At 41.0% G+C, this 281,960-nt stretch overlaps 27 protein-coding genes, 2 long non-coding RNA genes and 1 pseudogene across 42 annotated transcripts; 13 read left to right on the top strand and 17 right to left on the bottom strand.

Annotated features, from left to right (window-relative positions):
* The first annotated feature begins 19,265 nt into the window (after positions 1-19,265).
* LOC115738722 (UPF0496 protein At1g20180-like) lies at positions 19,266-22,444 on the top strand. The gene is made up of 3 exons (XM_048275288.1): positions 19,266-19,397; positions 19,441-19,549; positions 21,277-22,444. The coding sequence occupies exons 1-3, from the start codon at positions 19,266-19,268 to the stop codon at positions 22,302-22,304; spliced, it is 1,269 nt and encodes a 422-aa protein (XP_048131245.1). The 3' UTR covers positions 22,305-22,444.
* An 8,715-nt stretch (positions 22,445-31,159) lies between these two features.
* LOC115729076 (peroxidase 64-like) lies at positions 31,160-33,385 on the bottom strand. Its single transcript, XM_030659520.2, has 4 exons — positions 33,137-33,385; positions 32,765-32,953; positions 32,480-32,642; positions 31,160-31,840 (listed from the first exon to the last, which is right to left on the bottom strand). Exons 1-4 carry the CDS (start codon positions 33,161-33,163, stop codon positions 31,446-31,448), a joined length of 774 nt encoding a protein of 257 aa, XP_030515380.2. The 5' UTR covers positions 33,164-33,385; the 3' UTR covers positions 31,160-31,445.
* A 5,586-nt stretch (positions 33,386-38,971) lies between these two features.
* Positions 38,972-41,803, bottom strand: LOC115729075 (expansin-A11-like). Its single transcript, XM_030659518.2, has 4 exons — positions 41,785-41,803; positions 40,254-40,414; positions 39,671-39,992; positions 38,972-39,549 (listed from the first exon to the last, which is right to left on the bottom strand). The coding sequence occupies exons 2-4, from the start codon at positions 40,390-40,392 to the stop codon at positions 39,243-39,245; spliced, it is 768 nt and encodes a 255-aa protein (XP_030515378.1). The 5' UTR covers positions 40,393-40,414; positions 41,785-41,803; the 3' UTR covers positions 38,972-39,242.
* Positions 41,804-44,712: 2,909 nt separating this feature from the next.
* Positions 44,713-47,768, bottom strand: LOC115738768 (ribonuclease P protein subunit p25-like protein). The gene is made up of 9 exons (XM_030671496.1): positions 47,639-47,768; positions 47,264-47,393; positions 46,524-46,604; positions 46,350-46,438; positions 46,181-46,255; positions 46,009-46,070; positions 45,820-45,879; positions 45,408-45,593; positions 44,713-45,042 (listed from the first exon to the last, which is right to left on the bottom strand). Exons 2-9 carry the CDS (start codon positions 47,384-47,386, stop codon positions 44,957-44,959), a joined length of 762 nt encoding a protein of 253 aa, XP_030527356.1. The 5' UTR covers positions 47,387-47,393; positions 47,639-47,768; the 3' UTR covers positions 44,713-44,956.
* A 5,019-nt stretch (positions 47,769-52,787) lies between these two features.
* LOC125313944 (TMV resistance protein N-like) lies at positions 52,788-53,618 on the bottom strand. Its single transcript, XM_048275289.1, has 3 exons — positions 53,244-53,618; positions 53,034-53,149; positions 52,788-52,878 (listed from the first exon to the last, which is right to left on the bottom strand). Exons 1-3 carry the CDS (start codon positions 53,616-53,618, stop codon positions 52,788-52,790), a joined length of 582 nt encoding a protein of 193 aa, XP_048131246.1.
* Positions 53,619-61,486: 7,868 nt separating this feature from the next.
* LOC115729077 lies at positions 61,487-65,947 on the bottom strand. Its single transcript, XM_030659521.2, has 4 exons — positions 65,559-65,947; positions 64,297-64,399; positions 61,972-62,133; positions 61,487-61,814 (listed from the first exon to the last, which is right to left on the bottom strand). Exons 1-4 carry the CDS (start codon positions 65,840-65,842, stop codon positions 61,650-61,652), a joined length of 714 nt encoding a protein of 237 aa, XP_030515381.2. The 5' UTR covers positions 65,843-65,947; the 3' UTR covers positions 61,487-61,649.
* Positions 65,948-66,592: 645 nt separating this feature from the next.
* On the top strand, positions 66,593-67,075 carry LOC115729074 (E3 ubiquitin-protein ligase ATL23-like). Its single transcript, XM_048275290.1, is given in 2 exon segments — positions 66,593-66,628; positions 66,630-67,075. Coding segments are annotated over 2 exon segments (411 nt in total). The 3' UTR covers positions 67,005-67,075.
* Positions 67,076-72,637: 5,562 nt separating this feature from the next.
* Positions 72,638-96,016, top strand: LOC115738746 (probable nucleoredoxin 2). Its single transcript, XM_048273598.1, has 4 exons — positions 72,638-72,673; positions 92,131-92,306; positions 94,213-94,710; positions 95,262-96,016. The coding sequence occupies exons 2-4, from the start codon at positions 92,154-92,156 to the stop codon at positions 95,889-95,891; spliced, it is 1,281 nt and encodes a 426-aa protein (XP_048129555.1). The 5' UTR covers positions 72,638-72,673; positions 92,131-92,153; the 3' UTR covers positions 95,892-96,016.
* Positions 96,017-101,173: 5,157 nt separating this feature from the next.
* LOC115738741 (calcium-dependent protein kinase 29) lies at positions 101,174-106,272 on the top strand. The gene is made up of 8 exons (XM_030671453.2): positions 101,174-101,935; positions 104,067-104,210; positions 104,413-104,565; positions 104,928-105,043; positions 105,172-105,339; positions 105,466-105,593; positions 105,864-105,963; positions 106,063-106,272. The coding sequence occupies exons 1-8, from the start codon at positions 101,263-101,265 to the stop codon at positions 106,138-106,140; spliced, it is 1,560 nt and encodes a 519-aa protein (XP_030527313.1). The 5' UTR covers positions 101,174-101,262; the 3' UTR covers positions 106,141-106,272.
* A 750-nt stretch (positions 106,273-107,022) lies between these two features.
* On the top strand, positions 107,023-108,592 carry LOC115738762 (uncharacterized protein At1g76070-like). The gene has a single exon (XM_030671486.2). The coding sequence runs from the start codon at positions 107,384-107,386 to the stop codon at positions 108,266-108,268; it is 885 nt and encodes a 294-aa protein (XP_030527346.2). The 5' UTR covers positions 107,023-107,383; the 3' UTR covers positions 108,269-108,592.
* A 941-nt stretch (positions 108,593-109,533) lies between these two features.
* Positions 109,534-113,275, bottom strand: LOC115738739 (probable prolyl 4-hydroxylase 3). 2 transcript variants are annotated; one of them, XM_030671450.2, is made up of 8 exons: positions 112,899-113,275; positions 112,668-112,758; positions 111,709-111,806; positions 111,487-111,584; positions 110,957-111,086; positions 110,638-110,825; positions 110,361-110,451; positions 109,534-109,990 (listed from the first exon to the last, which is right to left on the bottom strand). In XM_030671450.2, exons 1-7 carry the CDS (start codon positions 113,186-113,188, stop codon positions 110,378-110,380), a joined length of 969 nt encoding a protein of 322 aa, XP_030527310.2. In that variant the 5' UTR covers positions 113,189-113,275; the 3' UTR covers positions 109,534-109,990; positions 110,361-110,377. The 2 variants fall into 2 exon arrangements, with proteins under 2 accessions (XP_030527310.2, XP_030527311.2); XM_030671451.2 differs by having other exon boundaries at positions 112,668-112,752; positions 112,899-113,274.
* Positions 113,276-118,883: 5,608 nt separating this feature from the next.
* On the bottom strand, positions 118,884-119,726 carry LOC115738674. The gene has a single exon (XM_048274453.1). It carries the CDS (start codon positions 119,672-119,674, stop codon positions 119,198-119,200), a length of 477 nt encoding a protein of 158 aa, XP_048130410.1. The 5' UTR covers positions 119,675-119,726; the 3' UTR covers positions 118,884-119,197.
* Positions 119,727-121,097: 1,371 nt separating this feature from the next.
* Positions 121,098-124,124, top strand: LOC115738713 (pentatricopeptide repeat-containing protein At1g20300, mitochondrial). 6 transcript variants are annotated; one of them, XR_004015144.2, is made up of 3 exons: positions 121,098-122,836; positions 122,966-123,035; positions 123,836-124,124. XR_004015144.2 is itself a non-coding variant. In XM_030671424.2 (2 exons), the coding sequence occupies exon 1, from the start codon at positions 121,200-121,202 to the stop codon at positions 122,805-122,807; it is 1,608 nt and encodes a 535-aa protein (XP_030527284.2). In that variant the 5' UTR covers positions 121,098-121,199; the 3' UTR covers positions 122,808-122,836; positions 123,836-124,124. The 6 variants fall into 6 exon arrangements, 2 of the variants coding, with proteins under 2 accessions (XP_030527284.2, XP_030527283.2); XR_004015143.2 differs by having other exon boundaries at positions 123,883-124,124; XR_007197584.1 differs by having other exon boundaries at positions 121,098-123,035.
* A 2,562-nt stretch (positions 124,125-126,686) lies between these two features.
* LOC115738682 (24-methylenesterol C-methyltransferase 2) lies at positions 126,687-128,231 on the bottom strand. Its single transcript, XM_048274676.1, is given in 4 exon segments — positions 126,687-126,964; positions 126,966-127,958; positions 127,960-128,101; positions 128,132-128,231. Coding segments are annotated over 3 exon segments (1,095 nt in total). The 5' UTR covers positions 128,032-128,101; positions 128,132-128,231; the 3' UTR covers positions 126,687-126,934.
* A 7,565-nt stretch (positions 128,232-135,796) lies between these two features.
* On the top strand, positions 135,797-144,926 carry LOC115738606 (hippocampus abundant transcript-like protein 1). Of its 2 annotated transcripts, none has more exons than XM_030671272.2 (14): positions 135,797-136,023; positions 139,934-140,045; positions 140,246-140,358; positions 140,729-140,851; positions 140,949-141,154; positions 141,390-141,465; positions 141,758-141,844; positions 141,956-142,036; positions 142,193-142,225; positions 142,318-142,371; positions 142,449-142,490; positions 143,166-143,244; positions 143,325-143,395; positions 144,218-144,926. In XM_030671272.2, exons 1-14 carry the CDS (start codon positions 135,859-135,861, stop codon positions 144,302-144,304), a joined length of 1,329 nt encoding a protein of 442 aa, XP_030527132.2. In that variant the 5' UTR covers positions 135,797-135,858; the 3' UTR covers positions 144,305-144,926. The 2 variants fall into 2 exon arrangements, with proteins under 2 accessions (XP_030527132.2, XP_030527130.2); XM_030671270.2 differs by lacking the exon at positions 135,797-136,023 and adding an exon at positions 138,125-138,518.
* A 3,370-nt stretch (positions 144,927-148,296) lies between these two features.
* Positions 148,297-156,621, bottom strand: LOC115738605 (serine/threonine-protein kinase STY46-like). 3 transcript variants are annotated; one of them, XM_030671264.2, is made up of 15 exons: positions 156,181-156,618; positions 155,497-155,611; positions 154,784-154,881; positions 154,562-154,681; positions 153,793-153,847; positions 153,133-153,243; positions 152,991-153,038; positions 152,337-152,512; positions 152,153-152,260; positions 151,552-151,625; positions 151,248-151,423; positions 150,547-150,645; positions 149,070-149,150; positions 148,745-148,798; positions 148,297-148,578 (listed from the first exon to the last, which is right to left on the bottom strand). In XM_030671264.2, the coding sequence occupies exons 1-15, from the start codon at positions 156,480-156,482 to the stop codon at positions 148,432-148,434; spliced, it is 1,764 nt and encodes a 587-aa protein (XP_030527124.1). In that variant the 5' UTR covers positions 156,483-156,618; the 3' UTR covers positions 148,297-148,431. The 3 variants fall into 3 exon arrangements, 2 of the variants coding, with proteins under 2 accessions (XP_030527124.1, XP_030527126.1); XM_030671266.2 differs by having other exon boundaries at positions 150,547-150,642; positions 156,181-156,617; XR_004015131.2 differs by having other exon boundaries at positions 148,484-148,578; positions 148,745-148,937; positions 156,181-156,621.
* A 10,088-nt stretch (positions 156,622-166,709) lies between these two features.
* LOC115738604 (mechanosensitive ion channel protein 6-like) lies at positions 166,710-169,682 on the top strand. Its single transcript, XM_030671262.2, has 5 exons — positions 166,710-168,060; positions 168,177-168,294; positions 168,402-168,695; positions 168,781-168,983; positions 169,275-169,682. Exons 1-5 carry the CDS (start codon positions 166,787-166,789, stop codon positions 169,576-169,578), a joined length of 2,193 nt encoding a protein of 730 aa, XP_030527122.1. The 5' UTR covers positions 166,710-166,786; the 3' UTR covers positions 169,579-169,682.
* Positions 169,683-170,559: 877 nt separating this feature from the next.
* On the top strand, positions 170,560-172,687 carry LOC115738767 (pentatricopeptide repeat-containing protein At5g40410, mitochondrial). The gene has a single exon (XM_048275198.1). The coding sequence runs from the start codon at positions 170,614-170,616 to the stop codon at positions 172,486-172,488; it is 1,875 nt and encodes a 624-aa protein (XP_048131155.1). The 5' UTR covers positions 170,560-170,613; the 3' UTR covers positions 172,489-172,687.
* A 198-nt stretch (positions 172,688-172,885) lies between these two features.
* LOC125313930 lies at positions 172,886-174,256 on the bottom strand. Its single transcript, XM_048275199.1, has 2 exons — positions 174,070-174,256; positions 172,886-173,792 (listed from the first exon to the last, which is right to left on the bottom strand). The coding sequence occupies exons 1-2, from the start codon at positions 174,254-174,256 to the stop codon at positions 173,026-173,028; spliced, it is 954 nt and encodes a 317-aa protein (XP_048131156.1). The 3' UTR covers positions 172,886-173,025.
* Positions 174,257-178,380: 4,124 nt separating this feature from the next.
* On the top strand, positions 178,381-179,624 carry LOC115738690 (protein GDAP2 homolog). 2 transcript variants are annotated; one of them, XM_030671398.2, is made up of 4 exons: positions 178,381-178,504; positions 178,567-178,752; positions 178,847-179,111; positions 179,331-179,624. In XM_030671398.2, exons 2-4 carry the CDS (start codon positions 178,614-178,616, stop codon positions 179,590-179,592), a joined length of 666 nt encoding a protein of 221 aa, XP_030527258.2. In that variant the 5' UTR covers positions 178,381-178,504; positions 178,567-178,613; the 3' UTR covers positions 179,593-179,624. The 2 variants fall into 2 exon arrangements, with proteins under 2 accessions (XP_030527258.2, XP_048130507.1); XM_048274550.1 differs by having other exon boundaries at positions 178,385-178,752.
* A 1,019-nt stretch (positions 179,625-180,643) lies between these two features.
* On the bottom strand, positions 180,644-183,015 carry LOC115738723 (tRNA pseudouridine synthase A). The gene is made up of 2 exons (XM_030671433.2): positions 181,598-183,015; positions 180,644-181,495 (listed from the first exon to the last, which is right to left on the bottom strand). Exons 1-2 carry the CDS (start codon positions 182,983-182,985, stop codon positions 181,204-181,206), a joined length of 1,680 nt encoding a protein of 559 aa, XP_030527293.2. The 5' UTR covers positions 182,986-183,015; the 3' UTR covers positions 180,644-181,203.
* Positions 183,016-183,160: 145 nt separating this feature from the next.
* On the bottom strand, positions 183,161-185,915 carry LOC115729866 (pentatricopeptide repeat-containing protein At2g33680). Its single transcript, XM_030660492.2, is given in 2 exon segments — positions 183,161-184,789; positions 184,791-185,915. Coding segments are annotated over 2 exon segments (2,163 nt in total). The 5' UTR covers positions 185,721-185,915; the 3' UTR covers positions 183,161-183,556.
* A 5,381-nt stretch (positions 185,916-191,296) lies between these two features.
* LOC125313851 lies at positions 191,297-192,006 on the top strand. The gene is made up of 2 exons (XR_007197529.1): positions 191,297-191,602; positions 191,796-192,006. It is a non-coding gene; the product is annotated as an uncharacterized LOC125313851 (long non-coding RNA).
* Positions 192,007-192,986: 980 nt separating this feature from the next.
* On the top strand, positions 192,987-194,392 carry LOC115729867. Its single transcript, XR_004014001.2, has 2 exons — positions 192,987-193,179; positions 193,922-194,392. It is a non-coding gene; the product is annotated as an uncharacterized LOC115729867 (long non-coding RNA).
* An 18,987-nt stretch (positions 194,393-213,379) lies between these two features.
* On the bottom strand, positions 213,380-219,215 carry LOC115738756 (enoyl-CoA hydratase 2, peroxisomal). 2 transcript variants are annotated; one of them, XM_048275385.1, is made up of 11 exons: positions 218,861-219,215; positions 218,726-218,748; positions 218,497-218,602; positions 218,267-218,337; positions 217,977-218,049; positions 217,223-217,262; positions 216,259-216,331; positions 215,724-215,874; positions 215,060-215,130; positions 213,743-213,916; positions 213,380-213,663 (listed from the first exon to the last, which is right to left on the bottom strand). In XM_048275385.1, exons 1-11 carry the CDS (start codon positions 218,918-218,920, stop codon positions 213,576-213,578), a joined length of 930 nt encoding a protein of 309 aa, XP_048131342.1. In that variant the 5' UTR covers positions 218,921-219,215; the 3' UTR covers positions 213,380-213,575. The 2 variants fall into 2 exon arrangements, with proteins under 2 accessions (XP_048131342.1, XP_048131343.1); XM_048275386.1 differs by having other exon boundaries at positions 215,724-215,871; positions 216,256-216,331; positions 218,861-219,214.
* An 886-nt stretch (positions 219,216-220,101) lies between these two features.
* LOC115738755 (T-complex protein 1 subunit beta-like) lies at positions 220,102-226,545 on the bottom strand. Of its 2 annotated transcripts, none has more exons than XM_048275384.1 (12): positions 226,437-226,545; positions 226,224-226,260; positions 226,074-226,130; positions 225,817-225,882; positions 225,599-225,710; positions 225,345-225,473; positions 224,893-224,949; positions 224,474-224,589; positions 223,636-223,712; positions 222,843-223,328; positions 220,885-221,200; positions 220,102-220,581 (listed from the first exon to the last, which is right to left on the bottom strand). In XM_048275384.1, the coding sequence occupies exons 2-12, from the start codon at positions 226,227-226,229 to the stop codon at positions 220,435-220,437; spliced, it is 1,569 nt and encodes a 522-aa protein (XP_048131341.1). In that variant the 5' UTR covers positions 226,230-226,260; positions 226,437-226,545; the 3' UTR covers positions 220,102-220,434. The 2 variants fall into 2 exon arrangements, with proteins under 2 accessions (XP_048131341.1, XP_030527338.2); XM_030671478.2 differs by having other exon boundaries at positions 224,893-224,964.
* Positions 226,546-227,863: 1,318 nt separating this feature from the next.
* LOC115738754 (L-ascorbate oxidase homolog) lies at positions 227,864-232,512 on the bottom strand. Its single transcript, XM_030671477.2, has 8 exons — positions 232,228-232,512; positions 231,988-232,097; positions 230,718-230,988; positions 229,595-229,694; positions 229,052-229,397; positions 228,584-228,949; positions 228,409-228,487; positions 227,864-228,263 (listed from the first exon to the last, which is right to left on the bottom strand). The coding sequence occupies exons 1-8, from the start codon at positions 232,378-232,380 to the stop codon at positions 228,051-228,053; spliced, it is 1,638 nt and encodes a 545-aa protein (XP_030527337.1). The 5' UTR covers positions 232,381-232,512; the 3' UTR covers positions 227,864-228,050.
* Positions 232,513-235,095: 2,583 nt separating this feature from the next.
* LOC115738753 (large proline-rich protein bag6-A) lies at positions 235,096-246,526 on the bottom strand. Of its 2 annotated transcripts, none has more exons than XM_048274243.1 (18): positions 246,277-246,526; positions 245,163-245,299; positions 244,606-244,723; positions 244,136-244,228; positions 242,027-242,145; positions 241,826-241,909; positions 240,954-241,145; positions 240,806-240,875; positions 240,583-240,722; positions 239,571-239,735; positions 239,202-239,273; positions 238,527-238,650; positions 238,133-238,450; positions 237,919-238,046; positions 237,602-237,784; positions 236,502-237,137; positions 235,552-235,707; positions 235,096-235,411 (listed from the first exon to the last, which is right to left on the bottom strand). In XM_048274243.1, the coding sequence occupies exons 2-18, from the start codon at positions 245,292-245,294 to the stop codon at positions 235,346-235,348; spliced, it is 2,796 nt and encodes a 931-aa protein (XP_048130200.1). In that variant the 5' UTR covers positions 245,295-245,299; positions 246,277-246,526; the 3' UTR covers positions 235,096-235,345. The 2 variants fall into 2 exon arrangements, with proteins under 2 accessions (XP_048130200.1, XP_030527336.2); XM_030671476.2 differs by having other exon boundaries at positions 244,121-244,228.
* Positions 246,527-272,401: 25,875 nt separating this feature from the next.
* Positions 272,402-277,408, top strand: LOC115738685 (alcohol dehydrogenase-like 7). Its single transcript, XM_030671391.2, has 10 exons — positions 272,402-272,657; positions 272,782-272,918; positions 273,015-273,061; positions 273,964-274,289; positions 274,867-274,949; positions 275,083-275,158; positions 275,729-275,793; positions 276,015-276,110; positions 276,200-276,364; positions 277,162-277,408. Exons 1-10 carry the CDS (start codon positions 272,609-272,611, stop codon positions 277,276-277,278), a joined length of 1,161 nt encoding a protein of 386 aa, XP_030527251.1. The 5' UTR covers positions 272,402-272,608; the 3' UTR covers positions 277,279-277,408.
* Positions 277,299-281,207, bottom strand: LOC115738684 (annotated as a pseudogene).
* Positions 281,208-281,960: the final 753 nt, after the last annotated feature.

Genomic DNA, 281,960 nt, shown 5'->3' on the forward strand with positions numbered 1-281,960 from the left:
ATGCTGTCGTGAGATCCTTATCAAGTCATGATCGATATGCTGTTGTGATTTTGATCTTAACTAAATCACAATCGACATGCTCTTGTGATCTTGACCTTATCTTTACCTCACTCGTGATCGGCATGCTCTCATGAGATCCTTATCAACTCACAATCGACATGCTCTCGTGATCTTGATCTTAACCAAATCGCAATCAGCATGCTCTTGTGACCTTGGCCCTACCTTTATCGACTCATAATCGATTTGCTCTCATGATCTCGAAAAGGGAATAAGTACACTATCGGTGCTATAACTTTTGAACGGCGTTCGCTTGAATGCCATAACTTTCAAAACGTTCACTAAGTGTCATAACTTTCAAATATTGTTCACTTGAGTGCCATCGCTGACGTGGACGCCGGCAAAGCCGACGTGGCATACCCGAAAAGATGACATGGATGCCGGAAAAGTTGACATAGCACTCAAGTGAATGATTTTTGAAAGTTATGGCACGTAAGTGAACAATTTGTGAAAGTTATGTCGGTCAAGTGAACGTTTTGAAAGTTATGGCGTTCAAGTGAATGCCGTACATAAGTTATGACACTCATGGTGTACTTATCCCTCCGGAAAAGTATTATATCGATATATCTTGCACCGTCTAGCATCAAAGTGAAGCATCTGGTAACGGATAAGACCTTAGCACCTTAATATCCTTGCATCCACAAGAAGAAGCTTGGACATTAAGGACATCATCAGCATTATAAAGTGTTTGGTAAGACAGGTATTTCATATGCAATCCATGTGCATGTTTCTTTAACTCTATTCCGTGGAGGAGGGAAAATTTAACACATGTTAGTCGCAGTTACGCATTATCATGCGTCATTTTATCTTGCATAGAAAATAAGATTAAAACTCCCACAAAAAAGAATCATTTGTCATTCGCATTATCAAAATTTAGGGTTCAATTTTATCTTTGAGCAAAAACTCTATGAGCTTCCACTTAAAGAGGGACACCCATTGACACCTAAATTTTGATTTTCCTTAAATCATGCATTTCTGCATTAAATGAGAATTAATCTCAGTTCTTAACAAAAATTAATTTCTCATATATTGCATATTTATATTTTCCGTCAGTTATGCATTGTCTTGCATTTAGGCCAACGAGTGAAGTAATTGAGCTTAATTTGATAGGTGGACCAAACTTAGTCTAATATTTTCGGCCAAGCACAAGCAAAGGTGCGCCAAAAATTATAACGCCATTTGGACACATTTTTGGGCTCAAATTGGCCCATTTAATCTTAATTAAATTAGAAAGGTTTTTAATTAAACGTCCATCATTTGTGAAAAGCCTTAATTAAGCCCGAAAATATAAAGCAAGCCCATAATTTATCTTGCAAAATTTGGCCAAGGCTAGAGATGGGGGTGCCAAATTCCATGTGTAGGTATGGACTTATTTTCAAATTCAGATCAGCCCATTTTAGCTTTTCAATTATGCGAGGCCTTTCATTAATTATCCATTTAATTAATTAATGCCCGAATCAAGCCCAATATCGCACTACAAGCCCACAAGAGCAGGAATTTTCGGCCACAATCATCATCACTCTCACTTAGCTGAAATTCTATAGAGTCATAGGGGGATAAAACTCCTCAAATTTCAAATTAATTCAGAATTTTAGTAATTTATGAGTTCTAACTTAGCTAGGAATAAGAACTTTAATGGATTAGGACTCCAAGGATCTAAGGGCTCACATTTAATCCTACCATAGCTAGGATTACTAATCCTATGGCTAAAATTGTCTCCTACTTTTACTAGGATTAATGAACTAAAGTCTATATAAGCAAGCTATAGCCTAGGGTTAATTCATTCCACACTCATATAAAATTTTTTCCAGCACAACATTGAGAGCTAAAAATTCAAAGATACATGAGAAGTCCAAAGGAGTTTGATTATTTCCCAAGGTCAAGACAATTCTCCTCGATTCAAGTTCAAACCGAGCATCTTTCAGCCATGCCCTCATTAGTGCACATCTAGCACCGTCGGCCACCACCATCTCATCCTTGGCTCCTCATAGCACTACCGTCTAGCTTAGCCATGCTTCAACTCAGCCCAACTCAAGCTCAATCTGCCTAGCACTTTAGAATTGTCCGAATCCGAGCCACTGTCCAGCCGCAAATCACCGCTATCTAGCCTTGTTTCGAGGTCTATTAGCCCCTATTTTATCATTATTTAAAGGTATAACTTTGTTGCTACTTGTGATAGATCATTTGTGAGTGGTTTCGTAGCGAATCAAGCTCAAAAGGTGCAATTTTGGGCGATTATCCAAGTTTGAGTGTGTTGAAATTTGCTTGAATAAGGTGAAATTTCTTAACGTTTTGATTGCAATTCATGCTTGTTGATTGATAACTTGGGTACATGTTCATATATGTTGATGAATGTACGTTGTTTTGCAATTAAAATCGGGAAAGTTCAAGCCTTTCTATCAATTCCTTGCTAAAATCGAAAATTGAGCATTGATGAGTGAAAATTCTGATCTTTTTGAGTAAATTCGATTTAATCATGAAATTGCTTGAATAATCTTGAGGGGAAAAGTACACTAGAAGTGCCATAACTTGTGTACGACGTTCACTTGAGTGCCATAACTTTCAAAACGTTCACTTAAGTGTCATAACTTTCAAAAATTGTTCACTTGAGTGCTACGTCGGAGCAAAATCGTTCACTTGAGTGCTACAGTAACTTTTCCGGCATGCCACGTCATGTTTCCGACATACCACGTCAGCTTTCCGGTATCTACAGTAACTTTTCCGGCGTCTACGGTAACTTTTCCGATCGCCACGTTAGCTTTTCGGCTGCCACGTCAACATGGCACTCAAGTGAACGCTTTTTAAAAGTTATGGCACTTAAGTGAACGTTTTGAAAGTTATGGCACTCAAGTGAACGCCGTATAAAAGTTATGGCACTTCTAGTGTACGTTTCCCAATCTTGAGAATCGATGTAATTTGGTTGGAAAAACTCCTTTTCCAAAGCTAAAATTTTTTGGCACTTTTCTATGGTCTAAATTGAAATGGAAAAGATTGGGTTTTGGGTGAATTAAAAGAGGATTTTTGGCATTCTCACCCTCCTGGCCGAATTGAGTATGGATAATCCATGGTTGGTTGAGTAACATTATCCCCGATTATTTGGCCTTATCTCATGTTGTAGATGATGATTGTGACTTTATCTAATTGTTGAAAATCTCTTAATTGGATAATGTCTAATTTGTAATGGATGAACTTTTGATGAAAATTATCTCTAATATATAAGATTGGTTGTATATGCTTATCTTATGGATTCTCTAACGTTATTTGATGTTATGGATGAGAATAATTAGCATTGGATAATTATCCGATTTTTTGAGAATTATCTGAAATTGTTTGCAAACCCTTAAGGATAATTTTCACAAGATTAAGATTGACTTTTGGATAGGGAAAGTGGTCCCACATCACAATTTCAGCCTCCCCTATAGAATTTTCGAAAATCACAAGCTAGATGGTTGACTTCGTTTCTCGTCCGGTTGACTTTGCTTCTTGTCCGATGACTTCACTTCTTGTCCGATCATGTTTGTTTATTTTACTTGTTTGTTTTATTTTGATTTTACTATAAAGTTTGCATAATTATAAACAAACATGCCCATAATATATGCTCTCTATTGCCTTGTCCCTTCTAAAAAATAAATTACATACCCTAGCCATGATCTTATGGAATGAGTTGGTAGTTTAGTGTAGAATTTCGTAATCCATCCTTTGTATTAAGGGATAATGTTATTTTATACTTAAGTTGCTTACTGACTCGAATCTAAGAGTATATTGTGGATAAAATTCCCTCTAACCCTAATCTTTGGGCATGAGTGAATTTATCGAAAATAATCAGATTTAAGGTATATTATGGGCATTTTTATTTATTTTTATTCATCCCTTTTCCTAGAATAAAGCATGTCAAAAATCCCTTTTTCATGTCATAAAATCTAATATAAGTCAAGACTTTGGGAAATCATTTTCTTAATTTTAATGGGAAGTTATTTCACTTTTGGGCAAGTTTTCTTAATAATTGCCCATGGATCCGAAAATACAAAAAAAAATTCCTTGTCATCTATATATCATATAGTTGAGAGCATACCTTGCCATGTTATCATACATATTGCTATGTCATTTAGGTAATTGCATTGCATTTTTGAAAGAAAACCTAAAAAAATAGATCATTTAATTCACATCATCAATCAAAAGGAATTTTTCATGAAATTTGGTACTAAAAGAGCATTAAGTTTCTAATTAATGTAACAAAGTCTTTGGACTCATTTTCTATGGTTCGTAGGAATAAAATAATTCTCTCGCTATTTTATTTAGGTTTCTAACCAATTGACCATAAATGATTAGTAGTGGCTTCAATTGAAAAAATTTGCATGAAATTGAACCTAAGTTGCTATTTGGTAGGACTTGAGAGAGTCTGAATTAGGTTAGTTAATTTAATTAACTTGATAATTCATTAGCCTGATTTTAGGTCGCGACATATGCATAAATAACTATATCTTCGAATATCTATATATGGTTAGTTAAATGAGAAAAGATGTTCAATTTAGGAGCAATATAATTCTTTATCCCTGTTATTCTTTATTTTTAGATTTTTCAAAGTATTATTAAAGAGTTCTATTTTGGCATGATCCTCCATAATTGATTTCAACTCGTCGTTAGTGTGCTTTAGGTTAATGTTATATCTTGCTTTTTTTTGTATCATGATTAACTTGATTGTAACTCATTTCAATGTGGATGTCTAATAGATGTAGTTTGTAAATATTGTTTCCATTTAAATTCGGTTTGCATAGCCGAGTTTGCATTCATATTTTTAATGTTTTTTGTTAACAATTAATGCAGGTCTCCTATTTGAATAGTCTTCCTAGTTTAGGTTAATTTCCTAATTTGAATAGAATTCCTAGTTTAAATTGGTTTCCTACTTAGTATAGTTTTCCTATTTCTTAGTTCAAGTAGGTTTCCTAATTTATGTGGGCTTCCCAATTTAAGTAGATTCCCAATTTGAATAGACTTCTTGATTCAAGTAGGTTTCCTAATTTGGGTAGCCTTTCTAATTTAAGTAGATTTCCTAATTTGAATAGTCTTCCTAAGTTTAGTTGGTTTCCTAATTTGCGTAGATTTCCTAGTTAGTCTAAGTTTTTTTATTACTCGAGTAGGCTTTCTATTTCAAGTAGATTTCCTAGTTTTAGTAGATTTCCTTAGTCACTTCCCGGGTATAGTTGGTTTCCTAATTTCAGTAGATTTCCTAGTTTACATTGGTTTCCTAATTAGTGTATATATATATTTTTTCTAACTTGAGTGGCCTTCCTAATTTAAGTAGGCTTTCTATTCCAAGTAAATTTCCTAATTTAAGTAGGTTTCCTAATTTGAATAGGCTTTCTATTCCAAGTAAATTTCCTAATTTAAGTAGTTTTCCTAATTTGAATAGGCTTTCTAGTTTAAGTAGATAATTCCAATTTCATAATATTTCCTAGTAAGTAGGCTTGCTAATTAGTGTAGGCTTCCTAATTTGAAAATGCTCTTCCTAGTTTAAGTAAGATTCCAAATTTGACTATTTTATTATTTTAAGTTGGTTTTCTAATTTGAGTATACTTAAATATCATAATAGAGTTGCCACCAATCAATTTAGGTAAATCTAAATCAACTGGACAACCATAGGGCCTAGAATGTGATAGGTATAAAAGAAAAGGCTCAAATGTTTATGAATGATTTTCATTACTTTCATTTACAGATTGTACACATTTATAAAGAGAAGAAAAATACAATCTTTGGTAGAGAAAAAAAATCAAGGAATGCCAACTCTTCTATAATTGCAAAAATCAAGGAGTGCCAAAAATCAAGGAGCGCCAACTCATCTATAGTTGGCAAGTTAATTTGAAATTCAAAAAGATATAAAAAAGATTTTATATCTGAGCACACCCTCGCAAGAGGGACATTCCATCGGAAACGCCCATCTTGTCTCGTAAGTGTATTGTCCGTAACCTTGATAGCGCTTTTGTGAGAATGTGGGCAAGTCAATCATGGGTGGAAATATGGGAGACTCGCATCTTGTTGGCTTTAACGGGTTCCCGAACAAAATGGTTATCTATCTCAATGTGTTTCATTTAGCAATGGAAGACGGGATTTTCATAAACATAAGTAGTGCCTATGTTGTCTTAATACAAACTTGGTGTCGTGTCCATGTGGACGCCAAGTTCTTGAAGCACAGATTTTACCCAAATGAGTTCCGCCGAGACCGTGGCAATGGCTCAGGATTCTGCTTCTGTAGATGACCATGTAACCAATCATTGCTTCCGACAACTCTAGCAGATAGGATTAGCCCCAACATAAATGACAAAACTCAAAGTAGATATGCGATCATCAATGTTTCCTGCCCAATTGCATCGGTGTAGGCATGAAGTACAGGTTTTGTGTTGCGTTTCAAGTGCAACCCATGGAATAATGTTCCCTTAAGATAGCGTAAGAGTTGTTTTGCGGCTGTCCAGTGGGTTGTGGTTAGCTTATGTATAAATTGAGATAGCTTGTTTACCGTAAAACCAAGGTCCGGGCGAGTAATGTTAAGGCATTAAAATGCTCTAATGAGACTTTGAAATTTTGTAGCATTAACTGGTAGCTCTTTATCATGGACTGAAAGAGACCGACCTGTGGCTAATGGTGTCCCTACCTCTTTTGCATTTCCCATCCAGAAGCGTTCAAGTAGCTTTTTTATATATTTATGTTGAGAAAGAAGTAAGTCAGCCTTTGTAGGGATGACTTCAATTTCCAAAAAAAAATTCAATGGCCCCAAGTCTTTAATTGGGAACCAATTAGAGAGAGCAATAATGAAGTTTGAAACAAAATTCTGATCACTTCCTGTGATAGTAAGGCCATCCACGTACACTAGAAATTAAGCTTAAATGCCACAACGAGAGTAAATGAATAGTGAAATGACATTCTTTGAATTGACAAATGAATTTACGAGAAAAAATGAACTTAGATCATTATATCAAGCCTGCGAAACCTGCTTTAACTTGTATATGGCTTTGTGAAGTTTGCAAATGTGTGTTGGTTTGTCCGGGTTATTAAAATCGGGCAATTGCGACATGTATACCTCATCCTGGAGAGTTCCTTGAAGGAAGGCATTGTTAACGTCTGTTTGTCTCAATGTCCATCTACGCATTAGAGCCAAAGATAAGACCACCGAATGGTATTTGGTTTGATGATTGGGCTAAATGTATTGGTGTAATCAAGGTCTGGTCATTGGTGAAAATCTTTGGCCACAAGAAGTGCCTTGTACCTCTCAATACTACCGTCCGCACGTTTTTTTTTTTGTTGATAAACCCATTTGCAACCTACAATATTTAAAGATGTATCAAAAGGTATTAGTTCCCGAGTCCCGTTACGAATAAGGGCATTGATCTCAGCTAACATTGCTTCATGACATTGAGGATCGTACATAGCTTGTGTAATTCTCGTTGGTTCTATAGTCAGTGGAAGTGGATGTTTGGTGGTGATGTGGTTGATTTTTTTGGGCTTGAAAATATTATTTTGGGATATAGTGGTCATTTTGTGAGTTCTTGTATGTGGTTTATGGGTTCTGATGGTTGATCATTGTTGATAGTGGCAAGTTGGGTTTCGAGTGAGTTGGAAGGAGAAAAATTTTGGGTGTTTGTTGCATGTTGATTTGGGGCAATAGTTGCGGATGCATAGGGTAGGTTTCCAAGAGGTGAAATTTGTTGGGATTGATTTGAAGTTTGGGAAGCCGATGAGGATGCAGCATGGGCTGGAATGCTACTCCGAGGGGGCGCTTGTGTAGGTTGTCCGGTAGTTGGTAGTAAGACTAGGAGAGAAACAGTAAGTGTAAGAGGTGAACTTTGAGAGGATAACACAACACTCTTTGAGTTGAAAAGTGTTTGGTACGGGAATGTGTTTTTTTTTTAATACAACATGACGAAAAATAGAGAGACGATACTTTTGTGGGTCAAAACATTTGTATGCACTTTGTGACAACAAATGCCCTACGAATATACATTGTTGAGAATTGGGCATAAGTTTATTTGTGTTGTATGGGCGTAACCAAAAATAGCATCGACAACCAAATGTGAGAAATTTTTTATAATTGAGAGCAATTTGGAATAGTGTTTCAAATGGTGAGTGCATCTCTAGAACGGATGTTGGCAAATGATTAATTAAGCATGTATCGGTTTGAAAAGAATATGACCAAAAGGAGGGTGATAGGTTTGCTTTGCGTAATACGGCGGTGCGGTTTCAACTATGTGTCGTGTTTTTTTTTTTTGCAGTTCCACTATGTTATGGTGTGTGTGGCAGTGTGGTTAGATGAGAAATCCCGCTTTTTGCAAGAAAATGTTTCAGGTTTTGAAATTCTCCACCACCATCCGAGTATAAGTTTTGAATAGAGACAGAAAATTGCTTTTCAACCAAGGTTTTGAATTGTTAAAAAATTTAGGCAACATTTGATTTTTTTGGTATAGGATAAAGCCAAGTTAATTTTGTATGGTGGTCAACAACTATAAGAAAATAACGGAAACCATCAATTGAAGCAGTTAACGGGGGACCCCAAACATTAGAATAAGTAATATCAAGCGGAAAATGACTCATAAGAGTTGATACTCCAAACGGAAGTTTGTGACTTTTATTGCATTGAGATGCATCACATGATAACTTAGAACCTACGATTGACTCGGAAGACGAATGAGTTGGAAAATTATTATAAACATAACTTAGAATACGAAATAAAGGGTGATCTAGTCTATTATGCCAAACCATTGATTTTGTCCGCTCACTAACAAAAATCGTGAATTTTGGATGGGTGTTTGTGAATGGCATTCGATATACACCATTGCTAAACCCCCCATGAAGCAGCGTTTTCCCCGTGCGAAGGTCCTTCACCAAAAAATAATCAACAAAAAATTCAATAGATGAGTGGTTATTGCGACAAAATTGTAAGACGGAAATTGGGTCATTTGCACTATAAGGTGCACATAAAACATTAGAAAATTTATTAGTTTGGTTTGGCTAGGATAAACTAGTAGAACTAACGTGATTTATACATAAACCTATGCCATTACTAATGATGATCTCGTCGGGCCCTTTGTACTTTGAGTGAGTGGTGCGATTACCGAGGTTACTTGTGACGTGGTGTGATGCTCCCGAGTCAAGTAACCAATTGTTTTCTTGACGTGGAGCTGTTGTAACATGAGCAATAGGTTGGCGGAGACTATTTCGAATTCGAAAACAAGATTTAGCTGAGTGTCCATATTGGTCACACAACCGATATGTGTTATTGGCTAGAGAATTCACCTAGAGGGGGGTGAATAGGTGATAACGTGTAATTTTAAGATTTTATTGCGGAATTCAAACCACACAGTGTAAAACAGAAATCTCGGATGCTCAAGCAATTCAATTGATGCTAGAAATGTAATAGGATAGATGCGTATTGACCGTGTGCAGTTTAGATATCACCAAATATTTAGAGTGATCGGAGTAAGAAATAAAGAAAAGCGCACGGAGGGATTATAGTGGTTCGACTTTAATTAAGCCTACGTCCACTTCTTCGGCTAACTGCCAATCGGCTGGATTCCACTATTAATGTGCTCGGAGGTTACAAATCGGTGATCTCCTTAACACACGGGACTTCACACCTAGCGTTCAACACTCTTGTGTACACCTCCTCACAATTACAATGGATGGATCAAGAAGTGTGTTTAAAATGAAGTATACTCTATCTAGGAATTATGAACACTTTTCCCTCTTTACGCCGACCTCTATTCCCCTCTTCTTCGAGATGTCTTTTATACTCTTCCGCCTCCAATCTAGCCGTTGTAAGACATCCAGAAGAGATCTCTCCAAATCTACCCTTTTGGATGAGATGTTCGCAAAAAGAAGATCTCTTAGCCGTTGGGGATCGCCAAAGGAAAGTCTTCCCCATTTGAATCAAATCGCCCATACAATTATGATCCCGGGTTTCCATAGATGGTTTCTTCCATTTAGAAGGTCTTGAATTGTCTTCTTGGTTCCGCATTCTTGATTGATCTCAATCAATGAGAATCTATCAAGGATGATCCAGCTCGATGGCGTCCGTTGATATGTATCAATTAAGCTCAATTTGTATTCCTCTTGAAATTCTGATTCACGCTAGTGAAGTACTTCTCTCAGAGCTTGAGCGTCATTTCAACGTCCGAGCTATCCCCACTCAACGTCCGAGCTCGAACCAGCATCCGAGACTCTCAGAAACAACATTTGAGCCAAATCCTTTTGCTAGATTCAATCCTGTGCATCCCCGCACCAAAGGATAATCTGCAAAACAAGTAAATCACAGCATTATCTCAAAATACAAGAGTACTTGGATTGTTTTGTCAACTTCAAAACCGTCTAGGGAATTTTTCTCAACAATATGTTGGACAAGGTTCTCTTGCTATTCCGATCAAAATAACTTCTATGAGAGATCCACGATGCTGGGCAATTGTTGGGCTAGCGGGAGCTGCTACCTGTACCACGAGTTTTATTGATGTAGTGGGCCGTGACTGATCTTGCTTCAAGTCTAATTTTTTCTAGTTTCAGTTAGGTTTCATAGGCCACTAACCCGTTATGCATCTCTTCAAAGCCGATTGTGTTTTCGTGAGCTCTAGTCGCAGCTGAAATTTCTTTGTATTTGGTTCCAAGTCCCCAAAATGCACGAATGACTAAATCATCATCGGAGAGAGGAGTGTCGATGATTGCTAATTCATTCGCAAGGGCCTTAATTTCTTGCAAAAAAACTAAAACAGAACGTGAGTTTCGGCTAGTGGTAGATACCTGATCCTTGAGATGCATAACTCTTGATTGGGGTTTGTTTGCATATAAATTCATGAGTTTTGTCCAGGCAGCATGTGATGAATTGCAAGAGACAATGAAAGGAATCATGGCTTCGGATACGGATGCAAAAATTGCATGAAGCAAGAGCCGATCTGGCGAATACGGGTTGTTACATTTGGATTTGGCACCGTTTGATTTTAAGCTAAAACGGTGAAAGGCGGACGGACTAAAGTCCCGTCAATGAATCCCTTTAAATCATAACCAATGAGCAACGCTTGAAGTTGATCGCCAAGAGGGATAATTAGCAGCATAAAGCTTGAATGGCACTTGGACGGCTGTCGAGATTGAAATCAGACCATTAGGTGCGGCTTTTTTGATGGAATTGGAACCAAAATTTGAGGTAGTTACCATGGCTAGATGATGCAGAATGTTGTTGAAAAAAATGTAGAATGGCCGGATCAAAAGGCTCTTAGGAGAAAGCTTGAATGGCAATTGGACGACTGTCAACATTTTTCAATTTGCTTTTTTAAATTAAGAACAACTTAAAACGTTGCCAAAATACACATTATACTTCATTGTCGATTGATAAGGCCGTCTTCTTATGTGTAGTGGTGTGACCCCATTCATGTGTGTGAGTGTATATGCAAATGTCAACCATAACAAGTGAGAATAACATAACATGACAATAGAAAGACATGGCACGTCAATGCAAATCATAACGGTGAGATGACATGGCATGAGTAATCACATGTAACATGAAATGGAAAATCTAATGCAAAACATTGCAATAAAATGAGATGACATTGTAATGTTCACATGCAACATGAAATGACAACTTTGATGCAAAAACATAGCGATAAAATGAGATGACACGGCAATAATCACATGCATAGAAAATGACAAATTTGATGCAAAAACATAGCGATAAAATGAGGTGGTAATAATAACATGAAAATGATAAGGCAAATCTTACTCATTAGATAACGACAACATGACATGACAATAATGATATGCATCATGACAAGCCAAAACGGATGCAAGACAGGATGATGAAATGACATGACAATAATCATAGCCAACATGACATTGCAAATCCGATGCAAGACATGACCTCGAGATGACATGATATTGCAATAATCACATGAGGTATGAAATGGAAAATCTAATGTAAAACATAATAGTGACATTATGAAAACATAAATGGGAGGCCTCAATTCATGGGTTTGAACCGCAGTGTTTATAACTTTTGACTTCCAACCGCATCATCATAGCCTATCCTAAATTAATACCCAATCACTTCTGTATATGACCTTTGGTTTGGCCCACAAATAAAGGGTCTCTTAATGCATCTCTTCAATATATTCACCACTTTATTAGCAAACAACAGTAATAAGTCATTAACCGTGTTTCTATCATAACCAATATCGTATTGGCTTAATCCCACATCTAAACAATCAACAACCTACTGACAAGTAATATTTCGGGAGCTCAATGACATATCCTATAACTCAAGATCTTATTTTGAGGGAAAAGTACACTAGAAGTGCCATAATTTTTGTATGGCGTTTACTTGAGTGCCATAACTTTCAAAGCGTTCACTTAAGTGCCACAACTTTCAAATATCCTTCACTTGAGTGCCATGTTGACGTGGACGCCGGAGAAGCCGACGTGGCTCGCTGAAAAGATGACATGGCACCCCGGAAAACCGACGTGGCACGCCGGAAAAGTTACCATAGCACTCGAGTGAATGATTTTGCTCCGACGTGATACTCGAGTGAATGATTTTTGAAAGTTATGGTACTTAAGTGAACGTTTTGAAAGTTATGGCACTTAAGTGAACGCCGTACGGAAGTTATGACACTTCTAGTATACTTATCCCCTTATTTTGACATTATAACAGCTTCAGAATATGCACATCCGATTATTCAAACAAGTATCATAACAATATATCCTTGGCTTGAAGTTTCTACCTAGCTACTACAACAACCTAAGAGTATGCATTTTTCTATTTTTCAAAAGTTCAGCACCGTAACATATTCTAATATCTATGATTCAAAGTACACATTATCCTATCCTAGCATGCATTTCTATGTGAATTTGAAAACATAAATCAGAGACTTACGTGGAAAGCATGAGAGTTTTGAAACCTCCACAAACAAAAAAGGTTAATACCATAAAAAAAAAAATCCCAACCTCGTACACTTATACCGTATTTATTTCAATTTTTTTTGTGTTGTAAAAACTCTCATACTAGTATAGTAGTGCCATATTTACCCCAAATGGCGTTCCATATCTACTCTAAAATAATTTTTGTATTACAAAAATTCTCAAATTGGTACATCCATGCCATATTTACCCCAAACTAGTACTGTCTTGCAGCATGATTGTATTAGTTTGCGGTAAATATGGCACAGATGTATCAGTTTGAGGATTTTATGACACAAATTAGTTTGAGATAAATGTGGTACGAGTGTTCCAGTTTAGGAATTTTGGTGGGTATCAGACCTGAATAAAAAGCACGAAAAAACAAGAGAAATGTCAACACAAAGCTCAATTTGAGAGAGTTTCAAGAGCAAGAGATCAATGAATAGATTAACCCCTCCCTTAGTATAATGTAGAAATAGTGGGGCATTTATAGGCTTTTAGGGCCACCTAAGGATAAGGCGTGCGCCCCTTCTCAAGGCGGGCGCACTACTACTTGAAGTTGAAGGCGACTCTTTCTAAGCATGTAATTCATCCATCCAACATTTAATTCTTGTGATATTTGTGAATTTGAAATGCTCATGCTAGAGATTTCTACGAGCCCAATATTATTTGGTGAAATCACGAAATCATTGACACAAGATATCAACTCATACTTGGGCCTAAGGCTCAAGCTTTGCATCGGACGTCATTTTAGTACTTATCATTTACAATAATCCTTATTTTCTATCACTCAAAGGTTTGAAGAGATTCATGTCATTCATTTGACATAATTAAAAGTTTGAAGGACTGCAGACAAAACGAGTTATACGAGTGTGGTCATGTAGTGATTGACAATATGAAAAGCATAGGCGATGTCGGGTCGATTAGTTGTGAGATCTACGAAATTTCCAACCAGCTATCGATAAAGTATAGGATTCAAAAGAGGAGCCTTGTTTTTGGCTTCAAATTTGGCATGAGTATCAATAGTTGTAGCGACCTTATTTCAATTTGAGAAAGAAAATCAATGGCATATTTTGTGTGACGCCCTAAAAATTCATAGTCCGCAATTTGCCTGAATTCCATAAAAGGAAGAAAATTGAATTTCAGTCTGTGCAAAATTTTGGATCGTAAGGACGTAAGTGACAATTATTTGGACGATTCCCGAATTGTCGTTTGGTTTAGATTAGGTGCCAAAATCTTAGTCGCCACTTTTTAGGATTTTTAATCATCGCACCTAAGCCTAGTTCGGACCGAGCCTAGCCCGTGAAAAGATTGAAGTACCCCCTCCGTCGGTGCACCAAAAACCCAATCGGTCTCGAATTGTGAAATTACACTTTTGCCCTCCAATTATGCACTAGAGACAAATTATTTCAAATGTAACTTGATGGGTGGGGCCCATAAGTCAATCTCCACCCACCAATCACATATGGTCAGCCTCCCCCTCACTTGTCCTCTCTCTCTCTCTCTCTCTCTCTCTCTCTCTCTCTCTCTCTCTCTCTCTCTCTCTCTCTCTCGGCTGCCGCACACCCGCACGACAACCTCCTCTTCCTTGGTCGTTTTTGCGCCACCACCACCTCCGACCACCACCTCAAGCTCCCTCCATTCTTTTGTCGTTGCCCCGATTTGGCTCCAGTTGTTGTTCGTAGCCGTAAGACCCAAAACAGCCCCGGCAACCAGCCTGCTCTGTTTTATCGTTAGTGGGTTGCTTGAGCTTCGACAGCCTTTGTTGCCGCTCCGGACCGCCACCAACCGCCGTGTCGTCATCCTTCATCCTCACCATAACCCTCTCGAGCCCATCTCGCGGCCCGTACCCCGCTAGACCACCGTGTGCACCTCCCTCGGACGGCGTGCTCTATTTTGGCGCCTCGATCATATTCACATTTGCCCAACCATCCCCGCCACTCTCTGCAGCCCGCCGACCACCCCCAGTCATTGTCCTTCACCCCTCACCGTCCCTCTAAGCTGCTGGAAATCAATCGAAGCTTGAAGAGCTCGAAAACAGCCATGGCCGGACCTTTCATGTTATGTTCGATGCTGCCCTGTTTTGCGCTCGAACGCTGCTCCGCCGCCTTCAGCCACTGCCGTCGGCTCCAGGCGCCACCTGCAGCTACCCCGAAGACTCTCCTACCTTGGCCAACCCGTACCCCGGTCTTAGGCAGCCCGAGCCCCTCGAAACGGCTTCAAGACAACTTGTTTCCCCTGTTCCAGCCACTATCCTACTTTGTTTTCCCTCTGTTCCTATGCCGACCGCTCTTGTTTCAGCCACCGGTGACCACCAGCCGCCACCCTCAAGCCCGTACCATAGTCTCGAGGTGTCACCATGTCCCGTGGACCATCCTCGACCGAGTTTGGAGCCCGAAGCTTGAGTTGACCGCGAGTCGCCAATCGTCGTCACCACCCAAGTCTAGTTCGCCCGAGCTAGTTTAATTTGTGAGTTAGCCCCTAACTCTCGGTTAGGACGCTAATTGTATTCAGAATTAGATTAATGAGCTAATTGGGGTGTTTAGGTAGTTTAATTACGGTCGGATTATGTAGAAACGTGGCTTAGGCTAATGACCGTAATTAGTTAAGTTAGTCGATTAGCTAGGTTATTGATGATTAGAATTGATTGATGGTATTGATTGATCGCGAGTAGACATGGCCAAATGGAACAGGGGGCCCGAAATCGGCCCGTTGACCAGGCCTATTTCGACCCTTTTTTTATAAAAAAAAGGGAGGGGCTTGAGGGGAAAAGAGCCATTGGGCTCGAGAACCAACGGTTCCGAACCGGAATAGGAACTAGCCCATTCAAGGGCCGATTTCGGTTCCAACTTTTCTAGGAACCGAACTCGGCGGTTCGGACGAACCGGCCACGTCTAATCGTGAGCGAGCGATAGGTCAAAGATGAGCATACGATTGATTGTCAATTGGAATAGAATTTGCGATTAAAAATCGACCGGTTGCAATTGATTAGTTGATTCTTGAATTATTGGATGTGAATACCAAAATTGATCGTTGATTGTCGTGAGGGTTCGATTAGAGGTTAATCACCCTAAATTACTTGATTTGTCGGTCGATAGAAATGTGCGTTCATGTGACCACGCATGAGACCAAATTGCATGGTTTAGTACGAAAATGGCCTTCGATTGAGTACTTAAGCATGCATGTACAAGCATTTAACTAAATTCAAAGAAATGAACCGGCTGAATGTCGAAGTGTTTGAGTGGTCACATAGTTAGATAATCCCGAAAATCATTATCTTCCGGTTGATCGATCCCGGCAATCATTATCTTCTAGTTGCTGGATGCACGTTAGTCATTGTCTTCTGGATGTTCGTTTGTCGGTCGCAACTTGTGAAGGGCCGAAACCTTTTAAGGATTCCTGTTAGCTCCATGCTGTGTCGACAATCATTGTCTTCTGGCTGGTTGAGCGGAGTCACATGGACAATCAGAAGCCATCGCTGGAAGTAAGGGGACGATGCCTGGTCCTGTCGGGAGAGCATCAACCGACTAGTGTGCTGGAACTTACGGGTCGTTTCTGATATTAAATGGACTACGCACGGTGTCCTGTGCATGCAAGTCTTGTAATGCTTTGCCAATGGATTGAATTGATTTGGTTGGTTTGACTATTGAGTCGAGTTTGCATCGCATTACGTATGTTCCGGAGGGTAAGCTTGCATGTGGTTGAGATATTTTCTCCGTGATGATGCGACTATTTGTTAGGATATTTGAGCGAATCAACGCCCTAACCGGGCTTAGGCGTTGACTCATTGAAATTTATTTGTCACCCCGTCGTTTAACCTTTCGGGTCCCAAGTGATTGATGAACCGTCCTGTCAAGTTTAGGGTTCCATCTGATCAATCGTTGGATATCCCATCCTATCTGGTTCCGGGCACGGAGCATGTTTGGGAGTATCATGTCATGACACTTTGGGTCGATGAGGGGATGCCACATCTGGTGGCACATCTCTTCGAGATCCGGTATTTTCGTGATGGAGATGGTCTCTTTGGCCCACTTCGTGGGTTTAAAGGACCTCTTAACCTGGCCGTTTATGCCCCCGCCCGGGACCCGATGGATCTTGATACTCTCGACGAAGAGATAGTGGATCTTGAGTATGATATGGAGTCAGAGTCCTTTATCGGTCGGGATTCTAGGGCTTAGCCGTGACAACCCTCTTTTTGGAGCCCCGTGGAGGCTAGCTCGTGGATGTTAGAGTAGTATTTTGAGAGTAGATGAGGGTTTAACCTTACCCGATCGAGTATCTTCTTGAGGTCTTAGTGAGCCGCCCCGAAGAATAAGATTGTATTTGTCTTCTATAGCTCTATAGGGTTAAAACTCATCTGCTTTGGTTTAATGAATGAAATTGTATTTTGTGGAATAACCGTTGTGGTTTCCTACTGTACTATCCATGCTAATCTTGTTGTTTGGGAGTGTTGCACGTTCCGCATGCGCCTAAGTTTGTAGGTCGATAGTGTACCTATGACGCTATCCTTCATGACCTGTGATGAGTTTGGTAGGGATGTCGTAGGCCCGAGGATCGTGGCGTGATATTTTGGCTACAAAAATAATAACCAGAGAAATATGAGGTAACCTCCAATCCATAAAAGCATTTGAATCGCCTAAGATCTTTCATTTCAAACTGTTCACTATGATATTTTTGGAGTTTTGAAATGCCAGTAAGTGATGGATTTTGTGGAGACTAACGTAAAAAAGAAAAACAATATTAAGTGCGGAGCTTTTACATGGCATAGTTGTAATCATCAAGTGTAGAGCTTTTATAGGGCATACTTATAATTTACATCTCAACTATGTATGTCCTAGACTTCTGCTATATATTGGGGTAATATCTTTTATATCCGTAACGGTGAAATAGATAGTGGAGAGATTGCCTAGTGCAGCACCATGATTTTTCCCTTTCTAATTTAGAAAGGTTTTTCCATGTAAAAAGTTCTCGTCTTCTTCTCAGTTTTTTCTTTTTTTCAAAGATTCATATTCCTAACAATCGTAACTGAGCCTGGCTTGGCAAATTAGTGGGAGCACCGAATATGGACCAAGGCAAGGTGAAGATCGATCGATTCAATGGCAAAGACTTTGGTTTCTAGAAGATACGGATCAAGGATTTGCTGTATTTGAAGAACTTGCATCAGCCTCTTTCGAGAGACAAACCGGAATCGATGAAGCAAAAAAAGTGGGAATTGTTAAACAGACAAGCTTTGGGTGTGATTCGTCTCTCATTGGTGCGGAACATTGCTTTCAACATTGCCAATGAGAAGACAACGGTAGGTTTGATGGCAGCCTTGTCCAACATGTACGCCTGGTAATAAAAAATTGAAATCATTAAGTGTAGAGAAGACAATGGTAGATTTGATGGAAGCCTTCTACATCGAAAAAGGTATATTTGATGCGTCATCTTTTCAATATGAAGATGGACGAAGGCGCATCCGTAATGGATCATATCAACGAATTCAACGTGATCACGACTCAATTGAGTTTGGTGGAAATCAAATTTGATGACAATGTAAAAGCTTTAATTTTATTATCTTTTCTACTTGAAAGCCGGAGTGCAACTATGACTGCAGTGAGCGGTTCGTCCGGTAATAAAAAGTTGGAGCTTCAAGCAATCAGATAAAGTCATGTATAATGGGAATCCTGATCAATGGGAATTGCAAAATAATAAGATCCTCCCATAGAGGGTTAGAGGTAGTGCCAAAATATCTGAGTGAATTAGATTAATTGGAGCATGAGAGGCAAAGTCCCTAAGATCAAATGATAAAGGTACGACGTTTTCCCAACTTACAAAGCATGTGATTAGAATGTTTATTGTCAACATAACCTAAATCACGTCTAGAAATCAAAGAACTCAATCTAGCGAAAGAAGTATAATATAAATGAGAATGTCAAGTTTAGATGATACTCTGGTGGTACAACCATCAAAGGAGTTGGAACACTTAAGGTATCAAGCTCAAACAGGTGTCCTACCCTAAGGTCTCTCTCAAATGTCCGGTCCATGGATTGCGCATGACAACCATGATAACACAATTTTCGATATGTTCAAGTTTAGTGGGAGTTTGAGAACCAAAAAGGTGTTAGGTAAGGACAAAGTGGAGGTGGAAACTTTCCTGTTTGACTCTCAGCTGTTTACTATCAGTTGTATGAATAGTAGGCGCACGTGAGATTGAGGATTTAGATGGAAATAAAGTTAGATTTTGAGGTCAAGTGATTACAGCACGCAGAATAAAAACAAATCATAAATTAGAAATACTTGGAATGATGGACATAGCAGAAGTACTGGGAACAGAAATATCAGATTCTCGAAAAATAAATCGAAAATCTTCCAATGATAGAGTGACGGATGATCCACTACAAGGAGCCTCTATGACAGAAGCAGTGGTGGATGGTCGTGTAAGCGGACCTTGGTTTTGGGGTCGATTGTCTGTTCCTATAGGTCGTTTGGGTCGTAACTGATAGCAGTTGGACGCTAGATGACCATGTTTGGGACAGTGCTTCCAAAACTTGTTGCAAGGAAGAGGAAGTGGCAAGCACCGCATCTATGGGTGTGAGAACGGGACATTGTAGTATGTTGTCCCTTCAAAGTAGCCAGCCGGGTGCCCTCAGTCAATAACTCTAAGACAGCGGTCTCAGCACATGGGAAGGGATCTCTATGCAGAAGTGAGGCTCGCATGGGTTTAAATTCATCATTTAAGGCCGTCAAGAATGAATAACACGCATGTGATCATGATATTCAACAAATTTGCGATCACCGGTCTCCACATCCCATCGTGGTTTACATTGTAGTGGGCCGAAAATTTTCTTTAATATGTTCATGTAGTCTAGTTAAACGCTTTACTTATGCCATCTGTTGAGTTCATGTAGTCTAGTTAAACGCTTTACTTATGCCATCTGTTGAGTTCATGTAGTCTAGTTCTGTTCATAACTATAATCTAACTATACCTACTTCTCTTAGGTTTTTAGGTACACTCCTAATTTTACATGTTTCAGTGATCATCTAATAGCTAATGTGAATGAGGAAGATAAAAACGATATAAGGCCATACACAGAGCTTTTAGGACACACAAAGACAGTAAATAAAATTATGAAAGGAAAAAAAAGACGAAGCATCTAACTCAAACTATATTATCTTCATGAGAATCATACATATGATGTAGATATTTGTCGAAAATTCGCGGTTGCGCAATACTATTTCAAAGATAAGTTGATTGCCTTCGGTTGAGCTCATCTAGTTGACCTGATTATCATAATTCGGCGAGCCAAAGTTGGAAAATATCATATATTGGTAAGTTAATCCACAACAAATTTAGAAACAAACCAAGAGCAGGGCTGGATAAATGCCTCGCAGGAACTCGCCGATATAGAATATGTTCGTGGGCATCACGAAAAGAAATCTCACTTATCGTTTCTATCGAACCATAGGCCGCATGATTGCGTGCTCATATGGAGCCGATCACATTATCCCACATCATATTCGATTACGGATCACATTATTCCACGTCATACGCGATTACTCAAGATGATCCAGATATTATACCTTAACAGGATTTCCCTCCTCTAAATTGGCTTCTCAGAGGGAATATAACTACTGATTATTTCGTGGCTATGTGGTAAAACACATAGCTAGCTTCCTGGCTTTCTGGCGTTTGTAAGCAAGGAAAAAAAGCGTGGCCTTAAAAAGGCGAAATTGCCTTCTTGTCTTAAGTGAGAGACCTCTATATATACAGCCTCATTCGCATGTTCCTGATATCTCTTTCAAACCCTTTGAAGATAGAGATTAATTGCTTCTTAAGCAAACTCTCGTCTCTGCAATTTCAACATTATCACATGGCTCAGCTCATGAAGTTGGTGTTTCCCAAGATGAGATCTTCATTTCCGACCACCAGTATGTCGTTTCTCTCATGTCAATTTCCCTCTCTAATAGTTCTTTTATCTAACTAGTGAATTGGAACAAGTGAAATCAACTCGGTGTTCTTACAAATCTTTTTGAGCAAATTGATGTTTTGAACTCTATATGTTCAGATCTGCTGGGGTTTGAATCCTCTCGTTTCTCTCGTGTTTTGCCGCATATCCTATTTGCAAAGCAGTTTACTGGTTGATAAGAACTTCAGGCTGGTCGCATATTCATTTCCTGCCAAGAAAATGTATTTATTCTAATGGAGATAGGTGGTTTATCATTCATGACCGTACAAAACTCCATGAGAAAAGAATGGGCCTATCGAATTAAGTCATGGCTATGAGATCGTATAGTTTAGCCTTTTCTGTTTGACAGGTGAGTCCCAAAAGGAACGTCTAAACAGCATGTCTAGCAAGTCGAGCAGCGTCAATCGAGAGTACACACAAGCTTTCAGGACCAAGTCCTACGTGGAAATGTGTACTAAAGTCCAATCCCAGATTGGAAGAGCAAGCATCGGCAGATCAGTCCCGTCCCATCCTCCATGTGCCGATTCCTGTAGCATGGCGAACCTGTCAGAATCGCTCCTCGAGCCTGGGCAGGAAACCCTCGCGACCATGATCAAGACCTTGAATTTCCATCGTCTTGTTGTCGACTTCTTCGAGGTGAGCTCGAACTCTTGTGACGTGTGCGAGTTGCTCCTCCTGGGGATCCACAAGATCCGCACCAATTACCAAAGGATCAGAAGGGCAATCAAGTTGGCAAAACTGGTATTTGAAGATGCAACTCATGTGGACGAGCAGAACCATCTGATATGCCGAGAGCTGTCTGCATTTGCCGCGCTGACAAGCCCTTTATTTGCGATTGCCCGGGTGCAGTTCCCAGGTATGCACGATACTTATGTGGCATTGTTACATGAGTTGACATCCAAGCGCAAGCAGATGCTGAGGAGAATGAAGCTGGCTAGGGCTTTCAAGAAGGTAGGAGGGCTCGGGCTGATTGTCTCCTGCAGCACGGGGATGTGCAATAGGAAGGGGAAGTCCATTAGGCCATCATCATATCCAGAGAAAAGCTCATCAGCCGAAGGAATTTGCGCACAGCTCGACGTCACGGCGAAAGGTGTGTACATACTAACTAATGACATGGACACTGTAAGCAGGCTCGCGGGGAGGTTGCAGGACGAGGTTGAGCATGGCAGATCAAGGGCCGGGATGGCGGTGAGGAACTATGCGACGAAGGGCGAAATCATGAGGGAGGTTGTGTATGAGTTTTTTGATGCACACAATGCCCGTTTCTTGGAGCAGCTGGAGGAGCTTGAGGAGCATATTTACTTGTGCCTTGTCACCATGAACAGGTCAAGAATGTTGGTTGTGGAAGAGATCTTGACCTCTCAGTCCATGAGCTGAATCAAAGTGGTCATTGACCAATTTATGTGACAATTAATTGCTTGTTAATTCAGACATTTTTATGATAGCTGCCTATGGCCTATGCCATTGGAGAAGGTTCATGACGGGGGCCTTCATCAGATGCTTTTACCATGTGCATATTTCTCTAAATAAATCTTGTATAGACAGCTTGGTGTTTGGACATCTCTTGACATGATCATGTTCAGTTGAATTTTCCTTTTTCATCCCCTTCAGTTTACTTCTTTTCCCTTCACTCCGAATTCATAAGTTATTAGGTTAATAGTAGGGGTGAGCAGTTTCGGGTTCCTCATGACGGGGGCCTTCATCGGATGCTTTTACCGTGTGCATATTTCTCTAAATAAATCTTGTATAGACAGCTTGGTGTTTGGACATCTCTTGACATGATCATGTTCAGTTGAATTTTCCTTTTTCATCCCCTTCAGTTTACTTCTTTTCCCTTCACTCTAAATTCATAAGTTATTAGGTTAATAGTAGGGGTGAGCAGTTCCAGGTTCTTTATGGGTTCCACTTGAAACTTAGAATCTACCCGTTGGAATAGGTTCCTCATTTTTTGGAACCTAGAATCTACCCGTCATACTTTGGAACCTGGAACCTACCTTATTACAGGTTTTAGGGTCGGTTCCAGGGTACCCGAAAACCTATCAATTTATTTTATTTTATTTTTATTTTTTCATTTTTAGTTAAGCAAAATGAGAGTAAACGTTATAACATCTAAGAGAAAGTAGAGGTGAGTGATTTTAGATTCCGTACATGTTATATTTAAAACCTAAAACCAATCCATTGAAACACGTTTATCATTTTTTAAAACATGAAACCTAAAAATTTGTTTGGCTCCGGATTATACACTCATCATCGGATGCCATAGAATATTATAGGATCGTGCAAAAATATATACCAAGAAAAATATATAAATTTATTTTAGGATCTAGGGTCTAGGTTCCGGGTTTCAAGTTCCAAGGAGTGGAACTCGAAACCTACCGTTCCAGGTAGTATAACCCGAAACCTACCCGTTAAGACAGATTCCTCAATTTTTGGAACCTGAAACCTATCCCGCATACCTTGGAACCTAGAACCGGACAAGATCGTACAGGTTCCGATTCCGGGTTCTCGGTTCTACCCTAGACCATGCTCACCCCTAGTTAATGGCGCATCGTGCCTAGTTTTCATTATCAAACTATAAAATAATGAAAATCAAGAGTGTTTTGAGGACACTTATATACATCGACCTTCTTATGCTAAACTTTTTGTCATAATAGGATACATTACGTCGAGAAATGCTCAGCGGAATGAAAACTAAATTCCACTAACAAAGTTGATTTCGATTTAGCAAGAGAAAATTGCAACTTCTTAGCGATGAATCTGAGAATAATGTCGTCGTTAGATGATTTCATTTTCTTTCATTTCGTTGCCAGAAGTTTGAATATTGTCACTAGAAGATTGAGTTTCGTTTCGTTGCTGGAAGGTTGAGGCTTCCAGCGCTTGATTTGACGAACTTCACCGCTGGAAAAATTACACTAACAAACCATCCTCCAATGAACTTTTCCAATTTCTACTAAATGTCCCATGAAATTACAGCATACCCAACCCAAATTTTCAAGTGGTTACCCATTCATCATCCCATAAGCAATAACAACTTGAAATTTCCATCCAAAACACATAACATATCACAAATTGCCAAAGTACAAATTCCTAGAAGTAGTCAAAAGCTCTTCTCATGCTCACAAAATAACCCAAAGCTGCTCAATGACTCCCACGCATCATCCAGCAGCAACGGTCATCGATCTGGACAAATAAACATCAGAAAATAAGTTAGTATGAGCGTATGCACTTCAATCGATTTCCGTAAGAAACCAGCTCCTTACCAAGCCGATCCCAAGTCCTCACCCCCATCTCCATCTTCATAGTATCCACCTCCCCTCTCATGCATGCTGGTCGTGGATTGCACTTGACATCCATTGTGCGCATGATCCCTTTCCAGTTCGTGCATCAGGAGAACTTCGGGGAAATCAAGCCGAAGTTAAAAGTAATTTGCTCGTGCCATGCATGTGCCATACAAGTGTCATACAAATCTTCTAGATGCAATTTTGGCTAAAGATTAAATGGACTTATATTAGGAATAAGATTTCCAAACTTTATCACTCAAAGTTCATTTAAAGGCCATGCCTTGGTCGACCAGAGTGAGGAGACATGCACTAACACTTGAACAAGACAAGATCACACTCGGCCAATAGGATGGCACTCGCGCACGCACATGCACACTCGGCAAAGGAGAGATCACACTCACTCACTCATAATCATACTCAGCCAAGTCGGGGACGGTTGACAAGAAGAGATCGCACTTGATTTCACTCGGTCACTCCGAGTACGAACTCAGTCACACACGGCTGAACTCAGCTACTCACGGTAAGAACTCAGCCACACATGATCACAAGATCAACCACTCACGGTTACTCAACCGGAAGTGAATTTTGTTAAAGTTCCTCTGTTGTTTGAAGATGACAAAATAATTAAATGATACTAATGTGCGCGTTGGTTGAGTAGAACCAGGCGATAGATACACAAGCTAATATGTATATGATGCCTTAATAGGATTCGTCATAAGCTAGGACTGCTCTGCCTGTACTAAGGGTGAGCAAAGTAGTAGACGTAGAATGTGTTTAAAGCTAGATGGACATGAGTGAGAGGTGAACCAGCCGTAGAACGAGGAGTTGGGGAAGGCTTGGAGAGACCTGAGCAGAAGGAGAACAAGCCGTAAAATGAGGAGTTCGGAAAGGCTGGGATGGATTTGAGCAGAAGGTGAACAGCTGTGTAGAACCAGCGACATCAATAGGCTTAGAAGGATCTAAGAGTAGAAGGTGACCGGTCAGTTTTAGTGTGAAACGTGATAAACTAGAAGGGACCATAAGCAGAAGCAGCTCTTGCTATCGGATGAAGTTAACGACGTGTTGCCTGCTCCTAGAGAAGAGGACCTAGACCCCCTTCGGATTTGATTTGAATTCACATTGACGTTTAATGACTAGTTCCAAGCCTGGAATTCGCAAAAAATGGACTGGAGAATATCATATTTACTATGTTTGGACAGGCAATAGAGATGTCAGAATCTGAGCAGAAGCAGAACTGATTATCAGGGAAATTGTCTCTGTTAGAATAGCAGACAGACAGTCCACTAGCGGAATCAATGGCTACTCGTTGGATTTGAATTTCAAACGATCATTTGATGCTTTGGGTGTTGCTCTTCATTATTTTCTTGTGTGTAGAAGTTGCGAATTTTTTTATTGGATTCTATGTAAGGGTTGCTTCTGTTTGTAATATGGGAAGAGATGGTATTATAATTTGATTAGAAGTGTTTGTGCTTGTATATTTATCCACAACACATTCCACTGCTATAAAACCTTGAGATTATTAGTATATTCCAGTTTTATTGTGGTCTAGGAGAGTGGATATGGATCTTACCAAACCATTATATATTTATATACAATATCTTCTATCCCTTTAGCTTTTTTATTATCAGGTTGACAGAATCTACAGCATCTACACAGATGTTTCTCGTTCAACTTAAGAGTGTTTGCAAGCATTTCTCACTCATGGATTTTGAAATTAAAAGTTTGAACTTTTTTTCCAATATGTTGATAAATTCAATTGCAAGAGCCTACTAACTGTATGTTGATTTGATCCAACTATCCTCCCAAGTGTGTTCGCAACTTCAAACCAAGAACACAGCACGATTGGTTGTTTGAGCACGTTCTTAAAATATCAATCCTCTGTGTTTGATCTCAATTCATGGTTAGTGTGCTTTGGATTGATACTATAACCTGCTTTATTTTTAATCTTGATCACGTTATTGTAAGTCGTTGCGATGCAGACTTTTAATAGATGTAATTAGGAAGTCATGTTAAGATTTAAGTCTGGCTTGAATTGTTTTTGTTCGAGTCTGCATTCATGCTTGTAGTTATTTTGCTAACAATTAATGTAGGTTCTCCTAATTTAAATAGGCTTCCTAGTTTAAGTTGTTTGCCAATTTGAGTAGGTTTTCTAGTGCCAGTTGGTTTCCTAAGTTTTATTGGTTTCTTTTTTCGAATAGGTTTCCTAATTTGAGTATGATTTCTTGTCTAAGTAGGTTTTCTTATTTGAATGGGCTTCCTAATTCAAGTAGCTTACTTGATTTGAGTAGATTTCCCAAATTAAGTAGGTTTCCTAATTTGAATAGAATTTCCTAATTTAAGATGATTTCCTTATTAATGTAGGTTGCCAAGTTCAAGTAGGTTTCTTAACTTGAGTAGACTTCCCAATTGAGCATGCTTCCTAATTTGAATAGCTTATCTAGTTTAAGATAATTCCTAATTTGAGTAGATTTCCTAGTTTAAGTAGGTTTTCCAATTTAAATAGGCTTCTTAATTTAAACAAATTTCCTAATTTGAGTAGGTTTCCTAAAAATGCTTGTTTCCTAATTTATATATGGTTCCTAATTTGAATAGGCTTGCTAGTTTGAGTAGATTTCCTAATTTGAGTTGATTTCCTATTTTAAGATGGTTTCCTGATTAAGTAAACATAAATATCTACTAGAGATTTCACCAAACAATTTAGATGAACCTAGATCGATTGGACACCTAGAGGGCTTAAATAGTGATGGCAAAGTCAACTAACTAGGTGCAAGTGTGAAGGAACTAGTAAAACCAAAAACCTTGAGATCTTAGATGTGAAGATTCTATTTCTTGCGAAATAGCTTGAAATAACACTCATTCAGTACTACAAATCTATCTTTTTTTAAGTTCTAAAACAATTCATCGGATTGCTTTTTTTTTTTAGGATTAATACCATGAAAATTCTCAAATTGGTACCATCGTGATAAATTACATCAAACTATTTTTTTACCACAAAAAATCCCAAACCGGTACTCTTGTGATAGTTTTACAGTAAATTATTTTTTTACCACAATAAATTCAAAACTGATATACCTATGACAAATTTATCCAAACTATTTTTCTTATCACTAAAAATTTCAAACTAGTACATATGTGACAAATTTACTCCAAACTAAATTTTTGACCTTAAAAAATCCAAACTATTACATCTATGAAGAATTTGCCTTCCGTTTGTTTTCATTAAATTGGATTAATACCATAAAAAATTTCCAATTGATACACATGTGACAAACAGAGAGTAAAAATCATAAAATGGTACATTCGTTAAGCGCCACGTGTCTTTTAGCCCAAAATTTGACAGTAAAATTTAACGAAAAATAATTAAAAATAAATTTGTCATAAGAGTACCAATTTGAGATTTTTGGTGGCCAAATTAGTAAATTCATTATATGTGTACTAGTTTAGATTTTTTTTATGGTAAAAAAATAATTTGGAGTAAAGTTATCACAGCTGTAATATTTTGAGATTTTTTGTCGAAAAAATTGTTTGGGGTAAATTTATCATATGTATACCAATTAGAAATTTCTTGTAATATTAACCTTTTGAAAAAACCTTAAAATGTTGTTACTATGCTTATTCAACTTTGCCACCTGTTAACCAGGCTGTATTCTCGTAGTGGTCCGAATGCAAATGTCAATATGACGAGCGAAAATAACATTACATTGCAACAATAACATAAGAAAGGCATGACAATCGGATGTAGAATGACAATAATCACACACAATATGATATGGCAACTTTGGTACAAGATATAACGAAGAGATGATATGACGTGATGATAATTACAAGTGATGTAATATGTGAATAAAGATATTATATATAACAGTAAGATGCCTTGACAATGCAATAATCTATGCAATATTACATATCAAATCTGATGCAAAATGTAACAATGAAATGAATGACATGACATGAAATTAATCAAATGTGACATGACATGACAAATTTGATGTAAGACATAATAACGACATGACATGGCAATAATCAAATGTATTATGGCATGACTAATCAGATGCAATACTAGAAGATGCGATGCTATGACATGCCAAATCTAATCAAGACAGGATGATCAAATAACATGACCTGACGATAGTCACATGCAATATGCCGTGGCAAGTTGGACACAAGATCAGATGGTGAAAAGACATGACATGGTAATAATTACATGCAGCATGACATGGCAATCTTGCACAAACTACACTATGTGAAAAGTCATTCATTCAATCTGCAGCTTTACTAACATATTGACGTTCATATGAAGACGCAGCCTTTACTTTCGGCAGGTCGTTTCCTTCTTCGGTGACCAAACATCCTTTTGTTAATCCTCTTGCCACGCATCTTCGGTCTTGATTTGCTTTCCATTTTTCAAAAATCTTCTTTCCTTTGACAAAGCACAACGACCCACTTGACCGAACATCCTGCAAATATCTTTGAATGCAAAACGTCAATGGTAAATGTAGAATGCAAGTGCGATATTGATAATTTCGTTTAGAGGTTGGGGTCAACTCGTAATTTTTTCTTATGCAATAAATGATTAATTAAACATGACACCATAATTTAGGTGTCAACGAACTTTTTCTTTAAAAAAATTTTAGGTATCTTAGAACACGTGCTTCTTATAATTTTCCACTGTAGGTGAAGTAAAAACTTGTAAATTTTATGATGAGCGAGGGAAAAAAAAAACTATGTACTAGCTTTGAAAGAGGGGAGTGATGTACGGAATTTCCTAGGATATGATATTTGATCACTAGGCAACGAACAATTGACAGACAACAGCCCTTGCCAGCCTCCCTTGGATCCACTGTTACTTGTATAATCGACATTATTATACATATCAAAATATATTTTATAGCAAATGCTTTTATGACAATATTGTCCGGAACAATACAATCTCAATTGTAAATTCACACATCATCACCTCGTATTTTACATAAAGCACTTATTGATTAGGAGATCGTGTGGTCAGAAATACCGACGGTACTGTTAAACTGTCAGGTTAACAGCTTCTTATTTTATAACATCTTCAATTGGGTGGGATGTCACCTCATGCTCAAGCGTATAAATGTTGCCCCTCTTTCACCCGTCCTAAGGACCCAGCTTAACACATTTCCCTTTGCGAAGATTACTAGAGAATCGTCGGTTTTGAAATATAAAAAGAGTTTTCAAGAAATTCCTATCATGTCCGACAAATTAATAGTACCATTTGCATTTTTGTAAATTACCTCATAACTTTAATCCAAGAATATTTATTGTTCCTTTTAAGCTTCAACCTTCAATCTCTTAATAGACTAATGGAGTAAATATTGACCACTCTGGTTTATGGATTACTATGTTTAATTTGAACAGTGGAAGACAACCTGCCATTTCGCGATGCTGTTATTATGCTCCCTTTTCTCTACGTTAAAATTAGGTAAAAGTTACCAAAACCCTAAGTTACATTTACTGTAACACATTTACCTCAAACTTGTATTCATATTTACCCAAACTTGTACAATGTGACACATTTATCCTAAAATTTTTCTCTTGACACTAGAAACTCTAAACTTGTATGCATGTAACACATTTACCTCAAAATTTGGGATGTTGGTGTCACAAGAAATATTTTGGAATAAATGTGTCATACGAGTAAAAGTTTTTGGTTTTTGGCGTCACTAAAAAAAATTTGAGATAAATATGTCACAGTGAGGGTAGTTTAAGATTTTTTGTGGCTTTTTCCCTTAAAACTATTTTGTTTGAGGTTATTCGTTTGATTTTATTTTCAGTTCTGTAATAGGAGAATAATCAAAAAAGTTTTAAATATATTGCAATTATGTTAATTCAGTCCTAAACTTTTTTTTACCCGATGAGTCCTATACCTTTTGCAATTATGTCAATTCAATCTATTTTGCCAGCATGTGTTGACGTTGATAATTTTTATTAATATTTTAATATTTACTTTGTATATTTTTATTTTTATTCTTTTCATTTTTTTCTATTCCTTCTTCCATATAGACCTCTTGTACTATGGCCGGCGAGCTCCGGGTCTGGGCAAAGCTAGACGGGGGCTTCGCAGCCCTAGTACAATGGCCGGCAGCTCTAATGACCCTTGTTGGAGACGGTAACACCGATCGTGGGCTTCGCGATGCTGGCACGGTGGCTAGGAGCTCCGGTGACCATTGTCGGTGCTCGCTGGCCACAATACGGTGGCCTTATAGGGAAGAAGGAAGGTAGAAAAATGAGAAAAAAAAAATAAGGAAAAAAATTATTAAAAAATGTCAATGTCGGCGCCGACAGGTAAAGCGAATTGAATTGGCACAATTGCAAAAATTTTAGGTTTCAACTGGCAAAATAAAAATTTAGGACTTTTTTGGTAATTTTTCCATTCTGTAACTATATCTTCCCCCCTCCCGGTTCGGTTCTAAAACGATATTCAGGTGACCTGATTAGGTTCCCAGGTCCAACAATCTTGAACTGGTTTTAGTTGGGTAGGTTTCGAATTTAACGGGGAATCAATCCCTCCTGTGAAATCGTTGACTCTGGTGTCAATTGACGGAAAGGATGGAAAGATCTCCACTTCGATTGGGCTATTACATGATGGGCTCATTTGAGGAAGACCGGATTTAACCCACGGAAGCCGGCAACTCATTGCGTTAATCAGACAAAAATTATTTCCAATCAATAGAATAAGCTTTTGTCTCGGACAAAATTTTAGAATGATATTACATAATATTTCTTGGCCTTGAATAGTTTCTGGTTGGACATGGTCCTAGCTCACCCTGGATAGTATTTCTACCGTGGACACATCATGCTTCGTTGATCTAATTTTGTAATCTTTTTAACTTCGTATTTCCTGTAACACACGAATTACTTATCAAGTAATGACCCATCACGTTGCTTAATATTACGATTAGTGAGATCGCAAAAATTGAGCACAACACCCTCCATAAATATAAATGCGAAAATCTACGAATTACATTTTAATCTCAACAACCAATCTATAATAAATTATTTAAACAACATTCTTGTTACCTCCATTTCTGTTGGTCACCATTCAATTCAATGGTGTAAGACACGAGTAAGAGTCTAATCCAAATTAATCACACATTGACACACATTAATAAACCCTACCTTATTTTCTCCCACTAAAAATCTACTTTCTTTCTTATGAATGAATCTCTCTCTCGATCTCAAAACCACTGTAAGTTCAAGGAATACATATCTAACGAGCCACCTTACAGTCGAGCCTAATCTCTTGGCCACCGGTCAAGCTGCTCATCTTGATCATGGACTTGATGAAGGCCTTATTGAACTCCTCCTGCGAGCTCGCGAACTTGGAGACCAGGGCCTTGGTCTGCGGGGTCGTGAGCAGGGCTTGATCCGAAGAGAAGATGCCCTGGCCCTGCAGGAGCATCTTGAAGTAGACGTTGTCGAAGGTGGTGGAGGTCGAGTCCATTGTCGATCCCGCATTCTTCGCCGTGTTGCGCACCAGACACAAATTGCGTAGGTTCGCCGCGAAGGACGGGCTCAGCGATGGGTCGACGTCGGTGGCGGGGCTGAAGTTGTGGATCCTGTTTTGGAATGACGAGCAGTGGGCAAATCCCAGCGTGTGTCCTCCTGCATGCATGCAATAAAAATAATTTTACGTGACCATTACAAGGGGAAAATTTACCAAAAAGTCATACACATATTGCAATTGTATCAATTCAGTCCATTTGATCGGCTGACGCTGACGTGGCAAATTTTTTATAATATTTTAATTTTTTTGAATTTTTAATAATTTTTTTGTTTGTTTCTTTTCCTTTCCTTTCTTTTCCTTTCTTTTCTAGAATAATACAACATTATTTAAAAAATTGTCATGTCAACGCCAGTAGGCCAAATGGATTGAATTGATATAATTGCACAAGTTTTAGGATTCAAATGGCCAAAAAAAAGCTTAAGACTAAATTGGCACAATTACAATAGATTTAGAACTTTTTTGGTACTTTTCCTATCACACAGCTTAGCGCTTACGTGATATAAAATAAACCAATAAAGAAATATTTCAAAACCGCGTCGTGTGACGATGGGGTAAAAAAACAAAGTGGTCATGTCATAAAGTACATTCTGTGAATGGATAGTGCAAAGTATGCAATTTTACCTTTCTCATAGTTCAAATCGCAATCAAACATTGGAGAAAATGTTGACACATTCAAACCTTATTATTATAACTTTTTAAAATTTTTCCCAAACGTTCGTCGATCGGTAATGTCTTACCGGATAGAGCCACTAAATCTTCCATGGAAAGGCCCCTCTGGGAGAAGCTTTGTTGGAGTTGAGAGATGTTGAAGGTGGGAGCTGGTAATTGCCTGGTGTCACTTGCCTTTGATGTTCTTCCATCTAGCCTCCCTTTTGGCACATTCCAGGCGGGTCCTCCGGACTATATACCACAAAGAAACATCAAATGGAACATAAACATGAACAAACATAGCCCCTTCCAAAGCAATTTCATCATAAGTTGGAAATTCTTTTGTTTGCTCTTGCAATGTTACGAGGACGAACCAGAGAGACAGCATCGCGAGCGGCGAGAGCCAAGATGTCCGCACAGGAGACGACACCAGGGCACAGTGCTTCCACTGCCTTCTTCGCATTGTCGATCACGTAGAACGCATGCAGCGAAATGTTGGGAGGTCCATCTTTCTCCGCCGTGTTGCCTCCGGTCGAGTTCAGCAGCACAGAACCATCACACCCCTATTTTTCATGCCAAAGCCAACGTACATTAATATTGCTCCAAGAGTGCACGTGAAAATATTTTCTGTTCATTCTTTTTTTTTAACCATATGAGGCAGGTAATCCGTTTGAGATAGATTTTGCTTCGCAAAGTTGGCGAGAAAGACTTAAGGTTAAGAAGGAGGGCAAGAGAAACTGGTATACCCTAATGAAGCAGTCGTGGAAGTGCATCCTCAAGAGCGCAGCTGGAACAGTTTTGTCATTCGTCACGGCCTTCTCGACAGCAGCTGTGACCGTAGCCTCGAGCTGTGGGCAAGTGCGGTCATAGTAGTTTGTGCTTAATGCTGCGACAGGAGAGAGAATTCGAAGGATGAGAAACGCAGAGACTAGAGCAACTTGGGGGTGCCATGTTCGAAGCTTTTTCTGAGTGGATTTTGCAAGTCACACAGGACTAGTGCTTCCTGATGAATTACGAAGGACCTGATGATGGTATTTATACAGTGATGATTAACAGGGGATCACGCGACACACAGATTGAGGTTGATAATTGGAGAAAAAGATAGGGTTGGTCAGCAAATTTGGTGATCAAGAAACACTGTTGGCTAGTGGAGCAGTGTTCTTGAAGCAAACTCATTGCATAAAACGACAACTCAATGTCACATTTGATAACTATTGTTCTAGTTTGAACAAGTAAGTCAACCGGTCGATTGGAAGGGAAATGAGCAGTCTTATGATCCTGTGTCTAAACAGATGTTTCAGGATCAACTATCCAGGTCAAGTTCTAGAGATATGAAAGTTTGGACCGATGGTCGAACGTATCGTCCTGGTCGGATGTGCGGCCTCTACAATTTTGCAAGGCAGATTGGTCGGTCCCAAACTGGCTAGATGCCCGGCTATCATCCACGGATCCTTTCGGTCCATCATCTGGTCATCCAGAACAAGATGGCTGGAAATTCTAAGCCCAAGCGTAGAATCTATTGTGTCAGTCGCCGTAAGCGTCTAGGTTCGATACTCCAGATTTCCAGGCGTGTGCACAAAGACTAATTGCAAGTGTTGTCATCAGCCAGATAACTTCACAGCTCAGAGGTTAGTAATTCCAAATTTGAGTCCCAATTAATAGTAATTACCATTATTCTCTTTTTCACCTTCTGTGCATGCGATATTAGGTATAGTGCCATATGCGGCTGATAGTGTGACGAGTCACTTTCATCACCTTTCTTCTTCGAATTTTGGGGTCGATTTGAAACCAACCAAGTAGAGAGATGCCAAAATTCTTTAAAAAAAAAAAAAAAAAAAGAATTAGACCTTGCAAAAAGCAAGTTCGTTAGTATAGAAGTTAACCCTGCAAAGGCTTTGATATAAGAGAGACAAGGAGGATAATGTTCGGTGGATAGGGTCCAACGACTAAAGGCATTTTGGAGGAATGTAATCCGGGTCAACAATTTGTTCCTTGTTCGGTTAGCTCACTAAATTGGAGTCCATCCAAGGTCGAGAAAATATTCTGTACATATGGAACAACGTCACGTGCCAGTGACACGTGAAAAGCTAAGCCAATCATGATTAGGATGAGCTAAGCAATATAATCAATCGGTTACACGACCATAAATCGTACAAGTGACCCATACGAAGGTTAATTGGGGTCGAACCCTATATATGGCTAACCGGAATCTCTTGTCGCAGGCATTCTTCCGGTACGCACTATAACCTTTATAAAATTAACTTTGCTTAGTGCTCGATGCATCATCTTGGCTTAATCAGTTAAACATACTTAAGTCTTATCCTTTGGATCTATTAGTCCATCTGCATCCAACTACTATATGACAGACTAATACTATTCCCAGAAATTTAAATAACTAATCCACGGCTTTTCTAAAGAATTATTGGATGGCATGGACAAGATCCTGCCCATTAGGTGAGTCAAATATGTTCTAAATGACCAATAGTGCAAGAGTAAACAGTTCGCATCGGATGAGCCACTTATATGTTACGTGGTCTTGAATAGGAATTCTAGGCATGCCTTGTCACTTCAAACCTAGTTGGAACTTGCATTTTCTACTTATAATAAAAAAAAATCGACCAAAAAAAGAAAAACTCATAAAGAATTTTCTTTCTAAACTTTGACTCTTCGACCAAAAAAAAAAAAACTTTGACTCGAGATCTGTAAGAGCCCACTGGTTCTGTAGATGTATGAGAGATAGGTGCCCAAAATTAAGGTTGCCAAAGATACACGTCTCACTTTACTAAAACTAAAACTCTGTTACATTACAGGCAAAATCTTACTGGTCCGAAGTCATATTTTCCCATACTTTTGATTGATAATTATACTGTTGATTTGCATCTTCTTAATCAACAAATATAGAGGTTGTTTCTATGACAGAAAGACTATTCTCAAGGAGCATTTAAAAAGTTATTTTATTATTAGGCTCCGTTTGTTTAAAAAAAAATAAACAATTTAAAAAATATTTTCCTTAAATTGATTGCTTGAAGTATAGTCAATGAAAATTTTTCACTATCAACAACAATTTATGCTAAACATTATGGTGGACAATCAAAAGATCTTGCATCTATTCATCCTTCAAGCGATCATTTTTAAGAAAAACAGTTTCCAAATACTTCATTTTCCTCGAAACAAATCGATTCGGAAAATGTGACGTTTCTAGAAAACATTTTTCCGGAAATCATTTTTTAGAAACATGGCAATATTTTTCTAATGTTTGTGACCTAAGAATTAATTGTAACATATTTCCCGTCATTTGGTAATGAATTGATTTTCTAAATAGACATAAATTATTCAGACACTAGAGACTTGCCTATGGGTAAGCCAAGGAACCCAACACCGACACCAGAAATTGGACTTGGGTCCACCGAAATTGAGCCCCGAGAACTCGATGCACGTGACCAACTCCCTAGTGCCTCCGCTTGAGTCTATAGAGGATGGGCCCAATCCCGGCGCCTAGACCTAGGTCCATCGAGGCTAGGCCACAAAACCCGGTGCTTGGGACCAAGACCCCATGCCATGCCTAGGTTAGTTGAGGCCGGGCTAGAGACTTTGGTACCAGTGCCCATGATGGGGTCCATCAAGGTCGGGCCCAAGACCTTGGAGCCCATGCCCTATTTCATTAAGGCCAGGCCCCGGTCCCCAACGTTCGGATCGGGGTTTAGGTCCATCGAGGTTAACCCCCAGTCCCCGACACTTGCGCTCGGGTCTATCGAGGTCGTGTTGGGGACCCCCAATGCCCTTACCTACGTCTATTGAGGTTGAGTCCATTGAGGCGGGGCCTTGGATTCTAGCGCACCAGTGGGTCCATTAAGATTGAGCCTAGGACCTTGATGCCCATGCTTGGGTTCTTGCCGCCCATACCTAGGCCCATCAAGGTAGAGCTCGGGTCCTCGACATCCGGCCTCGTGTCCATTGAAGTCGGGCCGGTGCTTGAGGTTGTAATGCCGTGGCTCAAGTCCATCAAGGTCGGCCCATGGTTCTTGTGCTCGGGTCCATTGAGGTTAGGCTTCGAGTCCCCGTCGCTCATACTTGGGTCCATCGAGGTAGAGCTAGGGTCCTTGGTGCCCGAGCCTTGGTCCTTGGCAACTAGGTCCGAGCACCGACACTTGAATCCCAAGCCCGGCCTTTGTGGACTTGGGGTTGGGCATCGTTGATGTCCCACGCCTAGCCTCGATGGATTCGGGGCTTGGCATCTCGAGCACGGGTAGCTGTAGTAGGTCTAGGCCTAGCTTCAATACACCCAAACACAAACACCGGGGACTCGGACTTGCCTTGATAGACTCAAGCACCATCGTTGAGGTCACAAGCATGACCTTAATAGACTTGAGTCCAAGCATTGGGGACCAAGATGCTGGTGCTAGGGTCAAGGCTTGGCCTTGATTAACTCAAGTTCGAGTGACGAGATCTATGCCTTAGCCTCGTTAAAAATGGGTCCGAGCACTTGGGACTTGGTCCCAAGCACCCACGATCTAGGGTCCGGCCTTGATGGACCCAACATGGGCGACTCGGGTCTTGGACACGGGCCTAAACTCGATGGACACGTGCCCGTGCACTAGGGACTCGGGCATGGGTACCAAGGTCCTAGACACTGTCTTGATGGGCTTGAGCTCGGGCGCCGAGGTTGTGAGTGTAGGGACCCGTGCTTAGAAGTCGAGGACTCGGGAATGGGCTCTAAGGTCCGGGGGTTGGCCTTCAATGGACTCATGCATAAATGCTAAGGACTCATACCCGATATCAATGTTACTAGGCCTAATGTCCCAAGCACCAACATTGGTGTCTTGGGCCTAGCCTCGATGAACCCGGGGGCACCGGCCGAGGTCTCGAGCACGAGCAAGATGGACCCGGGCCTACATGCCGGGGTCCCGAGCTCAACCTCGAAGGACGTTGGCCCTGGTGACGGGGACCTAGCCCCTCTACTAAGGGCCTAGAATGAGCATTGGGTTTTTGTGCCCAAATTTAGGGTGGTATTTAGAGTAGCATTTGGGTGTCCTTTGAAAATGTTGCGTTTAAGCATTTAAGGGCATTTGGCCAAATATTCTCTAGGATGACTTTCTCCAGCCATCCCAACCCACCCTTAGTGTGTCCGGTCCAAACGTCAATACCTAATCATATTTTTGGAAAATAATTACTGAATTTTTAAAGAGGAAATCATTTTCATAATATTAAGCTTTGGTAAGAAATCATTTTTGATTGACTCATTTTTCTAAGCGATTCTTATGCTGGAAAATAAGAAAAATATTATCACGAAAGAATTTTTTCGCTTAACGAACAGACCCTAAGTGTAGTTAAGTGACTTTAATTTGGTGGGCTTAATGAGAGTTGTTATTTTATGGCCCAATAAAAAAGGAGTATGAAAGAGGCCCAAATGGGATGAATCTAATGGGCTCAACCCACAATACTAATAGCAGCTCCTGTACGCGACACCGGGCCATGGAGACTGGTTAGGAAAAATCCAAGGGATTAACAATTGGTGAATGTAAATAACTATGGATTGCGTCCAGCATCTGATAATGGGAGTGATTATATTATATTCAATTATCTTCCGAATGATATACATTATTTCCAGGTGACATTTCTTTTTCAATCTTATGATTATTGCCACTGTTATAACTCTAAACATTTTGTGTTCATCTAAGTTGAATATGCAAGAGTAGAGTTCATAAACTTAAAAAAAAAAAAACTACATGCTGGATGGCTCTATATTTTAACTCTAGTCAGAGCAGCTTTACTGTACTATTTGTTCTCACTCCTATCTTCCATTCACTAGTATTGCACATAAGATCCATGAACCAAATGTCCAATTAAAATGAGAAACATAAAAAAGTCTAGGTACCAAATGAGTCTCTTCCGTGTAAAAATCTAGTTTTAATACACGAGGGGTCTACATGACAACTATTCTAATCCAAAAAAATGATTCTGATTAGAATTGATTATTTTTTTATCTATTCCTTGAGTGAGTTTTGGAGAATCAAAACGTGTTTTATAGCTGTACAAAATTTCTATTTTAGGTCGAGGAAAAGTGATGAGAAAACTAAAAGGAAAAGTGAGAAACGTGGGATTTCATTTTGTGTTTCTGAAAAGCGATTCATTTTTTCAGAACAAACTTTTTTTTTTTGTTCTTGTTTTTGCTTCAAAATTGTTTTCAAAAATAGAATTAGAATCGGAATAATTTACGTTACCAAACATGTTTCTTATCCTTTTTTACTTCAGGGAACAAAATCGGAGAATCAGAATTGTTGCCATGCAGACCCTAGTTGACTATAATTTTACCTTAATGCTTCTTTTTTTAACGATCTCCACCTCGTTCCACCTTAGAGGGAAGCGCCTGCGAGAGCAAGGGTGGACGAAGCGGAAGCGAGAATATAGAGAGTAGCAAAGCTATACACGGAGAAAATGGAAATGTATAAATCATCCACACCGTGTTCTACTCCTGCTATAACAGAAGGGGCAAAACCAATATTTTGCAGACTTTAGTAGTAATACATGTACGATAATTGTACAAGCATCTCAATTCGGAAGATACGGCTAATTATATATATTGCAGCAACAAATTACATTGATCAAACCTCAAACCTTCACAAATTGTGATGATCACAGAGTATGTTAAATGTCAAAACCATTTTGCTCTATACTTTGGCTCAAGAATTACTGAAATTTCCTTGAGCCTTGAGTTCGCGGATCAAATTTTGCTTCCTCGTCTTGTAATTAGAAACTAAAAATGTGGCGGGCTGCTCTTTGTGAAAATAAATAAAGCATGCCTCGGCCGGTCCAATCGATCACCGTGAACTCCAAAGCCGCTCTTGAGTTAAACTAGAATTGAACCGAGCTAGAGAAGGTTTGGCCGAATGTCCAACTTGGTGGCGCAATGTTTGTGAAAATCTTAGTCACTCCATCGGTGGTTGTGACCTGAAAGGACAGAGATTGGCCGTTGAGGTATGAATTCGATTGCCAATTAGCCCCCCAGTTCCTTGACATGGCTGTCCATCCCGTGTTCGAGCCTTTGATCGACACGGACTTGATCGACCCGGCTTCGGCCACATTGGTTATGAGGACCAGCTCAAAGTAGTCTCTCCCGTTGATGGTGAACCTCACTCCACCATGTTTCTTGCAAGGGACCCTGCAAGATGTTTTGAACACCTATGACTTAGTCCTAGAGCAAATAATCAATTTAAGATGGTGGTGATGTCAGGTGGTAGGTGCGGATCGAGAATGTACCAAAGAAAGCTTAGATTACGAACCTTTGGTAAAGGACGGGTATGATTCCTCCTTTGTAGATACCGATCTTTTCCCAAGCGGGCTGAGCCATGTCGAAATGCTGGAGGGGTGGGTTGCACCACCCACCATCGTCATTCGCGAGAGCGTAGTTCGGAGGGCAGAAATTGGTGGCGGTGACCGTGATGGAAGGTCCTTTAATGCACCACCTGGAGTCGGTTGTGTAGTCACAGATGATCCTGTAGCACTGCCCACATGAAGCCCCGTCGTTGAACAATGCGGTGCTCAATGCAGCAGTTCGGGTGCCGTACCCGGTCGAGTACAAGTTCCCATAGCCACAAGCTCCTCCTGCACATCACCGACGAATGTTAAACTCGAAAGCCCCTAATTTCTTGCAAACTGGGTATCAGGAAACTGTCTTGCCAAACAAAGATCACCCTACAAGTAGTTAACAACAAGCCTACAGGCGCGAAAGCATTCTTGAAACCAAGTTCGTTGACTCCATTACCTATCTAAGGATCAGTATCGAAAGGTTTCGTGACTAACCGGGTCCATGAGGACCGGCGAGCCATTCCAGCAAGAGAGAACAAGTAATTTTGCTTGACTTACCCATGGTTCCGGAGGCGTCGCTTCCACCGTAGAAGGTGGCATGAGCTTTACTCCATCCTGAAGCTGTGAAGGCATTGGCAGTCACAGCAAAATGAAAGGACACAAGCACGATGAGAGGAGCAAAACTGGACATCTCCATCCGAAAGAGAGAGAGAGAGAGAATTGGAGGAGATTGAGGCTTGAGAATGGCGATGTGATTGTTGGGAGACCCTGAAGTGCCGCACTTTAAATAAAGGGAACTTGATTGACTCCCACATGACACAACCACCTTCACATGCGATCTCTCCAGAAATGAAAATTTTTTTGAGGAACAAGGAACTTGTTAATCAATTGGATGATATTCCCAGCAAAGTCTGAAGATCTCGCGAAGGCCTCATTCAATCGTTCCCACGTTCTCTACCACCGTCACATGTGTTCTCTCTCCAGAAAGGACTCATTCGTACTTAATAATGCGTCTGGTTGTTGCCATTTGAAGATTACTGGGCATCTTTTTAAAATGGCTCTTGACTTTTGAGAGAGAGAGAGAGAGATTCTTGTTCTTGTACCTGGTATTTCACATGGGTTTAGCCATTCTTCGAACCGTATGAAGCAAGGCCCCTTCATTCTTGTCTTCTGCACATGACCCAGTTTGAAAAGGAACGGAACGGAATGCCCATGAGTGGCTATTACGTCTCGCGGCTTGCAAACAGGTTTAGTTTGGTCCAAATGAACGGTCTTCAATGTGCTTAAACATTGTAGAACTACAGGTCTATGAAGAACCCGCCAAACGGTACATGCGGGTTCAGCATTTGTCTGGGCCGCTTTCTCGCCCTGTATTTGCGAAGGTTCTTGACGAATCGAGGAACGAATTCAGGATTTTGGGTCAGTTCAGTTTGGACGACTTACGGTCAATCAACCCAGAAGCCAGCTAATTCCTGTTCCTTTTCCAGGCCATGAGTCTTTCACATAGTTGCTAGAGAATGGTAATAACAATTCACTAATCCACCAAATCAGACCGCGTTTAGTTTGGCTCAATCAATAGACACATTGTGGACGGAATCATTTGTATTATTGGTTGGTCTACAGATGCATTATGTACACTCGGTCGCCTAGTATCCGTCCAATAATTCCTTGATCCTATGAAGCATTTTCCTAGTTGACAGATTGATTATACGCCAAATTCCCGGGAAAGCATCACTGGTGCCTCAATAATTGAAAGTATCTGCAATCATCTGATCACCGCATTCATCGGCACGAGCCGGTGGCATATCCTCAAGGACAAATGAGAAGGACTCGAGGATCAGGGTCAGTACAGGGCACAAATTGATCTCTGGGGCATACAATACTATCCATGTGACAGAGAGGTTAAAATAAGTGAACAAGAAGATGGTGACGGTTGACCCGGCATTTGATGTAGTTTAAAAACGGTCTATCATCAGATTCGTTGCTTGTAATTGCATGATTAGGAATGTGCTGCTTTCAATAAAACTCCAATTCCACATTCCAGCACATGCTTTTCCCATCCAACCCAATTAAGAATGAGCTACACCAAGAGAGAGAGAGAGAGAGAGAACATCTTCATGAAGTATTCTATGCTAAGACAACCTTTGTGTACCGTACATGAAAGAAAGGACATGGACTAGGATGAGTTAACCAATCTGCTGTTAGTCTCCATTCCTTCCGATGTTTATCAACAAGAAAAAAAAAGGAAAAGTAGGAAAAAGTTGCCCTAAACTACAAGTTTTGGCTTGAAAAGAAGTTCTCTTAGATAGGACCTACATCGGCGTAGTAGTATTTGTATTGACCTAGATAAAAATCACCTTATACAACCAGAGAACAAGAGTATGTGATGAAGGTAAAAAAAGGCTTTGAGCACTCAGATAACCTAAAGGCAAGTTCAGACTTCCCACTTTGTCGCCATCCTCTTCCTTTGATTTGATTCGCGAGATCTTGTTCCTGCTATTGCCTCGCGTGTCTCGTAACCAATTTCCTCCTTCTGGGTGTCGGTTTGAAGTTGCAGTGCCTTCCAACAACTACATTATACACATCGAGATTAGACAAGACACAAAATCCCAGAACTGAATGTCGATTTCAGCCTCGCTGGTAGTTGTGAATGTCTCCAGACTCCTTTGACGCCATCCAACTTTTGCACGACGTGGAAGTGGCTTCGATAGCTCAATTGCAGAAGGCCTTGGCATTCGCCAAGTCCAGTCTCGGGTTGTCAGCAACATGAGCAAGAGATACAGACATGAGCAGTACTAATTGGCAATGTGGCGTATTCGGACAATTGGACCGTCCCTCCCATTGCCAATTGTAACGGACTGAAAGCTTTGATGCAGCATTCAGCCTAATTGTGATCCTGATTTTGGACCCCATGGCAAATGGTGCATAAAGATCTGGACAACTGTAGAACATGAAGGCAATCGAACTACTGATCTCCAATTTTCAGCTTTTCACATGTTGATGGAGAGGGTGATCAGTGGTAAGCTAACTCTACTGGGAGTTCTGATGAAGATAGGGAAACAGGTAGTAGCATCTTTGATCGCATTGATCGTTGGGACCAAGCTGGTGTGTCTACAGAGAAGCATTGTAACGCAGTGACATTAGGCTTTGAGCCTCATTTTCCGCCAGAAAAGTAACTACTTGTTTCAAAACTTTTGTCTTTGGCCTTCCATGTACCGATGTACGAAACTTGGGCGAGACTCCTGAGTAGTAACTTAAGTCCGTGACCTTGTAGCGTGTCTATTTCTAACAAAGTTTCTTCCTCGTCTTAAGGTGCGTATGTGAGAGTTTTGAGGCATTTCTCTAAAGATCTTTGACTCGAAGTACATTTGCTCCAAGCAAATATCTTGGTTAAGTGATTTTGGGTGTAACTTTTGCACAGTACGTTTTTAAAAAAGGAAAACCATAGGGCATGGAGACTCGAAAACGGAAATATCGAAATCATTGTGGAAGCCAAACAATCACTGGCGAAGATTCAACCATCAAAGAGCTAGGCGAAGCAACCCCGAGGTCACGACCTTAGATGAGGCGACGCCAAGGTCGCCTGACCTCGACAATTGAGACCCTTGTGGACCCAACCCTCGGCGATGTAGACCCACAATCGTTGATGACAGTCGAGGAGGCTCATGCAACTCTTGGCAAATGTCAAACACACAACTCAGATCTAGATTTACAACGTTAGTTTTAGAGAGAGACAATGAACAATGATTAAGAGGGCGAAACTAGAATACGAAAATATCAGCAGGACAAGATGGAAAAAATACGCATCAACTCTGAAAACAGCATTCTAGAAATACTAAATGCCAATATTAGATGAAAGTTACATTGGGTTAAGGGACTTTAGAAATGTGAAGTTTGGCTCAAAGGCTTTTGAGAATGGTGAACCAAACCTCTCAACTTTGTCCCAAAAGCCTATGGGGACTCAAAAGTCCTTTTGATAATAATAACCAAGCAGACCCTTAGAATAGTCTTCTTCTTGCACAGGAGAACAAGCGCACTCGAGAGAAAAGCAAGAGAGGCATTAGGTATGTCTACAAATCCAATGTTGTATTGCAGTCAAATTGAAGACATAAAAAATTGCTGTACTCAGCCTTCTTTCAAGAAAAGTTGTGGTTACTCCTAGAGGTAGTGTTTAGCACATGATTCATATGGAGTCCGTCATTTAGGGCTTTGTAGAGGTGGGAGTTTGAGTCTTCGTACTTCTTGGAATGGTTCAACCCTTTGAACTCTTGATTGAAGCTGGTTAGACTGTTGCTCCTTAGTTTTTCCTTTTTCAATATAGGAAGTTTTTCCATATAAATCTCGATGCTGCAACGATTCTCAGTTCAACTACTCACTTCTTTTAGAGTCACCTTAGAAGACTGCGACTTTCCCCTTTGCCTACCAAAGACGTGGATATGTATGTAGAGGCATAACTCTACAGCCTAATTGGGCAATTTAGACATAAATTATATGTCTGCAACCCTTGTAACTTGGGTGGATTTAGAGTGAAATTGGTGCTCCGACCTTTCAGCAATTTTTAAATGTAACGAGACTTACCCAAAAACAAACAATACAAAACAAATATTTTCTTGGCTCAGTCCAATTCATCACATAGAGATCACATACCCCGGGGGGGTGGGGGGTGGGGGTGGGGGGTGGCGCAATGCACAGGTACATCTTATACGAGCATACGAGCAAGTGCACAGATATGCACACATTGCACCGACCTCTTTAGTGGGTTGAGAAGTTTACTCCTTTTTGTCTCTTCTCTTTTATTCATTTGGAAACAGCTTTCCGTTTGTGACCGAACTGGATCAGACGGGCCCATTATGTTTTAGAACAGACTTGATCGTATCAGATTATCATAAAAATATGAGACCAGCAAAACACCTCACCGCAGTACCCTGTTCATTTCTAACCGTGGCATTATACAACACAATAAAACCACAATCCCAGGACAATTAAAACCCATCCCCGGCTAAATAATAAGCATTAACTGACAATGTCAGTCCTTACTATTAGAATAAAAGAATGTGCTGCTCAGTCAAAATTAACATGTCAATCACCTATCTCTACAGCAAAGAAAGAATGGCCACAAGAACCTAATCACTATCAAGTCTAAAATGGTTACACAAACACAGCCTAGCCAAAACGTCATTCGATTAACACAGAAAATAGGACGGTAGTAAAATATGGAGAAAGCACATATCAAAATCGAACCGCAATCTTTTAGGAATGCATTATGCAACCTGTGCAGTTGCCTGGATCGGTCCATTTGATCTGTAACCACGGCCTCTTCCGCGAGTTCCCCTTCCACGGCCACGGCCTGTATACAGGGGGATTAAGAGATAAAAATCAATAATCTGACTACCTGTTTTCACCATCTCTGATAGAAATAAAAAATCAATTCAACTATGTCCGGGATGTTCATAATCTACCATAATCAAGTTCGGCATGACCCTTTTCTCTTTCAGTTCCATGAAATCGATGGATCCAAACAATTATTGCTTAGAAATTGTGAATCTTGACTCCATTTAAAGGCAGAACAGAAAATCTAGATGGCGAAAACACATGCCATAGCACTATCCTCAAGAGTATATCCAGTTCAGTATATAACTGAACCTTAATCATTAATTAAAACTGGTACCAAATCAGACTTGTCGATGGATAAAAGAATGATTAAAAGAGTACCGCGGTTCTGAGCAGGTGGTTCTTGATTGTATCCTCTGTCTTGCTGTGTATCAGCATAAGGTCCATTGTATCCTCCCCTTCCGCGGCCACGAAAACCACGTCCTCTTCCTCGACCCCTACCTCTAGCATAACCCTGGTTGCGGTCCCAGCCTCCATCATCATACTCATGATTCACAAAACCATTCCCTGAAACAAGCAATAATATAAATTGTAGCCAGAAAGCAAATATTTAGAGGATTGCTGATGCAGCAGAGCGTATATGCCAATCATTCTCCTCCGAAGTGAATTAGCATTTTGGTGCCACTACAACAGAGTACAAAATAATTTAGCCAACCATGATCCAAGATCCTACATCTACAACACTCCCTTCCATGTGAATTAAAAGAAATGTTCAGTTCTATGAATGCCATACCTCTACCTCTTGGTCTTCCTCTGCCACCGCGGCCTCTTCCTCGCCCGTTAGGTGATCCCTCTATAGTAATAAGGAATATAATTAAAAGAAAACTCGAGAACAAACATAATAGTCACTGATCCTTACCCAAAAAGAAAAAACATAATAGTCACTGATAAACAATAGCGACAAAATAATTTTTTGAAGTACCTCCTTCAATATAAAGCTCTGATGATGTCTTCACCATCTCAGCAGGTAATGGAGGCTGATACCTGCAGTAGAGGCATTTATGGCTTGTAATGGATATAAAAGACCAAGCTCTTAATATATCTAACTCTCAATATCAAGAATCAATTACAAGAGAAGAACAACGTGAACTCACCCAACAGACGATGTGTCCAGTTCCTTCTTTGAGAGAGTTATTGTAATCATCGATACATGCCTTGTGGTCTCCAACCTATCCAAACAAGAGAAAGACATCAAATGGAGAAAAAAGAGCAATAATAAAGATGAAAATTAATGGCCGATAATCAGTTTGCAACTGCACTTACGTGACAAGGCCTTCCTCCAAAGGCTCCCATTTATCAGTTATATCTATTGATCCGATGGAAGTTACCTGATGAAGACCCACAATTCTTCTCTACAATACATACGCAAAGAAATTTCAGACCAAAGCTAGCATTTATAAAGTAAATAGAATGTTAAAGTAATAGCTCGAAATAGACCTTGATTAACTCCACTATAGTCACAGTCTTGTTGATGGCTCTTCCCATGGCCTTGAACACAATTTCTTTCGAATCTTTCTCCTGGATAATGTGGTTTACAGAGTAAATTACAAGGAAATAGATATCCAAAAATTTTCTTTTATCAGTAAATCGAGATTCAAACAGTGAATCAGGATAAGTAAATCTAAGCTATCCATGGTCTCAATGATTCCGTACAGATTTGGATATGTGTTGAAGACTTGTAAGGTTCCTTTTCTATTTGTCCATGTGACTTTTCATCAGAGGGAAGTTTTGCACGCATGAGAGCCAATGGTGATGCTAGAGTTTCTGGCAATTGAGCGAAAAAAAATAAGCTTGTGGTCCTACCAAAGAAGTTAACGTCCAGTTGGTGTTCTATTTAAGTCGCAGCCCGTTTTGCTAACTTTCGGACCAAATCACACTTCAAAGATTGGTCTGACTCTCTCTAAATATCTGCCACATTGTCTTTTCAGTGTATTTTCCAATGAAAAAAAGTACTGAGTTTCTTATATACATAGATTAGGGAATCTAATAACATTTTTTTATCTGCAAACCGTAATCTAAGTACGAACTACATCATCTATATTACCTAGCACCGAAGCTCGTAAAATGGCATAAATCCACCAGCCATTATCTCATCCTAAGCAGAGAACGAACAATCATCGCAAAGCGAGAAACAACAGGACACGAGAAAAGAAGGGGAAAAAAACAAAACACAAAACCTGAAGCAGGGTCATGGCGTAGGTGATGTAGCTGCGCATCCTTCCCTGGCTCGTTATCCTAATCTCGTTCTCGTCAATCGGCGTCTCCTCCCTCGGCTTCTCCACTCTCTGGTAACGATCCATCTCCTACCTGAGATTCCCCAGCGCCGCAACATCGACCGTAAGGCCAACCAGCAAAAAGGAAGAGACAAGAGAAACCGACAAAACCACGCGCCGCAGCAATACATTGCGCAGCTTACGACTCGCACCCAGAAAAATCAACAAAACCGACCAAAACTGAAGCAACCGCGAAATGGTGAAAGAAGAAGACGAAGCTAGGGTTACCGAGACCAGAATCTGTGGCAGGAGACGAAGGAAGGAGACTAGATAGGTTACCTTGTGGCAAAATGGACAGAGAGAGACCTCTTTTCTCTTCTTCTCCTTCTTCTGCTACGGCTTGGTGCTTTCCTTCGTTTACGCCCTAGGAATGGAGTGGGGGCGTCTCAAGCCCTTTTATACGTCACCCGCACTCTGAGAGAAAAACTGCCCTAACCAACTCTTTATCCGGTCCAGCACGAGGCGGTTCGAAACTTCGAGTCGAAACCGAACCGTTGTTCGCTCGGTTCGAGTCTGCATGACCCGAACTGGAGCGTTGGGCTCTTTAAAAGGACCGCAATGAAAGAGGCTTTGAAGGAGCTTATGTCCGCGCAGGTAAGGCCACTCGCTCGCTTCCCATGTCGGGAGGTGGGATTAGACGTGGCCGGTTCAAAGGAACCGCCGGTTCCGGTTCAAGAACCGGCTGATTGAAGGGACCGGTTCTGTTTCGATTGCGAACCGGCAATTCCAAACCGGTTTCGATTTTGTTTTTTAATTTTAATTTTTAAAATAATAAAATAAACATAATAAATTATAAATTATAATCAAATTGTATATTGTAATAAAATTTGGGGAAAAAAAGAGAGGAGGAATAGACTTGAACTTAATGAATTATCATTAAACGCCTACATATCTTCTTGGGGATAGAAGAATCAAAGCCTATGCGGTTCTTTTACCTTTGATAACCCCAACTTACCTCATCGTCAATCGTCGTTACCCGTTGTGGTACCCGTGGTGGTGGTATTTCCACAATCCTCACTAAAAAATTCGTGTTCTTGATCCAACTCTTGGTGTCGAAATCTAGTCTTGTCCAATTGTCGACACAAGCTTGAGCTTCCACAAACTCCGGACTTAATCTTGAACAATGAGAGTCCAAAACTAATCCTCCAGCGCTAAATGCTTGTTCAACCGCAACTATTGAAGAAAGGGTTGCTAATATCTGGCGAGCGATAAGGGCAAGAACTGGGTAGTAGATTGAGTGACTCTTCCACCACTCCGGGATTTGGAAATGCGTACTATGTTCGTCATCACGAAACTCAAATTAAGTGGTTAAATATTTTTCTAATTCGGAAATACTACATATTGCCCCTTTTTATTTTATTTTTTTGTCTATTCTTAAGCATATTGTACCCTCTACTAAGTGAACTACCGGTTTCGCTTCATGAGGTAGTAGATTGTAAAAATCCATGATCACTTAAACCATATCTAGTAAAAAATTCTCCATATAATACTACTATAGATTCTTTAACTTCTCATTGTATATTTAAAATATCTATTGAATCTTCCAAATGTAAACAATCACAATAATACACATTCGGATAATCTAGTAAACCATCTAATTTAATACATGGATCAAAAATAATACCAACTAAATAGACAAGAGGAATTTTGAAATAATAATGCAATCATTTTTCTCACATTACTAAAATAGTCCGATCTAATTCAATATCTTTTTCATATTCACTAAAGACACTACCAATATTAATGCATTCTATTTAAAAAAATGCGTAGTAGGATAATAAATATCAGATAAAGTATTAGTAGAATCATTAAAAATTTTCAAAAAATCTAAAAAATTTTTGTAAACATCCCAATGTTGCGGAAGTAAAGTAATTTCGGTAATATTTTACGAAATAAACATACATAATAAATCTTTGTAATCAAAAGTTTGACTAAGCAACTCGTACGTAGAATTTCAACGAGTTGGAATATCTTTTGAAAAACTTTTTGCTCTTCTCCAATGTTGTTTACAAAATTTTTCCCATGCTTTCATAAAATGGGCACGACTCCATAAAAATTTAATTGCACCCTTTATTGAGGTGAGAGAAGTCTCAAGAGTTCGTAAACCATCTTGTACACATAAATTTAAAACATGGCAAGCACATTTAATGTGAAAAAATTGTCCACCAAAATAGGGTTTGCAAATATTTTCTAATTCGGGAATGGAAGTGGTATTTGCGGTGGCATTATCAAAATCAATTGAAAATACTTTATTTATCAAATTATATTCTTCTAAAACTTGTCTAATTATTCTATAAATATTATGAGCCGAATGTCTTTATCAAAAACTCGAAATGCAATAAGTCTTTTTTGAATTGTCCGATCGTCACCTATCCAATGACACGTGACACCCATATAAGAACGAATTTGCCAAGGATCACTCCAAATATCGCTACCTAAATGTATATGTCCATTGAATTCCGCAAAAAATTTTGCTAAAGATTTTTTTTTTTTATAAAGATGCAAAAGTTCGCGTTTAAGAGTACTTTTTGGAATAGTTGGTGCTTGCGGAACTAACGCAGTATTTATCAAATATTTCAAATTAAAATTTTCACCAGTAGTAAACGGAGCATGATCAAGGCAACATATTCAACCAATGTTTGTTTATAAAGTACATCAATATAACAAAATAAAGGATGAGTATTAGAATTGGCATATCCGGAAATTTATTGTTGCCTAATGTCGATCCCCGCTTGTGTTGGATGTTTTTTCGTCGGATACGGGAAAAGTACATTAGAAGTGCCATAACTTTTGTACGGCGTTCACTTGAGTGCCATAACTTTCAAAACGTTCACTTAAGTGCCATAACTTTTAAAATCGTTCACTTGAGTGCCATGTTGACGTGCCAACCGGAAAATCTGACGTGGCGGCCGGAAAAGTTCTTGTAGACACCGGAAAAGTTATTGTAGCATGTAGGAAAAGTTACTGTAGATGCCGGAAAGCCGACGTGGCACGCCGGAAATCTGACGTGGCACGCCGAAAAAGTTCTTGTAGCACTCAAGTGAACGATTTTGCTCCGACGTAGCACTCAAGTGAACGATTTTTGAAAGTTATGGCACTTAAGTGAATGTTTTGAAAGTTATGGCACTTAGGTGAACGCCGTACACAAGTTATGGCATTTATAGTGTACTTTTCCCGTCGGATGCCGACGGAATGTTCCGTAGCCATCTCCTTGCGTAAATTTGTATGTTTGCGAATAATATTTACAATTTATATTATACTTACCTTCGCTTTCATCACGTACCTTGTCAAAGTGCAACCACAAGTCGGATGTACTCTCTTGGCCCTTCCGTTCGGGCTCATTTGCCGTCGACATTTCTTCGATGCCAATAGGAGGATGAAGACTTTCTTGTATTGGGACGTGCTCGACATTCGGAATGGGAACAACGTTGATATTATCATCGTCGTCTTCTCAACATGCATATTCACGAGGATCATATCCGGGAATAGGATACTCGGAATCTCCCATCGCCATCTTGGCCTTTTCAGTATTTTTGCTTCCATTTGCCATTTTTGAGAAAATTGATCGGAAATCCGATTGAGAGAATTGAGGTGAAATTGAGAGAATTGAGCAAATTGAGAGAATTTAGGAGAATTTGGGAAAATTTAAGAGAATTATTGAAAGGATTTGTGAGAAAAATGAAAGAGGATGGATAGGTATTTATAGAGATGGCGAGAGTTATTTAACTAAAAAAAAATCAATTTTTTTTTTGCACATGCAACGGCCCAAAGAGCCATTATTTTTTTGGGGGGTGGGGGGGGAGGAATTGGGGTGGGGAAGAGCCCAATGGCTCTTTCCCCACCGAGTCCAACCCCCCAACTTGTTTTTTTAAAATTAAACGGGTCGGAACCGGCCCGGAACCGCCGATTCCGACAATTATGGAACCGTGGGTACGGTCAATGGGCCGATCTGGGCCGGTCAACGGGCCGGTTCCGGGCCCACGGTTCCATTTGGCCATGTCTATGTGGGATAAAAGTAGACAAATTTTTTTATATTTATAATATAAAAATTAATAAAATTCTTAACGTGGTACGATTAGATCGAATAAGCTCTTATGGAATAAATATTCACCTCCCCCTCTATGCCCTACAATAATGATTCCCATTAACAAAATTAGTACAATATTCAAATGCAAAATTATTTATTCCTACAATTATATGTATTGGAATTTCTTCTATTATATAACATAAATTGTATATCTAGTATTTGTATTTATCAATTTTAGGTATGTAAGTATAATCTACCATTAAGGAATGACAAAAGAGAATAAAAAATAAATTAGAAAAGAGAAGGATAAATAATAAATAAATAAAAATGAAGTAGATGATACGGAGGTCCCTAGAGAGTGTCTGTGCTTCCTAGCCTAGAACCATAACGGGATACGTACGAGGAATCGACTTGTAGAAAGCTCCGATGGACTCGAGACGAGGGCCGTCGGACCCGACAATCTTGTTGTTCATGCATGGAAATGAAAAACACCTTCCAACATGCTACCACACCTCATGAAAATCAATCAAACACATCTTAGGCGTGTAAAAACTCATCGATGCAATTATGATCATCATAAAATCTTAACAAGCCATTGTTGAGGCTTGCTTATACTTACTATCAAATTCAAAATAAATTAACAACTATCAACCAACCAAGTCTAGAGTATTAAGTAGATCAACCTAACATAACCCTAATAGTTTTCACTTATCTTGAACAAAGGCTTGAACAACTCAAAGCTTTAACTGCCTTCTAAGCAAAATAAACAAGAGGAAAGATAAACAACCCTCTACACAATTAGTTAATAAAAGAGAATAAAGCCTACAAAATCCCCTTGTAAACTCTTGAAAGATTTAATTTTGAATCTTTGACAATACAAATATGGGATCTTTGCTTTTATCAAGAAATTAGAAAGCGAAACTAGAAGAGAAAATTTGAAGACTTGAAATATTTGGGAATAGAATTACATGACCAAGTGAATTTGAAGGCAACTCAAGGGTTACCAAGGGATTAGAGCAAGTAATCAAGTTTAAAGTAATGATGATCTAGGGTTAAAAATATTATTAGTAGAGGATGTACTTAGAAAACTATACAAGAGTTACAAGAGGATAAGAACAAGTGGCCAAGGTTAAAGTAATTATGGCCTTGGGTTGAAAAGACTAGGGCTGCATTTTGGTCGTCCAAATAAAACTCGGGATATGATATGTTTTATCTTATCCTATGTTTGGTAGTTGTCCAAGTTAGGATATAGAAGGGATATAGGGGGATAAAGTTATCCTAAGGAGGGGGTGGGATGGAGCCGGATAGGATTTCTCTTATCCATCGCTCGGATAGGATTTCTCTTATCCATCGCTCAAGTCACTCCCTCTCCGCCATGGCCCATCCACCTATCCGTCACGCCTAGCTGCCTCTCCGTTTGCAGCGGGCTACCTCTTCGGCAGCAATGTCGGGCAACTTCTCCGGCAAATATTTTAAGCCATAGACATCCAAACTTAAATTTGACGAATGTTCGGCTACTTCATTAGCTGATTAAGTCCATAGTTCTAATATGAAGAAGTACGAGGATGAGGGAAATCATGTCAAGTTCCTCCTTATCACAGAAGTTTGTAGCTAGTTCTTCTCATCGGCTATCGTCTTTCAAGGTACCTTTGAGGAAGTCCCTGGTCACTATCCTTAGCCTTTTGCACGACCCCATGAACATTCCGGTACAGCGGGAAAGGCATGAGTTCCATTACAATGATGAACATGCGATGAGAAGGAAACTAGACACGACAACATCAATGAACTACACCCAAAATTTGTGTTGTAATTGTTCCTTAGTTTGATATTTTTACAACTTTCCACTAACCCAAAAACAAGGTTCGAAACATCGGCGGTGTGCACGCCCATAAAGATGGGAACAACCATGTGGCCGTGACTCTTGAGCTGCCTTCTGCACTCGAGGATCTCGACCGGCTCGTTCGGGCACCACTTGGAGTCGACATAGTTCGCGGAGAACAAGATGAGGGTGAACCTCGAATGCCGGATCGCTGTCAAGAGCTTGTGCGAGATCTCCTTCCCGGTGTCCTCTCTGTCGCCGTCGTTGAAGTAGTCAATCCCCGCTTGGTCCGGCCCGCGGAAGAGGTGTGATATGAAGTTGTTCCACAAATCCTTACCTCTAAAGCTCATGAACACGTCGTGTTTCCATTGATGAGAAGAATAAGAAGATGATGATGATGAAGACGACGACATAGTTTTTGTCTAATTGATAAGCGGTGTAGAGACTGTGATTGAGACGCTATATGTGTATGTGGTCACAAAGACCTTTAAGAGAAGACTTCTTTGTGATGGCTTCGACGAACAACGCACAATTTGACACCGACACAAATTTGAACACGGCATTGTTTCGATTAATAATGATGGTTGGTGATGTTAAATTTTTGCAATACCAACTACAATGTCTAATCACTTTTCAAAATTAATTTTGCGGATCGTAAACATCTTTTTTTTTTCCCTTTTAAACTAGCGTCGAGGCACGTGCCACACATGTGCGGAGATGAGTAGTAAAGAAAAAGGTAGTATGTTTTGGGAAGTAGAGGGATGGGGTAGTTTTAGAATGTGATTGATTAAAAGGGAAGGTGTAGTAAGTGAGACAATTACTTACTTTTGACTTAAACTAACTTTATTTCGCGAAAAATCAATAATTTTGAAAATATTTTCTTGAAAATGATCATTTTAAAAAAATGAATAAACGAAAAATATTTACATTGCCCACGAGAATATTTAGATATAGGGAAAAGTACCAAAAAAGACCTAAGTCTATTGAATTAGTACTAATTCAGTCCTAAATCTTTCAATTGGATCAATTTAGTCTTAAACCTTTTTGCATTAGTACCAATTCCGTCCATCCAGTCAATTTTGATAGAAAACAAGCGACGTGGACACCGGCGGTGCCACGTGGGAGGGCTGGCTCCGACATATAATATTTTAAATATTTTTTCAGTTTTGTATTATTTTTTCTTTTTTTCCTTACATTTTTTGTTCCTTTTTTTCTTTCCATTGTTTTTCTGCAGGTGGCCACAGGCAAGGGTTGACCTCGTCGGGCCGAGGGGTAGCACGAGCAAAGCCCCCCTTGCCAGATCTGGCAAGGATGAGGCCCGGTGAGCCCCACCTCGTCGAGGTCGAGGTCGGCCCCCCCCCTCAACTCGAGGCATCAATTCGGTTTGCTTGGGGGAATCTGGGTATTTCTTGCCAAGTGCATCATACAAGGACTTCACCGTGAGTCGTAAAGCCATGATGTTGGGAACGACCGGAGGTTGCTCCTCCATATTCTCTTCCATAAGCGTCTGATTTATGTTTTTCGGAAGAGGATTTGAGTTGCTGAGATCTAAGAGGGAAAGAGACTCCCCCCCTTATTTGGGTTTTCACTGGAGCTAGTCAAACAGCTAATACATCCCTACAGCGGGTCTTGTATCGTGTTGAGGGAGGAGGCTGACCTCGCCCAAGCTAGGGCGAGCCTCGCCCTCACCAAGGCCGAGCTCACCCGGCCTCACCCTCGCCCGGGTGAGGCTGCCCTTGCCTAGGCGAGGGTCGACCTCACCAAATCCGGTGAGGGGGACCTCGCCGGCACTACCCCTCAACCCGGCTGGCCACCAACAAGAAACGAGTGAAAGAAAAAAAGGGAAGAAAAAAAGTAAGTAAAAAAAGAAAAAAACTATAATAAAAACTCAAAAAATTATTTAAAATTTATTTAAAAAATTGCACGTCGGCTTCAGCCGTCCTACATGGCATTGTTGGTGTCCACGTTATTAGGACTAACAATGCAACTTAGGAGGAGTGAATAGATTATTTCGAAACTTTTTCGGATTATGCATAAAACAATAAGTGATATGAAAAAGATTGGGTGAGCAAATGTTTGATAAAACAATATCTAAGAGTGCGCACAGAAGAGTAAAGATTGAATGAAAGATTAGCACACCAAAGACATAGTAGTTCGGCTTATGTACTAAACCTACGTCCAATCCACACAATTAACAGCCACAACACGGGCTGGAACGCATTAGTAAACTGTCTCACAAGTCACAAACAGTAAGTGAGCTGATCTTTCACACGAATAGATCACACTATCTTGACTCAGCCGCACTACACAAAATGTGCACTTGATTTTGCACGATTACAAGGCAAGAGATGATCACAAGATCTTTCAATAGCTTAAGCTTTTCGACAAGACCAATTGCTAGACTAACTCTTGAATTTTCGTATATGTTTGTCTAACTCCTTTGGCCTTCACGGTCTTTTCCTTTTATAGAATTTCTTCAACATTACCGTTGGAGTCCCTTGGGAGCAGAAAAGAGGCGTTGGGAAGAGAGATTTGATGTCTTGCTTTGAAATAGCTGCCCATACAATTGCTTTTTCGAGACAGTCCAGACTTTTCAAAAATAGGAGCTAAGCAATTGTTCCATACTAACAGCTTTCTGCTGGACTTTGGCAAAGCAGGGAATGATTCCCAAGAAGATAGAAAATCTTCCCGTTGGACTTTCCCATCAAACAATGGTCACTTCGGCTAATCTTTCACAAACATCAGCTTGTATAGACTTTAAAACCATTGTTGTCCTAATCTCTCAAGCTCTGACATCAAACAATTGGTGACTAGATCTTTTGTGGTCCTCAACCAATGTTTTTAGAAACTTCAGAGTACATTCGATCTTTACCCGATAGTCATCACGTGGTCCTTAGCCAAATATCTGCACACCAAAGGTAAAACAAATACCAAAAGATAGTTTGAAGATCATCAAAATATTTTATGAGATGTTTCTCCGATACACATTAGCGGTTTTCTGTCAAAATTGGTCGGATAGACTAAATTGGTACCAATGCAAAAAAGCTTACGACTAAATTAGTCCAATTAAAAGATTTAGGATTGAATTAGTACCAACGCAATAGGTTCAGGAATTTTTTTTTTTTTTTGGGTACTTTCCCCTTTAGATATAAATTGTTATCCATAATGAAAATATTTTTCAATGGCTAGTTAATTCAAGTGATCATTTTTAAGAGAATGTTTTGTAAGTCTTTCATTTTTCATGAGCAAACCAAACCTTAATTAAATGTGATTTAGATAGATAATCAACTGGGATCCATTCAAAGAGAACCCATATGTGTGCATTTCAATAAAAGAGGCGAACCAAGCACGAAGCAACCAAATTAACAACGTGCATGATAACCATTATATTTTTCTGTTTACGTTCCAAACCCGCTTCTGCAACGGGTTTGGAATATAAATTCATTTGGTAATGCAATTCTATTTTCTGTTTTTGGAACAAATTGTTGTTCCAAAAATAGATTTGAAAGAGAAATGAGAAGCTAAAAATTGTAACTTCTCTGTTCCAAAAATAGAAATGAGAAATAACTTACCAAAACCCTTCGTTTTTTTCTCAAGTTCTCGTCGCACTCTCTCTGTCGCCCTTCCTTTGTCAATCGCCGCTCACCTCCGCCAACCACGGACCTCCGCCGGCCCCCCCCGGTCCACCTCCGGCCGTTGCCGACCCCTGCCGTAGCAACCGCCACCGACCGTCGCCGCCATAACCACCGCCGTCGACACCACCGTCGACCGCCGCCATCCACCATCGTGACCATCGCCGACCCCACCGCCACCAACCACCGCAAACTTCCGTCGACCCCGGCCGCGACCACCATTGGCCACCGTCAACCCCTACGCCACCCATCACTAGCCGCAGCCAACAACCGACCCCATTACCGCCAACCATTGCCCACGTCGCCGTCTACCGCCGACCACCAACCACCATTGACCTCCGCCGACCGCCGCCACCCACCATTGCCGGCCGCCGCAACCACCACCCCCGCCGGAGTAAAAAATAGATAATATATTTTTTATTTTTAAATAGTAAACAATATTTTCTAATAATAAGAATTATTTTTTAAAGAAATTTTAAAAAATAAAGTAAAAATTTTTCGTAGAAGATTTTGTGTTAATAATATTCAAGAAGTAAAAATTTTCAACCGTTATCAAACAAATTGCTGTTCCGGAAACAGAAATTTTATGTCATTATCAAACGCGTTTTTTTACTCAAAAACTCATCCAAAAATCAGAAATAGAAAATCTATTTCTGGCTAGAAATTGATTCCAAAAATAGAATGGTTATCATGCGCGACCCAACGTGACGGTGTGGAGTTTCCCCAACTAGCTTGTTTGATCGTTAGTCGTTCCCTTGTCTATTTTCTTTCCACGTTCTCTGAAAACAATTTAAAAAATCAACTTGAACTTGCATGTCTCCTTGTCGTCCAATAATTTACCAGAGAAAAAAAAAATGAATGGTGGGATGCGTTTCTTAACCAAAAAATCATGAAACTTAACCGTAGACTTGCTCGCGATAGGTGTGAGGAAATCCGGAGTCTGCAACTTTGATTTATTTGACAAATTTTATCGGTTCCCGGCAAAAATTTCGAAACAAACCCCGGGGCATTTTTCTCCAAATTATTCCAGAGTGGCGCCCGTCCTTAAAGTATTCCTCGAAATTCGTGACTTCGCCTCAATCGATGGCCCCCCCGTGCTTACGCACGAACCAAACCTTCACTAGACGACGGCCACACGCGTGGCACGTGCCATTATTTGCACTATAGATAGGTTCCCATCAGTTGTGAAGCCCTTGAAGTTCGGGACTTCGTCTCAATTGAGTTTCTGGCTCTTTCCTAGATTGAAGTAGCCCTTCGTCGCCCTACCAACTTCGCCAGACAACAACCACATGCGTGTGCCATTACCTACACTAGGGATAGAGGCACTTTGGTCCGAAATTGTATGCACGCCTAAACTAAATTTTCCAGATTTAGGCCCAATCCCCAAGATCCTTAAAGTACACCCCAATCCCTAAATTTCCCAAGTTTCTCGATTATACTAAACCGATCCTTCATGCAGAGTGAAGGAAACGAATTCCTTTTCTAATACGACGAACGTGCGGAAAGCATACGAAAAACATGTCCAATATATTGATCGGAGTACGATCGCATGTGAGAACATATACGCAGTCCACAGGTTAAATGCCTACGACGTACGGCCTTGCGAGACTTCCTTATCCATTCGAATGCGATGGAGTCTCGAGAGTTACTATCGTTCTTGAGAGCGTTTTTGGATAAGGGAAACCGATGTACACAAGAGAACCGACTAACGTTCTTTTCTTTTATGTTATCTACAATTCAAAAGAGATAACTTCCCCTATTAGAAACCTTCGATAACCGCCTTCGGTAACCTCCCTCTAGTAACCGCCATTTGGTAACCGCTTTCTGGTGACCGCCATTCGGTTTTAGCCCATTATGGGCGAAACCAATTCTAATCAATTAATTCCAACGCAGAGAGAAGGCCACGGCGAGCTTGTTGACGGCCGATGAGCCGAGTCATGATGAATTACAATCCGCTTAAATGAAGGCATCTTATAAGATAAACGGAATAGACGGAAATGTGAGTTCATTGCTATAAATGATCAATGAGGGCCAAAAAGTCATGTCACGGTTCTTCCTAGTGTCTCGTAGATTGAAATGGAACCGATCCCACTTGATGAATCGTAAATTTTCTTTGGCGCCCATAATTTTTCTTCACAAGAGGCAATTTTTCTTTTGTTGTCGGGTACAATGGTTTGTAATATTCCACACAAAAAAATTAGCAATTTGCCTAAGGCTCCATTTACTTTCCGAAAAACAACTTTCGGAAAAACATTTTCCGGATTTTCTCGTGTTTGGTTCGCAAAAAATAAACTAGTCTAGGTATGCATTTTCCACCCATGAAAAAAATTTCTTCAAAAATGGGATAAATATTTTTCTCATTTTTCCTCCCTCCTCTCTTTCACACTTCCTTTTTTTATAATTATTTTTTTACTTTCTTTTCATTTTTATTTATTTTTTAAAAAATTTGAAAATTTTATTTTTAAATTGTTAGTTTTCCTTTTTTAAATTTTTTTTTTCTTTCTTCTTTTTTTTTCTTCCTCCTTCTTCATCCTTCCTCCACCAATGGCGGACCTTGGCAAATGGTCCCAACAAACGACCATTACGGGTCAGCGAGCTCTAGCTAGCCCAAGGCTAGCAAACTCGGGACTGGCCAAATCGGACGCCAATCCGGTGAGCCTTGAGCTCGTTAGCCTTAGGCTAGCTCGTGGTTCGTCGCCCTCAAGCAAGCCGGAGATCGTCGGGATTGACCGAGCCTCGAGCTTGCCTACGGCCGATACCCTCGAAAATCAGACAAAAAAATGATAAAAAAAAGAAAAAAAGATAAAGATAAATAATTAGAAAATATGAATTTAAAAAATAAAAAATAAAAATAAAAATAAAAAACAGAAAAATAAAAAATTATCAAAGGGAGTCCATGGAGGAAAATCAATCCAATTTTCATTTTCATTTTCATTTTCATTTTCCTAGAAAATAACTTTTCGAAAAATATTTTCCGAAAACCTCGTATTTTTCACCAAACAAACTAAGCCTAAATTAGCAGTAAATTTCTTTTCCTGTCATTAGTAAATTACTTCATGAATTCTGACTTTTCTTAGGGGTGCGTAATCGTCACCACTTTTTCTTGGATGGTATAACTTTTCTTTAGAGGTTTTAATTTCTCCAAGTCCCATGGTTTGCAACATTCCACCAAAATAGTAATCAATCTTGGCTGACAGTAAAGTCCTTTTGTAATACTACTACTAAAATATCTAATTAACCGTAACTTTCCTTCGCACTTCGTAAGATTTCGTTCGTGGTCCCATCTCATTCAACAACTTTCGAGCTATAAATGCACTTCAATTGGGAGGAAAGTTTCTGACCTTTTTCACAGTCTCACACTACATCACATGTTGCTCTCAAGCACGTTTGTTTAGGACCGAATCGGCCACACCTGGAGGTAGGCGGCGAGGAAGAGGGAAAAAAAAAAAAAGGAACAATAAAAAGAAATAAAAAAGAAAAGAAAATTATTAAAAATTATAAATTTTCAAAAAATATTAAAATATTGGGGCGTCAACGGCCAAAATTTGCGATGATAAATCACATTGCAAAGTTTAGACTGCCAAAAAAAAAGGTTTAAGACTGAATTGATACAATTATAATAATTTTGAGACTTTTTTGGTAATTTTCCCAACTATTTTCACACTGAAATGTAAAATTATTATTTCCATTTGGCCATGTAGAATGGTTCCATCATGTCTTGACTTATTAACTGATATGAAGCATCTTTCCCTACCAACGCATGTGCTGAAGCTTCAAATTAATTTTTTGTCTGTTAGCTTTGAATTGACGAATTCAAACCTGTTCGTTCTCGAGCGAGCAAGTTGCTATTTAGAGTTCTTTGGACCAATTCCAACTCCACTCCGCAACTAGTCTGAACATTCAATTGTTTAAGCAGATTCTGTTGTGGTGGTGGTGTAAATTACAGTAGATGTGATGAATAAGAAAGTGGGCGTGAGCGATATATTATGTTGACATTCTCAGTCAACCGTATTCTGCTCTTCAAGCTTGCGACTTGATGTTCCTAACAAGTAATGGTAGGGATTAGGAATGATATGGCACTGTGCGGATAGTTACTTCAGTTTGTGGACACATTTATCCACCGTCAAAAATCTTTCCAAATAGATTTAGTACACAAATCTTGGCGGCATTAATCTTTCCAAATTCAAATTGATCTGTGAAGTGGACATCAAAGCAGTAGGATATGCCCGTCTTTCTCGGTCGCTTGCCCATGTTCGACCACTGTTGCTGCTCTAAAGTTTATTTTCTGTTCTTAGATATGTACTTTAGATAAACTTTGGAATTAGCTTGAATACTAATAACGCATCCGTCTTGTTGAACCTGCAGCCTGAAAAGAGAAGCAGACGCAAGTGGAAAAGCAATGCATGCAATCTATGCAAGGTTAACCTCGATTGCCTCAACGCACTCTTCTGATCAGGTGTCTCGAGCATTTGAACCGAGGGTGGTGCTGGACCGCTGGTGCAGAAATTCCTTTGGATTAAGAAGTTGCTCATTGCTGAGCAAAGTCAACCTCGGCCTTGCACGCCAAGTCGAGCGACGCTTTAATTTCACACATTGTGTCGCAAACAGCACGACACTATCACTTAATTATGCACATAACCAACATCCTCAAGGTAAAACAGCCTCAACATATAAAATGTCTATGATTTCATACAGAGCGGCAAAGCTACCTACTAAAGCACATTTGAATCACGAAGCTAAATCCATACAAAGCATACCCGGAAAGAGAGAGAGAGAGAGACATATGATAAAAATATCATTTCCAGCAAATTGTTAGAGAAAATAGAAATTTTCCTCACGTGGATCTCCTTGTGCAGTTATCAGAGGATCTATAATGCTTCTCCATCCACTGTAACTTGTGGTGGAGTCGCTATCAGGCAAAGAGAATCCATTGACGAAGAAAGTAGGCGTGCCGAATACTCCTCTTGATGCACTATACTGCAACAGCAGAAGCAACATTCCAAATGAGTTAGTTGTACTGAGATATGCTTGAAGCAAGGAATACCGCATCTCTAACTCCAGCGGGGCTGTCTTTGCTGAATCTAGAGATTTAAACTGAATGACCCTTGAATCAATATCCAGAACCTGAACTTACCTTGAAAGAAACCCTTGTTTTAAGATCAGTTAGTGTATTCTCGAACCCTGACACAACTGCAGATTTCAAGGAGTCCGCAACGACTTGTGTAGCAAAGTTTGCAATGTAACTCACCACAGATGCCTTCGACATGTTTAAAGTCTGGGCATTATAAAACTTCACCTGTACTAAACATATTGAGAACACTTAATCCCTTCGATGAATTCAAGTATTTCAAAACCAAAGAGACTAAAAACAAAAAACATACAGGAAATGTTTCTTTTTTGCATGCAACAAACATTTTGTGCTAATAGGGCTCTATTTCAGAGGGAGGAAAGTTTGGAAGGGAAAGAAAAGAAAATTTCCTCTATTTTTTTCTCACAAAAAATTCTAAAATTCTCTCCATTTATTCCAAAACACCTTCCAGTTACCTGACCTCCCCCACTTCCACAAACAGAGCCTAGGAGCAAACAATTGGCCAAGCACCAACGAAAATTCACATCAAAATTCACTACGATGTGAAAAGCAACCAAGGAGATCTACCTATGCAGTGAAAGCAAACAACCAAGAAAGAGACAAATCTCAGAATGTGCGCAAAGTGAAGTTTACTACTGAAGAATCTACATGGTCGCCATAACATCAATGCATGAGTTGTCACCATCTTTCTATATCAGTATTTTGAATAAGATCCCTGGAAGGGAGCTGGAGACACTTACAGGTTGTCATTATGTGAATCGAGACTGTAAACTGGGTTGTAGAAATATTTGCTGAGTTTTCAAAGTTAGATATTTGAGTTAAATATGCTATAACAATGGATGTTACACTGTACCAAAAGCATTGCAGGTTAGCTAGTCACTGTGGTTAAAAAGAAACTAGAAGATTAACCCATGCCTTGCCTCAAACAAAAATATCTCAAAATCGAAACATTATCAATCTTCTCATCATGCAAAAAAATCGACAATGTAGCTTGCATGTCATTCTTTAATCTTTTAACTTTTGTAGCACTCTATAAATTTCACTCTCTCTAAGCACTTTCCTGTAGTGAGGCTCAAACAGCTCCATACATGTATATCAAGATATTTGGGGACCCTTTTATCAACCAAATAAAACAATAACTCCAAAACTACTGTCCTACATAGAAATGCGTGTCAAATTTAAAGTCAGCAGAGTCGTTAAAATGAATAGTTTGGGGACCATCCATGTTTTGTCACAACAAAACTAATACGATAATTATTTAAATAAGTTCATATGTTCACTCCATGTATTCCGAGGACCCCAGGAGCAAAAAAATAAGTAGTGGATAATAGATTGTCTCCTTCGCAAATAGTGAATTCATGACCATGTATGACATTTTCTTGATGCAGTCATTGTCATAAAAAATGAAGTTGTGTATAAATAATGTGAACATATTTCATTGAGGAGCTTAAACAGAAATTTTGATATAAATTATGAGCATTGAAATTCCTGATTCTGCAGCAAGTTATTTGAACTTATGATTATGAAAACTTTAACTAAATTAAAAAGAAAAATATAATATAGTTTCAAAAATAATGAATGGGAATTTTGATTTAAAAAAAAAAGTGAAAGAAAGAAGGAGAAGAAACAATGGGCAAAGGCGATTGACATTAGTGATGAAAATAAAAGTTAATACGATAAAAGGGAAGAGGGGAGCGACGAAGCGACATGTTTCCTTCCAAAACTCTCCTTTAGTATCATAGTATTAGTACAGAACAGAATAAAATAGAGGGTTTTCAGTACCATCCTTTAGTATCTTTTTATGGATAGATAGAAATGAAAAATAATCCACTTGCAAATAAAAGGCGAAAGCCAAACCAAACATGTCTTAGTCTGTGATTAAAGCACCTGATGTGAATTAACAGTTTTTTTTTAATAAGGTGTGTATTATTAGTTGAGTAAAACAATATACTAAAACAAAGAAAGTACACAAATAAGGAAAAAAAATGAAAGAAAGAAAGATGAGTGAGACAAGAGAGTATCAAAAAAGGAAAGAAGAACGAGAGAGAAGAACGAGAGTAGCCCTCCTTTCATCCTTTGAGAAACAAAAGACAATATAGAGATTATACAGTTTTTCAGAAAGTTCATCAAACTCCGGACTTCCCTCAAAGACATTAATATCACAAAAACCTCATGAATTACACTCGACTGCACCACAAAAGCATCACCGTGTATCATTAATAAAAAAAAGGACGGCGCAATTGGTCATATATCGCTAACAGCAATCCCCTGTACGATATCAATTCAGGCAAAAATCATCTACAAGTCATTCATCAAGCGTTTTTTCATTGTAAGAAGAAATGCCAATGACACAGAACAGGAGGTACCAACCTGCTCCTTGAAGAACAATTCCAGCAAAGGGAACGTTGCTGATGTATTTAGCATATTCACAATGGTCAGCGCACGCGATGCGACATAAGCATTGTCATGATAACTGCAAGTTCGAAAGGTTAGAAAGCAAAGTTGGTAGATAGTGATACAATTATGTGATCTCTAATCCCAAGAACAACTATTCACATCAATCAGACATGTTGTCTTGATCCATATGATCCATGAAGATGACTTTGAAGATAATAACTGCAATCTAGCATAGAGAATACCGGACCTAAAAGAGCGGATCCACGCAGATAGCAATTCGATCACGCAAGCTATTTGAAACAATTACATACATTGCCATCATAATGCAGATTGGATGTGAATAGACATGTGAAATATCAATTAAAGATCATTTTATCACGCATTTGGCAATTATTTCCAATGATATATGGTAGTGCAGACACAGATAAAACACCAGGTGAGAAATCCAACCTCAAGGACCAGATAAGCTTTGACAGTATAAAACCTATACATCCATTGGATAGTTGGAGTGAAAAGAAGCGATTGATGATGCATAGTTGGTCCATAACTCAATGGCCCAAGCTTTTGAGTAAAGATAAGTTCAACTAGTGTGATTTAACTAAATTGCAATTTGGTTCAACAAACCGAATCATAATCACGATGTAGCCTACCCCAAGTTGCGACCATGTTTTGACTAAGCAAAAGAAGGCCCCACTGCAAAATAGCTGCAATTCAGATTTGTAGATGGAAATGGAAGCATTTACCGAGACTTGCTCACTGAATCACTGCACTGATCAGGCGTAAACCAAATTATGGAGGCAATTTGGCCTGCATTTGGGTCAGCCCTTTTGATTGCTCAAGCGCCCAGATGGCAAATATTCACCAACACTTGGAATAATTAATTCAATTCAGAAGGAAAACAATACCCTCCATCATCTAGCTAGCTATCCATCATCCAAAGTTCTCCGAACCAGACTCGATACAACAATAATCTCTCGATTTTCTTATCCAATCACATCCTCTTCTATCCAATTCCATATCCAGGTGACGAAATTCAATTGAGTTTGACCTCAGCAAAACATACGTATCAGCCCAACTTATCGTTTCCCGCGCTGTCTGCTTCGCGGATAGAATAAACAAGATTCCGCCAAATGACTCGGCCAAACATCGCCCAACACCAACCTTATCCTACCCCTCCTCTCGTTGGCAATGAAAACGCAAAATCAAATAGAGCGAGAGAGAATTGAGCCACTCACGGCAGAGGGAGGAGGTGGACGACGAGCCAAACGCGAGGTCCGTAGTAATCGACGGCTTGCTTCAGGGGCGGCCACGAGTCCCGGCTGTCCGGGCAAACCGGGTCCAGGAAGGCTTCGATCACGATGGTGCCCGAGTAGACCGGGTGCTCCGCGTACACGAACCCGTCGTACTTCGGGGGCGGCAAGGACTGGGCGCTCGCGATGAGGGCGCGGCGGACGGCGAAGAAGGAGAGAGCCCAGAGCAGCAGCGTCGGAGCTAGAGAGCTCGACGCCCTCGTCGCCATCGTTCGACCGAGCTCAAATCCGACGGGTCAAATCAAACATACGGCGAGGAAAGAGAGTCAACGCTCGGGGCGGAGGTAACAAGAAGAGAGCATTTTAAGTTTTGGAGGATTTGGAGAAACGACATGCGTTTTCGCAATGCATTTTACACACGTGATGTAAGAAGGATTATTTAATTAATAAATGCAATACATGGGTACATCTTGTTGATGCAAAAAATTATCATCTTCGAAAAATCGAGTAAATAATTTAAAGTACATTTCCTTAAAAATAATCATCCGTCTGGCTTACAAAAAAGTCTTCATCGCTAAAAAAGGCTTGAATGAAGAGTAATTTCATCGCCCGCGAAAATACTTTCCGTTAATAGATTATTCAAAGCGATCAATTTTCAAGAAAATATTTTTCAAGCTATTCATTTTTCAATGTAAACAGTAGTCGCTATCTCTCGCACGCATAAGACGCTTTGAAGCACTCCTACGTGCCGAAATTTCGCGGAAAATTGTACGTATTTTACCGTAATTTCAAGGAGTAACTGATAAATTTACGAGAGATATGCTCGCATTTTCTTATTCCAACCAGCATATACGGGGACCAGATCCTGGCGGATCCATAGAAACGCTCACCGGTTTCCCAAAAGCTTCCTCCGTGAAAACAGAATACGAAAGAAGCCAATCGACCATGGCCCGCTTCACGCCACTCCACCCACCTTTGAACAGCTTCTCAAAGTTACACAGAGGAAAAAGCAAAAACCCATGGGGAGCAGTAACATGCTTCAGACGGTGTTCTTGGTCTCTCTCTCTCCCGTTCGCCGGCATGAGCGCGGTGCTCGTGGTCTACGTCTGCCTCCTCTGGTACGTCTCCGGCGGCGGTCGCCTGGCCGGAACGGACAAGCCGTACCCAGAAGGAGGCCTGTCCTCTCAGGAGCTCGCGAAGCTGCCGAGGGTCACGGGGAAGGAGCTAGGGGCGGGGACGGAGTGCGCCGTGTGCCTTGAGGAGGTCGACGGGGAAGAGCCGGCTCGGCTGGTCCCGGGTTGCCGCCACGGGTTCCACCAGGAGTGTGCCGACGCGTGGCTCGGTCGGCACTCGGTGTGCCCCGTTTGCAGGGCCAAGCCCGAGGCTCGGTCGTGGCTCGAAGAAGCCGAAGATCGCCAAAGCCCGTGCTAGAATTCCGATTCCTCCGGGACTTTTATTTTTTCACGGTGAATTGGTGGGTCGGTGCTTGTTAGTTTTCTTTTCTTTTCTTTATTTTTTTCAATTTTCTTTTTTTTATTGTCTGAACTTTTCTATTTTCTATTTTCTCTTCTTCTTTTTTTCGAAAAAGAGATGGAGTTGGCGAACGGACACCGAGTCTTTCGATTGCATTATGCAGTTTGGTGCTCCGCCGTGCATGGCGGCAACTGGTGGCAGCAAGTGAGCGAGTAAACCAAAAATTCTCCGGTGATCCAGGCGTCTATCAATCTAATGCATCTCAGCGGTGAGAATAAGTTAGGCTAGTAAGAATCGTAGAGCATGATAGCCCAGGTAAAGGAGATCCCGCTTTTTTAATGAGGTCTTAGGTTGAAACAATGTCTTAAGCGATTTTCGTTCTATAAATATGTGTTATCTAAGTAAGAGAATTGGATAAGAGCAGTAAAGATAGTGATCTACTTTCGTGGGAAGTGGAACCACTTATTAAAGCCTGTAAGAATAAATTGGCCCATTTCGACAATTTGAACTTAGTCCACTGCTTTCGGTAGGGGGGGGTTTCCTTCTTTTAAAAAAAAAATTTTTTTTAAAAAAAAAAAAAAAAAAAAAAAAAAAAAAAAAAAAAAAAAAAAAAAAAAAAAAAAAAAAAAAAAAAAAACTTAGTCCACTGCTTTAGGGATGCAAACCAAATTGCCGACTTTAGCGACCTAAAATTGAAAATTCTAGACTAGTGGATTATCAGTTTAATTATTTAACTAACCTAATTCGGACTCTCCCAAACCCATATCAAATCGCAACTTATGGTTCAAATGTGATTAATATGTAATGTGTCTTGAAATTAGAGCCGCTACTAATCGTTTTTGATAGGTCGATTAGAAACCTAAATAAATTAACCAGCGAACTAAATTACTTCTACAAATAAGAGACTAAGGGTCCGAGACTTGATTATGCTAGATTACTCTAACTTCCTTTCAGATCCATTTTTATTTCATGAAAATTTTTTATTAGGCAACATTAATTGATTTTAACCTAACTCACTAATAAAGGTTATCATCGGGGGTACATAATCCATTAATTAAACATTCAGAAGTCAATATAATCAAGGGAACATGCACCACAAAAATTGTTCCTTTTATTTTTTAATTCTCAGTTTTTTATATGAATGCATATGATGCATGAATTTTATTCTAAATGATGCAATATCATGGCTTAAATGCAAAACTAAGCTAGACAACATACAAATTAATCAAACTAATTTACAAATGAGACTAATTGTTAAGTAAATTAACTAAGTTACCGGGCAAATTAATTAAGACCTAAACGTGCAATTCAATTCTATATGAGGTCTAGCCTAACACGCAACCTAATATGACACGTAAAGGGTGATGATGTGGCAAGAACGAAATTTTTTTTATTTTCGGATTTATCTATTACCTAAAATAGAACCGTGTCAAAATAATCTTCATCTTACCGATTTTAGGGATTAAAATTGACCTAAACCCTAACGTATTAAAGAGAGATTATTTTTAACATGAAATTTCACTTAGACATGAAAATTATATCCTCAAAAGCGATCTAACCTAAATATTTACAAAAAGAATCAGGGGCTATAACATCTACATGATGCTAATTTCGAAATATGCAATTTTTAAACATGGCAATGTAATGGATGCAATCTTTTTCAAACTTTTTGGAAATTATCTCGTACGATGCATATATTCCAAAAAAAAGATAACATTCAATTAAATCAAACTCAAAACAAGAAGCCAATATTTTGACATTTGGCATTTTTGAACCAACCCTTTTATGCAAGATATGCAAAGTGACAAATAGGCGTGAATGTCTTATTTCTTACTTTTGTTTTTGGGTCCTTAAAAGTTAGCTTATACTCCTAAAATGCGATCTAAGACCACCGCCTACAAAGGCGTCCGAGATCTCTAATGGTTGTCTTTGACGGCTCAAGAGGACGATCGGCAAGGATGCTCGACGGTGCAAAAGGGCTTCAAGATTAAACTGAGACAGCAGCGGGATCGTCGAGGCGCACGCTGGATCATCGGAAGCAGCGATTCGCGGCTTCTCAGTCTGGCTCGCCCGCTGATAGCGGTACGAGGATGGAGCAACAGGAGCACGGCCAAGCGTCAATGATGACGAGAGTGCAACAAATAGCCCAGTTTTGGCAATCGTTCTGTTTGTGGGGGTCTTGTTCGGGCAATCTGATTTCCGGAAGAAGGCTGGAATAAATGGCTCCGATTCATCGCTCGTCAATTTAACTCCCGCCAATCCAAACAAATGCAAATATTCACGCATGCAAAAAATTAAAATGTAAACTATATGACAATATTTTTGCTAGGGACTAAGGTTAGCCCCTAACTTTTTATGCAAAATGCTTGACTGAAAAAGGGTAGTCAAAATTTATGCGGCAACACCGACTAGGTTGCAAAGGCTCATAGACGCAACTTTCTTCCTAGAGGGGGGCTTTCTAATCTGTCCTCATATGAGACCTCATTGGGTTGCAAAGGTCCATAGATGCAATTTTCTTCCTAGGGAGTGGCTTTTGAATCCGCCCCTTGTCATATGAGACCTCATATGTTCAAAGACCCGTATATTTTGTAATGATGAACCTACTTGAGGAAATGAAAAGAAATCTTTTTCTGACAAAAAAACAAAATAAGAAACTTTTTTGTCATAGTGAGACACACACACTCCCAACGTGGATTTATTAGCTATGGTATCGAAAATTCCATAGCGAAAGGAGGGAGATTTAGGTGGAAGTGAAAACCACCCTCGTAGACTGCGAGTGAAACAGGAGGGAGGCAGCTAGTGCCATTTAATACGTGTCTCAAAAGACTGGGCTCGTTCTCATCTCAATCTTGGCCTGTTCGTAGACCGGTACCGGCCTAACATTTTCGGGCTGGACCAAATTCTGATTTTGAAAATGATTTTGAAAACTGGTAGGCCGGCTCGAACATGGGGATCGCTTGTGCTGTTCCTTCAACACGGAAGGCGACCTTCTAACCTCTTCAAGAGTTTCCGAAGAACTAGCAGAAAGTCCTCTTGAACCTGCTCCTAGGGGGTGGCGAATGACCTGATGAGCCCAACGTGCCTTGGACTATGTTGGTCGGGCCAAACCGGCCTGGCCCTTTAACTTTTCCTTAGGAAGTAGCCCATAGCCACTCAGCCCAAAAAATCATTTAAAAGGGCCTTGCACAAACGTGGCCACGAGCTTGGGCTAACCCAACTCAGCACAAGCACGTATCGTGATGGGCCTATGTGACATGATGGGCCTGTCCGATCATGGCCCGTGGCGGCCGTGCCTGGGCTTGCTCGTTTGCCACCCCCAGCCTACTTAAGTCATTCGCTTCTTTTTCCCACTGAAGACATAAAAATCATGTGACACTTTGTTTGGACATACATTTGGAGGAGAAGAAAGACGTGAGATTTGCAATATTAGAACATAAAATAAAAGAGTTTCAAGAGATTCCCTACATCCAATCTCCATATTTACTCGGGTGCGTTTCTTTAATTGAAAACTTAATATTCGAAAAATATTTAAACAAAAATGATTGATTATGTAAAATGAATGTAAAAGTTATCATGTACGAAAAAAGTGGCATAAATTGTTGTTGATATTGAAAATATTGTCTACTAACTAATTTTTCTACATAGTATAATTGATCATTTTACGAAACTTTTTGTAAATCATGAATTTTCCATGAAACAAATGTAACTTCAATTTTATTTCTCAATCGTTGATTTAAAAGCATAGTGTAGTTCTTATTAGGGGTTAGCGTTTTCGGGATCTTTCCAAGTAGAACCTGGAACCTACCCGTCGAAATCGGTTTTTCATTTTTTGGAACCTAGAAACCTACCATGTATACCCCGAAACCTACCGTGTCTCAAGCTCCAGGATATATATAGGTTCCATCTCTATTTTTAATTAAACGATTGTAGTGAATAATCACATATAATGACCATTATTTGATGTTACAATCCATTGACCATAACTTATATTTAGACATATAAAAAATATGAAACATTAACAAAGTAAAAGCCTCCGTGACGACCAAGGATCATCCCCTTATTAATAACCTAATCTAATTCACTTATTTAATATTTTTGCATGATGAAACTTTCCCTACCTCTTCTAGGTGCATGGAATAAGGAGCAATCAAAAACATCGAGGCATGAACTTCTTCGTTAGAGTCTAATAACTCTTTTATTTACTAGGTAGCATCTATTAAAAACATTAAATGATTCTCCCAAAGAATTTCATCTATTTGAAATTATGGAGAAAAGGACAAAGGGTCGACTCACAACTTCTCCCATCAATAAACACACATAATCTAACTTTTGATCGACAACTTGGCCCGTAGGTTGTACAACACACCGACTACTACTTTACCCAAGCTGAAACTCCATGCTAGCTCACTCTCGTGCATGCGATTGTCCTCCTTGAAAACCCGAGGGTCCGTCGAAGTCTTGGATAGGTCCGACTAGTCTACCGTTGTTATTCATAAACCATGCTACAAACTACACTAGAACTCGCTCTATCCTATCCACATTAAACCATACAATAAATTTTATTCTCGTAAACACCACACCAAAACCAACGCACTATAGGTCCCTTTCTTGAATGTCCACTCCTACAACCATATCGATGCGCAGGGACTGAGCCATGCTAGTTCCCTGAAAAATGAAAAGATGAGCACACAGCCCAATAGAAAAAAACACTACTTCCGAGATAAAGTAGAAGTTATAACACCTAATATCATAAACCACAAAACTATCATGTGATCCATTACTCAATTTCTCCAAGTGTGACATTAGTTATAATGCCAAATATAAACTTATAAATGTAACATACCTTTTCTTTCCACTTTCGAGTTATTATTTTTCGAACCTTTCATCATACATAACAACTTCTTATGACACTTGTCACAATGTCAAGCATAAACAAAATAAATGCAACATGCATTATTTCCTTTTCACTTTTGGGCATCCTTTTCCGAACCTCCGATCGGAACTTTCGGTATCGTGCCAACGTCGTCACCGCACGTGAACAACGGCACATCGAATTCATGTCATCATTTAAGTAACGACGTATACGCCATCGCCTCAAGTAAAACTTTTAGCAAACGATGGCAGATTCATTCGTTATTGCGAACAACGGTCATTAGAGGTTTTAAAAAATACATCGTTATCCCAGAGCCCCTACACCGTTGCTTTTCTCGCTAATAATGGCATGTTGAAGTCTTTTAATGGAAAACACATACTTGCATGCCCATAATCTCTTTATTATCATTGATTAGGATTATCATACCATCCACATATCTTAATAAAGTTCCTATACCGCATACGATATATACTTATATACGCAAGAATGGCTTGATTTCTCTACCTATCTTTAGCAAGTTATATACACACAATTCGGCATGCATCACACTTTATCCATAAAAAAATAACCAAGCAATCCACTTCAACATGTATTAAACTAACATCCATATGTCAAAACTAGTAATTTCGCTACCTTTTTCAATGTACAATTACCCGAGAACACACGAGGGACAAACAAAATCGTAGCTGAACAAACAAGGACAAGAGGGAGAGAGAGAGAGAGAGAGAGAGAGAGAGAGAGAGAGAGAGAGAGCTAGAGAGGGGGGAGAAAGAGGGAATGGGTTATGGAAAATGGAAAATGGAAGAGACACCTCCCCTATTTATAGTAATTTTTCAACTTATTCCTTGAGTTTTACTACTATTCATGCATTTATGATACATTTATGAACATTGACTTTTTCTAAGCTTTTTCCCCAAGTTTCATTTATGAACCTTAACTTTTTTTCAACTTCTTGCCCAAGTTTATCAAATGATTTTGCACGTTAAGTTTTTCTACCCATGTGAACGTATTTATAAATCTTGACTTTTTCAAACTTTTTTTTCAAGTTTCATTAAATGCTTGAAAATGACACTAACTTTGTTCTCATTCAATTGACTTACAATTGACTTATACATTAACTTACTTTCTACCGAAGACTTTTGACTACGGAAAATTGGGACGGAGACGAAACCTCGTCGATTCGCCCGAAGGTCGGCGCCGACCAACCGAACGGCAGGTGGCCGCAAGCCATTTGGGCTGACTAGCCTCCTGCCGCCACGCCGGTGAGGCGTGGTCACTATCGGCCGGCTTGAGCCTAGCATAACGGTGCTAAAGTAGGCGGGGTCGGCTGCTCTCTCCCCAACTCATCTTGTCCTCGCTCGTTGTTTAGACCATCCTATTATGTTTTCTTAATTTTAATGATTAGTCAATAATCTATTTTACATAAGATTTATTAGCCGCTAAAATCGTGGATGTCACAATCTCGATCATGGATACCGTAAAAAATGGAAGCTCTGAGTAATGCCAATGGTTCCGGATCACACACTTATTATCAGACACTAATGGAGTATCACATGATCACGTAAAGATATAAAACAAAAAAAAAAAATACAAAAAAAATTGTTCCAAGTTCCACCTTCAGGAATGTAAAATTCTATGATTTTTGAAATCAGAAATCTATAATGAGGATACATTTAGTCGTCCGGATTTCTAGTCGAATATAACCTGGATAAGATAGGATAAAAAATTCAAAAATTTTGTCATATCCTATATATTATTTGGTGAACTATGGATTTAAAGCCGGATAAGTAAAGGCAAGACATGGATAAGATCGACTCTATTTTGCTGAAATATTAGGAAGCTTCGTAAATTATTCAATGATAAGTTCTAATGAGTGAGTTATTATTGAGCATAGGTTTTTGCCTTCCGAATTTAGGCACAACATCAAAGGAGCGGACCCTGTAGAAGCAAGGGTCTTGATTTAGAGTTGAATTCTTTGATAATGACTAGCTGGCTTTGCTCATTGTCTTGTCAAGTGAATAAGCAAGTGCTGAATAATCTAATTATTAGGTCTCTTTTCACAAGTTGGAGATGTACTCATGTAGGTCATCCAAGAGAGATACCTTGATAGTCGATGATTAACCTCGAGTTCTTTATAATATATCGAGACCCATTTTGAATGTTGGAAAGGGTTAAGCGATTAAAGAATAAGGGACATAATTTTATATCACGCCAAACGATCCATTACATAATAAAGTCATGAAGATACCTGGCCAAAGACCCTAGCTTGGCGTTTTCACCGTAAAGGCGGCCACACTTGTGTTAGGGTTTCGGGATTGTCAAACGCAGCGGAATATAAGTCTAAACCAAAACCCTAGACGGATCCATGCGTATATTGAAATCAATCAGTTCAAGGCGTACCTTTTCGGATCGAAGATCGAAGTTAAATTGACGAACGGTTGTACTGGATTAGCGCCCCAAGTGTTGCGCCTCTACCGGTATCCACACACGCGAATTGAAGTCTCCAACGATCCAAGTGCTAGCTTACGGATCTTGGAACTTCTCCTCTTTGATTGCCTTCTTGATCTCCGAGACTCTCTCTAAGATCTCACAACAGAGAATAGCTCTCTCGTTTTTATTCTCATACCCTCTCTAGGGTTTTTCCACGTCTATTTATACGCGTTAATATTTACACGCAATAAAAGAAGTGGGGCCGAGCGACTCGGGCCCGCCAAACCGTCTATCTCCAATCGTGCGTTTCATCGTTATCTCATAACACGCACGATTGCGTAGATATTTAGAATAAGAGAATAAATTAAAATCTACTTCTTAAGTAGATCAAGGCACGAGAAAATATAAACTCGGTTCGCTATTGTGTGCGACCCGTAGGTTCACTAGACATTAGCGGGTGCCCAAAACCCTTTTGGCCCACAAGTCATAGCGGTCTCTAGCAACACATTATGACTACCTAAGTATAGTGAATGTGTTTTCGACACAACCTAATCCACAACTAATGTTAGAGCATCAACATTGATTAGTTCCTAGGGCAGACCGCTAACAATCTCTCACTTGCACTGGAACCAATCTTACAAACTAAGTTCCTTTGTCACTTGATGTCCAAGTCAAGCATAAGGCGGGACAAGTGTCATCCTTATATAGCTCAAACTCATTTTCCGATCGCAGCTAGATTGTCAAACCAAGTAGTTGACTCCTCAACTCACTTGAGCATGGCCATGCATTTATAGTCTCAACTCTACGGGAGGCCAAGATATCATACTCTCGTTATATGAGAGGGACAATCCCATCTTGTCTACTCACATCCTCAGACGATTCATGACATGCCCACCATTACTTTTATAATCACCTATTACAGCTGACGTTTGATAATGTTAGAGCATGTCAATCTACGTCTAGGAAACAACGGTAGACTCAGGTCAAAGGACTATACTCTATAGCTGTGATGAGAAATACTGATGACATTATATAACAATCCTACGGTATTCTCATGGCGGGTCTGTCTAATACAATGTTCTCCAACATGTATTCCATGTGATCAACTTTATATCTCTATATTCATGACCCATGAAACTTGGTCATCAATTGACGCACATGCTAGTCTCAAACACCATTGGCGTCCCAATGCTCAATGACAATTGACTAGAGACATTTAGAATATTAATATCCATTCTATTAATAGAGTTTCATGATCAAATCACGCATTTGATTATCTATTAAGGATATTCAATATTCAGGGGACTAAGATTTCGCATATAATCATATACTCAAATTAAATCGAAATCAAATATAACATATATTCTATTAATGAACAATGCAAATGTATATTACATATACTCCCACTCACATCAAGACCAATCACTAATGTGTCTAAGGCCTAAAGCGTTACAATGACGCTCATGCTTAGATTGTGGAAGAGCCTTTCAACGGATCGCTACATTCAACTCCGTTGCAACTTTGCACATCTTGACATCGCTCTCTCAATGAATTCTCGAATGAGGTGATACTTTCGAGTATATGTTTTGTGTGAGACCTAGGCTCTTTAGCCAAAGCTATGGCCCCATTGTTGTCACAATAAAGGTCTATTGGATTCGAACTAGTAGGATCGATTCCTAGTTCTTCTATGAACTTTCGAATCCAAACAGCTTCCTTTGATGCTTAGGGGCAATATACTCATTTTGTCGTAGAATCCGCAATGTGTTCTGTTTGGAACTCTTCCAAGACACCGCTCCACCATTAACGCAAAGACAAATCGATTGCGATCGAAAGTCGTCTTTATCGGTTTGGAAACTAGCATCGTGTAACCACTTACGGTGATCTGTTCCTCACCTCCATAGACTAAAAATAAATCCTTAGTTCTTCTCAAGTACTTAAGGATATTTTTAACAGCTATCCATGAGGTTCTCCTGTGACGGTATCGCTTGTCTGCTCAATGCACAAGCAACATCGGACGAGTGCACAACATAGCATACATGATGGATCCTACGGCAGATGCATAAGGAATCCTACTCATGGGTCTCGCTCATCTTGTGTTGTAGGACACCGAGTCTTGCTAAGACTTATGCCATGTGTCATCGGGAGGAAACCTTTCTTGGAGTCTTGCATATTAAACCTATTGATGACTTTGTCAACATATGTACTTTGACTCATCAATAAGTCTCTTTGATCTATCTCTATAGATCCTAATCCCCAAGATATAGTTTGCCTCTCCCATGTCCTTCATGGAGAAACATTTTCCTAGCCATGTCTTAACCGATTGAAGCATAGGAATATCGTTTCCAATGAGTAGTATGTCATCCACATACAATACTAGAAACATAATTGCGCTCCCACTAGACTTCTTGTATACACAAGCTTCTTCTTTGTTTCTAATGAAGCCAAACTCTTTGAGGTTTCATCAAACGGATATTCACTCGTGATGCCTGCTTCAATCCATAAATAGAACGTTGAAGCTTACAAATCTTCCCAGCGTTATCTAGTGATGTAAAGCCTTCAGGCTATGTCATATACACATCCTCATCTAGGTTTCCATTGAGGAAAGTTGTCTTTACATCCATTTGCCATATCTCATAGTCATAATATGCAGCAAACGCTAGGATAATCCGAATAGACTTAAGCATAGCCTTTGGTGAATAGGTTTCATCATAGTCAATACCATGAGTTTGTTTGAAACCTTTAGCTACCAGCCGTGCTTTATGGATGTGAACTTTTCCATCCATATCGGTTTTCTTCTTGAAAACCCACTTGCACCCTATAGGTCTAACACCTTCAGGTGGATCGACAAAAGTCCAAACTTTATTTTGATACATTGAGTCTATTTCAGATTTCATGGTGTTGACGTCTAAATTTTGACTAATCTATTTTTTGCATAAAAATTATAAAAAATCATCTCACATATTTATTTTTAGCGTACATTGCATTGGCATATAATTGGGCAAGCAGAACACTTAATTTAGCATGCGTCTAGACTAGGCACGGGATGGAAAAATACACCGAGAAGATTTGAAACTTCGGGGACTGTATTGCAAATACTTAAAATTTCGGGGACTCGCATTGCAAATACTTGGAACTTGGGGATTTGTATTGCAAATACCAAAAGAAGATGAAGAAGGGAAGATGATGAAGGGAAGGTGAAGAAGGGAAGATGAAAATGGAAGGTGAAGAAATGAAGATGAAGAAGGGAAGATGAAAATGGAAGGTGAAGAAATGAAGATGAAGAATGAAGAGTGGAGAAATTTGGCTATAAAAGAGGGAGAGTTCTTGAGAATTGAGGAGGAGAATTTTGGTGATAGAGAAGGTAGAGAGGGAGAGTGGAAGAGAATTGAGAGAATTTTGAGAGGAATTTGTAGAGAGGAAAAAGAGAGTTCTTGAGAAAAATCAGAAGAGAAAATTCGAGAGTGAAGAAAAGAGTTTTAGTCGAGCATCATCTTCGACGAGTCCCGACACATATTTCGCCCTCGCAACCCAACAACGTCATTGCTTGCCATTTTCGCGACAGTGCTTCTTCCGCTCCGAGATCTTGAAGGGAACTATAACGTGTATGTGAGTAAGATTTTGTGTAATAGAAGGTAATCATTTCCATCTCGATCTACAAAATGTAATCGTTTGGTTTGAACATTTGTTTGTTTATTTTAGACATGCCACGTGTTCCAAATTTTAGCATTATTACGTGTTAATTTATTTCTGTAAATACTCGTGCTTGGCTGCGTTTTCTTTCTTTCTAAATCATCCATGGTGTATATCGCACAAAGTTCAATGTTTTACATCCCCATAAAAAGAAGAAAAACCAAAAAATTGCATCTTTGAATTTCAAGTAAAATCCATCAAAATTGCCAAATCAAATATTTTTCATGAAAATGGTACCGAAAGGGCGTTAGAGAAATCGCGTAACCAAATCCCATTCAATATCTTGTTCGCGAAATAAAATAGTTCTCCCGCTATTTTATTTAGGTTTCTAATCAACCTACCGAAAATGATTAGTGGCGGCTCCAAAAATGAAAAAATCTTTTGCAAGAAAATCACATGAACCATAAGTTGCGATTTGGTAGAGCTTGGGAGAGCTCGAACTAGGTTAATTAATCTAATTAATTAATCCGGTAATCCATTAGCCGAAAATTAACCCGTCTATTTTTTTGAAGGTCGCGACAGCTTGGCGACTATTGGGGATTCAAAGAGGACTTAGGCGGATAATTTCATGAAAAGAAATCACTTGATTTGGTAAACTTTGGTTGAATTCTCATTCTTAGGTGTTAAATCTTTTTGCGATTGGGAGTTATAAGGGGAGGAGTGATCGGCTAACCCTTTGTTTTGCGGGCTTGGTGAATTGGAATTGTGATTTAACTTTTGAATCATTGAAGCGGTGTTTACCTTTAATTGTTGTGCATGATTTATATATTTGCACTACTCTGCACATAACCCGTGACCGGACCTGGGTCACACTAATAGTTTTAAGATGGTATTTAGATGGTTCTTTAACCTTGGTGGTAAGGTTTCGCTAAAGGTTATCCCATCCGGATCCCGAAAATTTTTCCAAAAAAATGGCTCAAGGGTCGTTCTCATACACGTGAGGCTACGATGCATGAGAATTGCCCTTGTCGACCGAACCAAGCCGAAGTGATTGGACCCGACTAGTCATGACTATTGTACGCGAGGTTGCGACTAGTCATGATGATCTGCGCGAGGCTGCGACATGTCGTTTGTTCATCATTTCACTTTGCAAAAGCCTTTTGGATAGATAGAATAAGATTTAAACTCACGATTCATGCGCATGTCTTTATGATTGACATTTTCTTCGTATGAGAGGTAATTTCTTGTCTCTTGTACCATGTTATCTCATTTTTATTTTGAGCCGGTCCATGGTTTAGGTTGATTGTTTAGAAGTTTCATTGTCTTATTTCCAATTTCGCACTTTGCTTCCATAGCTTTTACAATTTCATCGGTTGTCCTCAATTCTGATTTGGCTTATTCCTGTTGTGCGATTTTTACTAAATTCTACGATCGAGCTTTGAGTAAGTGCCAAACACGAAAGTTGTAGACCTATGTTTCAACTAATATCTTGCAAAATTTCAGAATTAAATTCATAATTTAAGATGGCCCTTCGTTTTTTCAACAACATGGGGTTATAACAGTTTTCTGAACGTGATTTTTTTGGAAAGACACATTAAACTGATTTGATCCGTGCATTTCTAGTCTGATTGGCCAACATAAAAGTTGTTCATCACCTTCTCAACTACAAGCTCGTAAAATTTGGACATGTTTTGATCAACGTACGAATTAATACGAATTTTTTCGTAAAAGCGGACAAACTGAAAATTACATGTTTCAATCCTTTGGTCATAATCACTTTGTTCATTTGAGTTTAGAGGGATGCCATGGGCCGGCTCGCTATTCTTGCTCCCTGTACTAATTTTGGGTTTGTTACTGTACGGGTAATTTATCACGGATCCTCCACATATTACTCGATCAGCCGCGAAGAGGATGGCCGACATTAACGCCACTATCTCTGCTGCCCGGACGAGAAACTTAACTCATTGACCGAGCGCTTTGAAGGGATGATGTCCCGAAAGATGGAGGAAATGATGGCCGCCTTCACCACCAAACCGCAATCATCCACCTCCAGCCCGCCGCTAATCATTCCTGCTCGAATTCCTCTTGCGGATAACTCCGGTAAAGCCCTGGAAGCTGCTCCCTATCGGATAATGCCGCTAGAAGATGTGATCATCACAGGCATGAACTCGAGCACGCCACCCGTAGTCCCAATCCCTCAAGCCAGCCCTGTGACCCCCGGATTGAATGGTGATACGGCCAAGCTATTGGCCCAAATGGAACAGAGGATCCGAGAGGTTGAGGGGACTCACAACATACCCCTGATTGACCTATCTATCTTTTCAAAGGTTACGGTGCCGGAGAAGTTCAAGATGCCCGACTTTGAGAAGTATGATGGAACTTCCAACCCGGTTCAAGCCGCCCGGATGTACCGGGCAAGAATGAACAAGTATGCGATCAACGGCCCCCTAATGGTCGACTTTCCAGGTTAGTTTAAAAGAAGTGCCATGAGATGGTATACGGACTACGAGATCTACCGGATGGATGATTGGGAGAAGGCAACTAATGCTTTCATCAAACATTTTAGCTTTAACTTGGACGTGCGACCACCGGAGAAGATCTTGAACGACTTGAGATGAAGAGAGGAGAAACAATCAAGCAGATGCTACAGGTGGAGGAACGTGGCATCTCATTGAAACCATCCCTCCCGAAAGGGAGCTCATGAAATTGTTTGTTTCCACTGGCAAGTTATGAGAACCCGAATTTTGGGATCCGTCGCCACGTCATTCAGCCATCTCATCGCAATGGTGAAGAAATCGAGAACGGTATGAAGAAAGGCTGGTACGATGATGTCACCACAACGAATAAGAGGTTTGCAGTAAGGAAAGACAAGGAGCCGGCCCCGGTCAACATGACCTACGCCAAAACCCACGACCCGGACGCGCGTCGTACGGGTTCCAAATCGAGCAGCCAATTTCGGCGTGCAACGACAAAGAGAGAATCAATGGTCCCTCGGCGGTTTACCTCTACCGGGAACCCCGTCGCAAGTACTCGCGGTTCTACGTAAGAGAGGTTTCGACTTCCGAGCCTCTACGACCCAGAACACAAGCTCGCCAAGATATGATCCATCAAAGAAATGTGATTACCATGCGGGGAGCTTGGACATGACACCGACATGTTTCGTGTTGAAGCATCGGATCCAAGATCTTCTTGATTCTAAGGCATTCTCGTTCCAAGGCAACAAACAGCCAAATGTCGGAATAATCCTTTGCCGGATCATTCGGTAAAATTAATGTTGTATTCGGTGGGAATCGACGGGTTGGTGCTAGTAAGGATGAAGGAGTCTTCGATATCGCCGATTGTTTTGATGATGTAACCATTGCTGTTATATCCGAAGACGGAGCGCATAAGGAGGAGCCTTACTCGGCGCCTAAACCTTCCAAATCATTCATTAATGCCATATGTGATGATCCTTGGAGGGTTTAGATTCGGAGTAACATCTTTATGTTTATGCAATCCCTACGTGGGACATTTTCTGTTTCCTTTAGATTTTGGATCGCATTTGGATTTTTATTCTGTCTTGCACTCTTGGATTTTCTTTCCTAGAAGAAGTAATTTCATATCAATAAAATTGCACCATTTTTCGAATCTTGTTGAAGTATCCCAAACCAACCCGATGACGATAACCAACGACCAACAAGTTTGTCATCATGGTAAGCGAGGGTTGGGCTTCTTCAAGAATTCATGTCCCATGGTTTTGAAAAATAAAAATAAAAATAAAAATAAAAATAAATTCTTCAAAAAAATCACACCGCAATTAAGCCCTGTTTGTCCTTCCGATTTTGTTACTTTATGTTTCAAGGGGATACATGAGGAGGAGAACTTAGTGGATTCAGAAGTATACGACCTAGATGAGTCCAATCCAGAATATGAGTTCAATGCCAATTGAAGCTAAGCCCGGATGGTTACAAAACCGGAGAGATAACATCCCGGACATACAATCCGATCCAGATGAATTGATCTTTTCAAATTCAAAGTTTGCAAGGAATACGTACAAGGGTAAAGCGGTATCGTTTCAACTCGTTTAGAACATGAGGACATACATTGGCGCTTTCCCTTTTGATTTTTACAGGGGTCATTGCCTTTCCGGATAGGGAAGTATCCATTCTCCCCGAAAAATTAATGAAATAAGAAATTCCCGGAGCCTTTGACAATCTCATGTCTCAAACCGGATAATGAAGTTTTGCAACTCATTTGCATGAGCAGGGGCAACTCCCAATCCACGCCCCTAAGAAGTTTCTTATGTGCTTGCGAATTCTGTCCACCAAGATAAAAAGTTGCTGCATTTTATATGCTCAAAACACTCATACATTGCATAGTTTGCGCATGACTGTTCCTCGTGTTTAATTTACCAACTCGAATAAGGAACATGAACTACATAAGATACATCGAATGTATGGAATGGGGCGAGGGGGATGATGAAAGGCAATCCTTTCCCAAACACGTCCCATTTTTTCACGAGAGTTGAACGATGGCTAAATTCCGCATTCCCGAGGTAAAGAGTTTTTCGCGAAAGGTACGATAGCCGAAATGACAGAGGCATTCGGTTCTCTATCCCAAATACTACGGGTGATCCATTGATTACCCCTTTTGAGCGGTGGTTTCATTTCTTTACCCCTGTCAAGAACCACCCCACATCGGGGTCCGGACGGGTTAATTCCAGAGCAACACGAGGTAAATGGTTAGAAATTTTCTTGCTCGGACTAACATTAATCTTCGGTGTTTCTTTGCATTTATACTCGAATTTTAATTCAAGTGCCTTAGGATGATGAAGAGCATTCACTTCTCTATCCTATACACTTCATTCTTTGCATAGCCCACTTGAGCCCGCAAATTCATTTGTTAAACCCTGTTGGTGATCATTTGCTCATTCCAAAGACGAAGATAGCATTTTCCCAAGGATTAGAATTGGAGATGGTCGGGTCAAGAGAATTCCCGAATGGACTCATTTCTTGTATGCTAGATTTTTTATGTTTACATAATTTTTCTTTGTAAATGTTTATGTTTGTTGTAATTCCTGGTTCAAAATCATGGGATTGTAAAAAAGGGAGAGGCAAACTCGGCTTAAAGGAGAAGGGCCCGCTCTGAAAAAAAAAAAAAAAGCAAAATAAAGAGATGTCGAAGAGCTCTCAAAGAAAAAGGAAAAGAAATCTCTTCTCGAAAAAAGAAGAAAAAAGAAAATGAGAGTCGGGAGTAAGAACAAAGAAAGGCTGATCTCATATGAAAATTTCAAGCATAGGAAAAGCAAAGTGCCTACCAAAAGTAAGGCCAATGCACATTCATTTGTAAAGTACTTCTGAATTTTGAATGTACATTTTTTGCATGTTGAGTTGTAAATTTCATGTACATGTTTGCATTGTGTCTCTTGCAAATCCTCATGGACACTTGTTGTGAAGAAGACTCCCCAAGAAGTCGTTTGCAAAGTGCAATTTTCAGTAGAAAACTACCATCCCTCATTCAATTCTTTAAGACATTTCCGAAGACCAAGATCGGTGACTAGTCGGCGATGATCACCAACATCAAGCCCTTCTCATTTAATTTCGAGCCAAAACGAGCATTTTCGTTCCTCGGTCCCTCGAATCATAACTCACCGTGCAACCCTTCAAAAGTCTTTTCGACTAAGGCACTTGAGTTAATGTAGGGCTCAATTATTTTAAGGATCGTCAAGAAGTTCGAGCAAGATTATTTTCTCTCATTTTTGCGGATTCTTGACTTGTAAATCCGGAGCGATGATGAAGAAATTCATTTCAGCAGCCTTGACTCAATTAGAGTCCCCTTTGTAAACCTTTGACCTAGCCCTCATTACGGTCCTAATCAAGACCTCCGATCGGCTCGGTCGTATCATTGCGAGATTACTTGGATCCTTATCGAATGCGATGATGGAAAGATTGAGTGATTTCTTTTGAATCCCGCAAACAGGATAAATAGCTTTTCTCGAGAGTGAGTGAAAGCCCTTTCGGATCTGAAGTCCCCCATTCACTCACATTCGAGGTATTCGTAATATGAGAACCTCCTGGACAAAATTGGTAATGCAAACTTGGATGAATGGTTATGCATGAACCATAGTATGAGTGATTGCATTATACTCATTGTTGAATATGTTTGCACGTGTTACCTCCGACATTCCATGATGGGTAATACATTCCCGATGTTCGAGTTCCCTCCCAAGGTCTCGAAATTCATCCAAGGATTATTGAATGAGCAAGTTTTGTTGGCAAATGCCTACCGTGCACGATACGAGCAACTGTTTCGTTCCTTGATTAATCGTTTGGAGAACCGGTAAGTTTTTCGAACCCTTTTCAAATTAACAACTCTTCGATGATAGTTGTTATGATTCAATTCGTGCAATATGCCCCTTTGTACTTATCGATTCCATTCGGTGGTACTCCTCTCAAATATTGTTCAAATCGTGCAATATGCCTCTCTGTAGTCGTGTAGACATATGCATGGCGATCTTGACATCTTATCAAATCATAACGACGTAGCTCTTATGGTTTCAATCTCGGGACGTGAAGACATATGCACCGGCGATCTTGACATCTCATCAAATCATAACGACGTAGCTCTTATGATTTCGGTTTCGATCACGAAGACGTATGCACCGGTGATCTTGACCTTTAGTCGGCTCATAATGACATAGCTCTTATGATTTTCGGCTCCTTTATCAAATCATGAAGATATAAGCACCCATGATTTTGATCCAAACCAAATCATAACGACGTAGCTCTTATGATTTTGGTTCCCTTTGTCGAATCGTGAAGACATATGCACCGGCGATTTCAACATTTAATCAACTCACAACGACGTAGCTCTTGTGAACTTGATTTCACTTCTTTCGACTCACAACGACGTAGCTCTTGTGATCTCAAACGACACACATATCTTGGCTGTCTTGCATTAGGGAGAAGTCTCGATAATGTATAGGCCAAATACCTTAAAATCCTTGCAACCGCAAAAAGAAGCTTGGAAATTAAGAGAACCATTAGCTTATGAGAAATTTGGTAAAACAGGTATTCTTGTATGCAATCCATGTGCAGGTCTCTCTAACATGAAAAAGGGAAATTATGACACGTGTTATTTACGGTCTTGCATATCTTACATCACTTCATAAAAATGGGATTAAAACTCCCGCAAAAAAGTTCATCCATAATTTGCTTGTCAAAATTTAGGATTCAATTTGTCTTTGAGCGGAACCTCCACGAGCCTCCACTCAAAGAGGGGCACGTTGACGCCTAAATTTTGACTAATCTATTTTTTGCATAAAAATTATAAAAAATCATCTCACATATTTATTTTTAGCGTACATTGCATTGGCATATAATTGGGCAAGCGGAACACTTAATTTAGCATGCGTCTAGACTAGGCACGGGATGGAAAAATACACCGAGAAGATTTGAAACTTCAGGGACTGTATTGCAAATACTTAAAATTTCAGGGACCGCATTGCAAATACTTGGAACTTCGGGGACTGTATTGCAAATACCAAAAGAAGATGAAGAAGGGAAGATGATGAAGGGAAGGTGAAGAAGGGAAGATGAAAATGGAAGGTGAAGAAATGAAGATGAAGAAGGGAAGATGAAAATGGAAGGTGAAGAAATGAAGATGAAGAATGAAGAGTGGAGAAATTTGGCTATAAAAGAGGGAGAGTTCTTGAGAATTGAGGAGGAGAATTTTGGTGATAGAGAAGGTAGAGAGGGAGAGTGGAAGAGAATTGAGAGAATTTTGAGAGAGTTTTTGAGAGGAATTTGTAGAGAGGAAAAAGAGAGTTCTTGAGAAAAATCAGAAGAGAAAATTCGAGAGTGAAGAAAAGAGTTTTAGTCGAGCATCATCTTCGACGAGTCCCGACACATATTTCGCCCTCGCAACCCAACAACGTCATTGCTTGCCATTTTCGACGACATGCGTTCTTCCACTCCGAGATCTTGAAGGGAACTATAACGTGTATGTGAGTAAGATTTTGTGTAATAGAAGGTAATCATTTCCATCTCGATCTACAAAAATGTAATCGTTTGGTTTGAACATTTGTTTGTTTATTTTAGACATGCCACGTGTTCCAAATTTTAGCATTATTACGTGTTAATTTATTTCTGTAAATACTTGTGCTTGGCTGCGTTTTCTTTCTTTCTAAATCATCCATGGTGTATATCGCACAAAGTTCAATGTTTTACATCCCCATAAAAAGAAGAAAAAACCAAAAAATTGCATCTTTGAATTTCAAGTAAAATCCATCAAAATTGCCAAATCAAATATTTTTCATGAAAATGGTACCGAAAGGGCGTTAGAGAAATCCGACGTAACCAAATCCCCGAATTCAAAATCTCTGGTTCGCAGAAATAAAATAGTTCTCCCGCTATTTTATTTAGGTTTCTAATCAACCTACCGAAAATGATTAGTGGCGGCTCCAAAAATGAAAAAATCTTTTGCAAGAAAATCACATGAACCATAAGTTGCGATTTGGTAGAGCTTGGGAGAGCTCGAACTAGGTTAATTAATCTAATTAATTAATCCGGTAATCCATTAGCCCGAAAATTAACCCGTCTATTTTTTTTAGGTCGCGACACATGGCTTGAAGCCATTTATCGGAGTCTGGGCCCATCATAGCTTCTGTATAGGTCGTAGGCTCGTCATTTTCTATTAACAATAGATGACGATGTTCTGTTACATGAAAGCCATATCTCATAGGCTCACGATGTGTTCTTTCAGACCTACGAACTATAGGCGCCACTGAAGTAGACTCTACAACTCTTTGTAGATCTAATTGAGGTTCCTCATGAACTAGAACACTCTCTTGTGGCACAATAACTTCTTCGAGGTTTACATTACTCCCATTGGATCTTTTAGTAAGAAACTCTTTCTCTAAAAAGATACCATTGCGAGCAACAAACACTTTGTTCTCCGATGGGTTGTAAAAGTAATATCCTTTCGTTTCCTTAGGATATCCCACAAAGAAGCATTTATCAGATTTGGGCCCAAGCTTATCAGAGAGTAAACGTTTTACATAAGCTTCGCAGCCCCAAATCTTTAGAAAAGACATACTAGGAACTTTTCCGTCCACATCTCAAATGGTGTCTTCTCTACTTTTGATGGACTTCTATTTAGTGTGAAAGCAGCTGTCTCGAGTGCATATCCCCAGAAAGATAATGGAAGATCTGAATGACTCATCATTGATCGAACCATATCTAACAAAGTTCGATTTCTCCTCTCAAAGACACCATTCCACCGTGGTGTTCCGGGGAGTGAGTGTGAAACAATTCCACACCCTTGAGATGGTCATTGAACTCTTGGCTTAGATATTCTCCTCCTCGATCGATCAAGAGCCTTGATATTCTTTCCAAGTTGATTTTGTACTTCATTCGAAATTCCTTGAACTTTTCAAAGGACTCGGATTTATGTTTCATCAAATAAATATATCCATATCTCCGAAATCATCAGAAATGTAATAAAAATCGATAACCTCCTGGTAGAACTTAGTGGTCCACATACATCGGTATGTATAAGGGCCAATAATTCTTTTGCCCTTTCACTTTGATTAGTAAAAGGAGATTTTGTCATTTTTCCAACTAAACAAGATTCACACGTATCAAAAGATTCAAAATCAAATGAATTTAATAGCCCATCACTATGGAGCTTGTGAATTCGTTTCTCGTTTATGTGGCTTAATCGACAATGCCATAGGTAGGTTGGATTCAAATCATTAGATTTAATCCTTTTTGTATCTATATTATAGATTGGCACATCAAGATTCGAACATATATCCCATCCACATTATGGGCGCTACCATAAAACAATCCATTAAGATAAAATGAACAACTATTGTTCTTTATATCAAAATAGAAACCTTCCTTGTCCAAACAAGAAACAGAAATAATATTCTGCGTATATGTACATAGTAGCAATTGTTCAGTTCTAAAATCATGCCGGAAGGTAAAGCTACATCATATGTTCCTACGCTAATGCAGCAACTCTTGCTCCATTTCCAACGCGTAGTTCCACTTCACCTTTGGAGTGTTCTACTTCGTTTTAGTTTCGCACATTCAAACAAATGTGAGTACCACAACCGGTATCTAATACCCATGAAGTAGAACTAGTAGTAACATTTACTTCTATAACATAAATACGAAGTGGAAGTCTCACTTCCCTTCTTCTTCTTGGATCCTCCAAATATTTCTTACGGTTTCTTTCCAATGTCCATTGTCACCACAATGGAAGCGCAAATCGCAGTTGGGCCCAATTTGATCTTGGATTTAGGCTTGGGCTGAGTGCCCTTGCCCTTACCCTTGACCTTAATCGGCTTCTTAAAGCCTTTCCCTTTGAATCATGAGAACATTAGGGGTAGGGTCCTTCTTGATATTCTGCTAGTTTTGAGCATCCCATGCTTTCAAAGACTTATTAAGATTATGCATGTTATAGTTCATAACAAACGTGTCATAATCACGAGACAATGATGAAGAATAATGTCGTAGCCAACTCTTGACTAATGGGAGGCCGCTCCGGGTTTTCAATATAACCTATCATCTTTATAACATGTGGGCTAACCGAGCTTCCACTTGCTAGCTTACACTCAATTAAGGCCTTTACCGTCTGGTACCTTTCGGTGCGTGCCTGCTCCTGAAATAAATTTTTCAGGTTCATGATCATATCATAGGCATCCACGTTCTCAAACCGCTTCTGAAGGTCCGAGTTCATGGTAGCTAGCATTAGACATGATGCATCCAATGCATCATCTTTATGCTTCTGGTAAGCATTCCTTTCAGCATGGGGAGCATTGGAAGGAGGTGCCTTCCGGGAAGTGGTTTCTCCGAACATAATCTTTTTTCTCCGCTTGAGAACAATTCTCAAGCTTCTATACGAGTCCAAGAAGTTTGAACCATTCAATTTGTCCTTCTCAAGGACAGATCGCAGTGAAAAACTTGATGCAGAGCTATTTGCCATTATCTACAACAAACATGTAAAGTGAATTGTTCATTAATATTATTAATAATAAACTCCCACTATACTTTCATAATATGTGTCCCTATAAGCATAGTGGACCAAGATCCATATTTCACCAAGATATGAGTAAACTTTGGCTTACCGCTCAAGACTCGGTTATATAGGTAGACAACTCTTTGTCAATTGTATCGAATACAACTCTTGGTTTTTGGGGTTAACATCTCATGTCTTATCCCCAAACTCTATGCCTCAAGGCTCAAAACTATTTTGATAGCCTCGTTAAGTAAACCAATCTTGACATATGGATAACCATTACCCATCCTATCTTACTCAAATAGTTAAAGACACCCTACTTTGGCAGGCCCATCTTTTGACGATTCAAGTCTTGACAGGTGTATAATTGGAAAGGCATCATTGTATTACTTAATTTTATTTGGGACTTTTGAGGTTTATTTAGTGATGAACATATACATCTTATGGACATAAACAAAATATCACTAATCACAACATGATACATCGATCAATAGGTTTAATAACAATTGAACAAACAATTCCATGGGGGTCAAGGGGGCGCCCTCGGGGTCGAGGCGGCGCCTCGGTCCCGGGTCGAGGGCCCCTCAAACCTAAATTTTGTTTTCACAGAAACCGACCGTCCCCTTGAACCATCTCTCGCTAGGGCGGCCGATTTCAATTAAACCATCCTTAAGGCCATCCCTATTTCGTTTCTTCTCAATTCCCTAAACGAATTCGTAATTCGTTTTATTAAAGAAACGCTTTTGGATCAATCACATTAATCCACATCGGGCGGAATTCAAATTTGTTTCAATGTGAAATTACTCAAATTGATCATATCAATTCGTATTTTCAATTCATCTAACCCTAATCAAGAATCACTTGCATACATCATATGCATCGACAATTAGGGTTTGCGATTCAACTTCAATATATCACAAGGGGCTCGATACCTTGTTAGGGTTTCGGGATTGTCAAACGCATTGAATATAAGTCTAAACTAAAACCCTAGACGGGATCCATGCTTATATTGAAATCAATCGAAGTTCAAGGCGTACCTTTGCGATCGAAGATCGAAGTTAAATTGACGAACGGTTGTGTCGGATTAGCGCCCCAAGTGTTGCGCCTCTACGGTATCCCACACGCGAATTGAAGTCTCCAACGATCCAAGTGCTAGCTTACGATCTTGGAACTTCTCCTCTTTGATTGCCTTCTTGATCTCCGAGACTCTCTCTAAGATCTCACAAAGAGAATAGTCTCTCGTTTTTATTCTCATACCCTCTCTAGGGTTTTTCCACGTCTATTTATACACGTTAATATTTACACGCAATAAAAGAAGTGGGGCCGAGCGACTCGGGCCCGCCAAACCGTCTATCTCCAATCGTGCGTTTCATCGTTATCTCATAACACGCACGATTGCGTAGATATTTAGAATAAGAGAATAAATTAAAATCTACTTCTTAAGTAGATCAAGGCCGTAGAAAATATAAACTGTGCTATTTGTGCGACCCGTAGGTTCACTAGACATTAGGGTGCCAAAACCCTTTTGGCCCACAAGTCATAAGCGGTCTCTAGCAACACATTATGATTACCTAAGTATAATGAATGTCGTTTTTCGACACAACCTAATCCACAACTAATGTTAGAGCATCAACATTGATTAGTTCCTAGGGCAGACCGCTAACAACTTGATGTACACCGCCATTGGAAAGGTGGAGATGCGACTTGGCACGGCAGAGGCAACCCAACATGGAGGAGGGGCAGTGGTTGTAAGAAAAATCTCGTTCTTCTCATATCTGCTCTTTTGAGAAATTCTATCTTAATTTATCTCACCCCTCCCATAGGATAGTTTCATCCAAGCTATACCCTCTTTTATCATATCCTATACAACTACCAAATACGTGATATGATAAAACATATCCTATTTGATTTATTTGTCGATGACCAAACGCAGCCTAAATGCCTTGGAACCATCTAGAACCTATCCTATTTCCACCAATTCGATTTTTTCGGTTCTCGATTTTATTTTTAATCATGTCGACCCCTAATTTTATAAAAAATTAAGATGTTGGCATGACAATATGACAATATTATCGGTTATTTTTTACCAAATAAACTCTCGATCAATTAGGAGTTACGGTGATGATATATGAATTTATAATTGAGATTGCACCGTTATCTCTCGGTACCTTATCTCAATAATCTCACGGTGCCAGATAAATACCGGAGGTTGTGGGGTTCCCGCGTTGTCGGAACCCAGATGCAAAGTAGCCAAAAGTGGATTGAAATCCGATCATCCCAGCCGTCGAAGGCGAAAGAAAGATTATTTTCTCGCAAGAAACGTGCCCCAGCTTCCCCCACACCTGTAGTGCATCAACGCCGTTGGATACCAACACTTGCAGGCTTGCAGCTCCAGACAAGGAGCCTCGTACCGAGAGAGAGAGAGAGAGCCCACCTCATCACTTTCCGGGAAAAGAAAAGGGGCACGAAGATAGAAAGCGAAGGACGCCGAGACAGGTGTCCCCTTATGTTGGTTGGTTGGCCTTTCGCTGCCATCGAAAGTACCAAACTTTTCCCCACAAAGTCTTTTATGATGAGGCGGACCCACTTTCCAGCTTCGGGCCCCGCCAAAAGCTGTAATCATCCTGTGCTCCCCCGCCCCAGCGTAAGGAGGGACACTCTGAGCCGCCGATCGTGGGACACGTCACGGGATGATTTCGGCTCGTGTTGACTCCTGGGGTCAAACGCAGTGAGTGGCGATGGAGCGAGAGTTTTAGAGTGGGGGCGTGTCGTGTTGTGGGGGGGCTACGTGTTGCGCTGTTATGTGATGCGTGGTGCTCGGGCATAGTGGGGGGATGAGACGATGTGATGCCTGTGTGAGAAGGGCTCCGATTCTTCTTGTTATTTTCCAAAAGCGAAAGACGGGGAACGCATGACATGTTGAGGTTAATTTGGCAGATTTGATGATGTCTTCATCGTATTTTTATGAAGGATGTGTTGGGATTTCGGAGTTTATGAAATGGGTTAATATATTAAAAAACTGTAATATATTTTCTTAAGTAGTCACTTAACGCGTGTATTTATTCCCACCAACTAATGTATGCAGCATTAGTTATTCCCATCCACCGTGAAGCGTGCCCTTGCATCCATACTTTAGAGAGAGCGAGAGAGAGAGAGAAGAGGTTGAGGAGATGAAGTTTGAAGGAGGTGATGAAGACGACAAGATCATCAGCCAGGTCGAAGTTGCGTCGAGCGGTGATGCTGAGAAGGTCTCGAGCTCCAGATTCATGTCTCTCTTGGCCTCCAAAGATCGTGACTATCTTCTCTCTCCTACTGGGTCTCAGGTTCTCTCTCTCTATCTCTCTCTACGGTAGAAGTAAGTAGAGCTTCATATCATCGCCGGCATAGACAGTAGTCGTACGAGTAGCTGTGTTCAGACGTCTTATCGGGTCATATTCTTTCGATATTTCCCATGTTTTGTTAACTATTCTTTAATTAACGAAAGATTCTGCTGCGTAGAAACCTTGCATCAGTAAAACTTATCTACAGTGTAAAAGAGGGGGGGATCCGTTGAAGAATCCACTCGTGTAGGATCAACCTAAGATCATGCCTGCCTTTCTTCTGGTTTTCCGATTATTCATCCTTTCCTCAAGATAGTGTGAGCTATCTCTCCATCATCCCAAGATATGATTCCCACCCTTAAATCTGACATAGGAGGCAAATCTAATCGTACGGCAAAGGGATCTTCCTAGGTCATCGGAGGCTTGGATTCGGGTTTGGTCTGATAACTAGAGAACAAAAGCTCGGATTTTTTCACGTGGGTTATGGTCTAAGTCAGTCTCCAGAGAGCAGTCTTGATTAGGTTTTATCAAAACCCTACCAAGCTAAGGTGCGCAGCAGAATTAGATGGACTCGACTACGAATTAGGGTCGGAAAAACGAGACTAATTTTCATTGAAACAACGGTTAGATCGGTTCATTGCGGGGAAGACTCGTGCCCTTAACCAGAGCCATGCTTAGAGAGTGGAGGAAGGATACGTTTTCTCACCATCAACATAACACAGATTCTGTGTACTGTTTTATGCGGCTGTGTCTACCACAATATACGGTATCTTGATGTTATCGTGTCAATTTTCTAACATCAACCCGCTCACGTGCGACCCATGAAACCATGTCTAGTGTAGCATGGGCATCTTAGTGAATTAGCGAAGTTCTTGGACAGTTGATGCATGTCCATTGGTTTCGTGGTCTCCTTATCTTTTCCTTCCATGAAATAAAGTAGGTTTGCCTGTCGCAAGCTTGCCAGGGAAATTTTTCAAGCGCTTCCTTTACACGGTTACCGGATTTACTCACAAATGCACAGAAAATCTCCAAGTCGTACCAGCGAGATAGCGAATGTGATTCTCTCGAATTCCATGTGGAGATGCCGTGATCCGGACTGGGAATACGTCGGATCTAATCTAATCGTGCTTGATCCTTTAGTCAAAATTTATCAAACCTTGCGAAACACATGGGAGAGCAGAGAATGAACACGAAACGCATTGCATGGTTAACGTACGACGATCGTCTTCACCTATCGTCGTCCCTCTCTTGTGAAACTGGAGCTTCTTGTCGTGTTGTATCTGGTGGAGGGCCGTCCAGTGAAGAGTGAAGAGGAGGCCGTGTTGTGCTGCCACCTACCAAATTCGCAGAACCCCCTCTCCTCCCCCCCCAACCCACACACCCACCCAACCATCTCCTTCCTCATTGCGGGCGTCCCACAGTCTCTTTCCAACACCACCGCAAACCAGAAAGGAGCACCTAATCTTCAGTCTCCTTTAGGGCTTTCTCGCTTTTCGCTTTCTTCCTTTTTCTTTTCTTTCTGCAACTTCTCGCTCCAGCTGGCCTCGATGCGTGGGATCACGGGTGAGCCCCCAAGTGTCGTCATGTGGTGGGACGTCGTTTTCAAACTTATTTAGAAGTGAAAAGAATGAATGAAGGCGATAATATTTCTCAATATTCCACAAGGCTGCACGGTACGTGGCATGCAAAACCCGTCCCAATGTGCAGAAAATGCATAGAAAAAACATGGGTTCTCTCTTTTACAATTCATGCTTTGTTGGACTTGCCCTTTTCAGGATTTGCTGGTCTTTAAGTTCTTAACACTAACTCAGGATTTGGCCGCCTGATTAAAGAATCATACTTTTAGGTAAAGGCTTCGGTTTATGTGGGGAACTAATGAGAATGAGTGGGAATTATTTGGCCGGGACAGGTGAAGGTCTCCGATCTGGAAGGCCATGTGGTGGGCCTCTACTTCTCGGCGAACTGGTACTCGCCGTGTCGGAACTTCAACCCCGTCCTATCGAACGCCTACGAGCAACTGAAGGCCAGCCAGTCCAACTTCGAGGTCGTCTTCGTCTCCGCCGACGAGGACCTGAGCGCGTTCAACAGCTACCGCTCCTCCATGCCGTGGCTCGCCATCCCCTTCTCCGACTTGCAGTCGAAGAAGGCGTTGAGCCATAAGTTCGACGTCGAGGGCATCCCGTGCCTGATCATCCTCCAGCCCGGCGGTCACAAGGAAGAGGAGGTATTGCGTGACGGCGTCGAGCTTGTCCACCGTTACGGGGTGGAAGCGTTCCCGTTCACGCGGGAGAGGTTGGAGGAATTGGAGAGGGAAGAGAAGGAGAAACATGAGAACCAGACATTTACCAATCTACTCAGCAGCCATGATAGGGATTATCTCCTGGGTCATCACCCTACGACTGGTCAGGTTAGTATCAGTAATTCAGCTTAGACCGGATCGAGTATTTTATGGTTGGACCGGCTTGGCTAGACTCGAAATGCTAACTATGTTATGTTAGGTACGAACTAGAAGAGCTCGTTGCAGTTTGGTCTTTTTAACGAGAAACTTTTTCCTTATACTAGGTCCATTTGGATTAGGTTAATCTTGATCATTGATTTTGTGGGTCCGACATGAGCCACTTAAGGAGTTTATTACATCTTAGAATCGTCCATGGATGTAGGCCTCTGGAGCAACCATGGACTCTTACGTAGAAACCGCCGTGTGATCCGAATAACTTCATTGGAAAAAAAAAAAAAAATCGGGATGTCGTGTAATAGAGCTAATTTTATCGCCCTAGCTCGAGATTGGATTGGGTTGGGCCCAAATTGAGCCAAGTGGGAAAGGAAAGAATACTATCAACTAAACTCAATTTGATTGAACAAAACTTTGTGATCCTAGACATGAGTAACCAACCAAAGTTTAATCAAAGGTCAAGCTATATGCAAAGACATGGTAGAACTCACTGTTTCAAAGTGCAGGTACCGGTTGCTTCTTTAGTAGGTAAAACACTGGGCCTGTTCTTCTCCGCCCAGTGGTGCCTCCCGGGCATGAAGTTCACTCCCAAGCTCATCTCCATCTACCACAAGATCAAGCACGTGATCTCCCAGAGACCGGGCGTCGAGGACTTCGAGATTGTCTACGTGTCGAGCGACCGCGACCGAGCTTCCTTCGATTCCTACTTCGCCCTCATGCCCTGGCTCAAGCTGCCCTTCGGCGACCCCAAGATCAGGGCGCTGGCCAGGCATTTCGACGTGCAGAGCATTCCCTGCCTGGTCGTCCTGGGCCCGGACGGCAAGACCGTCACGAAGCACGGCCGGAGCCTGATCAACTTGTATGGGGAGGATGCGTACCCATTCACGGAGGTCCGGCTGGAGTCGCTGCACCGGCAGATGGACGAGGAGGCGAAGGGCCTCCCGAAGTCGGAGCTCCACGCTGGCCACCGCCATGAGCTCACCCTGGTTTCGGACGGCACCGGCGGGGGGCCCTTCATATGCTGCGACTGCGACGAGCAGGGGTCCGGGTGGGCTTACCAGTGCCTGGAGTGCGGGTACGAGGTGCACACGAAATGTGTCCGGGCCGCAGGTGGGGCCTCAACAGTCGGCCCATGAGGGCCTGCTTTGTTCAGCTGATAGTTCAGATTTTCTGATGGGGGCGTGTGCATGGTATCGCCAAGTAAGTCGTTCACTTCGTACCGTTGATTCGAATTGAATAGCTGATGATCAAGAGGGTTCTTAAAGTCTTCTTCTTGATGTGTGAATGTGCTGCGAGTCCGTCTCTTTGAAAGAAACCTGTATTCGAAAAATTGCTTTTCGGAGTTCGGAGGACAGCAAACTAATCGATCTGCGGAAAATGTTCACGGACCCAAAAACAAAAAGCTAAAAGGAGATTACTTTTCTTAAATCACCAAATAAATGAAATAACATTTTTCTCGAAAATGATATTTTCGCAGAAATTATTTTTCCCCAAGTTTTTGTTTCGAACGCATACTAGATTACAAAATGTATCTCAATGTAATCTGATATACTAGGTTTTCTTTGGCCAAGAGATGTACTATCAATGGAGTCCGAAAGATTTACATTACAAAAAGCCGCTGGGGAGACAATTAATTTTTAATCACATTGAAAGTATGCGGATGCGAAAATAAAGATGGGAAAAGTACCAAAAAAATCTCAAAACACATTACATTAGTATCAATTCAATCATAAATATTTTAATTGAGCCAATTGAGTCCATCCGGTCAATTTTAGCCGAAAATCGCTGATATAGACCCAAGCAATCTTACTTGAAGAGCATTGGCAACTCGCGGTTATTGGCAACAAATATCAATTATTGATGAGAACCCTTCGTGGAGACGTAGTCACGGACATCTTCATGTAACTGCCGAGTAACGATATTTTGGTATACGTAACTTATTTTAAATAAGTGTTACTGCTGCTAGATGGTTTTTTTTTTTTTTTTATGATCACTATTTTAGGATTTCATAACTTCCTGTGAATATGTTTTGTTTTAACTGTTTTGTAACTTGCAAATAAAGATTAGAAATTTATTTTTTTAAAGTTAGAATTAGGAAGTTATCTTTTAAATTTGGTCACCATTTGTAACCATCGGTTGTAGGCTAATGGCCACAGTGTAATTTTTTGAAGATCGTCAATCAAACTCCATATTTTTTGAAAATTTATCTTTATATTCACTTTTCCGCAATTTAAATAGCTAGGCATGATTGCCTTTAATCTTCGTATCTTTAAATTCTTTTTATTTACTTTCTTATCTAGAATTAACAAAGGACCCTCCACAACCTTTATCGATTCACTCGTGGATTCGTCACTACTTCAAAAGATATTTCCTCGACACTTTTCAGTGAAACATCGTTTTTGCACATCAACTAGTGAGAAGCATTTTGTTGATTCGAGAATATTAGGATGGCACGAGCAAGAAACCAGTAAGAGTCTGGCAATGTTGTCGGCAACAATAACCCATTACCACAAACCTCTAATGAGGCTTCCGCACATACCGAGTCCTTTGCCACCAAAAAAAAGGCGGAGGGTAACCAACAAGGAGATGTAGATCTTTTATACTGAAGAGCAGCTAAGGGATGTTGCTCCAAATTAGAACAGCAAAATGGAACGGATAATTTTAGTGTGTGTCACATGTTGGATGTGATCAAGCCAATTGTCATCAATGATGTGTATGATGCTCTATCGAGGTTAGTATAGTCCAATCAACCACTAGTGTTCCAAGTCAATCCAATGGTAATAGGGTACGTTTCTAGTCTCTCTCCATTTATCGATGTTAGTTAAATTGCTCATAATGGAAATGACAATTTGGCAAGCAAAATTGGTCGACAAAATGGACCAATGCTAAACAGTGAAAATATAAGGCCAATTGGTGCACTGCGACCACTCAATGGGGGCGAATACATGCATTAGGCCTAACATGCCGATTAACAAAGATAATCCAGCAAGACCAACATCACTGCCTGGGGGTGAAATGGCCAACCAAATCCACAATTGAACCCAGCAGAGATTGTTGAAGAAGGTTCGACGACAATTGGGGTTAGAAAGGGGTGTTGTCATATCTGTTTATAGAAACTACATCTTGAATGTGCTAATAATCAGTTTTTGCCGAGAGGCTTCACAACCTTTAACTTTGCCATTTTTACCGGCGAAAATGAAAAATCGAGACGATTTGTTAGCCTAATGTGGGGAACCAAAGACAGATGAGTCTTTAAGGCTATAGTTATTTCATTTATCTTTATCGAAAACTGCTTTCACCTGATACACTAACTTACCATCAAATTCTATTGAAAACTAGGCTGAGATGGAAAGGCAATTCCATTGTCATACCTGCAGATTTTGCCAGATTCTGTCACAGAGTAAATGAGTCAATCCATCTATTTGTTACTCCATTCAAATAGAGGAGAGATATATGCCTCACTTCACTTTCAGAAAAATAGTTAATGAATTTGGCTTTTAATGGTTGTAATTTTATGTTAGAGAAAAAAAATCGAGCTTTTGCCTATTTATTTTAATTGGCAAAGAGAGTGCTTAAGTACGAATAACTAGTTCAAATTACGGATAAACGGCTACATGAAGAGTGTAAAGATATGAGTCATATGATGAATTTAACCAAGATAAAATTCAGTAAGGAAAAATTGAGTTTGCCGATAATAAGGGCGCATATGATGACTCTTGATTATCTAACTTAAATGAATCAAGTGATTGATAAATCATTTAATTACTTTAAAGGGGACATATGTTGACACCCAAAAATGATGATTTTTTTGTTATACTCGACAAGTGACAAATTTTGTCAATAATAACAGAGTTTGGTGAACAAGTCATCCATAAAAAAAAACAATTGACAACTCACCAAGGAAGTTATGGACATGAAACATAAGTTATTAATGAGAATCCTCACTAGGACGAAGTCATCAACATCTACATGTAACTGTCGTTTAGCGACATTTTCATATATGTAACTTCTTTTAAATAATGGGTTAATATCATGAAAAATCTCACACCGGTACATCTGTGACAAATTTACTCCAAAATGATGCATCTATGATAAATTTTACCCAAACTCATTATTTAACCACAAAAAATTTCAAATTAGTACACCTATGTTAGTTTTTGTTAAATTGGGTTAATGCCTCGGAAAACTCCAAACTATTATACATGTGACAAACGGACAGTAAAAATCCAAAATGATACACCCGTTAACTATTACGTGTCATCCAACTCTGCAATTTGATGGTAAAATCTAACAACAACTAACATATGGTAAATTTGTCACGGGTATATCAATTTAAGATTTTTTGTTGTCAAAAAATTGACTTAGGGTAAATTTGTCACAACTATACCAGTATAGTGTTTTTCGTGATTTTAACCCTTTAAATAAGTGTTGCTAATAATAAGTAACTGTTGGGTGGTTGTATTTATGGTCACTATTTTACGATTTTAAAAAATTTTGTGGATAAATGTTGTCGTAATTTCTTGTAATCACAAATAGGATTATAAAGTTATCGGTTTAGAAGATAGGACTAGAAAGTGATCTTATAAATTGAATAACCATTTGTACCTATCATCGGTTGTAGGTTTAAATAGACACGTTGTACTCTTTGTATAGACTAGAATTAGAGCTGTCAATATGGGTCCATGACCTACATTTGACCCATATTTAAAAGAAATGGGTTCAATATGGGCTGCTAGTTTTTCAGAGGGCCTAGTAAAAATGGGTCCAAATTGAAGTACAATCTGATGGGTCAAAAATGGGTTACACATAAAACCCAAATCGAACCCATTTTTGACCCATAAAAACAGGAAGGAAAATTCCAGATGTTTAAGCTTGGCATGCGTTTAAGACGCGTGCTATCGATTCGCCCTCTCCTTCCCTCGTCCACATTGAACATTTCACAAGAAACAATCGATTGGCTCTTGTCACGGATGTGGGACCACCTGCGAATTCCCCACGCAATCTCCCACTCAGTCCCAAAACATACGTATCCTTTTTTTTTGCCTTACTGTCCGAACAGAGATTTTAGCATCTTTCCATGTTGCTAACTTGCTATGCACTCTTCTTCAGCCTGCATAAATCCCGCAAGCCGCCACCGCGGCAGGTTGTCGTAGAAAAATGAAAGCAAAATGAAATAAAAATAATTTTTTTAATAATAAAAAATTTGAATAATTTTTTTAAAAATATTAAAATAGAAAAATAAAATAAATATTAAAAATTCACTAGATTTTTATTGCATGAAAGTATTTTAGTAACATCATTTTTATTTTATTTGCTAATTTTTTTATCATTTAATTTATTTTTTATTTGATGTGAAATTTTTATCTAGTAATACATATCTGTGAAGAGCTTAAAATAGGTTAAATTAGTTGCATAAGTTTTTTCTAGAATATTTGTGAGTTTTTTTCGTAATATGGGTCAAAACGGGTTGAGTTGGGTATGGGTCAGTTGCGGATCGAGTCGAGTATAGATCATCAAATATGAGTCAAAACGGGTTAGACGGGCCGGTATGGGTGGAATCATATTCGACCCGACATACCCATTTGACACCTCCAACTAGAATCAATCACGAAGACTCCAATTAATCCCAGAACTCAACCTTCTTTAAAAAAAAAAAGGGGGGGGGGTTGAAATTTAAATGGTTGGCTGCGATTGCCTCCATAGTGTTTGTACTTTTGAATTTCCTTGTCATTTACTTTCTTAATGACCATTCACAACTTCTGTGGCTTCGTTCATCCCTTCATTAATATCTCGGAAGTATATTTCCTCGACGCTTCCCAGCGAAACAACAGCATCAGAGTATTCCAAAAAAAAAAAAAAAATAGATTATAATCAATTAGTTTTAAAAATCTTGATTCGCCAACATAGAACGGAATTTGAAATTTCACATCTCAAGGCCCTCTCACGTGGCAAGTTTGTAGAAGGGAAGCCGTTAACTTGACAATCCGATAGTATTGCTCGGTTATTTCGACCATACGGTCTCTCAATCAATAAGTGTTTTATACAAAACACGCGAGCATGGTGTGTGGATTTACGGTTGAGATTGTATCGTCCCCGATAATATTGTGAAGAAACATTCTACTTTGTAGAATGACAGAGAGGTCAAGTTAGAACGTACGGGAAGGGTAAATGAAACACGCCCCCTGTAAAACGGAATAGAAGTATGGACCCTGAAAAATCTCTTGAAAACATTTTTACAGAGATGACCAAGAAGCTTACCCCAAATTAAAAGGAGAGGACCACAAAAATTATTCCATGGACTGCCCAAGTGACAACGCAAAGGACCAAACGGAAAGCTAAAGTTAATACTTCAAAGAAAGAATAAACCACATGAAAAAAAATATTATAATAATAATAATAATAAAGAAGACCCTCTTCCTCTTCGCTATCATCATCCTCCATATAAGCTCTTGAACACAGCAAAGCAGGCTCTCTCTCTCTCTCTCTCTCTCTCTCTCATCGCCAACAATGGGGCTCTGCTTCTCCAAATCCCAGAACATTCCCATCTCTTCTTCTTCGTCCGAGTCTCCCCCTCGTCAACCCCACAGCAAACCCCAACCACAGCCCCGACCAACGTGGCCGACGCAACCGCAACGGCAACCATCGAAGCCACTGCGGCCGTCCTACCAGATGGACACCATCCTCGGCAAGCCCTTCGCCGACATAAACGCCCTGTACCAGCTGGACCGCGAGCTCGGCCGCGGCCAGTTCGGCATCACCTACCTCTGCACCGAGCGCTCCACCGGCCTGAAGTACGCGTGCAAGTCCATCTCGCGACCCAAGCTGACCACCCCGATGGACATCGAGAACGTCCGCCGGGAGATCATGATCCTGGAGCACCTCTCCGGGCAGCCCAACATCGTGGAGTTCAAGGGCGCGTACGGGGACAAGCAGAACGTGCACCTGGTCATGGAGCTCTGCTCCGGCGGCGAGCTCTTCGACCGGATCATCACCAAGGGGGCCTATTCGGAGCGGGAGGCGGCAAGGATCGGACGGCAGGTCGTGAACGTGGTGCACGTGTGCCACTTCATGGGAGTGATGCACCGCGACCTCAAGCCCGAGAACTTCCTGCTCGTCAGCAAGCACGAGGAATCCCCTCTCAAGATCACCGACTTCGGCCTCTCCGTCTTCATCGAACCAGGTCGGTCACTTCAGCTGTTTTGCTGCATGTCGTTTGGACTTAGAATTTTTTTTTTTTCCGTCTTGTTCTTTCCATCATCTTGTGGACTACAAGAATGGACGCCATGAAAGCCTCGCCGTTCTGCTCATTGGCGTCCAAGTTTGCATCTCGTCGACGCCGGAGTCATTTCTTCGGCACTTTTCCCTTTCCTGTTCGTGATTCAGTAAGGGGATGTCCGGTGATATATGCTTGTCTCGTTGGTCGTTCCGAAATACGTGGGGAATCGTTTTCTTCATCGGTTTGCGCACGCTTTTTCATCTTTTGTCTCCTTCAAGACTTCGGTGTTAACAAGTCTTTTCCTTCCGGAATCTGCTCGAGTTGTAAGGGCGAACGATGTCGAAGAAGATGTCATCGACCGTACGTTCTTTGCCTCTTCGGCATCGGAGGCTGCGTTTTCTTTACGGGATGGGAAGGTGATGATGCTTTGGATGCGGAATTTTTCCTTCTTTCTTCTTCTTCTTCTTCTTCTTCTTTTTCTGGTGGGTGATGATGATATTTTGGGCCGGGGTCAACGAGTAGGTCAAGGGTGAAAGGGACAGGTCAACTGGGGTCAACCGTTGTTAATAATGGGAACGAGAAAAGTTAAAGGAGAAAAGAGAGGGAGACAAAAAAGTAATAAATGAATGGGGCCACCCATGAAATGTTACTATTCCATGATTCCACGGCAGATTTGCATGATCTAAAGATTACTCCGTCAAGTAGGTGAGTCGGGTATCGTAAGACCTGGGTCGGATCGAAAATGATCAGATCCAGATTGGCTCATTTAATCTGTTTTGATCCATTCTCACGCAATACAAATCTGGTGACACATTTACAACCCTGCACATACTCAATTTAGCCCATATTGCTAATACACTTCTATGTTTGACTCAATACAGAGAAATTCATGTCCAAATTAAGACGAGAGTACAAAGTGAGCGAGTGTGAGATCAAGTAAGGTCGAGAGAGAACGAAGAAAGAGTCGTACAATATAAGTTGTGAATCCATTTAGCACTCATATTATTTCAAATTTTACTATCTAAACCTGTTTATGACTCGTTTATAACTTACTCTCAATCCATCAATTATAGGATAAGGAATAGGTTTATGACTCATTTTGATCGGTATACTAAAGTCTATAAGTGAGCTCATATTTGTCAAGTGCACGTGAAACTTGCAACTGTGACCCCATAGCCTGGAAGCCTTGTCCCAAAGATTCAGCAAATGTGCAGACAGGAGAACATGCTCCGGCGGGACCATTATTAGGTGGGTGTTGGAGAGTACCATGATGATTCACGGTTCCCAGTTTGAGTAATCGATCCAGGACAGAATTGGGAATTTTGTTGGATGGCTGTTAGGTTCCGGACCACTTCAGAAGAGAATTGGTTCTGCTCTCCGTTCATGAAACTTGGAACTGGTTGAAACCGGTCTGTTGTCGACTAACCAGCCGGACGTCGGAACCAGCAGAGAGATCGGTCCTCTAAAAACTGCAATTAAGTTTCGTTGTTTAGTTCCTTAACAAGCAGTTAAGCAACTTCTAAATTTACTAAATTCATGTACATTTTGTGCCATAGAGTCTGTTTCTGTTTCTGTCTTATCTTATGATTTGCTGCCTGGAATCACGAAACCGGTGAAGTTCTGTGTTCTAGGAAGTTTTCCAAAAGTTACCGTGCAGGTTTTGGGTTCTGAAATGATTTACAGTACGTCAATCACGTGGTGATGCTTGTTAAGTAAACTACATCAGACCATCTCATAGGTTTTGTACCTCCATCTGTGGCATCTGCACATCCTAAAACCATGTCTGCATAAACCCGGGAAGAGGAAGGAGTTTCGCAGTCTAATGTCGCTCTTACTCTAGGACACGCTTCGAAGGAATAGCCGCTCAGTGTCCGACTTGCTTATTTTCCATGTGAATTGATCAATGCAATTAGTAGATCTTAATGAGTGATTTGAGCGATCTTCGGCAAGGAAGGTGTACAAGGACATCGTGTTATTCTAGGACCCTTCGAAGGAATAGCCGGTCGGTGTCCGACTCGCTTATTTTCCATGTGAATTGATCTTCCAGCAATGTAATTAGTAGATCTTAATGAGTGATTTGAGCTATCATTGGCAGGGAAGGTGTACAAGGACATTGTGGGAAGTGCGTACTATGTCGCGCCGGAGGTGTTGAATAAAAAATACGGGAAGGAAATCGACGTCTGGAGCGCAGGTGTCATCTTATACATCCTTCTTTGCGGTTCACCTCCCTTCTGGGCAGGTAAGTCTTTGCTCTGTCAGACAGTTCTGTTTTCCGGATTCAATTGCAGCTTTCCACATCGATGTAAATCGCTTTCGCTTTCTAGCAAACAGACATCCTTTATTCTCATTGAACATAGATCCTTATTTCGTAATGATCAACTCCTGCTGGACTAGTATCTCCTGATTTTACTGTGAATCTGCAACATTTTTCTCCCTTTCAGAGACCGAGAAGGGCATATTTGAAGCGATATTGGAAGGCAACCTGGATCTTGAAAGCGCTCCGTGGCCATCCATTTCCCCTTCGGCGAAGGATCTCATCAGGAAACTTTTGATGAGGGATCCTAAGAAAAGGATCACCGCCGCAGAGGCCCTCGGTAAATGCTCCTTTTTCTAGTGAAGTTCAGTGGTTTTGGATCAAAATCAACCAATTCCTAGGGAGTTCGTGAAACAACGTACTTTGATCAAGTCTGTCCACATTAATGTATATTAACAGGATATCGAATTAGATCATAGTTCAATTGGCAAATCCGAACCACAAGTCAGGGAAAGAGAGGAACGTCTTCTTGGTCTAATCACCCTTTTGTTCATCAAAATGTACAATTGGTAGCGCACAAAGACGTATTGCCGAGCTTTTTCAGTAGATCCAGACCGTTGGTTCTGATTTTGGTGAGAAAAAAGAACCTGAAAATCATTAAAAGAACACTGACATATTGTTTGCGCCGCAATGTATGGACAGAACATCCTTGGCTCCGCGAAGATGGAGTGGCATCTGATAAACCTATTGACAGCGCTGTTTTGCGGAGGATGAGGCAATTTAGAGCGTCAAACAAGCTGAAGAAACTTGCTCTGAAGGTATTGTTTTTCCCCTAGTCTACGGATGTTTTTGGCAAAAAAGGATGCTGTTCTATGTTTCTTGAGGCGCCACTTGAAGAGCTGCTTCGAAGTTTCGCTTTCCTCACCAGAATTGTTATTGAGTGCAGGTAATCGCGGAAAACCTCTCAGAAGAAGAGATCAAGGGCTTGAGACAAATGTTCAACAACATGGACACCGACGGAAGCGGCACAATCACATTCGAAGAATTCAAATCTGGATTGTCTAGGTTGGGATCGAAGCTCACGGAAGCAGAAATAAGGCAGCTAATGGATGCTGTAAGCACAATCAGTAGCTTGAACTCTCTTCTACTTCTTCTCTATGGAACGCTCATAGTTTCGGTTGAGAGAGGCTTTCTCTTTGGGAAGTTGGAAGTCACTCAGAAAATGCTTTTCTTATAACAGGCTGATGTCGATAAGAACGGGACCATCGACTACATCGAATTCATCACTGCCACGATTAACCGCCACAGGCTTGAGAGGGAAGACAGTCTGTCCAAGGCTTTCCAATTCTTCGATAAGGACAGCAGCGGGTTAGTGTCGCTTTCACCTTTGTTTCTGCTAGGCTCCATTGTGTTATCCCTCAAGAATAATGAGAATCACATTATTCGGAGCACGTTTCGCGGCTGCTGCACAGAGAGAGATTAAGGTCTGCAAACACAATTGAGCGGCCGATGTGTCTCAGAACTACCGAAACCCCCAAAAATCAAAGAACATATCAGGCTCAGTGTTGTTAGTGTTCAAAGCTTCTGTATTCGCTTGTTTTATTGACCTGCATTTCGGCTTTGCTTAATCTTCTGTAGGTTTATCACAAGAGATGAGCTGAGGCACGCTATGGCGCAGTACGGAATGGGGGACGAAGCCACTATAGACGAGATCATCGAGGATGTCGACACAGACAAAGTATGGAATCTTTTCCTCGAGTCTTAACTCCGATTTCTCGATCCATCTACATCCCCCAAACTGACTCGGGTTCGTTATGATCCCGCCTATGTGATGCAGGATGGGAGAATCAATTATGAGGAGTTTGTGGCCATGATGAGAAAAGGAATTCAAGATCATAATGGAAACGAGAGATAGGAAGCAAGATAGATGAATGATTATTTGTTCTCCCTTTTGTACATTCATCTCTACAATAAGCCTGTGTACAGATTGTGTACTATTGATTCCTACTGCGGTGACCATCCGAACACCGAGACATGACGATCCAACGCGATCGTCGGTGAATTAATATGTTGAACAAAATCAACGATTATCGGAGAATTGGAATGCAGAATAAATATTTTCCCCTTCAGCTTTCTTTCTAGCTAGTCCCGCACACATGCACATGCTTGGAGAGACAACAGATTTGTGAGCTGCAAATTTTTTTTTTCTTCCCTTTTGACAAGTTAAAGGGATGACGACCCTCTCTAAGTATTACCATGAGGTCGCCCATCCACCACGAGATATTCAGATTGAGTCATAATTACTCCACACCACCCACCTCTCTCGAAGATCTAAAGTTTGTGAGTCCGTCATCGCAGCTCCATCAAGATATCGACAGTCCGAAAATCTCTCCACAGGAGAGATGCAGCACCTAACAACAGCTCCTAGATTCGCCCACGACCCGAATCGAGCCCGCGATCTCGTGAAAGGTCAAACGACCATTTCATCCGCCGATCATCCCGGCTGTCGGAAGATCTCCTTCTGCTCAAAGGGTCGAACGCGCGTGTATCAAGAGGGGAAAGAAGAATCTCCTGCTAAAACCCTAAAGAAGACTATTCAACTTAATTCAGACTTAGCATTGGCACATGCACGTGCAAAAGACAGATAAAATAAAGGGTAAGCGAGAGGCCCCTTGTGGGGCAATTACCGAAATCCTGGAAACTTCATCTTCTCCGGGTCGTATGCTGAACCTCCTGGAAACTCAAACCTAATCTTCACACGCATAACGTTCAAGATTTAACCTTCTCAAAGTCAAGAAACAGACTTCGACCAACCAAAAAAAAAAGTCAACAAACGACGGAGCAAAATGAAAGGTTTAAGCGCGTTCTTCACGTACGTCCAAGAATATGTTCCCATTGTTTGGATCGAACCATGGTACGCCGAGGCCGATGTTATGTAAGCTTTGACTCGAAGTGCAGTGTATATGAGTCTGAAGACAAGAACAGGCACCTACCCAACTGTTTTTCTAATAAATTCTGCTGGCGGGGAGTAGGACCCTTCTGCCTCCTTTGGCTTTGACCGCTTACCCATTTGGCCATTTGATGCAGTCAATATATATGGCTCGGTACAACCAGAGGCATTACACTCAAGGAAGAGCGGCTCATCGTGTTGCCAAAAGATGGAGAAATCACAAGCCAAGCCGAAGAGCAAGAAGGTGTTGAAGTTCCTGCCCAGAACAGCTTCGTCCGTCAGCTTCTTTCGAAACCCTCCTTTCAGCCCCGGTAGAGACAAGAGATCATCGTATTCATCGGAGCTCGTTAACAGCACAAAATGCAGGCTCAGATCCCATGTCGGTAAAGGGTTTTCTGGTCCACTCGTATCCCTAATTCCCAACGAAGCTCGAGCCGCAAGCAAGAATGATCGAGGTTTCGATGTGAACGAACCCACTTCGCCGAAAGTCTCGTGCATGGGCCAGATCAAGCACAAGCACAAGACCAAGAAATCGCAGTCGCCTTCAGCTGATAAACGTTCTTCCTTTTCCTCATCCACGTCTTCTTCATATAACAAGTTGAACCGGGATGCCGACAAGCCTCCGAGACAGAGTAATTCTCGCGAGCTGAAGAAGCAGAGCTCAACGTTAAAGAGACTATTCAGCAGGGCTAGAGGAGGCAACAAGAAGAAAGGGTCTGATGCTTCGGGAAATAACTGCCGGAAGCCACCGTTGCTTCCCGATAGAGCCCCGTCCTTGAGTCAGATGGAACGGTTTGCGAGCGGGAGGGACGCACAGGCAAGCTTCGACTGGTCAGCTGAGTTCGGGCCAGTGTTGGATGCCGACCACCGGGACTACTATCACTATTACTCGGATGAAGAGAGGAGAGAGAGTGATCAAGAAGAGGAGGAGGAAGTGATAATTCCTTTCTCCGCACCAATTCCGGCTGCTGGCGGCGGCGGCGGCAGGGTGAATCCACAACCGAGGAAAGAGATCAACCTGTGGAAGAGAAGGACCATGGCTCCTCCCAGGCCTCTCCAATTGCACCAACCCGCCATGGTTAGAGCAAATTGAAATTGGGTTATCCATGTTTCATGAGTTCTTTCTATTGGCTCTGGAATTTTCTGTTCTTGCAAATTCTTTTCTTCGTTCCGAATTCTTTGTGTAATTCTTGTGTTAAATTGCTTTGCTGGTGCGCAAAAAAATCTGTATGTCGCAGAGTTATATATCGGACTGTGCATAGATTGACCATATTACATATCTGCAAACCAAATCGATCTTCTGCCATTACATATCGGAAATTTGCTCATCGTGGCTACGTCGTGTGCCGAAGGGTATTGCATTTTCTCTGAACGATCCAGTGATCTGGGTGTATCCAAATTCATTTTCTTGAATGATGGACTCGTCCACGGATGCGTGTTGCGCATTCATCCCATTCACATGGGTAGGAGGTCGGCAATGGCGATAAGATTGTACAAGATTTTTCCCTTTGACAATGAAGCAGACTCGTGGAATTTTCTAATAAATGAATGATCTGTAGATGAGTGAAAGGTCTTTTTCCGTCCACTATTCCTTGATTAATAATCCTCGTCTCGATCTATTAAAATCCTATAATCTATCTTGGTGGGAGAAAATGGAAGCCAGCAGTCGCTATCTTAGCCAGCTTAGCCACCAAATTTTGAAAGATCAAGGCAAGGAGGGAGTCGGTTCTGAGCCTTTTCCCGGGCACCAGCCGCTTGTAAGGTAAGCAGCAGTAATGGATCTCAGACAAAGGAAAATGACCCGTTCAAAAAATCTCCATTCAAATCAACCCTCGATCTTCTTTTTATTATACGATCTATTTCAATTTTACCCTCTGCATGAAAGATCAAACGAGTCGAAACTAGCTTGGGGGACAGAATCAATCTCAATAAGGAACGATACAAAGACAATGATTTTCTGATGTAAATCGATGATATTTGTCGGTATGGTCTATTCATAACTTCTCACCTCCACCTAACCAGCTTGCTACTACATTATCCATCCGCCCCACATCCATGCCTAATATGCTCTAGATTTCAAGAAACTTGCGCAGCTTTATACTCAAGAATCATAAAGAAATGTTCTTAATTCTCCTGATTTCATCAGGGAATCAAAGAGTCTCGAGATTATTATGACAAATCATTTCTCCCACGAGTCTCGCGAAAAGATTTCGGGTCATTAATAAACTTCTATATAACCCAGAATTTGATCAATCACGTGAATCAGCAAGTAAGTTTCAACAGTGGTAAAGAACCCCTGTCAAAATATGAGGAAGCTCTCGTGCTTCCGCAGCACAGAAGCAAATGAGAAGAAGATAATTGAAGAGAGGGGAATCACGAGAAACTCTTATTTCAATCTCGTCAAAATCACGGGCTCAAAGCCGAAGAATACAAATCCAATATGTTCTCATATTTCCTCTCCAAAATTAAAAGCATACAAGGCAAAGAAAGCATAGTGAGAGAAGCAATATACACCATGGGCCTTCGTATTTTAGTCTTATATCACTACGTTATCATTGGATTAATCAAAATTCCAGTTCTCCAGCTATCTATGCACATTCCCGGCGGACTTTATAGTACAAGGGTTTGCTCTTCTAAAAGATGGAAAACAAATTTCTCATGAAATACGGTGCTTAGAGAAACAAAAAAGCTTAGCGGATATGGGCATAACAAGGCGTTTAGTCAGCAGCATTAAGTGATCATTAAAAGAACAAGACAGCCTCTGTACTCTCGCAGGACAACAATATTTCCCATAACATGCTCTGTGTTGCTATTCCTGCCATATGAAACCGAAGGTAAAGTTGAAGTGTGATGAATAACAAGAAGCACAAAAAGAAATATGCACTGCTTAGTGCTTATACCAGAAGCACAAGAGCTGCTTATGAGTTTTGGAATTTATATAATCACTTGGGTGAAGTAGAACATTATGTGCATTTTGCATGCTTCGCGTAATTCAGATAATCACAATATTTCTGTTCCACAAGATTGACAAAAGCATGGCATTCTGAGATAACTGCACATCCACATACATAAAAACCTCCAAGAGGCACAGAGAAACTCCACATAGAAACTGTCTACCAGCCAATACGTGGATATTAAAGTCACAAAACCAAGTATAAGAAACTAGTTTCGGCATCAAAATGTACCTAAGTACGTGGTGACTTTAGACCTTATACTCATGGAGATGCATCCACTTTGTAGATGACCACTTGTTTCCATTGATCACAGGGCAACCACCTAAGAAAATGAGATATTATCAGATGACGGAACACAACCACACCATGAAACATTAACCAAAAACATATAGCAAGACCAAAGCCACCAAAGAACCGCCATCTTGTTCTCCTTCCTTCGTTAGGAACAAGTGCAATAATGAATGTCGTCTGAGATCTAAAGTCTGCAGGAGATCAAACAATTGCTAACCATGTAAACTTGAAGGATCAAGCGTGGCATCAGGTCTCATGCTCCAAAACAGTAATGCATCACCCATCCTTGGCTTCACAGCCAAACCCTGCTTAGCGCATTCAGATAATTGATCCCACCAGGGAACTGAACTGAAATTTCCCTTGGCAGCAGGAAAAACTGTCTCCCCCCCTTCTTCAACATCTGACCTATATAAGTAGAAATAAGACAAATGAATTGCAGCACCAGGAACTAAAACATTGTTAAGAAAAACCCAAAGTCAATGGGTTTAAGAGGGAAAAACCAAAGCTCAGTGCATGAAGCCAAGGAAAGCTCTTACAGATACATCAGTAGCGTAGCAATTCGTTGACCGCCATTCTTGGTGTTAAACTCATCAAGGAAGTAATCGTAATGAGCATCATACTTTTGTCCAACTTCGTAGTGGAGAATTTGAAGACCTTCGCCATGCTCTGAATTTGTTTCAGAAACAAGCAACATCATGTCATCCCCATGGTCAGTAATAATTGTCTAGACATGCTGATGGGCAAAGAAACAATCCGAGCAGTATATTGTCAAGAATTATATCTTATTTATTTTATACAGTTCAATTTGAAGGAGCAGAGAAAAAGGGGGGGGGGTGTTGTAACGAGCTACCTAAAAGTGTAAGCCATTTCAAAATAGTAAACAACTGTGGCCTAGGTTTAGTTACTTAGAGAGATGCTCTCATTCTACAATTTGCAAGGTTTTTACCCAAATATCGACTGAACCATTTAGGACTCGGGGATCAGATATTTATTGGACTGAACATCTCAATGCATTGCTTTATAATTGAACCATTAGGAAAATATAATGCAATAGTATTTACCCTACCTGCAGGAATGAAGGTGAAATCTGCTATTCTCTTTTCTATATCTCTGATGATTTTATCTTGTCCTCTCTGCAGAAATGTTCCAGAACTTGTGCGGACCCTGCAGCCACATGATGTTTCAAACATGTTATCCTATTTCTACACGAAGAAAGAGTGTGTACATTGTCAATAAAGGGCTGATGTGACTAGCCACACACAGATTGGAAGGGGCTGGAAATCCAAACCTGCTGTCTTTACTCTTCCCAGTTGCGCTATCAACCACAGTTGACTTCACCATATGAGGTTTAGCGAGATTTATCAGATATTCACATTCCTCTTTGGACTGCATAAGTGTGATTGGTATTGCATTAATTAAACTTGACTGACAAACCAAGCATATCATTCATCACGTGACAAAATTATTTAACAAATCCTAAATACTAAATGGATCAGAGGAAGATGTGAAAAGCTACTTAAATGGCCCAGATAAGAAGCACAATTTTTGTCGCCATTCATAGGTGCATTATCTGAGATCTAACTGATGAACCAAGAAACTAGAATCAAATTGGTTCTGGATGCAAAAACTTGTGCACATTGTCGAATAAGAGATTTTTTTGGCCCAATTGTTGAATGATAGGTCAATACAAAAAGTTGTCAGTGACTTTGTTTTGATGAACTGATACAATGTTATGAACTATTATTAATGTAAAAACTAAGGGAAGAAGACCAGAATCGCGGAATTGTTCATTAGCAAGAGACCGGAGCATGACTTCGGTCTCCGGTACGCAACAAAAACATTCATCCACATGCGGCAAAGCCTTGACTATATAGTCTATGCCATCAGGAGCACCAACATCTCCCCAGATTGAAGATCGAATCATCAAGCCTGATCGATAATCCTAATAATGGTCTTTCAATACTTAAGCCATCCATCTTGTATCAACAACAGACTCTTCCACTTGCATACTACCCAAAAACGAAAAGGCCATAAAACCCCAAAAAAGAAAAGCAAAGCCATGCGAAAATGGTACGACTAGGCATCCCCCTAGCCAAAGAGCTAGCCAATTAATCGCTCACAATATCATTAACAAACTTTAAATCCAACAACAGCTCAATTACTACTTTCTAAACTCCATAATCAACCAAATTAACACCAAAACAAATTGCAATCGAATATCATCCAGGAGAAAATCGAAATACTGACCAGGAAACCATGATAAATGAAAGCTCTGGGCTCCCACGACAGCACTTCAGTCCACTGCTCACCTCTCTGCCCCAATCCATCGCCGCTGAAACAATCAAACGGCAACGAAAACAAGTCACCCCCAGATAAACGATCAGGCTTCAGTTATCAACCGTTAGGCATCAAAAAATTTTTGGGGACAACCAATTAGGCATCAATTGAAAGCGCCAAAACTGCACGAACGACACACACCTCTCGAAAGCCTGACGCCTGAAAGAGCTCCAACCGTTCGTCGGAGGATCGTCGTCGGCGATCGGCAGGGACACAATGCCGAGCGCCAGGAGCAAGAGGAGGACGATGGACAGCGCGAGGAGCATCCCGAGAACGAGCGTGAACGTGGATCTCTTGCCGTGCAACCGGGCGTACTTCGAAGCCTTCGCCATCTTCGGAGCAGCTCGAAACCCTAGCTTCCTCTCGACGGAGACCAGCAGCGATCGGAGGAAGAAAACGAACGACTTCGGCGCCTGAAACTCCGATTCCATTTCTCCTCCTGCGCTCTAAAAAGACCGCGACGCCAAAGCACGAATTTTTCCAACTATCCTTACGGTCTTCATTTTCAATTTTTACTTTTGAAAAGTTCAATTCAGGTGATTAATCAGGCGGACCGACGCTTGCGAAATTCCGATATTGTCCCTGGGATTACTGTCCTATTTTGATGAGGTAGAGGACGGTTTGCCAGAGGGAATAGGAGGGTGCGTTCGTCAAATCACATGCCCCCGGTTTTAGCGATGGTGGCTTGTGGCGGCACCAGGTTTTGACTTTTGAGGTGAGGCCCGTTGACAATTGGTAGCGGTGGGAAGGCCTTCCAATCCAACACGACGGAGGAAGCAGCCGTGACGGCAGGCGCTTTGGAACCGGATTACCTATGCTCCGCAAATTCACAGTTCCTATTTCATATTTAACAGTTTTATCATAGTATTAACTTCGGGGTTTTTAAGGAAAAAGTCTGGAGGCACATTACAAGTAATTAATTGAAGACGTTACATTTTTGGGCACTTTTTCTCGTGTCATGTACAAATTAATATTACGAGCATTAAATTGTGCTCTAAATAGACCCGACCAACCACCCGTCCAATAAGGGCATGGCCAACCGTGCCAGGCCAAGCAATTTCACGCATTCTTGGTGTGCAGCGTCTCTCGTAAAAAAGAAGAACGGAAAAGAACGTGAAAACTATAGCATCTTTTTGCATCCCAGATCCTCGTGTACATCAACTCTTCAAGATGACATAAATAAAACCTTTCTTGACATGATTACGTCTTCAAACAATCGAGTTGTAAATATCATTTTTATCAAATCAATAGTCAAAATGGTGCTTGGACCAACCATTGCAGGTTGTTGGTGTATCGAATGATCAAAATTCTCATATGGAATTTTGATGGCAATTGCGCATGGCCTCCATAATCCACGTAATTAATCGAACAACAGTTTTTGGAAATGGCTGGTGTGCATTGATAGGAAAGGGGTAATTGTCCAGAAAAAGTCCTAAATAAGCTATCAATTCGGTTATAAACTTTTTAATTGTATTAATTTAATCTCAAACTTGTTGACGATTTGTCAATTTAGACCAAAACCTTTCAAAGTTTTGAAAATTTATCCAAAGTTCTAATTTAGATAGTTGACTAAAATAACTACATTAACAAAATGTTAGAAGGTTTCGGACTAAATTGGCACAAATGAGATGTTTAGAACTAAATTTGCAAATCATCAAAATATCTACGACTGGATTGGCATAATTGAATAAGTTTATAACTGAATTAATCGATGTACAATAGGTCTAGGATTCTTTTTTAGACAGTTTTCCCGACATAAATGACATAGGATCATCTTAGCTTTATTTTTCACCATTTTTCACCCTTAGATGACAGGTTGACTGACAGATGCATACCGAAGAAGCCAGTCATGACAAAAACACCTATGAATATAATAAGATGGATGATGTCTATGGTGCCTTCGAAATACTAGTTAAAATTTACAAAGTTCGATTTTATACGCATCATGACATCCTCCCATCGATGACATACCACCAATTCATCGGAAGATTAGACCTAGTTTTAGTCAAGATGCTAACCATTGCAAAAATGTTAAAAGAGTGCATAATTCATTTTACCGGACATTGGGTACGAAGATCGTTTGCCGCTTGACAGTGATAGTGACGAAGGAGGTATTTACTGCGTCCCAAGTCGGAAGCGCTCGAAATCTAATTCAGAAGCTCATTCAGTAAATTCCACAAACACATGAGCTGCATCCTCTTTCTCTCGTCTATCGCCACACGATTTTTCCCCGATCAGGTTCTCCGACCACATCACAAGATCATATCGGTCAAGTAGAAAGACAACACGGTATCTGATCACCTTCTTCGTGTTTCGGCTAAAGGGTAAAAGAAAAGAAAGGAAGGGAAACGAACAAAAAAGGAAAAACTTGACATTGGGTTACGAAGATCGCTTGCTACTTAATAGTGATGGTGACGAAGGAGGTATTTACCACGTCCCAAGTCGGAAGCTCTGGCAATCTAATTCAGAAGCTCATTCAGTAAATTCCACAAACATATGAGCTGCACCCTATTTCTCCGGTCTTTCGCCGCACGATTTTCCCCGAACAGGTTCTCCGGCCACATCACAAGATCATGTCGTTCAAGTAGAAAGACAGCACGGTATTTGATCACCTTGTTCATGTGTCGGCTAAAGGGTAAAAGGAAAGGAAAGGAAAGGAAAAGAAAAAGAAAAACTTGACTGCTTCATTACTGCACAGCAATCATCATCCGACTAGCAACCCACGCGATCACTGTCCACCTGCACCATGCTTCTCCATCTGCTGCTCGGCCTGCTTCTTCTCCGCCTCGAGCTTCTTCCCGATCTTCTCCCTCTGCCCCTTGGCAACCTCCTCCAGCGCAGCGTGCACCGCCTCGCCGGCGCCGTCCAGCAGCCGGCCCACGACCTCGGGGTCCTTCTCGAGCCGCGCCGCCTCGAACTCCCTCCGTGCCTTCCCCCTCAGCACGTCCCTCATGGGGACGCCGTGCGGATCGGGCCACTGGAAGAACCGGGTCATGCGGAGGATGGACCTGTAGAGGCTCTTCGGCTCCGGCCTTCTGGCGGGAAGTCGCTCCCCGTCGTCGGCGTCGTCCCAGGGCTTGTCGTACTCGTAGTGTAGGGCGCGGGAGATGGAGGAGGCGGCGTTCCGCCGCACCGCTGTGTGCCAGAGGATCGAGGTGCTTCGCCGTATCTGGAGGTTGGCGTTCATCGCTGCTCGTCGCTCTTGATGGGCTTCGTGAACGGGAGAAATTGCGAATGGGAAGGGAAGGGGAGCTAGGGCTCCTTTAGGGTTTTTTTTCAATTTAATTTTTTTAAAAATAATATTTACAAAATATTTTTAAAAATAAATATTAACTTTATCCCTCTTGAGCAGTTGGGCGGACTTTTCTGCTCGGCACCAACTGCCAGCGCCCACTTGTCGGCAGTGGGTTTTTTTTTTTTTTTATAAATTTTTTTAGTGTTTTATTATTTATATTTATAATATTTTCTATTTTTAACATGTTTATATTTATTTTATTTATATTTTTTTTTGATCTTTATAACATAATTAGCTTAATTATTTCAAAAAATTATTAAGATTTATAATTCATAAATAATGTTGTAATTATGTAATTAATTGAAAATATTCACATAAGGAAAATCCTCAATACCAAACGAAAAGAAACCCTAGCCGTAACATAAAAAATAGAGCCCAAAATTTTTTTTTCAATTAACCCACGAAGTAGTCATAATGTTTCAATTTTTCCTCCATTTTTGGCCCGCACAAAAATATGTGGTCGGGTCATAAACCGGACCGGGTACATAAAATTCAAGACTTATATTAACAATATATGAAATTAATTGAAAGTATTTCACATTTTATAAAATTGGTAAATTATTCATATAAATAATTTTTATTTTATGCAATTTTAAAATATTAAAAGATTGAAAGAGGAGGAAAGAAGGGAAGGAGGGTTCATTTAATATCGAAGTAACATCGAAGGGAAAAAATGCAAAATTGACAAGGTCGGGACAAAAAAAAAAAAGAAAAAGAAATGCGAGGAACGAATACACCTTTGGTCATGACCTTCTTTGAAATAGTGAGCACATATTGTGCCCTTATTTAAAATAATACTCACTTATTTAAAGCCCTTATTTGAAATTTTTAAAAGGAAAGTTCGCTCGGAAAAATAAAGCATTCTTTTTTTTTCTTATCACAAAGCTCCGCGTTTAGTGTCCCATCCACGCTATTAGAAACATCGATTTGGGCAGTAATTATTCCGCACCACTCACAATCAAAGGTTGGGAGATTGAAGAGCCCGTCACCGCGGCCCTCACTAAGATGTCGACGGTCATGAAGTCTCTTCACACAAGGTCCGTCGTAACTAGATGATGGAGAACGGGGGCGTCTCGCCTTGACCCAAGTGACGCACGTGGCCTCATCAACCGCATTGATAGTAAAGAGTCCCGTGAATCCTTCCCGCAAAAATTAATTCACTGGTCAACGGTGTTTCGACTACAAGGATTGTATCGACTTGATAAAATTTAGGACTTGATTTCCCTTCGATGTTACTTCTCGATATTAAATGAACCCTCCTTCCCTTCTTTCCTCCTCTTTCAATCTTTTAGAGGCCGAATTGCATAATACACATTATTTATATGAATATTTACAATTTTATATTATGAATACTTATTAATTTTATATTGTTAATATAAGTCTTATTTTTGCATTCCCGGTCCAGTTTATGACCCGCCGACATATTTTTGTGCGGGCCAAAAAAGGAGGAAAAAATAAAAATTTGGGGCGGGAAGGGAAGGGGGGGGAGAAGCCCTCGCCCACCACCAATCTCCTTTGCGGTGCGAACAAATCGGCGTGGGGGTTCGGGGGCAACGCCCAAAAAATTTTGGGCTCTATTTTTCTGCGGCTAGGTTTTTTTTCGTTTGGTATTGAGGATCCTTATGTGATATTTTCAATTAATTACATAATTACAACATTATTTATGAATTATAAATCTTAATAATTTTTGTATTAATTAATACTAATTATGTTATAAAGATAAGCTGCAAAAAAAATATAAATAAAAAAAATATAAACAGTTAAAAAATATGAAAATATTAAAAATATAAATAATTAAAAGACTCAAAAACGAAATTTATAAAAAAAAAAAAAAAAATCGGCAGCCCTTTTTGAGCAATTTTATAGTCATTTCAAGCCCTTATTTGCTGAGCTCCGAGCAAACCTATGCTCGGCAGTTGGGCTGCCGCTTATTTGAGCCAAAATGAGCGGCCATTTCCGTTAATATTTATTTTAAAAAAATATTCTTTTGTAAATATTATTTTAAAAAAAATATGGAAAAACTCCTTTACCCTCTGAGCATGGACGGACTTTTCCTTTTTTGGCTCAATTTTTTAAAAATGATTATTTATATCGCTAAAAATAATCGATCAATAAAAAATGATTTAATTATTAATAATATTTTATATTTATACACTTTCTTGAACGATGAAATTTATTATCTATTCATTTTTATAAGCGTATAAATGATTATATGTACAAAAATATTTTTTAATCATTCTCATAAAATAAATAAAACCTAAATTGCGTAACATAATATTATCTTTCTAGAACAATAAATTAAAATCGAAGAAATCCGATAAAAACATAACAGATAACTTTGGAGCCTCACGGTGGTTTTGTAAGTTGCCATTCTCTGAGATGGGATTGCCCAACATCGATCAATATGTTCACTGATGAAGGCTCCATACCTCGTGTTCAAGTGAACATCGACAACCCCGCATTCCACATGAACCCGTGCAATGCTAGTAGGTTGTGACGCGAGATCTTACTAAAAGAAGTAGCACATACTCATCGACAAGTTTATTTATGGACCTTTTATATGATTCAAACTTTTGAAATCATCGTAGGTTAATCCGGGCTATCTAATAGATCGTAAAAAGATGTCTAATATTGGGCATGTTACTACCGACATGCTAAGATCCATTCCATCGATCGTGGATGGGGATCGGACAATTTGGTCTTTCGAGAGGTTTTCCGATTATTTTTTATTTTGTACTTTTTATTGCTAATCCCATGATAAAGTGTACCTCTACCAGGTCCATATTGTATTTTTGAATGGCAACATGATGGCCCTTAAGCGACGAAGAACAAACAATGCAATGCGGACCATCCAATGTGTGAACCGCATGGAATCTAATTCAGGAGCTTTATGCAGTAATTTTTACGAACACCTTAGCTTCAGTCTCTTTCTTAATCCGCTCGTGTCGTGTCCCGTGATTTTTCCCCGAACCAGCTCAATTTTTCTGACCAGATCACGAGGTCAAGCCGTTCAAGTAGAGAGACGCGCGCAGAAGTTCATCAAGATTCATCACTCTCGTTATACAATTAGGTGGAGAAAAGGCAACAAAAAGGATAAAGAAAAAGAGAAAGGCGTCACGATTCGTTCATCATTCGATCGGCTCAATCACCGCCCATCTCCGCGATCCTTCTCGATCTGCTGCCGGTGCTTCTCGGCGAGCTTCTCCAGAGCCGCCTCCACGGCGTCCCTCCCTCCGATCAGCAGCCGCGTCACGACCTCCGGGTCCCGCTCGAACCGCGCCTCCTCGAACTCCCTCCGCGCGTTCTCCCTCAGCACATCCCGCCACGGCACGCCGCGCGGGTCGGTCCACGGGAAGAACCGCGTCGCCCGGAGGATGTCCCGGTACAGGCCCAGCGCCTCCCGCCGCGTGCTGGTGAGCCGCCGCCGCCGCGCGAGGAGCTCCTCCTCGTCGTCGTCCAGGGACTTCTTCTCCTCCTTCGCAACGTGCCTGTCCAGGAGCTCTTCGACGGTGTCCGGCCCGTTGTGTAGGGCGCGGGAGACGGAGACGGGGACGGCGTCGTTTGGCTTCGCAGTGCTCCAAAGGATCGAGAAACTCCGCCATTTCTGGAGCTTCGCGTTCATCGCTCCGCGTGTCAGATCGGTTTGTTGTTGACAAGCTGAATTGCGGATGTGAGATTGGGATTGGGGATGGGACATGCCAATTGGGCTTGGGCCTATATCAGACCATTTAACGGGCCTGTTGATCGATCCTAACCTCGATCTGGTCGAATAGTGCCCCGGATGCCTTCCACCCGTGAAATATTTATCAGTAGAAATAATAAGTGATGTTTAAATATTTTCGTAGACTTTGAAAAGATTCTTCGTTTATTCATTTTTGTACTCTATTATTTTTGCAAAAAATAAACGATTTGAAATATATTCTCCTAAAATGACCGATTATATCACTTGCAATAATTACTCGATAACAAATATTTTATTATCAATAAAACTTCCACAGACAATAAATTTATTTTCATTCGTTTATTTTACTCTAAGTAATACAAATAATTACTTTTAGGAAAGCGTTTTCAAAATCCTTTATTGTGAAACAAGGCCACCATTTTTTTATTTGAATTATTTGATGGTGTAGTCCATTTAAAAAAAGGGTTGATATTACAAAATATTTCAAATTGATACACATGTGATAAATTTATCTAATTTATTTTTTTGATCACGTAAAACCCCAAAACGGTATACTTATGATAAATTTATCCCAAACTATTTTTTAAAAAAAACAAAAATCCTAAACTGATATCCCCGTGATAAATTTTTCTTAAACTAGTACGTTTGTAACAAATTTACCCTACGTTAGTTTATGTTAAATTGAATTAATACCACTAAAAATCTCAAATTGATACACATGTGGCAAACAAAGGATAATACACCCATCGTTTAATTTAGCAATTTGATGATAATATTTAACAAAAACTAACATAGGATAAATTTGTCACTAGTGAGTCAATTTGGAGTATATTTGTTTTAGATTTACCGATTTAGGTTTTTAGTGATCAAAAAATAGTTTAAGATAAATTTGTCATAGGTGTAGCAGTTTAGATTTTTAGTAGTCAACAAAACAGTTTGGAGTAAATTTATCACAAATATACCAGTTTGGGATTTTTCATAGTATTAGCCCTAAAAAAATTATTGAAACTTTTTTCACATAGGGAAATTTGTTGCCTACGATTTTAGACATCACTTTTTACTTTTTACTTTTTACCTCTATTTTACAAAACATTTGAAATTTGACTTTTAACATTGAAAGCCCATAGCATTTCATGTTGTATAATTCCCAATATGAATGCTTATTTAAGTTTTTCCTTCATGATTTGTTTAAATATCTTCCATTTTCAAAATTTTCAAAGAACAGTCGAAAGAAATATATCGATATTTATCCTTTTTCTTTGTTGATATTCAAAGTTCATGCCCTTTGGGTTAGCATCCTAATTCCCAATCAATACACTAATTACTAATCACCAGCGAATTACAGAGATTAGATACGTGATGAACGTCGTCGTTTCCAGTAGGTAAGCATTTGCTCAAGCTCGTCTTCGCGACCGCCACTGCAACCTCCGACAACAGCGAGCTTCTTCAGAAGCCGCCATTGACGATGGCTCTGCTCAAGCGAAGCCCACGCCTCCGCCTCGCTCTCTTTCGCCTCTCGCCTCTCTCTAGCACTTCTCTCTCTTACTCCACCGCTCACCTTCAAGAACAAGATGAAGGAGAAGAAGAAGGGCATGGAAGTCGCGAGCCTCCCGTGCTCGCCCCCTCTCCTTCTCTTTCCCCTGAAGAAACCCTGGTCGCCGACAAGATCCACGCCCTGATCAAAGACCACCACCGCAGAAACCCCAGCCCTGGCCTCGCCCCGCCGGACCCTCGCCTCACCATCCCCGCTCTCTCCCTCGATTTCTCCCGAGTCTCTCCCGCCCGCTCCCTCTCCTCCTCCGTCGTCCGCCGCGTGGTCGAGAAATGCGGGGACCTCCGCCACGGCATCCCCTTCCTCCAAGCGCTCGCTTTCTTCAACTGGGCCGCGTCGCAGGCGGAGCTTGCATCCCCTGCTCCTTACAACGAGATGATCGACCTCGCCGGAAAGGTCCGGCAGTTCGACGTGGCGTGGCACCTGATCGACACCATGAAGTCACGAGGTATTGTGATTAAGATTGAGACTTTCGCGATTTTAATTCGTCGTTATGTTAGGGCGGGATTGGCTGCCGAGGCTGTCCACGCCTTTAATCGTATGGAGGAGTATGATTGCCAGCCTGATAAGGTCGCCTTCTCGATTGTTATCAATATGTTAAGTAAGAAGAGGAGGGCGGTCGAAGCTCAATCTTTTTTTGACGGTCTGAAGGATAGATTTGAGCCTGATGTGGTTGTGTACACTAGCTTGATTCACGGGTGGTGCCGAGCCGGTAATATCTCTGAGGCGGAGAGGGTGTTTGGGGACATGAAACTGGCTGGGATAAAGCCCAATGTGTATACTTATAGCATTGTGATTGATGCGCTGTGTAGGTGCGGGCAAATTACGCGTGCCCATGATGTTTTTGCAGAGATGATTGATGTTGGGTGCAAACCGAATTCGATAACCTTTAACAATTTGATGCGAGTTCACGTGAAAGCCAGCAGGACCGAGAAGGTTCTGCAGGTGTATAATCAGATGAAGAGGCTCGGGTGTCCGGCGGATACAATTACATACAATTTTCTCATCGAAACTCATTGTAAAGATGAAAGTCACGAGGAAGCCATGAAGGTGCTTAATTCGATGGTTAAGAAAGGCTGCAGCCCCAATGCATCCACTTTCAATCCGATATTTAGATGCATTGCGAAATTGAGAGATGTAAACGGGGCTCACAGGTTGTATGCTAGGATGAAAGACTTGAAATGTATGCCTAATACAGTGACGTACAATATACTGATGCGGATGTTTGCCGACTCAAAGTCAACTGACATGGTTATCAAGTTGAAGAAGGAAATGGACGAGAACAACGTCGAGCCCAATGTGAACACATACCGGATTTTGATCTTGATGTACTGTGGGATGGGGCATTGGAACAATGCCTACAAGTACTTTCTAGAAATGATTGAAGCTAAGTGCTTGAAACCAGGTTTGCCTGTCTATCAGATGGTTCTAGAGCAGCTCAGGAAGGCAGGGCAGCTGAAGAAGCATGAGGAGTTAGTGGAGAAAATGGTGGATAGGGGATTTGTTACTCGACCTTTGTAGGTTTGTGCTCATCTGCATATGCAGGTCAAGTAAGTTGCGTAATATCCTAGCATTAGTTTCCAAACAATCTTTTTTGTTTTTTCATCATCTTGAAATGCATAAGATTAGCATTTGATATTTCTTCGGGGCAACAATACATTGTCATCTTCGTACTGTAGGTTTTGCTGTTATTTCTTCAATGTGGAAGTATGCTTTGTTGCCTTGTTTGTATCTCAAAAGCAAATTCTGGTATGAAATATATTTATTGGTGAACTCTTTTCTTCTGGAATTTCCTTTTCTACTTGATTTAAGGAGGAAAAGTCCTCGTATGGAGCATCTCCTCTGTTCAGGTCCAGAAAATCATGAGTATTGTAGATTCCAAACTTGACACCATTGTGATTTCCCTTTGTTTGTATTAAGTCAATATTTTGATTGAAGAACTGTGTATCTGTCGTATGTAGTGTAACATCTAGTGATCGAAGAGTCAAAAATATCGTCATGACTTTCATCATGAACCTTTATTCTCGTAAAATCTGTTCATGTCAACGCATTCTCATGCCATAGCTCTATTTTTCTCCGGTCACTGGCAAACTGCTATCTGTTCTGAATGTGCTAACTCGAACCAAATTAAGCAGTAACCTACTTCAATTTGCTTTTGTTCCTGATATCCAAATGCTTTTTCTTGATTGGGGCTGGTGAAGTAGGGGCTGGTGTTGGCTCCTTCCCCCTCTAGGTCCCATTTTTTGCTATTAAGCTAAAAAACTGAAGATATAATATTGACAATTTGAGCCCCCTATTAGAATTTTCAGTCCTCTAGTGGCTGGTTGCCTTGTTGCTTCCTCATATGAAATAGATAGTATTGCCTAGCTGGCCATGATTTATGGAAACGCGACGAGGTTTTATTTTAGCGGCTGCCAGCAACCACTGGCACTTCCAGAACAACTTTATGATTTAGTACCTCGTTCTTAGATGATTTGTGATTGTTTTTTTTTTTTTTTTTTTTTGGGTCAATGATTTATGATTGCTTGAAAGCCTTCATTTTTATACAGATAAATTGATGGATATATATGGAGCTAATGCGCTCCGGCATTCTCAGGATATCGATTCTGCTTGAATATGCACCTTAGGATGAATTACTCAAACTGCAGAAAAATAGAGTACTAGTTGAAGCACATCTCCCAATCAAGTGCGATCTTCTACCTTGTGATGCTTGGCATATGTGATATGTGCCTGTCTTTGTTGAATTTCATCTTCCTCCTCTTTGGTTTGTAACCAAGTTATTCCATTATAAGACCTCTGTAAAATGAAGCCAGGGAATGCACGCATTTTTTTTCCCCTCGCCCTTTGGATTATTAAGATGTCGATATTTTAGTTTCTTTGGTCTGTAAACTCCTTTCGACTCTAATTGCAATCAGCATAGTACTGTAGACAGTAACGTGCCACATAAGTTTTGACGCATTTGGGATAAAATTTGGATGTTAGATCTCTTTGGATAATGATCCACCCAAGATATACGACATTTCTGCCGGTACTGTGGTGGTGCAGCATAGCATAATGTTTGAGATACGTCTTAGTTCGGCACACCTGCATGCAGTTGTGAGTAGATTTGCAGCGGAGCCATATAAACGTGCCATTGTTTGTGGTTCATATGATGGAGCTGTCTCCATAATGTAGCTCGCAATTCAGACTATAGTTCATTTGCTTGAACACATTGGTAATTGAGAATCTCCTTTTATTAGTTTTCTCTACCAAAACTTTCGCCATTTCTGCAAGCTTGGCTCTCATGCGGTTTGAGGGTCAAATTGTAACCTCCTTCATAGTTGAGTTAGTATAGTTTCTTGCAAGGCTCCTGACCGCACCAATGGCTATGAACCTGGGAGACAGCCTTGTGATAGCCGGGCCCTCCATCAGCACCGGCATATCGTGATCCTGTGGGAAAACTATTTGCCTCAAGAACTTTTTATTTTGACCGAGCATGATGTAGATGAATCCATGTCACTGCTCAGCTTGGAAGATGTCCGCAGCCGATGTGTCATGCATTTCCGTATTTGGGAGTCGCCAAAGGACGCAGGTGAAGTGAAATTGCTTTTACCCCGATTGAAGGGTTTTGGCTGAGGTCCTCTTCCACAGTACCACTCTAGTTAGCAGTTACCAACCTAGTCACAGAGGCCGGCCGGTAGACGTTACTCATGAAATCCCATTTAGGGTGGGTCTAGTTCGAGACCATTTTTCGAAAGTCCTTCTGGCTACTTGGTCGGATACTAACCAGTGCCCATCTTTCGGAACTGTGAGCCCCGTGAGCTGATGTTGAAGCATCAGAGAGGCATTTGAAGAAGCAGCAATTATAGTTCCCCGTCTTCCCCACATGTAGGGATGTTTATTCAGATTCCACTTGGGTTTTCTTGGATCAAAGGTCCGCTTCGACCGGCGGAGAGCCGTTCTTGCTAACGCTTCTGTGCTGGCTTCACTCGAAAGATGTAAGTTTTTTTTGGGTCGAAAGATGTCTAAGAAGTTATTAGGCTCAAAGTCATTGAATACACTAATCTCTTCTTGTCTTTCTTTGCTTAGCATTCAACAAATTATACACAGCTGCTCGGTACTCGATCGGTGTCGTCAAAGGATGTACTGGGTCTGGTTCCTCGGCTTCCTCCTCAGAAGAAAGCGATAGACATTGAAGGGCAAGAGAGCTGAGAGTTCCATTCCTAAACTCAATTGTGCTGGCGGACGAAAACCCACCTGGCACCTGGTGTATACTTTTGGGACAATTTGCATTCAGGCATGGTTGCTCTGCCACGTTGGCAGCTCAGCTTTTCCAAGATGTCGTCACGTGTTATTGACGACGTCGGCTTTAATGCGAAGATAGACACCAACATATCCCACCTAAAGTTGCGAAATTTACTCAAAACCCCCACATTTGTATTTGGGATTAATTCCCATTCAGATCCAAGCAGATGAAGATGAGATCTACTTTTATCATAAGAAAAATCCCCTGTTGATGTTAGGACATAAACAACGAGCGAAAAGGACAAAAGCAGAACCGAAAGTTTGACAGATCCAAAGCAACAAGAAGGGGGGGTGGGGACCCCACGTGGCCTCCAGATTCACGCCCCCACTCACCGCACCAGCTCATTAAAATTCGAATTTGGAAAATTAAAAATGTAAATATATGGGAAACTATTCAAAGAAGAGCGATCGCGACAGAAATTCACAAGGCTCCAAAAAGGAAAATAAACAGAGAGAGAGAGAGAGAGAGAGAGAGAGGAGAGGGAGGGAGGAGGAGGAGGAAGCCGGACAGAGGAAGAAGACACAGTTCAAGCCACCTAGCGGTTTCAGCTTATGTCCCTCTCCCCTCCATGTGCGCCTCGTGCTCTGTCCCGGTCCCCCACCACCTCTCTCTCTCTCTCTCTAGAGGAAGAAGACACGGTGCAAGCCACCTGGCAGCTTCAGCTTATCCCTCTCCCCTCCCTGTGCGCCTCGTGTTCTGTCCCTGTGCCCCACCACACTCTCTCTCTCTCTCTCTCTCTAGAGGAAGTTTCCCCTGCTTTCGCGTGCAAGCTCACCCACGTACGCGTTCGCTCCTCCTCGATTCAACAGAGGCACGAAAAACGGAGAAAAATATAAAGAAAGAATCAGGCAACAGATTGTGGGGCGATGAATCCGGCTGATATTATAATTCAACCCCAGGAAAGAAAAAGGAGAAATCTTTGTCGCCAGTTGGAGGGAATCTCTTTCCATAGCTTTTCTCTCGACACGCTCGACTCGAGTCCTTCACAGTTTTCAGCATGATCGCATCATCGATAAGATGCCCAGATTCAAGATTTCATCCCGAGCACAGAACAAGCAGGAACCTTAGCACTACGCACGCAGTAAGCAACGCTTGCGATCCAGCCATGGGACTTAGAACCGGTATTCAAATTGCGAAACCCAAAGGGTACAAAGAAGAAACTATTAACCCCAAGATCGAAGCAAAAGGAAGAAAAGAAAGGAAACCCAAAATATAAAAATGCTTTGTTTTTCTTCTCCCAGTGAATAATCTCCAGTCATCATCATAACTCAGTTCAGCAACGACAAACGGGGGGAAAGACAAAGAACAACGAAATGGGAACATTGAAATTGGGGTGTCGTTACCATGGCCGCGGATTTCCCCTTCAAGCAGAAGAATCGGCTGGGGGCGAGTCCCTTGGGCTTTCTGCAGAGGATCATGTGCATAGGGGAGAAGATCCCGGTGTCGCCGCCGCGGGTCAAGTAGTCCGCCGTCTTGAACAGCATGTCGTGGACGTCCACCGTCCCCTTGGGCGCGACCCCGAGCGCCGCCGAGATCTTGATCAGCATGTGGTTCCTCCAGTAGGCGATCCGGCCCATCTTCAGCCTCTTCCACCAGGGACCGGCCGGGGGCGCCGCCAGGTCCCGCTCCTCCAGCACCTCGAACCCGACCCGCCTCGCCGTGGCGGCGATGTCGGCGTGGCTGCGGAGCCCCGGCAGGGCGTCGCCACGCTCGATCCCCTGGATGATGTCGACGTGGTTGAGGTCGTCGCCGCGGTACTTGTCGGTGGTGACCCACTCGTAGGAGACGTAGAGGGCGCCGGGCTTGAGGACGCGGAGGACCTCGGCGTAGACGTCGTCGAGGCGGGGGGCGTGGCAGGTGGCCTCGATGGAGTAGGCGCCGTCGAAAGAGGCGTCGGGGAAGGGCATCTGGAGGAAGTTGCCGCAGACGACCTCGCAGAGGGCGTCGAGGCCGACCTTCTTGTTGTGGGCGCGGGCGCGGTCGACCTGGTACTCGTTGATGGTGATGCCGACGACGCGGGCACGGGAGTGGGCGGCGATGGCGCGCATGGGGCCGCCGATGCCGCAGCCGACGTCGAGGATGCGGTCGCCGGGGGAGGCGCGGATGAGGTCGACGGCCATCTCCTCGTGGAGGCGGGTGGCGTCGGCGTCGGATCGGCCGGGGAGGGAGGGGGAGAAGTGGAAGGACTGACCCCAGCCCCACTCGTAGATGTCGGTGACGAGGTTGTAGAAGGTGTCGACGAAGTCGGGGACCTTCTCCTTGGTCTCGATCTCCTTGGGGCGGCGGAAGAAGGACCAGTAGCTGTCGTAGTTGTCCTGGACCTTGTCGGCGGAGATGGAGCCGCCGGAGATGTCCGTGGCCCGCTTCCCCTTCTGCTCCGCCGGGCCCCATCACGCACACGAACCAGTAGATGCCGCCGGCGATGAGGGCCCCGGTGCACCACAGAGCCACCGAGTCCATGTTGTTTCCTAGAGAGGGAAAGAGAGGACCGAGATCGAGATAGAGAAAGAAATTGATGAGTTTGGAGAGATAGTGGCAGAGAGAGAGAGAGAGAGAGAGAGAGCAGGCGTTATTTGGGATTTATAGTGGGGTTTGACTGTTCAGTTTCAGTGGGAGCGAGTCAGCTGAGTGAGTTGGGTTTTCCTTCTTTTCCCGGACTGAGTCACGGGCGAGTGGACGGTTTGTTGTGCGGGGCTTTTTTTTTTTTTTTTTTCCCTCTTTTAATTTTCTCTTATTGGTGGAGCATTATCGTGTTTCATCGTATAAACAAACGTTACATATATTTTGTCGAATTTCACGGCATCTTTTTTGCAATGAAAATTCAAACACAAAAATATCTTTTTTGACCTCAAAATATCTTAATATTGGAAAGTAAAAATTGCGCGCTCTATCCAAAAAAGGGTACTTTAGGAAATTCCTTCGTGAGATGTGGATCTCTAAATCAACGGTCGAGATTTAGACTGAAACACCGTACGACATCGAGATAAAACGCTGTGCACTACTGGCCGGCGCTATAAGAAAATTAATCAAGCTGCCAAAATCGTTATATGCTGGACAATTTTCCATAAATGTCCTTTGTACCTAATGTGGTTCCGTTCTCTTTGGGGTAAGAAAATGGCAGAACTCCTGTCCTGATAAGGTTGACGGAAGTAAACCGAGCTCCTGTCAATGAAAGAAATAACTTCTCGGTGGTTCATTTAATGCTGTAGAATCATTTATATCACGTGAAAATTATTAATCAATCCGGACATGAATTTCCTTCACCAAAGGGCATATGCGATTCTGAACTATTGGAAATACTTTAAGATTGTGTTTAGTCGTCAAGATATAAGTCGGGATAAAATATATTTTTTTCTCATCCTATGTTTGGTAGCTGTCTAAGATAGGATACAATGGATATAGCCAAGATGAAAATATCATAAGGGAGGAGATGGGATGGATCGGGATAGGATTTCTCAATAGAGTAGATACGAAGAGTAACTAAGTTTTTCCTATAACCACCGCCTCTCTTCCACATTAGGTTGCCTCTCCGCCGCCTTGGGCCACCTCTTCGATGGCGCTAGATTAGGGTCTCCGACTGCAAAAGCCGGGTATTTCCCCGACCTTGTTTCTTATTCGATTGTTTTGCATGACATGAGATTGCGTCCCTCGTTTTTTAATCGTTTGAACATTTTCAACGTCCCGAAAAAGAGGGTCTCGACATGTTATGAAGAATTCGAGGTTATCATTGACTTTCAAGGCTGTTCTCTTGGCCAAATTGCATGAATGCATCTTTAACTCATAGAAAAATGTTGAATAATTAGATTGTTTGGCACTTGTTTACTCGCTCAACAACACAATGAGCAAGGCCAACGTGTCATTCTCAACAAATTTGACTCTAAATCAACACCCCTAATTCTACAAGGCCTACTTCGTCGATGTTGCGCTTGAATTTAGATGGCACAAACTTTTGCTCAATAATAACTTACTCATCAAAACTCATCATTGAATGATTTTTAAAGCATCCTCATATTTCAGTGAAATAAAGTCGATCTTAGCCGCACCTTATCTCTACTTATCCGACTTTAAATATGTAATTCATCAAACAGTAGATAGGATATGACAAAATTCTCGAATTTCTTATCTCATCCTATCTAGACAAGAAATCCGAATGACTAAATGCAACTTAACAGCTTCCAAATTGAAGAAATTTGTTAAAGTAATATTAGTGGTCGATCCGAGCAGACTCTATGGCATGCATCGGTGGTCATAAGGAGGGCTCGAGCCGACCCGCCCTAATATTTTGGCCAAACCCGCCTTCATAAATATTTTGCGCACTTGAGACCGGGCCGGGCTTTCCTACTCAAAATGTGTTCATGCCATAGTAGTGCGGGCCGGGTTGGACACAGGGTGGGCCCGCCCAGCTCCAAGATCGGATCTAAGGGCGCGCAAACTAAAATGCATCGTTACTAAAGTGCCTTTACCTTAGTCTTTCCCACTAGAAATACAGGTCCTTCATCCACGTGACTGTAGATCCACGTTCGTGGGATCGCACGTGGAGGGAGAAAAAGATTAGTGATTAGCATTTTAATATTTACATGATACCCACTTTCAGTTAGCACAAATCGAGGAGTAACTTTTTTTTTTTTTACAAAAATAACTGACAAGGTCGTAGACGTGGGTGCAAAAATAAAAAGAAAATTTTTCGTTTGATTGGTGTACTTTTTGAAAAGGGAATTTAAATTGCCGTAAGCTAGAGATATTTCTTCTTCCATAATAAGTAATATTCGGGCTAACTTTCATGCGCTTCATTTCGAAATTTTTCTCATTGAACTTTTCGAACAAGATTTGAAATCACGACCACAAGAAAAGGAACAACTTCTCATATCCATCTAAGCCAACAACTTATTGATTCTACGAGACATTTAGATGATATTATAAGATTTATTTGGACACAATGAGCCGTTATTTTCGCCCATTGTTAAGTATGTATAGTGTTGTTAGAGGCGTGGGATTTTACAGGGGAATTTCATGTTAAAGTTCGAGCATCCTCCACAAAAGTGGGGAGTTTTGTCTCGCGAGCTTTGAAGATCGAGGTGCGAGAACCTCGGAAGAATCTCCTCACTTTCTCTAATTTCGGGTGCTTGCTTTAGTTAGTCGAGTGCTCGGCATATCTCCGAGGCTCCTTAGTTTCGGATGTTTGCTCCGGTTAGTCGAGCGCTTGGCATGTCTCCGAGGCTCCTTTGCTACTTGCTTCAAGAGTCAACTTATCTGAAAATGATTTTGTGATCGACTAGTATCTCTTTTGCAACTTTTTTCTTCCTATTTAGAGCTACATCTAAGTTTGTGTGCTCTTTTATTTTGATATAGATATAGAACTGGGATTTATAAGGCAAGTTTTGTCCTCTTTTAGTCTATCGGTGTTGTTGTCCTTATACGGTGATGGTGTTGGGGAAAGATGAACCTAAACGTGCACCGCCTTTTGGCAAAATCATAGCTACTGAAGAGATATATCTAAGCTTGTACTCACCACTAATGGGGACGATAGCACGTGTTTGCTAGTGGAATTTTTACTTTTTTTTCCCCTTTTGTTGGGAAATCATTTTCTTAAATCTGAAAAAAAAAAAAAAAAAAAAAAGGTGGGTTAGTTGTATTGCTGTGTAGTCGAGTTGCGATACTAAGCTATCGACGAATGACCATACGAGTACGCCTCGGATATCTCGAAGCTTGTTCGCCCGTTGATTGAAGGGCACGGAACGTGAAATCATTGAATGATAAAGCGTTTTTCACCGTTGGATGGAAAAGCTTTCAATTTCACCGTCGGATCTTACGGACATCTCCACGCCAAGCCCACGCCAAGCCCACTTCGCCTTTATGATCCCTCGTGCATCGAGATTATCACTCGTATTTAACCAACCCCATTTCTTACGAGGGCGTGCTAGGTAAATGTCCACGTAATTTCCTAAGCGCCATGTTTTCGAATTGGACAAAACTACGCCCGTAAAATAAATGGATCGAGCTGGATTTTGATGGATCATGAATGGTTGTACCCCAATAAATTCAATTAACTGATTATGACCAAGTTATTACAATGTAAATTCTAATAACTCGTATTCGATCCAATTCATATCCCCATAATACTTCCCTTTTTAATCCAATTTAAGAGAACTCGTATTCAAATTGAGGTGAGAGTTCGGAGCAAGTGAGTGCAAGATCGAATGAGTGCGAGAGAGAATAAACGGAGAATGCGGGTTGAGTCTAATATGATTCTCAGCCAATTTATGACATATTTACGACATTTTTATGAACCATTTATAAAATAAAACTGACGCAGCCCATCATATAAAAGTTAAGAAATGAATACATATGAATTATTTTGACAGACATAGAGAAAAGCCTCTCCAACCATGGCCCTGGTTAAACATGGATATCATCCGCGTTCAATTTCGCTTAAGCTTGTACGTACTTAACCCATAAATCAAGGGTCGGGGTTGTAGAAAAGTATTGCCCGTCTCATAATTCATTATGAACAGAAAGGTATGTGGATATGGTCGTCCAAGTCCTTTTTTTTTTAGAAGCATCAGACTTCATATTAATGTTTTTTTTTTTAACTTTGTATCAATCTACAAGATGCCTCGTTCTGATTTACTTATTTGTGACAGTGGGCCTCTTCGAGCACCACATACCCTATCGGAAAGCCAGTCGGTAACGATGAATTTTGAGAATATAAATAATTTTTTTTAATAAAGGAAAAGAAGAATAAAATAATATTAGATAATCATAATCTAATTTATCTGATTTAATGCTTTTGCAGATTTATTTTGACAATGGACTTGTATGCTACTTAACCCGTCAATCAAGGGTCGGGGTTGTAGGAAAGTATTTCCCGTCTCATAATTATTAGAAAGAATCCGATACGTCGGGGACACGGTCGTCTAAATTTTTTTTTAAAACTATAAAAAAATAAATAAAGCCGAAATAGATATTATATGCATTGATTCAAGATCGTAGATGGCGGTTTTATTTATTCACAAACTCAAGAATTGTAAAAAATAAAAGATATCATATCTGGAAAACTTAAAAGCATGGCACCATTAGAGGTACCAAACGAGTTTTGATTTTATCTTTCTAAAAATAAAATTAAGTGACAATTAGTAGGCTAAATTTTTGAAGATGGAGCATCCACATATCCTATAGGAAAGCGAATCGATGACGATGAGTTTTGAGAATACAAATAAGTTTTTTTTTTTAATAAAGGAAAAGAAGAATAAAAGAATATTCGTTAATCATAATCTGAAATTTATCTGATTTAATGCTTTTGTAGATTTATTTTGACAATAGCTTGTATGCACTATGCACGGACATACCTTCTAATTTCTCGAGCCGTATGATGATAAAACTCCGTATACGTTTCTAAGGTGGGGTTTTTAGCTTATCTACATCTATCCCAATCACGTGGCAAGCCTAGGTGGCCCCAGAAGTCACGTGTCTGTGCGCGCCGGGGTCCACACCCAACTTAATACTTGGCAAATTTTCAAATCTTAGGTACATTTTTTCAAATTGCTGATGTTTCTTCTGCCGCATGTTTTATTATTGTGCTCGAATCTTTCTCGATGGCATTTTTGTTTCTGCCATCACGTGCCTTCACGACATGCGATGCAGTGTTTAATTTAATGATCGGGGCGTGCGTCGTCGTCGCCCATCCGTCGCTACATCGCCTCCTCAAATTCGATCCCATCGACAACTTCAATTGGTTTTGTTGTGCTCTTGTTCGCTTTGTCTTTTGCCGTGTGGGGAAAGATGCCTAAAAGGACCTTCGGTTTTATAGTTAAAGGGGGAAAAACCACGACTTCTATCTTGGTCGGATCTCGGCGACCAGTTGCGAATAAGATAAAAGGGCGACCTTTTTCCCAAAAAAATTTAAAAAAAATACCTTCAATTATGCTTGTGATTTGCTAATCACTAAGTTTTGAATATTACCCACATGCAAACTTCTTTAACAATCTAAAGTTATTGGGACGAGGCGACCTAATTACGTGAAAGTTGGTGGAATGCCCCGCAAACCCTATGAACCGATTAAGTCTAGCCTTTTTAGCCGGGGTAGACTATCCTGACCCGAAAGAGTTCGTACGCAGTTAGCGGGATTGGAACGGGCGGCTTTCGGTTCTCGAGTTAAAAAGGCGGCTTTCAGGATATTTTTTTTTTTTGGGTCGAAAGTTCATGGAATTAATAAGATAGTTTCATGATCTCTAATTTTACATGTCGTAGAGGTGTCGAGTGTCGGGCCAGCCCGGCATGCTCACCCAGTTACCACTAACTAAGGCCATGTCGGGCTAGCCCAGATACAGCAAGTGGGTCGTTCCGGCCCGACATGGCTTGAGGCACGTGCCGGGCCAAACAAATGGCCTTGTACCAGCCTAACCCATCGTCTTTTGTTATTGAAGGGAGCGTGAGCAACGGCCAACAGGCATCATTGATCAATGGCCGATGCCCGATGGTCATCCTTCAAAGTTAAAAACAAAAACAGACCGGGCTTCTCGATGTAGTAGTGATCAACGGCCTCGCCGACACGAAGGACCAAACCCGACTTGCTTTACACAGATGGGCCTGCCCGACCCGCTACAGAGCCCGAACACGCCGGGGCCCCAGGTCGGTCCGCATGGCATGCGTTGTCGATCGCTTCCTCGCAATATTCCAATTAATTAAATATAATATGGAGCGCATCGCCTATTTCTCGTTCTTGCTCGGAAGCCTTAATGTACAATTATTGTAAGATAATTATCAGGTTGTCATCATATGTAATATTATGGATAACATCATCCTTAAGACATTACTAAAAACTGTATTTGTATCCATGCGATACTATTCGTTAACCGCATTCATGCGACATGTTCTATAGCAATTTCTCATTCACTCTCCTCTAGTTGTACAACACAGGATCATTTTACTATAACCGTTAGATAGTTAATTTATTGACAAACAACGGCTCTAGTCGCTCTGGTTTTTTTTTTTTTTCATTCCATTGGTCTCTTATATATTCTTATGATTTTAAATAATTCATAAATGCGTTAAATAGGAAACATCAGCTTATCACACGCGTTATTCAACCTTTACCAGAAAAAAGAAAAGTTCTTACGCTAGCAAGTTTTCACACTCCCTCCGAATCAATGAAAAGAAAAGAAAAGCCATCCAAAAGCTTATCCGGCACAGAACGGTCTTAATAGGTGAAAAGAGGTTGCGAGGAATGATAGGGATCGAGAAGGAAACCCAAATAATCGGACGACTCTTTCCATACTTGTGCTAATGTCAAATCTAATGACCAAATGTCAAGATATTACATATCTAAGTAGTATTTCAAATCACCTGAACAACTCTTTTAAACCTTTTTTACGCTGGCGGGGTAATAAAGCGGGTGGGGGCAAAAATCATTTGCTTTATCAGGCATAAACTCAAGCTTGCACGTCTCAAAGCGCAAGTACGACCTGCACGCCACCCCCCAACAAATGGGCCCAAAATTTAGCGCCCTCTCCTTTTCCCCTTTGCATTGCATCCACTTCCAAGCTACGCATCTTCCCCGGTTCTTTCGCCCCTCCGATTGTTGACCAGCCCCGCAAGACAAGACAACAACACCTCCTTCCTTTCCCTAAAAAAGGGAGAAAGAAAAAAAAAAAAAAAATCTCTTTGACCCATTTTCCTAGTACTAATTTCGAGGATAATTAAAATATTTTATGTATTAATAAGATGGGATCAACTATCTCGACAACCTGACAAAGATCTTGTCAATTATTTCTGATCACACGATTGTTCGATCGATAAGTACTTTATGTAAATGATGGTGTTTGGAATTACGGTTGAGATTTTACCGTCTTTGAAGCATTTTCCTTTTTTATTAGGATCCACTTGACTACGCAGCTGATCTACACCACGGGGCATTAATTGATTGGTTTGTGGTCAAAGTTGGGTCACCTTCGGGTAACTCTAGGCAAGTTAAAAACGAATGCACAAGAGTACAAAGAGCCAATGGGTGACGAAAATGCGGCGAAACGGCAAAAGGTGCACGCTTTGCCCCTCCGCGGAACTGTTTAAATTTACCGTCCCTTTGTTGTACAAATAGGCCTCGCTGCCTTAGCAAGAGTGAGTCACTCGAAGGCCCTCCTCCTTTTGCCTATGTAGTCGGGCGGGTTTACAAGAGATCGCCCCGCCCTCATCATCCCCGTCGTCATCGTCACCGTCGGGTTGGTGGTCGGTCCAGATCTCACAGCTACTACTTCTTCTAGGGAGAGAGAGAGAGAGAGGGAGGGGAGCGAGATGGAGAGGGTGAGGGGCCTGAGCCACCTGTTCATGACGATATACCTCCACAACTTCTCGACGTTCATGGTGACCCCCGCCATCACCGACGTCACGATGGCGGCGATATGCCCCGGCAGGGACGAGTGCTCCTCGGCCATTTACCTCTCCGGGTTCCAGCAAGCGGTACGTGAACTCTTCTCCTGGCTGAGCGCCGCCCCTTCTCGTCTCGTTCGATGCGTGTGAATTAGTGCGGTTTGTCGTTTTAAGTGGAATGGCGTGCTTGTGATCTGTAAACTAAGCGTCGTAGCTTCTTGGTTTCTTAGTCAAGGTTGATATCGTCATAAGAAGAAAATGCAGTTGCTTTTTAACTTTTTCTTTTCCCCTTGGCCGAGGATGTTCAAAGCCTTCTAGACCCTACTAGTTTCATATATCGCGGAAATATCTCGAGTGAATTCACCTAAATATATAATTTATTTACGCATGAAAGCGACAGAAATATAACTTAAGAAAGAATTTATATTTGGAATAATAGCTCTTTCTTTTTTCCTACAAAATAGTCGTTTTTTGGCATATCTCGACTTCTGTAGGCATTTGTTTGCGAGAAAACTAATGACCGTATCGAGTGTATGCACCCGATATTCGTCTGAGCTATTGAATTTGATGAGCTTCATGTGAAAAATAGGCGAATCCCTCCGTCGTTAAGCAGCCTGATAAATGCATTAAGCGAATGCGCCCTATGCATGGAACGATGCATGCCTTTTGGGCTCACCTCCACTCTTTTAAGTCGGCCATGAACTTAACTAAAACCACGTCAAGTTCATGTCCAGATGGTGCTGTTTTCCAGATAGTGGTCGTGCCTTTAAAGTCACTGCTGCACGGAGAAGACATTAGTTGCACCACCTTCTGTCTTCGGACAAAACTTCTCCCTCCAGCTAACTGGAGGGACGAAGCTTGAATTCGTTAGGTACAAACGAAGCATCCCCTTGCAAATCATGTCGCTTTGATTTCGAAGCTTCCCAAAAGTTCATATAGAGAGCGGGTCACGGGTCGAACATCTTTCCGCAATCCCAACCTGGCTCCATCTCTCGCTCCAACAACATCCGATTTCATTTTCGAATCACACATCTGAACCCATATCGACTTCCCGGACCCATTTCCTATCGGACCAAAACAGGTACATATATACCTGTTCCGGACCCAAGACAAGCTCGTGGTTGATAGGGCGACGTGCTTTATTTCCAACCCTCGTAGCTCGTGACCAAAAACTTTGGTTAGCATTTGGATGTGCTTTCGATTCGGATCTTGCTATATGTCATGAGCGAAACTTCCCCTTAGCTTCGCGTGGTGAGCGCTTTGGAGCTCTCTTCGGGTACCATGGTACCCGCTTTCCAGGGTCCGCAATGGCGTTTTCCTCGGCTTTTCCGCTCATACTGTTTAAGGAACAGCTCCGTATTTTCTTTCCCACTCGGGTCCACCGACCCGAGCATAACAGTGTCGGACTCTAAGTACCCTCTTCATCAACCCGACCCACGACGTGAAAGGTCTGTAAAGTCCTCCGGCCCACGACAAAGGTTTTCCAACCTTCAAATTCTTCTCAGCTTTAACATAGTGGGCTTCGTCCTTCGGTTGTCTTGGCCAGTTCCATCGAGCATGAACTTGATCATGCTCTTTCATTATTTAGTATTTCTCTTTTCATTCTCTCTTTCCCTTGCTTCCAAGCATGTCTTTCTTGCCTCCGCTTCCAAGGGTCGGTGTCTTCTGTTGCAGTTGACCCTGGCTTAGATTCAGACTTCCCCACATGAAGGGATCGACAATTGATAACCTAATCGCACGCCAGAGCTATCCGAGAAGTCCTCCCCCATATGGTTTTTAACCCAAACGAGGGAGCCGTGGAGGTAGACAGACACCGAGCAGAAAGTCCAAATGGGCCGGTTCCTTCGAGCGAGACCCGTTTCGTTCTTTTGCTGGAAATACTCGCAAGCTACGTCGATATCGCTGTCTCAGCGACCGCGGCATCGGGCGAAGCGGACGTCGCGCATGTGCTCGTTTGACCATTGGCCTGTGAATCTGAAGTGTGTCGGAGCCCAATAGCCTTTTACCACTTCCGCCCGTCTCGATACGTCAGAGCAGTGGGTTGGATTGCCTCTGTTCCCAGAATGGCTCTCGCTGTGTATCGACTCGCATCAATTACCGTAGAAGCTCCCCCGTCATTATCCACTTTGCGTGCTGTGAGCCAAAGCACATCTCTCTCCTTCTTTTTGCCGGAGCACTTTCGAAAATGACGTGCCCAATAAATGAACTCGGGGGAGATCCCACCGACGATCGAGTTCATATTCTTCCTTCCTGCTTTAAAGGATACTCGCAGCTTTTTTAAACCGACGATCGTGCCTTCAGCTAAAGCTAGCTCCTTTTCCTCCTGTTCCATACTGATAGCTTGATCAACACAGTCGATCAGTCAGTTCCTCTTCTCTGTGCCTGAGAGAGAGAGAGAGAGAGAGAGAGAGAGAGAGATGGAGGAGGAGGTGGCGAGGTTGAGTCATCTGTACATGACATACTTCCTAGGTTTATTCTCGGCGACCATGGTGGTTCCGGTGATCACCGACGTGACCGTCTCTGCTCTCTGTCCGGGGCAAGCTCAGTGCTCGCTCGCTATTTACCTCTCTGGGATCCAACAAGTGGTAAATTCTCTCCCTTCTCTTTAGGTTTTGCCCTCCAGTTTTCTTCTTCTCCTCCCTGTAAGATACCCGAATCTTTCATCACTCTTTAACGAAGGGTTCTTCTTCCATGTCCAGCCATTTCTTTTCTCTCATCATGACGATCGGTTGCTGGGCAACTAGTCCTAACATAGTTTAGCAAGTATTATGTTACGCTCTTGTTGATGGGATCATGACATTTGCTGCATCACTGGGATTTTTCAGTCACGAAGCTTATAAGTTTTTTTTTTTACCTCTCTTTTTCAATGCTTGAAATAACTTCTTGCGTTGAACTTTCAAACCAATGTGCAGAAAAAAAAAAAAAAAAACCTTTGAAACCACACCGAGATGAAATTCTCTCTCTCTCTCTCTCTCTCTTGTCGGCCATTAGATACAGTGGATCCCACCAAATCCCGACCTTATAAAAGGCCGAGCTTATGTGAACTCGGAGCATGTAATAATAGTCATTCCTTTCGGATTTCAAGGGGGTGGGGCCCGCTGTCGTTAGAATGTTGTATCTCCTATCTTGTATATTTCATGAGGGACCCACGCTCGTGCCACGTGTCATTTTATTCTCCTTTGGCGGAGCCCACCCATCGACGGTTCCCCCAACTTTGAGCTTTTATTCGACGACCCCTTTTTGTTTGATGGTCCATCAATATTTTCCTCTAGCCACATTAAATTGTTTAAAGACAGAAAAAATTCAAAAAAAAAAAGGAATTCCCAAATGACGATATTGCCCCGCACTTTGTGTGTCTTGCATTCTTCTTTTGACTTTCTTGTGTGGTTATTCCACCATCTCCTCAACCTCAACGAATCTTTCTGGAAAATTCCTTTTCTACAGTTTTTTCGTGAATCAAAAGTGGCAGAAGGCTTAATTTCTAGCGTGCCAATGTACTGGATGTTATCCGGCAGCATGTTAATTTCAAATGCATGCATTTCTAGATTTTTTGTTGTGAGAATCGCTGAATCTAAAGGGTATTTTGGGTAAAATAAAAGGGAGGTACCGATATATATATACTATATATATATTTGTAATAGCATGGACATACGGTAAGGAATTATAACATGCACTCCTGCAGCTAAATCCTTGCAATTTACACACGATATGTCCGAAGAATGTCGTACTACGATCATTTTTTATTATGCTTTGACATGGTATATTTAGCGAAAGTAGCAACTATTAGACCCCAATTGTTTAGCAAAAAATGAATAATTTGGCAAATATTTTTCTAGAAAATGGTAACTCATATCGCATGAAATAATTAATCAATGAAAAAAAAATTCATTATTGAGTTTTTTGTTTATTCATTTTTCTAAGCGATTTTTTTTAATTATTATTTTTTCGTGAAACAAAACGAGCCTTTGACATTTCATGGGCTCAACTGTAATTTATGCAGATAGTGGGATTGGGCTCGCTGGTGGTGATGCCATTGATAGGGAATCTCTCCGATAAGCATGGGAGGAAAGCTCTGCTCACAATTCCCATGGTCTTCACCATCTTCCCCTTGGGTAATGGCTTCATCCCTCCGCTTTGATTCACGTCAAATTGCAACTTCAAAATCATAGCTTATAGATAGACCTACCACAATGTTGGATAAATTTAAGGTATCTTTGCACGAAATTGTCGCTTAACATATTTGCCGACACCGACGATCTAATTAAGGCGATTTTTCCCGAGGTGCCTTACTCGTGACTTTTTCGGTTTGCAGCCATCTTGGCTTATAGTAGGTCGAGGAATTTCTTCTACTTGTACTACGTGCTCCGGACTCTGACCGCCATTTTTTGCGAGGGAAGCGTTCATTGCCTCGCCCTCGCTTACGTGGTAAACAACTTTCCCCCTTTTCTCTTCTCGGCGAATGAATATCGTACCGTTGTATCGTGTCTTGTGAAAATTTAATTTCAAAGGCAGAGTTGGTCATGCGCAATGTCTTATTTTGGGTTATTTATTAATTGACCCCTGTAATAATCTGAATTCAATCTTCAGTCCCTCGATTTGTATCTAAATTTCAAAATAATGCAAGAAAAGAAAAGAAAAAGTCATTTTCCCTCGCTTTTTTTTTTTTTTTTTGTCTTCGCCCCTTCTATCGCGCATCGAGTCGTGTCCAGTGCTTTAGTACTGTTTCCCTCGATGAAGAGCTCCGAAGCTCGCTTCGAGTTTCGTTCATGGCGGAATCACGCGTTCCAATGTCCAGGCGGACAACGTTCCCGCGGGAAGAAGAGCCTCCGCCTTCGGGATCCTCTCCGGCATCGGATCCGCCGCTTTCGTCTGCGGCAACCTCTCCACTCGCTTCCTCTCCACTCCCTCCACTTTCCAGGTCTCCCTCTCTCTCTCGCTTTCTCTCTGCGCATGAACTCGTTTACCGTTTTCGTGAATCTTTGTGTTTGAACTTCACGATCACTTGTCGCGGACAGGTCGCGACGGCGGTGGCTGTGGCCGCCCTGGCGTACATGAGGTTTTTCCTCCCCGATTCCGGCGTCGATGACCATCCTTTAACTGCCCCGATCGTCCCGAAGGGGAAGCTGGACGGTGCTTGTCCGGACGACGATAATACAAATAAGGCGCAGGTGTTCAAGAAGGCGCCTTCCTTGGGGGACACTGTCTCCTTGTTAAGGAGCAGGTTAGTTTGTTAATTCGATGTCGAATTCCAAAACAAGAAAACTTGAGGCGCGGGGAAAAAAAATGAAAAGCATCCATCTCTGTTCTTGACAGACTTAACGCGGATGGTTAGGGCGTAATGTGATTTTGGGATTAAATGCGGCAGAATTCGCCTATCTGTGCTGCATGGCGTATCTCTGTTTTGCAGCTTACGCATGTAATACCACCTCTCGTATAACCGCGTAATTAATTTGCAGCTTGACGTTCTTGCAAGCAGCAATTGTGGCCTTTTTCGGCAATCTCGCTGACGTTGGTCTTCATGCTTCAATGCTGGTACCTCTCAACTTTTGTTTGTCTACGGGGGTCAGAATTATTTAATCCTCCGTTAACAAACATAGATTTTTCGGCTGTCTGGTCAATTGTGGTGAATTTTAATACAACTATGCCAGATTCAATCTAGTGTTGAATTATCCCGTCCCTTGAGTATGAGGTTGAAGAATGAGAATGACAGTACAATAGATGATACCATGTGTAGTCAATGCTTGATTTAATTGGTAATAGCAAGACATTTAATTTGTCACAGGCATTTAGCTCACTGGAACAATTTTTATTTTTTCTCACGCAGTACTACTTGAAGGCTCAATTTCACTTTAACAAGAATCAGTTTGCCGACCTAATGGTGATATCTGGGATTGCGGGTACTATTTCTCAGGTATTTCGGGCTCTAATCTTTTAGTGTTTGTGCGCATCACTATTATTTTTCTGCAATTTTAGGTTCGATGCTCCCCTTTTGGCTGATTTTGGTACTGTAACAATTGTGCAGCTGCTTATCATGCCCCTTTTGGCTCCTGTTATAGGAGAGGCAAGACTGCTTTCTATAGGGCTATTTTTTAACTGTGCACACGTACGTAACCCCCCTCCCCTCCCCCTTCTCCTCTTCATCGCCTTGTGTAACTGCATCCTGCCTAGTTATTGAACCTCCGATACATGTGCAAAAGATTTGTATTGTGATTGCTAATTCTCCTCCCGCTGAATTGTGTTTGGCATGCCGTAATTGCAGATGATTCTTTACAGCGTTGCGTGGGCTTCTTGGGTAATCCTCTGACTTCTCTTCCTTAGTTAATTGTATGCATTGTCTGACTTCAACCAATGGCAAAATGTGGCTGAAACTCTGGAAATTGATAGGTTCCTTATGCTGCTGCTATGTTCTCTGTTCTGTTCGTCTTCTCACACCCTTGTGTGAGTACACTCTTCATAGATCTTTCGCAGATGTTGAGTGTTAAGTGTCGTTTCTAATCAAACTTTAATGATTGCAGATGCGGACTATTGTGTCTAAACAAGTTGGCTCGTGTGAGCAGGTAGTGTTAAAGTGGAATTAACGTTTTTTTCAAGATTTTTTCCCAAAAGTATGGTAGGTGCTCGCACCAAAATGTTACTTACTTTAGATGTGAATGTTGGCGTCCCTTCTCTCACTTTGAACGTTAAACACTTCCTTTTGAGATGAAACTCTTCAGGGGATGCCATTTTACATAGGAATGATGAAGTGGGATACGAGTTTGGGTTGACATACTTCTTTCCTTGTGTTTGACATGGAACTTCGCATGGGATCGTCATACTTCTTTCTTGTGTTTGATATTGGAACTTCGAAGAATAGAATGAAAATGCAGTCATAATGTTGAAAAGCTTTGTGTTAAAACAAGGAAAAAAATCATACACGTGTTTTTTGTGGAGTTGGGAGGAAAAGGCATACCATTGGTAGGTTGCATGACCATTTCATTAGGAACTTCCATTTCAGCTCAATAGCTAGCCAATCATGGGATGGGAATTTGAACTGGCATGATGGCTTCATCCCACATATCAAATACAAAATTGGGTCTTGTATACAGAATGATGTTAGAAAGTTCTATTTGAAATGCATGAACATGTATGGAGTATTGAGTTACCTCTCAACAATGAAGAGAAAAGAGCTCATCACTTGTTATGTCCATTTGTCCTACTATTTGACAAATCGGTTATCATTTGCTTTATCGTAGGGCAAGGCTCAAGGATGCATTTCAGGAATTTGCCAACTTGCCAATGTTGTCTCTCCCTTGATTTTCTCCCCATTGACAGGTAACCAGAATATTCGAGGCTAATCCTAATGCCTTACTGATCTGCTAAGCTAACTAGATTTTATTCATTTGTTGTACCAGCTTTGTTCCTCTCCGATAAAGCACCCTTCCATTTTCCTGGTTTCAGCATCATGTGCATTGGATTCACTTCGGTAAGATTGTTAACTATGATTCAACGTATCTACAATGAGGATTCATCTCATTGCCTTATTCTGTGAGCATAAGCTCGAAAAATGAGCAAGAACGAGCTAGCCAAACAGTCTAATGCAAATCAAATCAAACAATTTAGCCTCCATGAACAGCACAAGAAGTTTTGCAATTCATCTTACATGACGAGCTCAGTTCCTTTATTTGACGGAAAAAAGAAGAAGAAGAAGAAGCTCAGTTCCTTTGAATGTATATGTACTATCTCCTTTATAGTTGTCACAAAATTCCCCAGTTTTCTTGGAATGAATTGTCATCACAGTAGCCAAAAATGATCTTGCTCGAGTTCTCTCTAGTTATGGTTAGGTGAAAGTTGTTCATTTGACATGGGCAACCTTTAGTGAGTCAGCTTATTATAATTAAGTGTGCGAATAATTCTTCCACCTCACGTCACATGCTAGTCCTGTTGGAAATGAATAAGCTGTTAATGGTTGTCTTTTGTCCTATGAGCTAGTTGAATTGATTCCTGATGCTTATTTCTGCCATACATGTGGTGTGTAGAACTAAGTAGTAACCAAATGCCTGTTTGGTTCTTTTGAATGGATTATTCTACATTTCAGCATCTATATCTTGTGAGATTTACATGAGTTTCCACTATTTGTTTGTGGATGTAAAACACAGATGGTCAGTTGCTTAACATGCCACGCTAAAGCAGGGAAAGGAGAATGCTGTAGAACTTGTCATGATATTGCTGAACCCCCTCAAGCAATGTGCTTGATTTACTGTTATTTCGCCTGCAAAATTTATATTGAATCTCATTTTTGTTGTAGATGATAGCCTTTGTCCAGAGTGTCATGATGAGAGTGGCTCCTCCTACGTCAGATGGCAGAGTTAGCAACTGCCATTCGCTGGCCTAGATTCTGAAGATCTGAATGCCCGGTTTTGCCATAACGAATGGCCGTTGGTCAATTCCAGAGTAAGGTATCAGTCCATGTAAGTTACACCCGTAAAATAGTGTACTAAGGTCAAGAGTGTGTTTATTTTCTAATGGGGGCAAGTTTTCTGCAATACCATTAGCGACATAGCACTCGTCATAGCTTTTAATCTCTAGAGTTAGTATTAGTTGGCGTTTGAGTTCAAAGCAGAAGGTATAGCTGTGCCTGAAGGGGTAGAGAAAATGGATCTCGCAGCATAATTCTGGTCACCCAAGATGGACGGCGTGTATTACTGGGGAGCAAGCCGTTGCATCATATATGATGAAACATGGGAAAGCTTTGGTCTCCAACTTGCAGATGAGATGTTGTGGCTTAGCATTTTTACCAAAACATCAAGACACGCAGGGTATCTCAAGGACGATTCTAATGATTCCCACGTGAAATGACCGACTGATTGTCCTTGGTTGGTAGAATTCATCGTATGACAGTAATTTGTAAAACGTGTTAGTAAATATCCGTTAAATGGCAGATTGTTTAGTCTGTTTCGTGTTAAGAGGTTATCGGCTTGCATTTAAATATATCAATATCTTGAGTACTTATCGAACTTTTATTTGGCTTTTTACCGTAGTTGTCAAAGTATACTTGTCACTATGTATGAAGGTAGAGCTATGAATGGATAGATCACGAATTAGCCTTTGCTTGGCTTTTTGTAGGAAAAGACAAGGACTAAACTAACAATATGAAGCTACGGTAAATGTTGGAAGAGATCTTTGGCTTACATTATAATCTATCAATGTTTGTATGTTGCGGGAAAATTGTCCAAAGTCCTAAATCTATTATAGTTTTGCCAATTGAGTTTTATTATTTGGTAAATTTTAGCCGGAAGTCAATGATGTGGACATTAGCCATCCTATGTGGCATGGCCAGCTTTGACGTGGACAATGTTTAATAATATTTTATTTTTTCTATTTTAATTTATTTTTTTATCCACTTATTTTTTCTTTTCTTCTGTTTTCCTTTACTTTTTCTTCTTCTCTTCTTCCTCCATCGGTTGGCACAGGCCTAGGCGTCCCTCGCTCGACCCCGGTGAGGGGCTAAGGGCAGCCCTAGCCTGAGGCGGGGCCGGGCTTTTTGATGGCGGCGGATAGAAGAAGGGAAGAAAAAAAAGTAAAGGAAATCAGAAGAAAGGAAAGAAAATAAAAATTAAATAGAAAATTCAAAAAGCATTATATTATTAAATTTTGTTCACGTCATGTTGGCCGTATCACGTAGGATGACCGTAATCCATGTTAGTAATTTATGGTCAAAATTGGCTAAATGGACTAGATTGCAAAACTTGAAAGGTTTAGGACTTAATTGGCAAAATTAAAAGGTTTAAGATTGAATTGGAAAAATTGCAATGGGTTTAGGGCTTTTTGGACAATTTTCTCATAAGTTAACAACTTTTAAATTTTGTGGATGACTTAATTTACTTGTATTATAAATATCAAGCTGTTGTATTTTTTTTTTTTTTAGGAATACTTACATTTCAATTTTATCGGTGGTTATAAAAAATTATTAGAACTATAGATATCCAAAGGGTGCATTTATTTTTGTGGAAAATGAATGACTTGGAAAATATTTTCTTGAAAATGATTGCTTATATCTCTTGAAAAAATAAATGAAAGAAGAATATTTTCATGGGTCACAAAAATATTGAGACATAAATGGTTGTCGATAATGAAAGTATTTTTCATTACCAAATTATTTTAGACGATGCAAGAGATCATTTAAAAAAAAATCATATTTCTCCAACCGTTTGTGTTTTGCAAAGCGAAATGGAGCCTCAATAGATACCAAATTTGCCAATTTACATTCAGTGTACTAGTATTATGCTGCTGAAAATGTTTGAAACAGTCATTAGCCAATGTGTTATGATGAGTATGTTACCACCTTATGTGAATTTTACCAGCGGATTAAAATCTACGGTAATATTTTAAAAGAAGCCAATGAACATTGGAATTTACCAGCATTATGTTGCTGAAAATGTTTGAAACGGTTATTAGCCAATGTGTTGTGATGAATATGTTACCACCTTATATGAATTTTACCAGCGGATTAAAATCTGCGGTAATATTCTAAAAGAAACCAATGAACAGTGGAACTTACAAGTACAAAATGAAAATGTGAATTTTTTACGTGTTAATTTATCCGTGGGTATTATCGGCGCCAAGCTATGTAAATTGTTTGATAGGGTTACCTTCATTCAAGTTTGATATTGCGCGGTTTATCCGTAGTTTACTAATTTATATTGTTAATGTATGATACTGGCAACCACCAAGAAGTTTTGATAGCTTTAAATGTAAGCTGGTAAATTGCCGATGAACTGCACGTTAGTAGATTCGACTAGAAGTCCAAATTTGGTGAAATACTTACAGTAGCTTGATATTATGGGCCTAGTGGCCTATTGGGCTTGCCTAGGTCTGCTTGAGCCTATAATTTCCTAGCACAGTTTTTTTTTTTTTCGTTCAAATTCCAAGCACAGTTTGGAAGGCGTGTTTCTCATTTATGTAGTTGCAACAATTTGAAAGTGCAACTTAGGATTAAGCCAAAATTAAAAAAATAAAAGCAGAAGGGTACCATTTTTTTTTTCTTTTGTGAAATATCATTTGTGAAAATTTACGGGTCTAACAGGTGGATGCCGTGAAAGTTCCGAGCATTACGAAAGAAGATTAAAAGTATGTAAGTCGTAGATCATATTACATAAAAAGTAATAATTCCTTCTGAAAAGGTCTAAACTGACATAATGATGCTGCAGTTAGCATGTCATTGCCCCTAATTATTTCTATCATTCGACAAGAATTGAATCAAATCTCGACGTCAAACCTTAGGTTTTGTTGAGTTCTTCAATCTTTGAACTATTGGTCCACCGCGGAGGCATAACCACCTCCAATGAAGTGATGGCAGTCCGCGTGGTCAGCGGCAGACAACAAGAAAAGGTTAAACAGAGTTCGTGGCCGGGGTGTTTTGGTAACTTGAGGTGAAGAAGATGGTGAAAGATCCATCCTCTCCTCTTCTCAACCTATCTAGTTTTCAGGATTGTCTCAACACAGCCAGCTTCTTTCAAATGCTGTGTTGAAATATAACGCGCGAAAATTAATCAAGATCTTGTAAATAAGTCAATATTAAAGCAAATAAAAATAACGTGAAACGATAAAAGACACCGGAGATTACGTGGTTCGATCCGAATATCGGTACCTATATCTACGGGAAGAGTCGGCAAGAATAATTCACTATAATCGGAAAATCGAATTTACAATCGCTTAATATGCTTGTATTTTTTCAAATTTAGATTATACCTAAGTCCCTAGCTGTTTACGAATAAACAACACGACTGAATATAAAACTCACAAAGCGCGTATCACTATGTTCTGAACTCCTCCGTCAGGTCAATAAAAGGGCTCCACCGTGCGGCTACTCAAGAAAACGTCTGTGTCCTTCGGCGCCTTCAGGAGTTTTTTTTTTTCAGTTCGTCTTTTTTCTTGGAGCCCCACTGTGCGCGGTTACTATTTTGAAAAGAAGGTCTTCTTTATCTACCGTACTAATTCTGCAGGCATGAGAGAGACGTGAGAGATAAGGAAGCAAAATTTATTTCTCACACAAAGACTATATTAGCCCCCCATAGGTGAAACAGAATTGTGCCCCTCTTATGTCTTGTAGAAAAATATATTATTTTATTGACTTTCCTCTCATGTGTGGGTATATTAAAGAACCACACGTCCAAATCTTTTGGACTCTCGTACGAGCCATCAGTGAGTCCCTTCGTCCGAAAACAATTTAGCCAAGTTTCGCAGACAGCTCAAAATCGAGACATAAAATTAACATGGCTGTGACATGGTATTTAAGTTATTCGAAACAACCCTGTGATTATGGCTACACAAACCCCTTTTTCTCCCTTCCCAAAAGAAAATACAAAAACCCGTGGATCGAAATCGGAATGAAATCAGCCTAGCAGTGACCACTTGCATTACAAAATTTACAATTAACCTATTTCACCTTTGTTCTGGTTCTGGTTTTCCCCGACAGCCCTTGATTCCCTGCTCTGTGGACAACAAATACTCGGTGGACAGTCAATCCTGTGCTGTCCTTGCAATGTGCTGCAAGGTTTCCGCGATTTCAGAAAACTCGGGTCGCAGGGAAGGCTCTCGTTCCCAGCACTTGTTCAGCAGCTTCTCCAGGTCCGGATGACTACGCTCTGGAATCGTAGGCCGAAGACCCTGAAACGCAAGCTCGTTGTGACGATTTGTTTGCTGTGAACTCCCACAGACTGATCTAAGAACTTTACCATTGCAATTTTGGTATTGTCAACTTCCTCTAGATTCATATTCATAAACTAGTAACAGGATTACGAAGATGGGCAATTTGTTGGGAAGTCTTAGGTACCTTGTGCACCACACCAATTGCGGCTTGTAATGGCGTCAAGTCCTCGTAAGGAAGCTGCACCAGCCACCAATTACAGTAAATAGTAGACCTTGAACTCACGAAGAAGAAATATCTGGCCATCCCCTCCAGGACCAACGTAGCAGAATAACTGCTCATTGAGTGTGAAGAGGGAGTTGACTCGAAGCGGCATCCTCTGTGGAGGCCACTAGGTCAAAGTTTAGTGATAAGAGAATATTTGCTCACGTGCATGTACAAGCGCAAGTTCATGCGGATAAGGCAAAAGCCTGCTATCAATCATTGCTTGAACTTGTGTTAATTATGTTACCTTTCCCGTAAGCAGCTCCCACAGCACTATTCCGAAGCTGAAGACATCAGCCTTGTGATCGTATGGTCTATGTTCAATAACCTTCCAAATATCAACACCATACATGGACATGTCACGAGTGCAATGCAGAAAATACTTGTGAAGAGTATTAAGACTGTTTTAGAGATCCATCCAACTCATTGCCCCATGCATATTACACGTAAAGACCAGCGACACTTAGTGCTGTAATGTTCTGTAGCCACTACTCACATCTTTAAGGTTTAAATTTATCTGGTAAGCAAACGAGTACAGCAGTAAAATGTAAACAAAAGAACAAAAATGACAGGAATATAAAACTCATGAGCTTGCATTACAATTTGTCATTCACAAATGAACTGTGTACTGTGAGATAAACTAGGAGACACTCCCTAGCAGCTTGAATGAAGCACCACCTACCAACCTTAGGAAAGGACTCTTAGGCTCCATTTGTTTCGCGGAAAATGAGCAATTTCGAATAGTTTCCTAAAAATGATTGCATGTATCGCTTGAAATTAATAATCAATGAAAAATATTTTCATTACCGACAACAAATTGGGTCTGAACATTTGCCTATACGATGAAAATATTTTTCGTTCATTTACTTTTATGAGCGATATTTTTTGGAAAATATTTTCCAAATCACTCATTTTCTGGGAAACATATACATGTTTCTCAACCTTTCTATTTATATTACTCTCTCAACATGAGCTTGCCTGGGTAAATCAATGAAAAATCTTTTACTGTGCATAATAAACTGCATAATGTTAATACGAGGCAAAGGAATTATGAAATCACAATGGTATGGTTCTCCAAAGGATACTTCTTTTGAGGATCCATTGTGCCTACAGATACAAAGAGGGCAAGGAGAGGTGGCAAAACAGTGGCAGCACCAGGAGGGTGACAATGCACTCTAAAGTAATAATGTAGTTGAGCTTCCATTGGAAAATTGGAGAGTACTTTTCAGGGAAGGTTCGATATACGGTCCAGTTCTTTCACAACATGTCATTATCCGGTTATCTTAAAATCACAGAAACATCGTTTAGAAAAATTCATGTCAACATCTAAAACTTAGTTTTGTCTCTCTAAGGATGTCCATATCTGCTCCGGCATCAGAAGTAGAACTTCAATTACTTGGTGAGAATTTGAGTCATTAAACATCAGGACTGCCGTCTCCTATAACAACAAGCCTTCTGCTTCTGAACTCTTGCGGTACTCTCTTTTGTGAGGCAAAAGGAGATAAATTCTTTTCTCTTGACAATGCAAGTTAATCGAATGAATTTCAACCTCTACCCAAGGAAGCGTTTTCTCGATTAATATCAACTTCTCAAATCCCAGCATTAGTAAAGAAGAAAATGCAGTCCTCCCTGTTGTCGCTTTATTTTGAAAGAAATTGCCTCGCCCAAAAACAAAGGGAAAGCACTAGAAACAATATAAAATAAATATTTTCGCAAATGCCTACCTCCGGAGCCATCCAACGGTAAGTTCCAGTTTCAGCAGTCATCACGCCAGACTGAGTTTGAACTCGAGCAATACCAAAATCAGCAATCTTAACAACCTGCTGCAATGGTCATTTGCGCATTCAGTTTGAGCGAAACCTTCAACTGATGAAAGGTCTATAACATAGAGTCATCCAATTATCCCTCAAAAGAAGCGCGGTTTACATTGCTGTGGGGCCAACCCCAGCACTTGCCTAAACACCTCCTTTACTTAACAACATTAATGAAATGCATTTTTTACACAATGTTAGTTGCGACGGGCTTAGTCATATATGATCCCCATGCAAGTTGGTGTCTTTGTCAAATGGTTTAAACATTCTTAATCATGATAATTTTTTCTAATTTCATTTCAGACCAGAACTGTCATTGTTCATCTCATCTGATTTTCCTTAGTGTGGCTCTATTTCTGCTTATTCACTTTTACATCACATGATAAGCGATGGTGTAAGCAACTTTGCATCTTCATCATCCAGAAACCAATCTTGATCTTGGTTTTAGTTTTCTTTTGCATGGTTAAAAGACTTCAACACTAAAAAATGCAATTTTTTTTTTTTTTTATAATCTCGACATTCAACATTGAATAGAACTGTATTATGACAAGAAAGAAAGCTAGATCAACAGAGAAAGTGACGAGACAATGAGATTTGAAAGATTAATGTCTTACCTCATTTTCATCCATCAAAAGATTAGCAGCCTTAAGGTCCCGATGGATGATATTATTCTTGTGCAAATAGTTCATTCCCTTGGAAATATCAATTGCCAGTCTCAGAACAGTTGAAAGTTTGAGAACATCATTTTGCTTATGCAGAAAGTCAAATAGACTCCCACCAGACATGTATTCTGTGAGGAAAAGATAGAAAAAAGACAACTGAAATTCGAAATTTCAGATTTCTTATCAAATTTCAATTCTAGCTAACAGAAAATGGTGTTTTGCTATTGAATATTTCCATATGTGGAACTGATATAACCTGTCACAATGCAGAGTCTTGGAGGTCTAGTACATGCACCGATGAATTGCACAATATTCTTATGCCTAATTCTCCTGCAAGCAATCAAAAAGAATGAACAAACAGCACCTCTTAATATGTCAGTGCAAGGAGCTGATAGGTCAGGACAGGAGAACAGTAAATGAGGAAATTAGATGACTCTCAAAGAAGCAAGTTTTACTCTCTCTCAAAGGAAGCAGTTGAATCACTGCATATTAAAGAGCACATGCATGAGTGCACGTGGCGTGTGCACCTGCGTGCACGTGTTTCTACACAAGTACATGAAAATAAGAGTGGGAAATGGAAGATAGCTAGCCTTACTTGCCATTCACAGAGAAAGAAGATACATAGAAAAAATTAATGCAATGATTTGGATACAACACTAAAGTATGTTCACTCGCACTAACAAAAAGCTTCTGATGGACAACACTCCCAATAACTAATAAGAATGTGCAACTCAATGAATCAGACAATATACCATAATAGGAGAATGAACACTACATATATGGGCGTCATCCCAAAAAAAGCTGGAAAAGGAAACAATAACGTTCCTGCCAAAATCATGAATATTATCAAAGCAAACCTCATTATGTAGACTTCCTGGGCAAACTCCCGCTGCATGGCATTGTTTAGATGCTCAGTCCTAAGAACTTTGATGGCTACATCTTGACTTAAAAATGTGCCTTTATACCTACATTAATGAACTAATAACACATAATAACCACTTGTAAGCGATGGAAGAATGCAGTAGGAAGATAAGTACTCACAACTCGCCATATGATCCAGATGCAATTTTCTTTTCAAAGCTTAACAGGTTTACATCAATTTCCCAGACATCTTTTCCTTCACTGGAGACATTTACATGGTTATGGTTGGACGTGATTCCATTCTGCTTTTGCTTGTCTGTGTCAGAGCTACCATTGCATTTCAGCTGCGGATGCTTCTGCACCAATATTCAAGAGATCACTTGATACCAAGATTTATAAATCAAGATTTTACAGAACAGCAGAACTTAACAGAACTTCCCCCATGAGAATGAAATCGTGTATGCTTCTAACCAATAGCCTAAAAGAAAGTAAAAGAAGAGAGAGCTTGCAAAAGAAAATACTTCTGAACTAAACCTACCATGTTGCTCGTAAGGAAACATTTGAATCAAGAATTGTTGTCGATTACCAGTGCTGTAGCTTTCCATACGTGGTGCAGCAAGCACATGACAATTGTTAATATTATTGTTGAACGTTAATCAGCTCAAAATTGTCACCACAAACTCAAACCAGTTCGAGCATAAACAGCGAATTCACCCATAAAAGTAGCAGTCGAAAAGATCAAAATATTTGAGCTACAATGAATCAGGACATAAACAGCAAAAATGATCTTTCAACATGGAATATATCCCTAAAAGTAGCAGCCAAATGTGTTACCTCAATCATCAACATTTTCTCTTTCAGTATCTCCTTAAGCTCCTCGGTCTTTGTTAAAGATATAACACATAGGAAAAGCAAGTTAGATTTGATGAAATATGTTCAAGACTGAAATTTTCCATATGAATATAAATAGTAGTACCTCCCGTTCCCAACCATCAACAGCAAAAACGTCCAAGGAAAAGCCATCTATAGTGGAGAAGGCATGTGCTTCTTGAATGTTCAGCCCTATCTCAGACATCGAGGATGTCAACTGAATTCACAAACAAGCATGAGAAGAAACATAAGGCAGTGAACCTCAACAAACTGGACCCTCTTAAGCAATCTTCTCCTTATGAAGTACTTTTCTCAGATTGTAGCCTGTGCTGGAGTTGATCTCAGTTATACCTTTGTCCTTGCTAGTAGTTTAATCTCATGCAGGCAATATTACGAATGCCAATATTAAGTAATGACGCCAACAAAATCTTTTGGTTGACAGTATAAAATACAGAGGAATGGCAATATACAATGGAAATGCTCACCACTCTGACAAGTAAATCATGATTTATCCCCTTGGCCCTTCCCAAGGTATAAGCAGTTCACTCCTTGGTTTACTTTATACCAGACTTGTCCAAATTTTCAATCTTAAACTCGGTAAAGCATCATGAATGTTTCTTTACACATGTCAAAATGCAGTACTACTCTAAACGCTATTTCGTAGTAGCGTGCTCTTCCAGAGAAAATCCTTCAATCTATCTAATATATAGTTAAAGATCTGGAAGCAGTCAATTCTCTTGCAGAAGAGCTGGCAGTATTTAGCTACCTGGCTGAGAAATTTCCGCTTGTCATTTGTTGAAATCGTCACTTCATGCATAGTCCTGAATTGATGAAATAACAGCAGAATATCCCAGTAAGAAAGGAGAGCATGTTTTCAAGACTAGATAAAGACAATTTTGTTTCTTACACAGTTAACCAAATTCTTTCAATTAGATGGAATGATCACAAACCATCAATTTTCATTGGAAAAGGAAGCTAATTCATAACAAATAAAGGAAGACGTAAAAAATAATGTTCTCTCTACCATAAAGAGTGAAACCATCACCCACCGCACACACCCTAAACCTCTCTCTCTCTCTCTCCGGGTCCCTTCTATAATCTTCAAAAACAGCTCCAGTAAGAGAAGAATGATGAGGAATAAGTTTGGCTTCAGTCTAATTAGGAATTATCGTGGTTTGCTCTCCTCATGCTGGTTATACTTTAAAGCTGTCTCTGACCATCTCTTGAATGGCGATAGAAAGTTTGCTAAACTGGTCCAGCCTAATCTGGAGTCTTCTGAAAGGGTGTTGGTCCAAATTTAGATGGCCATTCCACAAAGTGGAACAGGAACATATGGCATGAACAGAAAAACGCAGATGGCATTTGACATTATCAAATCCTCAGATTAAGTAGTTTAGCAGAGAGTTCATGTTCAAGAAAACTTAGTGGATTTAAAGATGGTGAGTAAAGGAAAATTAAATTAGATGCTACAGAGTATCATCTTAAGTAAGGTCATATGCAGATGTCACTAACAGTGAGCTTCCAGGCAAACTCACCCAATGACCGAATGTTGCGAACCAGAGGTGGAACTATCCCAATTTTGAGTAGGTAAATCAGTGCCTTCACATTCGACTTCCATTTTAGAGGACAACCCAAAATCAGGAAGTGGATGGATACTGAGAGAGGAAAAGAAGGAAAGATCATAAACGGAAAGGATCTAACATAAACATTCTAGTGACTAAAGAGTGGAACTTTCTGCTAAAACCATTTAAGCAGACCTCTGTCTTCTTTTGTAATTAAAAAAACATGCATCAACATTTCCTGGGGAGGTTGAATGAACAGAATCGCCACAGTTATGCCTGGAAACAGAAGAGACCTGCATAGAATATCGCGAAGAGCATGAGTGTTCCAGCCTTCAAGGTGCTACCACAACTGAACAAAATGAATACAGTAATTGTTTATGGAAATATAGAAGTGAAAGATGCAGGGAATGAGAAGCTTTAGACAATGAATCAACACAAGGAGAACTCAAGAATCTATGACAAGATTCTCGAGAGATTTTATAAAGACCAGGTCAGAAATTGTGCCTATTTACTGACTTTCCAAAACTCACTCCAAAGGCAAAAAAAACAATGTGAAAAAAGGAGTATATTCTAATATAGGTACTAGCTGTCAACCCTAAGCAAAGCATGGATTTTCACAAAAATGAATGGAGAGTGGCACCTGCTAAAAAACAAGGCAAACATGCATTTGAGAACGATTTTATCACTAACTAAGAAACACATCTGCTTTCTTATTGAATATAATGGCCGATGGACATATGTAGTGTTAGTGGAAGCGTAAGAAATGACATTCAAAGAGCTATGAGACCTATATTTACTTCCCGTAACGAAAGCATATTGGTTAAGGCATCAATGAGAAATGTAAATTATGATGAGGCATCAGCTTGATGACCTTCTGGACAATTGACTTCGTGATTGAAGTCTGTTACCTGCCCCAGGCGGACTTCGATTGCTGGTCGAGTTGCAGGATTCTTTGCCATGTGAAGTAATCTTTTATGCAGAAGAACATCTTCTGCCGTTTCCACATTCACATCCAAAGCATATCTACAGTCAAACATATTAGATTCCACCAGAGGAGGCATTAGCTAACCATCACCATAAAGATCCTCCAAGCACCAGTTTCTTACTGGAAGCAATCGGAAGAGAAAGAAGACGAAAATATACAATGAAAACAGAGAACACAAGTGCGCTCCAACCAATGGACCGGGAACCCACGACTCTCCGTCAAGCTCGCCATCAAATAATTCACAACACTAATAGCTGGTCCAAGTTAAGGCAAGTAGAGAGCAACATATTCGTTGAAAATGTGAATTTTTTCTTACTTCAGATGATTCGTGATTAAACTGCTGACGACTAAGAATCACGAATTCGATACTCAACCATCCCGGAACAGGGAACCTGTTTCTGAACAGCCCATACCAAGACTCGTAGCTCGAATGGCACACAAAAGGAAATGAACAATCGTCGTACAAACAAATTTCACCTAATTCGAGCAAAAACACTCGAGTCACTCGTCAATCCGTCCATCTACGGCGTCGCAAAATCTTTTCCCTCGCTTTCTCAGCTACCGAAAATGGAACGAAAACTGTCAAAGAGCCAGGCGCTGGCGGTACCTAATCGGCAAGCGGTTGAAATGAGCCCAGAGATCATCCTCGAAACCGGGGCGCGACGCTTCCTCGTGGTCCACCTCCTTGAGTCGGCGGAGGACCTCGTTGTAAACATCAACCTTCCGCCTCCTATGCCTATCCCACGGCGTGCCCGAATCCACTATCCCGCTGCTGCAACTCTCCGCGCCTTCCTCCATCGCCGCGGGAACGCACCAGGAGAGCTCGAATCGGGAACGCTCCTCCCCGCGCCCTTCCGCCTCCACGCTATTCCCCGGTTCCGAATCGAGGCCAGCACCGATCAGCGACATGCACGCGGTTCACGTGTCCCCCCCACCGTCCGCACCGCCGGAGATCCCACGAGACGAAGAAGGGCGAGAGTCGAAGAGAGAGAGAGAGAGAGAGAAATTGGCTAGAGTTGGAGTCGAGCCGCTCTTTGCATGTTATTATAAACAAACCAAGCCATGGCCTTCTAACCTCTCTCAGTGTGCGCGTAAGCTTTCCCTCGTTTTCTTATAAGCGCGATTAGTTATATCGAGAGAGAGGGATTAGAACGTTAATTAAGTTGGGGGTGCGTAGTGCGCACCCTCCCAGTGCCATTTCCGCCAATGCTTGTCGACGTGGATTTTAACAATGCCGCTTTGCTTTGCTTATATCAACCCCACGGCCTCCCCCCGTTAATTTATCTTTATCCACATGTCTCGTAGCAGAACACAAAGATGATTTGTGGTTCTTAATCCCCACATTGTCCTAACAATTAATTTAATCATTAACCTCAAATCCCCATCAATCGCCATCGGAGCAAATGCCCCGGACAGTCCCCTCGGCTCTTGCTTCCTCGCATCACCCACCACCTTTTTTAGAAAGGCATTTCTTTCTCATTTTTTCGTCTTTTCCTTCTTTCGGTATTTCTTTTCTCGCGAAAAATTCCAAAGTTGGCATTACGATAATTTGTACACGGATTTAGAATGAGGTGGGACCCATCGATCGCACGGCTTTTTGGGTACTCTTTGTTTTTTTAATATAGATTTTTTTTTAAACAATGTCCAATAAGGCGTTCCCGTTGTCTCATCACCCACTTAAGATTATTATTATTTTTTTAAATTATTACTTAAGTTGGGGTGGGGGGAAAAAAAAGAGAGAAGGAAAAGCTGATTTTTTTTATGTCACGAGTTGCGCTTTGCATATTGCATTAAAGCGGAGGAAAAGTATATTCCCCCATTGAATCTAGCAATCAGCTTATCCATATGTGGAGATTCCTTTCCCGCTGTGGCGATTCCCCCCATCATGTCCGACGTGGCAGCGTCCAATCAAAAAAGGACACGATTTTTTATTTTCATTTTTATTTTTATTTTTAATTTTGTGTCGCCTCGGGCCTATCTGGATAATAATTATCATTGACTCTTTTCAAATCCCGCCTCTTCGCGTCAACCGAAGTCTCCCCGTGTGGACTGGCGTCCTTTTTTTTTGCTTGACCGACCAATACGAGAATTAGCCCCGTAATTTCGTCTACTGTGTTTTTTCTTTAAAATAATCAAGGTATTAGTGGTTTAATTATCTCGTCAAGTCAACGGCCAATACATACTTTGTCCTAATTTTAACACGATGATTCTTTCCATCAATTTTTAGTGTTACTAAAAAAATCCAATTCTATTTTCCCATCACGTTAAAAAAAAAAAAAATCATCATAGGATATACGGACGGTGACAACAAAAGAGTGTTATTTTTGTCGCGAATTGAATAGTCTTGTTGCCTTAAATTGCAGCCAATAGCGCGGAAACTTAATTTTGTCGAGATGGACAATTGAGGGTCGTTTGTGATCTAGGAAGAATGAAAATGGATCGGGAGAAATTGTTCTATTGTGTACAGAAGAGATCAAGTGAGATAGACACAGATCGGCATTGGGAGAACGGGGGGGGGCATGAGAGCATAAAAGAGGAGCTTCATCCTTTTTTTGTTGAAAGGATGTAAGAACATATCCGAACCATCAAAACCAAAAGGGGTATTTATTCTGATATATTAAATCGAGTGCATTTGTTTCGATTGGCAAAAGAGCGAGGGAAGAATGACCACCGTTAACGACCAATATTAGGGCGTTAAATAAGTTGGTGCACAGCCCGATCAAAAACGAGAGCAACCATGAAATCCTCTCCACAAAGGATATTCGTAGCTAGGTGGCATGAAATAAGTTCGGCAATTCGTTTACGACGATCCATAACCTTGCTAAATTACTGCGGTGATCAATTGAATAAAGTTATTGCATCGGCCAAAAGTCATGATGTCCTTCAATGGACGGAAAAAAATGCAAAGGGAAAAGTGGAAAAGGTCACGAACGGAGAGTTTTTTTTTTTTTAATGTTACGAAGAGAGATAACAATGGCAAGAAATGCCCTTCATTGGCACTCCCAACATAGAGTTCCCATCAAATGTCAATCTCATCCCGACCGAAAAAAAAAAAATGGTCAAGCTCATCAGCAACCCAAATGCTTTTCCCCAAAAAGAAAATGGATTCTCCTCAGCTTTGTGGTAAAACGACGTCGCGCGCGCTCCCTATCTCTCTCATCAAGCTTCATCTCGTCCATTTCGCGACCAAAAAAAAAAAAAAAACGAGGAATATTTTCCTAAAGTCGATCCCATATCTCCGTTAAAATATCAATTAACGAGAAATGTTTTCAATGCGACAAATAATTTGCGCTTCCATATGTTCGTAAATGATTAAAATATTTTTTGTCTATTCTTTTTTTCGGTTTGCGATGCTAACTATCATTATTAGGAAAATGTTTTCTCAATAATTCATTTTTCACGAAATAAACTTTTATCATTTATCCGGTGAATGATGGGAAAATGATTTCCTTCTTGCCAAAAGGAAAAATCATTTTCCTCCGATCTAAACTTATCGTTCTCGACTCATGAAAAACATTTTTTGTGAATCGATTAATTTTCCGTCGTCCCAACGTCGGGAAGTCATGAAACAATTTCCCGAAAGCAGCTTTCCCTCGAACAAACGGACCCCTTGATCTTGTAATCAAAGTAACCACAACAATAGTCCAGGCTTTTTACTCTAAAGGGAGGGGGCAAGCGTGCCGGTTCACAATTGGGGCTGCATAAAGAAAGCGATGTTGACATCCTGGGGAATTGGCAAATTGCGAATTACTAATGTTAACCTCTCCATCGCTCTTGGGCCCAATAAGAACTTGGGTCATAAGGTACCAACTTGTATTATCTTTTTCTCTTGTTTTACTTATTTCGACACTAATTTGCACGTCCCTTTCTATGATTTCCATAAATATATGGGGGGGACGACGATCTTCCAATCGTCCCTGGACTCGAAACGTCGCACGATTTACGTTGATGTGCCTTCGACTAAAAAATTTCAAGCTTATCATAGATGTTAGTCATGACAAGAGATCAATCGAGAATACGAGATATTTTGAGCTTCTAAAATTGAGTATGACGCCCCGATGTTGTGCAGGCGATGAGTTTACTTCAGCATACATTTTTGACTTTGAAGTGGGTCGCGTGAGTCAATTCACTCGCCAGACGTGAATTTATGTGTCAAACTGGAGCCAATTTTGGCATTCACTGTAAATAAGCCGCTTTCCTTCGAGGGCCGAATTAAGGGCGCCCGGGCAATACTTCCGCTCTAGAAATTAATTTCTAGAATCATAAATTGATTTTTCTACTTTTGGAGAGAAGTAATTTATTTTTTACTCCTTCAAGTGATTCCAAATTTACTTTTGGAACAAAAAAAAAGAATTCCTAAGATAGGAAAATGAAATTACATAACCAAATGAATTTTTACTCTAGAAATTGCATAACTAAATGGATTTCTGCTCTGGAAGTATTGTCATGCACGTCCTAAGATGTCGAGTGTATCCCGGACAGTCCCTCGATTTGGGCCTGGAAAGAAAACGACTAATGTCGAAAAGGAAAAAATCGCCAAGCCAAATGAAAAAGATTTCATCGTATTCTATAAATTATATGGAGGTCATTTTTCAATATTTATAGCATTGAAATTATAATATAAGAAAATGTCTCGAGTAGAATCGCAAGGCCTAAGTGGATTTGAGAGTCACAAGTCGGTCTTTGATCGGGAGACTTGAACCCACCTCCAGGATCCCGTGCATGAGCGGTGGGAACCTAGGCTCCAATGTGGGAGCCGAGGACCAGGCTCGGAAACCAGGGTCCCACGCACTGTTGTTGGGGACCCACAAATCATCGTCGGAGATGTCCTGTACATGAGCATCGAGGTCCTGGCCATTGCCTTGATGGCCCAAGGCCTAGCCAACATTCCCCTTTTAAGTTATGCATGATTTAGGGCTTTTTTCAAAGCGTGCACATCAATGCACATGTTCTAAAATATTGGGATCACGCAACAGAAGTCCAATACCATCGCTCGGGAGATCTTTATAAGAGAAAGCTTAAATCTGAGCCCACCACCATATTCAATTGAATTCATATTCACTCAAAAGTTTAAATGAATGAATTACGAGTCAATTAAGATAGATATAGGTAGACATAGCCGGTTCCGAGGAACCGGCTGTTCCCGTTCCACGAAAAGGTGGAACCGGAACCAGCCCTTGAAGGGACCGATTCCAGGTTGGCTCCAGTTCTGTTTTTTAATTTTTAAAATAATAAATAATAAAATAAACATAATAAATTATAAATTATAATCAAATTGTACATTATAATAAAATGTGGGGAAAAAGAGAGAGAGAGGAGGAATGAGCTTAAACTTAATGAATTATCATTAAACGCCTACATATCTTGTTGGGGATAGAAGAATCAAAGCCCATGTAGTTCTTTTACCTTTGATAACCCAAACTTACCTCATCGTCAATCGTCGCTACCCGTTGTGATACCCGTAGCGGTGGTATCTTTACAATCCTCACTAAAAAATTTGTGTTTTCGATCTAGCTCTTGGTGTCGAAATCTAGCCTTCGTCCAATTGTCGATATAAGCTTGAGCTTCCACGGACACCCGATTTAATCTTGAACGGCGAGAGTCCAAAACTAATCCTTCGGCGCTAAATACTTGTTTAATCGCAACTGTTGAATAAGGGGTTGCTAATATCTAACGAGCGATGAGAGCGAGAACTGGGTAATCGATTGAGTGACTCTTTCACTACTCCAGGATTTGAAAATCTGTACTATGTTCCGCATAACGAAACTCAAATTGAGTGGTTAAATATTTTTCTAATTCGGAAATACTACCTATTGTCCCTTTTTATTTTTTTGTTTGTCTACTCTTGAGCATATTGTACCCTCTACTAAGTGAACTACCAGCTTCGCCTCGTGAGGTAGTAGATTGTAAAGATCCACAATCACTTAAACTATATCTAATACAAAATTCTCCATATAATACTACTATAGATTCTTTAACATCTTCTTGTTTATTTGAAATATCTATTGAATCTTCCAAATGTAAAAAATCATAATAATAAAAATTCAGATAATCTAGTAAACCGTCTAATTTAATACGTGGATAAAAAGCAATACAAACTAAATAGATAAGAGGAATTTTGAAATAACAATGTAACCATTTTTCTCGCATTACTAAAATAGTCCGATCTAATTCAGTATGTTTTTCATATTTACTAAAAACACCACCAATATTAATACACTATATTAAAAATAAATGCGTAGTATGATAATAAATATCAGGTAAAGTATTAGTAGCATCATTAAAAATTTTCAAAAAATCTAAATTTTTTTTGCAAACGTCCCAATATTGCGGAAGTAAAGTAATTTCGGGAATATTTTGCTAAATAAACATACATAATAAATCTTTTTAATCAAAAGTTTGATGAAGCAACTCGTAGGTAGAATTCCAACGAGTCGGAATATCTTTTGGAAACCTTTTTGTCTTTCTCCCACGTTGTTTACAAAATTTTCCCCATGCTATTATAAAATGGGCACGACTCCATAAAAATTTAATTGTACCCTTTTATTGGGACGAGAGAAGTGTCAAGAGTTCGTAAACTATCTTGTACACGTAAATTTAAAACATGGCAAGTACATCTAATGTGAAAAAATTGTCCGCCAAAAGAGAGTTTGCAAATATTTTCTAATTCGAGAATGGAAGCGATATTTGCAACGGCATTATCAAAACTAATTGAAAATACTTTATTTATCAAATTATATTCTTCTAAAACTTGCCTAATTATTCTATAAATATTATGAGCCGAATTTTTTTATCAAAAACTCGAAATGTAATAAGTCTTTTTTGAATGGTCCGGTCGTCACATATCCAATGATATGTGACACCCATATAAGAATGAATTTGCCAAGGATCACTCCAAATATCGCTACATAAATGCACACGTATATTGAATTCGGCAAAAAATTTTGCTAAATATTTTTTTTGTTTTTTAGAAAGATGCAAAAGTTCGTGTTTAATAATACTTTTTGGAATAGTTGGTGCTTGCGGAACCAATGCAGTATTTATCAAATATTTCAAATTAAAATTTTCACCAGTAGTAAACGGAGTATGATTAAGGGCAACATATTCAACTAATGTTTGTTTATAAAGTGTATCTTCGTAACGGAATAAATGATGAATAATAGAATTGGAGTAGCCGAAAATTTGTTGTTGCGTAGTGTCGATCCCTGCTTGCGTTGGAATTTTTTTCGTCGGATCTTGACGGAATGTTCCGTAGTTGCCTCCTTTCGTAAATTTATATGTTTGCGAATAATATTTACAATTTATATTATACTTACCTTCGCTTTCATCAGGTACCTTGTCGAAATGCAGCCACAAGTCGGATGTACTCTCTCGGCCCTTCCGTTCCGGCTTATCTGCTGTCGACGTTTCTTCGACACTAGTAAGAGGATGACGACTTTCTTGTGTTGGGACGTGCTCGACGTTCGAAATGAGAACAACGTTGATATTATCGTCGTTGTCTTCCTAACACGCATACTCACGAGGATCAAATCTACGAATAGGATACTCGGAATCTCCCATTGCCATCTTGGCATTTCTAGTATTTTTGCTTTCACTTGCCATTTTTGAGAGAATTAATCGGAAATTCGATTGAGAGAATTGAGGCGGGATTGAGAGAATTGAGAGAATTTGGAGGGATTGAGAGAAATTGAGAGAATTGTTGAGAGGATTTATGAGAAAAATGAAAGAGGGAAGATAAGTATTTATAGAGAATGGGAGACTTATTTAACTAAAAAAAAAAAATCATTTTTTTAGTGCATCATGCAACGGCCCAAAGAGCCGTTTGTCTTTGGGGGGGGAAAGCCCAACGGCTCTTTCCCCACCGGGCCCACCTCCAATTTTTTTTATTTATAAATAAACGGGTCAGAATCGTGGGCCCGGTCAACGGGCCGGTTTCGGGCCCACGATTTCATTTGGCCATGTCTAGATATAGGTCTCCTCCCATTCAATCCGGTTATTTTCCTATATTAATTTATCTCGGCTTAAATCTCCATCTCCAGATCGAACTATCCGCCCCGGAAGTAGAGTTGGTCAACATATTCATTCTTAAAAAAAAAAAAAAAAAGCAGATTCCTTCCTTGATATATTTATCGAGGGTCGAAATAGATTGGAGGCACAACAATTTACCATAGGCTACGGTGCGCGATAAAAGTCTCATACATTGGTTCGAGGAGATCGCTAATAGGAAAACCCAAATTTAAGCCCATTAATATATCAAATTGAATATATACAATTAAAAACTTAAGTTAATAAATTGTTTCATATCACATTAATTTTTTAATATGAGATTTTCTAACGTAATTCACGCGTGCATCATAATATAAAATCTCCCTAGGCCAGGCATCCACCTGAATCTGATTAATCGCGAGTGGATCTCGACAATTGATAACTCGTACGCGCGGCTTTCCGACGTTTATGTCCGTGCACTTTTGTCAAATCGGTTCCCCTTTACGCTCTGTGATTGCAGGAGCGGGAGCCAGAGGGCCATGCCGCTTTTAATACGATCGGCACGGAAAGGATGAGGTCATCATATTGCACCTCCGACACAGCATGTTAAAGGTGGCGGGCAGAGGAAGGAATGGGGGTTTGAACTGAACCCGTGACAGAGATCAAGACACAGCAGCGACCTCCCGTCCTTTTGCTTTCTCCCAGGTTTGGCGTGGTGCCTACCGAGGCCTGGGCCCCGATCCTTACAGACCGAGGTCAGAGCGACAGGGAGCTGGGCACAGGTATCGAGATCTCGAGCTCGGTTTAGGTGGATTGAAAAATTAGTGCCCGTGCTCGCGCCCGGGAGTTGCTGATCTGGACTCGGGATCTCGGTGTCCGTGTCCTCGGCTACTCATGCGCAAGCCTCACAGATTTTTCGTATCAAAATATTATTTACCTCATATTCATATTTTAGCCAAATATAAAAAAAATAATATTATTTTTCTGAAATTCCATGATTTTTTTACCAAACAAAACGAACCTTAATTTATAAAGTAACAGACGGGGTTTCTCACGTGGGTTTTGGCATGGGGCGGGGAGAGTGCCCATGCTCGCTCGATTGAGAGCCTCGGCAAAACAATTGACTCGGCATGGAAGACGAAAGTGACAGCTCTATCTCGGTCCCTTTTAAGCTGACCAATCACTTACTCGTGCAGAAAAATACATGAGAAAAGATGTTAATCATGTTTGACAACATAGAATGCGACGGACGAGAGAATGGAACGAGGAATGAGATCAAAAGGCATTAATCGATTTAGTTCAAATGGTACGACAGCTGAACGAATTACTAATATCGGATTTGACAGAAAATACGAGAGCAAAGAGATGAGTTTATACTAGAAATTAAGCGGCGCGAAAAAAGAAGAAGGGAAAACAAAATAAAGGATGAAATAGCATCTGGGTGTCGTATCTTATCACAGTTGAATTCCAATATTCTTCCAACCGGAAGATTTATTTAGCTTTAGAGAGACACATTAGAGAAATTGTACATTATCGTACCCGACTTTTGTGATTCGAGAAAATAAAATATAGAATCGTATGAAGGATACGAAGCTTATGGTATTACTACATCTCTGGATTAAAATCGACACGCGCATAGATAGATTGATACCTATTTTGTGGCACAATCTCAAATTTGTTTTAAAAAAAAATTTCACCAATTTTAAAGGCGGAAAAAAGGTTCTTTTTTCTGGCTCCGAGGCTGCCTGTTGATTTTGTGTCCAAAACAAGCTGTCTATGAGAGGCCTTATTGTAAGGTCCCATGGTCCGAGAAATTGGGCTAGAAGAGGCATCATTACAAGGCCATGTCCAATCCCACATTAGATTTTTGCTACCACGAGTTTCACGATCTGTTCAAGCCCGTTAAGGCCCGGATGTAAATGAATGGGCCTAGGGGGCAAAAATTAAAATGATATATACTCATGGAAATCATATACTTTCACTTTTTTTTTTTTTTTTGACGAGATTGCGACCTCGTGAAAATCCGACTTGGCCTGCCCGATTGACGTGATAGAATTGAAAACTCTACCGACTGAATTTACTGCGATGAAATTACAGGGATTAAGATTAAAACGAGCAGCACTTTTCATATTCGATTCGCCCTCGGTATGGCTTTTAATGAATCCTTTGATTACCGTATGGATGACTTGCTTTTGACTGGACCGGAGACGCGGACTTGGTCTACTTGGGCAAAAATACTAATATGAAGTATCACTTTGTGGGAAGAAGAGAAATAAAAACACGAATATCAAAGTTGTGAAACACTTGCAGTTTTACTAAATTACATCCCGGTCGACTCGTATCAAGCCCGTGGATCAGCACTTAACTTAGCAGTCAACACCATCAGATAATTAAGGCTTAGTGGAAAATCGAATAAATTTCTCCTTTTCAGAATTCTTGATGCTCATTCTGCGGCCACGCACCAGAGACTGTCGAGGAACAACAGATTGAAGAGAACCTCCAGGCATGATGAATGGTAAAGGCTGATGCTTGAAGTGTCCTTATTCTCTCAAGACTCAGCAGCGTTCATGGAACCACGAAAAGGAAAAGGCAAAACACAAGGGTACTCAGCTAGACTGATCTTCATACTGTTGAAGAAATGCCTTCGATTTAGAATCAGGTTCAAAACACGGTTCGCGAGGCGGAATCCCCGATAATTCGATCTGGGATTGGTAATCCTTCTGTAGACGATGGTGAATGGAGGTCGAAACTCGAAGCTTTGTGCTTGAGAACTGCTAGAAGATTTGCTGTCCCCCGCGCAGATCATGGTGCCGTGCCCGCGTGTCGTGGCGACCCATTGATGGGGCTGCATTCATATCACGATCTTCTTGATGACATTTTGGTTCTATTTTGCACCGTTCCTTTTCATTTGGGATCAATTCTGTTTGTCAAGTTCTATGCTCTACAGTGTCTGATTCTCTAAATAATGGTCTCCTTTGGCTTGTCATTCACAAGAAGAACATTGTACTTCAGAAATCAGACAAATGCAGATACTAGGCAAATGGAGCATATATACTTATGACCCACTTGTTCTCCATATACTGTTGCAGGTCACTTTTCAGGACTTGCAAGATCATTGTCACTTCCGAGGAAGTCCATAAAAACATAAGCAAGAGCACAAAACTAGGTGAAGTCTGTGTAACAAGCGCAACTTCTTGTAGAAATACTAGCTTTCCGGGATTTTTCAGATGGATCAGTCCATCAATTTGCGTGGCCATGGAGGAGAAATTGCAGTGAATATTGAAGGCGGCGACAGTTCCAGTAAAGAAACCATTATGAGTAGAAGTAACACTCCCGGAGCATTCAAGAGACCCAGAGTCTCGTTCCACGAAGTACTGACTGAAGCGGTTCGCCGACAGAGCCAAGACATGTCCGACCAGCGAAGCTATCGATCAAGATCCAGTCCAGATGACTCTTCCGGTGAGAGCCCATGGACCTTTATCTGGAGCAAGGCGAAGGAGAGGTCAATACACCTTCATGATAAGGAACCGTGTCAACCAGATGATCACAAGGATGATTGGGTCGAAGGTGTCCCCGAAGAACTGAAGAAGATGAAATTTGGTGCGTTACTGACTCTCCAATGCTCGGTTCTATTAATCATTGTGCTCGCCTTGATTTGCAGCGTCAGTATTCCTAGTCTAAAGAGGCGAACCCTGTGGGATTTTCCGATATGGAAATGGGAAGCGATGATTTTGGCTTTAGTATCAGGACGCTTAATAGCGAGTTGTGTGGTCCGGGTTGCTGTCAAAGTCGTCGAGCGGGTTTACCTACTGCACAGGAGGGTTCTATACTTCATCTACGGACTATGGAGGGCGGTGCGAAACTGCCTCTGGATGGTCCTTGTTTTGCTCGTGTGGCATTTCGCTTTCCATGCCGAAATGGGAAAGAAGGGAAGCAGCCAGGCCTTGCCCTATGTGACCAAGGTTTTGGTATGCTTCCTGGTGGCATCGGTGATTTGGCTCTTGAAGACGCTCCTTGTCAAGGTCCTCGCTTCGTCCTTCCATGTCAATACCTACTTTGAGCGGATTCATGAGGCTCTATTCGATCAATTTGTCATCGAGACGCTCTCGGCGAAAGCGGCAATTAGGCACAACGCAGGGGAGGAGGAATGCGGGGACGCCCCCAAGACGACAGAGTCACAGCATGTTGATGCTGCTTCAAGTGATCTCAGGGAAACACTTCTATCAAAAATCGGCAGATCGATGCAGGGTGGAAGATCGACAAACTGTCCCAAGATTGGAGGAAGCACAGCAGCTGGAAAGAGGATTAATCCGAAGAGCGTGTCGGCTTGGTACATCGGGAGGATGATGGATATGATTCAGCACGAGACTCTATCGACTCTGGACGAGAAGATACTGGATTCGAACATAGAAGATGGGTCTTTGATGGAGATCAGAAGTGTGTGCCAGGCAAAAGAGGTGGCCAGGAAGATTTTTCTCAATGTGACCAAACCAGGGTCCAAGTAAGTGTCAGATTTCTCTCTGGTCGCCTTTGCCCTTCTTTTAAGTCAAATTCAGGATGCCGAGGGATCAGTTCCTACTTCCAACTTGACAGCGTCTTCATTTTCTTCCTTAACAGGCTCATCTGTCTTGATGACCTGATGCAATTCTTGAACAAAGATGAAGCTGCAAATATCGTGCGCCGAGCTGCTGCAGGAACTGGTGTAATTGACAAGAAATCTCTTGAAAATTGGGTGGTGAGCAACATTTTCCTCCTATGAACTACATAGGATAAGATTAGTCATCAACACATCTCCCTCGCTCTTATCTTAAAGCCATGTGAAAATACTGAGCTTTGTCATAGATTAACGCCTTCAAAGAGAGGAGGGCACTTGCGCGATCTCTCAACGACACCAACACAGCCGTCGACGACCTCCACAAGATGCTGGACATTTTCGTGGCCATCGTCACTGCCGTAATCTGGCTCCTCATACTTGGAGTCCCCATCATGCAGTTCCTCGTCTTCCTAAGCTCGCAGCTCCTGCTGTTGGCCTTCGTCTTCGGGAACAGCTGCAAGATGGGATTCGAAGCGATAATCTTCTTATTTGTGATGCACCCGTACGACGTCTGCGATCTCTGCGAAGTGGATGGAGTGCTGGTATGTGTCGAGGGACAGAAAGATCTGTTCTCACCTGTTAAAATTGTGTGACCTTTCCTGTTCTTACCCTCGTCATGGTTCTCAGATGGTTGTTGAAGAGATGAATATACTGACCACCGTGTTTCGGAAGCTCGACAACCTGCAGATCAGATACCCCAACAGCGTCTTAGCCACCAAGGCGATAAGCAATTACAACCGCAGTGCTGAGATGCTGGAGACCATTGATTTCTGCCTGCACATCTCCACTCCCATGGAGAAGATCCACAAGTTGAAAGCGAAGATTATACAGTACGTACACAACTTCATTTTCTTCGTTTTGTCGGGAATTTTATCATGCTTGTGTCGTCTTTAATCTGTATAATATGAGGGTGGTCCATGCTAGAGCAACGAAAAAACGAATTAGGACAGAGCTTAGAAAAACTTAGGAGTGCAGCATCACAGCATTCTCTGCTTGCTCATGGGGTCCAATGTTTCACATTCCTAATCTAGTGCTTGAGTCCCAAAGTGCAGTAATGTTTGGGTCTAATGTCTCCTTGGTGACTTCAACTATTCGCGCTCCATTTGTCGGCGAAACCGCAGGTATGTGGACAGCCGGAGCGATCACTGGCACCCGAGCCCGTCAGTCCTAATAAAGGGCCTGGATGACATGAACAAGATAACCATGACGCTGTGGCTCCTGCACAAGATCAAGCACCACGAAACCAAAGAGAGGTGGCTTAGGAGAGCCGTCCTGATCGAACACATGATCGAGATATTCAGACAGGACGGGATCGAGTACCGGATGCTACCCCTCGACGTGAATGTCCGCAACCTGACAGGCCCGACTTCGGACCGGCTTCCTTCCAATTGGGCAGCTTGTGCCGCTGAACACAAAAGTAACTAACATTGTAACAGCATCTCTTTGTTTTGTGCAAGATGAGCACAGCTACTTTGAAGTTGGGATGATCAAGAGAAACTAATTTACGGAGGCAAAGCATAATTTTTATCTCGTTCCATAACAATTAAATGAAGGCGTGATGCATTGAATCGAGGCCGATCAGATGGTTGGCATTAGTTATTTTTAATATGACGGTGGTAGATATTGGTTCACTTTTTAATTTGACAATAAATTTTGGAGGTGGCAAAATGGGTCTAGAAGAATCCGAACCCATATTTGAACCCACGTATAATGGTGCATGTCATAAATGTTAATCTTAAGTTTTAAAAAGATCATTTTTTTTAAATAGATGGTGAATGGGCTACCTAACAAGTAACAACTTAATGAATCATAAATGTATTATCTAAATAGATCATTATTTTTAATTATTTAGTCTTCATTCTTTTTTTTTCTTTCTTTCTTTTTCTACAAAATCCGGCGAGGGCTTGCGGCACTTGTTGGTACTAAGCAAGGCCTTCACATACCTCGCCAAGTTTGGGTGAGGGTGGGCTTCCTCGATTCCAACCTTTCAACCTTGTTTTTGGGAAAAAACATGAATCTCTAAATATTAGTATTTTTTAAAAAATTATAAAAATAATTGCCCATAGTGTTTTATTGTAATTTTTTTAGAAATTTATAAGAAACATAGTTTTCTTAAATTAGGTCAAATATGAATATTAATGAGTTGTGATGTGTCTTGGATAAGTAAGGCAAATTAAATGAATGAATTTGGATAAAATCATTTTGGATCCGCCTCAGCCATTTGGCAAATCTAGTAAATCCTCGCGCTGTCGAAAGAGCCCCGAAGTTTTGATATTCATAGGACCACCGAACGCATTTTCCATCAAATAAATGTCGTAAATTTCCGACCAAAAAAAAATTGTCGTAAATCGACCCCCCAAAAAAAAAAAAATGTCGTAAATTGCGGAAGCACTTGTTGCGTGAGTTGACCTTTTACTGTTGGTTCGTTCTTGTTCTGGGTTTGGATTTCAGTGATGGAATATGATAACAAAATGCTCTCTTCCATCAGTCGTCTTCAATCTCTCGCATGCTCACTTCAAAACTCAAAACTACAATCACCCATTGAGGGCTCGAGCTGCTCTCCCCGACCCACTGTCATGCCGGCTTCATTCTTGTTCCGATGCGGACTCGCTTGTGTCGTTTCTAATATTTGCCTTGGGCAAATGCTCCTCCGCCTCTTACTGCGAGGCAGTTCATGCTCGAGTCCTCAAATCTGCGAGTTACGGCCACGGATTCATCGGCGATCAGCTTGTGTCCAAGTACGTGGCAGTGGGCTGTGAGAAACATGCTGAAAAGTTGTTCGACGAAATTCCCGAGAAAGATTTAGTGTCGTGGAATTCTTTGATTTCTGGGTTTTCGCGTAAAGGGTGCCTGGCTAAGTGTTTATATGCATTTCGTAGGATGAGAAATGAGGCTTTTATGAACCCCAATGAGGTTACCCTTGTATCAGTCATCTCATCTTGTGCTGATGTGAAAGCTCTGGATGAAGGTAGGTCCATTCATGGGCTCTCAGAAAGATTGGGCATGTTGATGGAGGTAAAGGTCGTTAATTCTCTGGTTAACATGTATGGAAAATGCGGGAAATTGGGTGCCGCTTGTCATTTGTTTGAAGTAATGCCTGTGAGGAGCTTAGTTTCATGGAATTCGATGATTGCTGTATATGCTGAGAATGAGTCACCAATGGAAGGGATCAGTTGTTTTACATTAATGAGAAGGAGTGGAATTCAACCTGATGATGCCACTTTGGTGGCACTGCTTCAGGCATGTGAAAGTGTAGGTTCTATTAGACTATTAGAGTCTATTCACTGTGTAATATGTTGCCGTGGGTTCTACAGACAGATGTCGATTATGACTGCTCTTTCTTCTTTGTATGCCAAGACTGGGAGGTTGGATGCCTCCCACCGAGTTTTTCTTGAGATAAGAAATCCAGATAGTATAGCTTGGACTGCAATGCTTGCCGGCTATGCAGCTCATGGATATGGGTCAGAAGCAGTCACTCTTTTTGAGCTCATGGTTAAGAAAGGTATGATGCCTGATCATGTCACATTTACTCATCTATTAAATGCTTGTAGCCATTCAGGGCTAGTAGAAGAAGGAAAATGGTACTTCCGAACTATGTTAGAACTTTATGGGGTGGAGCCTACATTGGACCATTATTCGTGCATGGTTGATCTGCTCGGTCGTTCTGGGTTCTTAGAAGATGCGTACGAGCTTATCAAGAGCATGGCAATGGAGCCTAATTCTGGGGTCTGGGGTGCTCTTCTCGGTGCATGCAGAATTTACAGAAATGATGAACTCGGAAAGGAAGCTGCAGAGCACTTGATTAATCTGGACCCTTCGGATGCAAGAAATTATATTGTGCTCTCAAATATATACTCAGCGGTCGGTCTATGGAAAGATGCTTCAGAAATGAGAGCATTAATGAAGGAAAATTTTGTTGCTAGATTGCCTGGATGTAGTTATATTGAACATGGAAATAAGATCCATCAATTTGTTGTGGGTGACCGGTCTCATCCACTGTCACATATGATATACACCAAATTGACAGAACTGATTGGGAAGATTCGCAGGGCCGGACTCACTCCTAAAACGGAATTTGTCTTGCATGATGTCGATGAGGAGTCGAAAGAGGATATGATCAATGAGCACTGCGAGAAGTTAGCAATCTCATTTGGGATTTTGGTGACTAACCCAGGTAGAACCTTAATAATAAGGAAGAATCTAAGAATCTGTGGCGACTGTCACAGCTTTGCCAAGATGATATCGTTGATTGAAAAGCGCACCATCATAATTCGAGATCCAAAGCGGTTTCACCATTTTACTGATGGAATATGTTCGTGTGCTGACTATTGGTGACTCGGTTTCACATTTGGCCGAGTTACTATTATCTTTTCTTGCGGAGGTTAGATAGAATCTGTACAACAGATGTATAGTTCAAATGCAAAGCTTTGGGGTTGATGGCAATTTCTATCTGAGACAGGACGCTGTTGGGTATTGATTTAGTGTGGGAAACAGAACAAACTTCTTGACCGCTCCGCCAGAAATGAAGTGATACTTGAATAAGTGTAAGAATCTGTTGTCCTTCGTATTATGAATATGTGGCGTAGATGCAATGCGGCAGATTTAAAAGCCTTGACGATTGATGTTTCAATAAGCTTCACAAACAAAAAAAAAAATTCCTGGACGTGTTCTTCAAATGACAAATTACCTTTGGCGTTCGCCAACCATTACAAAGTAAAAAACTGAGCCGTAGAGCAATAAGAATGTGAAAGAGATATCTAGGAAGAAACTCATTCTCTCTTCGGCAGGGAATTCCACTTCGCTACTAGTCTATAGAGCAAAATAAGTGATCCAAACAGATTTAGCAGTTATTTTATTTTCTTACATCACCGCTTACCTTCTGCAAATAATTCCCCTTCCTCCATTTGCACTTCCGCATGCAACCTCGAATGATTCTCCTTTTCCCAATGAGTCGGGTCTCAGTCTCGACCCGAAGCTCGAAACTGCGCAATCCCTTGCGAAGAGATCGGAAGCAGCAAATCTCTCCGCTCCTCCCATAATCGGCATTGGTGCTGTTATTTTGACTCTGCTTTGGTAATTTGTCTTGTAGGTCTGCCCGAGCACTCCATCTACGCTCTGGCTCAGCGAGTAGAATTTGAAGTTGAGCTCCAGATGGGCATAGCAGTTGTCCTCCGTCACATTGTATCCATGCACCCGAGATTCCTCTGCTGTAATAGGTACTACTCGAGCAACTATGGTGAACAGCTCTTCCATTTTGACTTCCACCTTGTTATTCTTCACAGGCCGTAGGATCTCCAGTCCTGTCTCTGGTGACCGCCATCTTTGGCGCTCGCCTATTGGCACCTTGATTTCTTCTCCATCAAGACGGATCAGCATATTATTTGCCGACTCTTCCCATTTTGAAACTCGTCGCGCACCGATATAAAGCTTATGGGACCTGAACAAGATGCCGACAGACTCAACCCAGGTGAAGTCCCTTCCCTTACTACTGCTTTTGCCAATGAAATGGGCATTGATGTGAATGCTAGGATCAGAAACCAAGCAGAAGTCCTTGTCCTTCTCGCCGTGAAAGTAGAACATGACCCCATCACCTCCGATGAACCGTGGGTCTTGGCACACAGCCCCTGGCCTATCGCAAGCTAATTTTGATCCAAAAGAAGTTCATCAAAACATTACTAAGTATGCTATATTGTGATCGAGACCATAGAAAGTTAGGAACAGCAATGCTAGAACACATAACAGTGTAGGACGTAGGACAAAATGAGGATCTGAGTCCTGCTCTTTAATTGTACACCAGGAATTGAGTTGGAGTGAATTCGTGTTCATTCTAAGGAAACAGGTGGTGCGAATAGTTATCATTTACGCGTGAACTTTCGTGAAGAGAGATGGTAAAGTGGCAAAGAATCCAATTCTTACCGCAATAAGGTTTACACAGTCTGCAATCTACTTCACATAGTCTAGGACAAGCAGGCGGACAAGTGTGGAGGATTCCATAACACTGGCCGAAAAACGGATTGTGGCACGCCGCTTTGCCCGCGCTCGCTCCAATGGCCATGACCCCAAAGAAGCATAGCATGCCGAAAAGCAGTGACGGGCCTCTCATGTTTGTTTTGTCTTTTTTTTTTCTGCGTCCTTCCTTGCAGTGTGAGCTCAGCTCAAGAGAAGGGTCAGTACTTAAACCACCGGAAGTGTCTGAGGTGCTTGGTGTTTTTATGGTACTGAAACACTAGCTACCACTGTGAAGTAGGAGAGCGAGGTTAGGTGGTCGCTTGCGGGAGATCTTTGATGAATCAAAACGAGGTCAACCCCTGTTTTTAAGTACTCGATCGGACACATGCAAGCATTGCAGTTTGTGAAGTACACCTTGGGACTCTTGAGCGTATATGAGCAAGCGAGTGCATGTGTTTCACTAGTCAACATTCGAGGTCTTCCATGAGCAACCATTGGAGATTGATTGATTCTAAACAAGCGGTGACAAAAGCTGTCATCGTATATTTTAGCATTAGTCTGCGTTTGGATGGATCCAATGTCTAGGGATGAGAGTTGACCAACTCCCTCCATGTGGGGATTCTCCCGAGGATTAATTGCACTCAAGACTTTTTCCATATCGTGATATCAAAAGAACTAAGAAAAAAATTTCAAATAAAGAATATGAAATGAAATTTATTCCAAATAAGAGTCCGAAATACTATTATTTTCTCAAATAAAAGCCTAAAATGGAACTTACTTGAGTCTATAAGAAGGGCTTGCCTCACTGGCTAGTCAAGGGCATTTTCTTCCTTTATTTTATTTATTATTAGTTTACTTGCTAAAATTTTTCATAAAAAAGACAAACTAAAAAAACAAGGCTGAAAGTAAAAAAAAAAAAAAAAAATACATGCAGCAGGGCAACTCCTTTGGTGGGGGCATCGGTGATGGCTGGTGGGGTCCCCAACCGGAGGCGAGGGCCGCAACTCTCTCCCGGATCTAGGCGAGGCCCGGTGATGGGGTAGCGACTTGGGAGGGTAGCTCTCCCGCCTGTATTTTTTTTTTCTTTTTTGAAAAGCTTTTAGTTTTTTCAATCTTCAATCTAATTTAGGTTAAAATTATCTTTGGACAAAAATTCTCTTGATCAGCCGTAATATTTAGCTGACCGGCGGGGGATCAATTTTTTCTACCCAATTGCTCTATCCTAATAACATTACAACTTTGGACCTCAGCATGTCCTTAAAAGGCTTAATGGGAAGTTGGAAGAGAAGTCTTCCGTAAGTGTTTTTGATCTTTCAATAAGCAATGATCACTTTTAATAAATAAACCTCATGATCCTCTAATAAATTCTAGGAACTCATAAGCAAGACTTAAATTTTTTTGGCAACTTATTGTGCTTTTCCTATCTTTCGGCTCTGTTAGTTTCAAATTAATGTTGTATTTCAGCTATATCTTTTTAAAACTAAGATCTTTTATCTACTTCCATCTTATTTGAAAGGAAAAGTTTAGTTTCACTTTCCCTGAGAGACCCCAACATAAAAAAGTAGTAAAACAATAACGTCTTGTAATTCCCTAGAGTTAAGAGGATTTCTTTCCCTTTTTTCTCCATACACTAAGTAGAAAGCTAAATTATAATATTAAAGCATATTTTTCTCTCAATAATGAACAATTTATTGACCTAAGTAATGCACAAAATAACCCAACAATAACACCCTTGTGATTAGAAAAAACTCCTCTTTTTGTATATAACTAGTTATCTTTCCGTGCTAAGCCCGTGTTTTACGTTATAATTCGGAAAAACATTTGAATAGTTATTCAACAATAAATATTTGCCGACCTTTGGTTTTACATTAATCCTTAATGGAAGCTTGAATTTGTAAAGGTCGGTTTTAAGATTAATACACTATAAATAATGGCTCGCACTATTTCCACCTCCTTATTGGCTCATGACACCCCCTTTCACATTAGGTTGATCATATTATCCCTTGTGGATCCCACTCTTGATGTGAAATTATTTTACGAAAAGAAAAACTTATCCACATCCCTTCCAAACAACTTATTTGTTTTACTTGAGCCGCTTCTTCCACACACGTTACATTTCAACCTTTCTTCATGTTTGTCTTCTTTTGAACTTATTCACTATTACTATAATCTAAGCAAGCACTAATCATATACTAGAGTAAAGAAATGTTAGTTTTATTTGCAAATTGTTTAATGAATTTCATTATCATGATCGAGAATTTTTTTACTTTAATTTTTGGATCAAATTTACGAGAATTTAGTCAAACCTCAAATATTATAGTTTATTTATGCATTATACGCAATGTAATCATAGAATATTCTCTTACTTGTGCTCAAGTTATTTTTTCAATAATAGTTTCCTAGTATAAAAAATAAAGAAATATACAAATTATTAATAGAATAATTAGCTTTCTTTTTTTGCCGGAAACACAATAATTAGTAAGCTATCTACCAAATAAACCATTTTTTGAAAAGAGGTACGCCGATTTTGTTGCAAATGAAAAAAGAATTGGTCGATAATATAGATCAATAGTGGGCCAAGACTTGTCCGAACCACCCTTCTGATGTTCCCGCACGTAATGCTATGGACCGCGACAAGACCGATGACAGTCAACCCAATGACCTGATTATTTCCCCACTTTGATTGACAGATAAAAATGACAGAAATGATCCATAATTTTTAGTATATATTTAATTTAATCTCTAAACTATGAAAAAATATTTAATTTTGTCTTTAAATTTAAATTGATAGAAAGAAATATTGAACATAAATATGTACCGAAATTTCAAGGAACCACGTCAAATAAATTTAAGTTCGGGATTCATATTTCACCTTGACGAAAAGTTTAGAGTCCATTTTGTTATTACCCCTTTAGGGATACTTATGGATGGACCTCAGTAAGTCCTAAAATTACTACATCTAAGGTCAATCCGGACCTCGAGATTCCTTAGATGTAAAGCAACAAGAGGGTGTTCCTGGGCCAATGAGAAAGAAAAATATTTGCTGGGGGCTTTGGATAATAATGGAGAAGGGAGACTTCACGTCAACTTAAGTTAGCTATTACCGAGTAAGGTCGTAGGGTAGCATCCCTCAAGCGAGTCCTCGTAGATTCGGTTTCTGCATTATTGACATGTGTTTCGCATAATGTCTAGTAAGTGATTACTCCTTAGGAATAGTTATGATGAATATAATCTTTTGAAAATTCACGTTTTTTTCATCGTTGGCCGTACGGTATGAACCTAGGCCTCGCGCCAGGAAGGTCGACTGGATCACAGCAGGGGCGGCCCCGTCGGATGTTGACCCCCGCCGCTCGAATCTCTGACCAAGAAAACCGCGGGACTGACCGTCCCCTCGATCCAGGCCGTCGCTTTCCCAATCGTAACCCGTGCATCGTACGTTCCCGATCCCCCTTCATGGGACCTACACCGACACGTGTCGAACGGACATACAGAGTGTTCTTTTCTCTTTTTTTTCCCGTCCGAAAATGAATCTACCGAGTTTTGTTTTGGAGGGGGGAAAAGAAGAGTCCAGGATAAACTCCAATCCAAACGCGGTATATGCTCTGGGAATATTCTCTCTCTATCTCTCTCCAAACATAAATACAAAACTAATATGACCAACTAAAATATCATGCCTCGACATGAACACACTGCCGCGACTAAGAAAACAGGCCACAAGACGCGACATGGCACGATCACGAAACATATCAATGTAGACGGAACTTGATAAGCAAACCCCGTATGAAAAATATAGTCAAAGATATAACGCGATAAATACGTGTGTTCACGACAAGTTTTGTAATTCCACTTCAAAATAAAAGATAATATCTCTTCTTATACAATGACAATCGCGTGAAAATGTATTTCGAATTTCATCGTTTTCGTCTTATAAATTTAAAGTCTTTAACACTGCGAGTATTAAACTTGTTAAAATATGGTATAATCACGTCAAGCCGAAAGCCGATGATATACATCCACACAATTTATAACCGTCAGATTCTTATCTAAACGGATGAAGCGGATTAATCCACGCGAGGCGCGATTTTGAACGTTGCGGAACCTGTTCAAACCAAGTTGGAAACCAATTTAATTGCGGATTACGTCGTGCAAGCGGATCATGTCGAGAATTGTCGGGTCTATCGGACCCGATTTAAGCTCCTCAAAAAGGAAACAAAATAGAAGCGCCTGCATTTGGATAAAGCCCTCATGGCCCTCCTCACTGACCCACTGTCCCACCCTTTGGTTGCAAAAGAGCACGCAGAAAACAGAAATCTAAACCCACCATCACCCACCGAGTCCCACTCGGTCTCCCAACTCAGCCGCGCGTACAAACTCGTTCCGAGTTCACGCCCTGCATCATCATCATCTTCATCGTTCAGGGGAAGTTACAGGGAGAGGAGAAGGCCGGAAAAAGGGAAGAGTTTCCGCTGAACTTTTTATCTCTTCTTCGAGTGCTCAACTTTGTGCCGTCCATGGATTCTCCCGCCACGACCGCCGCTCTCTCCGATACCCAGCAGCAGCACCTCCTCCACAAGCTCGACCTCTTCAGGCTCCAGGGCCGCGACCGGCGGGGCCGCGCTGTCCTCCGCGTCGTCGGCAAGTTCTTCCCCGGTAAATGCCACCATCATTATGGGGAAAAAGATGGTTCGCTCGCACCGATGATCTGCCGTGCCTAATTTTGTCTTTGTCTGTTTGTGATGATTAGCTCGGTACGTGAGCGTCGAGGCGTTGACGAAGTACTTGGAGGAGAGGGTTTTGCCCAAGCTGGAGGACCGGCAATTCGCGGTGGTGTACGTCCACGCCGGCGTCCGGAGGAGCGAGAACTGCCCCGGAATCTCCGCCCTCCGGTCGATCTACGAGGCCATCCCGGTCAGCGTGAAGCGCAACCTCGAGGCCGTTTACTTCGTCCACCCGGGTCTCCAGGCCCGCCTCTTCCTCGCCACCTTCGGCCGCCTTCTCTTCGCCGGAGGGTGAGTGGGCCTTTCATTTATGACGTGTTTGGATTAACAGACATTAGCTACATAATGAACATCGACATTTAACATATAATTTTCCAAAAAATCTAGACAATTTTGTAATTTCCGATGAATAAAATCCCGATCAACTTTCGTTAGTTAATAATTGAGATATTTTCAAACGGCGGAAAATAAAATCGATGGGCTTTTTTTTTTTTGGTTGAAAAATGGCAGGTTGTATGAGAAGATAAAGTATGTGAACAGAGTGGAGTTCCTTTGGGAGGAGGTGAGGAGGAAGGAGGTGGAGCTGCCGGAGTTCGTGTATGAACTCGACGACAAGATGGAGCACCGCCCGATCATGGCGGACTCCGGTTCGGAGAGCGATCACCTGCGTCTCCACCATGGGGCGTCCTTCGTGGACCCCGTCGGCGTCTCCAGCTACTCCATGAGGTGCATTGCCTTGAAGTTGGAATCACAACCGTCGAAAGCAAGATAGCAATGGGGGTCGATATTTTAATTTTGATTTTCCTTATTCTGATCGTGTTTCTTCGGGACTGCTCATGTTCGTAGAATAGTTTCGGGACACAACGTGCCGTGTCGGGGAGACGGTACCAAAAATAGAAAGCAAGAGAGTGCCGGATCACTTTTACCTTCGTTTGATCCGTTGACTGTTGACTTTTGGGCTACATCTTGTATGATAAAGTTAGGGCATCGAACATCTAAAGAGTAAAACCGCCGATGTGACGAAAGACGACAAAGACAAATCTTGTTACAACTTACTTCTTAGTTTGCGTCTCATTGTGGTTCATGCACTACGTGACAAAGATATCCTTATTCGACAAGAAAGGTGTCGGATGTGGTTCATGTACCATGCGAAAAAATATCCTTATTCGACAAGAAAGGCATTTGCGACTAATTTTTCTGTATTCATATATAAATTGGGTCGGCGAAAAAAACCCACTAATGCGATTACTACATATGAATGATGTGGATGTTACATGGGGTTCGTAGAATGTCTTGATGGCCATCTGGATCAATGGAATACTTGTATTGAAACTTGGTTTGGACCTCATCCTGGCATTTATTCTTTACCATGTGCATATTAATGGCTGGTGTTCACAATGCCGATCTGCATCCACCGTTGTCATACCAATCAGAATGATCAATGATCAACAACGTCTACATGTGGCGTTGGGGCAACTCTTTCCTGATTCGTATACATGTCTATCAAATAATTTGGCACTTCTTAACTTAATCCTGTTCGAACACCAAAACTAATCATCCACAGCAGATTACCATCACAATACGTTCTCGTAAAGCTTTCTGCTATGCATACCTACTAGCTAAGTAAGCACTTCCTATCAAGAAGAAGCACAGCGACAAACTGAACTGCAGAATTCCAAGTCATTCTCACTCACTCAAATTAAAAGACCCTGGAGAAATTCATGGCCATAAAGAAAAGCCAAAATTATGTGAGCCGAAATTATGCTCTTCCATTGCAATCTCAGTTAGAGATGACTGCACCCTGTTCAATCTTTAGATATTTAGCGACAGTTATAGTTGTGATAACAGAGAGCAACACTAACATGAGCATGATGTCAGTGAGTTGGGTTCGGTCACCATATGAATGCTTTCTGGTTACAATATGATTGGCATCACCTAAAACATCCTTGTCAAGGTCAGTCTTCAGTCCCTCCCCAAAACCCTCAATGACAAATTACAAACCTAGATGCAATGCAATCAATGCACAAAGAGCTCCAGCCATTCATGAATGTCTTAATCACAAGATAGACACGATTACAAGACATGTCTGGCTTAGAAAAAAGGCACAGAAAAAAGTGATGGCAGCTCACTTGCCTGCTTCTCATGCCGTTTTGGGAGCCAAACAAGAGCCTAACCATACATGGGAAAGGTAGAATTTTGCAAAATTGCACAAGCTTAATCTGATTTTTAGGTTATCCTAAGTAATGAGCATCACACAGGATAAGTGGCAGGATCAAATACCAAAGTCACCTGAATGTGGATGGCAAAACTGAATGGCAAAAACATCTCGACGAGGAAGCATCCTGACATGTTGAACAAACGAATTTCACCACATCCATGTCCCTTATTCACTGCACTTATTTTCTGTCAATTCTTGCTTATCACCAGCACGTAAATCAGGATAGTTACGATAATTCAAAGAATGCAACCAGAGAGCCACAACTCCTTCCTTGTGCTCAGTCATGGCTATATGAGAGTATATGTATTTCATTTTAAAGTCTTCTGCCTCTTTCTCATAGGCTTTCATGGATAGCTCTTCATGGCTGTCCTTCCATTTGTTATTATATGATGTGAAGAAGCACTCGTCCAGGTATAGGCCAACTTCAGGAGCCGTTGGCACGTTGATGTTAATGTCCCTGAGGAAGATAACTAAAAGCTCAAAAAGGCAAAATAAAACAAAGAAAACTGCACTGCAAAAACACCTCATTCACTGAAGGAGAAACAGTGACTGTACTTACTTCTGCAAAGCATTCGTAATCAGAGTCTCCGGAGCACAATTCCTCATGATTGCCACCACAAGTCCCATCATTTTCCGTATCTGATGAAGCATGAAACTCTGACCCACGACCTCACACTTGACAAATTCAATACCTTCAACAATGACCACATCATTTGCGGTGAAAGAAAGAATGTACCGTCGTGCCGAGGGATCCTCGGCTTTTGTTCTGGTGGTGAAGTTGTGGAAATTGTGACTTCCCACATAATAGCCCAAAATCCTATTGAACCTCTCCTTCTCCTCCTCCCCAGAACAAAATCCGCTTCCTTTCACTGGTTTCTCCTCCCCATTTACTATAGTCTCTGCAATTTCGCCATCTAATTTAACCACTGAACCAGTATCTAAATCAGCAGGCGCAGCAGCCGCAGAAACTACAGTGTCCACCACACTGGAAGTGTCTACCTTGTCAATTACATCGGAATTGGATTTATCGTCAATGCCATTGCTCAATGAATCAACAATACCCTCTTTAACTTCAATTCCCGTGACTGCACAGCAGTCGTTCGAGGTAATGCCCGACCCAACTTTGGCATCATTGGAGTCAACAGTGACCTCCCCACACCCATTCACCTCACTGACACATCCCCTTAACTCGAAATTGCGCTTGCCCATGACCCCAACAACCTTCCGCCCTCTCTCTGAACATTCCAAGCACTTAACGAGCTCATTCCCAGACCCCAAACTAGCCACCACGCTCTCCCTGTCGCGGTGCGAGCTCGGATCAAGCGCAAACACCGGGACCAAATACACGTACCTGCGCCGGTCGCAGAACTTCTTGGAATTGAACGACGCCGTCGCCCTCTTGTACCCGAATATCCGAATCTGCGGGGCGAGGTTGGAGTTGAGCCGCTCGACGAGACCGGGCGGGTCGATGTAGAACCGCCCCGAGACGACCTGGCCCACGGCGCTCACGCCCTTGTCGGTGCGGGCAGAGCGGGCCCAGTCGTAGCGCTTGGGGTTGCCGCGGTCGGCCTCGGGGACGGCGCCGGAGAGGAAGAGGGCTTCTTCGAGGTCGCCTTCGATGGTTTTGGCTCCTGGGTTCTTCTGCATGCCCTGGTAGCCGACGCCGCAGTACGCGAAGAAGATGGCGACCTTGCGGCGCTTGTATCTGGGCTTCCTGGTGGCGGCGGCGGCGGCCTCGTCGTCGGAGGTGGTGGTGGTGGTGGATGACATTTTGGGCTTCTTGGGGTCGGGTCCTTGTTGAGGTGGTGGCGATCGAGGGGCTTCGGTGACAGGATCGAGTGAGGGAGAGTCGAGATTGGTTGAGGGCTCCATTGGCGGTTCTTTAAGCGAGGGAAAGTTGTAGATGCTGTGGTCTTCGTGACTGATAAACCCTAAGCCCCGAATCATCAACAGGGAACCCGCATTTCAAAACGACGTGTCGTTGTGTCCTTGCAGTAGAGTATAGTATGCAGCTTTTGGGAAGAGATTTACGACAGGAATGGAATGAACTATCCGAATGCATCGGAGCTTTACTTGCCTTCCCGTTTAGATCCATCAGACTCAAAAACAACTAAGATGGATTTAGGGCACATATATACAAATCCACAATTTACTTTTCATATAAATGTTGCGTGACATGACGATAGCATTTAAAATCAAAGAAATCTACAAAATTCACAATTAATTTTTCAGATGAATGTTGCGTTAGATCGACTATTGAGCACAGATGCTATTCTAGAGTAAAACTGAGACGGTGAATTATCAAAGAGAACTCTCAAGTCTCAACCTATGTTCCAATATGGACCGTAGGAATTCATCTCGCCTTGCCCCCAAGAATCCAAAGTTCCACAGAACTTGTACACGACATGCGCCATGGATCAGGATGAAATCACATATTTTCCCCAATCGTTACCAAGGGCATTTCTGATTCCATCAAGAAAGCTAGAAACTACAACAGTTTTTCTCGGTGGGGTATCAATCATGCGAAGCACATCTCCCCCGTCATCTCCTCATCGTCTGAACTCGAAACAATCGAATTTAATGAATCAGGGGCTGGTTGGTAACCCTCATCCTTCATTTGCTTGCTTAAAATCCTCAATTCCGAGCGTATTTCCTGTATCTGCGGGTGCATTTGGTCACCGACGACAAACACATGAACCCCACTCTTGAGCTCGATCCAGCTACATCCAGGCTCTTTACATACCCCCTGAGCTTTCATCAGCCTCCTGACCCGTTCCACATCGTCCCTCTTGCCCAAGGCGGTATAGATGCTAGACAGCAACACGTAGGCAGATGACTCGGGCGATCCTAACTCCATTAGCTTCTCTCCAGCGTACGCTCCCAACTCGTAGTTATGGTGGTTCCGACAGGCACCTAGTAGTATCCGCCATAAACATAAACCGTGATCGACAGTTGTCGATTCGATGAAGTCTCTGGCTTCATTGAGCTTCCCGGCACGGCTCAAGACATCAACCATGCAAGCATAGTGCTCTACTCTTGGCTCTATGCCAAATTCATCGGACATCATCTTGTAGTAAGCCCAACCTCTATCTACTAATCCCATATGGCTACAGGCAGAGAGAACGTTCACAAAGGTTACATAATCTGGCTTTACAGATTCCATCCTCATTTCCTCAAAGAGTTCAAGGGCTGCGCTGCCAAAGCCATTTTGAGAAAGCCCTGAAATCATTGCGTTCCATGACAATACATCCCGGGAAGGCATCCTCCTAAAAACAAGGTTCCCGTCTTCAAGGCTTCCGCACTTTGCATACATACTTGACAGAGCACTTCCAATAGGCACTTTGAGACCCAAACCATGCTTAATGATTCCGGCATGGATTTGCTTGCCTTGCTCCAAAGCAGCAAGGCTTGCACAAGCTTTTAAAACACTAGCCATGGTTAGCTCATTGGCAGCGACCCCTTCCCCCTGCATTCTACAATATAAACTCAAAGCACTTTCGTTTTCCCCATTTTGTACATACCCTCCAATCATGGACGTCCACAGAACAACATCGGGCTCTAGGAGATAATCAAATCCATTCCTAGCATCCCCAATGCTGCCGCATTTTGCGTACATGTCAACCAAAGCTGTCATGATATATATCTGCTTCTCGAATCCAAGTTTTACACAATAGCAATGGGCCTGTCTTCCTTCTTTGACAGCACCAATGTCACTACAAGCATTGATAACCCCGACAAGAGTAAATTCGCTTAGAGCCAACCCCAGAAAAATGCATGCTAGAAAATAACTTCAAGGCTTTGTGAGATTCACCACCTTGTGCATAACCAGTAATCATTGCGGACCACGTGATCGAATTCTTAGCACTAGAAAATTCAAATGCCTGAAGTGCATCCTCTAAGCCACCACATTTTCCATACATCGTCACAAGAGCGTTCCAAACAGATGCAAACGACAGCAACCCCATCTTCGCAGCAAGACAATGAACTTGCTTACCACAGTCAACAGATTCAGGAGCTGTCAACGCACTAAGAACACTGGTGAAAACAAACTCGTTTTGATCTTCCCCTTCCTCACGCATCAACAGAAAGAGCCTAACAGCCTCGGAAGCCATACGCAGAGAGGCATACCCAGAAACCATCGTGGCCCAAGAAACCGAGTTCCTCTCGTGCATTCTATCAAACACCTTGCGCGCATCGACCACAAGCCCCGCTTTGCAATATACATTTAGCAGAGAACTCCCGACAAAAACATCGCCAAAGCTCGCGGTCTTAATCGCCAACGCATGTGCCTGCTTGCCACCTGAAACATCGACAACATTCGAAGCGGCGGTGAAAACGCCGGCGAAGGTGTGGGCGTTGGGCAAGATATTTTCTTCTCGCATGCGTAGCAACAGCCCCATCACAAGGAACGAGCCACTGGGTCCCTTTTGAGAGTACCCATTGATGAGACAGTTCCACGAGACGACGTCCCTGTCGACTATGCTATCGAAAATGAGCTCGGCTTTGTCCAACCGATCGCACTTGGCGTAGAAGTTGATCAGGCCATTAGTGAGGTAAGTGGCGGTGGACGCGCCGGCTCTGATGAGCTGGGCGTGGAGTGATTTGCCACTCCGGAGGTCCTTCTGCTGGGTGCACTTGACGAGCGAGTTGAAGATGGAGCGATACTGAGAGGGAAGACTCATCAAATTCACTCCTTGTCGGGTGTCTGAGTACAACGCGACGACACGTTGGTCGAGAGATCATGATTCATGTGCGTGCAACAAAGAGTCAAAATTTGAAAACTACAAGCTCGCATGAGAGCTCGAAATGAGCGTCACTGGTGGTGGAAATCAAGAACACGGCGCGAGGAAGAAGACGGGAGCGTCCATGGACTTGGGCCGAACAGGATTGTCTAATCATTCGGTCATCCTTGGACCGGCCCATTAGATGTTCGGTCTTGTAATGTCCGGTCCAGGCTTGTGATGAACGTTATCAATGCTCCAAGTGCAATCTATCGAGAGTCCCATGAGATTTTTCAAGATCCTGCCAACTATTCTAAAACATTAAGCGAATAAGCGGTTAGATAAATATATAATTTAATATGTATCTATTTTAATAAATATTTTTAAAGCTTTGAACTCACGTGCCTAAATAAACCTGTTAAAATGGACCATAAACTCTTTTGTCATTTCTTATCTCATATTTAAAAGACTTGATTGTTACGGAGGTTTTTTATATCTAGTAAATATATCATAAATGAATTTAAAATGATAAGGATCAAAAAAATATGAGTGTTAAATGGGTTTGCAGCTTAGACCTAATCCATCTCTATGGCTGATTTTCATTCTCTTTTGCCCTTGCTCACACCGTACCTTCGCTTTAGTTTGGGTATGAGTTTTTTTAGATTGGATTAAATATAAAAGTATTTTAACAATATGAGTCGGGTTGGAAATGTGTTACTAGATTTATATTGCATGATAATGAATCAAAACGGATTAAACGAGTCACTTTGAGTTGGACTATTTTCGACTCGACCCGACGTACCAATTTGATAGATTTAGGCCTAAGGTTTGCTTCGCGAGTAATACGATCATTGTTACGTCATAAGTCAAAGTTTCATTATTTTTATTAAATTAACCGAAAAAGCATGCATGTGAGTTCGTGCAAGGAAGACTCGCAAGTAGCCGGACCTCTTGCAATCATGATATTGGACTGAACATGTGGAGCTCTTTTGTCGTAGGAGCTTCCAAAGCTTGTATGAGCATCATGTAATCGTGGCGTCACTTGCGTGGCGCTTCGATTCATATTTTTATTTTTATATCATTTAGTATTTAAATTTGAAACATGTGATTTTTTTTTTTTTCATTTGGGGTAGTGGGTTCTTCATTCCTTCCCTAACGAATGAACGGAAAAGGGTCTCTCGATTGGGCACTAAGGTTTGAGTTTGGCAACTGCTTAATAGATTCAACTTGATACCAAAAGTGTATTTCATAAATTATGCTCGTGTTTATAGTAATTTTCTTGCAATTGAAACTTATTTCAGCTATAAAAAAAAATTATGCAATTCAGCTTTCAAAATCAACCGAATATGGTAAGTTGAAAGCGAATCGTCCTTCCCGATCTCCTATAACTCTATTCGATTCTTTGTATACATTTTTGTTGCCATCGTCCTGTGCCAAAACTGTTCCGTAACCAAACTTAACTTCAATTAATCTACGGATGAAGCTTTTCGTTTTTCGTTATACATACGCGTGCCCGACTAATTTTTCTAGGCTTGTTAGGAACCGTCAATGTCAAATGGTTTCCTTTTCACACGTTGATCGCAGAAGGCACGGGACAATCGGTAAAGTAAGAATTATAGATTCTTTTAACTAGCTATATGATAAGTTTCAGATACCCGAAAAGCACTCGTTAATAAATTTGTCTTTCACGAAGGACATGGCCTCCAGCAGAGAACAAAGTCAATATGCTGCCTTCCGGGGACGTGCCGATGTTGTATTCCTTCTGACGAATGCATACCCGCAATGATTAATGTTTGAATGGATAAGCTTCAAAATTCAATTAATGTGCAAGTGTTGGAAGGGGGTAGATCCAAATGCAATTAATGGGCCAGAGTCAATTCATTGGGCAACTAATATATTTTGGGGGAAATTTTGAAAAAAGGGTCCGAAGTGCCTTCATTTTCTCAAATAAGAGCTTAAAGTTAATTTCGTTTCAAAGAAGGGGCTGAAGTGCCCTCATTATCTCAAATAAGGACTTGAAGTGGTTATTATTTCAAATAATGGCATGAAGTGATGATATAGTCTCAAAAATAAGCTTGAGCTCACCTATTGGTGAGCCATTTCCGTAATTTAATACTTTTTTATTTTATTTTTTCCCTTTTTCTATTTCCAAAAATTTTAAAAAAATTAAAAGTAAAAAAAAAGAAAGAAAGCTAGGTGGGAGGGTAGCCCTCCCGCCTGTGGCTGCTGCCCCAGCGCCGGTGGGGTGATGACAATGGTCGTTAGGGTCTCCGGTGCCTCGGTGAGGGCTGGCTAGCCCTCTCCCGGATTAGGACGATGGTCTTGCCGGTCCGCCGTTGCTGCCTGTTTGGAGGGCCGCGCTTTCCTCGAACCGGCCGGCCCCCCCGGACTTGGGAGAGGGTCGTAGCCCTCGTCTTTGGTCGGGGGGGTCGTCGGCCCTTGCAGAGGCGTCGGTGACCCGGTCGACCATCGGCGCAGCCCCACCGATAGGGGGGCGGTAGGCAAGCACAAGCGAGAGGCGGCTCCTCCCGTCTGGAGAGCTGCCTTTTTTTATTTTTTATTTTTACTTTGAGATTTTTATTTTTATTTTTAATTTAACTTAATTAAAAATTAGGTTAAAATTATAAATTGACAAAAAAGCCCTTGATCGATCGGAGTATTTGGTTAGTTGGCCGGCCAACGAGATCAGGTCCTTATTTGAAACGATCATGACCACTTTAGGCTCTTATTTAATATAATGAGGACACTTCAGACCCTTCTTTGAAACAAAATCAATTTCAGGTTTTTATTTGAGAAATTAAGAGCATTTGGGGCCCTTAAATGAAAATTTCCCTATATTTTGCAATGTACTCTTAATCTCTTAATATGTGTGATTGCTATCTTAAAAATGAACTTACTTTGATGAAATGAGTTTAACAAGCATTTCGGGACGCTCGTTAACACGGTATCATTATTTCTTTATGCAAAATACGAACTTCTTTCATATTATTGCTTACAAACAGTGCACAATGTTGTTAAAAAAAGAGATTCTCTCTTTTTATAAGAACACTTTGGGGCGAGCATTGCAGTGGGGACGAGGGCGACGTGTCGAGCGACAAGAAGGAAACACTTGATCGCTCTCTGCATGAACAGGATCGAGGCAAAGGAGGATTTGCAAAAAAAGTAATGAAAATCCGCGGAAATTTAATGTTCCTCTTGTTTTTCATAGGGAAAGTGTTATATATCTAGAGGTGAGCATGATTTCAGAATAGAGCCTAGAACATGGAATCTAGAACTGGATTGATAGGTTTTAGGTTCCAAAAATAAATAAACTTGTTCCGGCGGATAGAACTTGGAACCTTTAATAAGTTTTTGTGCTTTTATTGATAATATGTCTTTGGTGAATCTACGGTATTCCATAGCATCTAATGATGAGTATGTAGATTGAGCTTCCATTTCCGGTGATGTTTATGAATGAGACTCTTACTTTGTTAATGTTTTATATTTATTCATGTGTCTAAACATGAGTTGTGGTAAATGAATTATAGCAACAAACGATGATCATTAAAAGTGATGATTCACTGCAATAATCTAATTAATAATACGGGTTAAACCTAGATAGACCTTGAGACCTGTGATAGGGTATGTTTCAAGTTCTAAGATATGTAAGGTATGTTCTAGGTTTCAAAAAATGAGGAAACAGGTTCCAGGTGGAATCTATACAGAGCCTAAAATCGCTCATCTTTAAGTACATTCATATGTACACGTCATTATTTGATAAATTGATTTATCAATATCGACAATGAATTTATTGTTTTAATGGATGAGACCCAATGCCCCGGTTCACCAGGTTCTACCACTACGGGGCCCAATCATAGTCAAAAGAAGAGTTTGATCATAGGGAAAATTTAAAATATTTAATATATATTCGACACATCAGATAACGAACAAATCTTTATATGGATCTTCTTTGAATCTCTACCATTTTTCTTTGACTGTCCGGATATCTAGAAGCACTTGGACTTTGGTAGGGTTTTTAGTACCATAGAAGACCCTTGTATCAGACTGATATGTGTGTGTGTGTGTGTGTCATTTATTTATTTTAGCTCAAAAGGAAAAGGAGGCATCTAATCCATATTGGCAATGATGAAGGCACTGAGAAAATGAGAACGTGAAGAAATCTTTCCGCTCATAATTAAGCCACTGAACACAATCTTTTCTTATAGCATTTTCTACAAAAGTGAATGCGTGAAAAGGCACCGGTCATCTGATTGCAAGTAAGCCATTGTACAGGGACTGCTGACTCTGCCATCTGAGATGGTATGTTTGAGATTCATAGTGTGTTCTTGTTCGCATAAATAACATCTGCGAAAGCTAGAAAGGAGAAAAAGAGTCAACTAGGGTTGGGATATTACAGGAGAAGTGAATTTGAACGGCAAACTCTAGCGTTGGTGTAGTCGTTTAGAGATACAAAATTTCCTACTCATGGAATTGGATGCTTTTTATTCAAATGTCACCGACTACGTGTAAGCTGTTACATTTAGGATGATATTTGCTTCGTGTTCTAAGGATTTTCACGTAACCGAGCCTCTATGCTCATGCCCCTGAACTATTAAAACGAAAAACACTCGAATGGAATTTTCATAGTGTGAATGATTCTTTGAACCTCACAAAGAAAATTACCATTGCTAATAAACCATCCAATTTGATCCTCTCCTTTTCCTTGGCATAAGTAACCTTATCTCTTCTAGACAAATTTCGGGTCCAGCCATTATCCCACTAATCGCATGGATCGGACAAGCTATCAGCTAAAATCCGAGTAAGTTATCCTTTACGTAAATTTATTTACGTACTCGATGATGTGGGAAATCAAACATGTGATGTGCGCTTAATGTACACACCTCTACGTTCCTCAACCACTGCCGGTCAGGTTACAATTTGTGAATGTGTTGATAACCACACTAACACTCAACACCTTATTTATAGGACCTAGCATTACCTCTTATTGAAATTGTGAAACACTATGACCGTGTTTGGTTAATTTTTTAAATGTATTTTGGGCCTCTAAAGTTTCTTGAGTAAAAGCTACCGCATTTGGTATAAATGAATTGGACCACTTTAGGTGAAAGCCAGCATTTGCCTAAAGCTCAAGGCAATACCTAATTTTTAATTTGTTCAGTTTGATCCCTGAACTTTAGCCTAAAATGCATTGTCGATCCCAATTTTTAATTTGTTCAATGTAGTCTTTAGACTCTTGATGTATGTTCAATTTAGTCTTTCATCTATGTAAAAATATCCAATGTTGTACGGATTGGGCATTTTCATATAGTTCGGGGATTAGATTGAACATGTATCAAAAAGTTCGGGGATCACGTTGAACAAATTAAAAATCCGGGGATGACATTACATACTGGGTTAAAGTTCAAAGACCATATTAAATTAATTAAGATTTTAAGGCACACTTTGCATATTGAGTCAAAATTGAGGGACCGTTTATGTTGTTTTTCCTTGTATATATGCTCGTCACTTCGCACGAGACTAACAATGGAAGATAGAGAGAGAAACTGTGTTCTTTTTTGGTACTTTATGTCATGAGGGCTTGGCAAAGGGTTCCCAACAGAGTTCGTTGGCATTCTGTTCACCTCCGACCGGTCTTCATCTCGAAACTCCTCCCAACAAGTGAAACAAAACGAGGGGGAAAGAAGAAAGATTCTTCATCAAGTCTCTCTTGTGATCTCTTGGAGGTGGGCATGGTGCCAACTGGGCTCTGTTAGGCTCTCTCTGTGAAACCCTTCATGAATCATTTCTCCATGTTATTACATCAGCTGACCTTCTTCGAGCTTTTTGATAGAGTGGGAAACGAGGTAAACACCACCCAACCCCCTCTCCCTCTCCCTCTCTCTCTCTCTCTCTAGATTTGCAGAAATATCTCTTCGTGTGGCCACTAATTTCTGGTTTCTTGGTTCCTTTGAAGAGGAGATGACAGACACGATATTCATAACTCCATTGGTCTACGCGTTCGATCTTCTCTTCTCCTCATTTTTTGCTGTTTTGCAGGGCTTAAATGAAGCTGTTGACACGTCTCGTGCATGGGGTGACTGGAAAGAAGAAGAAGAAGAAGAAGAAGAAGAAGAAGAAGATGAATTCATAAAGTGATGACAGTCGATCCTTCGATCTGTCCACTGGAAATCCTAGTTCGTCCTGCCCCATTTCTTCGCTGTTCCTGGAAAACTAGAGTTAAAATCCCCGGCTTCTTTCCCAGCAAAAGAAGGAAAAAAAAAATGTGGATCACATCTTCTAAGTTCTTACCTAGGGTTATCTCATTTTTTTTTTCTGAATTTTTTAGCATAATAAAGTTAAAAAATAAAAATAAAAATTCGAGGGGTTCGCAAGCTAAAGAGTGGAAAATAAAAAGTGACAAGACTCAGTAATTACATTTATTGGACTGACGTAATTCGACTGTATTGATTACCATGTTTGCCACGTAGCTACTAGGTGGACCATGATTATGTCACGGTGGGGAGAAAAAAAAAGAGTGGTGGGTTCATAAAGAGCCGGGCCTCATGCATGTAAGTGCACAAATTTCACCATCATTTTCCATTAATTATTCGTTGATTCCGGATCCTCCTCTTTCTTAAATGCGTATAATAATAATGGTCATAATCCTAAATTCTTCGACATGTTTTATATTATAATAATACCATGAAAGACTTCAAACTAGTACATTTGTAATAAATTTATCGAAAACTATTTTTTTGACCATGACAAACTCCAAATTGGTACATTTATCTTAAACTATTTTTTGACTACAAAAAATCTCAAACTAATATACATATAAAAAATTTACCCAAAATTATTTTTTTAACCATTAAAAATCCTAAACTAGTACAACTGTCACAAATTTACTATCCGTTAATTTTCGTTAAATTTGGTTAATATCATGAAGAATCCCAACCGATACACTTGTGACAAATATAGGGTAAAAATTTCAAATTTATACATTCGTCAACTGTCACGTATCATCCAACTGAACAATTTAACGGTATAATTTAACAAAAATTAATAGTGGATAACTTTATCATACGTATATCAATTTAAATTTTTTGATAATAAAAAATAATGTGATATAAATTTATTATAGGTATACAAGTTTGGGATTTTACGGGACAAAAAAAATCCTTTTATTTATCTTTTTTTCGTTACCGTTTTATTTATCACGTTATTAGTTAACGAGCCGAACGCATCCGATTTTTTTCTTTATTTATTTTACGGACTATACGGATCATCGTGGTCATGGAAGTAAAATGGTCACAAAATCATCGTTGGAAAACTGACAATGCCACCATCATTAATGCAAGACGCTGGCTGTGGCACCCCCGCCATCAATGGATGACGAGGACAGTTAACCACAAGCATGTGAATTCGAGCTTGGAGTTTAATGGTAGGAGCCAAAATGTGGATGAGATTTTGATAGTATCGTCGTCTAGGGTTTTGTGTCGACCGACTCGTGGTCAAAGATGGAAAGAGTTCAACTCTACTTGATTTGGAAAAAGAAAAAAAATTATGTCATCTAACATAGGAAACCTATTATGAAATATTTTATCATCAAGAGCTATACATATTGACCTAGACCCATATATACAGAAGTACTAATGTGGGATGCCAAGAGTAGACTTGTCAAAATGCATTTTACATGCATTTATTTATCCAAACTTATTGGAATTGGTCACACATAGTTCATTTCAAATTTGAAGTGTCTAACCATTATGGATTCTTAAATCTAAAGCCCGAACTAAATGGGTTTTAATGGGTCTTGCATTGAACTTATTTCCAACCCCGCTAAGGCTCAGACTCTTTCCTCTCTCTCTCTCCCTCTTCGCTTGACGTCTTCTTGCTCGTGTCCCTTAGCCTCTCGTTCGACGCTCCGAGCTCTCCGATTCGCTTATTAGACTTGGCAATCTCGACGTACTTAGAGTAGATCACGCCCTTAAGTACCGGGGCGAGGGATACCATTTCTCGTATGAGCTTGTGCTCGAGGAGCGACTTTTGCTAACATAGGTTCTTGACGAGCGGATGAGCTCGAGACATGTCTCGCGAGCGGGGTTGGACCTAGGTGGAGGAGCGTGGGAAGTAGGTGCCGAAGGAGCGACCGAATGCTATCTTCTAGGATATGCTTTTCGCAGAGCTCGACAACGACAATGGCGGCCAATCATTGAGGACTAAATCATGACGGTCGTCTGTGGTCATGTTTTCCCTTATTATCAATGGTGTGATAGTTTGCTGAAGGAAAGGCCATTTGTATGTGACGCAACTCTCGATCACATAATCTTCCTCGTGCGATGGACAACGACGAGGATAACGTACCATCCCTACGTGATGGGTAGGTCACGGGAGATGTGGATAAAGGACTGTCTGGAGTTCGGGTTGTAGCGATGGCTAAGGGCCGAAGAGAATGCTAGTGAGAATAGCTATAATTAAAAGTATCTCTTTAGAATCAGTCAAAGTTGTTATTTTGTTGGGATTTTATTGTTATAGTCTTCCATTATAGTGGTTGGTTTCTTTGTTGCTATTTTGTTCTTATCTGTTAGTATCAATAGCTTATTTTAAAAGCTTTGTTGTCAGATGAATAAAGCAAACAGTGAAGTATTTCCCTCTATCATATCTTTCTTTGGCTTTTGTACATTATATGCAACAATGGTATCGGAGCCTGCTTTGTTTTTTTAGTGCTGAGAGTTCAAACATGTGAGGAAAAGTGACCTACAAAATGTTGAGAGCCAAAAAGAAGATAGTCCGTGAGAATACAACAATATTGAAATTGATGCTTCGAATACATTTGTGCAATCAGCTATCCAGCTTTTTGATGGTTACTATGATCTTTGGAGCACGTAGATGGAACATTTTCTCAAGTCCAAGGAGTATTGGCAAGTAGTTACCTCTGGAGTTACAAAACCAGAGGAAGGAGCTGTGTTATCGGCAACGCAAAAAGCATATCTTGATGCATTAAAGCTGAAAGATATCAAGGACAAAAATTATCTTTTCCAAGCTATTGATAGATCAATCTTGGAAACAACTCTTAGCAAGGATACCTCCAAGAAAATTTGAGACTCCATGAAGAAGAACTATCAATGATCAAAAAGAGCAAAGAGGTAGCAGCTTCAAACACTTCGTTCACAGTTCAAAATGCTGCGAATGAAATCGAGAGAATTGGTGACAAATTATTTTTTCCGAACAATGGCAATTGTCAATAAGATGCGACTCCATGGCGACAAGACGGAGGACGTCACCATAATTGAGAAAATTCTCCGATCCCCGACACCAAAATTCAACTTTGTTGTTTGTTCCGTAGAGGAAACCAAGGATATTGAAGAACTTTCAATTGATAAATTGCAAAGATTCGTATTGGTTCATGAACAGAAATTCCCTCAGCAAGAGATGGAGGAGTAAGCGTTGAAAGCTTCAAAGTAACACCATATTTCATCATCAGCTAAAGCAAATAAAGAAAGATGGTGCAATGAGTGTGGAAAAGGCAAAGGCAAAAGAAATAATGATCGCAATAGCCCCAATTAGTATCATGATCCTCAAGGGAAAGGAAGAGGGCGTGGAGATTGTTTGAAGAAGAAGAAAAGAAGAGAAGGGAATGAATGAATTGTCTAACCCTCTAGGTTAGCATACTCTCTTATTTATAATAATAATGAGGGTACATAGTAATACAATGGACATTCCCACACATGATAGCAAATAATAATATGATATAGTAACTCATAATACCCTTCCTCAAGCAGAGACATAGATATCGACCATGTCCAACTTATCACATATAAAGCGAACCCATTGCCTAGCTAAAGATTTAGTAAACATGTATGCTAGCCGATCTCTAGTACGAACATGTGAGAGAGTGATACTACCACGCGTAAGCTCCCGTCGAACGAAATGACAATCAATCTCAATGTTCTTTGTTCTCTCATGAAAGACAGGATTTGAAGCAATGTGAATCGTTGAACTACTATCACAACATAACGAAGTGGGACCACTTGACCCATGTCCAACCTCATTAGGAAGATGTCTAGTCCACATAATCTCTGCAATGGCTGCAGCAATGGCTTGATACTCGCTTCAAGCACTACTCCTCGCAACAATGTCTTGTTTCTTACTCTTCCATGAAACCAAATTACTACTAACATACAAAGCATATCTAGAGGTAGACCGCCTATGGGTAGGGCAACCAGCCCAATCAACATCAATATAACACTCCATGCGGGCGTGACCATGGGTAGCAAAAACAATTCCCTTGCCGGGACTTCCTCAAAGAGATCTCAAAGTCCTCAAAATAGCATCCCAATGTAGTTGTCTAGGTGCTGCCATAAACCGACTAACCATGCTAATCGCATATGCAAGATCAGGCCTAGTCATTGTAGTGAGATAGTTTAGTTTACCAACAACATGCCGATATCTTTTAGGGTGTTCAAACAACTCACCACGATCAAGAAGAAGCTTCAATCCCGGTTCCATAGGCAACTCTGTAAATCGAGAGTGATGCATGTTAAATTCAGCTAAAATATCTAGAACATACTTACGTTGTGATAAAGAAATACTTCCTTTCTTCCGAGCCACCTCGATGCCAAGAAAATATCTCAAATCACCTAAGTCTTTCGTCTCAAAGTGAGTATGAAAATATCTCTTCAGCTCGGTAATTCCTTGCTCGTCATCCCCTATCAAGATAATGTCATCCACATATAAAACTAGAAAGATACACCCATTAGTAGCATGACGATAGAACACTGCATGATCCTTTTGAGATTGAAGCAAACCAAAACTTCGAACCACCGAGCGGAATCTATCAAACCATGCTCGAGGAGACTGCTTCAAACCATAGAAGCTTACAAACTTTCCCTCCCTAAGCAACAAACCCCGGAGGTTGTTCCATATAGACATCCTCAGCAAGATCACCGTGAAGGAAAGCATTCTTGATATCCAACCGATAGAGAGACCAAGAATGCACGGCTGCAAGGGATAAGAAAAGGCGAATAGAAGCCATTTTTACAACCGAGGAGAAGGTTTCAAAGTAATCAATATCATGAGTTTAAGGATAACCCTTAGCAACCAACTAGGCTTTTAGACGAGCAACAGTTCCATCAGGATTGACCTTCACGGTAAACACCCAATGACAACCAATAACTTGAGCACTGGGAGAAAGATCAACCAAGGACCAAGTTGATTGCATTGGAGGGCACTCATTTCCTCCTCCATGGCCAAATGCCAACCAGCATGCTAAAGAGCCACAGGAATGAAAGTGGGTAGGGAGATAGCATTAATATTAGCCACAAAAGCCGACAAACTCACCGATAAACCTGTGTAGGAATGTGTATAAAGAGGGTGATCCCTCTGAGACACGGTAGCTCTTACGAAGGGCAATAGGTTGCTCGGCTGTATTAGTCTCAATAAGTGAATCCACTACGGGAGAGATTGGCTCCACGAGAGGATCCTCCACGGGAGAGACTAGCTCACGAGGGAGAATTGACAATGGGGGCAGTGTCTAGTGAAGACGCTTGAGAGATAACTGGACGAGAGACCGTTGGTGGAGAATAGATAAGGACGGGGTCAGAAGATATGGACTTGGACAATTGCGATCTTGGATTGGATGAACTAGAGCTAGTTGTAGAAAAGTAAGGTTGAGACTCTATGAAGGTAACATGATGGGGAGGTGAGCATTCTTCCTAAAGTAGGAGAATAGCAACAATAACCCTTTGATACCCATGAGTAACCAAGAAAAACGCATTTGAGTGCATGAGAATCTAGTTTTGATGCTCCCGAACGATCATCATGGACAAAACAAGTATACCCAAACATTTAAGGGGAAAGAGAAAAGATACTACGATTAGGAAAGAGAAGCCCATATGGAGTATTACCCCCAAGAGAAGAAAGGGGCATGGATTAATGAGATAATATGCTATAAGGACAACATCCCCCCTGAATTTCTGTGGAACATGCATATGTATAAGAAGAGCAAGAGCAGATATCAAAAGATGGCGATTCTTCCGCTCAGCAACACCATTTTGTTGGGGCGTATGAGCCCATGAAAGACAATGGTGAATACCATGAGAACGGAGAATTGATGGAGATGATCCGACATATATCCCCCGCGCCCCAACAATTAGATTGTAAAGCCTGAATATTATGATGGAATTGAGAGTGGACAGAAAATAAAACTCATGAAACATAGAAAATTACTCAGAATGTTCTTTTATTAAAAAAACAAAAGACATTCTTGTGAAATCATCGACAAAGAGAACATAGTAACGATAACCAAAGGGCGATACAATAGGACTAAGTCCCCACACATCAGAATGGATCAAGGCAAATGGAGCGGTTGCTCGTTGAGATATACTTGGTGGTAAAGAAATACGACTATACTTTGCAAGCTAACAGGACTCGCAATTTATTGTAGACACTGAACGAAAACGAGGAAACAATGGCTGCAACATAGATATAGAGGGATGTCCCAAACTATAGTGAACGTCTAAAACATTTGTCTCTTTCACTAGCGCTTTTGGAATAGACGCACCATCCAGCTAGTATATCCCACCATTGACACTTCCCTTAATGATAGTCTTTCGCGTTGAGAGATCTTGCAAAACACAATAATCGGGATAGAAAGTCACGGAGCAATTCAAACCTCGTGTGATACGACCAACAAATAACAAATTAAATGGCACGCCGGGAGTATGTAAAATAGAAGATAATGAGATCTCATCGGAAGGTTGTGCAACTCTGTATCCCTGAACCATTAAGGATGACCCGTTCACAATAGCAATATGGCGTAACGGAGCCGAGGACTAATATGCGGTAAGAATACCTCTATTACTCGTCATGTAAGCATCATCACCAGAATCAATAATCCAATTAGTGGAAGGAAGAGCTGCACTTTATGGGACCACAACAGTCCGTTCTTAAAGCTTTAGTTGTTATAAGAAGACGTAGTTTAATATTTATTTATTTCAGCACTCCCCCTCAAGCTTAATGTGGTCTTTTTCCTAGTACTACGCATGGACATATTTATTGGAGAGGCAAATAGGGGCTTAAAAATGGTTGAACTCAAGACCTCCCGCTCCGATACCATGAAAGATTTTATGGTGCCATAGTCGACTATTCTAAAAGCTTAAGTTGTTAAAAGAAGACGTGGTTTAATATTTATATATTCCAACATGAATAATCAGAAGGAAGTCATAGCTTTGCAATAAAGGTAGACGCAGTCCCACTCCTTGAGTTCAATCCAAGAAAAAAAAATAAAGCAACCCCGAGAGCAGAAAAAACTATTTGAGGAGAACAAATTGTGTGTTCCATACTTCTCCCTAGACTTATTGTGATCACCTTCTAGTCCATAGGCACACTCTTAGGCGTAACATGAGCAGATGTGGTCCAGATTACCGAATGGATCGAGGCAAATGGAGCTGCTTGTAATTTTGGTGGTGAGAATATATTTTTGCAATAGTTATGAAGATGTCTAACAATACCACAATAATTATAAGATATAGAGGATCTCCCAAACCATGTGAACCTAAACATTTGTCTCTTCTCTATTACTGAATGACGCTCCATCCGCTGGTAGATCCCACCATGACCTTCCCTTAATGTAGTTTTCGGTCCTAAAAATAATGATAGAAAGTACGAGCAATTCAAACCCTTGTGATCACCAACAAACAATCTAAAGGATGCCGGGTAAAAAAAAGAAAAAAAAAAAAATTTCTCAAAAGGGGGGATTTTCCATAAAAAAAATTAAAAAAAAAAAAAGGTAGCTTTAACCTCCTCATGACTCGCAATACGAAGAACACGACGATGAACTTCTCCAAGAGAAGGAACTTGAGCATCCGAAAGGATTTGTGATCGAGCAGTGTCAAACTCATCTTCCCAAGTCCAATAAGATAGCAAGTGACTAGAAACCGATTTCGTTGTTCCTAAAAAGTAGCCCGACTAGATGTAAATGGGACTAACCGATCAAACTCATTAGTAAAGGATTTAAAATCGTCACAATATCCTTGCAAAGGCCAACTAGCAGGAGCCGGCTTCAACAACCTACGAACAATATCATAGAGTCATAAAAAATCATTCAGAGAGGAGTATAAATTCGCCAAAGCATCCCATAACTCCTTCAAGTATCATTATTGCTAACAAAGGTTTGAACAGAAATATCCATAGCATTCAACAATTGACTATAAATATGACAATCAATAGTGTACCATTTATCATAAGTTGGGTCATTCTCCCTCGGAGAAAGCCGAGTAAGATGATGAGATAAGCGTTGTCCGTGCAAACTCTTGAAAACATTCTTCTTCCAAAGTGTATATGTAGAATGTCCCATCAAAATAAGTTTGACTAGCTTAGATGAAGTAGATATAAAGGTCGGACCTTGTGACCGCATCACATCAGATCTAATCACGCTAGATCCATAATCTATTGGAGTCTCTGTATCACTAGATATAATGATGAGTACTTAATCTAGACACATTGGATTAATCAAAAAATCAGATTGGAGAAAGAGATTACAAGCTCTGCCATTTCATAAATACGATTATATCTAATTAGATCCGGACATGCAAATCGAGTCCGGACAGCCTTCATGAATAAAAGAAAATGATCCTTGATTAGATTTGGATTAGATCCGGAAGAAGAGAATGACCAACTTAGAGAGAGAGAGAGAGAGAGAGAGAGAGAGAGAGAGAGAGAGAGAGAGAGAGAGCGAGCGCAAATGGTGGTGATAGTGGTGGCCCTGGTTAGGGTTAGGGTTTAGGTTGGGGGGTGGCTAGGGTTGGCTCTGATACCATTTTTAAAGAAGAAAAAAAGAAGAGAAGGGCATGAATGAATTGTCTAACCCCCTAGGTTAGCATGCTCTATTATTTATAATAATAATGAGGGTACATAGTAAAGCGATGGACATTCCCACACATAATAGTAAATAATAATATAGTATAATAACTCATAACTGAGGTCGGCAATCAATTGATTATTGACCAAAGTTAGCAAACAAATTGAATATAGAGTGTTTTAGATGTCATAGGTATGGCCATTACAGATTAGGAAGTCGTACTAATTTGAATAGACAAAGTGGAAAAAGAACTAACTTTGCAAAAGAAGAAGAAGTGTCTTTGATGAAGATCGAACCTGGCCATAGAGCGAGAATAATGTTAGAGACTATATTTGCAAGTCAATAAATCCATCTTCCAATGGAAGTAAAAGATACATAATTACCTTCATTGTTGATTATAGCCAAAAAATTTGCATTTATTTTTTGTAGGAAAAATCTAAAGGTTTTGTAGCTTTTAAAAGCTATAAAGCACTTGTTGAAAAAGAAGTTGGCAACCTAATAATTTGCAATTTTTTTTTTGAGATGCATGGAATCAAGAGGTAACTTACAGCAACCTATACACCATAGCTAAATGGCGTTTGCAAAATGAAGAATTGTGTTATTATGAATATGGTACAAAGCCTTTTGATAACAAGTGGCATTCCGAAAAACTTTTGGCTCGAAATATGCAATTATGGAGCATTTATATTTTGAACAAAAGTTCCTACTCTTGTAGTTCAAAATATGACACTAGAGGAAGCATGGAGTGGCCAAAGATTAGCAATGGACCATTTCAGAATTTTTGGGTGTGTTGCTTGTGCTCATGTTCCAAACCGGAAGAGGAAAAAGCTAGATGACAAAGGAGAAAAATGCATTTTTCCTAGCATTAGTGATCAATCAAAGGCTTATAAGCTTTATGATCCTATCACCAAGAAAATCATTATCAATCATGATGTAGTCTTTGATAAAGATTGAACCTGGCCATGGAGCAAGAATAGTGTTAGAGACTATATTCCAGCAGACTTTGATAATGATGAGGAGACACAGCAACTTATGGAACATGCCTAGCAACCAACAATTACTCATACTTCCCTAGAAGTTGCTCAAAGTCCACTAGTAGCTCAACTACTACTAGAATTTGTTAGAAAGAGGCTCGCATGGATGACTGATTATGAGGTAACTGGAATTGATCAATCCGAGAACTCACTTAGGCATTTTTTTCTTATTTTCCAACTATGATCCCACAACTTTCGAAGCTGCTGTAAAACAATCAAGTTGGTGAAATGCAATGGATACAGAAATTGCAGCCATTGAAAGAAACAATACTTGGGAGTTAACAAATCTTCCTCAAGGGCACAAAACAATTGGTGTCAAGTGGGTATGTAAGATGAAGGTGAAAGCAAATGGTGAAGTTAACAAGTACAAGGCGCGCTTAGTAGCTAAAGGTTATAAGCAAGAGTTCGGTATGGATTATAAAGAAGTCTTTGCACTTGTTGCACGACATGATACAATCAGATTGGTGATTGCATTGGCAGCTCAATATTCATGGCCTATCTTCCAATTGGACGCGAAATTAGCCTTTTTGCATGGTGACTTGCAAGAACATGTATTTGTTAATGTGAATCCTAGTAGTGAACATAAGAAATATAAACTTAAAAAAGGTATTATATGGGCTAAAACAAGCTTCGCAGGCTTGGTATAGTCGCATTGATGCTTATATTTTGAAGGAAGGTTTCATAAAATATCCATAAGAGCTTACACTCTTTATTAAAAATAGGTGATGGAGGAAAGTTGCTTATTGTGTGCTTATAAGTGGATGATATGATTTTTACTAAAAATGATCATGCCATGTTTGACAAGCTTAAGAAGTCCATGATGGTTGAATTTGATATGACTGATCTTGGGATGATGCATTACTTTTGGGTATTGAAGTGACTAAATCAGCAATAGGGAGTTTTGTTTCTCAAAAGAAATATGTTCAAGAAATTTTAGACAAGTTTTTGATGGAGAATTGCAATTTTGTGAGTACACCAACTAAGTTTGGTTTGAAGCTTTCGAAAGATCCTGAAGGAAGAAAGGTGGATGGAACTCTCTACAAGGAAATTATGGTAAGCTTGATGTACTTGCCTGCAACACGACTTGATATAGTGCATGCTGTGAGTTTCATTAGTAGGTACATGGAATGTCCAAGAGAGATGCATCTTAATGCTGCAAAAGAATTTTTCGTTACTTGCAAGGTACTGCTACTTATGAGTTGTTTTATTAGAAGGAAGAGAAGTCGGATCTATTTGGTTTCACAAATAGTGATTGTCTCGGAGATCTACATGATACAAGAAGCACTCCAGGATATGTTTTTATGCTGGGTTTAGGAGTTGTTTCATGGTTCTCAAAGAAGTAGCCCATTGTTACTTTATCAACAATCGAACCCGAGTTCGTAGCTGCAACTTCATGTGCATGTCAAGCTATTTGGCTAAGGAAGATTTTTGAAGAACTTCAGTTTAAGCAACAAGGAGCAATTCCAATCTATTGTGGTAGCATTTCGACCATTAAACTCTCCAAAAATCCTGTTCTCTATGGTAGAAGCAAAAACATAGATGTGAAATATCACTTCTTGAAGGATCTTACGAAGGATGGAGCAAATGATCTCATTTTTTGCAGAAGTGAAACGAAGTTGCGGACATATTCACTAAAACCCTCAAGTTAGCTACGTTTATGAAGCTATGAGGATTTCTTGGTGTTTAATCAATGGATAATCCAATTTGAGGGAGGGTATCTATTATATTTAAACTAAGTGTATAACATCCGTTTAATGGAGGGAATGTTAGCTATAATTAGTAATTTCTCTTTAGAATCAGTCAAAGTTGTTATTTTGTTGGGATTTTATTGTTATAGTCCTAGATTATAGAGGTTGGTTTCTTTGTTGCTATTTTGTTGTTGTCCATTAGTATCGAAGGCCTATTTTAAAAAGTCTATTGTCATATGAATAAAGCAAGCAATGACGTATTTCCCTCCATTGTCTCTTTTTTTTTTTTTTTTTTTTTGCATTATATGCAAAGAGTGGGGGTTCATCGGAATGGATGCCTTCGCTTATCGGGTGTTTGAGGCGAGGTTGAGGATTTTTTCGGGGAAGGAAATAATGTTCCTACATATGAAGAGGGTTGTGGCAGGGTGGTGCAATGGTTTAGGGTGGTGTCGGTAGCGGGAGAAGCGGGCGATATCCATTTCATACCAGGTGGAAATTTGTATGGGTGGATGTTTTTTTTTTTTCATTCTAAATATATTTTAAATTTGCTAAATGTTTAATATTTGGTATAGTTAAAAAATGCGAATTATGTGAGTGGTTTGGATTGGGTTATGTATAGGCCATCTAAATTATTCAGAAAATAAATGGGCCAAAATGGTGTGGATTAAACCCATTTATGACCCACTCAAATCCGATCCGATCTATCCATTTGCCATCTTTGGCTAATAAAGCAATTTGTTAACCAAGATTGCCACGAATCATTTTATGATTGGTTCGTCTGATCTTGATTTTTTTAAAATTTTCAATTTTTACCCCTATTATTTTTATTGTTTATTTTGCATTCAATTTAGTCAAATAAAAATATTTTTTTATTTTCTTTTGTTCCCCAACTTATCATTTCAGCAAATGATTGTACTTTTATCCTTATGTATTTCCAAGTAAACGCATACCTACGAGTTTTACTTTTTAATATTGTGACATATTGTGGGACCAATGCAAATTATTTAAAAAAACTTAAGTCATCGGATGAATGTGTGACTTAACATTTACGTGTTTTAACATTCTCCCTCTATGCTTAGCTTAGAATTTAGATATTCCTAAAAATGTGATTTTATTTTGTTGACAGGCATTATAATGCGAAATTGGGGAGGCAAATAAATGTCTAGAAAAATTTGAACTCGGGAACTCCTACTCTAATACCATGCAATGCTTAGCTTAATATTTAGATATTCTAAAAAACATGATTTTATTTTGTTGATAGGCCTTGAAAAATATTTTTGAAATCAAACCATACGTTAGGTCGGGCGTGGTTATATTTTTCTTGAATCTATTTATTATGTGGCAATCAAATACATGATAGTTAAGACATATAATACTTTAATATCACGAGTCTTTATCCAAATTAGTTTGTATTTCACTAAATTTCTACAAATGGCCACCACTTGTGGGGCCTCTGTAAAAAATTTCTACAATTAGTTTGCATTAACACTCAATTTCAAAGTACATACATTTTTCATTCTATCTTAAAGACAAAGATAAGGCTTGTGTTCTTGTAGAAATTAGTTTTATTTGTACATAATTGACTTTTAAATTCGTAGCCTATCTATTTAAGTATTTTTATTACATATGTTAGGTACATCATATCGGTATTTTTAGGTACATAATTGAAGGATCCTTAATCCTTGATTCTCTACAAATCAACGTGTGAAAACATGCCCAAAACATCGACAAATTTGAATCATTGATTGAACGATACATCACACGAGGGACGTACGTATTGTCCACAAATTAGATGTCGCCTTTGTAATCTCAAGAGTTCCTTCACTTCGATTACGGTTCAACAACATAGAGGGAGAGTGTCGGTCCTTTTTTTTTTTTTTTTTTGTCATGGTGTATTGTAGAACGAAGACAAACTAAAGGGGAGAAGAAGAGATTATGTCTCTTTAAGAGCATGGTTGTTTACGTTTTCAAAAGTAGCTGCAATGGATGGGGTGTGGTTGTTCGCATGGGTGGTCCACCATAAGACCTATACTCCAATATCTCCCACTCACCCATGAAGGGCAAACATCTCCCACTTGCCCACGGAAGACCAGCAACTCCTACTCGCTCACGAAGGGCCAAATATAACTCTCTTTTCTTTGCAAAGTTCATATTGACAAAAAATCCGTGCAACTAGCATACACTACGAGCTTGTTGTCATACATCCGTTAGGAGTATATGACAGCTCAAAATTGGACATAATCTAAAGTAAATTTTCATATGATGTACTCTAAATCGATTACATCACACAAAATAATCATAACTAATCGATTTGTGGATACAAATCTATAATGTGACTCAAAACTCTGAATCGATCTTCCTCTTTCATTAGACCTTTCAATATCGGTTTAGCTTGCTTTTCTAGAAATATCTCATTAGATCGAATCAATCTCATGACCATAGACAATACTCTAAGATAGCGAGCAATGAATAGAAATATTGAGACTAATGAAGAGTCGTGAGGGCACCAAATGAGGAATTCTTATCCTCGAGAGTCTCACATGGCTTTCAAAAGTTAAGATCTAAACTTTTGCCTATTCTCATTGGTTAACTCATGCATACGTAATATGAAATATGTATTACGATATTTTCTCTTTCTCCATGGAGCATATGTCTATCCATTTAATACCATACATATGATAGTCTAACTTGAGTTCACGCAACTACTTTGCTTAAAAGTATCCATCAGAACTCACATCTGGCGGTAAAAACGGATAAAGTGAAATAGGTTAGTTATTTCACTTTAGGACATAATAAATTTTAAATCATCATCTTAACATTATGTTGAGGCAACACTTATACTTTAAGCTCGAGCTCACAATTATCTCCCAGATAATGAGCTTAAATTTTATCTTATCCTTATTCATCACGTAGTAAATAAAGACGATTATTAGTATGAGTGGGCTAATCTCTTATCTATCAAACATGCCTTCTCAACATAAAGCACCAAGCTTTAATATCCATAAATATTACGAAAATTCATAGGCAATAATCTCAAAATTCATCAACAGTGAACATTCATGGAAATTACAATATTCAGTAGATTATATTCTACGCAATCCTATAGATTTTACATGACTATGGAAAACATCTCTAGGAATTGGAGTCGTCATTGGATCTGCTAACATTTTATGCGTAGATATAAACTGTATGTTCACATCCTTTTGTATAACTACATCCTTAACATAGTTATAATTAATGTTTATGTATTTGGTCTTACAATGTAACTTGGGATCTTTGATGTAAGCTATTGCTGCTTGGACTATCACAATATACCAAAACTAGATCTGCAGCATCACTAGTACCACTTAAATGATCCAAAAATCTCCTAAGTTAGACACCCTCTTGCAATGTGGCTGACAAAGCCACAAACTCGGCTTCCATGATAGATAAAGTTATACATTTTTGCTTCTTACTCCTCAATGATACGACGCCATTCTTCATTAAGAACACATTCCTAGAGGTAGATTTTCTCTCATTTAAATTTCCTCCCCAATCAGCATTAATGTAGCCCTCAAGGTGCGGATCACTTCCTTGATAACTCAGCGCATAATCAGCAGTAGCTTTCAAATATTTCAAGATTCTCTTGGCAGCAGCCAAATGTGCTTGACTTGGATTGGATTGGTATTTACTCAATATTCCAACCGCATAACAAATATCATGTACTATACACATCATAGTATACATTAAACTTTCAATGGCACTCACATAATGAACACTTTCCATTTGTTCTTACTCTTGCAAAGTCTTAGGACACATTCTCCGGCTCAAACCTTCACCTTTTGCAATAGGAGTATCAATGGGTGTACAGACTTGCATATGAAATTGTTCAATGACTTTATTTATGTATATTTCTTGTGAAAGAGACAACAAATATTTATGAACGATCTCTTAAAATCTTAACTCCAAGAATGTATGTAGCTTCACCCATACCTTTCATTTCAAAATTAGAAAATAGCCAACTTTTGATTGTCTTGACAAACTCCATATTGCTTTTGGTAATTAGTATATCTTCAATGTATAATTATAAGATCACAAAATGACATTTGGATCTCTTGATATATACATAATTATCTTCATTAATTATCTCAAAATCATATGTCACCATAGCATTATGAAAGCGTATATACCATTATCTTGAAGACTACTTAAGGCCATCTATTGATCTAAAAAATCAACATACTTTTTGTTCTTGGCTTTCAGTAACAAACCCAATAGGTTGTTCCATGTAGATCTCTTATTCCAATTCTCCATCAAGAAAAACAATCTTTACATCTATCTAATATAATTCAAGATCCAAGCTTGCCACTATTGCCAGAATAAGGCGAATTGAGGTGAACCTTACCACGGGAGAAAAAATATCTTCATAGTCAATTCCATCCTGTTTGGTTATACTTCTTCGCCACAAGGCGAGCTTTATATCTCTCAATCGAGCCATCGCCTTTGCGCTTTATTTTGATAATTCACTTGTTTCTAATGGCTTCTACGTCCTTTCGAAAGATTAATTAGTTTCCAAACTTGGTTTGATCTCATCGATTCCATCTCTTTTTCCATTGATTTAATCTATTTTTCCTTATCAAGGCAAGATAGAGCCTCATTTACATTCATCGGCTCATCCTTTTCTTGTGGAGAGACCATGAAAGCTTCGACGGGGAATGCTTTTGTGACTTGTTTGCCATGGAGAAGATTCTACCCTAGGTATTTCATTCTCCATTACGCTTCCGCTCGGATCAAATAACGGCATTATTTCATCAAGTGGTTGTAATTGGGACTGTTTTGTTTTTAATTCTCCACTTCTCACATTGCTTTCACTTGGATCATTATATCTAACTGTTCCATTATCTTGATCTAATGTCTCAAATAAGGAATAGTCTTTACCTATTTCACCATTTCTTGGAAATTCGTTCTCTAAAAATATGATATCACGTGATTCAAATTAGGTCACACTTCCGCTTTCTTGCTTACCTATGAATACATACCTTTTTAAGTGTTTTGAGTATCTTATGAAAATATTCTTTTTGCCTCTTGCTTCCATAAATAGCACAACTCCAAGGTTTGAGAAAGCTCAAATCAGGTTTTCAACCTGTCCATAACTCATATGGGATAGAAGAAACTGAATTTGAAGGTACACAATTAAGTACATAAACGGCAGTTAACAAAGTATCACCCATCATAGGCCTAACCATTTTCATTAGAGTTTTGTTTCTTCTCTTTACAACACCATGTTGCTGCAAAATATATGGATATATAATTGTCTTTTTATTCCCTTTTCATCACACAAATTTCTAAACTCATCGGATAAGTATTCTCGACCTCGATCGGATCTTAATATTTTTATTTCCTTATCTAATTGATTTTCCACTAAGGTTATAAATTTCTTAAAGCAATTTAATGCTTTGGATTTATGAGAAATCAAATAGATATATTTGAATAGAGTATAATCATCTATAAAAGTGATGAAGTATACAACCCATGCCTTCCCCTTGCATTCATTGGACCACATATATTAGTATGAATTAATTGCAACGGAAAGCTCTTGTTTCTTTTTCAAATGGCTTTCTCATTGTTTTCCTCACTAGGCAATGCTCATGAATAAGCAATTAGACTTTCTCTATATTGCCCACTAAGTCCTATTTGGCTAATCTATTCATATGTTGTTGGTCAATATGACAAAGTCTAGCATGTCACACATTCACATCATTATTACCAAAATGAGAAGATGTAAATAGGGAATAACAAACATTCAAATTAGTGTTTTCAATATCCAACACAATAAAACCATCTACAAAATAACCTGAACCATATAAAGTTGTACCTAACAACAAATCCACGTCATTGTCATGAAAATTCAAAAAAAAAAAAAAATCAAGCTTGACTAAAACCAATACAGAAACAAGATTATGACGAATCTCTGAAGCATACATGACATCATATAGAAACAAAGTACGACCATCGTGCATGATTAATTGGCAGGTCCCTATACATTTAACTTCCACTTTGGAGTTGTTCCCGCATATAGATCCACTTCGCTCCACGTGGAATTCGTTGACATTTCACAAAAGTGTTTTTGTCTCTGGCAACATGGTCTGTGGCCCAAGTCTACGATCCACAAAAGATGAGATTCAATTAGAAATATAGAACTCAATACATAACTAACACTTTTAAGTGCATAAAAGGTTTCTACCTTCTTCGACTCGCCACAATCGTGAGCGAAGTGACCTTTCTTACCACAATTATAACATTTCACCCTTGAAATGTTTTTCTTGAAGGGACACTTCCCTTTTCCATATTTGTCAAACTTTGATTTCTTGCTAGATGGTTTCCATTCCTTTACCTTTCCACTTCTTCAAACCCACCTAAATGCTTGCGCTTGGAGCCTAAAGCTCCATGTGAGCCGTAGTTTGTGGCTTAGCCACTGAAGCCGGTCCTCCTCTAGCTCTAGGTGGCGCATATCTTCCTCGAAGGTCTTGACATTCTCGTTATAGGTCGGGTTAACTTTCTTGTGCTCCCAATTATGGGGCAAAGAGCAGATTACTACATGTACTTGTTGCTCATTAGATAATATGTGATTTGCATCTTTCAGCTCATTGATCATGTTTTACACGCGCCTCAAATGTTGCTTCATATTATGCCCATGTGACATCTTATATGTATCAAACCTAATTGTAGTCTACCTTAGCTTGGTAACTGAAGTCTACCTAAACCTAATCTTTAATGTATCCCACACATCTTTTGCATTCTCTTGTTGCTTGAACTCACACATAATATCATTATCCATACTGCTCAACAACATAATACGATCGGTTGAGTTATTTTTTTCCAAGCAGCAAAAACATCCTTATCTCTTTTGTGTTGCACAATGGTTTCATTCTCTAGTTCTATCATGACTAAGTCAAGAGCTTTTAGTGCCTCTAGCTCTTCCAGCACATACTGGATTTTCATATTCTAGATATCATAGCTTTCATCGTTTAACTTCTCACCCTTATTGGGCTTGGCCACGATGTTCTTTAAAGTCGTTACCATTGTATCTGAATATGAAATAATTTAGACATTTCGCACGAATTATTAATACCTAAATTTTACACTAACTAATTATACTAATGTACAATTTCACATAAGGACTTAGATTTTAAAGTTCACTAAGTTCCCAACCATCGTTAAAGGATACTCATTTGAAATTATCGTTAGAATAACCATTTAGGTAAAATTGAGTTCTATTAAAGTCACTAAAACTCTTTAGAACTCCCCACTCGAACATATAATACTACTCAAGTATTATAAAATAGAAATTTATATTTCATTCACAAACAAATATTTCATAAAATATTCACAAACAACAAATAGTGAAAAATATTCACTAATTGACAAACTAACCTCAACAACATGATTGAGGTATTCAGAAACTTAGAAAATTAATAAATTGAAACAAAGTATCAATTTCCTATCTAGTAATGTCTCATAGTAATAGGAAATGACTCCACAAACTAGTCAAATCTAGAAAAATCATTGAGTCTACAAGGCGCCCTTATAAAAGCTCTCAAGGTACCACTCGCCCTACGCCAAGATGCATTTTGCCTCCGCCAAGACCCATTCATAGCCAAGATTGACGTCCTTTGCATCCCCATGCTTACATACTCATTTAGGAATCTAATCCCAAGACTCTTGTAAGAATAGAGGGTTGGCATCCCATAAACGATCGATGACCCCATTTCACTACATAAGAAGAGTGGTTCTCGGTGCTATGACCCTCATGTCATTTGGCATTATGTGACCATTCCAAATGATCTCTTGAATCATTTTGTTTACCTTCTTTATATATGACATCATGTTATCTTGAACATTCTAGTGGTAAAGGGCTAAAGCATTCCTTAGCCTAAAGATTTTTTCCACTTGTTCATCATTGTTCACTCTTACAGGGGTTCGCATCATCCAAGGCATTTTTCCTACAATAAATATAGAAAAAATGAGATTAATCATATTCCATGATGCATAATAAGGTAAAATAAATATACCATATTGTAGAAAATTTTGATACGAGTACATTAGTACCAAAATTACCCCAATTGGACGTCATACGCCCACGCATGAGCCCCGACAAGATTTTTTTTTTTGTCAACGGCCAAAGACAATGGTCAATGGTCAACGGGTCAAAGTCAATTGGTGATCGGGTTGGGCCACAAACCGGGTTGGATTTCGAGTTCGGCCAAGCTACCACGTCATTAGCCACGTGGCTTGCTACGTGGGCAGCCACATGATCGCCACATCGCCAGCGGTTGTAAACAATTCCATGCACATGCGATGCACATGGGCGTGCGAGATCCACGCGTAGATCGCTCCTCCGGCGTGTATCAACGCGCGTCTTCGTCAATCGTCCGTCGGCGACGTTACGCCCTTAAAATGCTCGTATGCCAAGACCGTCCCAATGGTATGATCAAAATGCATTTTCATTCAACGAAAGTTCACAAAATTGCGACTTTTGGCCATGGTCCCCGAGGAACCTCGCCCCATCAAGGCGAGGCTTGGCGCTGTGTGTGGTGTATTCCGGCTTCCTTCGGCGTCGAGTAACCACTCCCTAGATTCGTATCGATGAGTAGATTCTAGCCATATGTTTACATTTCATTTTTACCAAATCAACATTTCCTAAAATGCCATAAAATGTATTGCTATAAACACAAAACAGGCAAAGCACGAAAACTCTTAGAACGGTGCAAAAAATTGGCCAAAAAAAAAAAGGTTCTAAAACATGGCATTGTGATTAGAAAGACAAGCATACAATGGCTCTAATACCAATGAAGGATAGTAAATCCTTGATTTTATACAAATTAACATGATGAAATATGCCCAAAATATCAAAAAACTTGAATCAATGATTGAACAATATATCACACGAGGGACATACCTTATTATCCACAAATTAGATATCGCCTTTGTAGTCTTGAGAATTCCTTTGCTTCGATTACGGTTCAACGGTAGAGAGGGAGAGCGTCGTTCCTTTTTTTTGTGTGTGTGTGTGTGTGTGTGTGTCTTGGTGTACTATAAAACAAAGATAGACTGAAGGAGAGAAGGATAGATTACGTCTTTCCAAGAGATGTGATTTTTCATGTTTTCAAAAGTACTGCTGATAACTGCCTTGGTAGTTGCACACAATTATCTGTAGTGGGTGGAGGCGGTTATCAATCGTGGGTGGGGTGTGGTTGCCCGCATGGGCGGCCCACCATAAGACCCGTACTCCAACAATAAGTGTAGTTACATGCACGATAAGTGAAGAAAAGTACATAAGTATAGTTACACAAGTGTACCTTTGATCACATAAATTTCAACCAGTACAGTCAATCTCAAAGAAAGATAATCACTTAAACAAAAGAGAGAGATAATCACTAATTAGTCTACCTTCACTAAGTATTCGAGCAAATTGGTCATGCTCATGTCTCAACAAGGGAGTTTTCTACCGACCCAAGGAGGTCATAAATAACCAGAAATAGCCATTCTAAGTCTTTGCCTCCGTTCATTTTGTGGAAATTTTCAAGAAGTCATTTTCCAAAATAATAATAATAATATTTTTCAATGATCGGCAAAAACCTAAAAATGAACTGAAAAATATTTTCCATTATTAGCACCTCCGTGTAATTTTTTAATAATTTTTATTTTCATTTAACTTTTATCTTCCTTTTGTTTTTATTTTTTAATTTAAGTAATTCCAAATTCTTACTCTCTTAATTTTTTTTTTATATTTTTCATTTTTCCCTTCTTCAACCAGTTAGCCGGCCTCAGGCGAGCTCACCTCGCCTTTTTCCCACTTTTGAATGTGATTTTTTTATTGGTGCTCATTTATTTTCCGTAAAACCAATGTCGGAAAGTCCGGACAACATTCTCCCGGAAATTATTTTTTGCGAAATGAATGGAGCGTAAGCGGGTTGCGTTACTTTGTTATCCATAGCGACAACAATCGAGATGTACTGGGGAACAAACCATCTGCTTCCGCTTTAATGGACAAGCATCACAAAATGAACTTCCTGAAGATACAAAATAATCATATGCTGTATCTTGATTTAAATTATAATAAACAACATCCGAGAATGAAAATGGTTTATACTAAGGTGCGACTAGCTGTCTGCAGAGAACTTATTTTCTGATTCCTCTTAACCGCCTTTCAAATCAACTAGTAACAGCTACACAAGCGATTGATTTGTTGAAACAACGTATTCTCTGACCTAGTTCAAAGTGATGATGTCCAACGATGAAGTTCCACAAATCCAGACAGCACAATGCGATTCCTTGCTTTGACCCTTGTCTGATATATGACCCTGCACATTGCAGCAGCAAAAATAAGAACCCAATCCCTTTTGAAAAGTAAGTCCTTTTCAGAAAGACAACGTTGCATACCTCGAACCTTCAACCCACATTTCAGTAACCAGGGTTTCCCCAGGGTACACATGTAGAAGAAATTTCCCTAATATGCTTTTCACCAGGTCCGGGTCTCCTCTGCAGATGCACTTGATGATTGCCCTGACTGCAAACCCCAGTGTGCAAAGACCATGCAGTATCGGCCGGGAGAATCTTTAGAGAGTTCAGATACGCATCAGATGCCAGTATAAATGGTTAAGAAAATTACCACTGAGATAGTGAACTAAAATAAAAGCCCAAAGATTACTCTCATAATTATTGAAGCAATCTGTCATATACAAAGAGTGTTATTTTAGAGAAAGCAACTGTATCACCACTCACTCCCTCCCCTCGTCGTGCACTCTTTTAGGTGACCTTGTCCATCTCTCCCTACAAATGTCTGAGATCTCGATAATGTTGAATGATGTTGGTACATAGGGGAGGAAATGCAATTGCTTTTTACGGTTAAATTATGCTACTGCAATATGTGACTTGTACTCTTCCCTAATATGCTTGGATTGAGGGAAGTGGAAGAAATTGAAGGGAAACAATAACCCAAGGCATTCTCTCTCTTGTTTGGCTGATTAAATAGGAGGGAAATTCGACCCCCCCAAAAAAAAAGTAGGGAAATGGGACGTATTTACCTTTGACCCACAATTCTTCTTCTTTTGGAAGATGGGGAATTTTGAAGGAAGCACCACGAGTAATCATTTTTCAAAAGCTACCATTTACTTTGCTTCTAGATGTGAATAGGAAAAAAAATTATTATGCGTTACTATTTTGATTTCCTACAATATAAATTCCCTTCAATGCACATTCAAACAGAAGGAAATTATTGCTTCTAATCACTTAATTTGCTTCAATTTCATTTGCCTTCTTTTCCCCCCATTTTCCTTCTAACATATATTACCAAACAGAATGTCCTAACATGGCTAGGAAATGTCTGAGGAGATAGAATATGAAAAACCTACAGCCCACTACCCCACGAATGTGCAATACCCTAGCAAAGGAACTATATGAATGACAAGGTCCTTCCCAATGCCATACAAGCCAAATGATAAGATGCATGAACACCATGATTAGATTCGATCTGCATCACAGATTTGGTACTGACTCATGAATCAAATTCCAAGTTGAATGGATCACTGAAATACTCTAAACTAGGATCTTGAGTAAAAAAGCAAAAGCACTAGAAAGTCCACTCCAAATAACAAGTTCAACACTTCACAACTGACAGAATGAGATCTAATAAGTTTCGACAAGATCTCTAAATTACAGTAGCCAGAAAAATTAAGATTAGAAGTAGAGTGGACTGACCCTGCAATTTTGGCAATCATTGGATCAGAATGCAGAGGGTTATAGTCCCCAGATAGCCTATATAACAGAGCCTACAGAACAGCATTAAAATGGTTAACGAAGAATTACCTAAAGAGACATCTGATAAGATAAAGGCAGTAATTGCAATTTAAATTGTCATTGACAAAATACTGATAGTCAATTAAACTACTTTATATCAAGATCAACCAGTAGACTGTAATAGAGGAAATTTTCACTTCCCATGTCCTTGATGGGTACTTGACATACGCATTTTGTGATAAGTGCTTCCTGTTCTGAATAGATGTCCAGGCTAGCTAGTCACGCATTTACCATGTAAAACCCTATTTGAAAAAGATGGATTTGACATTTTTTTGCAGACAAAGATAGAAGAAAACGTGGAAAGATCATCAGAAACAAGAGGAAACTGGAAGATAAATTAGAAATATCTGACTTGACACGACTAACTGGATCCATTATAGCATATAGTTCAGCGTGGATACATAAGAAGGAACTTCAGCTTTCTATTACAGGAAAAATGAAGCAAATCTTTCAAGAAGACATCTAATCGCATAGATCCAAAAAAAAAAAAAAAGATGCTGAAAATTGAATAAGTAGAAATCCTATACATTTTGAAATGACGAAATGAATGACAGTATGTACATGCCTGTGATGGTTGACTACAATCCTCAAAAACAGAAAAGGGTTTATCCTTGGGGATTTTCACAGCTCGGACTTGGTTGGGTGGATAATTTGAGTAAGAAAATGGTTGAGATGATTTTGAAAAGCCACCGGCTCCACGGAGGTAAGCAGTCAATCTGCGCATCAACATTGTCTCACGTGTTGTCATATATAATACAAAACATGGTAGGTATGAATAAGTCAATAGGGTGCAGATCTACAAGTTCTCAACATAATTTTTAAGACACAAAGATAAAGTACACAAAGAAAATGGGATTCAGCAACTAATAACAATTTTTATCTCCAATTGAAAGCTGAAAGAATAATTTATAAAAGTCACCCAAGAGTATCAGCAAATGCCCGCATGCAATTAAGAACACACCACAATTAAATTCCTTTTTCCAGGTTAACACTTATCATTATCCAGTCAGAAAGCTCAAATCTTATACTGGCCTAACTTGAGCAGGTGGCTGGAAGTGCTACTGCATATGTGGAATTTTGAGAGAAATAGGAAACCTGACCTGTTCATGCATAATAATTCACCTGAAGCTTGATCAAAACTTTTGGTTTCTACCTCCACAACAGCTGCCTTACCTGGAAAAGGAATTACAGAACAAAAATTAGAAAGGAAAGAACAATCATTTCGCTGCAAGGCTGCACAAAGATGATCAAAAGAGACAAAAGATACCAAACTTTGGGAGTAAATTCCAGGAAGATATTTATAAACCAAAATAATAATGACACGTATAAGATTTGCTTCCCTTACATGAGCGCTTACATGGAATGTCGACTTGCTGAGATTAGTCATGTTTTCCACATTCACATGGCCAATAACCAAATATAGGTACTGTTTTACTTGTTAACAAGAAGAGCCTTCTCATATGTTTTTAAAGTCATCCTAGCACTAGCACAGAAGTCCAAAATGTGCTCACTCATTCAAATGCCACTTTCCTAATTGTAGATAAAAAATAATCCGTAGTAAGAGAGTCCATTCCTTTAACTTACTAGTGCGGTAACAACGCTTTCAAGTAGGCATAGCAACTTTTGACATGACCCATTCACGTCCGTTGTGGTAAAGCGTATTCAGGTTAAACTTAACTGTGTTTGTGTAACAAACAGCCGTGTAAGAGTAACCTTTAATCTACTTATGACACGCTTAAACATGTTAAAACTAATTAGGTTAATATGTTATTCTTGGAAATACATCATATTTAGATACGTTTTACATTTGTCAGTTTGTACAGGTTGATGTATTAGAGTTCATGTTTTAAAGAAGCTACACGTATTGGGTCATGTAATTCAAACAAGTGGGTCCTTGTCACATTAAGATTTGAAAGTTATGACACAATTATTAATGCATCATGTTCGTGTTAAATCTAAAATTGACACAACCTGATAATGACACCAAAACATAAATCGCTAGCACTACTTTCGGAACAAACTAACTCCATATATATAAGAAGTATTTCTGCCAGTAAGACCTACCTTTATCATGCAAGCCAGCAAGACTTACCTTATGTTGTAACTGCATCAAAAGGTACAGTAAAAGTCAAGTTTGGACTTAACAACAGAAAAGCACTATTTAACAAAGTTCTAATATAAGCAAAGAGTGAAATTGCACATATGACAATACACAAAAGAGAACGATCACATTGAATGGATTGACAGCATGCATTTATATAGCAACTTATTGGTTTGCATAACAACAGTAACAAGAGCCTTTGAAGAGTAATTATGTTCAGACATGTCCAACCGATTCACACTAGAAAGTATCAAACCCAGAAATTTGGAAACTAGTGTTGGACTCAATCTAACAATCAAAAAGCATTCACATTATTCTCGTTTTAAAAAAATTATTTGGCATATTTGTTTCCTAAATCCATCCACTCTTCATATAGGAAACGTTCCACATTTCACCTCCATGTCTTCCAAACACCTTTGTTTGTTGATGGCAATTTACATAATCCAGATCCAATCATACAATGATGAATATTCGGATTTTATTATGGTGATATGCTCTTGATTCATGAATAAACTGGACCTCAAGGTCCGCCGGCTAAGTATTGTTACACATGCTCTATTTATTGTAGATTAAGATCCCCAAAATATTTTCATCTTTCAATGATGGCATCTCAGACTTTTTTCGGTTATATAATTCCCAGGGATGAACTGATTGTCCATATTCTCAAGTCAATCCATCTGAACATAAATAGCAGTTGATCTTTAGCAAAATTCTTACATGCGCACTGGAAGATAATGGCTTGTAGAGTTCTATGTATTGCTGTCCATGCAACAAAAGCTGTGGATCATATCTGTGAGAAATGTAATCAGAAACCAGAATGAGCTTTTCTCCCTTACACAATTTGACAGGGGGAAAAAATTGGTAAGATAATGAGAGAGAATTCTGTGGGCTGGAGTTTAGCAATAAAGAAACCAAATTAGAGTCCACATGGTGCTGTAAAATCGTGCATTCTACCAAACAGACATGATGGATTCATCTCAAAAGATTCTCAATAGAAGAACACTTACTGCAAACCTGGAAAACACAATCCATCTGGCAAAGATTGCAGAGGGAAAAGAGCAGCAAATGTGGGCAATACCTGCAAAATTACAAACACAAGTGAGAACGGACGAATTATACACACAAGACAATTAGCAATAGAGAAACTAATTATTTCGACAACTGGAACTAGCATACGGCGCCAACTACTGAAATGGATAACACAGAGAACAATGGACCTCCCTCTAGGGCACAATACCTTAATAAACTGCTGTCCGTTTTCATGGTAAACATACTTGAGCTCGTCCGCGTCCAGCGGATCACGCCCACAAGCTCCGACACCCAAGGCATACAAAGCCGCGTCTCTGCACAGGCATCCAAAGGCGGAAACAAAAAGCAAGCACACAGTCCTTAACAAATCACGAATCACCGACAGAAATCGGTAAAAGAACCCGAGATGTTCGACCGTGGACAGGACATAAGTCTACCTTTCCGTATACGCGAAAGCTGCCTGCAATCCCTCATCGTAGAGCAACAAATAGAGCGGCCAGAAAACAGAATCGATCAGCCCCGTGTGCGAACGGTCAAGCAACGGAGTCGAGAGGCGACGAGAAGCCACCTACCTCGGGGAACTTGTGAGAGAGGAGAAGCTGAGGATCGGTCTTGGAGCTGGCTCCCGCCATCGGAACCAGCCACTAATCAAAGCTCCGGCGGATTTTACGAGGAGTGCGTGATTCAGAGAGATTCAGAGACGAGAGAATCGGGTTGGGAGCGGGTGATCCCTGCGAGTGGCGGAGCAGATTCTCGCGACGGCGATGGTGACGGCTCTTATGGATTCGAGCGGAGATTCGGGAACAGCAAGGGGCATGGGCAGCTTAGGGAGTGGCGTGCCTTTTGACTTTATGCGATCGAGGTCGAGGGTTATCGCCAAAGAACGCATGTCGAGACAACAAACAATTCGCTTGTCGCCTTTCTTTATCCGACAAAGACAAGAGGCTCGAAGGTTAACCGCCAAATTGCTCGTACGTTGCGAAAAAAAAATTGCCAACGTAGGCTAAAAATTACCGTACGTTCCATTTGTTAAGATATTGAGGACAATCTCTCGCACCGTCGCACGTAACTTGAGATTTAATCCTTATGGTTTCCGAACTATTTGTATCGTTTAGAAAATAAAAAAAAATGAAAAATTTTTTTTCTTGTTCACTAAAATAGTTAGATAAAAATTCTTATAGATAATAATAATATTTTTCATTGACTAGCTTTTTCAAACTATACAAATTATGATTCGCGATTAATTATCGTCATGCTCTCTTACTCTTCATCTCTCCTTTGAGCACACGGCACCTGAAAGTAGCTCGCCAGATTTGAGGGTTAAGAGCGTGACAGCCACTGCCACCTCTCGATGATTGTGAAGCCTTAGCGACGGCAACATCGCATGTGGTGGTGGCCATTGCGTGCTCTCTCTCTCTCTCTCTCTCTCTCTCTCCCTCTAAAGCGGCACCGACTCAGCGCCAATGAGCCAGATCAACACTGCTTGTCGTCTTCTTAATGCCTCTGTGTTTTAGCACATGTTTCTTTCTCACGTCCTATGTGAGAGTTCCTCGTTCGTTCTTTTATTTGTGCCGGCCAGCAACCAACAACCGACGATTAATTAACCACCTGAGAAGAGGAGTCAAAAGTTGCATAGATCAACGTGACTTTGTGATTTAATTATCCATGTCGAATGCAGCGTCGGAAGCATAAATCCTATCATAGAAATGCCCCTCGAAAATTATTGAAATGTCACCAAAGAAATTATGCTAGGCCACATCTCCATTCTCGTAAACCATCAAGACAAATAATAGACACGAGAAATAAGACTCCATTTTTGTAAAGGCAAACTCCAAACCACACAAAACTGATCTTACAGTGAAACACTTCTCATGGGTAGGCTCCCAAACCACGTAAGGAGAGCCTGGAATTCGTTGAAACAACCGACTCCTATCTCCTACATCCAGATAAACAGAATGAGATATCGCAAAAAGCAAAGCCACGCGTCGCGACTTCATACCACCGAACTGGACAACTGCCCCTTCACAGTGAGAGACATTGTGAGCCATCTCTTTCTTTTCGGCCCTTTATCACGTTGATGCAGCACAAGATCACTGAAATTAACTAAGCCACATAGTAGAGATTCTCGAACAAACTTCACTCATCTTCACATTCTATCTTCTCTCTTACGTGGAGCACAAGTAATGATTTCATCAACCCTCAAAATCATCTCAGTGGCCTCAGTTGCAGAGAGCAGTATGGCCTGCTTTACTTTAAATGACTCAGAGATCCCCAGTTCCACCATATCTCCCACCTGCCACAAAATAAGATCACAAAGTGTTCAGTATTATGGAGCCAAATGTGTTGACTGTCGGTGAGTTCATTCAATTCTCAACTGGAAAAAGGGGATGAAAACATTCTGCAGACATGTCATGCATGTGTCCCTATACTCAAAGGAGCCACAACATTTTAAGGCCTAATTTCTAGTTCAATTGGAAAACTATTTCTACCCCATCTTCACCACATGAGAAGGGTAAAGCGCAACTCCTATCATCACAAGGGAATATTTAAAACAAAGGTCACAAGAATGAAACCTAGATTTGCAACTGAAACTTACAGAACCGAAGATGACATCAATCCCTGCAGTGCATCCTTCCTTGTGGTGCTCTGCACGAAGCTGAGAAATCAGCTCAGCACTATCCAGCCCGGCATTATCTGCAATGATTGTTGGAATGGCCAAAAGTGCCCTCGAAAAAGCTTCAATAGCATGGGACTTCTTCCCAGGAGTCTTATGAGCCAGCTCATCGACCTCCTTTGCCATGACCATCTCAGGCCATCCCCCTCCAAGTATAACCCTACTATCATTTATTGTCTGAGATAGTACGCACAAGGCATCATGCAAAGATCTCTCAGCCTCATCCAGCACATGATGGCTGCCATACAGTTGAAGACATGAATGAAAAATCAAGTCAAGCAAAGAAGTGATTGCACTTTCATCCTCTTAATACATATATAGTAATGCTATGTGTACTAAAACCGGTATGCAACTAACTGATGTAATAGACTACCAATGCACCTTTAAACATGCGGATCGTATTCCACATTAAAAGACTCTGCCACACCACTTAATACACCACAGTACTATACCATTCTTGGTATATCTAGCATTATCCACATATCTATAATAAGTACACATATATACAAATCTTATACAGACTCGCAATAGCTTGTTCTAGACAACAGTCATTTATACACATAACAAATAATTGTGTCTGACATAAGACTTTTTACACCAATCTTTGTCAACACTTTGTATATGCCTAGCACTACCGCAAATGTAATTTTCACTGGCTAAGTAGGAGACAATTTAAGATGAGAATACATACACAAAAACCATGTGCATTTTACATGGTTACATCAAAATAATCAGAATTAAAACAGCACCCCACTTCACTTGCACATGCAGAGATGCAGACAAGCAGCATGAGAAGCTTGCCAAAGAAATGGACAAAGTGAGGCTTTTTGTGATATAAATCAAGTTAATATAAATAAGGGTCTTACTCAAGTTAATTTGAATAAGGGTCTTGTTATTAACTGCCCCCAGCACATTTGTTAAAGATACTTTATGAAGAGAGTTTTGTTTTCAAAACACCAGTCACAGAGTTTAGAAGAACATTTAATGCATTGAATTGTAGGCATTCCTCAATTAGTTACTAAGAAGTGCCTGTATTTCATTTATAAAAAAGGATAAACATAGGAAATCTGAAGTATTTACTACACTTGGAAACTCAGTTTCCAAGAATTGAAAAGCACATAAATTAGCAGCAAGAGAGCCAAATCTAGAACACCAAAATCATGATTATGGACACTGTCACCAACAAGACTCATGCAGCAGATGCCTCAATGTGAAAAAAAAGGCAGCATCGAACAAAAAACAAATGGTGGCAAACTCTGACCTCTGTCTCCTCACTCTTACCTGAACTAACAATTTTCAAGAAACAAATTCCGGATGCAGAATACAAGACAGTAATTAAACAATCATATCTTCTGACTTTTTCCACCTTTGTTGTGCACATTAGTTTGCCATTAGTTTGCCAATTAGGACTCACACTGATTCCAAATGTTATCAAGTTGAATGTGTTCAAACCAGAAAAAAAAGGAGGGAAGGCCTCAAATAGGTCAACTATTTAGCTTGTGTGTATAACACACATTGGATTACAATGTTCATGTTACTTAAAGAATAGTCAACCTTGAAGTTAGACTAAGAAATTTGACACTTTAAGTAGTAATATTCTGATTTCTGAAACAGCCAGCAAATGGAATCACAGAATCTTCACCAGGTTTTCTCTAGGTCAATTATTCTGACAAATCCAGCTACAAAAGATTATGTAGGTACCTATGCATGGTTTCATAATTTTCGAACCTTTTGCTATCAAATATAGAGCAACTCAATGGGCCAAGGTGTATAATGAAATACCTCACAGCTCTCAATATAAAAAGAGAAGGAAAAAGAAAAGAATTTTGTCATATTGTAAAAATGGAAAAAGACAAGGCAGAAAAAGTACAATGCCTTACCTTGCACCTCGCAATACGATTGTACATGCCTGACCCATTTCAACACCAGAAAAGTGAATCAGCTTGTCCTTGCCAATCATAATTTCCTCAATGAGCTTGCAGTGTCCAAGCTTAACTGACTCTGGATTGTCAAATGTTGATGCAATCTCACCACCGGTCACCAAGGCCAGGCGCTCAATACCATCAAAATCAGCATGCTCAATTGCAAGTATTCCAGCATCTGCAAACAGCTCCTCTGGAAAATTGTATATCAACTGTCTGTTGACAAAGCAGTTAATCCCATGTGCTATGATCTTCTGCACCTTTTCCCTCATCTTCTCTTTCTCAGCCCCCTCAATCTCAGCAACCCTAGACATAGAATCGACACGAACACGAGCCCCGTAGATCTTTACTTTATCAGTGTCCATTGCAGTATTTGCCACCAAAATCTTAGCATTCTCTATGCGCTTTGGTTGTCCAATACCTATTTTCTTGTCGAGGATAAATCTGCACAAAGGTATAGCTCCAAATGTTTTGTTAAGCACTCTCAGACATGGGTTTAGGTTCACTATACAAATAAACAGACGATGCTACTAGACCATATATGACAGCAACTGCATGTCGATCGTGTCTATGGTTGGAATACACCATAGAATTTTGATGAAATATTTCCAATACCAAAGAAAATGCCACAATGTGTTCATCAAAATGGTGGAGGGAGCTATTCATCAACTTATTGCCTATTGTATTAGATGTTTGGTGGATAGAGCCCCCATGAGAACTAAGAAATGAAGGGAATATTCGGTAGTCTCACCCTTCATCCAGAAAAGAATCCTTTAAAGATCCTCCTGGTTTCTTGATTATCTGTATAGCTTCGAGGTTGGTACTACCCTGCAAGCACCAACAGAGAAGTGGCATCAGATGGTGGAATCAAGACAACAATCCATACATCGTATCACTAATCCCATCAACATAAAAGTTAATTATGAAGAAAGCATCTGAGGGCAACATAACATTAATCACACTGATCCTACATCTAAGATCTTGTGGTCAGAGCTTAAGAAATCTCACAGATGTTAAGAACAAGACCAAATCAAGATATTGCTAAATTTCAAAGGGCAGAAAAAGCCATTCCTCAGAGAACCTATCATAAAGTACATTAGATTCACTGACCGGCTTAAGAATGGGCACTCCTGATAACATCCACGTCTACCAGCTTGAAACTCATAATGAACAGACCCATTGAATATAGAATAATCCAATCAAGATCTTCTTTTTGCACAGCTTGGTTTGAATAGCTTCCTAAAATACAAAAGTTTATAAGTTAGAGAGTCCATTCACAAACTTAAATACAAGATTTTGTACAAAAATCCCCAACAAAGCATTGCTAGAGTCCTGAAACTATAGGGATATAAATTGCACTCTAACCTTGTCCATCCAGTTTTGGCCCCTTAGTTTGAAGGGGATTTTCCCAACTCAATCAAAAGGCTCTACCTAAAGTGCATATGTGCAAAATTACTTTCATGCACAGATAAATCAAACAGAAAAACAAAAATGCCAAATATTCACATGAAGGAAGAAGAGACTGGATCTTAATTTATAGCTTACTGTAGGGTTTACACTTATCATCAAGGACAAAAAATATAGCTCACCTTTAACCTCATAACGGCATCCACAGCCAACTTAGCAAAATGTTCCTTGTCTTGTGACAGAATTTTGGAACTCAAAGTAGTCATTGCAATTTTCATCAAGTCTGACGTAAATTTCTCTGCATCATGCAATGCATAAGGCAACAAACAGAGTCAGAAAGTGGAATGCAAATTAAGGGCAGACCCGCATCCCACAAAGGTATAAGCATCCACAACATAGGACTTAGAATATTTTGTAGGGATACTCAGGCTAGTGAACTGTTTACACAATCATCACTTTCAGTATACCATCTATGCATTCAGTGGGCATTGAGCCAATTCTTAAGGAAAATAAGGGAAAAAACTTCCTGGGGTGAGCCAATGGATCAAAAGAAATGCAACGGACACAAGATAGCAAATAGAACAAGATGCAAGAGAAGTACCTGCATCCTCTTTATTATCCATCACCTTTTGCAACAAAGCACTACGAGCACATTCAGCCGCCATCCGAAAGCCTAAAATTGAAAAGTGAAAATCCACCATTTATTATTTGAAAACACAGAGATTTCACACGCGGAACAATAAAAAAGAAACAGAGATTTGTAAAACATTTCAAAAACCTAAATTTTCGACTAGTGAAAAGTGAATTCTTTGAGAATGGAGATCAACTATTACCAATTAACCAATCGACTGAAAGATGAAAGAGAACCTCAACAAAACTTGAAATAGATAATATGACAAATACTTTATCATGAGTTGTCTCCATTTAACTTTCTTTTTTATAAAATACATGATGGACTTCCTGCATTCAATACGGAAAACTTTTTGGAGACAATGCCTTTAAATAAGACAATAGAGGCCCCAAAAAAAAGTATAGTCAGAGAAAGATACAAACCAGATATTATTGTCATGGGATGGATCTTGGCTGCAACCAGTTTTTCTGCCTCCCTCAAAAGTTCCCCAGCCAGAACAACGACTGAAGTTGTCCCATCACCCACTTCATCATCTTGCACTTTGGAGATATCTAATATGTCAATTAAGGATAATGATCGCAAATATATCTGAGCTTTGGCTACAAAATAAGGACGTCCTTTCCTTCTCTTGAAGAAAATCTATACCGCCAACAAATAACTACAACTTCAAGGATACCGACTAATACTTTAGCAGCTGGATTGTCTATGTGAAGAGATTTTAGGATCGTCGCACCATCATTAGTGACAGTAACTTGGTGCCCTCTACCAGTTGATTGCAGAATTTTATCCTACTCCAAGCAGATGCCACATAATCAACTCGAGGCAAGTAATACACTTAGCAAATGAGGAGTCCTCTCCGACATCAAATGACACACTGAAGCAGCTAATGCCTACCATTCCCTTCGGCCCCAACGTGGTTTTCACCAGGTCCGCTATAGCCATGGCTCCAACGAAGGAGGCCTGTGACAAACAACGTGAACTCCTATCAAATGTCAATATACATAGTCAATAGCGGAAGACATGAGACGAAGGCCAAAGTATAGATCACTTGTCGGAACAAGGCTGGTAGTAATCAAGCATCCTTAGAATTCCCCACTCGCAACAAGAAACACATTCTCAGTGAGAAAGCAATGCAAAGAGAAAAAACACACCATTCTGGCGCGTTCCCCTTTCTCCTCGCTCGCTTCATCTTTGAGAATTCTCTCGACCTGTAACATTCACCGGAAGTCCAAAAAAACAGAACAAACTCCCATACCAAAAGGCGAGTAAATCCAGAGTTGAGCTCTAAGGCACCGACATACCGCCATCCGAAACCAGCCCGAAGCTGAAGCGGCAAACCTGCGGTAACGCAACCAGAACGAAGGGAGGGAAAAGAGCAAATTAGGCAACGAAACGGTGCAAGTGAGAGCAATTCAATGCTTAAAACTCCATTGCCCCCGACCATTTCCTCCGATGGACAAAGACTAAGAACAGCTACAGGACTACGAAGAAGCTTAATGCGAATACGAGGCTACCTGATTCCAGAGACGGGAGCGAAGAATGCGACCGAGATCGTCGAACGTTGTAGCGTCTTTTGAACGACAGTGCAGTGTCCCCTTGCAAAAGAAGCGCGACATGGAACATCTCCCTGTCGCCAATGCCACCCCACCTCGAAGAGTCGCGAAGACGCTGAAGTGGCCCGGTCGCTGCGTCACCACTTGAGCGGTTCAGCTTGGGCCTGGGCCGGATCGAGAAAGTTAGACCGGTTTTCATGCGCGGTCCACAGGACCACAATCCAATGTTTTGAACAATTTTTCCTCTATGGCACAGGCAATGATGGACTGAGCCAGTGAATAATGAAAAGTCCCACATACTATAGATTTTGAATTCTCATATCGCCTTTTTTTTCCTGTTACATAATTGTTAACTACACCTAATATTTGGTGATTCAATGAGGGGACGGATGAAAGTGAAGAAGTGTATAAAGCCGGTCTTGCCCGGTCAAAAATCGACAATCGCTCAGTGTAACCGCCACATATGGGTGGGCATAAGTCCTAGGTAAAATCGGGAATCAAATCAAACTAGACCGACCCTAGAAATTGATGTGGTTTTTAGTTCCTGAGCTCCTTCGTTTGGTTCCCCGTTTCAAATTTCTTGGAACCATACTACGCGGTCCGATTCCTAGGTAGAACTAAACCGAACCGGATCGAGAACCGAAGAACTAAACTAACCCAAGGTAATAAAAAACTAATAGCATCTATGGATATTTACACCATTTTTTGTACTAGTAGTACAAACTTGAGACTTTGGAACATCATTTATTCCATGTGTTGTGTTCCATTACTAGGATTAATTTTACAATTGCTCTTTTGCAGGTGGAAGGTATGTACTCATTGAATCCACCTACGATGTATATTGTATATTTATTGCAAGACAAGTATATTATGCACTTCGAAAACCTCCAATTAACTAATCACTAATCTTTTACACATGTTTCCAATATACTCTTGAATCAACCTCTTTTATTATAACAAGATAGTACGACTTCTCTTACAAGGTTTGACAAATTACTTCCATAGATAATGATTTTGTTTGGGATATGTCGTTCTATTGAAGAAATTCTATCTATTTGAAGGGGAATTTTTGTTGTCACTCTAATTTTCATTTTGCTTGACTTAAAACAAAGCAACAAAAATTTCTCGTTAGAGGTTGCTTACAGATTCCAAAAATTGAGTACGGATCCCGATAAAAAAATCTGAAACCTATTTTGAAACCACTCACCCCTAACGCCTCGTTGTTCTCCATTTGACGAGACATTGTCGTACTTGACTTATGTAAACCAGGAAAACGATCGAAACGCTCAAATTGTTAAACATTGTTGTCCAACAGAGGGAAGGAGACCTGATTCTCACTCCTGACAAAGCCTTAAAACCTGAATTTATCATATTGAATCGAAAGTTTGAAAAACCGATTCCGCCGCGAGAAAGAATGCGACCTCGAGATGAGGTCGTCCCGGAGCTCAGAATGATCTATCGTCCCTAATGAATGATACCCAAGAATGATGGAATACAAATGAAACTCTGCTGTTCATACATTCAAGCGGGAAAAGTTTTATTCCAGCCGAAATGTTGCCGACATATTATGCTGCTTCAAAGGGGTCGAGTGTGCCGCCCGCTCGCCCTACCACACAGAAGGGCGTTCTTAGGAATCGGGTATTCATCCCTCAGTGAAGTCGAAGTGGTGTAAACTCGCAGATAGAATTGCTGCCCGAGGTACTGTCTCGCCCAGGACTCCGACCGCAGGTTCCACATTCCGACATTGTCGAGCGGAATATAAATCGCTGACCAGGACTTGGGGTACACCTGCATTCAGCAAGTGTAGGAGAGTGTTGAAGTTACGTCTAGGAATGGCAAATATTTGGCAGAACTACAAAAAAGACCTCCCTTTTTTGGTTTTCGCCGAGCATAAGCACTTAATCGAGTTGAACAGCTCTACGAGAATTCTCACCTGAATGGTGCAACGAGCGACTCCATCTCGAAGATTGTACTGATTCCTGCTGGCCGGCGTCCATTGCCCTCCGTCCATACTATAATATCAGGTGAATCGAGGTCGAGCATAAGCAAGAGACGGTGGAATGCTCAGAGTGATCGATCAAGAAGGAAAACATAGGTGTCATCCTTACCCGACAACAAAGAAAGAGTAGCCATCGAGGTGCCAGCTTTGTAGGATGTCCTCATTGTTTTCAAAGACGATCTCGATATAGGCTCTATAGTCAGCTCCCATGACCGACGTGTCGGGGTATATCCCACCACCCGTAGGTTGGTCAGGGATGCTCCCGACACGAAAAACTCCACCGATGTTGAAGTAGTCAGCGAGCTTTAGAGGAGTATCTGCTGGGACGAAGGACACGCTGTTGACCGCGTATCTCTGTTTCCCATTGATAAGACCAGCAGAATTGGCAATCCTGATGGTTCTTGTCGTGTTGATCATGCCATAGTGGTATGAACCCTGCGGGTTCGGCCTCGGTCCACTAGCCGTAAGATTCGTCCTGAAACAATCCCATTCAAAATGTGATGATAAGAAAAACGAATTTGGTAAGATCTTTCAACAATTCTTTTTTAACATACATAGGCCTGGAACAAAACTTTACCGGATAGAGCGTGCCTGGTTCAGGGACCAGTCAATCTCGGTGGTTGGACCACCAGGAATAGGACCTGAGACGGGGCCAGCGGAGTTGCTGTAATGGAGGACGCCTGTTGTGGTCAAAACTTGGGAGGTGAAGCGAGAGGAGACCACTATATAATAGTCTTGAGCAGGCTGGTCAGCCGTTACAAGAACTGATAGCGATTGGCCAACATGCACATCGACCGACGAGTAAGTGTTTTGAACAGTGTGTGTTCCCTCTACCTCGACGAGCACCATTTTGTGGCCTTGGATGCGGAAGTTGAGGGAATCCATCAACCCCACGTTCGATATCCTAAGCCTGTAGGTCTTTCCTGCAATAGATACGGAGGAATCAGGCTAGATTACCAGACGCGAACCACATACAAACTAAGAGAACTCAAGGTACAATAGCTCGTCTTCGACATCCAATAATATCGGCGCTGTAGAAATTAATGTCTGCTTCTTTCTTGAGGAAAAAGTACCGAATCACTGGAAAGAAAGAGCACATTTGACAAGATCTTTAACATACCTTGTTCCACAGTGAAAGAAGCTCCGCTTCCGCGGCCATTGATGAGAATACCGTCAGGGACCGGCAGCATGCTACCATTGTCAAGAGTGGCCTTCAAAGCCTGCAATTGCACACGCGATAAGGTTATCTTCAATCAGTTCAAAAGCATGCTCTCAGCAAGGAAGTTACTTCGATGCACTAACACATTACTATCATCTAGAATACTAATTGCCCCGGGGACATGACCGGCACAGAGTGAATTAAGCTTTAGCCAAGGGAATGCAATATCAGAAATCCTTTCGATTATATAATCAGCACAGATATATCAAATCACGAATGGAGAAAACTGGTTTCAGCTTAATGTGGTTCGAGTTGATCGATGAAGTTACCAATGGATCTATCGCAGTGCAGTGCAGACATCTAACAAAGTTGCGACTTGACAGACACAGAATTTATCTGTGGCGAAAGTTTGGCTCTTGACCATTCACAACAGTCGTGACATGCCCTCGACAAAATAAATCGGTGTCCCGGAACATCTCATAATTGTCACTTGCACAGGCCTTGTAAATCCAGAAGGAATATAGTATCCGCAGAGTCATCTTGTATCAGAGGTGGAAATGGAAAAAAACAACAACAGAACAATGTCTTGCATGATTGCAGGGGCGCATTAAGTAAATCATGGACCACCATTCATTTCCTAAGTCTTGCAAATTGGTGCTGTAATCCAAAATTAATTTGTCTCCATTTGTTCAGCTTCTACCCTACCTATTCCCGCTGATTGTGGTGTAATAGCAAATGAAGACTGAGTCAAGAAACATAGCTGTCAAATGAAACAGACTTCTGCAATACCATCTACAAATCAAACAGTGAACCACCACCTCACTTTTCACTGATATAATAGTTGGAACCAATGAGAAAAATTACTGATTGCCTTTACAAACCATTTAACCAAATCGAATTTTATCCGATAGTAACTCAACCGAGCCATTTTACCGACTTGTCCGAGTTACCGACAGGATAAGCTAAAAAACACTCCAGATGACTGGTCAGTTGATAGGTAGCACACTAAGTCGGAAAAGTGCAACTTTGGAACAAAAAAACAAAAGAAGGAAAGTGCAAGTAAACAGAGAGAAGGTGCACGTACCGTGTGATTGGCCTTGTACCAATCTCCAATGAGGACGGTGTAGTCGCCGGCAGGGGGCGGGAACGGGACCGGTATCATCGGCCGGCTGAGGATCCTGATGCCGCCGAACCCGCCGGCGGCCTTGTGGAAGGAGAGGGAGGGGAAATAATAGAAGCTTCCAATCTGGTCCTTGACCTGAAGGATGTAGGTGAAGTTCTTGCCCGGAGGGATGGGGCATGTGGTTCCATAGACTCCATCCTCATAGGAGTTTCTCCTCTGTTGGATTCCATTCCTGCATGTTCGTGGTTTGTTTTTTAAAGCACCCAATTAGTTTTTCCTCAACTGGAAGCCAATCCCCTAATTGGGTATCTTCAATTTCCTCTTAAAGAAAAGACAAAACACCAATTGAAGTCGTCTTATCGTCAACTACTAATTTGGAAGCTTACAGCCCCTAATATGACAATTAATACACAATGCGACTGCGAAACCATGAATTTGGTTGGCTGATATCAGGTCAATTTATATAAGCTTCTTCATAAAGACATGAAAAGATAAAATAGAACGTACATTCCTTTCTAGCTCATAAAAATCGTTCCTTTTTTTCATCTGAATGGAGACGGCACGCGTCACTTTCAGGAGACAGACAAAACAGAGTGGGGCACTGGGGGAGACTCTCTCTCTCTCTCTCTCTCTCACTAGACGCCATGGCGACTTAATACGGGCCTAGGCCCAATCATGACCACTCTGCGATCTGTGTGTGTTTTAGGTGGGGTTTTGGTCTGTGGGGCCCACGCTGATCCCCGCCAATGTGGTCGTTTCATGCAATGGGATCGACAGAATGAGAGGGAGAAGCTTTTCAAGAAATTTAATAAAGCACACGCAGCATGTCTGATTTGAAATCTACAGGCAATGTGAAACGAGAACCAGAAAGAAATGGATCTGATCTGAAAGAGAAATATCTAGGGAGGAGAGGAGGAGTTTTATGTCCCATGTCTTGAGCACATGGATTGCATTTATTCTTGAATTGACTTTTGCTGAGGGAAAAAGAAAGGGAACGCCATTGATGTGCGCACACATTCTCTTGAGGACATACATGTATGGAGTACTGAGGACTCCAAGATGGAGACTTTTAGCTATATCCATGGAAAATTCTGCATCACACGCATCAAAACTTTTGATTTTGGAATCAACCATGCTCGAGTTGTCGACAGATTTGTCGCGTCATTTAGTGAACTAATGCTGTAAAATCGCTTCTTTCGAATGAAAATTCGTGAGGGAGAGAGAGGCGAACCATGAGAGGAGAAAAGGGTCGCTGAGGCTGTTGATGACATTGATGATGAGGTTGTCATTGGTGACGGAGTAGATGTCGGGACCCGGGAACTGTCCATTGATGAGTATGCCCTGCAAAAAAAAAAACAGAGAGAACGTACAGAGACGTTCGTTTTCAAGATCCGAAACGGTTTCTCCTCCTTCTACTACTTGATATACATACCAGGGGATAGAGGGAGAAAGAATCAAGAAGAAGAGTCACCTGTTGGCGAACGCCGAGTGGGTATATGTCTCCGTAAGTCACATTCCAAGTGAAGAACCTGTACGGGTCATCAGCTCTTGCAATGGCGGCGAGAACAGCGACCCACACGCACAAGAACAGGGCGCCCACTCCCTCCAATCCCTGCCTCATCATCGTTCGCACAAAGGCCAAACTGCGAAAAGCCCTCCTCTGTTCTTTCCTCTCTCTCTCTCTCTCTCTCTCTGTGGGGGTTACTTATATCCGTGCAACAGGGGTGGTACAGAGGGGAGAGATTTAAGAGTGTGGAACTGTGGAAGTGAGTGAACCCACACGAGACAGACACAAAGAGAAAAGCAGAGCCCAATTAGTAGCCGCAAAGGAGGAAAGAGGGAGGAAATGGGGGAAGAGAGAGAGAGAGACGTGTCGGTGGTGGGGGTCAAAGCAAATGTGGGATTATAGTAAAGCGAAGCTCGCCATTTGAACTGTGCGTTCTCGTCTTCCACATGGGTGTGGGCTGTTCTCTGCTGTTTCTAGAGAGAGAGAGAGAGAGACATGATTGGAAAGTGGTAATTTTTTTCCCTTCTTTTGATTTTTCTGGGGATGCTGGACAGTTGTGCGAATGGTTTGACAGTAGAATCTGGGCATTTTCCTAATCATCTTTCCCAAGATTCTTTTTTTTTTTTTTGGCCATTTTTGGGGCTCCATCACATACGTAATTGTTGCATATCTTCCTACTAATTAGGTAAGTCACGTCCATTTTATGTCCATCAGCTCAAAATTCAGGGGAATGTAAGTGCAGAAACGGTAAACTAAAATCTCCCTAGAATCATCTGTTTGTCAACGGATGGTAAGGCAAATTGTCCTCCTACCATATAAGGGGAACCTAGTCTATATTGCTTTTGAGGAAAATTAACTAAATAAGTCTTACATATATTGTAATTGTACCAATTAAGTTTTAAATACTTTTGCATTTGTCCTAATGCAAGCTGATTTATGACTGAATTGGTACATTTATAATAAGTTTAAGACTTTTCCACAATTGTAATCTTAGGACGAACTCTTGCATGCGGCTTGTGACGAGAGCTCGATATCATTTAAATCTCTATATCATGTGGTATTAATGCGAGGCTCGCCATATACAATGGCCTTTATACGATTAAAACGGCAAGTTGGGTGACGGGTTTAAATTAAACATGGCTATCACCAAAATGAAATGATCGGTTTGGATGATGACGCTGATACTCCTAGAAATTGCACATGAAGGGGGTCATGCTCTGGCGCCACCCCCCAGACCAGAGAATCTGGCCATTAGGAAAATAGTCATGGTGACGAGGTTGCTTATGGTCAAACAATCCTAGTCTTTTCTTTGGTAATTCGCCTGACAGCTTGGCTATTAAAGATCTACTAACATAAGGCTCCATGGAAAAGCACCATCCATTTTCGGAAATGTGCTATCGTTGGAATTCGCGAAATGCGACGACAGGTGATGACAATTTCGTGACGTCACGATTAGTGTTCTGGAAAACGGTGAAGCAAATTTTTTTATTTTTTTTTTTGTCTTGTGGTACTCAAACGAGGGGTGCAATTTACTAATAGGAAAAAAGAAAAGTAAAGATTTACGCGCTCAGCTGCAAGAAGCAGCCAATGGAATTAAAGTCGCACTTTCCCATGATGCAACTTGAGATCAGAAGCATGGGATGAATGGCATCAATAACGTATCCGCACCGCTTGGACCGCACGTGACTAATCACGCGGCATTCACATGCCACGTTATTACAACCTCGCAACGCGGCAACGCGGGACAGTACCACGTGCTCAAAATCACAAAACCCTTTCCATTTTTATGACCCTAGACGCGCTTTCTAAGCCCCACCTTCCGTTAGTCTTCCCAGCCCGGAACGCTGGTATATTGCCAAAACTGCTCGTCGTATTTGGATCGAGGGGAGGGTCCCGCGGAGAATCCAAGGTCAACTTTCCCATGCACTCGGCCGTGACACGACGCAAAGATAGGCGCGGCAAAATCGCGTGTTTTCAGTCCCTGACGAACGACCTTGTTGCTTCTATTCTCAACGCGGAGCCCCCCAAAAAGATGGGAAGTGGATCTGCGCTCAAGATGCCCCCCCTTCGGCATTTTTGGCCGGCCGAAGGGTCATTTCGGCTCAAGCAAGTCTTGAGCCACTCGGTCAACCGCCGCCATGCTGCGAGTTCTCTCTCTCTCTCTCTCTCTGCGCAACCATGCTGACACCCATCAACCTAATGAGGAAGAACCAGAGGCCAGGACATTGTCAATCTACTGGTGTCTAATACATCGAAACATGCTTCGTGACTGTATTCTGCCGTCCGTTGTCTAGGAAATGAAAACAATGCGGCTGTCACATAAGAAACTGTTCTCTAGAAAATACATTGTCTATAGAGCACCCAAACGCGAGTAAGGAGATACTGTTGCAGACCAGCGTCGTGAAGGATGATCACATCCTGCGTAGAAGCAAAAATTTGACTGCCTAAGAAGCTGTAAATAGTAGCAAGATCCAGACACGCATGAGACCACAGTGCTAGACACCAGCTGCTTGTCCAATGACTAAGACACCAAAGCTAAAACCTGACTTCCACTAATCAAGAATCCTCTGCCTACATTTGGCCCCAACATAAGCACCCTCCGTACCTCGGGGATCTCTAGTCAGGTCCTTGACTTTCAAAATCTCCCAAGGACCAGATTCAAGGTTAAAGCTGCGAGTTCAGAAATGAATACAAGAACATAATTTCAAATGTAATGGCATCACGGAAGACCTGTGTATCGGGCAAAACTAAAGCCAATCACGTCCCAAGGTTAAGCCCGCCTTCTGATGGCTTCACCGAACCCTTGCACAGATATAGCTAAAACAAAATCCAGAACTCAAAGGGAACAATGTAATGGCAGAAAATATATGAAGGTACACAACAGCAAAAGGCAACCGTTATAATTAAATATACATCAGAAAAGCAGACGCTCAGGTTCACTGACACCTATATATGACTACATTGTTATATCCTATAAGCCTGAGACATATCTGTACAAAGTCTTTGACTGGACGCTCATGGACAATCCAAAGCGGCCTCAAAACTTAGCCCAAATCCATCTTGACAGCTATATTACCAGTACCTACATTTGCCTTGAGTCACCCTGCAGCCGCTGCTGCACATCACGACGCAGCAACTCGATATACTCCTGCAAAATGCACCATCGTAATTAACATTTGAGCTTGGACAAATATGCATGTCTTTCACCAAGGGCAATATCATCAATGAAACGGAAATCAGAGGTCTGTACATGCATCAGGCTCAGATCTTCATCAGAAGAGCACTTACCCTTGCTAGATTCTCATCTCCACGAAGTGCGACCACAATGTCTTCAGAATCATTTCTGTTGCCATACACCCGACTTGCATTTTCGACCATTGAGTTAAATACATCTAACGGAGGATGTAAGTCTTCAATGTTCCTAATTACATGTTCCATGTTGACCTACATAGAACCCAATTCAAAGACATGTTAACATACAAGACATGACCAAGATCAGGGAATCTGGAATTTCCTCAGTAAAAAGATGGAGGTGCCCGTCTGTTGAAAGCATTAGAAGTAAAATGATTACCAGAATTGACCATTTAACATACTTCAAAAAAGGATAAGGTTAGTTTTTGAGGGGAGAAATGGGTGAGGGTAGTTTTCAGTGGCTGATGGATGGTAGATGGACTTAACTCGTTAAACTTTTGCTCATTAAGATATGAAAAGTAATTTTGGAAGGGACAAGAAGTGAGACCAAAAAAAGTTCTCCAGTTATATATTAGATACATTAGACAGCAAAATCTGGTGAGGAGGAGGTTCATTTGTTACATATGGACAAATCCTTTTAGATTCTGCTAAAATTTTTGGCCTTTAATTAAATGTAAACGGCTCTCCACTGCCTTGATGGGCTATATAGACTTCTAGTAACCACAAAAGAATACAAGTTTTAGTGTGGCCAAAACAACCGATTTCAACCAAAAATAAGACTCTGACAGACAATTAAGCGCTATATGCAGAATGAACTCAACATCCCTACTTCGTTGTTCAGGTCACACATACATGAGACTGATTCATGATATGTCTACATTGGCAAATTCACCAAACATCAAATAGGCAAATTCAAGAAACAGCCCCTAGCCCTATAGCATACATAGAAACAAACAATCATCACTCCCTCTAACAAGCACATCGAGAGTGAACGAGACAGAGCATGCAATCCCCTGTAGCTAGTTCTTTAGGTGCAATGTACAAACCTGATCAACAGAATCACCAGTCACGTAGTCTCCGTTAGGTCTATTCTCATTGGAAGGTCTCTGAAATTCAGATTCGAATTCCGAGAACAATGAACTGCCATTTGAGACACCACCTAAAGCTTGAGACACAATGGGCATCATCTGCTGGACCATTCTAGACAGATCAATTCCACCACCTTGGCCTCCCATCCCGGCAAACATATTACCGAGATCTTGGCGGTCAACCTGTCTAGCAACCTGATTTACAGCATTCATCATTACAGGACTCTGAGTGAGCTGTTGCATCATATTTCGCAAGGCATCAGGAGAACCAACCCCCGTTTGCTCCGAAAACCCCGCTAGCAGACCATTTAATGCAGGATTATGCAGAACCTGAGACATGAGACCTCCCATATCAACCTGGCTATCAGGACCTTGTCGTCCTTGTGATGAATCTTCCATAACTTGTACAGAAGCAGTAGCTGATGCCCCCACTGGTCGATTATTTGCCTCTGCTCTGTTTACAGACAAACCTTGAGATAACAGAGACTGCAAAATCTGTTGCCCACTGGATCTGATGAGCTGATTTTGATCAATGGGAGCACTTGATGTTCCATTGTCTTCCTTGGCTGGGGGTTTTGATTGCCTCCCCCGTCGCTGGTTCAGTGTTCAACATATCAGTTTAAAGAGACTCTGTGCGTGAAACAATTTATTCCAACAGAATAAATATAATGATTTGCAAATGAAGAAATAATTGAAACATTCCAACCATTTGGAACATGTATATTTTTCCATCTAAATATATGAAACCAAAAGTAAAAAAGTGGATTCAAGGACATCAAAATGCTGCAGAACCAATGTCCCATAATGATGATCCCTCCAGCCAAACAAGCAAGTAATTTTGACCAGAAAAAACAATCATGGTGCCTTGGGGGTGCAGGCCCCATAAAAAGACACAAATATATCTAACTTATCAGCATCTACCAATATAGGGTTGTGCTCAAAGAAGTCATGAAATAAGTCTTTGTATGAACAATATCATAGGCCAACCAGTAAGTTTGATGGGAAATGGTTATAAGCGATAAGAGATTATAACAATGTACATCAAATGTCATTCTAACCTTCCTCTCCAAACTTCCAAGCCCCAATCCCTTTGGGACATGTGACTCCTCACGAACATCATGCTTTTCATTGTGACTTGCAGCACCTTCTGACTTTATAATAACGGCATCTTGACTTGAACACGTCGGAGAGCTTCCTGATGGACAGCTAGGTGGACATCTTGAAGTCACATCCATTGACTCCTTAAGATTTGTCCAATGTTAGTGACAAGGCTAAACATTTTGACTTATTAAAATGCTTTAAAACTATCTAAGACAACTAAAAGTACTTTCCAGTACAAGAGCATACGTGCAGCAGAACTGTCTGTCATCCATACCTTGTGTTCACTTTCCTCAAGTGACGCACCTGAGGAAACAGTGGGTTCCCCAACTCGATCGACTGCCATATTATCTGACCATACAGTAGCCTCGGCAGATCCAACAGCTGGATTCTCCACATTCAACTCTGCTTGACCCAAAAGGTAACCCAAAGAGGTTCAGTACTTTTCAAGAATTATGATCATCAATCATAAATAATCAACAGGAAACTACCTGACTGCGTCTCGTTCCTCCCTTCCTGTATATTGCCAGCTAAGTTTCTAAGGCGGGAGTTAATTTCAGATATGAGAGACGACGCTGGAGCAGATTCAGAATTTGGCTGTGTCGTAGAAACAGCTACACTCAATGGTGGTGCATTTGAGCCTCCGAGACCACTAGGTTGTGCGTGAAAAGATGCTGCAGCAACACTACTAGCAGGACGTGATGCCCCTGAACCACCAGAACCAGCAGTATCTCCGCGTTGACCCAGCATCCCTTCTGAATTATTCGCCCTGCTACCAATAGCTGAAACAATTGGAGCGAGCGAGGTGCCTGGCAACCAAGACATACACTAACTATGACTGTTGGATGACAAAAGCAACAAATAACACTAGTGTACAACCATTACCACCAGCATGAATATGAATGTTTATGTGCCTTGGAGGACTCCCAATGCCAACAGGACCAAAGGCTACCGGGTTTGATGGGGGAACTGTACCCTCAAAAAGAGGGTTGGTCTGAAGGGGAAAAGGCTGAAAGAAAAATTTCAAGAGTCAAGACTACAGGAGAAATATAGTCAGTCGAGAAAAGCAAACTTGAACGATCGCAAATCTCTGTGCTTATGCTTCTAGTTGATGTTTTGTGTACATGAAAGAATCCATATTTCCTTTTCATGCAAGCAACCTAGACCGAAATGGAATAGTTACAGCGACTTGATTGCCACAATATTTTGGAAATGCTTAAGTCATACCGTTTCAGTTTGTCCAAGATTTAACAAGCTACAAGCATCATCATGCCCAACTTATATTTCCTTTCCGATCTGATCTAAATGAAAGTCAAACGATTGGAAGTCTTTCTTGTCATACTTCATGCTTAAACTACATCCAATCAAATATAGCTATAATACAGCCATGAGCTTCTGACGAATCGCTACCCTAGCCAGAAAAGATATCTACTTCCAATTATACCCCTAAACCTAAAAGATCTAATTACTGAAGAGATTGGACTGATACATGAAAATTAAATCAAAACATTATGTCGAACATCTAAACAAAACAATAAATAGCTGGCAACACTTCCAGACCTGAACCATAATAGGGTTAGGCCCCGAAGGCCTGATGTACACTGCAGGCCCAGCATTCACAAAAGCTTGCCCCTGTCAAAAGATAAATAAAGATAGAACATCAGGGCCTGTCTCTTTCAGCTTAAACAAGGCAAAAGGTACTTCTCCTTCCCACCAATATTTAGAATAATATTCAAATTTCTAGAGATTGAGAAAGTTGAACAGGAATCTACTTGTCAATTTTGCATTTTATGAAAGTTTCAAGTGCTTTAAATTTAACAAAGTCAGTTTGCAAGTCACGAGATTTTGATTAGGCAAAAGTAAAAGCCAGTCCAGAAAATTTTAATAAATGAACTAATCCAACAAAGTGAAGCATTTTAAAGTTCATACAGGAGATTGTCCCATACGCAGAGTCAGCATAGTTCGCCCAAGCTCCAGAAAAAGAGCACCTAAATGTTGCATTGCAATCCCAATTTGAGATGCCTCTGTTTGTATTTGCCCCCTCACTGAAGGATCCAAAGATCCTCCCTCATTCTCCAAGTGCCCTGCAAAATGCTACAAAGTTGTAGCATTACAAGTACCAAAATCAGAAAAGAGGACAAAAGTGAACAGGAATCTCATACCGTCATTAGTAAATCATCTCAGAAGTGTTAGCATACCAAAAGTTATCTCCATCAAGAAATAGAACGGACTATAATCACATCTAAACCCAGATATATCAAAATTATCATAAAACTATATAATACATCCGTGAAATTGAGTGGCACTAGCCAATTCAGGCAACAACATGCAATTGATTCATGTGCATTCAAGTGAGAAACGAAAGAAGAGGACATGTTCATCTGGAGACATTGTCTCCACGGCACATATCTTGCCACTTCCCTTGAGCTTGAAGTACCAGTGACAAAAAACAAATTCCATTTCTCACCTATCAAGCACATCTATAAAAATTTATTGGAAAAAAACAAAATTAGTGTAAAATCTGTGAATAAAAGAGGGGAGGGAACCTCTTTCCGCAAAGAGCTTTTTGTTTAATATTGTCTCATCCAAGAATTCTTGGTCAGCTAAATGAAAACTCACACATCAATGTGTGAAAAAAATGAATGAAAACCCATGATGGTCACCAACAAGTGTAGCAATAACCTCAAATCTAAGTAGACTATATTTTCCTCTTCTCAAGCCAACAAGTGAAAAGACGTACTTTGAAAATTGATTTGTACAAAGCACGCACATATGGAAGAATGCAAAACCAATAATCACACGACCGGAGAACTGTTAGACAGCCAAAATAACGATCAAAGCAACAGGTGGCAATTGCATGGAAAATCATTGCCAAAGACACCATTTATACAAAATGAGCACGAAGAAAGTTTAAGAGATGATGCTCCGGATAAGAGCTTACAGAGATTGCAGCTACTGACTGACCACCAAGAAGACGCTCAGCATGACGCAGAACAATGCTTAATGCTTCCAGAGAAGGCAATCCCCGAGCATTGGGCCCTAGTTCTTCAAGATTGGGGGAGGGTGAATTCGGCGGATACCCTGATAAAGCAGATAACCATTCATTATGGACTCTGAACTTACTTAAATGACAAAAAATCAAAAACGCTATGTCCTAGAGATACCATTTTGTGTGAATGACTGCTCCATGCGGGTCATGAACTCTGAAAGCGTGTTCAAAGAATCAGGAAGTGGCTGCGTTTCAAGAAGAAAGAACATTCAAATCCATCATCAAGTCCATCATCTAATGTGAAATGAAACTAAATATACTACCGCATTGAGTGAAGGAATAGGTATTGCCGCTGTTGCTGCTGCTAAGGGAATTTGCACAACTTGAGGTGGAGACTGGAATGGTTGATTGGAAAATGATTGTCCACTTGATGGCTGATTTCCAGCTTGGTTTCGACTGCCAGCACCAGTCGCCTCAGACTCATTTCCATGGGGACCTCGACCAGGAACATTGAACTGTGAGCAACCAAAGATTAGAAGAAGCAGGATTATTTCACAATGGTCGAATATTCCCCAAGAGATCTGAATTATCAAGTTCCCCGGTCAGAATCAGTATGCAAACTATAGCACCAAATACTCATACATAACCACTTCTCTTAGTTCTTCGCTTTTTCTTTAACGGTTAAGCAAGTAATTTACTTGCTTGCAGCTGGAAGCAGTAGCCACAAATGCATAAAAAAGGAACTGCGTGGGCCGTAATTAGATGACTGAATCAGGACTTCATGCAATTGAAAGACAATTCAGATCAATGACCAAATACAGAATTCCATCCCAGTGTAATCACCACAAATTGTCACTGAAAACAGACTTGTGCAGAATGGTAGAACCAGGAATGCTAGAAATGTACAGCACATCAGAAGAATCGCAGAAAAAGCTCAAAAAATGTCGATTAACTTTTGCACAGCTTTGTCTCAGTCGACTTGTATGATTAAGGAACGCAAAGAGCTGTCAAGGATGGTCACAAAGGTCATAAAACAAGCCCATCAGAAAGGAAAGAGTGTTTCTGTAGCACACCAGCAATAAAATGCTTAGTCACTTTTACATCCCACACATGTTCATCCCCCAAAGAGAATTGCTGATGCAGCATAAGGTTAGTGGGCAAAAAAAAAAAAAAAAGAGAGCCAATTGTTACCCACCGACACAGGGGATTGCATGTTGCCACTACCATTTGTAGCATTTAGACCACCAAGTCCAATAGAATTGAGAACAGCACCAATGACCTGCAAGTAAGAACCAAAAAGATTACAAAGAATTGGAACCCAAGAACATAATCCAGGATAAACTCTCATACTTCAACAAGACGAAAATATAAAAATAAAAATAAAGAAGCAATTTACCCGAGACATGTCTGGTACAACACCTTCACCTTGATCCCCAACATTGAAGGTCCCAAGAACTACACTGTGGGAGATTTGGCCAATACGACTCCTGGGGGGACCAGCACTTGTATCAGTCCCTGTAAATTTCCATCAAAAAACAAGTTAAATTTTACCATTTGATTTCATTTGATACTTTCCATATATTACAATACACAATTTCTTGTTAGTTTGACAACTTTTTCCGCACTAACATTTTCAGGAAATACTTAGTAAATTCATTCCCTTTTCATTAAATATGTCAAGATACTCCAAAGACAGTCAAAAGTAACAAGCACATCACGGTCCTAGAAACAATGTTTTAAAAAGTTGGAACAAGGTTAATTTATGGTTGACGAAATAAGATTTGATTATACAACCAGTGGCAGATTTCAAAAGAAGCATTATGTCCCAACAAGCACAGTAAACCAAATTTTCTCTGCATAAAACATTGTATTAAAAGGGCACACTAAAGTCTGCAAAAATAAATGAAGCAGTGAGTGGCGCATGAGATTAGCAAAATTCTGAACATCACTATCGACAGCTCCTAACAATATGACTCAGCAGCACAACATCTACCATACACCAGACTATGAATTGTAGATGATATAGGTTAACAGGTTACATGGGGTAAAGATCGCTCCAGTACGCACAATGAAAACAGGATTGCGGAACATCACCATGTCAAAAGTGTGGTAAGATAGGGGTAGGCTTCTTTGGATTATATATCAAAATAAGAATGATATATTAGTTAAGGATAAGATAGATAGTACAGTATACATCAAACATTTCTCAGTCGGTAAGTCGCACAATCGAACAAAACTTTTTATGTAAAAGAACTTGTAATACAAAATAGAAGCATAAAATAGATATCATGTGTAGGTAACATGCTTATTTGTATCGGAACGTTGAGAACACTCATTTAAGTCTACCAAATCGCTACTGTTCCATAATGCGGGACGCGTGTACCAAAACGCCAATCTCTAGTGAACTAATATTTTCTGGTAACCCTAAATTCTCTCTCGTCCTTTTCATTTTCTTATCCCTTTTGCCTCTCTCTTCTCAGGTTTCCTTTCTTTACACATACTTCTAATCTTGCTCTCCACAACCATCTAAAGATAAATTAAGGCACATGTTACGGTGCTCACAAACATTAAATAAGAGCATCAAAATACAAGCAGATAATGACCGGAATAGTCTGTATGGTGTCATAGTAACTGTAATTGATCTTCACATAGTTTAGGCACAACATCGACTTAAATGCCTCAATGAGACTGAAAAATCCAAAGACAAATTCAATGATACAAAATGAAATTTGAGGTATACATTGACATAGACATTGAGATTAAGAAAAAGAATCCAATTTATCACTAGATATCTAATAAGAATATGGAGCTGCTGCACTTATTAGTGTACTTATGGACATTCATCATCAAAGTATCACTCATGGTTTTCACCTATCACTCACGGTTTGAGTTGGAAAATAGCTTCCTCGATATCTTTTCACTTTTCACTTTTCACTTTTTTACAACCTTGGCAAGGTACTAGTTTTCTCCAGATCACATGAATACCACAATGAGATGAAGAAGAGAGGCAAATGTAAAAAGCTTACATATCATCTTATGTCATCGGAGAGTGATCTAAACTAAGCTCTCTAGGTAAAGAACCTAGCAAGTGTAGTATACTCCAAATTTCCAAGTACAATAGGCCATGGGGACACCCCTTCTAAAATCCATATCAATATTCTAGATGTGAGAGAAATCCATATTTAATGTAAAAGTTTAGTAATAGTCAAGCACATGTCAATGGATTGTACTCACGTAGAAATAACTAAAGAAAAGAATCAAATAAAATAGAAAGAAGATCTTCTATCTCATGGTTACCTGCTCCAGTTCCCTCATGACACTTTAGTAACAGGTTAGCCATAGTCCTCACATGTCACATGTCTAGCTATTCATGGCCTCATCAAATGATACAAGTCTTTGCTAAGGACCTAAACACACCCCAGAATTGCAAACAAAGCTTCCAGAATCTTGCAAACCCTACATGCAGAAGAATAGGGTAAAAAATAAATACCTTGGTTGACATTACCACCACTAGGCTCGACAGCCCCTGATGCAGAAGAAGGCTGTGACTGTGTCGGTTGTCTTTCAACTAAATGCAAAGTGTCACCATTTTCCACATCTTGTACGTGTTAAGGACTAACATAGTATTCTCCATACAAAAGAGGAAGTTAGTACATCAATGATTTTCCATGCATTTGCATCAACAGTATTTACTCAAATGCAGCAGCCAGTTTCATGATATTGCAAATTCAAAGACAATAATAGCATTAACATATACATTGCTATCAGTAAGCAGAAAGGTTACATACTATTGCTGGTACGGTTTAACTATGTCACCTCTGTCACAGATCTAGATGAATGCAGCTATCACATTCAATTTTCCAATAAATGAGCCAACCAATCCTCGCTATTGTATTAGCAGTAATGCTTAATATATACTTAAAAATATGGAGCTCAAAATGAGTATCATTTTACGTAAGATGCAAAGTAGGATACGGTACTCAGAAAGAGGATGCTCATCCTTCAAAACCTTTCCCCTGAAAATCAACCTCTGCTGACCTACCGAGATGCCCATATCATTTGCTATTTTTTCCTTGAATGCTGAAACCGGGATCTGGAACAGTTTCACATTAATTATCAAGAGATGATTCATGAACTATACAACCCTCACGCGAGGCAGTTATCATAGTGTTTTGAGGCCAAAATATTGAAAAAGAGATAGGTACAGAAGAGACTTAAGGTTTAGGTCGCTCATAATTAAGGATTTATTTTGGTCAATTGAATACTTAAGGTTAAAATATCCCAAATCAGGCCTTGAGCTTGCCATCGATAGATTTCAAGCATTGGAAATTCAGCGTGCCTCCCAAATTGACCAAAATAAAACCATTAAGTTTTAATTGACCATGGCCCAAAAACTCAAATTGCATTTTTACGCTCTGGTTAAATTGTGTTGGTACACGTAGCCAAGAACAACTTTAACAGAAGGTGTAACTAGCATATCGTCGCAGAGAAGAACTTAGCGAAGCAGACAGAGTTGATCTTTGGTCGCTTACATTTCTGTCCACCTGAAAATTGAAAATTCGTGAATCCAGAGTCTTTATGTTCAGCTTAATATTTGAATCTGAACTTTCCCCCGAGAAAAAACTGGTGCTGGAGGAACCCTCCCCACTGAATTGGTCAGCCATGCTACCTGTGTAGCAACAGATCCCAATCACAAACAGCCTAACAAGAAATTTCACAAGGACGAAAGGTCAACCTATATTAGGACAGAAGTTATGTCATGCTACGGACACCAGCAGAGGAAATAGAGAAAGTAATGGGTATGAGTGGATTAATAATAATTAACTGGTGTACCCCTAGTCACAAAAAATAACAGTGGCAAGAAGGCGTTTGAAGAAATTTGAACTGTGCCAAAGTGATGAAGATACGACAAATGGAAAGAGCAAAACCCAACATAAGTATCAGCCAAATGAGAAGGAAAGAGACGGGAAGGGGGTATCTTCAATGCATAAAGCAAAGCCAGCGACAGGTGATCTTTCCTGAAAATTGAATGAAGCTTGACAATGCAGACATTCAAAAATCTCTGACTTGAAAGAATAGCTCGACAATCATTTCTTTCAATCAGCCGCAAGAATTGGATAATGCATAGTGCATCCCAAACACCGGCCATGTACATATAGAAAAACAAAAAGCGTTCTGGAAGACCCAAATTCTTACGCTGGACATTAAAATCAAATACCGTTTACATGTTGCATTCCATCAACCGTTAAGTGGCCATACATTAGTCACAAAAACTATCGAAATTGGTTGGTTGATAGGGCTTCATTCTCGGCCAATGCCAGACTAAAAGTGACTATAATCGATTCCGACACCTAAAGCCAATACCCTTGCTCGGGATGGCCGTATTAAAACACCGTAAAACCGATAAAACCAGAACTAGGTCTTCGTTCCGACTAAAGGCCTGATGAAACTAGAGCGAGTAAATTCCATCATCTAAAGCCCATACCATTTCTCCACAAGGCCGTGCTTAAACAGCTCAAGACCGACAAACAACAACCAGAGATGAAAAACATGTTTCTCCCGAATCAATGCTCTGGGAAACCTCTCACAACCGAACGGAATTTGAGAAACAAAAAACAACAACGCGCAGACCGAACTGAACCGTACCAGGAGAGAACCACGTCCGGCGAGAAGAGGCGCCGATCTTGGCGGAGAGACGAGGAGGAAGAGCCGAGGCGCGAAGTCCTCGATCCCCGATCGCCGAGAAGAGAGGACGGGCGCGCGGCGGCGCGTGAGCGAGTCAAGTCGGGAGAGGATTTGGGGGTTCGCCAGGAGCTCGGGTTCGGGCACAATCGCGAGGAGCTCGTGGCCACGGTTATCGCATAGAGTGCTGTTTATGAGCTGCGATTCCAGAAGGATCTAGAACGCACCGCTCTGCGCTTTTGAAGAGCGAAAGCCCACGACAGAACTCCTTCCTACTGAAGTTACCCTCGTTAGCCGTTTCCTCCTTAATTTTCTAGCTATTAACGTATATAATTTAGCTAGCCATTTTTCTCATTTAATTTCCAGTCGTTTCTCAATTTAGACGCTCCTGATTCTACTATAAATACCGCCCGTTTGTTCGTATTTGATGCACCGTAGTTAACGTACGAAACACTTTCTTTTATCGCAATTTCGATTGATTTGTGTTTACACTTAAAATAATCCAAGAAAGACTCGTGACGAGCACGTGAGGAAGCGATAATCAGCTATAGGAAGGAACACTGAAGCAAGGTACGTGCCAATCAGAAAGGTGTCACGTGTCGGGATAAACTCTGACGCCACTTCCTTCTAGAGTAAGAAAAAGCGCGCGGAGGAAGGCCATTGGCGGTAATCCCCACGAGGTAAAAAGAAAAGGCGCGAAGACCGGGAAACCGTCATCCACGTGGCTTATGGAAAAGAGCAAAGCGTGGGGCCAAAAGAAGAAACCGCTCGGCGGTTACCAAAGAGTTTGCCTATAAATACCTCGTAGTAGCAAGATACACACAACAAATCCAAAACACTTGCATTTTCAACTAAGCTCTTAGCCTTTAGCCTTTAGCCTAGCCTAGTTATAGTTTTTAGATTCCGTCGTCGATTCAATTGCGAGCATCATATCCGAGTTAGGTGTCATCGATTAGATTCGCGTTTACTCACCGGGTTCAATAGTCGATTGAATTCCGTATTGCACCCTTCCCCATCTTGTCCAATCGATTCAATTCGGTATTGTGTCATACAATCCCGTCCTTGTTGATTAAATTCCAGCATTGTGTCCTACATCATCCCGTTCGTCGATTCAATTCCGGGGTCGCGTTGAAGTTTGTTACATACGTTACTATTGCGCATATTGGGCCGTCGAGTTGTCGAAGCTTGTTTGTAACGCGTCTTTGTGTAAATCTTGCATTTGACACTCTCTGTCAACCGACCTTAACTCCCTTTCGGAAAACGAACGGATTAAGTTCAATAAAAATTCTGCGTAAGTAACCCTTTTTGGGCCATAGTCAATTTGGGTCTAGAACCCATAACCAAGAAAGCCTGTCGAAGGATTTCGACGGCAACAATCTTTTTCGGTGGGACCTTTGGTGTCGGTTCGAGAGAAGTGCTATACCACGCACACGAGGACGTAACAACTTAGACGGTGGTGGAGACGAGCCCCGGGAAGAGATACAACGAATGGAGTCATTCACGGCCCATCAAGAGGACGTCGAGGTCTCTCGACAGAACGTCGAGGAGCCGAGGAGAAATCCGGAAATGACGCCTGTCATGTTAACATCGATAAGGCGTACCATCGAAGAAGTCCGAACGAGTTTTCGATCACATGGTCCAGCGAATGACCGAGGTTGTCAGGCCATTAATCATCAACACGTATCACGAATGTGCCTCGGGACGGCATGGGATTACGATTAACCCACCTCATGTTCAAGAAGGGAATGGTTCCATACCAGGAACAAGTGGCGGTTACTAGTAACGACACCACCAAATGTAGGCCCTGTAGGACAGAATACTCGCCCTTTACCCCTCGCGCTGATTCTACAACGAGGGGAAGCGTTACCAACCAACGAACCTAGACCTCCGGTAAATGCAGACACGTGTATGTTCCCTAGACATCCTATTCGACAAGATATACCTATGGACACTGTTATGTTTCCGGGACACCCTGTCCCTATCAATGAACAAACCGCACCCATGATCATTGAAAATCAGGGCGCAGTACCCTTTAGGGGGCAATGGCAGGCTAGGGGGCAGGACCAATTTCCCCAAGTCAGAGGGCCAGGGCGGTTTGGACATCATGCCATACGACCTGGATATCAGCAGATGAATCGGGCTCTACAACCACCAAGTCCCGAGCCTATGTTTCAGCCTGTGGTGCAACCTATGTATCATGCACCACAACCTGGATATCAAATGCCATATCAACCGCAGTACCATCAACCGGTGTTCGACCAGGTATCCGTATATATTGACCCAATGGTAGGATACCGGGCTAATGTCTACCGAAAACCATACCCGGATTGGATGGATACGATCCCGTACCCAAGAGGGTTTAAAATACCTGAGTTCACACTTTTTACTAGCGAGGATGATCGACCCACGTATGAACATATCAATCGTTTTTTAGCACTATGTGGAGATGCTACACATGCGGATCACTGGAAATTAAGGCTCTTTCCATTATCCTTGTCGAAAACAGCCTTTACATGGTATACCGCACTACCACCCAATTCGGTGTTGACATGGGAGGAGATTGAGCATTTGTTTCATGGCCGGTTTCAAAGAGCGGTGTCGAACTTGTCGAGCGGATTTGTCAACAATGAAGCAAATGACAAACGAGACTGTCGACCAGTTTATTGCAAGGTTTAAACGGGTTAGGAACAAATGCTTAGTTCCTTTACCAGGAAAAACGTTCGCTGAGTTCGCCTTCAACGGATTGAAATTCGAAATACGAGATAGGATGGTGGGGCATCCATGTGCGACTGTTCGAATTATCCACAATGGCGGCAAAGCATGAGACTCGCTCAAGGAAAAGACAAGAGGCATACGAAGAGGAGATGTAAGTTTCGTCGAGCCACCTGATTTCGACGAAGAATTAGCGGATCCTATCGAAGCAGCCGTCGCCCAGTTAACCATCGACAAGCCATACACGTGCCAAGCATTGAAGCCGGCAAGGATGAAAGAGAAGTCAGCAATAATGGCTAAAGCAAAAGAAGCAGTGTACTATTCATTCGATGCGAATCGGGCGGAAGAAATTTTCGACATATTTTCGGGTGACGGACAAATCAAGTTAACTGAAGGACGGAAGATACCGTCCAAAGAAGAATTAGCGGGAAAGAAGTATTGCAAATGGCACCATTCGTGGAGCCATAATACATCGGATTGTTTAGTCCTCAAAAAGAACATTCAAGAAGCGATTCGACAATGAAAGATCAAATTTGTTGAGGACAAAGGGAAGCCCCCGATGGATGTAGACATCGATCCTTTTCCGGTAATGATTAGAATGGTGTCTTTAAAGCGGTCGAGTAAAGGGCATACGTCAATAGATTTATGCGCTCATTGCGGACGAAAATTGGGAAACATGAGTACACCCGAGGAAGGGTACCAAAAGAGCGGTCGAATTAGTTAAAGAGACAAGACGCCTTTTCACATCGAAAGTGCCGGACCTCGGAGAAGTCCCAACCATCGGAGAATTTATAAGTCATTTAAGCAGAGGTACGATGAGGGAGACCCTACAATCGGTACTTTAGGTGAGCCAAGTGGCAAGTTCGATTATTACGTAAGCTATAGTTCGCCGATCCCACATCCTCAAGAAAGAGTCCATTATGGATGGGGAAAGGAGTTCGACAGAAGTTTTCGACGAAGCCCCCATGAGCCGCATCGTCGACGAACTCTTAAGATACTAGGCAACCCTGTAGAGGGATCATGGTATGAGGTGACGGAGGACCAAGAAAAGGAAAAAATCTTGACCCGAATTCGGAAGAGGAGGGTGCAGAGAAAGAATAGGGTCCGCATACTACGGCAACAGGAGATTCCGGCCGGTCATGGGACGGTACCAGCAGCTCCTAACCATACCAAGCTGCGGAGGACAAGAAATGCGGTTTGGCGGCGACGACCGGAAGAGGCACACCCGGCTCAAGAAAAAGAGGACAAGGGTACAAAGCCACAGAAAACATCCGCGTCTAAATCCCGGTTTAAAACCCCTGTTAGCCGGTCAATATCCCCTCTAAGCTCTTGTATGGTATGAGCTAAATTACCACACGAGTTTCGACTTGAGTCAACCTCAGGTGACGGCGGCGACAAGGAAACGACGCAAGAAAAGGAAGGGGCTCGGTTTTGCTTCGGCGATGAAGAAACCATGGAATTCGGAAAACCCATGGAAGATCTCTCAAATCATTTGAGGTCACTTAATATAAATGCCAAAATCAACGGGCGGCCAGGAATGAAAGTACTCGTAGATGGGGGGTCAACGCTAAATCTCATTCCATACCGTTTCTTCAAGAAAATAGGAAAGAATGATGACGAAATAATCCCATCGAATATACGGTTGTGCGATTTCACCGGCGAGATTCGAAGTAAAGGGAGTATATGTTACGACCGTTGGATCTAAGACATCGAGGACATCCTTTTGTCGTCGCGCGGGTCTTATAACTTCTTTGTTGGGACGGGATTGGATACATGGAAACCAATGTGTCCCATCAACACTTCACGGATTTGGCATTGGAATTGGGACAAAGTGGAATATGTAAAAGCAAATCCCCAAACTTGTGTTACATGGACCCGCATATCCGGGACAAGTGATGCGGATGATTGCCTTCGCATATCTAAGCCGCCTGGCGGACTCAAGAGATATTGCATTCTGCCGTTTCGACAAAGGGAGCACCGAGTGGATCCCGAGAAAGGAACCGGTGGAATCAATCGACCCTTTTTCCGATGGAAGCTCAATCATTTGCACAAAACCTCGCTAAGAGGTATGCGGCCAATGTGGGCGAGCAAAATGATCAAGCTGGACAGCTTGCATATGGCATTCTAGATTTCGAAGAATCCCCAATTAAGGAGGGCGACAAAGTAATTCAAGCTTAAGACCCGTTGGAAGAAGTCAATCTCGGAGATGAGGCTTGCCCTTAACCTACTTATGTGAGCCAACTACTCGATCGGTGATGCAAGGTTCAAATGGTAAATTTATTGAAGAAATATAAGAATTGTTTTGCCTGGAATTACCATGAGATGCCTGGCCTTTCGATAAATATAGTGGAGCATCAATTGCCAATTAAGAAGGGATTTACCACACCATAGTGCTAGAAGGTTCGCTCCAAGTAATCCTTAAAATTAAGGAGGAAATTGAGCGTCTCCTTTCGGCCGAGTTCATAAGATCAGCAAGGTATGTCGAATGGTTGTCGAATATTGTGCATGTCAAGAAGAAGAATGACAAACTCCGAGCGTGTGTTGATTTCCGCGACCTCAATGTCGCCACCCCGAAAGATGAGTACAGATGCCCATGGCCGATATGTTAATCGATTCGACCTCCAACAATGAAATGATGTCCTCATGGACGGACATTGGGTACAATCGGATATTTATAGCGGCAGAGGATGTTCACAAGACATCATTCAGATGTCCCGGGGCTATTGGTACATTCGAATGGGTCGTCATGCCTTTCGGATTGAAGAATGCCGGTGCTACGTATCAAAGGGCAATGAATTACATTTTCCACGATATGATTGGGGAATTCATGGAGGTCTATATCGATGACATCATCGTTAAGATAGACCAGGTAAGTCATCCGAATCACCTAGAGCAAGCTTTTGAGAGAATGCGCAAATTTAAGTTAAAGATGAATCCTTTGAAATGTGCTTTCGGGATAAAAGCTGGCAATTTCCTTGGTTTTTTGGTTCATCAAAGAGGTATAGAAGTAGACATGAATAAAGCTAAGGCTATTCTAGAATTGCCATCTCCTGATAATAAAAAACAGCTGCAAATGTTAATCGGGAAATTAAATTTCTTGCGGCGTTTTATAGCTAACCTCTCAGGGAAAATCGAAGTTTTCTTCCCATTGCTCAAATTGAAGAATGAGCGAGAGTTTGCGTGGGAAGAGAAGCATCAAGTGGCTTTTGACAGGTTGAAAGAGTATCTCATCAAGCCACCGGTGTTGATACCACCAAGGGCTGGACGGCCATTGAAGTTGTACTTGTCGGCCGCCGATACAACGATAGGGAGTATGTTGGCTCAAGAAAACGATGAAGGAAAAGAGCAAGCCGTGTACTACCTAAGTAGGATGCTCAACGATGCCGAGACGAGATATACGTCCATCGAAAAACTATGTTTATCACTGTACTACGCTTGTACAAAATTACGACATTATATGTTGCCGACTACGGTATATGTAATTTGTAAAGCAGGCGTGATTAAGTACATGTTGTCCGGGCCAATCATTAGGGGCCGAATTGCAAAATGGGCATTCACTCTGATAGAAATCGATCTGGTTTATGTGCCGCTCAAAGCGATGAAATGGCAGGCAATATCCGATTTCATTATCGAATACCCTTCGGGTTTAAAAGTCGAGGATGATGAAAATTATCTTGGTATTGCACCTTGGATATTATATTTCGATGGGTCGGTGACATCCGGTTCGAGCGCGGGAATCATGGTTATATCACCTTTTCGACGGAAAACAAAACTCATATTCAAGCTTGACTTTGAATGCTCAAATAACCAAGCCGAATATGAAGCCCTGATCGTGGGAGTGAATGTTTTAATTGACATGGGGATCGGGTCAATTAAAGTGAAGGGTGATTCTCAGCTTGTGATCAAACGGCTAAACGGTGAGTATCAATGTTTGAATGAAAATATTATTAAACATCATCACCTGGCAAAAGAATTGTTGTCGAAGTTAGTCGAATACGAGCTAATCTATGTCAAGAGGAGTGAAAATTCAGAAGCTAATGAATTGGCTCAAATGGCGTCGGGATATCGTATATCGAAGGAACTAGCGGACCACCTCATTACTCGGGTAAGGACCTTACCATCGATAGATGCTCGGGTAATGATGATTGAACAATAAAGCTCGGGAGAAACCAGCGGCCAACAAGATTGGAGAACCCCTTTGGTAAACTACTTGAAAAACCCGGGTTCTGGTAGTAAGGACTTTAAAAGAAAAGCCCTAAAATATATGTTGATCGACAACGAGTTGTATCGAAAGACAGTCGACGGATTGCTTCTCAAGTGCTTGGGGCGGGAGGAAGCGATGCGGTCATGACGGAAGTCCATGAAGGGATGCGTGGTGCGCGTAGTTGGATTGAAAACGAAGTGGTTGTTAAGGCGACATGGATATTTTTGGCCAACAATCACCCAAGACTGCATTGACTACGCGAAAGGGTGTCAATTATGTCAAAGGCATGGACCAATCCAGCAAGTACTTGCCTCGATGATGAACCCAATTATTAAATCGTGGCCTTTTCGGGGTTGGGCAATGGACATAATAGGGAAAATTTACCCTCCCTCGTCGAAGAAGCACGGTTTCATTTTAGTGGCCACAGATTACTTCACAAAATGGGTCGAGCGGCGTCGTACAAAAGCGTGACACAAAAAAGTTAAGGAGTTCATCGAAAAGCGTATTATTCATCGATTTGGGATTCCGGAGACTATCACTGCGACTAAGGGACGGTTATCACCGCTGACCAAGGGACGGTCTTCACAGGCCAAGAAATACTGGATTTTACTAAGTTGAGGGGTATCAAGATGATTCATTCGACGCCCTACTATGCCCGGGCTAATGGCCGCAGAGGCTTCCAATAAAATAATCATCGGATTGATTAAAAAGCATTTGGAGGATAACCCAAGGGCATGAGACTCACTGTTGTCGACGGTGTTATGGGCTTATCGAACTTCCAAAAGATCGAGCACTTGAGTCACTTATTATATGCTGACATATGGACAAGAGGCCGTATTACCCCTGGAAATTACGGTGCAATCATTAAGAGTAAAGCTCCAAGATGGTATGGCTACAGAGTAGTACGATGAAATGATGTACGCCAACATTGATGAATTGGGAGAGAATCGAGCCACGATCTTGGAAAAATTAATGGCTCAGAAGCGAAGGGTTGCCAAGGCTTACAACAAACACGTAAAAGCTAAGCATTTCGACGTGGGAGACTTGGTGTGGAAAACTATTTTGCCTATGAACCTCGATAGCGAGAAGTTTGGCAAGTGGTCGTCAAAGTGGGAAGGGCCATATTTGATAACTGACGCCCTCCCGGGGAATGCGTACCGAGTAATGGAGATTGATGGAAGGGAACTACAACGTTCGATTAACGGGAAGTATTTGAAAAAGTTCTATCCATCGATGTGGGAAATGCGAGGAGAATCAGAAAGCGAGGAGTAAGAAAGTTCAATTCCATTCATTCAAAAAAAAAACCTTTTTACATTCTTCCTCTCTTTCTCTCTCTTTCTCTCTCTCTCTCTCTCTTCCTCTTGCTCGCTCGCCCCAGAACCCTTCTTTGGAAGTGCTCCTTGAAACGAACCACGAAGCCCCGCCGGCACTCTAACTTGGCGTTCTCTTCCTGGAGGAACTCCTCCGGTGTCGCCTCGGCTTGTCCTTTCCGCTCCGGCCGTTGAAGGTGCTCCTTCCGACCCTGGAAGACCATTGGTAGAGTCCAACATGGCCTTCGGACCCTCCAAAGGGACCCCGATAGAAGCCAAGGAACGGGTCTCGCAGTTTGCCCGTTCTGCTCGGATTCCTTTGAGGCCTTCGCAGTGTCGGCGGCGATCGGGCGGTCGAAACAATGTTCAAGTTGGAGGACGCTAGCATGAGAGGCATGGAGGGCTTCCGGACGTTGCAGAGTTCCTTGTGTACCACCTCTCCGTTCTCGATCTCTTCGATCTTACACCAAACTTCATGTTCGGTGAGATCGTTTTGAGACATGGTCGCCAGATTTCGTCGAAACTTCTCCAACCTATAGTCGAAGAGTGTGATGAACTCTTCGTAGTCCGACCGGAACGGGTGGTCGGAGGGAAGATTTTAGGGCGCAGAGCGGTTGAGCAGGGCGTGTAGCTTATCAAGAGCCCGTGGTTTCACCACCAGCATGGTATAGGTGTAACTCGGAAGGGAGATAATCTCCCTCCGGATAGCCGAGAACTCACGGCTGAAGTATGTATGGGGAGATGAAGCCGAAGAAGAAGACACGCGCTCCATTAAGGCTTTGAGAAGTTTTCTCTAAGAATGAAAGGCAGAAGGGTTTGGATGAGTACCCATTCCGGGCAAGTGGTCCTATTTATAGATAAAGGCCAAGGAACGGTTCATCCCACGATGCTAAGTATCCGCCCACGACCTTCCGATGTTCGAGGCGGTAAAGTTAGTGGATGGTTATCGAGGCGAGGAGGTATATTACAATTGGTGAAGCACGTAAGTAACCATAATGACGTGAGTGGCGGGTTTCCTGTTGGCTATTAACCACGTCGAACCGTCGTGACGATTTGAATTCAAAAGGAGAATCGGAAACGACGTCTTTCATTAAATGCCGCATGGAAAAAGGATGATCTTGAGAAGATCATGTCATGATGAACTTTGGAGAATTGACACTAAGGCCGACAGTTCAATGATAGAATAGGATGATAAGGATAGGTGACATTAATGTGGGACTAGCAACAGCGGACTACAACACGTGCCGTTCAAAACTCAAGACGAAACTATGAAGTTGCATTTCACTGTTGCAATTGGCGTCAACAATTGCCTCCTTTCGATGATTGGCCTGCATCATATCAAGGTGCAATGATTCGCAAATTGCCTCTTACTATTTGATTGCCTTCAATTGTGCAGATAGTACTTGCGGGGTGGTACAACCGTCACTTTCCAAGGTATCAAGAACATTGCGTCGATAAGCCGGCTCGTTGTCGGCAAGGAGAGAATCTGTTTCCAACTTGTCGATGATCGCTAGCTCACCCTGTCTTGTCCTAAAGGACCTTAAAGTCGAGTCAAATGTGAGGAACGGTTCATTAATGGCAAATCCAAGGGCACGACATTGGATCGGATAGGGCAAATGAGCCAGAAAAGCAAGGAGAGCTTTGATCTCGTCCTCAACGGATGCCTTGTTACATATATCGGCATATCCTCCTCCTAATAAATCATGCAGGCGTAACCACTTGCCGCGAAGATATGGATAGTCACGAAGAATATTCGATGGGCCGTGGGCACTCGCCATGTTCATATGAACAACCTATGATTTGTTGGGTAGGTCATCCGTGCGGCCGTCAAAAGCCAGAGAATCATCTGGAGAGGAAGTTAGATCAATACTTACATCAAGCGAGAATGCAAAGAAGTACCCACTTTCATTATCAGATTGTTTATATCAATAAAGGGTTTACCTTCATCGATTGGTTGCTCAAGTATAATGCTTGGTATAAGGAAAGAAGCGGGTCTTCTTAGAGGATGCAGCAAGCCCAATGGGTTTCGACCGACTTTCGGAAGAACGTCAATTGCACTGGTTGAGAACAAAGAGGAGCGATAGGAGAGCCACCACTTGTCGAAAAATGAGGTACTACAAGGATGGCCAGAGAAGCTGACAAATACAAAGCTTCTGAGAACAGCTTGTACAACTTCGATATGGCCCATCATGTCGGTTACCTCTTCCTTGCAACCAGAAAATGGGAAATTCATGAAATACACTACCGGCATTGGAATCCCCTGAGTAAGCCCAAATTGGCGAGTACAATAATGAGGGTTATAAATCTCGAATCCTGATGAGAATTTGCTGCCACCAGACAAATTCATGGCTAAGTCATTTGGGACTAACACGCTCATCCGGAAAAGACAAGAATCGGGATCTGAGGAGCTATAGACATCATTATCGACGGGGGCTGGAAAAATCAAACGGTGAGAGACAAGCGGTTTAATAAGGAAGTCGTCGAAAGGGGTAAGGTTGTCGGGAGCACGAAGGGTCGATTGAACACCATGGGTACATCGTTCCTTTTAATTTTCGATGACTCGGTTGTCAGTGAGCGCTTGATCAAAAAACATATAAGGAAAGTACATTCGGAGCTAATGATGCGGAATCCGTAAGGGACCGGAAAAGGGGCGGGATGTTTGTCCATCGCGAAGATTGAGCATCGATAACCCCGATATAATGCAGCCGGGAACATGCTAGGCAATATCAACACCGCATGCCGTTCATAGGCCATATCAAGGAATTCGAGGAAATTCGACATGTGGGGAGACAAAGACATATTTGCAAAGTCAACACGGAAGGTGTATGTTCCCGATAAGAATGGGTCCCGAAGATTTAGCATGACGATCCATGAATTCGCCATATGGTCAAGGGGACATATCAAGAAAAATTGGTCGTTCGAGGTGAGAGTCACCATCGATAAATGGAGAAAGACCGTACAAAAAAAAAAAAAAAAAAGGGTAGGGCCTTGGACCAATAGGCAAAAAAAACAGGTTCGATGATGGTGACCAAAAGCAACACAAACTACGTGATGCCGTACTCGAGGGATCAATAGATGTACCGCAAAGGACAACGGGACAACTATCCGGCTGTGCCTAGATGGTATTGCCTCTCCTTCTAGTCGTTTGTACCGGTTGTAAACCGATGGTCGAAGGTTGGATATGAAGAAAATCTATAGTTACTCGACAACCAAACAGAGGTACAAATGATAGATTGCTCAAAGGGTAAGATTTCTTCATAACAGCGGGGAAAGCAATTAATCAGTAAAGAAGGAGGTGGCAAACTTGTGAGATGCGGACCCAAAATTATGTGACCATTCTTGGGTTGGTGATCCATGAAGGATAAGGAAAGTTCCCTTTTGGCCTCATTGTGAGAAAAGCGTCAGCGCGACAAGCAGGGCGCGAGTACTCATGTGAACTCTATAGCAAAGTTCGTGTGGATTGGCATTTGGAGGCAATCATTATTTATAAGGGATTCTGAAGTAACCGACTCGGGATTGTGATGGCAATTACTCGGACGTAGGCAATTACATGGATCGTAGCAGAATGCAATACGGAAAATAAGGAGGAAAAAGGGGAGATTTTATTAACAAATATCGGGATACAAGGCCGTCTTGATCCCCTTAAGCAACTCGCAGAGTAAACGTTCAAACTTCTTATTTTTATCCATATACATATTCCTAGTGCGACGTCGATCTATTTCTGCCTACACAACCCGGGCGCAATCGGCTCGTTTCTTCTCTTCTAAGGAAGTCTGGGACGTTTTCTTGATCTTCTATGGAGGATCGACGGGAAGAATCTTGTCGATCGCCGACTTCGAGTCTCCTCTAGTTCTCTCTCTATCGCTAGCCTTGTTGCTCCGGGCGGCTTCCTTCTCGTCTAAGCGGCCGAGCTCGTCAACGGAGGATTGAAGGGACTGTTCTCCTTGAGTCGCGTGTTGCCCTTCTTGGGTCTCGGGCTAGGAGAAAAGAGGCGATCGGGGAAATTCGAGAGCAAGCATCTTGTCCCGACACCGTCGAAAATACACGAAGGGAGTAGGAAAGTGTTCCAAGAATGCTTTCCGGCGGTAAACTAGACCCACGGGAAGCTTCGCGCCGACTTCCTCTTTGACCGACACTCCATCACAGATTGGATGCTTTGAATATTTGATGGGTTGTCGACAAAGGAGGCCACCCCTGAATGAACAAGGTCTAAGGAGCAAGACAACATAATTCCCGGTCTCGAAAATCTTGAGTCGAGTGCTTGATTGAGGCATACTCGGGTGATCTGAAGAACGGGAAGATCCAAGAAGATAGGTTTGAACATCTTCGACGGGCGACGGAAGAAGAGATGCAGCGGGAAGATCCCGGATAACATCCGCAGATGAAAGGTCTTCAAGTGTTGAGGGACCTTCGGCTATTAAAGGAGCTTCGACCATCGGGGTCGGGACAATGGCAAGGGTCGGCGAAGAAGGTTCCCCTTGAGGCTCTGTAGACGAAGGAGCTGCAGGTTCAGGCGAACCTCCGGCAACGGTAATGTTCTTGGACCCCCAACAGTTAGATCAAGATCCACCAAAGGATCTTCGGGACGAGCGGTTGGAGACGCTTCGACGTGCTGAGGGACTATTGGAGATTCCACCGGAGATTTGCTCTTCTTGCCTCCCATCTTTCGCCGTTTAAGAGAAATGAGCGTCTCCTCATCGGCTTCATCATCAGAATCGTCACCTAACAGCGAAAGTAAAGCAAAAATCACCCCGGGCCGGTAATACTAAGAAAATTAGGAAGAAAGAAACTCACCGAAACTGATCGTCGGGCGTTTGTAACCACCGATTGAGAGAGCTCTGGTTGCCCCTTTTTCGTTTTCTTCAAGGCATGACCAATGGCGTATCGGCTACTCAAGGATGGATGAGATGGCATCTTCGAAAGGGCTTTCAAGGCAAAGGATGTCCACCGGGTCGTAAACTCGAAATCACGGAGCTAGAACGAAGTTTGTTGGGATATCCCCAAACAATGGTACATCATGGTTGTAATCTCGGCACAGCAGGTGAACGGTCCATCGATCTTGATATTATAGATCTTCTTGTCCATCGATGGGAAATCCATGAGATAAGGGATAGGTATAGGCACCGCCTGTCGAAGGCCGAACCGCCTGGCGCAAGAATGAGGAGAATATGGTTTGAAGCTAGGATAGAACCTTCCCTTAAGACATAGCCGGATTGGAAGGTCTCTAGGGAATAGGACAAAGGTCCAAAAGTCATGGTGGTTGAACCGTTTTAAGGTTCGAGAGTTGAAACAAGAGTTGAATTCACCTGAGCGGTAAGGAAAGAAGTCTACTCGATCAGCCTCATGAGCTGGAAGTCGTCGAAGAAAGAACCGAAAAAGTTGAGCATCACCGGGGACCTTCGAGGGGGCAGCTTGGAGTAGTCGTATACCAAGCTTCAAAGGAACCATGTTAGGGTTGAAAGAAGGGACGCTCTCAAACATGAAGGGGAAGTAGAATGCGACCCGGGCTTGGAGAATCCGGAGCGGACCGACAAGACACCATCCTCTTGGATTCGACATTAGTCGAACGGCGTAAGAAATACTCCCGTCGAGACGCCGAGCAAGAGGGCCAGGGCAACAAGATTCCCTTTTGCTAGAAGTAAGGCAAGGTCGTAATAGTCCTTGGACACTTTGAGTGTTGGGCTAAAGAATAGATATTTCGACGGCCAAAAAGAAGGAAAGTTTCGTTCTTGAAGGAAACATCCCCGGACGTTTTACTATGGGCATCGATAAACTTCCCATAAGCAAGAGTATCGTCGAAATGGGGCAATCCTTGGTTTTTCCCGATTCTGGCCGAGGCCCCATAGGGGAGAGACCGTATGGCGAAGGTATCTAGAAGGGTTACGACATGGGACCCCACGGGAAGGAAAAGCAATTGATAGAGGAGGACCGGAAGCTTGTAACGGACCCCGGTAGACCTTTATTCAAATCGTGGGACAACATGCTGACCTCAATTGCTGTCGATTTGCGCCGTTTCCCAGAGGCCAACTGTTGGAATATCCTCCCGAAACCTTTGGAACCAGGTATAAGCCCTGTCATCAAATGACGGAAAACTCCTAAATCGCTGAGCCGGCATGGACCAAATGTCCTTTAGCGGAGAGGCTTGAATGGGAAGTTGCTCGTCGGCCCGCATTGGGAAGCAAGATTGAAGAGATGATGGAATGTGGTGGTGATCATGGAGGCTGGGTCCGAGAATGAGACCGGCGTGCTCTCGTTGAGTGTTCAACAATTTGAGGAAACAGTTATCGGCGTCATCACTATTGATGATCCCATCGAAACGGGCAATGAACCGGTAAGGAAGGAACTCAGAGTTTTCGGTCGCCATGAAAGCTTGGAATGCTCGGGAAAAAAGGGGTTTAGGGTTTAAGGGAAACCGCCGATGAAGAAAGACGACAATTGAGAGTTTTTTCAAGATCCTTAAAAGCGAGACGAAGAAAAAAGCCAGTGCTCCGTACGAAGTCGAAAATGTTGCGTTTTGGGAAAAGAGATCAAAGGAAAAGCATAATCATCATTTGTACAGCTGGAGATCACCGAACCAAAGGAAGATATTTTAAAAGAGGTAAATCTTCGATTTACATCTTTTAAAGAGGGCATTTGTTGACACTTAAAATAATCCAAGAAAGACTCGTGACGAGTACGTGAGGAAGCGATAATCGGCTACGGGAAGGAACACTGAAGCAAGGTACGTGCCAATCAGGAAGGTGCCGCGTGTCGGGGTAAACTCTGGCGCCACTTCCTTCTAGAGCAAGAAAAAGCTCGCGGAGGGAGGCCATTGGCGGTAATCCCCACGAGGTAAAAGAAAAGGCGCGGCCGGGAAACCGTCATCCACGTGGCTTATGGAAAGAGCAAGCGTGGGGCCAAGGGAAGAAACCGCTCGGCGGTTACCAAAGAGTTTGCCTATAAATACCTCGCAGTAGCAAGATACACACACAACAAATCCAAAACACTTGCATTTTCAACTAAGCTCTTAGCCTTTGCCTTTAGCCTAGTCTAGTTATAGTTTTTAGATTCGTCGTCGATTCAATTCCGCGAGCATCTATCCGAGTTAGGTGTCGTCGATTAGATTGACGTCTACTCACGAGGTTGATGTCGATTGAATTCGGTATTGCACCCTTCACCCATCTTGTCGTCAATTCAATTCGGTATTGTGTCCTCAATCCTCGTCCGTGTTGTTGATTAAATTCCAGCATTGTGTCCTACATCATCCCGATCCTGTCGATTCAATTCCAAGGTGCGTTGAAGTTTGTTACATACTGTTACTATTGCGCATATTGGGCGTAGTTGTCGAAAGCTTGTTTGTAACGCGCCTTTTGTGTAAATCTCGCATTTGACACTCTCTGTCCAAAACCGACCCAGAACTCCCTTTCGGAAAACGAACGGATTAAGTTCGATAAAAGATTCTCGCGTAAGTAACCCTTTTTGGGCCATAGTCAATTTGGGCCTAGAACTCATAACCAGCAAAGCCCTGTCGAAGGATTTCGACGCGCAACAATTTGATATTTTCTTGATGTTCCTGTTTTGTCCGAATAATCGAAAGATTTATCTAATCGTGACCGATGTCGTGTTCTGTCTTCTGCTCTCTTCAAAAGGTGGAAATTATCCTCAAAAAGTGAATGCCTTTGTGCAAATCTAAAATTCTTGGCCCCGACATTTTGTCCGGTGGCTCTCGAAATATTCACGACGTAGCAGGCAATGCATGAGCCGGAGGGCTTTCTCAATAATTTTGTTAGATGGATTATGTAGTGTGTTTACATCGTATCATGAAAAAAGGGAGCATATTCGATCGGGAAAATGAGTTCGGATAATGCGATCATCTTTCACCTTTCTTGCTTATGGTAAGTAACCTCACGAGCTATTTCATCTTGCCCTTACGGATCCTTTCAAAAATAGCGAGAGGGGTCTAGAGGCAGTGGAACAAATATGGGAAGCTACTTGGGTCAACGTTGTAAATTAGGCAAAGGATAGAAACACCATGGTTTGGTCCACAGGGCAAGAGCATTTGGGCCACAGCAAATTTCTTGAAAGGGTCCAACGGAAGATTCGGCCACGGCTCGAAAAAGTGACACGTGAGATGCACATGCTCGCCAGTACGTGAAGATTTGAAAATAAACAGATCCACTTCAGGATCCTATTTTGACATTTTCCCCATCGGAGATCCATATCAATCGAGCATGCTTGCTACATTTGGACATTTGTTAGCATAGCCGTCGTCACGCATTCTACTACTATAATATCTTTCCAGTTAGAAAAATCTTGTATGACGGTTTGAAATTGACAAAACCATCTATCCTCATTATTGTCATTCGATAAAAGCGGACGATGTCTTATTTCGGGTAACGTTAACGTGCCCTAATGCCATCGATGAAATTCGGAGTGCAAAGCGAGAAGACTAATAGGAGTTGGACAGAGCTTCGTAGAGAATGAGCACGTCCGAGAGAAGGTTAATTTCGTGAAGGCCTCGAGGTACTAAAGTGAAAAGTTGAGTAAAGTCCTAATGATTAATGTACTAAGAAAGACGAAATGGATGGTAGTTTGAAAATCAACTACGGCAAGTTTGGATAGACTCTCGAGAGAAGCTGATAAAAAAAAAAAAAAAAAACACAGCTCGCTATATCTAATGTGTGAGATTTCAATATTATTCACGCGATCTACGCAATCTGGATAAGAAGACCCACGTATTATTTTGGCTAATATTGCAAGTCAAAAGGAAATTTACAGCTACCTTCGGGCTCGGAAATCGATTAGAAATGCTTGACACGGAATCAAATTGGTTGTCATCAATTTGATAGAATGGACTATTATAAAGTGTACGACGATGAGGGGTTGTGTTACCCCTAACATAGATCCTCAATGTTAGAAGATCCGAATCCAACACTATTTGGGAAAGCTCATCATTACCAAGAAGATCGGATCGTATGGGCAAATCAAACCTATGGCGATTGTGTCTAAGGGTGTGCATGGTCCGGGGCGGTCCGGTCCCGGTATGGAACCGGGGACCGGACCGGACAGAGATCGGGTCGGACGGGACCGGGACCAACGGTCCTGTCCGGTCCCGGTCCCGACCCAGTGGGACCGCTAATATTAGCTATTTATAAAAATCTAACTCTTTGAATACAATATGCTTCAATTGCATGTTAATTTACAATTTATACCCCCTGTTGAATAAAAAAAAAACAAGTTGGAATATCATCATCTTGCTATGGAAAATGACATCACGTTAATGCTCTAGAAGTAAAGCTTCTAAATAGAAAAATATGGAGGATCTTAAAAACAATGTAAGCGTGTTACTACATGTAGTTTTGGCACAATAAAAGAAGAAGGAAAGATTGAAGTAAATATAGGTAGTACAACATAGTTAGCCCGATACGGGAAAATTAGGTTAACTAGTTCATGTTAACTAGTTCTTTTTTTCTTTTTTATTATTGGATTATTTTGTTTGAAGTCAAACATTTCTAATTATTTTTATAATTTTATGAATCTATATATATATTTTGAACGGTCCGGTTCGGGCGGTCCAGACAAGTCCCATCCACCATGGACCGGGGACCGGACCTCCCCGGTCATCGGTTCCATTTATTGGGACAATGGACCGGACCGCCCCCCTCAAGGACCGGACCAACCCGGCCGGTCCGGTCCCGGTCCGGTCCCGGTTCGGTCCAAGCCGGTCCAGGTTCTAATTTGCACACCCCTAATTGTGTCCATCATCTCCAACATCGAATTAACCCCCCGAAGATTCTCTAAAGGCTAGTTTGAAGATTAGAAACTATACAAAGAGCATCAATGCATATTGAAGGAGACGCTACAATGGGAAAACTAAGAAAGACAGGTACATTGATATATCCGCATGCCTAAAGAGAACGTTTTTGCGCGCTTTGGAAATTTCTCAAGTCTTGTGTTCCGTCTGGTGGTTCTCCAAAATATTCACAATGTAGCAGGCAATGGATACGTCGGGCTTTTTTTTTTTTTTTTGTGATTTTGTTAAATGAATCATATAGTGTGTTTCCCCATATCGTGGAAAGAAGAAAGCATATTCGATAGGGAACATGAGTTCGTGTTGGGATATATGGGGTGTACTGGAAGTACCGTGGTCCGCCCATGTAGGCTACCACGCCCTTATAACATTAGATAATTGCTAAAGGCAGTTATCCATTTTTGAATGTGAAAAAGTCACGTTTGCGTTCCCTCTCCTCTTTGTCGGTTCCAACAAAAGAAGATAGAGAAATGACGACGCCCTACCGCTCTTGTCACGAATGCGAAATCGGCAGACAATGGTACTCTCTCACCACAATGGTAACATTTAATATGTCGAAAACGAGGTATGTCCGTTTTGTGATATATTTATCCGATTAGTGATTCAAGTTGATTTTAGGGTTTGTTGATTTCATGCAATTCCACTGCGTATGTAATGGGATTGGTTCCCTTCGGTTCGGATAATGCGATCCCCTTTCACCGCGCTTGTTTGCGTAGGCGCACAAGCTCTTTCATCTTGCCCTTATGGAATCCTTTCAAAAATAGCGAAAGGGGTCTAGAGGCAGTGGAACAGAAACATCATGTGGTTTGGTCCATAAGGACAGGAGCATTTTGGCCCGAGCAATTTCTTGAAAGGGTCCGACGGAGGAATAGAGGGTCGATGCATTGATTTTTACAAACGCCCGGTAAATAAGTGATAATAAAGTAGAATCTTTCTCTGGTCCTTTTATGGTCTAGGTTCTCGACTTTCGGTGCAATAAAAGTGTTCGTATGTTGTGTAAAAAAAAACAAGGAAAACCACTCGGAAGTACGATTTTCCGCCAATAGGTATAGAGCTCCGCTAGTAAAGAGATTGGGAAGTGGGGGAACGCTAGTATTCGGTTTCCGTGCTCTACAAAGAGACGGCACAAAAGTACGATTTACATGCTCGCCGCCATGCATGTGAAGATTTGAAAAAACAGACCCACCTGCCACCTTAGGGTCCTATTTTTATATATCCTTGCTACCTTTGGACATTTGTTAGCATAACCATTATCACACATTCTACTACTATAATATCTTGATCATTTGACATTAATCCCCGAAGATTCTCTAACAGCGGGTTTGAAGATCAAAAACTACATAAGAGCATCAAGTGATATAGTCGCATTCTTACTACAAGTGATAGATGTGTTATTCTTGATTTACACTACTGTGAGTTGTTATTTGTAACATAACGTTCAAGTAGCGTACAAGTGTGCGAACAATGTTGAGTTATTGATGGTGTGATCTATCGACTTCTATTAGAAATAGCACGTCCCAAGTTGTAACCTAATTTTGGCTAGTAAGCTCCGGCGACCCTCGCTTGTCACAGTGGGTGAATGAAGGAAAAAGGAAAAAAAGAAAATAAAAGAAGAATAAAAAATTAAAAAAATTTGTTCACGTCAACATATTTAAAAATTTAAAAAAAGTATGTCCGAGGTCGATGTTAACGACTTTCCAAACGGTCGGATGCTGATTGGCGTAAATGTCAAAGGTTTATGACTCATTTGATCCCAAAAAAAAAATTAGAACTAAATTGAATAAAGATTTATGACTTTTTTTTTTTTGTAATTTCACACTAGTATCATTTCATGTCAGCCTCGGCTATCCAAATGAAGAGCTTCCTTCTCCCCAGATTCTAGCACTAGCTCTTCTACTTATGCCTTCGTTCATCGAACCTTTATGTATTACTTGTTGACCTTCCTATTCTTCTTCATTTACGAAGACTGCTGCCCACTTTCTTACCAAATCTCCAGTTCTTGACCCAAGGGTATCCACGCCCATCATCCGCTGCTCTCCTCTTTTCATACTATCCGGCTACTACTTCGTAGATTCAAAACACGACTCGTGCTTCTTTTCCATGTCTGGAAAACCTCTCCATTGTAACCCGTTCAACCTTTTGTTCCTCTCTTTCTGCACAAAGCGCATTTGCCGCTTCCAGTCGGGCTACGAAGTATATGGTCAAAACCAGTAGTAAAGCACCTCATCCGGCCACCATGTCCACCCCTTTTTCAGCGTCGCTTGCAGTCGGCCCAAGCTACACCCCCGTTATCGGTTACAGTCGGCTCCGTTGTTGTTCGTTCAGATTTGGCCTTGGCCATGGCCGCAAGCTTTGCTAGTCCATCCACCTGACCGATGGCAAGGACACTACAACGGGCCGTGACTGGACAAGCAACAATGGAGCAAAAGTCCAGATCTAGTCACGATGACTGGATTCGCTGATGACCGCAGGCAACGAAGGTGAGCGACCAAGTCCAGACTTAGTCTCCACAACGACGATTACATCTCCTTTGACCTACTCAACCATGTCCACCTACACTGATGCGTGTCTAAGTCGACCGCCGCTTTATTGTCCTTACTTAGTCCATGGGCGGTGCTTCCAGATCTGGTTAAGACGGAATTTCAGGTTTGAAGCAATGGCCACGAGTGACGACGGCTTGTTTGGCTTCGACGGCCACGACTGGACAAATTTGAAGAGCCGGCCAAAAAGATGCCTGAACACGGCGCCGAAGGCCTTGAACCACAAGCAAATTTGGAGAGAGAAGTGGGTGAAGGGGGAAGAGGAGAAAAATCAAAATTCATTTCAGTTATTTCAACTCAGCTGACATATGTCAACCAATTTTTTGGATATGAATAACGAAAGCGTATCACAGTAGCAATTGACGTGACGCTTTTGCAACCACCGAATGTTTTCTCCCAAGAGAGGATTAAGGCTTAAAATTAAATACGTCTATGAACTAATACAAAAAAAAAAAATGGGAGTTAGAATATTATGAATCGTCCTGGTTAGATTTTCGGCGTTAGGTCGTACGGAATTCTAGCAGGCATATGAATACTAGTGATTCTGTTATGTCCTATCCGCTACTTTGTGAATTGCAGTAATAAAATCAGGGTATTTTCACATCTTATCGCGTCTATTATTTGGTATGACCGACAAATTGATGTGAATGAATAGAAAATGCACAAATGAAGATTATAAGAATTGTTCGTGATTCACTGCTAAAAGAAATCGCAAATGTACAACTCATAATTAAGTACAATCTACATCTTAAACAGAAAAAGGAGCTCATTACAACATTCTAGAGCCATAATTTCGACCATGATAAGAAATGTAAAGGGCTGCAACGACATTGAACAGGTACAGTAGCCAGCTAACACCAAAGCTAGTAAAAGAAAGAAAACGTGATAATTCTACATTGCCATTTCGGAAAATACAATGCTTTAAACTCTTTCACCACTATTGTGAAACTTCAACATGAACCACAGAGCTACGAAAAAGTAATTTCCAACTCTCTCATTATTTCCGTGAAGCTTTTATCGCGAGCAAAGAATTACGGAGAAGTCGCGAAGCTTCAATATAAATTAGAGATACAAAAAAGAAAGAAACGAAGAGAATTATAAAAATTTGTTTCGAGTTTGAATCTGTTTATTTAAAATCGGATTCTTCTAGTTCATTTTTATTTATTTATTTACTTATTATTTTCCTTTATTTTTAATTTTTTACTCTCTTCCATCATTCCCCTAATTAATGTCTTACTAACGGTACCCACGTCGGACTCCTCTGGGATTATTATAGAACAAAAAGCAAGTGGTTGGCTGGAGTAGAGGTGGCCATTTGGAACCGTGGCCCGGAACCGGCCCGTTGACCGGGCCCACGGTTCCATAAGTTTCGGAACCGGCCCGGAACCGCCGGTTCCGGGTCGTAATTATTTAAAAAAAAGTGGCGAGTGGGGCAAAGAGTCGTTGGGCTCTTTGCCCCACGCCGGGCCCGCTGCCCCCCCTTCCTCCAAACCCACCCAACGGCTCTTTAGCCGTTGCATGCTGCCGTTGCACATGCATGCAACGGCCAATTTGGCCGTTGCCATTTATAAAAAAAAAAAATTGAATTATTTTTATTTTTTGCCTATAAATACCTATCATCTCCCTTTTATTTTTCTCACAAATCCTCTCAACAATTCTCTCAAATTCTCTCAAATCCTCTCAATTCGCTCAAATTCTCTCAATTTTCTCAATCCCGACTTAATTCTCTCAATCGAATTTCCGATCAATTCTCTAAAAAATGGCAAGTGGAAGCAGAAATGCTAACAAGGGTAAGATGGCTGTGGGAGATTCCGAGTATCCTATTCCCGAATATGATCCTCGTGAGTATACATGTTGGGAAGACAACGACGATAATATAAACTATGTCCCAATTCCGAACGTCGAGCACATCCCAATACAAGAAAATCTTCATCTTCCCACCGGTGTCGAAGAAACGTCAACGGCAAATGAGCTGGAACGGAAGGGCCGAGATAATACATCCGACTTGTGGCTACATTTCGACAAGGTACGTGATGAAGACGAAGGTAAGTATAATGTAAAATGTAAATATTGTTCGCAAACATATAAATTTACGAAAGGAGACGGCTACGGAACATTCCGTCGGCATTTGACGAAAAAACATCCAACGCAAGCGGGGATCGACAATACGCAACAACAAATTTTCGGGTACACCACTTCTAATCTTCATCCTATATTCCGTTACACTGATGCACTTTATAAACAAACATTAACTGAATATGTTGCCCTTGATCATGCTCCGTTTAATACTGGTGAAAATTTTAATATGAAATATTTGATAAATCTTGCGTTGGTTCCGCAAGCACCAACTATTCCAAAAAATACTCTTAAACGCGAACTTTTTCATCTTTATAAAAAAGGAAAAAAATCTTTAGCAAAATTTTTTTGCGGAATTCAATGGACGTGTGCATATAGGTAGCGATATTTGAAGTGATCCTTGGCAAATTCATTCTTATATGGGTGTCACATGTCATTGGATATGTGACAATTGGACTATTCAAAAAAGACTTATTGCATTCCGAGTGTTTGATGAAAGACATTCCGCTCATAATATTTATAGAATAATTAGACAAGTTTTAGAAGAATATAATTTGATAAATAAAGTATTTTCAATTGGTTTTGATAATGCCGCCGCAAATACCGCTTCTATTCCCGAATTAGAAAATATTTGCAAACCCACTTTTGGGGGACAATTTTTTCACATTAGATGTGCTTGTCATGTTTTAGATTTATGTGTACAAGATGGTTTACGAACTCTTGACACTTCTCTCGCCCCAATAAATGGTGCAATTAAATTATTATGGAGTCGTCCCCATTTTATGAAATCATGGGAAAATTTTGGTAAACAAAATGGGAGAAGGGCAAGAAGATTTCCAAAAGATATTCCGACTCGTTGGAATTCTACGTACGAGTTGCTTCGGCAAACTTTTGATTATAAAGATTTATTATGTATGTTTATTTCACAAAATATTCTCGAAATTACTTTATTTCCTCAACATCGGGACGTTTGCAAAAAAAATTTAGATTTTTTGAAAATTTTTAATGATGCTACTAAGACTTTATCTGGTATTTATTATCCTATTACGCATTTATTTTTAATAGAGTGTGTTAATATTGGTAGTGTTTTTAGTGAATATGAAAATGATACTGAATTAGCTCGAACTATTTTAGTAATGCCAGAAAAATGGTTGCATTATTATTTGCAAATTCCTCTTATCTATTTAGTTGGTATTGTTTTTTATCAACGTATTAAATTAGACGGTTTACTAGATTATTTGAATGTGTATTATCATGATTGTTTACATTTAGAAGATTCAATAGATATTTCAAATATACTAGGAGATGTTAAAGAATATATAGTAGTATTATATGGAGAATTTTATAGTAGATATGGTTTAAGTGATTCCGGATCTTTACAATCTACTGCCTCACGTAGCGAAGGTGGTAGTTCACTTAGTAGATGGTATAATATGCTCAAGAATAGGCAAAAAAAAAAAAAAAAAAGGGGCAACATGTAGTATTTCTGAATTAGAAAAATATTTAACCACTCAATTTGAGTTTCGTGATGCAGAACATAATACAGATTTTGAAATCCTAAAGTGGTAGAAGAGTCACCAAATCGATTACCCAATTCTTGCCCTCATCGCTCATCGGATATTAGCAACCCCTTCTTTAACGGTTGCGGTTGAACAAGCATTTAGCTTTGGATGATTAGTTTTGGACTCTCGCCATTCAAGATTAAGCCCGGAGTTTGTGGAAGCTCAAGCTTGTGTCGACGATTGGACGAGGGCGAAATTTCGACACCAAGAGCTAGATCGAGAACACGAATTTTTTAGCGATGATATTGGAGATACCATCGCCACGGGTACCACAACGGGTAGTGACGATTGACGATGAGGTAAGTTGGGGTTATCAAAAGTAAAAGAACTACATGGGTTTTGATTCTTCTATCCCCAAGAAGATATGTAGGCGCTTAATGATAATTCATTAAGTTCAAGCCTATTCCTTCTCTCTTTCTTTTTTTCCCACATTTTATTATAATGTACAATTTTATTATATTTTATAATTTATAATTTATTATGTTTATTTTATTATTTATTATTTTAAAAATTAAAATTAAAAAAGGAACCGGAATTAATCGGCCCGGAAGCTGGCTCCCAACCGCCGGTTCCAATTCGGAACCGGAATTGGCCGCCTCTAGGCTGGAGCCAATCGATAAAATCTGAACCTTTCGTCATCCCTCTGCAGCAACTCCTCCCAATTCGTACCTTTCAACTCAGCGGGTAGCCGTAGAGGTACAACCTAGATTTCTGCAGCTGTAATTCTACATATGAGGCGCCCCCAGGAAAGTCCACCTCGCCTAAATTCTATCCACTCGCTATTCGCCACGTGTCCTACGCCGCCTGCGTTTTGTCGTTTTGTTTGGGTGTGCAGGTTGGTTTGGGGGCCCACGTCTAAGGCTTCTACCGAAAGCCGTTCTCGGACCCTTTTATTTCCCGTAACCAACGACGAGGAGTGGGTACAGGCCGGATTTCTCCAGAAACGGGCTGGAAGCGGAATGGGTGACGTGGCGGAGTGGATCCCATTGCCGCTTTTTTTTTTTGGTCAAAACCCTATTGCAGTTGCAAATTTGGAAAAATTTCAAAAAAAATCTCAAGTGACTTTATTTTCTCAAATAGGAGCCTGAAGTGAATGTTATTTCAAATAAAGGTATGAAGCGCTATTATCGTGTCAAAAAAGGATTTGAAGTACATATTATTTTAAATAAAGACCTAAAGTGACTATATTAATCTCAAAAAAGGGCCTGGATCACTTTAGTTAAAGGTATTTTAGTCATTTACTATTTTTATTTTATTTTTTTATTTTCTATTTTTTAAAGATATTTTGAAAAAAAAAAAAACAACAACAAAGAAATAGAGGCGGGAGGTCGCCTATAGTAGTCGTCCCCCAGGTGGCGTGGCAGCGGCGAGCCGCGAAGGTCCGGGAGATGATCGCGGCCCTCTCCCGGTCGAGGCGAGGGCCTGCTCGCCCTCGCCTCCGGTCGGCAAGGTCGCCTGTCCTCACCGCCACCATGCCGGCTATGGGGCGGTGGGAGGTTTGACCTCCCGCCTGATTTTTTTCCTTTTTTTGTGATTTTTTGTTTTGTTTTTTGTTTTAACTTAATTTAACAAAAAAAGATTAAATTTACATTTTTACCAAAATGCCCTTAATCAATAGGAAAATTTGACCAACCGATAAAGTCGGACCCTTATTTAAAATAATCATAGCCGCTTTAGGCTTTTTTTTTATATATTATTATGACACTTTAAGTCCTTATTTGAAATAAAATTTATTTCAAATCTTTATTTAAAAAAATAAAGACACTTACGGCCTTTTTTTTAATTCTCCCTTCAAATTATGATATTGTAGCCGTTGACTTCGTGAAGAACCAGCGATGTCCAAGAAAAAGTAGTGCCAACCGAGCGCCGCGTCTCCGGATAAAAATTTTGGTCCGCGGCAGTTCACATGTCCCGTCGTCCCCGTCTCTCCACCAATGGCCTTCGCGGTTGGTACCGTCAGTCATCGTGCTTATCTGTTACTCCCTCTCCTCTCACCAACCCCTTCTCCTTCTTCTTCATCGCCAACCCAGTTGTTCCTGTTCATCGTCAAACACTAGACTAGAGCGATCTAGGCTAAGAGAGTGAGCTGGGTCGTCGGGGCAATGGAGGCCGGGAAGTCGCCGACTGCCGGGAAGCCCATCCGATGCAGAGGTAGGCATCGCGATTCTTTCGCCATTTGAGCCGGTTTTGGCGCTTTCGTGCTTGTTTAGTTTTCTGGGAGCGATCGATGTGGCGGGGAATGATTTGTTGACTGTTGGGACGAATGAAACTGCAGCCGCGGTGTCTCGCAAGCCGGGGGAGCCTCTGGAGATCGAGGAGGTGACGGTGGACCCGCCGATGCCTCACGAGGTTCGGATTCGGGTCATTTGCACCTCCCTCTGTCACAGCGACGTTACGTTTTGGAGAATGAAGGTAATGTCCATTTCTCTCTCTCCATTGTCGCGTGCATGCCTGTATGTGAAAGCAATCTGCTGTGCATAACAAGCATGCTTTGCTTGCGGGTTGCAGGATCCTCCCGGATATTTCCCAAGGATTTTTGGGCACGAGGCGGTGGGGTAAGCTTGACGACTCCAAAATTGTTTGTTCTCTTCTAATTTTACTTATTTGGCACTTGTAGTTTCTTTATCTTTGTCCACTACTCTATCTTGATGAGTAAATGGGTGAGAGAGGATTCAAGGAGTCCAGTGAATGCTCGACTTCGTCTAAGCTCAGCTCTTTAATTTGTTGAACACGATTGGGTGTAAATTGTTGAACTGCAAAGAACTTTTCTTTCACTAAGATTTTAATCATCCACGTCGACCGCCGTTCGGAAAGTACTTTTTACAATCAACAAGATAGAAAAATTTGTTTCTGGACTTTCTTTAACACTAGCATGGTGGACTTTCAGTAGGGTCCAACCCAGATGTTAATTGTTATTTTCTTGAAGTGTGATTGACTAGGTCTGCTCGAACGAGATTAGGCAATATCTTTTCCCCTCAGGCTTATGATTGTTTCCTTAAGAACAATATGCTGTTTTCTTAATTTCTTTTCAAGACTTATTTCAAGAAAGATACATGTGAAGGTCAAACTTGCCAGACAATCCGCGTAAAAGAGGCACTGCAGAACAAAGTGGCATATTCAGTGTCTAATTTTTCATCACTCCTGCTTTGAACTGATACTGGTAGTTTATAATATAATTTATGCAGAATAGCACTTCTTTTCTCTGATACACCTTTCCCGGAAGCCAATAATCGTGCAGCTTCTGCTGATATACATTTAAGATTTGCTGTTGACTGTTAATAATACCTTGCAAGGGAATGGGCTCTATCTTCTTATGTTTTTCTCTTTGTTGATGGCTTTTTACTTAGTCGATGTTGCCCACTTTGGGATGTTAAAGATCAAGCTCTTGCTCTTGGATCAGTCTATTCTTCATTTTCGTATTTTTGAGATGTTGCACTCAGAATTTCCTTGTCTTCAGGATTGTGGAAAGTGTCGGAGAAAATGTTGGTGAGGTAACTGAAGGGGATGTAGTCGTTCCAACCTTCATGTCAGATTGTGGTGAATGTGAAGATTGTAAGTCAAAGAAGAGCAATTTATGCTCAAAACTCCCCTTCAAGTTATCTCCTTGGATGCCTAGATATGAGACAAGCAGATTCAAGGATCTTAAGGGAGAGGTTCTATATCACTTTCTGTTCGTGTCGAGCTTTATTGAGTATACTGTGGTAGATGTTGCCCATGTAACTAAGATTGATCCTGCAATTCCTCCAAGTAGAGCATGCCTCATTGGTTGTGGGGTCTCAACAGGTGAAGCACATTTCCTTCAATCTCAGTAAGAGTAATAGCTTCCCTCAGCAGGTCAAGACTTCTTGCAGCTGGTATTACGTTTTGATTTCACATGTAATAAGAGGGAGCTGATGTCTTTGGCTCTTTATTGTTGGTTCACTGTTCTTGTGGGCGGCTCTTCCCAAGCCAACTATTAGATCTTCCTATTGGTTGCATATTCTCATGCCAATTCTGTCCATTCATATTTCTGTAAAACTTTTACTGTTGACATGGGGCAATTCAGCATTTTCAATGTGCTTTTTGGTCCCTCAAGTAGAATATGCGTGCTCTGGATATTCAAATGACGGACACAAAGTAGTCTCTTTCATCGCTTTACTACTAGTACTGGTCCTCAAGGATGGTTGCATTGAGTCAGAAAGAAATTAAATTGGATGGGCAGGCTTTGGAAGGTCTTGTCTGATTGCATATTTGTTCTCAATTTCTTCGTGTTTCCAATTTGCATGAGCGTCTTGCAAAAGAACTGTCTTAACTAATTTTGACTGACATGGCAACAAATGGTGGATACAATAAATGCTGAAAACTACTTGCTCCTGTTCAGGGGTTGGGGCTGCTTGGAGAACAGCAAACGTGGAGGCGGGATCAACCGTTGCAATATTTGGACTTGGTTCAATTGGATTAGCAGTATGAGATATACCAATATTGTGTTTCCTTTCATACTTTTCCATCCATCCATTGTTCCAACAATTGAATTGAAAGGACAAGGACATGCCCGAAGGATTCTGAGAGAGATAGTGGCTTGGGGTTGTCTCTGTAGGTTGCGGAAGGAGCGAGATTGTGTGGTGCTGCCAGAATAATAGGTGTGGATATGAACCCAGAGAAGTTTGAAATTGGTAAGACATGTTGACGAGTTTGCAGTAAAATTATAAGTCAAAAGGTCTTGTGATTAGTAGCAGTGGTCAATATACAGTAATTTTATACCATAGCAGTTGTAGCGGCAACAGACTGCAAGTTCAGATGATATACAAATATAGAAGCGAAGTTACGATTAAGATCTTGGAAGGACCAAGTTGAATGTCATTCATAAAAATTAATGCTTCTGAGAAAAATTATCAAGTTTTGCATGCCCATAAGTACAATTTGTAAACAGGAAACTACGCTGCTCATTGACAAATGTGTGATATCTAAACATCAGATTCTAGGATTGCCAACTCCAAAGATCGTCATATCTGAATTGATCTCTCAAACTTATGGCATATGTAACCTCCCCCCCCAAACCAAACAGAAAGGAAAGGTCGAAAGTGGAAAAGATAAGAAAAACTCAGATGATGGACCTGGGTATACTTGCATGTAAAACCATCAGCATCAGTTGTTGTCCCGAGTGTGAAATTCTCGGTCCGCCATTGATCAGTGTATCTTTTGTCGTTTTGAAATCCGGTCCGTGTTTTTCCTTAATGATACAGGAAAGAAGTTTGGGGTGACAGACTTTGTCTATGCTGGAAACTCCGACAATAAAGCGCTAAGCCAGGTTTTTCTCTAGACATCTGACCTTTAAGTTCACGGCAATAAATGGTTACTGGTTGCAAGCCAACATCGCTTATCTTTGGCGGCAGTGATCCTACATATTTCATTTTCTTTGACTTCTGCAAGTATAACTTCAAATGTATTCATGTACTGGCATGGTGCTCTATTTTTGTGGACTGCTCTAGTATTATCAGGCTTTAAATTTCTCTTATCTCAATTGAACAGGTGATCAATGAGATGACTGGCGGGGGAGCAGATTATTGCTTTGAGTGCGTTGGTTTGGCATCATTGGTGCATGAGGCCTATGCTTCTTGCAGAAAGGTCTCTCTCTCATGTTAAGATACATGAGCACTTAGACAATCCACAAAATTCTGTGGTTATTGATCGTCCCTTATTCGCGTGAGTTTCAGGGATGGGGAAAAACAGTTGTGTTGGGAGTGGACAAGCCCGGTTCACAGCTGACCTTTAGCTCCTTTGACGTCCTTCATAGCGGGAAAAGCCTTGTGGGATCTTTGTTTGGAGGTCTCAAAGCTAAGTCAGATATTCCCATCCTCCTAAGGCGCTATGTGGACAAGGTGACACTTGTTTTCTACAGCTACTTGCATCATGTCTTTTCTTCCTATGTTTTCAGTCCTTGGTAGATTGGAAAGTGAAGGGCCGTATCGCAAACCGATTCAAAACGATCACATAGGTAATAGAAAAAAAAAATAGACAACGCATGGTTTACTAAGTTCACCCCAAAATAGGGCTATGTCCTGCAAAGAGATTTCACTATAAATTTTTTTTTGTTTACAGTCGCATAACTCGTTACCATGATCAGCTAAAAGACGAGCAAATATATATGTCTTAAACGGGCCCAAAATCTAAACCTATTTGAAACTCCTTTAATCCCTCAACAAATGAGTCAACTTAAACAAAAGTCAAAAACTGTTGTTGTTAGCCCCCGCCTGCTCATTAGCAAGCGGGGTAGTCGTTTGCTCACTGGGGAGCGGAACCCCCGCCCTTTGGCCGGGCAGGGGAGACACCCGTGTCGGGGCGCTGTTCCCGGATACCCGTATTCCATGCGCAGGGGTCACATATCGTCGGATCATACTTCAATTTCCCTAAGCTCACATAGACGTACCCGGTATAAGAAACAAGGATTCCCGAAGTATTTGCCAACTCTAGCAGAAAGCACTTTTGCATTATCGTCACAAACATGAATCTGTGCCAGGCAGCTGGTCGTGCTATTTATCTATCTGTGCCTAGAGAGTTGAAAATGCTGTGGAAATATTTCATTTTCATATCAGTTGTCGCTTTAAATCAGAGTCTGATTCCAGATATTCGTGATGATATGCCTTTGAACTTCTCTCTCTCTTTCCTCTGCTTTCAGGAGTTGCAGTTGGATGAGTTTGTCACACATGAGGTAGTCTTTGAAGATATTAACAAAGCTTTCGAGTTACTCATCGAGGGAAAGTGTCTCCGGTGTGTGATCTGGATGGGCAAATGAGTTAACTTTTTGCTGTTCTTTTATTCTCAGAGCAAAAAACTCTGCACTATTCGTGCATGAAATCGTGTTTTATTAGGAATTTGTTGTTCATCGTATTCTAAGGTGGCAAACCCTGCAAATGTTCCCGAAATCCTGAAATTTTCATTGGGACTCTTTGGTGGTAATCCTGAACACGATACTATGACACTGGAAATGCGCTCGATGCACCGGTGAAGTACTCGGTGGGAGAGAATATCTCCTGAGAGGAACCGTAGTGCCTGAAGCGGTAAATACCAGGCGTAGCCCCCTCCGGAACTTCCCACTCGAGGGTTGCCGAACCATAAAATCCATTGGCTTCTGGCTTCCACTTGAAAAACAAGCAGAAGTCGTCGTCATCGTGTACCGGTATCCACCGTTCCCCCTCGAGCTTCTCTACGACTGCAAACGTGCCTTCTGTTAACAGGTCGTGTCTCGGATCTGCGCTCCAGAACGTGGCATTTACTCTGTCTCCCGTTTTGAATGCTTTGCTTTGTGGTAGGGCGACATCTTCTTTCATGTCGCCAAAATTAACGCCTGGAGGAGGAGAGTCACCCAGTGGGGGAAGCAAGAGGCTGAGCTGTACAGAGGAAAGGTCGGGAGGCGACGGACCTCTCGCGGGGACCTTGTCTCCCGTTGCCATGGCTTTTGCTAACTTCTTGAATTCTTGGATATAGGCCGATAGTGTGTGTGGGCCGTAGAGCGTAGAAGCGGCCTGCAACACAATTCAGCAACTGTAATGCGGAAAGGACATGGATGCTGTCTAGCAGCGAGTTGTGGTAATCCTACGAAGGTAATTGATCTTCTCGTTCGCCCCTCCATGTCAAATCTATCTAGAATCATGGCTGCCTCAGAAAATCTGTTGAGATATGCCTCTTCTCTACTTATTAGGATTCTAAGGTACCTCATATCGTTGCTGTGTGTACTCTTCGAAGGTCGCGACATACTGCGAATAAGTGTTTGTAAGGCCTGCAATCACAACCTGGAGATCCTCCTGGAATTCTCCCTTCCCGTTGCTTATCAATGTCTCCTTCACTGCCTCTCTCAGTCGCCGGCCAGCCATTGTCGTGAATTCTGTAAATTCGAAAACAGGATTTTGATTAGCTCGTAAGATACCCGTTGCCGTTACTGCTTAAGGCTTCCATCTGGCAGTGCTGCTACTGTTCTGGCATAGACCCCAGTCTCCAAAAATAGAGTTTGGGATATGTTCAATTAACTCTGGGAAAGCCATATACGATCGAAACCTGTTCTCTAGTTGAACACAAGTATCATTGACATTCCCGGTTCAGCATGATCCACTCCCTGAAGAAGTCTCGACACTTTCATATGCGGAGGAATGGACTATCTCTAAGCTAACCGAAGCTATGACATGAAATTAAAACTCACTGCCAGAGAAATTTGGAGAGAAACGAACCTCCTGGTACAGAGAGAATGATCAGTTGTCCCAACCTGAGCATTTGAATCGGAAGAATCGCCGGCTGCATTATAGTAAAAAGTAAAAGGACTGTTTAGACATTTGATCATGTCATCATCACACGCGACTCATGACCACACATCGTTGTCGCTTTGTCTATTAATCCTCTTAAGAATTTATCGCTAAAATTGTCTGGTGACATCCCCACCTAGCACCTCCTTCTTAAGCATATTACTGAAGTAAACCAGCTGGGCACCAGTGGAGGATCATCACATGTGAGCCAGTAGAGGATTATATGCTTCTATCAGAAGAAGTTGATGATTTCATTACTCTGAATGCATTAGTTTTTTATCAGGTATGCTTCAAGCAGGTGCTCATGGTGAAGTTAGATAAGCCGATCAGAACAGCTGGAGTCCGGCAGATTTTACTATAACAGTGAGATTCGATGGGGATTCAATCATACCGCCCAAGCGTAGGGGTTGAACATTTCGCCGGTGCTGAGTAAGACGGGCTTCGGCTTCTGGCATTCCTCCTGATACGCACTCGGTTTTTTCAGCACATCCCTCACAAGCTTCCAAAAGGGGTTGATCTGTAAACACTCAAGACGTTCGCGTGAAACGAGATGATCAAGTATAAGCTGGGTTCTAATCTGGCTGAAACTTGCATAGTTACATTGCACGGTCGACATGGTAGGCACGCTTGAAATTACTCGAGAACCGGCGGTAGCTAATGCTTAGGAATTTACCAACCTCTGTATCGCCTTGCTGGAAACAGAATTGGCCGGGGCCATCAGTGGTTCCGGCGGCAAAACCTGCACCGAGGGCTGCGGGACACGTTTTGACCGCCCGGTTTCCCTCCAACTCCACCTCAATATCTGTGAAATTTACATATGCATGGCGATGATCTATCTTTCCTGTCAGTTCTTCTTTAGCAGACTTGAATAGATCGAGGGCCGTCTTGAATTGCCTGTCGCCTATGATCTTGGTGCTTAGTATCTCATCGGGGTACCTGTGACACAGCATCACGAACCCTCATTTCAACTCAAGCTAAGAAGCTTACCAGCCATTTCACAACCACCACACACGACTACTGAAATGCCCGGTGATGATCAACTTATTCTGGAAGCGATTAGAGAATACCCAGGTCCTCGCCCCATGCAGAGTGTATCGTCCCCGTGGCACGAAGAGCGGTTGAAGTCACACGGTTTTCCGGTGTCGATGCAGAACGCTCCGAGCACGTTCGGGCTCACATCCCCCACGTTGGATTGGCAAAATGCGGCCACAAACAAGGCGCCGTCGTTTATCCTCACCTTGGAACTCCGGCTGCTCGTTTTGCTGCAAGGCTTCCCTCCGGTTGGGCCGATAGTTTGCGCCTTCTCGACCAATGACGAACCACCTACATCTAATCTCGCAAACAACACAAGCAGAAGAAACTGTAACGACTACGACATTCTCGCTACATTAGTTATATGAAAGCGCCATCCTGCAAAAGAAAATGAGCTTACCAGATCGGTTAACTAGTTTCCCCTTCCCCGAAGCAGACTGGTACCAGTCCTCGAAGAACCTGGCGGCGGCTCCCTTGTTGTCTCCGCTGATGAGCAGGTTGTCTCGGCTCATGGACGTCCCATGCGTCGCGAACCAATTGAACGCACCGATGCTTTTCCTGCTCTTGCCGTCGATGAACTTCAACAGCGTCATTCGCGTGTCGACGTTGGCCGGGTATCGAGCTCTCTCCTCGGCGGGATTGAGCAAGTACGCGCTCGGGCTCCGACTTATGCCTGCACTATCTACATCCCCTGTCGAAAATAGATCACGTCAGGATCGCGGGCATGATTCATCGACCAACAAAAGGCCACCCATATTGAGCTGTGTACCTTGGTTGATGAATATTGAACCAGGCTTGAGGTTGTGGTGAGCTTGGACGATGCTTTGCTCAACGGCGTCGACGATGGCGTCGAACGATTGTTGGACGAATCCGAGGGAGGTCACGATGTAAAGCACGTACTGCAAGTAACCTCCAGGACCAGAATGAGTGTGTGTGCCGCTGATTGCAACGTTATCCTCGGTGTACAGATCTCCAAACCTTTCGACAAGTTGAAAAGTTGAAGGAAAAAAAAAAAATTGTTCGCTACAGTCTACGTCTAAAGTCACAGGCAATGGCTCCTTCACAAACTCTGTCCTCTTACCTCGATCTAAGCCTTTCGAGCACCTTAATAACGACGAGCTGCGAAGCCATCCCCGCGTCGAGATTGACGAAGGCAAACCTGGTCCCCGTCGGACTTTCCGCCACGACGAAAGCCCTCGCTCTCAACCGGAAGTGGATTCCCGCCGCGTTCTGCTGCATGTTCCCATAGCCCATCATGTTCACGTCGGCAGCCGGCCCCGTTGAGTCATAGCTCCCGACTCCGATCAGGTACTCCCTGCCTACGACTCCTGAAACCACGGCCGCGAGCGACGAGAGGAGGAGGAGGAGCAAACGCTCGGGCCCTTTGTTGCTCATCATCTTCACCGCCTTGCTTTCATGCGGGATCGATAGGTCGGCGAGTATAAATAAGGAGCTGGATGGCCTAGGATTCCTAGGAGATGGGCGCTGTACGTTCCTAGAGGGTGTAACGTGCAAGATGATGCTATTGTACAATAATGTTGTGATTTTCATAATATTTATTTATTTGTTGGACGAATGGGAAAAGAAGTTTTGGGATGGTTGGGACAAGAAAATCCTCGGACAGCTCGATCGTTCGGAGAGATTGAGGATGCAATGCCTTGTCCAATTATCGCGGTGGATTCTGTGACATCCCTTGTCCGACATAGCTTAGGAGGGGAGTCTTGGGCCGGTTTATATGGTAATGGGCCCTCTAGACTTGCAAGATGCGTTTTATGAAGGCTGTATGGACGGTCCTCGGAGAAACAAAACCGAGAGGATTCTATGTCCAGAGCGGACAATGCGGACAATATCTTGCAAGTGGTGGGCCCAGGCCGTTACAATTGGTATCAGAGTTAGGAGGAGAGTTTTTGACTAGTTTATATGGCAATGGGCCCTCTAGACTTGCAAAACGCGTTTTATGAGAGCTGTATAGACGGCCCTCAATGAGGATCGTGTGTCAAAAGCGGACAATATCTTGCAAGTGATAGGCCTAGGCTGCCGTTGCAAAACGCTTTTTATGAGGGCTGTATGGACGGTGTGTCCAGAGCGAACAATATCTTGCAAGTGATAGGCCCAAGCCGCCGTTGCAAAATGCGTTTTATGAGGGCTG

The sequence above is a fragment of the Rhodamnia argentea genome, chromosome 2 (genome assembly GCF_020921035.1).
Source record: "Rhodamnia argentea isolate NSW1041297 chromosome 2, ASM2092103v1, whole genome shotgun sequence".
Classification (NCBI taxonomy): Eukaryota; Viridiplantae; Streptophyta; class Magnoliopsida; order Myrtales; family Myrtaceae; genus Rhodamnia; species Rhodamnia argentea.

Excerpts from the sequence above, each read along its gene's own strand:
- LOC115738606 (XM_030671270.2), top strand. The coding sequence starts at position 138,351 with ATGGAGGAGGAGGTGGCGAGGTTGAGTCATCTGTACATGACATACTTC. Across the intron at positions 140,359-140,728 it reads GCCTCGCCCTCGCTTACGTG|GCGGACAACGTTCCCGCGGG; the intron begins GTAAACAACTTT and ends TCCAATGTCCAG. Across the intron at positions 142,226-142,317 it reads GCGTTGCGTGGGCTTCTTGG|GTTCCTTATGCTGCTGCTAT; the intron begins GTAATCCTCTGA and ends GGAAATTGATAG.
- LOC115738605 (XM_030671264.2), bottom strand. The coding sequence starts at position 156,482 with ATGTCGCTGATCGGTGCTGGCCTCGATTCGGAACCGGGGAATAGCGTG. Across the intron at positions 151,626-152,152 it reads CAGGAAGTCTACATAATGAG|GAGAATTAGGCATAAGAATA; the intron begins GTTTGCTTTGAT and ends GATTGCTTGCAG. Across the intron at positions 148,579-148,744 it reads CAATTGGTGTGGTGCACAAG|GGTCTTCGGCCTACGATTCC; the intron begins GTACCTAAGACT and ends CTTGCGTTTCAG.
- LOC115738604 (XM_030671262.2), top strand. The coding sequence starts at position 166,787 with ATGGATCAGTCCATCAATTTGCGTGGCCATGGAGGAGAAATTGCAGTG. Across the intron at positions 168,061-168,176 it reads GTGACCAAACCAGGGTCCAA|GCTCATCTGTCTTGATGACC; the intron begins GTAAGTGTCAGA and ends CTTCCTTAACAG. Across the intron at positions 168,696-168,780 it reads GCGAAGTGGATGGAGTGCTG|ATGGTTGTTGAAGAGATGAA; the intron begins GTATGTGTCGAG and ends CATGGTTCTCAG.
- LOC115738768 (XM_030671496.1), bottom strand. The coding sequence starts at position 47,386 with ATGGATCGTTACCAGAGAGTGGAGAAGCCGAGGGAGGAGACGCCGATT. Across the intron at positions 46,439-46,523 it reads CTATAGTGGAGTTAATCAAG|AGAAGAATTGTGGGTCTTCA; the intron begins GTCTATTTCGAG and ends TATGTATTGTAG. Across the intron at positions 46,256-46,349 it reads TTGGAGGAAGGCCTTGTCAC|GTTGGAGACCACAAGGCATG; the intron begins GTAAGTGCAGTT and ends TTGTTTGGATAG.
- LOC115729077 (XM_030659521.2), bottom strand. The coding sequence starts at position 65,842 with ATGGCGACGAGGGCGTCGAGCTCTCTAGCTCCGACGCTGCTGCTCTGG. Across the intron at positions 62,134-64,296 it reads AATTGTTCTTCAAGGAGCAG|GTGAAGTTTTATAATGCCCA; the intron begins GTTGGTACCTCC and ends TGTTTAGTACAG. Across the intron at positions 61,815-61,971 it reads AAACAAGGGTTTCTTTCAAG|TATAGTGCATCAAGAGGAGT; the intron begins GTAAGTTCAGGT and ends CTGCTGTTGCAG.
- LOC115738713 (XM_030671424.2), top strand. The coding sequence starts at position 121,200 with ATGGCTCTGCTCAAGCGAAGCCCACGCCTCCGCCTCGCTCTCTTTCGC.
- LOC115738722 (XM_048275288.1), top strand. The coding sequence starts at position 19,266 with ATGGACATAGCAGAAGTACTGGGAACAGAAATATCAGATTCTCGAAAA. Across the intron at positions 19,398-19,440 it reads AAGCAGTGGTGGATGGTCGT|GTCGTTTGGGTCGTAACTGA; the intron begins GTAAGCGGACCT and ends CTGTTCCTATAG. Across the intron at positions 19,550-21,276 it reads GGCAAGCACCGCATCTATGG|GTGAGTCCCAAAAGGAACGT; the intron begins GTGTGAGAACGG and ends TCTGTTTGACAG.
- LOC115729075 (XM_030659518.2), bottom strand. The coding sequence starts at position 40,392 with ATGGAGATGTCCAGTTTTGCTCCTCTCATCGTGCTTGTGTCCTTTCAT. Across the intron at positions 39,993-40,253 it reads CGACGCCTCCGGAACCATGG|GAGGAGCTTGTGGCTATGGG; the intron begins GTAAGTCAAGCA and ends GGTGATGTGCAG. Across the intron at positions 39,550-39,670 it reads ATACCCGTCCTTTACCAAAG|GGTCCCTTGCAAGAAACATG; the intron begins GTTCGTAATCTA and ends AACATCTTGCAG.
- LOC125313944 (XM_048275289.1), bottom strand. The coding sequence starts at position 53,618 with ATGTCGTCGTCTTCATCATCATCATCTTCTTATTCTTCTCATCAATGG. Across the intron at positions 53,150-53,243 it reads CCGCCGATGTTTCGAACCTT|TTTCCTTCTCATCGCATGTT; the intron begins GTTTTTGGGTTA and ends TGTCGTGTCTAG. Across the intron at positions 52,879-53,033 it reads GACCAGGGACTTCCTCAAAG|TTTGGATGTCTATGGCTTAA; the intron begins GTACCTTGAAAG and ends GTCAAATTTAAG.
- LOC115738723 (XM_030671433.2), bottom strand. The coding sequence starts at position 182,985 with ATGATTCGGGGCTTAGGGTTTATCAGTCACGAAGACCACAGCATCTAC. Across the intron at positions 181,496-181,597 it reads ATTACGAATGCTTTGCAGAA|GGACATTAACATCAACGTGC; the intron begins GTAAGTACAGTC and ends TATCTTCCTCAG.
- LOC115738767 (XM_048275198.1), top strand. The coding sequence starts at position 170,614 with ATGATAACAAAATGCTCTCTTCCATCAGTCGTCTTCAATCTCTCGCAT.
- LOC115738690 (XM_030671398.2), top strand. The coding sequence starts at position 178,614 with ATGGATTCTCCCGCCACGACCGCCGCTCTCTCCGATACCCAGCAGCAG. Across the intron at positions 178,753-178,846 it reads CGTCGGCAAGTTCTTCCCCG|CTCGGTACGTGAGCGTCGAG; the intron begins GTAAATGCCACC and ends TGTGATGATTAG. Across the intron at positions 179,112-179,330 it reads CGCCTTCTCTTCGCCGGAGG|GTTGTATGAGAAGATAAAGT; the intron begins GTGAGTGGGCCT and ends GAAAAATGGCAG.
- LOC115738674 (XM_048274453.1), bottom strand. The coding sequence starts at position 119,674 with ATGAACGCGAAGCTCCAGAAATGGCGGAGTTTCTCGATCCTTTGGAGC.
- LOC115738739 (XM_030671450.2), bottom strand. The coding sequence starts at position 113,188 with ATGGAATCGGAGTTTCAGGCGCCGAAGTCGTTCGTTTTCTTCCTCCGA. Across the intron at positions 112,759-112,898 it reads AGGCGTCAGGCTTTCGAGAG|TTTCAGCGGCGATGGATTGG; the intron begins GTGTGTGTCGTT and ends GCCGTTTGATTG. Across the intron at positions 110,452-110,637 it reads TGATCCTTCAAGTTTACATG|GTGGTTGCCCTGTGATCAAT; the intron begins GTTAGCAATTGT and ends TCATTTTCTTAG.
- LOC115738755 (XM_030671478.2), bottom strand. Across the intron at positions 223,713-224,473 it reads ATGCCGTTATGAGGTTAAAG|GGTAGTACCAACCTCGAAGC; the intron begins GTGAGCTATATT and ends TGGTGCTTGCAG. Across the intron at positions 220,582-220,884 it reads TTGATGTCATCTTCGGTTCT|GTGGGAGATATGGTGGAACT; the intron begins GTAAGTTTCAGT and ends ATTTTGTGGCAG.
- LOC115738754 (XM_030671477.2), bottom strand. The coding sequence starts at position 232,380 with ATGATGAGGCAGGGATTGGAGGGAGTGGGCGCCCTGTTCTTGTGCGTG. Across the intron at positions 229,398-229,594 it reads TTCTTTCACTGTGGAACAAG|GAAAGACCTACAGGCTTAGG; the intron begins GTATGTTAAAGA and ends TATCTATTGCAG. Across the intron at positions 228,488-228,583 it reads TACTCTTTCTTTGTTGTCGG|TATGGACGGAGGGCAATGGA; the intron begins GTAAGGATGACA and ends CTGATATTATAG.
- LOC115729076 (XM_030659520.2), bottom strand. The coding sequence starts at position 33,163 with ATGCACTTCCACGACTGCTTCATTAGG. Across the intron at positions 32,643-32,764 it reads CTCGCGATGCTGTCTCTCTG|TCCGGAGGACCCGCCTGGAA; the intron begins GTTCGTCCTCGT and ends TGTGGTATATAG. Across the intron at positions 31,841-32,479 it reads AGATTTAGTGGCTCTATCCG|GAGGACACACGCTGGGATTT; the intron begins GTAAGACATTAC and ends GCATGCATGCAG.
- LOC115738762 (XM_030671486.2), top strand. The coding sequence starts at position 107,384 with ATGGAGAAATCACAAGCCAAGCCGAAGAGCAAGAAGGTGTTGAAGTTC.
- LOC115738746 (XM_048273598.1), top strand. The coding sequence starts at position 92,154 with ATGAAGTTTGAAGGAGGTGATGAAGACGACAAGATCATCAGCCAGGTC. Across the intron at positions 92,307-94,212 it reads TCTCTCCTACTGGGTCTCAG|GTGAAGGTCTCCGATCTGGA; the intron begins GTTCTCTCTCTC and ends TGGCCGGGACAG. Across the intron at positions 94,711-95,261 it reads ATCACCCTACGACTGGTCAG|GTACCGGTTGCTTCTTTAGT; the intron begins GTTAGTATCAGT and ends TTCAAAGTGCAG.
- LOC115738685 (XM_030671391.2), top strand. The coding sequence starts at position 272,609 with ATGGAGGCCGGGAAGTCGCCGACTGCCGGGAAGCCCATCCGATGCAGA. Across the intron at positions 274,950-275,082 it reads TTGGTTCAATTGGATTAGCA|GTTGCGGAAGGAGCGAGATT; the intron begins GTATGAGATATA and ends TTGTCTCTGTAG. Across the intron at positions 275,159-275,728 it reads CCCAGAGAAGTTTGAAATTG|GAAAGAAGTTTGGGGTGACA; the intron begins GTAAGACATGTT and ends TTAATGATACAG.
- LOC115738756 (XM_048275385.1), bottom strand. The coding sequence starts at position 218,920 with ATGGCGGGAGCCAGCTCCAAGACCGATCCTCAGCTTCTCCTCTCTCAC. Across the intron at positions 218,749-218,860 it reads TCTCTCACAAGTTCCCCGAG|GCAGCTTTCGCGTATACGGA; the intron begins GTAGGTGGCTTC and ends GAGGGATTGCAG. Across the intron at positions 218,050-218,266 it reads TTGTGTTTTCCAGGTTTGCA|ATATGATCCACAGCTTTTGT; the intron begins GTAAGTGTTCTT and ends CATTTCTCACAG.
- LOC125313930 (XM_048275199.1), bottom strand. The coding sequence starts at position 174,256 with ATGAGAGGCCCGTCACTGCTTTTCGGCATGCTATGCTTCTTTGGGGTC. Across the intron at positions 173,793-174,069 it reads ACTGTGTAAACCTTATTGCG|CTTGCGATAGGCCAGGGGCT; the intron begins GTAAGAATTGGA and ends GATCAAAATTAG.
- LOC115738753 (XM_030671476.2), bottom strand. The coding sequence starts at position 245,294 with ATGGCTGACCAATTCAGTGGGGAGGGTTCCTCCAGCACCAGTTTTTTC. Across the intron at positions 242,146-244,120 it reads TGGTGGTAATGTCAACCAAG|GGACTGATACAAGTGCTGGT; the intron begins GTATTTATTTTT and ends GGAAATTTACAG. Across the intron at positions 239,274-239,570 it reads TGCGTATGGGACAATCTCCT|GGGCAAGCTTTTGTGAATGC; the intron begins GTATGAACTTTA and ends ATCTTTTGACAG.
- LOC115738741 (XM_030671453.2), top strand. The coding sequence starts at position 101,263 with ATGGGGCTCTGCTTCTCCAAATCCCAGAACATTCCCATCTCTTCTTCT. Across the intron at positions 104,211-104,412 it reads TTCACCTCCCTTCTGGGCAG|AGACCGAGAAGGGCATATTT; the intron begins GTAAGTCTTTGC and ends TCTCCCTTTCAG. Across the intron at positions 105,594-105,863 it reads TTCGATAAGGACAGCAGCGG|GTTTATCACAAGAGATGAGC; the intron begins GTTAGTGTCGCT and ends AATCTTCTGTAG.